This window comes from Dasypus novemcinctus, chromosome 16 (genome assembly GCF_030445035.2).
Source record: "Dasypus novemcinctus isolate mDasNov1 chromosome 16, mDasNov1.1.hap2, whole genome shotgun sequence".
NCBI classification, from domain to species: Eukaryota; Metazoa; Chordata; class Mammalia; order Cingulata; family Dasypodidae; genus Dasypus; species Dasypus novemcinctus.
The window spans coordinates 93,125,633-93,411,612 of record NC_080688.1 but is presented as its reverse complement, the minus strand read 5'-3'; the positions used below and the strand labels follow the sequence as shown (position 1 = coordinate 93,411,612).

Sequence of the window (285,980 nt, the reverse complement as noted above, 5' to 3'; positions counted from 1 at the left end):
ATTGGACTTTCCCCACTCAGCTAACATGGAGTTGAAGAAGGTCAACCACCACACCAGAGAGCCAAGAGTGCCTGCAACTGAAAGCAGGAGGATTGCATCCAGCATCCACGTGGAATCTAAGCCCCCTCTTGATATAGATGTGGAGTGGACACAACCATTCTTAGGTGCACAGGATGGAGGAATAGAGTATGGATTGGGGTGGACTTATTGGTATTCTATTCATGAACTATTGTGATTAGTAATTGAAGAAAATGTGGCATTGGTGTGGAGAAAGTGGCCATGGTGGCTGCAGGGGGTAGGGAGTGGGAGGAAGAGATGTGATGTGGGGGCGTTTTCGGGGGTTGGAGTTGTCCTGGGTGATGCAGCAGGGACAGTTACTGGACATTGCATGTCCTCCCGTGGCCCACTGGGTGGACTGTGGGAGAGTGTGGGCTATGGTGTGGACCATTGACCGTGAGGTGCAGCGGTGCTCAGAGATGTATTCACCAAGTGCAATGAATGTTTCATGATGATGGAGGAGGTTGTTGTATGGGGAGGAGTCGGGTGAGGGGGGTGGGGGTATATGGGGACCTCATATTTTTTTAATGTAATATTAAAAAAATAAAGACAAGAAAAAAAAATATAGTCTCTTGCCAAAAAAAAAAAAAAGTGAACCATAAGGTAAACCATGGACTATGGTTAATAGTACAATTATAAAAATATGATTTTATCAATTGTAACAAATGTACAATGCAAATGCAAGGTTTTAATAATAGGGTAGTATATGGAAACACTGTATTTTATACATGAGTTCTGTAAATCTACAACTTCTCTAGTAAAAAAGTATACATGTAAAAAAACAAAAATGGATGTGAGGCTGTAATGAAATCATCGCAAATGACTTTAGCCACAATGGTCTCATCTTTCTGTGAACTCCTTAGAGCACAGACAGTGCATACAGCAGGTGTAATCTGTGCACACAATTTAGCACATAATTACTGCTCTGGTGCTTTGGTCATTAATTTCTGTGTGTGCGGGCATAGCTTCCCTCCACCATCACCCATCCATTCCACAGTGTGTAGACTTGTTGAGAGATAAAAGCCGTAGTTGATGAGTTTCTCATACTTTTCTTTTATCTGCACGTGACACCTTACTAACATGGTGATGCTGGCCACAGGTTAAATAAATTTGGTAACAGAGAGGATGACAGGGAGACGCAGAAAGAAAATGCACCTGTTTGCCCAAACAGGGATGGGAAAAAGGTGATCTCTAGAAGGTCTCGGCGTCTCCACTCCGGGTCAGGCAGTCGTGGTCACTTTCACGAAGTCACACAGCCCTTGGGGTCAAGTAAAAAGGTGTTGCTGCCTGAACACTTGGAGGCAGGACTTGGTTTGTAGGAAGAACAGGGAATCATTTCAAGCTCTGCTGCCGACTCTGCCCCCCCCTGCTCCAGGGTTGGTTCCCTCTGGGCCGAGGTGTCCGTCTGTCCAGCCGGGAGTCGGCACAGAGGCTGGAAGGCACTGGGAGAGCCCGCCCCATCAAGGCCTGGAGGGGGGCACTCCCTGGCAGAAAGCTGCACCCACCTTATCTTATTGTCATTTTCCCCATCAGCTGGGTCTAAATCCTCGTGGCCGAGGCCCTGGGAGTTGGCCCCGTGACTGTCTTTGCCTCGGCTACTCCCCGCAGACCCTGTTTTCAAGGCAAAGAATTCCCCAGGAGTTAAGCCTCTCCCGGTGCCCACCCCCCACCTCGGAGAGGTGTTTTGAGGGCGGCTGGTTAGCTTGATGTGGGGGGATTTGTGGGTGTAAAGGCCTCCAAGGAAAAAGTGGGGGCTCTGAGTAATCCAGAGTGTCCCCAGCTAGGGTTCTAGTTTGATGTCTGTCCGTGTAACCCTATCTTAATGGATGGGGGATTTATTTCTCTAAGTCCCATCAGTGCCGCGAGAGGAGCCGAGCAGACACAAAGCCTGTCCCGAGATCAGAGCCCACTCCTGAAACTTTAAAGCCGCCCAGAACTGGGGGGAAACTCGACTGGTTTTTAGAATTGGGTAGTTTCATACTGGGGCACATGTTTAAAGATGAAGCATTTCTGTTAGATTTGGAAAGTGGTTTGATTTTGAGTTATGGGGTTAGTTTCTGTTTTGTTTTAATAATTCCCTAAAAGCAGTGTTGTCTTTTGGGGTCAATAAGAGAGCTTTGATTTTTCTGTTGAGCCTTTTCTTAGACAGGGAAATGCATTAGTAATGGGACTATCCATTATTCATTACATTTCCACATGCACAAGATGCTGAGGCTACGTATGCTTCAGTTGAAAACAAACAATAAAACCGTTCATTTCACGTTCTTAAATGACAGCCATTTCTTCATTGCTTAACACTAGTATATTGCTTAAAGTGTACCCCAGATTGATGTGATGATGAGTCACTCTAAACTCCAGGTGGCACGTATAATCACAGTGTGTTTTTTTTTTCCTTTGGGGAAAAACAAACATGGGTAGCTGCCTTGTAGTCGAAACCCTCTTTGGACTTTTATCAGTGATGACTCAGGGATGTGGCTCAGCGTTTCAAAGGCTGTTTTTGAATATTACACAGTAGATGGTCAGAGGCTCTTCACCTCTGTCACTGAGGTTCAAACAAACAAGCAAACAAGCATCTATTTTCCTTCCTGAGAAGCTTGAATTTAGTTAAGAGAAAAAATATATAAGATATATCTTGACAGCTAAAAAAAGGCGTCAGTGGTGCTCAGTGTTTTTAAGATTGGTGTCCGATGCAATTTTAAGAAAAACAGTGTGTAAAGTGAAATGTTTAGGGAAACTAGGAAAAAATAAACTTTGTTTTAACTAGCAAGAGAAAACTTAAGTCAAACCCATAGGTAGCTATAAACTAAGAGGTGAGATATTAATAGGTAACTTGCATGAACAGAAATCAATGTACACAACACATATGCATGTGCATACATAATTCAGTGAAGAAGCAAAACACTGTATTTATTTGCTAAAAGTTAAAAGAAAATTTACAACTTGGCTGAGTGTTTTTATGAACAAGTGACATTTTGGGGTTAGCTGCAGCCCCACATCAGAGCTACTTTGTTGTCATCTGGTCGAGAGGAGCCTTGAAGAACCCACACGGGAGCAGAGAGAACACTGGCTGGCTTAGTTAGGCTTTGCTGTAAACCAAACCAAAGCAGTTGCTCTAACAGTAAAACTGAAACATGTATAAATGAGATGCTGATAGCCTTTCCAAGACAGCTTTTGTGAGGAAAGAAAAGCATTTGCCCTGGATTGTCTGGAAAGCATATGCCAACACGGTAAATGCAACGCCTCCCGGGAGAAGCGCCAATGTGTGCTCATGCTGTAAAATAAAATCATTCCCTGTGATTTCGCAAAATGAATCTCTTTTCCACATAAGTTTCTGAGACTTCTCAGGTTGGCTTTTAGAAGTAAAAGTTTCTGTATAAGATATGAAGAAAAAATGATGTAACACCTGTATTAGTCAGCCAAAGGGGTGCTGATGCAAAGTACCAGAAATCTGCTGGCTTTTATAAAGCGTGTTTATTTGGGGTAGACGCTTACAGTTACCAGGCCCTAAAGAGTCCACCTCAAGGTATCATAAGAGGTACTTCCTCACTCAAAGTCTGTTGCCACGTGTTGATGCAAGATGTCTGCAAGGGTTCAGCCTTCCTCTTTCGTACTAAGGCTCCGTGGTCCAGTCTCAGCTGTAGGCTGGCATAAGGCTCTACTCTCTTCCCGGGGCTCATTTCTTTCCCAGTTCAGCTGCTCTCGTCTCTTCACAAGGTCAGCTGTAGACTATCAGGCAAATGGCTCAACTCTCCCCAGGGCTTTCTATGTGCCACTTGGGTCCTGAATTTCAACAGAGTTGCAATTTATTGGACACACCCAGGATAACTAATAAGGAGATGATGATGGATATTGACCATCTCAAAGAAGAGAGAGTCTGCAACTGCAAGCAAGATAGTCCCATCCATCTGCCCCATGGGATCTAAGCCCCCTCTCAACTAGAGGAGGAGTGGGCATCAATATCCCAGAATCCTCAGGATTAGGGTATGAGTGATTGTCTAGAGTAGACTTACTGTTATTCTTCTATAGACTTATTGTGATTCTAGCAATGGAAGAACTTTTATCATTGATGTGGAGGCAGTGGCCTCTGGAGGTTCTGGGGTGAGGGAGAGGGAAAAAACAGATGTACTATGGGGACCTTTTCGGAACATTGGAATTGTCCTGCATAACATTGCAATGATGGATACATGCCATTAGATATTTTGTCTTAACTTACAAAATTGTGTGAAACCGAGTGTTAACTATAATGTAAACTATAATCCACACTTAGTGGCAATGCTCCAATATGCATTCATTAGTTGTAACAAATGTACCACACCAATGAAGGATGTTGTTAATGAGGGAAACTGTGGGGACAGGGCTTATGGGAATCCCATATATATTTTTTGTAACATTTATATAAACTAAAGTATTTTTAAAAAATAAAAATGTATTAAAACTTTAAAAATTAAAGAAAAACTACGTTCTCTCTTCTACAGAGTCTTTTTCTGTGTTCTACTTCTGTGTCTACTTCTATGTAAGAGTCTGTCTCTTTGGCTTCCCAAGAGAGTGGGGACTCAACCCTGCACTCCCTAGTGACATGGTCCAATCAAAGCCCTAATCTTGATTTAATAAAATAAAAGTGAAACCTCTGAATTTAATAATATCAAAGGGGTACCACACCCAGAGGAACAGACCAGTTTGCAAGCATAATCTATATCTCTTTTTTTGGAATTCATAAGTAATATCAAACTGCCGTAGTGCCTTAAATTTATATGGCTTATAAGGTTTATAAAGCACTTCTCTCCCTTGGTTTTTGTTTTGATCCTTGCAGTAACCTCAAGCGGGAGGTAGACCAGGTGTCTCTCTTGGGAGCGTGTGCTGAGCCAGGTGGTGCTGATGATGGAGCAGCCCCGAGCAGCAGAGCTGGCGCGGGGGCCCTGGCTCCTGCTTCTGAAGACAGAGCTCGTCACAATGTTTCATAATCGCATGACACGTCGGCAGAGCCGGATTCCACAGGGGCTCTTATTTCTCAGGATAGGCGGGGACCTTTGAAGTCAGACTGATATAGGGAAAGATAAAGAAGCACACCTCGTTTTCATAGGTGAGGGTGTTGACTACATAGCAAATAAACTCTGCGACTTCGAAGAAGAATCACAGCACTTTTCCGTGAAAGAGCGGGTGATTCCCACTGCAGCCAGCGGGGCTTGTGCTCTGAGAATGGTGACTGTGCACAGACAGGCGAGACCCCGAGTTCTTCACTGCCCGCGGCCTTGAGCGCCCTGGCTGACCCGGCACACCCACGCTGCCTGAGGATGTATCCACGGTGCTAAATCACGGCTAACTGGGTTACGGCTCTTAGTGGATGAATGCAGATTTTTTTTTTCTTCCACTGCGGTGGCTGTTGGGTGTCTCTGGGCCTTGTTCTCTCAGACCACTCAGAATTCTCGTCTCCAGAGAGGGAACATGATGAGAGGTGACTGAGGAACAAAATGAGTCACCAGTGAGAACACTGAAAAGAATTTCATCAGCTTGATGGAAAACTCTTTACAAATAAAGTGTAGAGAACCACAACACAAGCCTGAAGAAAGAAGCAAAAGGGGGAGGTTAATTATAACTTCTAGAAACCCAGTGTTGCGGTGGGACTTGTGGACCACAGCTCGTCATTCTGATTGTCAGAGACAACTCTTGGGATCTCGATCAAAGACGCGCTAGGTCTCGTATTTTTGTTTTTCCCTAAAGATGGGGTCCAACAGTAGCTAGCAAACAGATTTTGCAAAGAAATTTGAGAGCCTCAGAAGATGCAGTCTCTATGAAAGCATGCAAAACCATAGACTGCTCATTCTAGCCAAAAATCTAGACTCATGCTGTTACAAAATTGCTTCTAGGGCAGATGAACAAGAAGATTCTTCCTAACACAACTTGTCTTCTTTTTCCTGCGGAATCAAATCGACCTCTAAGTAATAACCTTTCACAGACTCTGGAAGGCCCACTTTCTAATTTTTATAGCCCTCAATTTCATCTTGCACAAATACAAAATGAAATATTTAGTGGCCATGTAAGGGCATTCTCTAACTTTGGTATTAAAGCTTATCTATATGATCGCTCTGGATTTTACTTACCAGCTTCAGAGATTGTCCCTCCACTTTTTCTACTTTCTTCCCTTTCCCTTAGTCATTGTAGTAGTGCCAAGAGCTCAGCATGGGCTTGGGATGCCAGAGGCAATGTCGGGATGCACAGGGAAGGGCTTGGAGAAGCCAACAGGCACTCAGAGGCCTCCCGTCACTCCTGCCTTGAGGGCATTGAGATGCAGGCCAGGTTCTGATGAGACTGGGTGGAGGGAGTATGGTCCAGTCCCCTCTGAGAAACCATATTTGGAGGGAGGCCTTTGACAGAAAATCCTCTGGATGGCTTCCACTACCCTGGGGAGAAAGCAGTGCCACTTTATTCCAGGTTGAATTGTGTTCCCAAGGATATGTTCAAGTCCCAACCTCCAGCCCTGTCAATGTGACTTTATTTGGAAATGAGTCTTGGAAGATGCGAGTCATTAAAATGAGGTCAAACCGGACAAGGGTGGGTCTTAACCCAATGCGACTAGTGTCCTTATGAGAAGGGAAGAATGGGGCGCAGGCAGAGGCACAGGAGGTGGTCATGGGACAGTGGGGGAGGCGGAGTGAGGCATCTACAACCCAAGAGCTCTAAGGAATGCCCCAGTCAACACCAGAAGCTGGAAGAGGCCAGCAAGGAGCCCCACAGCTTGTGGGGGGCACAGGCCTGCTGACACTTCAGTTTCAACCTCTGGCCTCCAGAATCAGGGGACGATAAATTTCTGATGTTTGTGGTACTTCATTATAGTTACCCAGAAAACGAAGATAAGCATCCAAGGACCATCAGAAACTTCAGATTTCTTAGAATGAGCTGAGATTCCTCATGGGGTAAAGTCCAGAAGTGCCAGGGGCCTCCCTCTAGCATGCCAGCTTGCAGGAGGTGATCTTTCACCATCTACAATATCCCATAGGCCCCAACAGTCAACCCATGAGATTCCATTCAGATCCAAAATCTATAATCAGTCGATGTTCAGAAGGGGGTGCCATGACATCAAGCTGACTTTAGTGCTGATTGAGCACCCACCATGTACTACATAATACATAGCCATCATCTGTTATTTTGTTTAACCTCTTTACCACCACCTCATTAAGTAGATTTTATTATTTCCATTCGGTAGAGGACAGGCTGAGATTTGTGAGGAATTAACTGATTTGCTTCTCACTCATAGCAAATGACTGCAAGGCAGGACTTTTGAACCCAGCTTCATTCATTTGCTCCAAAAATACTGAGAGCCTACCATGCTTCTGAATGTCATGTGCATTTCCTTACATCAAAGCATTTCTACTCCTACTCTTTTCTTTGAAAAATGAGACAATTGAAGGCCAAATAGGAGCTGTCCCGAGGTAACCCAGCTAGTTACCGGCAGAGACAAGACTGGGATGCAGTCCACGGGTCATGTGCGGTTTGTTTGTTAATGAAGCTACATATGTTTTATTGTTTATTATGTACAAATATGTATAGTAAACTCTATGTGATGCTCGGGAGGGTGTTTCCAGGCATTCCTAATAAATCTGTTGCTACCTTAATAAAGAATCTAAGGATCCCACCAGATGTTAAGATGCAAGTGGCTGGATTGCATCTACCAAACCAGAACATTAATGTCTATATTCTCATTACCAGAATGGGCAATACTAAGTAGCCAGTCCCAGTTCCAGAACTCTGCTTTAATGACACTTGTATCTGTTTAAATTTCTACACACCAGCAAATGGGGGGGTGGAGGTGGGGAGACAAATGGATACACAAAGGATCCTGGTTTAGTCAGAACGAATGATGCCCCACAAAAATGTACAGACATAAGATAATTTGAAATAGACTATAAAGTAGACACAGTAGCTTCTCAGGGGTCTAAGTACCAATGGTAGGCTGTGAGCACTTAGATGCTTGGGTCCTTGGATAAAGTTCTGTTTATCTTATTGTTAAAAAAGACACGTGAAATCTTGTTTTGAAACCCAGAGTGTGAACTCATATTTCTGTGGATGATCTATTAAGTGCCAAATATACAAACAGAATTCTATTCAAATAAGAGGACAGGAAATAGAATACTGATGATAGTGAGTTGGTATTAACGATGGAGGCTACCTGTACAAGCTAAGTCTTATGATCTATCATCAATGCCCTCTCCAAATCATCATTTAGGAAGAAGAAGGCATCAGACCCAGCAGTGGGGACTTGCCGCATCTCCTCTGTCCTGCTGTTTCCATTTTATCTTTGCAGAAACATGAAAAGAGAGGAAGGGGGCATGGAAGAAGCAAGAGCAAGAGAGGAATGAAGAAGTTGATGAGTGAAGAGAAAAGTGAAAGTAACCAGTAGAAGAATTTTACTGAAGAGACAAGAACGCATAAAAATGTTGAGGTCTGGAGTGTGGGAGGTAAAGCAGCAATGGGGATGGGAGTACAGTGTCCTTTAGTTTCTGCCCGAGTCTAAGCTAAAGGGCATTGTATTGGGGCTGCTGTAACAAATACTACAGACTGGCTTCAACCATGTGTGATGGCTTGCAGCTACGTGGACCCCAGAAAAACATGTTCTTAAAGCTGATCCATGCCTTTGAGTGCAAACCATTGTGGTACCTTTTTTTTTTTTTTTTTTTTAAAGATTTATTTATTTCTTTCTCTCCCCTTCTCCCCCACCCTGCCCCAGTTGTCTGTTCTCTGTGTCTATTTGCTGCGTGTTCTTTGTCTGCTTCTGTTGTTGTCAGTGGCACTGTCCGCTTCTGTTGTTGTTAGCAGCACAGGAATCTGTGTTTCTTTTTGTTGCGTCATCTTGTTGTGTCAGCTCTCCGTGTATGCGGTGCCATTCCTGGGCAGGCTGCAATTTCTTTCGTGCTGGGTGGCTCTCCTTACGGGGCACACTCCCTGCACATGGGGCTCCCCTGCGCAGGGACACCCCTGCATGGCACGGCACTCCTTGCGCACATCAGCACTGCACATGGGCCAGCTCCACAAGGGTCAGGGAGGCCTGGGGTTTGAACCGCGGATCTCCCATGTGGTAGACGGACACCCTAACCACTGGGCCAAGTCCGCCTCCCTGTGGTACCTTTTGATTAGGGTACTTCGTGGCCCAGGGTGGGTCTTAATCCTCTTCCTGGAGTCCTTTATAAGAGAATGAAGTTGAGAAAGAGAAGCCAGAAGCTGAAAGCAATGAAACCCAGAAGAGAAGGGAGAGAGAAGCAGACGTCGCCATGTGCCTTGCCATATGGCAGAGGAGCCAACGATCGCTGGTAGAGGCTCTTTGTGAATGAACATCACCTAATGATGCCATGATTTGGACATTTTCTCAGCCTCAGAACTAAAACTCACAAGATAATAAATCTCTATGTGAAAGCCAGCACATCTCAGGCATATTTTTTTCAGCAGCTGAGCAGACTAACGCCTTTCCCAAGCCTGCAGCATTCTGGTGGTGGTTTCCTGGCCATCCATAGCCCAAAATTCTGCCTCTGTCACTCGTCATCTGTCTTCTGTGTCCTACTCCTCCTTCTCTGACTTCTGAGTCCAAATTCCCTTTCCTTTTGTCATCCCAGATCAAGGTCCACCCTGATTCAGTTTGACCTCATCTTATTAAGATCTGTGAAGGTCCAGTTTATAAACAACCTCCCACCCCCAGGACTGGGTGGGGCACACGGTTCGATATCCCACAGGAACCCAAGTTTGTTTTTCTGAAATAGGTGGAGAATGCCTTGGATGCAATAAACATTCAAGGAATTGCCTGTTTAGGTGAACTGTGTGAGTCCTAGATTTAGGGACATAACCATCTTCCATAATCATAAGATTTCTTAAAGTCTATATCCTCTTCAAGTGACAGCAATGTCCAGGTTTTCTCATTAACAAATATGAGTAACAAGGTAAATGATTTAGTAAATGTGATGAATCATACATGTGTACTACGGAAGCAAGATTAAAATATGTTATTGTTTTACAGAAGAGATAGTCAATGTTAAATGAAAGAAACAAATAGAATAGAAACAAACTGCCTCCATTGAGACTTGACTATATTGTTTGGTATTTTCAGAGAGGAGGCTGAAGACTGAAACCTCCCCTTCATGGGAGTTAAGATGGTTCTTTTTTTATTATTGTTAGTGAAGTAGTACTTTTACAACACAATCATGCATAACATGCAGGATTCCCATACATCACCCCACCACCAACACCTAGCATCATTGTGGAACTTTTGTTACAAGTGATGAAAGATCATCATAATAGTATTGCTAACTATAGCACACAGTTTACATTTGGTGTATTTTTCCCACAAACCTCCCTATTACTAACACTATGTATTAGCACTTATATTTGTTATAGCTATGTGAGAAGGTTCACATATTTGTACTGTTAACCACAGCCCATCATCCACCACGGGACTCACACATTTTACAGTCCCATGCCTTGTACAACCCATCCAATGTGTGCACTCAGTGGCTCTTAGTTTCACCACAAAGTTGTTATCACCTTGGTCAATATTACAATGCTCTCATAGTTCCCAGAGGGAAAATCCCACACCCCCTTCACTCCCCTATTGCTGGCCCTTCACACTGATATAATACCTTCTTTGCCTTTGCAGCAAAAATATTCCAGTGTTCCTATTAACTATAGACTGTAAGTTATAGTCATTGTATGTTTCCCATGTATGATGTTTCTATTGTTGGTTGTTACTGCATCATTTAAAAAACTGTTGTTCTTTATTTTTAAAGAAGTTTTAGATTACATAAACGTTACATAGAAAAACGTAGGGGATTCCCTTGTATGCCACCTCCTTTTCCCTCACACTTTTCCCCATTAACAACATCTTTGATTAGTGCGGTGCCTTTGTTACAACTGATGAACACATATTGAAGCATTGTTACTGACCATGAGCTGTAGTTTACATTATGGTTTACACTTTACACTGCACAATTTTATAGGTTTTGACAAAACATATAATGGCCTGTATCCACCATTGCAATGTCATGCAATTGTTCTAATTCCAATGTCCCCAAAATGCCCCATGTTACATCTGTTCTTTCCTCTCCCTCCCTCAGAACCTCTAGTGACCACTGCCTCTACAGCAATGTTACAAGTTCTTCCATTGCTAGAATAATAAGTTTACTGTGGCCGATAGCCGCATTCCCCCCTTAGATTTGTTCATTGCTTAATCTTGAGGACCCTGGGATGGAGATGCCCACTCTGCTTCTGATTGAGAGGAGGCTTCAGTCCCATGGGGCAGATGGATGGAGCTGTCTTGCCTGCAGTTGTAGATACTCTGTTTTCGGGATGGCCATTGTCCATCAGCGTCCTTTCATTAACTGTCCTGCATGAGTTCAATGAACTGGAGAGTAGGTGTTGGCTGCAACTCTGCTGAGATTCGGGGACTAACCGGCACATGAGCAGCTGAGGATTTAAGTCTCTGGGACATGTTTTTAATGGGTATAGTGCTAATTATAGGCTCAAGTAAATGGGGCAGAAGAACCATGAGTAGGAAATTTATAAATGGGTCTATTAATACATTGGGGAAACAGGTTATCATACATTCCAAGGTGCTGATTTCCTGGGGTTACCTGCCCTGCCTATAGCCCCCAGATGTCTCTAGAGCCCTCAGGACGCCCCCTGCTTGAGGCACTGTTTACTGTCACGGTCAGTGAGAGGATGTTTCTTAATAACAAGAAAAAGGAGAGCTGTCAGTTGACTTGGCAGGAGGAGAGACTCGCGGGGAGAGCCCAGGAGGCTCTCGGGGCTCCCGGGCACAGCCCTCGGTTGGGGCAGCCCCGAAACAGTGGCGCTCTCTGGGCTGTAAACAGTGGCACTCTCCCAGCTGTAAACAGTGGTGCTCTCCAAGACAATGAGGACACAGCTGTCTTCCAGATCAGGCCGGTGCAGGGCTTTCCGCTGTGTTTGTCCCAGAGTGTTGTCCCCAGACCACAGTCCCACGTCCGTCCCTCAAGCAGCCCTTGGTGCCCATCCTCACCCCACAGTCCAAGTGGAATCTTGTGGTTGAGGAGGTGGGGCCTGCCTGTCACCCCCGCCCCCGTGTGACACGCAGGGCAGAAGGGGCGAGGGATGACGGGGCCTGAAGCACCTCCAGTGAGAGGCTCCTGGCTCCTGACCGCCCATCCGCCTGCAGGCCCAGCACGCGGCTGCCCCGTGGCCAGCTCAGCTTCCCGAGGTGCCCCTGTGCTCGGAACGCAGCTGCTCGTTTCCTGCCGGATGCCACTTCCTGAGGCGCATCCCACAGGCCCAGGGAAGGCCCGCGGGCTCCCAGCAGGGGCCGACTTACCTCCCTGAGGGCAGAGGGAGCTCAGGTGACCACACTGTGCACAAGTCCAGAACCATTCCCAGACTGAAGTTGGGGAAGTTGTAATTACTAAGCCCCTCCCCACAGCTGTGTCTCTGCCACCGTGTCCCTTGCTTCAGACACACAGTAGGCCCACATCATCTCCTCCACCAAGGCCTATCCTGGGCAAAAGGTCCTCTTTGAAAACCTTCACAGCTTCTGGGAAAATCGCTGTCAGCTGGTGCAGACAGATGAAGAGTGGACCCCGCATTAGGCCCTTTCGCCTTAGTTCTTCCAAGTCCAGGGATCACCAGCCAGCCATATTTCCAGTGTAAGCCTTTGTTCTGACACTGGAAACGCTTTGGTGGGAGAGGTAGGAGAAGGGTTGGGGCTGCTGCGAGTGTGAGCCTGCCGGAGCCCTCGTGTGGCCCCAGGCAGCGGCAGCTGGCTGGCCTCTCCTTGGCTCCTCCACCTCTGTGTGTGGCAGTCAGAGATGGTCCCTGTCCCCAAGCAGGACCTGCTGGCTTCGTTCATGTGACGCTCTGGAGCTCTGGGACTACTGCCCTTACTTTACCTTTTGCTTCTTTTACAAGTTGGTCTTCTCTTCCCAACTAGAGCGTAAGGCCTAGCAAGTGGGGGCTATCTCCTCTCCTCCCTATTCCCCACACTGCCCAGCACAGGGGATTGTGCCCAGGGGGCGGCACAAGAAGGTAAGCTGATGGAAGCGGGTGGTTCCTGAAGAGGGTAAACCTAGAACTACCATGTGACTCAGCAGCTTCACCCCAGGACACGCCCCAAAGAGTGGAAAACGGGCTCGAACGCAGACTTGGCACCAAAGTTCACAGTCGCGTTTTTCAGAAGAGCCAATCGGCGGCAACAACTCGAATGTCCATTCACAGATGAATGGAGAAACAAAATGTTTCTATACAAGGGACTATCACTCCATCCTAAGAAGGAATGACGTTCCATCCATGTGACAACATGCTCGAGCCTTGAAGACGTTTTGCTGAGTGAGAGAAGCCAGGCACACAAGGACAACTATCGCGTGATTCCACTATCATAAACTATCTAGAATAAACAAGTTCATAGAGACATTAGAGGGGGTCCGGGGGTCCAGGGGCCCAGGGGCCCAGGAGTGGGAGGAGTTGGGGGTAATTGCCTCGTAGGAACAGTGTTTCCATTTTGCAGGGAGGAAAAACTTGGAAGAGCTAGAGGTGATGGTTGCACAGCATTGTGAATGTAATTAACACCACTGGGTTGCACACTTAAAAATAGCTAAAATGGAAAATTCTAAGTCCCATATATTTTGGTATGCACATCCACTGCATACCACATTTACTGGCTAAGGGTACACGGACTGCGTGTCAGCTTCTAGGTGGTCCGCCCTCATCTGCTGCTCAGATTATCCCCGTGAATGTCCTGGCCTTAAAGAACTGCTAGAAATGACCTTGTCCACCCTGCCCCGGACTTTCTTCTAGAAGGAAGACAGAGACCAGTCATGCGGACCTGCTCTGCGCAGCAGGGCTGCAGGTCGGCTGGAGACGCGTCTGGGCCCAGCCGGGCTGCCTCCCCTCCGCGGACCACTGGCCCTCGCCGTCCCAGCAGGGCGGTGGTTCAGGAAACAGCCCGGTTTCTGAGGCTTCCTACTGTAGACTGCCTCTGCCCAAGGGCTAGGGTGCCTACCTGAATTCAGGCGTGGGCCTCTCTGACGGCTGTCTCCCCTCCGGTTTTCCCACAGTGATCGGTCTTGTCAGGTTTCTCAGATGTAACTGATCCTGCGGGCAAGGTTGATAAACAGCCCTGAACAAAATGCACCAGCACAACAGCTCGGGGCCAGCGCCCTCCCCAGAGGGAGCTGGAGGGCTTCACTAGTGCGCCAGTGCCCCTCAGAGGACAGGGTGCTTTCCCTGCTGCTTGTAGGGAAGGAACAGGAGCAAAATCACAAGCGCCGACCAAAGGAGATTAAGAATCACTACAGTCACTAATCAAGGGGACTACAGACTAAAATCACCTTTGCCCAGCCGCTCAGGCTAGCTGCAAAAAGCCGTCGGAAAGAAAACAGGTTAGTTTGTTTTTGCAGAAAACTTCCTCCCCCTCGTTGCGTCCCCCACCCTCCATCGACGTATTGATTTCTGCCGTCAGCTAGCGGGGATTGTTTATAGCCTTCCTGCCAGTGCCAGAGGGAAACCAGAGGGTAACACTAAAGAGGAAAGTAGTAGAACCTGGAGGAGGGGAAGCCACACGCAGGTAGGAGGGGAGGAAGACAAGCCAAGTTTCAATGGAACCTTCTCGGCTATGTGTGAAGTTTGCCAAGAGAAAATGTTGGCCTCCAGTCTAACTGGATCGCTTTCAAGCAGGACTTCTCAAGCCTTTTGTGTTCCACAGACCCCTTTGCCAGTGAAAACTGGAAAGTGTTGCATTCCTCTAAGTTCTTGACTCTGTTTATAACTTTCCCATCATTTCAATACCTGCTAATCTAACATAGTTCAACATAGGTTCGAAGGGTCATTTTTGGCCAACATTTAGAAATTCCACTTTTTAATGTGACCATCTCCTCCATCCTTACCAACTTCTGTGCAGGCAGTTATCCCCTGCTCTCAGAACACGCCACGTCAGAATAAAACTCATACTAAGTCCACGCTTTGCTATGTATTATTTAATAAACATGTCACACCTGCACCAACACGCCCCCACAAGAATAATGTTTTTCTGAATTTTCAATTCAAGCTCACAGACACCCTGAAATCTTCCGTGGACCCCTGGTTAAGAACCCCCACTCTGGAGGGACCCCCCCCAAACACCACTGGCACTAAAAATGGCAGAAATGAACTCATTCTGTTTAAAACAATGACACAAAACACATAAATACTTTAGTCTCTCGTGTATGTGTATAAAAACAGCTCTGTGGTGAACAACAATTCCAGGCCCTGAGATTCATTTATCAATGTCGCCAACAGAAAGGAAAATGCACAGGGACCAGGCTTGACCCACTAAAAATCCTCTGCAGAACCCAGGATTTTCTGACTCCTGAGCATGTCAGCCCTAACTGTGACACAGAAAAGCCTCTGTGACATCGAGGAGCAAGCGCGAAAGCTCCATCTGAAAAACAAGGATCTAAGGAGAGCAAGGCAACAACCTCAGGAGGCCGTGCTCTCACGAGTCCCTTCCTGAGCGGGAGGAAACGGTACGCTCTCCCGGTTCCAGCATCCACCAACAAAGCCAGTTTCTCTGAGAGGCCTGCAAGCCGCCAGGCTTTGGCCTTTGGCCTTTGGCCATGCACAGTACTTTTTAAATAGTTAAACATCATATCCCCATCAAGTTTCCTTTTTCTACCTCCTTGTGCCAGAGCCATTTCCATCACTAAGCCAACTTCTGTAGGCTCCATGGGCATCTCTTCTCTTTTTTTAAAATGTTTTACTACATATTTACCTGCTAAAAAAACCCAGCCCAACTAAATAAGTATAGCACTCCTTTTTTTGTTTTTTTTTCTTGTGTAAGCACTCAGAAGACTCAAACTATCTTTAAAAAAAAATAAGAAAAAAATTCCCTTTATCATCCAGTTCCAGTTGATTAAAAACTTATTCACATCCATTTTAAAACCCCCTTATCATCAGGGAAATGCAAATCAAAAGCATGAGGTACAACTTTACTCCTACTAGGATGGCTACAATTGTTTTTTTTTTTAATGAAAATACCAAGTGTTGGCAAGGATGTGGAGAAATCGGAACCCTCCTATGTAACTGATGGGATGTAAAAATGTGCAGCCACTGTGGAAAACAGTTTGGGGATTCTGCAGAAAGTTAAACCTAGAGTTACCATATGACCCCACAATTCCACTCCTAGGTGTACACCCCAAAGAATTGAAAGCAGGGACTTGAGCTGTCATTTGGGCACTGGTGCTCAAGACAGCATGGTTCACAGCAGCCTAGAGGTGGAGACAGCCCTGATCCATGAAGACGTGGCTGGAGAGACAACACGCGGCCCCTCCACACGTGGTGCTACTTGCCGGACAAAGGAAGGAAGTTCTGATGCGTGTGAGGACGTTCACAGGTCCAGACGACCCCAGCTGAGTGAAATAAGCCAGTCACGAAAGGTCACACAAGGCATGGCTCCATTTATAGAACTATCGAGAACAAATTCGTGGAGGCAGAAAGCAAAACGGCAGCTGCAGAAGCTGCTGGGGCAATGGGCTAGGGGCCCGGAAAGAACTGCTCAGTGGGCGGAGGGCTCCCCCCAAGTGATGGGAACGCTCAGGCACCAGACAGGTGGAGTTTGCAAAACCTTGTGAATGGTATAAGGGACAACACATTATTTTTTAAAAGAATGAGAGGAATCAGGGAAGAAAAGAAGCAAAGAAGGGAGGGAGGAAGGGAGAAGCAAGGGAGGGAGGAAGGGAGAAGCAAGGGAGGGAGGAAGGGAGAAGCAAGGGAGGGAGGAAGGGAGAAGCAAGGGAGGGAGGAAGGGAGGAAGGGAGGAAGGGAGGAAGGGAGGAAGGGAGGGAGGAAGCCAAGCCCACCTAGCTGCAAGTCTGGCATCTGAGTAGCACTGCTAGCACCTGCGCGGCTCACCTGATTTTGCTTGCACAGGTGAGCAGGTAATCTTACCACTTCCTTTGCAGACCAGGACCCAGGCGCGGCGGCGTGTCTGCCGGGGAGTGCGGGCCGAGCAGTCTCCCAGCTCCCAAGCGCTTCCTCCCGGCAGGCTTCCAGGCTTTCCCGCCCAGGCTCACGGACGCCCCCCTGGAGGCTCAGGCCGGAGCCGAGCCGGCGCCGCCCTCCGTCCCTGCCGCCTTCCCTGGGGCCCGGGCCTCCCGGCAGCCGCCGGGCGGGAGGGCCCGGGGGGGCGGGCTCTGCGTCCTGCCCGCGGCGACGCCCCCGCCGCCCCTCGCGCGCCCCCGGGCCCCGGCTGGCCCTCGCGGGTGCTCTGGGGGCGCAGCCCGGGCCTTCGGGGGGCCTTCCCAAACCGCCGGCCCCGCGCCCCCCGAGAGGTGCCCGCCGTCTCCCCCAGGCCGCGGGCAGGGCCGCCGCTCCGGGGCGCCGTGGGCGCGCCTGACCGCTCGGGGGTGGGCGACTCCTCGCCGGCCCCCCGCAGCTGCCGCCCCGGCATGTCTCCAGCAGGCGCCCACGACCCCTCACGGGGGACTTGAGTATTTGAGGGTCTTTTTGAGGAAAGCAACTTTTCTTCGGTAATCCTGAATTCATTATGACCCACCCCCGATCCTATAGATAATTTTGTAGTTTCACCTTTTTTCTGTTGAAACATATGCCCCGGGTCCTTCCTAAATTTTACCATGTTATTTGTCCTTGTCATTGTGTCCCTAGAGAAACTGCACAATTCATCAAGGCAACCTGAACACTTTACTTCTTCCCCCTCAGTGCCACTGTATTCACATTTATAAACTATTACGGGAAAGAAGCCAAAAGTGGATAGGCAGGTCAACTGCACATAAACTGTTTCTTTTTTTTTTATTCTCCCCCCCCCCCATTGTCTGCTCTCTGTGTCCGTTCGCTGTGTGTTCTTCTGTGTCTGCTTGCATTCTTGTCGGTGGCACCAGGAATCTATGCTATGTCTCTTTGTGTTGTGTCATCTTGCTGCATCAACTCTCCCTGTGTGCGGTGCCCTTCCTGGGCAGGCTGCACTTTCTTCGCACAGGGCAGCTCTCCTTACAGGGAGCCCTCCTTGCCCATGGGGCTCCTCTATGTGGGGGACACCCCTGCGTGGCACGACACTCCTTGTGCACATCAGCACTGTGCATGGGCCAGCTCACCACGCAGGTCAGGAGGCCCTGGGTTTGAACCCTGGACCTCCCATGTGGTAGGCAGACACCCTATCCATTGAGCCAAATCGGCTTCCCTATAGGCTGTTTCTTGCAACCTCCTGAGTACCATCAGATGAGCCTGGTGTCCTTGATTCACCTGTTTTCCATTGCACACTCTAATTCAAGGCCTTCAGTTCTTTATTTTAGAATCTTCATGTTTTTCAGAAGCTACGGTAGATTCATTTAACATTTATGCATTATTTTCAGCAGGAGGTAATATTGTATTGGCATTTCCTCCTTTTCTTTGATGGCACTACTGAGATTATATCACAATCTAAGTTTGGATTAAAATTCCAAAATTTCAGATATAAAGATTCTACCCTCTTCTTTTGATCTTCTGAATCTTATATTTTCTTAAACTAAAGAGCTGCTCTTTTTGATTTTTGATGGAAGAAATCTGTTGCTGGCGCAGCCTTGGCACTGCAAAATGTTAAGCTGATCTAAATACCAGCTATTACCATGGAGACCAAGTTGAAACCCTACCTGAGCAGGTAGCTTGTCCGATTCAGCTACCGAGAGGCCACATCAGTTGCAGTCCTCAGAGGGATCTGAGTTTGACCCAAGAGATGTCCAGACATGCTAGAGATTGATGTTGTCTTAGGATAATTGGTCCCAGGAAAAGGCAATAAAAGATAAATGTACTTTAAAAGGGAATGAAGGGAAGTGGATTTGGCTCAACTGACAGAGCATCCATCTACCATATAGGAAATCCAGGGTTCAAACCCCAGGCCTCCTGACCCATGTGCAGATGGCCCATGTACAGAGCTGATGCACGCAAGGAGTGCTGTGCCACGCAGGGGTGTCCCCCGCGTAGGGGAGCCCCACGCACAAGGAGTGCACCCCACAAGGAGAACCACCCCGTGTGAAGAAAAGCACAGCCTCCCAGGTGTGGCGCCACACACAGGGAGAGCTGACGCAGCAAGATGACGCAACAAAGAGACACAGATTCTTGGTGCTGCTGACAAGAATGCAAGTGGACACAGAAGAACACACCGAGTATGGACACAAAGAACAGACAGGGGGGCAAGGAGAAATAAAAAATCTTTAAAAAAAGGGAATGAAAATTTCATAATAAATAGAGGTCATTTGACATTTTTACCTTAAAAATGGAATCAAATTATATAAATTTATTTAATATAGTTATTTTAATATATTTTATACAAAATATAAGTTATAATCACAATTATGTAATAATCCTTAGGCTCAACAAAAATCTCAAGTATTATTCGTTTCTGATATATATTTTCCAATGAAACAGTATGACAGTAGGACCAGGCGTCTTTCGACTCTTAATACTCTGACAAAAAAACTTTTCATTAGAGAAGACTGAATGCGTGTCCTCAACGTTCTCTTCGATTGTGTGATGTGCAAATGCATGTCTTAGGAAGCACCTTGGCATCTGTTCCCTAGTAGTTTCCTTTTGTTGGGACTGAAGATGCGTACTGGCTTCATGAAACCTCAGATTGCCTCCAAGAGTTATGCTCATATTGGAACCGGTCTGCATTGAGCCTGAATTACCCTGTTGATGTCCTGACTGTCAGGAAAGACTGGTCCTTCAAAGGCACCGCCATGATGGTGGGAGCCGGGCTGCTGCCTAGTGGAATCTAAATTCTTAAGAGTTCATTTCAAAACCTCTTCCCATTGGGTCTTGGATTAAGAATATTTAAATCATGAGGGGTCCCAGCACCCCAGAGTCTGTGAGACCCAGGCTGAGCCTCCCCTGGAATGTTGGCTGCTGATGGCCAAGCAGAGACCGCCCCCCGGGAATGGCCCTCCACCAAAGGGAGTTGCTTCACCCAAGGCGACTCCTCCCTGGACACATCTTCAGCCCACATGTGGGTACCAAGGCCCAGCCACTTTGCCTGCATTCACCGCTCTGAAGGGCCACTCCAGGCCCTAAACTCCCCATGTAATCAGCTGACACCTTGGTGGCACCTGCATTCAGTTCAGCTTTTCCCTCTGTCCCAGTATTCTTTCCCCACTCCTTTACTGGGTTCTCCCCAAGAGCACTGCTTACCAGCTGCCCTGCACACAAACCTCCGTCACTGAGTCTTTTCTCAGGAGCCCAACCTGAGACACACTGGGGTGACCATATTATCTCAAATAGTATTTACGCTTCCCCCTGTATTGCAGCTTATGATTCCACATGTTTTCAGCTCATTAGATCCCCACAACTATTCTATGTCTTAGGAAAAGTTAGTGTCACTTCCATTTTAAGGAGGAGGGGACTGGAACCCAAAGGTAAAATAACTCACCAGCAGTCTAGTACAGGTTGGAACACAGATTCAAAACCATATCTTCTTTCATTCTAACACAGAATGCCAGAGATGAGGACTGAATAATGAATGATGGTGATGATGATGGTGGTAGTGGTGGTGGTAGTGATGGTAGTAATGGTGATGGTGAGGCGATGATGATGGTCATGATGGTGATTGTGATTATGATGGTGACGGTGATAATGATGGTGGAATGACGATGGTGGTGATGGTGATGGTGGAATGACGATGGTGGTGATGGTGATGATGATGGTGGTGATAGTGGAGATGGTTGATGATGATGGTGGTGATGGTGATGATGGTGGTGGTGATAGTGGAGATGGTTGATGATGATGGTGGTGATGGTGATGATGGTGGTGGTGATAGTGGTGATGGTTGATGATGATGGTGGTGATGATGATGGTGATGGTGATGGTGATGATGGTGGTGGTGATGGAGGTGGTGGTGGTGGTGGTGATGGTGATGGTGATGATGGTGGTGGTGATGGAGGTGGTGGTGGTGGTGATGGTGATGATGGTGGTGATGTTTGTGATGACTGGTGATGATGACTGATGATGATGGTGGTGATGGTGATGATGATGATGGTGGTGGTGGTGGTGGTGGTGATGTTTGTGATGACTGGCGATGATGACTGATGATGATGGTGGTGATGGTGATGATGGTGGTGGTGGTGATAGTGGTGATGGTGATGATGATGGTGGTGATGGTGATGGTGATGGTGGTGGTGATGATGGTGATGGTGATGATGGTGGTGAAGGTGATTATGATGGTGGTGATGATGTTTGTGATGACTATGCTGCTGATGACTATGATGGCGATGGTGATGATGGCTATGGTGATGGTGCTGGTGGCCCTGGTGGTGCTGGTGAGGAGGACAAAGAGAAGGAGGAGGAACAGAAATATTAGCTATGCAAGTATGGAAATTTCTCTTCATTCAGTCATTGCAAATGGATTTATTAGTGGCATCAAGATCTGCTTACTTTGACACTCTTCACAAATCAAGGCATCATGAAACAGGAAGAATTTTCTCTCAGCTGACAAATTACAAGTGACTTACAGATGCCTCTCTCACTTGTACTCTCATTAAAAGTTGCCATTATGCCATCACCTGTCACTTCCTCGAGCTGCCTGCAAGACACTGCTAAAACTGCAGGAGTTGGGGGTCCCTGCTCTGACGAGCTGGCAACCCTCTACTCTGACCTGATCACCCACTGTTGGTGGGAACACATGTTGACCAGCTAAGTGAAATGAGCAGGACAGAGTGGGCAGAGGGGTGACTAAAAAGCTCTCTCAATCTTTTCCATGATCCCCACCAATTCAAAATATGCATTATAAAATATTTAATAGTTTATTCACCCAGGAAGTTCTCAAGTTAAATATAAAACTCCAAGTATTGTGTAGACCTAAAATCTCTCCTTGATTTTCCTATTCAGTAAATTGCCGCAAGAACTAAAATGCCGCACTGTATTTGAAGAATACCGGAACAATCCTGGATGTCCCTGTGCAGGATGAGCTGCGACACGCCCTGCTGCGTCCATAGGAGAGGCAACTAACCCCAGTCGGCCGTGAAGGTAGCTACTGCGCAAAGGGCGTGGGGCTGGCCGTGCTGTTGTCCAGCAGAGAAAGTGCCCCATCCCTCGGGGAGAACGTTCTGGGAGGAAGTTTGTCAGGAATCAGACGTCTCCTCCCCAGTTGAAAAAGATTTCCACGACAGGCAAGTATTATTGAACACTGTGTACTCAGCTGACCCAGAAACCTAATACTATGCTTATGCATCTGTTTTGCAAGCTTCTGTACTTTTGATATTTCAAATTCAAGTAAAATGCTTGGTGCTCATCTGTTAAGTGAAAAGGGCTCTTTTGTCGCTACCGCAGAGCTTTGATCCTTGTGGGCCCACGACCAGCCTTCTAGGGCTGCAGGCACTTGAGACTGCGTGCAGGGGGCTGGCAGGGGCTCTCAGGAGCTTGGCTCTTCTTCTAAGCTCCCAGCCCCCAGGAAAAGCAACAGCCCCTTCTCCTCCTGTGACCAAGCCCCGCATCTCAACCCTCGGGGCGTTAGGCACAAGCTTAACCTATTCGTATTTGAATCTGCTCAGATAAGCTGGAACATCCTCACAAGACTGCTCCAGCCCGCGCAGTGCACGACAAGTGCTCTTGGGTCCTGTCCAAAGCACAGAGTCAACGCAGCACCCAGAGAACCTTTTAGCTCTGAGGTCAAACGGAGGACAGGATGACGTGAGGTTTCAGAGCAATAACAATATACATCTTCAGGCAGAGCAGTCCCATTGCAAAGCCCATAGGTCATGGGGGCGGCAGGGGTAGCAGTGGGTGCAATCCTTTCCTGCTCGCAGCCCAGAGGGGCACGGCAGTGTTAGGGAGCAGGTGAGCAGGCAAAGACCAGCATGCAGTGTTAGGCAGCAGGTGAGCAGGCAAAGGGCAACGCACAGTGTTAGGGAGCAGGTGAGTGTGCAAAGGGCAACGCACAGTGTTAGGGGGCAGGTGAGTGTGCAAAGGGCAATGCGCAGTGTTAGGGAGCAGGTGACAGGTAAAGGGCAACACACAGTGTTAGGGAGCAGGTGAGTGTGCAAAGAGCAATGCACAGTGTTAGGGAGCAGGTGACAGGCAAAGGGCAAGGTGAGGTGTTAGGGTGCAGGTGAGCAGGCAAAGACCAACATGCAGTGTTAGGCAGCAGGTGAGCATGCAAAGGGCAACGCACAGTGTTAGGGAGCAGGTGAGTGTGCAAAGGGCAATGCGCAGTGTTAGGGAGCAGGTGACAGGTAAAGGGCAACACACAGTGTTAGGGAGCAGGTGAGTGTGCAAAGAGCAATGCACAGTGTTAGGGAGCAGGTGACAGGCAAAGGGCAAGGTGAGGTGTTAGGGTGCAGGTGAGCAGGCAAAGACCAACATGCAGTGTTAGGCAGCAGGTGAGCATGCAAAGGGCAACGCACAGTGTTAGGGAGCAGGTGAGTGTGCAAAGGGCAATGCACAGTGTTAGGGAGCAGGAGAGCAGGCAAAGGGCACCTGTGCAGCGTTAGGGTGCAGGTAAACAGGCAAAGAGCAACATGAGGGGTTAGGGAGCAGGTGCATGGGCAAAGGCCATGTGAGGTGTTAGGGAGTAGGTGAGTGGGCAAAGGACAGTGCAGAGTGTTAGGGAACAGGTGAGCAGGCAAAAGGCTCATATACAATATTAGGGTGCAGGTGAGTGGGCAAAGGGCACACATGAGAGGTTAGGGAGCAGGTGAGCAGGCAAAGGGCAACACACAGGGTTAGGGAGCAGGTGAGTGGGCAAAGGGCAATGCACAGTTTAGGGAGCAGGTGTGCAAGCAAAGGGCAACAGGCAGTTTAGGGAGCAGGTGAGCGGGCAAAGGACACCCCTTGCCATGAAAGCTGCTGTTCCAGCTCCACGAACAGATACCCTGTGCTGACTGCAGGGCATGCCAGTGACTCGTCCTCGCCCCCTTCCTGGGGGGTGCCAGGAGCAGGCCACGCCACAGCCACTTCTATTGCTCCACCGGGGCGTCATAAAGACAAAGTAGGTAGGTCCAGCCGGGGAGTGCGTTGCAGCCTCCTGGAGCAGAGAGAGAAGAGGATATGCCTGGAGCCCACGGCTGAAAAGAAAGCTCCAGAGGGCTTAGAAAACCCTACAGGGTGCTCAGGAAACAGGAAAAGGAGAGGAGACTCTTTCAACAGACCCACTTGTTGGACACATGTGCTCCCAATGGGATGCCAGCCTCTTTAGACTCAGAGAGCTGGAGCTGGATGCCAGCCCCACCGGAAGGGGCCTTGCTAGAGCCTGTTGAGTTACAGGCAGCTCTACCCTTGAACCTTTCTCAGACCAGTGGCTCTGGAGTTATTCCCAGAACCCCCAGCAAAGAAACGTGCCCGCCTTCTTCTCTGCGGGTGCTTGGCATCCATTAATATCACGTACCCACTCCTCATCCCTCCAAGAGGCAGTACCGAGGAGTCTCACCGCACACACGGCACTTATTCAGAAATCCATTTACACCTGGAAAGAAGAACAGATGTTTCTTTCTGGCATTTTCACATGGACACATGTTCTTCAAGGCACATGGAGGCATGAGCCCAGACAGCACTTTTGGATTGCGTTCACCCACCGCCTGGATAGGCTGGCACAAATTACCACTGTATTGAAGTGTTTCCTTCTAGTTTTTTCTCCCCCGAACAGTTTCATTATACAAACATCAACATGACATTTTAAAAGTATATGTCTAACTAGTGATACCGCTAGAACTACTCTCTGCATGCTGCAGGGTTCAAATCCGTAGGCATGCTTGTGTAATATTCCTGTGCCTCTATACAAGTCCCTTGCTTGGGCCAGGCATGTTTCCCAGAGATTTGGACTGGATCCTCATGTAAGAGCCATCTTAAATCCTAAGCCTGATTGTACAACGCGAGCCAACATCTGGAACTGCAGAAAATGACCGAATAGCACTGCAAAATGTAAAATATGAAACTTATTAACTTTTTCTCATGCTAAAAATATTTTTAAATAATGGACCCAATGTGATAGCATGTTGAGAAATTTTTTTTCTACCCAGAATAAGTAGAGAGAAAGAAAAAACAAGGTTCAATCAAGTCAGGATGGAATCTTTTAAAATTTTCTGTGTGAGTTATACTTCTTCCAAACTTAGAACATCATTACCTATGCAAAAATAGATTTTGCTTAAGGAGCATTCTCACATACGTTCGCCTTTTTGTAGGTACTAATGTCACCTTGTGCCAAAGAAAAACAACAGCCCATAAATCAATATATTAATGAGCAAAATAATACAATGCTGCAAACGATTCCTGGGCCTTCTTTGCCTTCCCTGGGTTCAGGCACAGATTTTACTGCCTTCGGACAGCCCAGCCCAAATGAGCATTGTACATGCATGTGAAATAGCTGTGTCAAAATTGCACTAGCACTGAGGAGTAAAAGGAAATATTAACCAAAGCTGCAGCAGCTCCCAAAGGGCCTGTTTCACAAATGGGATGGTTCTGCCGGAAGCAGGCTGCAAGATGCAAATGAGTCAGGCCCACCCGCCTTCTGATTGGCCGAGCCGCCTCTTCTCCCGCCAGCTGAAACCTGAGGCTTCATCCATAAATATCCTCACGTCAAAGTCCAAGTACAAAAACATGTAAGAAATGTTGCCTGCATTTTTTTCCCCAAGAAAGGGAATCTCTTACAAAGTGTGGGAAGACAAAAGAAGGTTTTGGACTGGCCACCAGCAGCCTCTAAACATGCTTTCTTTAATTAAGTGATAAAATATTAAATTCTCTTTAGCACAAAAACACTAAAAGTCTGTGGACTCGGCCAACAAAATGAATCAGCAAATTGTTGTTTCAAGCAATCAGTATTAGTGAAATTGACCTGTAATTCTGGCTAACAGATGGTTGACCCTTTAATGGTGCAAAAGCTTTGAAAAATTCAGAAGGCGCCCTTCCGAAGCCGCGCTGGCACCTACCATCTGGCTTCGGGGGTCGGGCCAAGGCCAGGCCAAGGAGCAGCTCCAGGGGCACACAGCAGGGGGGGCGGGGGTGCAGGCAAACGAGCGTATGTATTCAGCCCCAGGAATCTTGCCGGGAAGCTCGTGCCCATTTTGCGGATGCAGACGTGGAAGGTCAGGAGAGACCAAACCGCTTGCCCAAGGGGACCAGTGAGTGGCCAAGGCGAACTGCTAATCCGACTCTCAATTCCAAGGACTCCACCCCACGGGCTTCCGGAAAATCCCTTCCGGGAATGCTGAATAACTGCATATTAATGACCACCGCCTTTCCCGTTGCTCATGACACAGGCTGCCATTAGTATTTCCATCTGTTAGAACGATGGACACAGATAGCGGCTAGTTCTGCCACCTACTTGGACATGGAGAGGGACCCCGAGACGGCCCTTCCCGCTTATTGCTGAACGGCAGCCTTTGCCACGTGATGGGGGAACGTCACTCGTACCTCTCGGCTTTGGTCGTTGCTAGTTTGGAGGCAGCAGACACGAGCGGTTTTCTCCTCTTGCAAATGAGGAGACTTGGGTTTAGACGAGTTAAACAATTGCCCAGAGATCACGCGGTAGGAATTGCATCTGGGTCATCTTACGTGAAATTCCCTAACTTTCAGAAGAAAACGATGGCGGGCAAAGGCCACAGCCAAGGTCCTTTCTGTTCTGTCCAGGCTGAGCATCTGTTCATAAATTCACATTTTCTAAATATTTTTGGAAAATATTCTGGGAAGAGTTCCAGCGGACGCTGTCGCCGTTGATCACTGGAAAGGGGCAAGTTCCTAATATTGATGGACTCTGGCCAGGGGCACTGACACTGAATCAAAACCGGGCGAGAGGCTCCCACCGTGGCCACGCCGCCCTGAGCGCGGGCACTGAGTGGGTCCTCGGCCCCCGAGAGCCCGGCCTGGGGAAGGCGTCCCTTCAGGAGAAAGCGAGCCGCCTCGCCCTGCAGCCCATTCTGGCTGGAGAGCATTTGTTGCGCTGTGCACCCTCAGCACCGCCGGGGGGTCATGGCCCGTGGGCCGCCGCCTTCACAGCATGCTGGGGACAAGGCTAGGAGCTGTCCATCTCCCCCGGGGGTCCCAGGAGTGAACCCGCCTGCCCTGAAGACGGGCCCGGGCGGCAGGAGGAGGGCTGACCCGCCAGGGGCATGAGGTCTGGATCGGACGGCAGCGGCCGTGGACGAGTGGGTGAGCGGGGCGAGCACGGGGGCCAGCAGGGCTGGGGCTCCCGGGGTCCCCCCACGGTGGGCGGGGAGCGAACCCAGATGGCAGGCAGGTCTCAGGCCCGCGAGGACCCCCGCCACGCCTGGGCCCAGACTAGACCTTCTCCAAGAGCCGCGAGTTGGTGGGAAATGGCCTCACGTGGGCCAGGAGCCGAGGCTGGCACGGAGGCCCCCTTGCCGTCGGGGCGGTGTGTTACGGAACTCGCCGGACTGGAAGCCCAGCTCTGGGTGTAAGCAGGGACGGGATACTCAGCTCCTACGGCAAAGCAACCAAACTCTAAACGCACCCATCTGCTGACCAGGGCTAAACATCCAGCACGTATTTACGGAAGACATACTACATGCCTAGCATCGTTCTAGGAAGAGAGGTGAGCAAAACCAAGTCCCCTGTTGTCACCGAGCTCACACCACCCCATGGGGAGCGGGCTGTGGACACAGGAAACCCTCTCCCGCCCTCCTGTGCAGCGCTCCTGGAGGTGCCTGGGCGGGTGAATTAATCACAGGCTGGCTGCTTGTCCCAGAGAAATGCAGGCGGACAGTGGCCATGTGGAGGGAGATCCCAGGCAGGCCGGGGAGGCCTGGTGGGCCCTCCATGCCCCAAGGTAAGCCAGCTCTCTTTCAGCTGGACACTCCTGCCCAGCCGGGACCACCGAGGCAGGGCTGACCTGGACAGGGGCTGGCGCTGGGTCCCGGAGGTCAGAGCTGGCCTCGGCTCCAGGGCGGGAGGGAGCCTGAGTGCCCGCGGAGGGCGATGAGCTCGCGGGCTGCAGGGAGAAGGGTCTCCTGCTTTCTCGTGAGCCGTCCTGCAGGAGGAACCCTGCAAGCCAGCCCAGGGAGCCCTGGGGAGGCTCCGAGGTGAGGGGAGACCGGTGTAGCCTTGGCAATCCCTAAAGCCTGGAGCTGCGCCCTTGAAGGGAGGAGGTCCGGAAGTTTGACTCACATCCCATCTCTTATGCTACTACCAAGAACAATGTTAAGAAATTGGCTATTGCAAGCAAAGAAAAGGCTCCATGCAAAGGACGTGTTTTCCACGATAAGGCTTTTTTAAGGGGAAACACTGGTGGTGCTTTGGGTCCCGTCCCCCGCCCCCGGCAACAAAAGGAACTTCGAGGACAAAGGCGGGCAGCACGTGCAGGGGCCTTGGTGGCGGGAGAGCGGGCGTGGCTGCCTGCAGAGGACCCCGCGTGTCCCTGCTGCGCACGCTCCCGGGGCCTCCAGCCCGCGACGGTGACTTCCACCCACGCTGGCACAGAGTTCCGAAACACCGCCCGGCGTGATGCGGCTGCCTCCCCAGTGACAGCCACGGCTCCCGGCTGGGAGCCCACCAGGCCCCGCGCAGCGCCACGACTCCTGCGCAGGGCCCCTCGCCCTCTGTCCCAGGCACGCAGGTGCCCAAGCCGGGAGGCGGCCGGCGGGACACGCAGACGGGAGAAGCAGCGGGCGGCCGAGAGGCCGGCAGTGGAAGGAGTGGTCGCCTCTCTAGTCCCCAGCTCACTCCAACGAAGACGCCGGACGCAAAGCGACCCACTTCCACCCTCTTCCTTTCCCGCTTCTGGCTCTGTGACTCTTTTTAAATTTATTTGTAGACAAGCATTTCGAGCTCATCTAATGGCCGTGCAAAGACAACCATTGCCAACAACCTTCTAGATATCTACACATGCACGTATTTTTTAATGGATTATACTGTAAAATGGGGATTATTACAGCACTTGGGAAGATTAAACAAATTAATGAATGTAAAGAACTTGGGGTCTGAGCCTGGGGCATGGCAACTGCTTGATAAATGTTAGCTCTTGACTCTTGTTCTAGGATAATCATTTTATTACTATTTTCGGGTTTGTTTGTTATTGTTTTATTATGCAACGATTAAATAAGAGAGAAAAGAAAAGTTACTCACTCTCTCTGAGTCTCTCACGGACCCGTGTTCATTGACACTGATTCCTAGAATATTCCACAAACACCCATGGGTGGCCACCTGCCCCGGCCGCCCCCCCGCACGCCTCCTCACATACGCACCTGGAGACCCGCGGTCCAAGCTCAGCGCTGGGGACACCCACTGGACACAGTCCCCGCCCGCCAGGAGCCTGAGCGGAAATGCTGGGGAATGACGGAGGTGAGGCGGTTTCCAGGAACAATGGAGGGACTCCAGCACGGTGGAGGTGAGAAGGTGCTGGAATGATGGCAAGGTGGGGGGGCAGCGGGGCTGCCCGGCCGGGGAACAGCGTGTGGGAGGCGCAGAGACCCGGGAAAAGCAGCATTTCTTCAGACAGATGAAATGCTTCAACACTGGGGGGTGTGCTAAAGAGTAGAGCGGGAGGAGGCTTGTCCCAGAAGGAAAAGAGCCGGGCAGCTACTGGGAGGTCAGACAGGGTGCTACTGCTGACCCAAGCCACAGTTTCGCTGATTCAGCTAATGTGCAGAGAATCCGAGGGAAGAGACCAGATCGCTGCGTGGCCTCTGCCTGCAGGATCAGCGCGAGTGTCAGAGCAGGGCTCCCTCACGGCTCTTCAGACGGGGACTTGCCCTCCAGACCTCGGTCCTGACTGCAACCAGGGCAGCCAGATAGACGGAGAGGAAGGAAACCCCGTAGGCTAGGGTGGGCGTGGTAGGGAAAAAGCAAGTGGGAGGGGAGGGAGAGAGGGAGGGAGGGAGAGAGAAGGAGAGAGGGAGGAACAGAGAGAGAATAAAGTGTAAATATTAAATTGTTGATTAAAATGTCCATTTTTATCTGAGAACCCTATAGAAAACCCTGTCCTCATTACAAGAGCCAATTACATGCTCCCCATTTTTTTTTTACCTTAAGCTAGTTTGATTTGCACTTCTGTCACTTGCAAGTAAAAAGTCCAAGAAATGCAGTATCATGAGATTATAAAACTTATTCCAAAGTCCAGGTAGCACTAGATTTCATGGTGTCTCATTTGTTTTAATGTCTGACTCGAAAAGTTTCAATATGTAAAATTTTAATTGAACTGGGAAAATAACTTCCAGTTTCATCATTTATTATTTTGATATACTTTATATTACAATATTTAAATATATAACTTTATCATATTTAATCTAATTTTATAATATGTTATTGAGAACTTTAAGTATTTAAAAGTACAAATAAACAAGAAAAACGTGAGAACGTAAATATGTAAATATATGGATATAGCTGAAGAATGAATTAATGAATTGAAATAACACACTGAGGAATTTTCCCAGAAGGCAGCAAGATATGATAAAGAGATAGAAAAAGCCAAGGAAAGTGAAAACGGAAGTGCCAATATATGAATAGTAGGAATCCCAGAAGGAGTGATAAATAAAATAAGAGAGGAGAAAATATATGAAAAGATAGCAGAGACTTATTCCCCAGGAAAAACAAAAAAGACTCATAGAATCGAAAAAGAAGAAATGAGTGAAAACCCACATCTAAACATATTATAGCAAAATTTACCACCATCAAATATACAAAGGCACTATTCTAGCATCTTCTGTAAGTAAAGAGCCTTTCTTCAAAGGACCAGAACTCACTCAGATTTTCATTAGACTTCCCAACAGCAACAAGGGATGTGAGAGAACAGGAATGCACGATTTTTAAGTAATTGGAGGAAAATAACTTTGAACATAGAATATTACTTCTAGACAAACTGTCATTCAAATTTGAAGATGTAATAAACTCAGTTTCATGCAGAGGTCTCTGAACATTTACTACTTTGGGGAAAAGTGCTAAAAGGAAGAGAAGCAAACCCCAGAGCTTGCTTTAAGAGCTAAGGAATGAAGGGTGACCAACTGTTTTGGTAACATTTATTATTTGACAGGATCCAGAGTTACAATCCTGGGCATCAACATCAAAGGGGGTGAGGGAGGGAAAAAAAAAGGGACATCAAAATGAAAAGTACTTTTCTTATCAAGAGAATAATCTAGGTACTGATAAGTGTAAGGAGTCAATAGGCATTAATAAACAAGAGGATGTGTCTTAGATAAGGGCAGCATGTATAAAAGCAAAAGTGAACAACTTTTAAACCAGCACAAGAAAATTTGACCTTTGCAAGAGAAAGCAGGCACAAACATTAAAAGGAAGAAATAAGAAGAGAGAAGTCACAAGATTCAGAAGGAGGAGGGAAATATTTACAGCCACAACATATTAAAAAGATTGAACAACTTTTGCTAATGAACTTGAAAATTTATATAAGATGGATGAAGATTACAGAAAAAAAAATGTGAGATTTCACCCAGGAAAAAACACGGAACATGAATTAGACCAATAGGTCTTAAAGAGATTTAAATGCTCACCAAAGACTTCCCATTCCAAAACATTCCAGGCACAGATGGTTTTACATGTGAGAATGACAAAACTATTTTTTCATCTCTTATCAGTTTTGTCAAGATATAACTTATATACCCGAAGTTAACCCATTTAAAGTACACAACTCAACAGTGTTAGTGTATTTACAGAATTGTACAACCATCACCATCATTTAGTTTTAGCAGATTTTCACCACTCTAACAGCCTCTGTCATATCACTAGCTGAATATAAATGTAAGGAACAGACAGTTCAGAACTAAATCCTAGAGTAACCACTCTAAAATACTAAAGTTATTAAAATGCCCAAAAAAGATTACAAGACAAATGAAGAAACAGGAAATGGTGGCCCACTCAAAGGAACAAGAAAAACATCCAAAAACTTTCCAAGAAAAAGACCAAACTTTGGATATACTGGACAAAGAATTTAAAAATCTTCAATATGCTCAGAGATAAAGGAAGACACAGAGAAAGAACTAAAAGATAGCAGGTAAACAATAAATAAACAATATGAAATTATCAATAAAGATACAAAAACCTTAAAAAGGAGTCAGACAGAATTATTGGAGTTGAAGCCACAGTAACTGAATGGAAAAATCCCTCAAGGACTTCAACAGCAGATTGGAGGTGGCAGAAAAAAGAATCAGTGCACTCGAAGACAAGAAAATTTAAATGATTCTGGCTGAGAAACAGAAAGAAAAAAGAATTTTAAAAAGTGGAAAGAGATTAAGAGCCTGTGGTACACGAGCAAGCAAACAGATGTATGAATTATGGGAATCCCAGAAGAAGACAGAGAGAAATGGGCTGGAATTCAAAAGCATGATGGCAGAAAACACAAAAATTTAATGAAAGACATGAATATGTACATTCAAGAATCCAAACAAACACCAAAGAAGATAAACTTGGAGAGAACCATGCCCAGACACATTAGTCATGCTGTTGAATGCCAAGGACAAGGGGAGAATTCTGAAAGCTGTAAGAGAAAGAAATGTGTGATGTACAGGCGAGTAAATAACATGATCTGATGTACAGAAAACTGAAAATCCACAACAAACCTACTGGATCTAAAAAAATTCCCAGCAAAGGTAAGATGCAAGCAAAAATCAGCAGTGTTTCTATATACTAGTAATGAACCATTTGAAGAAGAAATTAAGAAAAAAAATTCCATTTGCAATAACAACTAAAAGAATAAAATACCTAGAAATAAGTTTAGCCAAGGATGTATACATGGAAAATGACAAAACATTGCTAAAAGAAATTAAAGGCCAACTAAATAAATGGAAGAATATTCTGTGTTCCTGGATGAGAAAGCTAAATGTCGTTAGGATGCTAATTTTACCCAAAGTGATTTACAGCTTTAACACAAACCCAATAAAATTCCGAAGGCGTTCCTTGTAGCAATGGAAAGCCAATCATCAAATTTATATGGAATGATAAGAGGCCAAAGCCATCTTGGAATTGAAGAATGAAGTTGGAGGAATCATACTTTCCAACTTAAAAATTATTACACCACCACAGTAATAAAAATAGAATGGTACCAGAAAAAGGACAGATATAGAGACTGAGAGAACTGAATTGAGAATTCAGAAAGAAAGAAACTCTACATCTACTAATATGGCCTGTGCATAAATTCAAACTTATTCTATAGCCAAGTATGCCTAGCTCCTGGAAAGCCAATTAAGTGATAGAGGCTCTATAGGCTTTGGATTTTCAGGAGGATGCAGACTAAATGTGTTCGTTCAAGCTTACCTGGAATGTGGGGGGTATGTGTTAATTCAAGACCTATCTGATAAACACTTAAAATTAAAAAAAATAAACAACTAACAAAGAAAGTCCTTTTACATAAAAGCACCGTTTAACTCCCCACTCCTACTTCCTCTGTATAAAAGGGATCCAAAAATCCTATTCAGGGCTTGTTTTTTTTTGGACAGAAGTCCGCTGAGCCCAGGAGCTGTTAATAAATCTTCCTTCTCAGATTCTCGAGTCCTGGCCTGCAGTACTGTGAACACCCGACTTCTCTCTGCTACAACACTATGGCCAATTGATTTTGACAGAGTGCCAAGTCCACTCAATGGGGAAAGAATAGTCTCTTCAACAAATGGTGCTGGGGAAACTGGATATGCATATGCAAAACAGTGAAAATGGACCCCTACCTCACAGCACATACAAAAATTAATTCAAAATGGATCAAAGACCTAAATATAAGAACCAGAACTATAAAAATCCCTGAAGAAGCCATAGGGAAACATCTGCATGAGCTGTGTTAGGCAATGGTTCTTAGATTTTTACACCAAAAGAAAAAATAAGTAAATGGGATTTCATCTAAATAAAAAATTTTTGTGCATCTAGAAAGTAAAATCATAACCCACAGAATAGGAGAAAATACTTGGAAACCACATATTCAATAAGAGATAATATCCAGAATATATAAAGAAATCTTACAATTCAACAACAAAATTTTAACAATCCAATTTTAAAATGGGCAAAAGACCTAAATAGACACTCCTCCAAAGAAGATCTCCAAATGGACAAAAAGCACATGAACTAATGCTCAATGTCATTAGCTGTTAGGGAAATACAAACTAAAACCACAGTGAGAAACCATTCCACACCTACACTAGAATGACTACTATTTTTAAAAAAAAAAACAATAGAAAATAAGAAGAGCTGGATATGATGTAGAGGAATAGGAACCCTGTTTCCTGTTGATGGGAATGTAGAATGGTGCAGGCACTGTAGAAAACAGTTTGGCAGTTTCTTAGAAAGTTAAGTATAGAGTTACAGTATGAATTGGCAATCCCACTTCTAGGTATACACCCCAAAGAATTGAAAGCGGGGACTTGAAATTATATTTGCAAACCAATGTTCATAGAGTCATTATTTGCAATTGCCAAAAGGTTGTAGTAACCCAAGTGTCCATCAGTAGATGAATGGATAAACAAAATATGGTATATACGTACAATGGAATATTATTCAGCCATACAAAGAAACGAAGTTCTGATACATGCGACAACATGGATGAACACTGAAGACATCAGTGTCGAGTGAAATAAGCCAGACACAAAGGACAAATATTGTATTTCTCACTTGCATGTATTAATTAAAGTAGACAACTTTATAGGGTGAGACACTAGAATGTAGGTAACCGGGAGCTGCTTAGGTTAGGTAAATGCTTACCTGGTACAGAGTTTCCATTTGGGACAATGAACAAGATCTGGTAATGGATGGTGGTGAAGGCAGCACAACATTGTGAATGTATTTAACACCACTGAATTGTCTATTTGAAAGTGGTTAAAATGGGAAATTTTTTGGTTGTCTATATTAAAAAAATAACAGGCTTGAACAACACAAAGGTTAACCCTACTGTAAATTATGGACTATAGTTAATAGTACAATTATAATAATATCCTTTCATAAATTATAACAAAGTTACCAAACTAATGCAAAGTGTTAATAATGGTGGGGGGAGGGGGATAATACAGGAACTCGGTATTTCCTATCTGATTTTTCTGTAAACCTACAACATCTCTAATTTTAAAGAATTATTTAAAATCTCTAAAGCAAATATATACTAAAAAACATCTTTATATGCATTCTCTTTAATTTTGGAGGGAAAATAAGAATTACCCATTATCACCTCTATATTTTAACATAATGGCAGCTCTAGTTAATGCTATAAGGAAGAAAAAGAAAGGAGATATTAATTTGGAAGGTAAGAAATAAGGCCTCATTATGTGCACTTGATATGGTCAGCTATCTAAAATAGATAGATAGATGATAGATAATTAGATATAATTACAAATTAGAAGCTTTAAAGAGCCTATTAAATATAAGATCATTTTACCAAAATATAACATTTCTCTAATACCTGCTATGCCCAACTAGAAAATAAAATTTAAAGCAATAATAAAGACTTAACTTATCAAAAAATTAACTCATACATGTAGAATTACCATGTGACCCAACAATTCCAAACTAGGCATATATCAAACAGGCTCTTGTACACCAATTTCATCACGGCATTATTCACAATTGCCAAAAGGTTGAAGCCACCCAGGTGTCCACCAACAGATGAATATGGTGTGTACATACAATGGACTAGTATCCAGCCACAAAAAGCAACAAAGATCTGCTACATGCTACAGTGAGCATGGTCCTCGAAAACAGTGTGCTAACTGAAATAATCCAGACACAAATGATAAATATTGCATGATTTCACTATATGAGCATCTAGACTAGGCAAATTCAATAGAAACAAAGTATATTAGAAGTTGTCAGGTGCCCGGGGAGCAGGCCCAGAAATATTGGCTAATAGGTGCAGAGTTTCTGTCTGGGGCCGTGAAAAGGTGTTGGCAATGGACAGTGGTAACGGTAACCCAGTAGTGAATATCATTCATACCCTTGAATTATATACTAAACATGGTTAACATGGCTGTTTTTATGATATCTATATAGAAATCAATGTACAAGAATTATTTAAAGATAAATAACCTGGGTCTTATTATGAGGAAACAACAGATACTTTGCAAAATAACTAGTCTTGAGTCTTGACAAGTGTCAGAGTCATGAAAGTCAGGAAACAATGAAAAATTGTTATAGAATGAAGGGGATGAAGGAAACACGAAAGCTAGATGAAATACTTAATTCCTATCTTTTTTTTTAAGATTTAAAAATTTATTTCTCCCCCACGCCACCCCATTCCCCCTGTTGTCTGCTCTCTCTGTCCATTCTCTGTGTCTACTTGTATTTGCATCAGTCATCTCTGGGAACCGATCCTGGGAACTTTTGGAGTAGAAGCGAGGCGATTACTCTCTTGCACCACCTCAGCTCCCTGCCCTGCTGTGTCTTCTTATTTTCTCTCCTCTGTGTCTCGTTTGTCATCTTGTCGTGCCAGCTCTCTGCGTTGGCCAGCGCTCCTACGTGGAGCAGCGTTCCTGCACAGGGCGGCATTCCCACGCCAGCGGCACTCCTGTGTGGGGCAGCACTCCACATGGGCCAGCTCGCCCTCACCAGGAGGCCCTGGGTATCGAACCCCGGACCTCCTATATGGTAGACGGGAGCCCAATTGTTTGAGCCCCATCTATTTCCCCCTAATTCTCATCTTGATCCTTTTGCTAAAAAGGGCATTATTGGGGCAACTGGTGAAACGTGAAGATTTGTTGGGTTATGTAAGAGAATGTCCTTGTTTGAACAAAGTGCATATTCAAATATTCAGGGTATCAGGGCATCACTCTCAAATGGTTCAGGAAAATAAAGTTTTTTTCATTTTCTTGCAATTTATCTTTAAATTTGAAATTGTTTCAAAATTAAAGTTTACAAATTAAAAAAAATTAACTGAACCTTAAAAGCTCATTAAGAAAATAAAAATCTTAGAACTCTATTTAAAAATAGAGACAGGGCATACCTGATGCCCAGCTTTTGATTTTTAAACACCATTCTCCAGTAAAAAGAACAAGAGCTTCTTGGACAAACGGCTGATGCCTGAGCTGGGCAGGGAGAGGAAACGAGCCTGGAGCATGCTGTATTGCAGGAAGGTCCAGAAGCGACTGAGAATGATGAGGGCATGAACAAAACTTAGAGGACCCAATTTTCAGGGCCAAATCTGGAACAATGAACAACAAAATAAGTAACGGCAGTAATGGATATTGCCCAACAACACAATGAATATCCATGAGTCCATACTGACCTAGGGAGGAGGCTGAATAAATAAGTAAATAAATAGGAGAGAAGAACTAGGTGTTCCTCATACTAGAATCCCAAGGAGGTTAGAAGGAATGACGGGCACAGCAAATCACCAGTTTGCCAACACCACAGTAATCATTGCTGCAGGCAAAAATCATCAATGGGTGCCACCGTCAGGGGGTGAAAACATGATGAGAAATAAGATACTTGCAAACACTCTGAGTATCACTCCTCAGCATACTTACTAACTAAAAAGGGAGAAATAGTAGCTTTTACAGTGGGGCAACTAGGCAGACACCATCTTAAGCAAGTGATCAGAGTTAATGAGCGATATAAAAATATGTGCCCCTTGATAGGGTGCCCACACTTTCCAGATGTAGCAAATAAAAATACAGAATGGCCAATTAAATTTGGATTTCAATGGGATACAAATGAATTGAACTGCAATGAATAATGATGTGCACATAGTCAATTTGTGTTTCCTGGCCGAGAAAGCGAAAGCGAACGCCAAGCAGTGGGATGGCTTAAACAGTGGGAATCTATTGGCTCGCAGTTTTGAGGCTAGAAGTCCTAAATCAAGGCATCATCAAGGCCACGCTTTCTCCCAGAAGACGGTGGCGCTCTGGGGCTGTCTACCAGCGCTCCTCGGTTGCTGGCTCTTCTGTCATACGCGAGGCACACGGCAGCCTCTCCGGGCTTCTCTTTTCTCTTCCAGGTTCTGTTGCCTCCAGCTTGGTGGCTCCCCCTGGCTTGCTCTCTCTGTGATCGTCCCCATGTATCAGGATAGAGACCCATCCTGATTCAGCAGGGCCAACCTTGACTGAAGTGACCTCATCAAAAGGTCCTGTTGACGAGAGTTCACACCCCAGGAATGGAGTAAGTTTATGAACAGTGCTTTTTTTTAGGAGAGGGGGTTTATAGTCCAAACCACCACATGTGCCACACCATACTTGGCTGTTCTGTATCTTAAGGGGCATTTTCTCTGGCAACTGTAGTTACGTGGTGTCTTGGTTTGCCAGGGCTGTTATGACAAATACCACATACTAGGTTGGCTCAGAGAGCAGGAGTCTACTGTCTCGCGGTTTGGAGGACAGAAGTCCAAGATCAAAATGCTTCCTGGCATTGCCTACAGGGCTCTGGAGATGGCTTGCCAGCATTCTTGGTGTTCTTTGACTCATAAAACCGTCTCTGCTTCCATCCAAGATATGGGTCTCTTTCTCTGGCTTCTGCCTTTGGCTTCTGCCTCTGGGTACAATTTCCTCTGTTCACAAGGACTTCAGCCCTGTTTCCTGAGCCCGGCTTCACCTTAGCTGCTAATACTGAAGGATGGAGGATGACCGAACACCTGAAAGTCACCTGTTTCTCTCCCTGTTGCTAGGATACAAAGAAAAGAATTGTATGTAAATCAGAAGGTAATGAAATGCAACCCTCTCTTTGGGCCAAATTCCACTTTTGGTGGTCAAGAATATCCTGTTGGAGCAGTGAAGTATGAAAACCAGCTTCAACCAGTTGGCCGGGCCTGCGCAGAAGCAGCCCCTTGCTGTCCTCACTTCAACTTGCTTAATTAACATAGTAAAATTCCCACCCAGGGGTGGAGTTATCCGCCCCGTTCTTGATCATGCGATGTATGTGCTAGTGTGATTTCCTGAACATGCTAATCATACAATTATATAACCAGCTATGTGTGTTCATCCATATGTATAAAAACGAATGCATAATCAAAGCAAATGCCAAGTAGTAACTTGGATATTTAAGTAAGAGTGAAACTGCAGCACAGGGGGGTCAGGTCTGAGTCACTTTGGACTGGCCTTGGCTCCTCACCCCTGCAGACGTAACAGGGGTGAGTTTGCCCAACTCTCGTGTTGAAGTTTTCTTCATGCCCTCTCGGTTATCCATAAAGGCCCTGCTGCGAGGCCTAACAGTACCTTCAAAGGTCCCCTTTACAAGTGGCCTCCATTCACCTCCTGAGCTGAGCCGACAACATCCCCAGGCATCCTTTTCACACCTGGTCACACCCCCTGGGCAGGGATAGGATGTGACCATGCCTCTTGTGGGCAGCCAATCCCCAACGTGTGGCATTCTTGCCAAAAATGCACAGCCTGAAGTCCACCTCGACATCAAACCCAAGCTGACAGACTCTCTCCACTTCAGCAGGCCACTGCCCCTTGTCCAGTCACGTTTCCCAGGAGTGTTGTGTTCACGAAAGGCAAAGAATTACTGAGAAATTGTCCTGGACGGGAGGTGACTCTGGACACATGACAATTAGTGCAATGTGTCATCCTCGACTGGATTCAGCCAGAGGAAGGACCGAGGAGACAACTGGTGAAATGGGAAGAGCCTCTGCAGATTGGTAAATGCTACTCTAGCAGGGGTCATCTCCTGATTTGGGTTATTACGATGTGGCAGTGTAAAGAACATTTGAAAAGGCTTGGTGAAGGATGTATGGGGCATTTATTGTACCTTTTTGGCAACTTTTTTTGTAAGCTAGAAATTATTTTAAAATGAAAAGTTAAAGATTATTTTAAAAACTAAGGTATGAATGGTAATCTGCATAAATCCCATCTTGCATGGGATCACTTAATACTTTAAATGGTTTCACTAACCCAAGTTAATTTGCAAATTCCATGCAACATCAATTAAAATTCAAGCTGGATTCTTTTAAGGAGCTCAAAAATTTCTATGAAAGAATAAAATTCTGTGAAGTAGTAAGTCCCTGAGGGTAGTGTAAAAACAGGGAATTTCTCTGCTAGAGATTAAGACAAAATCCAAAATCCCCCGTGGATTGTTACTATTATTAGTGCAAGAACAGACAAATCAGTGAACAGAATGGGGGGCTCAGGGACCATCTGTACCTCCTCCCACCGCTAGTGTGTATGCAGTGACCCTGCAAATACCTGGGGCCATCTCTGGGACATAAACGGTGGTGCCAGGTCAGAGGGCCATCTAGGAGGACTAAAATGTTCTCACACGTTTCCAAAAGGGACACGGACAAGGGCATTGGGGTGTTAGAGGATAATTCCCAGCGTGTTATTTCTGGGAGCAGGGAGATGGGGCAGAGGTAAATATGGAAAGGGTTTGAACCCTGGAGCCTTTGGACGCAGTTTGAAGGTACCGATAATTTGTGTCTGTCTGCAGTAATTTGGGCCCATTATCAGTCTGGATGGACTGTAAAGGCATAACCCTACTTGAACAAAGTAAAAAATTGAATAAGTGTGTTGTACAATTCCATTTACATGTATTAAAAGCACAGAGTCAAAACGATCCACTTTTCAAGAGAATATGTGAACAGGCACACATTAATGCAGATGCAAGGGGTGGGGTGGGGTGGTGAGTGGGCTGAGGGCAAGTGGGGATAAGGAAATCGGTGAATCAGTCGATCCGACAATTAAGCAAGGGAGAGGCCTAGCCCTGATGCCAGGGTGCCCCTAACTGAAGACTGTGCTATCAGCTCTCTCCACATCTGAGGCCTTATGTATTTTTACCTAACTTCATAGACAGAAAACTATTAATATAAGGAACAGTGAATGTATTTCTTGCTTATATTCCATCCAGAGTAAGACACGCTGAGGACTGAACAGCCCTAGTGGAGACGGAGTGGGGTGGGGGGCTGGGTAGAACAGGAGTGGGCCAGGTTTAAAACAAGTTACACGTGTTTTGTGACTGCAGAGAAAAGTCTTCCTAGCCTGCCTCTTTCTAAGCTTTAAGGCATTAGACCATGATGTGATTTGCGCCCACACACAGCTCTCAGATGTGCTGGTTAATTGCCCATTAAGGTGAAAGTTTAGGAAACGGTGCTATTTACTGCTGTGAAGCTGCGGCCGCAGCGCTGGGGCCCTGAGCCCCCCAGGGTTTGCTCTCTTGGTTACCGCCTTCGCGTGCCACCCTGGAGATCTGGGGCCGGTCCGGAGCCTGCACAGCTGGCACCCGGGAGCACAAACTCGTATTTTTACCCTTTGAACACACAGGCCGGGTAATTTCTTCCATGCACCTAGCTTTACATAAATTTACAATTTGTACGGCACCAATGTGCTGCCTGATGACAGCATGTTATCGAAATTCTCGCTCCGGGGCCATTGAAATCTCAAGTGTGCAATTAATAGGGGTTGTAAAGGTGTAAATCAGTTTCTATCAGTATCTATTAGAGGATGAGGCAAACGACGGGAGCTTGCTCCTTGAGAAATGCCTTCTGCAGACAGAGTGGGACAGCGAAGGATAAACGGCTCGAGAGGCTTTTCCTGCTCAGGGTGCGGTTCCCAGCAGGGGAGGTACGTCTGTGTGGACCCCAAAGGCGTCTGAGTCCACTCTTGACGAGCCTTAAAGACAAGGTGGTGAAGGGAGGAAGCAGCCCTGCAGCCTGTCGTGGGTGTCCCTCTCCCCGAGCAGGATTAGCGGGCGAGAGCCTCAGGAAGGCTCTGGCGGGCGGGCGCAGCGGAAGCACCCCAGGACGGCTGTGGGTGGCTTGGCTCCATCCTGCCCGGTGCTCTTCATGATGCCATCAGGTAGGATTTCTGCCCGGGTGTGCTTTCGGCAGGTCAGTCCTCGCACGTCAAGAGTAGCTGCAGAGGTCCATGGAGGGGCTGGAGGCTCGAGGGCAGAGCGGCAGAGCCGTGCGCGTCCACACCGAGTGTCCCGTGGGATCTCCTCATTGTTTCCAGCACGTCCCTTTCCTCCCAGGCTTCGGGGCGCAGTCCGTTGTTAGAGGGCTGTGGGTCACAAGTAAAAACCGGGTGGGAGACCCATGAAACAAAGCTCCCCAAAAAAGGAAAACGGAAAAGAAGAAAATTCACCATCGGAGGCTTAAAAATATCAACAAAACAGAACGAGCCAACGCACTGGGTAACTGTTCCTGCCACTTCACGCACGCTCACCTCCTCTTTGAACCCCCCAATTTCTACCCCAGGCCCCCAAATCCAATGAAGGACACAGCTGCCGAGGTGTGCCCTCTGCGTCATACAGGCTGGTCTTTGGCAGGGGAGGTGAAGGCGCCAGGGGAGGAGCCAGGTTAAAGCAAGGAGGCCGCTCTGACCAGCCAGTGCCCAGGGGTCTTAGAACAGCCTCCGTGTCCCTGTTTTCTGCACAGACGGAACCTGCCTCCGCCTCCCTGTGCTCCGGTCACTCCTCCTGAAGCCTTTATGCTTGAGACTGAAAATAGAAAGCACATATGCCTGCAAACGGTGTCACGTGAAATTTATTCTCTGTAACCTAGCCTTTTTTTTTTAAAGATTGTTTTATTTATTTATTTCTCCCCACCCCCGCGTTGTTTGCACTTGCTGTGCCTGTTCGTCTTCCTTGTTTCTTTAGGAGGCACTGGGAACAGAACCCGGGACCTCTGATGTGGGAGGGAGGTGCCTAAACACTTGAGCCACCTCTGCTCCCTGCTTTGTTGTGCCTCTCATTATGTTTTTCTTCTTGTCTCTTGTTGCATCAGCTTGCCACACCTGCCCGTTGTGCCATCTTGCTGTCTTCTTTAGAAGGCATCGGGAATCGAACCAGGGACCTCCCACGTGGTAGGTGAGACCTCAATGGCTTCAGCCACATCCGCTTCCCTTAGCCTCTTTTTAAGGGGGACACCCCATGACCTCAGTCACCCACTCCGATTTATCTATGCAATTAGGACTAACAGGAGATTTGGCAGCGCTTCCCTGCTCTAATATCAAGCATGTCGTGGCCTCTCAACAAGCAGATCCATGTCCAGCATTGGCCATCACGGCTGGCCAGGAAAGGTGGCCAGGCCCTGTGACAGGGCCCCTGGTCCCCAAGGCGGCTACACAGAGCCCTGGAGGGGAAACTAAGGCACCTGCAGGGCAGGAATAGGGCACAGCGAGAAACACGCCACCTCTCTCCACCGCCTGGAAGCAGCAGAGGCCGGCCTGCCCCGTCCACTTGATGCTGGGCAGTGGGAGATGCCGGCATTAGCCTCACCCAAGTCAGCAAAACCTGCGGCCGCGAGCTGCGGGGGACACCCAAGGCTGCGGGCACCAGCCTCTGTGCACCCTGTGGAAATGGCCTTGCGTCCCCTCCTCCTTGATGCCCGCTTGTCCTCGCGTTGGGTCCAGGCTGCTGGGAAGGTGATTTGGCACAAACATCCCACAGCCAGACTCCTGCCCGTGTGTCCAGCCACTGACGGCACGGCTGTCCCACGCTGGTTTGAAATGGCTCAGGGGGTTGGGGGGTCTGGGGGCTGTGCAGACACAAGAGCTCACCGAGGCCTGGGCTGGGCTGGAGCTGCAGAGCGGGCAGGACACGCCCCAGCTCCCAGCTTGCCCTGGGGGGTGCCCCAAGCTCCCAGCCTGCCCTTGGGGGGTGCCCCAAGCTCCCAGCCTGCCCTTGGGGGTGCCCCAAGCTCCCAGCCTGCCCTCGGGGGGTGCACCCCAACTCCCAGACTGTGCTTGTGGGGTGTGCACCCCAGCCTGCCCTGGGGGTGCCCCCCCAGCTCCAACCTGCCCTCGTAGGGGGTGAACCCCAGTTCCCAGGCTGCCCTCAGGGGGTGCACCCAGCTCCCAGCCTGCCCTCGTAGGGGGTGAACCCCAGCTCCCAGTCTGCCCTCGGGGGGGAGGCGGTCCCTGGCTCGGGACCCTCACGACCCGATTCGCTTCTTTCTTGAGCTGGTTTACCTGCCTCAGCCCCTGCTGCGGTGGAAATCATCTCCTAAATGCTAAAACAGTCTGCTTCCCAGTGACCGTCACACACACACCCACTCGTCACACTCACCAACATGCACACTCCCTCACACTTCCACATGCTCACGCGTGCTCTCTCTCACACACACGTGTGCACACTTGCGAGTCCCCATCAGTGGCGCCAGCTGACCTGAGCTTACTGCCCGTGAAGGCCAGAAAGCTGTGGAAGCCGTTTAGACTTCCAAAGGCTCCTGGGCGTGGGTGGACCTACAGGAGGAGATCGAGGAAACACGCACCTGCTTTTCAGAAGCGTCTCCTGAGTTGTCTCACCGACCCCCCATCACCAGGTGAGCGGCGGTCACTGTCACCAGCTCACAGGATGTCAAGAGCCCGAGAGGTCAAGCAGGGGCCAGCAGCCAGACGTGGGTGGGAAGCCATGCTTTTCCCATTTTGCTGCTTCTCAGCACGTGGGGGCTCCGTCCACCAGGCAGGGGCAGCTGCTTGTGGGTAATTCCTTTTAATAAAATAGCAGGACAAGCCCGTACACGCCCCAACCCGCCGGCCCTTGGGGATCTCAGGGCCCCCGACCCCTTGCTCTCCCTCCCTCCTAAGGCAGCCCCCTAATTCCACCCCAACCCCAATCCCTCCTGGGCTGGGGTGGCGGGAGGCTAAGCCAGTTGACGCCCGCCTTCCCCGGGAGCCGAGAGCTTCCAGGTTTGCCGGCTCTTGCCCGCCATGCAGAAGGACTCGCGCCCACCCCGGGGGGCGCCCAGTGTGTCCTCGTGTGCGGAAAGCCATTTCGCACTGGGCGGTGGGGGGGGCCCTGGCCCCGCGGGCAGGCCCCTCTGCCAGTGGCCGCGCTCGCCCTCACTCATCCGGCACGGATCGAGCGCTGCCTCCAGCGCGGCAGGGATGGGGCGAAGGGGACAGGACGCCCGGGGGGCCCAGAGGGTCCCCGGTGGACGCAGGAGCCGAGCGTGTGCTCACAGGGGCCAGCGCCCAGGGTGCACAGCAGCACCAGGAGGGCCCGCGCTGCGCTTCAGGCCGAGCTGCTGCCCACCCCACTGACCCACGGAGGTGGGCGCCGTGCCCCTTCTGTTGGCAAAGGTCCAGGTTTGGGGCCGGTCCCCAGACGGTGGGGAGGGCTGTGGACCAGTCTCCCCGTGCCCCACGCGCCCGGCAGAGCCCGCGGGCGCCCGCAGGACCCACCGCCCCCCTGAGGGGCCAGCCCAGCAGCGGAGTTGTCCCTGGGGGCCAGGGGCATTTACAATTTGGGGTGCCCCCACCTAGGCAGAAAAGAGCTCATGGGTTCAGATTTAATCCAAGGGACTTCGGACTTCTTAAGTACAGCTTGCGGGGAGCACGGTGCCTCTTCTCGGGCCATCCCGCGAACCCCACCCCCAGTGGCTGGCAGGGAGGTTGGGGTTGAGGGGCAGGGGGCCTTAGGCACTGGGCACAGAGATCTTTTTCTTGGCAAGGGGGTGCGAGGGGGCTGGTGGCTTCAGGGGGCAGGGGGCTCTAGGGGAGGCCAGCCCCCCCATAAAACCCTTCCTAGAAGACAGGTGCCCTGGAGTGTAAACAGGAGAGCAAGAGTGTGGGGTCAACGTTTAAAGGTGTCATGCAGGTCTCTACACTGCCGGGGAACTGATTTCTTATCACCCTTTTATAGGCAGATTTCCAGGCACTAGGGCCTCTTGTACAATCAAGCTGTGCAATAGGCATATTGTGTAAAGGAGGCTGCGTGGAAAAGGGGTGACGTGCTGAACTGGAAACCAGGAAGCGTGCGTTCTTGTCCTGGGCGTGATTAACCTCTTTGAGGCTAAATTTCCATCTCATAAAAATGATGTTAGATCACCAAAAGGTGATGCCATGAAGCATAATTTGATGATTTAAATTAGTGTAGGGGGGAAGAGGACTTGGCCCAATGGATAGAGCGTCTATCTACCACATGGGAGGTCCGCGGTTCAAACCCCGGGCCTCCTTGACCTGTGTGCAGCTGGCCCATGTGCAGTGCTGATGCGCACAAGGAGTGCCCTGCCACGCAGGGGTGTCCCCTGCGTAGGGGAGCCCCACGTGCAAGGAGTGCACCCTGTAAGGAGAGCCGCCCAGCGCGAAAGAAAGTGCAGCCTGCCCAGGAATGGCACCACACACATGGAGAAATGATGCAACAAGATGACATAACAAAAAGAAACACAGATTCCCATACCTCTAATGAGGATAGAAGCGGTCACAGAAGAACACACAGCAAACGGACACAGAGAGCAGACAACTGCAGGGGCAGGGGGAGAGAAAATAAATAAAAAATAAATCTTAAAAAAAAATGGATAAATTAGTGTAGGCATCAATAATTATTGTCACTTTGTTGTTATGATATAATGTTAATCAGACATATTTATTTGATGCCATTCTTAAAGAAATACAATCTCGAACTAAAATATTGTTCCTTTGAGAAAAATATTCATCTGAATACATGAAATTGCTTGCATTTGACCATTTGTGATTTGCACAAATCAACCCAATGTTAGCTCTTTAAAAGGGACCTTGTTACCAGATGGAATGTGATAAAAAATGGGGTGCTGCCCAGTTTCGTGGAGACCAGCAATGAACACGGAGAAAAGAAAATGAATATCATAAAAAACACTTGCTGTGATTTTCACACTTTTTATGCCTGAAAAACGAGAAGAATGGAGGTGTGGACTTCCCATATTCTCTACCTCTTTAAAAAGGCATACATGCACCTGCAGAGTGCTTTAGGGTTGACGCAGCTCTCGCGCCGTACTTCACAGCACCCATGAGAAATGGGTAACGGCATCATTCCCATCGTACCCATGAGGAAACTGAGGCCTGGGGAAGGAAACCACCTGCCTAAGACATCAGGGAAGGCACTGGGGGCCCCGCCCAGGTGAGGAGCTGCAGAGGCTGCTCTCCCACCCTCGGCATCTGCCGGATCCAATGGGTGCATCAGAGGATTAGCAAGAAGCCCTGCGTACCGTTTACTCATCAAGGAGCAAACCGCCTGGAGGACCGGGGCTCGCGGAGTGCAGATGTCACCAGTGTGGGCTTGAATGAGAGCTCCCGGGAGCCCGGGGCCAGGCTCGCCGCAGGCATTCCTGCTCCACCCTGGAGGAGGGCGCCAGGCGGGCCGCCGGGACTTGCACTCACGCCCTGGGCTCAGGGCAGCAAGGCAGCCTGGGCTGCACGCTGGCCCCGCCCAGAAACATCTCAGTAATACGAGATGTTAGTAATAATATATCAATAATATTATTATTACTATTTTTTAAAGATTTATTTTTTATTTCTCTCCCCTTTCTCCCGTTGTCTGCTCTCTCTGTCCGTTTGCTGTGTGTTCTTCTGTGTCCATTTCTATTCTTGTCAGTGGCACGGGAACCTGTATCTCTTTTTGTGGCGTCATCTTGTTGTGTCAGCTCTCTGTGTGTGCAGCACCACTCCCGGGCAGGCTGTACTTTCTTTCGCGCTGGGCGGCTCTCCTTATGGGGTGGACTCCTCGTGCATGGGACTCCCCTACGCGGGGGACACCCCTGAGTGGAACGGCACTCCCTGCGCACATCAGCACTGCGCGTGGGCCAGCTCCACACGGGTCAAGGAGGCCCGGGGTTTGAACCCTGAACCTCCTATATGGTAGGCGGACGCTCTATTAGGTGAACCAAATCCGCTTCCTTCTCAATAATATTATTGGGATATTTTGGCCAAAATATGACAATTAGGCAAAAACACAACTTTAAGAACAATATCGGGTGGCTCATGTCTATTTTACCACAACAGCCAGTGGAAAGGTGAAAATGCCATCCGTCCTGGCAGAGGCTGAAACAGTGAGCTGTCACACAATCAACGCGTGTCATCACCGCCGACGTGCTGGCTGCGGGAAACCCCCACTGAGCACGTGATCAGCAGCCATGCCACGCGGGTGGGAGCTGAAGGATGACCGGTGACACAGCTGCCTTCGGGAAGTCAGCCAAGAATGTTTGTGCCGCTCATTTCTTTTTCCCAAAATAAAGTTCCTTGCAGAGACCCTGCCTCTCATTCTAATGACTAGGAGCAAATACTTTATTGAAAACACTTGTCAGTCCTCAAAAAATTAAACACAGAATTACCATGTGACCCAGCAAGTCCACTGCGAGGCGTGGGCGCTCGAGAATTGAAAGCAGGGATGTGAACAGATCCTTGTGGCGCTAGTGCTCTCACGGCGGCATTGCTCACTGCGGCGGCTTGCTCGGTCGGTAGAGGTGGGGTCTGGCTGCGGACGAGGGGTCGGTCCAGCTCTGGACGAGGGGTCGGTCCCGCTTGGGACGAGGGGTCGGTCCCACCTGGGACGAGGGGTCGGTCCGGCAGCAGACGAGGGATCGGTCTCACAAGGGGTTGCGCGGTTCGGCTGACGGGGTCGCCCGGCGAAGCTGGCGACGAAGGGGTCGCCCGGAGAAGCAGGCGACGAACTGGGGACAAGGGAGGCCAGGCCCTTGTCGGGGGCTCTCAGGACTGGAGGGCGCACGGCAGAAGAACTACCGCGGAGACAAGGTAAACACGCAAGTCCACTTTACTGAGGGAGAGGCAACAGTTTTATAGGGGCTGGGGAAGGCTGATTGGTCGAAGCCACGCCCTGTTCTGATTGGTTGCCGGCGAAAGGTCAGTGGGCGGTACTGGACGGGGGAGGGGTGGTGGTTAGAGATTGGCTGTCGCTGTTGCTGGGGGAAGGGGCAGGGTTTAGGGATTGGTGGCTGCTGTTGCTGGGGTGGAGGGCAGACTTGAGTTTCCCGCCCACGCCTGGCTGTTGCTGCTGTCGGGGGAAGGGAAAAGGGCGGGCTGGATTTTTCCGCCCACACCTGGCTGTTGCTGCTGTCGGGGGAGGGGAAAAGGGCAGACTGGATTTTTCCGCCCACGCCTGGCTGTTGCTGCTGTCGGGGGAGGGGAAAAGGGCAGACTGGAATTTTCTGCCCTGCGCCTGCGCAGGGAGAAGGAAGAAGAAGGGTGCCGCCCCACAAGGCATCAGGTGGTGCCATCTGGGAGGAGGGGCGGCCGCGGAAGCATGGCTGCCGAGAAGGGGAGACCCGAGGGCACTCTGCGCCCATGCCGAGCTTCCTTCAGGGGTGGCGGTGAGTCCGACCAGCCACCCTATTATGGGGGCAGCAGAATTAGGCCTACCGCGGCCGCTCCCCTGCCAGGCCAGCAAACCATACTTCAGCCCGAGGGATGACCGCATTTCCCCCTTCTTTTCAAATAAGGGCCAGGATGGCAGCAGCAACAAGTAGCTGAGGCCCAAGAGGCAGTAAGCAATGAGGGAAGCGGGGCTGAAGAGGGAGGTGAGTATGCCGGGGATAAATGTACAATTTGGGGGGCAGTATCTTGCCGTTGCAAGCAAGGGTGGCCAATGTCCAATTCTTGTTGATCTCGGTGGCTATAAGGTCCATCTGCTTGTTAAAAGTCCAGGATGACAGCGCGTTACAGGTAGTTGATCTCTTCTTGGCGGCGAAGAGCGGTAGAGGCAGACTGTGTGATGGTCTGGAGGATCGCAGCGGTGAGGACAAGTCGCGTCAGGGCACCAGCGACGGTGGTGGCGGCAGCGTCGGGAGTGGTGGAGACGTAGGCGAGGACAATAAGAAGGCCAAAGTCTTCACGGGTGCGAGAGAGGCCGATGTTAATGGGGCGGGCCGACATGGGGCGGCCCAATCTGCAATGCAGTAGGGGTTCAAGCGAAAAAAGGAGGGGGGCGGGGGACAAGAAAGGACGCTTTGGATGGCTGAGAAGAGGAGTGAGGTCGAGACAGGAGGAAGCTCCGCAGAAGTATGGGGAGCTGTTAAAAGCAGAAACGTTATTAGATGCTAGAAAGCAGGCCGCAGGCCGGGGAAAGCAGGTTGCGGGCCGTTTCGCGGGGCTGGAGCTGCTTGAGAGCGATGGCGGCATGGGGGGCCGTGGTTACAATCTTCTGGGGTGGTAGTGGCTAGACAGATGGCGGAAAATATTATCAAGAAAGCAAAGGTTATGAGAAAGAAATAGAGTATTAAAGGCTGTGGGGGAAGTGAGAAGATCATTTAGAGGATAGGGTTGAGAATGGTATGTTTAAGACAGAAGCTTTGTGGTTTGTAGGAGACTGCTTTATAAACGAAGGAGAATGAGGGCAGTAAATATAGTAACGATAGATAGGAAGATGACAGTGAGGAGGAGTCTTTGTTTAAGGTTTCAATCGTCCGGCGCAACAGTGGCTAGGCCGATAGCGAGGGGTGTTGCTAAGTAGACAATGGCTGCAAAGACAAAATCATCCTCTGTTTCCTTAAGAATAACTTTTCTTTAAATACTTAGTAGCATGCAATATTAGAAACCGTTTCCTAAAAGCAAGTTGGTAGGGGAGCTTGGTTGCTGTTAATCTTTCCTGTTATAAAATTACCTTTTATTATTATTATCATCAATTTAGTTTTATATATATATATTTAAGAATGACCTTTTGGAATTAGCCATTTAATACCTTAATGTAAACTATTGAAGATAAATTTTATCTTTACAGAACACATTCCCTTATGTAAAGTTATCACAATACCTTTTACACTTGCCGCATGCAAATTAAGTTTCAAGAGTTTATGAAAAATTAGCCATCTTACTTTAGGACAAAATACGTCTTTTTGCAAAACTTATTACATTTCCGTTAGCATTTTTACAAACTTTTAACCTTTTTAATATTCATATAAGTTTTACATTCTTCATATTATCCTGTGAAGAAAAATAAGTTATTCATTTTAATCTAGGCAAGAACAACTTTTTATGAAGACGTACAGTTAATTTTGTTAATTAAGACTTACAATTTTTTTTAATTGTAGATATCTTATTAACATTTAAACTTATGTATTAATATAATAAACTTAAGTATTAATATAAGCGCTTATTTAATTTTTGGCCATTTGAATAGAGCTCTTTTAAAGATTTCTAGTAATTTATATTTACCATCCGGAGGTATCACAATATACGTTGACATTGAACGAACAGACAGACAAACACAGAACAATTACAACACATCAACAGAAATATATAATTTATTTACAGTTGACTCATAATTCTTACTTTCTTGGTATAGCTGCTTTTAAATCTTTTTTTATATAGCATATCATAGATTATACCCTTCAAGATTTTTTCTGGACTTTATGTTGCCTGTAATAAGCCAGGAGGGAATCTTTTACCTTCCTGCTCCACAGCAAAAGTGACCCTATCTATAAGGCGAGTATAGGTGTCCGGGTCCCAAAGCTGACACGTGGTAAGCCACAGATTAAAGGGGAGAAGAAGGTCCCAATATACTTGAAACTGTTTGAAAGAGATCTTACACCGGTGAGTGTCTAGGAGACCGGTGAGGGCCCGAACTTGTGGGGCTTGCTTAGCAGATAGGATGTTACCCATTGCTAATGGCCTTTTGGAGCCGATAAGAAAAGGGGCCCTTACCTTGAGAGCGCGGCGATGGGAGCTGAGGTGCGCGGTGAGACGAGGGGTCGGAGCTGGTGGGGCTCCGACGGTGGTCGCGGGCCAAGAGAAGGCCCCGACGAGGGGAGGGCGGGACGATGAGCAGTGGAGCAAGGCAAAGGGGAGCAAGCGCGGAGGGGAGGAGGCAGAGGTGAAGGCAGGAGAGGAGGTGCTCAGGCACGCGCTCCTGAGAGTTTTATTGGTGCCTCTTAATCATAGCGGGTCGGTATAAGCCCCCGACATGGAAGGAGAAAGCCATCCAGCGATTCTCCCAGACCGCCGTGGATCATATGAGGTCACCAAGGTTCAGGAGCAGCAATGCAGAGCGAAAAGATAGGGGTGAGAAGAAAGGAGGGCGTAGGGCTGTGGTAGGGTTACTTCAGACGTGCAAGCGCACGCTCCCGAGAAATCCAAGGCTCCTCTTAATCATAGCGGGTCGGTATAAGCCCCCGACATGGAAGGAGAAAGCCATCCAGCGATTCTCCCAGACCGCCGTGGATCATATGAGGTAGCCAAGGCTCAGGTAGCAGCAATGTTGCACGAGAGAAGTCCCAAGGTGAGAAGAGAGGAGGGGGTAGGGCTGTGGTAGGATTACTTCAGACGTGCAAGCGCGCGCTCCCGAGAAATCCAAGGCTCCTCTTAATCATAGCGGGTCGGTATAAGCCCCCGACATGGAAGGAGAAAGCCATCCAGCGATTCTCCCAGACCGCCGTGGATCATATGAGGTAGCCAAGGCTCAGGTAGCAGCAATGTTGCAAGAGAGAAGTCCCAAGGTGAGAACAGAGGAGGGGGGGGAGCCGCCAGGTTATGGAGTGAGGCTGTGGTGGGGTTGCCTTGCCCCACGTTGGGCGCCAACTGCGGCGGCTTGCTCGGTCGGTAGAGGTGGGGTCTGGCTGCGGACGAGGGGTCGGTCCAGCTCTGGACGAGGGGTCGGTCCCGCTTGGGACGAGGGGTCGGTCCCACCTGGGACGAGGGGTCGGTCCGGCAGCAGACGAGGGATCGGTCTCACAAGGGGTTGCGCGGTTCGGCTGACGGGGTCGCCCGGCGAAGCTGGCGACGAAGGGGTCGCCCGGAGAAGCAGGCGACGAACTGGGGACAAGGGAGGCCAGGCCCTTGTCGGGGGCTCTCAGGACTGGAGGGCGCACGGCAGAAGAACTACCGCGGAGACAAGGTAAACACGCAAGTCCACTTTACTGAGGGAGAGGCAACAGTTTTATAGGGGCTGGGGAAGGCTGATTGGTCGAAGCCACGCCCTGTTCTGATTGGTTGCCGGCGAAAGGTCAGTGGGCGGTACTGGACGGGGGAGGGGTGGTGGTTAGAGATTGGCTGTCGCTGTTGCTGGGGGAAGGGGCAGGGTTTAGGGATTGGTGGCTGCTGTTGCTGGGGTGGAGGGCAGACTTGAGTTTCCCGCCCACGCCTGGCTGTTGCTGCTGTCGGGGGAAGGGAAAAGGGCGGGCTGGATTTTTCCGCCCACACCTGGCTGTTGCTGCTGTCGGGGGAGGGGAAAAGGGCAGACTGGATTTTTCCGCCCACGCCTGGCTGTTGCTGCTGTCGGGGGAGGGGAAAAGGGCAGACTGGAATTTTCTGCCCTGCGCCTGCGCAGGGAGAAGGAAGAAGAAGGGTGCCGCCCCACAAGGCATCAGGTGGTGCCATCTGGGAGGAGGGGCGGCCGCGGAAGCATGGCTGCCGAGAAGGGGAGACCCGAGGGCACTCTGCGCCCATGCCGAGCTTCCTTCAGGGGTGGCGGTGAGTCCGACCAGCCACCCTATTATGGGGGCAGCAGAATTAGGCCTACCGCGGCCGCTCCCCTGCCAGGCCAGCAAACCATACTTCAGCCCGAGGGATGACCGCAGCTCACAACTGCCCAAAGGTGGAAACAACCCAAATGTCCATCGAGAGACAAGTGGACAAACAGAGCATGGTCTAGCAGGACAACTCAGCCATGAAAAGGAGCAAAGTCCAGGCACGTGCTCCACCGCGATGAACCTGGAAAACACGGTGCTAACTGAAATAGGCCAAATGCAAAAGGAGGCAGGGTGTGTGGTTCCACTTAGGCGAAATAGCTAGAATAGGCAAAGTCTATTCTGGGGGAGGTAGACCAGGGGCCCCAGGGGCTTGGGCGGGGCTGGGGAGCTGTTACTTAGTGGGTACAGGGTTCCTATTTGGGCGAGGAAAGAGTTTTAGTGAGGAAGGTGGTGAGGATGGCATAACACTGCGCACATGCTCAGTGTCACTCAGCTGCACGCTTAAAAACAAGGAACATGGCCAACTTTATGCTACGTATTTTTACCACAATAAAGCCTTGTATACGATCTCAGCACGTGCCATCAATGACGGTAGTTCCTCCAGTGGGGTCTTTTTCTTTAAGCAACAAAGTGACACCAGCATCTCGCCACTGTGTCTTCCCAGAGCCGCCTCCTTGGCGGGAACCATAAAGCGGCGCTCAGCGGCTCGCGCGCTCCCCTAGCCCGGGACCTGCTTCCAAACTTCGGGGAGAGTTTTCCACGGGAGACACGCGGGCGGTCCCCACCTTACCCCGCGCACATGGGGGTCCCCACCTTACCCCGCGCACATGGGGGTCCTCCCCTTGGTCTGAAAAGCAGTATTTTCTGTTTAAAGTGAGGAAGGAATAAAGACAAGACTGTCGCGTGCGCTCTGAGCCCAGGCGGTACTGGACACCCAGGGTCAGGACATGGCCCGCTTTCACCCGCGGCGCAGCCCCGGCGGTGGGGAGGGCCGGGCTGCGAGGCCCCGCCCTGAGCGCCCAGGGGTGCCCCCGCCCAGGGAAGCGGGGGGCCGAGGGCAGGGCTGGCGCGGCCCTGGGGAAGGCAGGCCGGGGCTGCGCGGCGGCGCTCAGGGTTGTCAGGAGTAGCATCGGATTTGCCTGTGACGCGCCCCATTTTCCAGTCTCGGCAGTGACCTAGACTTCGTAGAAAGGGCTCTGGGAGGGACAGACCCCTGCGCGGGCCCTGGCCGCCGCCCGCCTGCGGCAGAGCTGGCCCTCGGCAGGGAGGAGCCCGCAGGCCGGGGAGCGCGGCGCGCAGAGAGGCCGGGCGTGCGGCTCGCTCCGCTCACAGGACAAGCTCTGAACTGTCCCTTATGAGAATGCCTCAGGTGTCCCCCAGCGTGGGGTGGCTTTCCTTCCCTGCGGAGTCTTCTGTAGACATGAAACATGGTCACAACAAGAGAGCTAAGGGCCAGGAGGGGAAAGGCAGGGAGGGCAGCAGAGCACCCTCCCCATGACCCCCGTGGACACGGAGTCCTGGTCACCCGCGGGGGAGCGAGGGCCGGGGCGCTGCGCAGGCGTGGCCCCCTCGCGCACGCCCCAGTGTCCAGCGCGCCCGGGCGCCAGGAGGGCTGAGGGCAGCCGGCCTCGGCCCACGCGCGGCGTCCCCCCCCCCCCCCCCCCCCCGTCCTGAGGGGCGAGGCCTCGCAGGCACCGCGGGCAGGCTGCAGACACGCCGCGTTTAAAAAGCGGGAAGTCGACTGTCAACGTTCCGTTTAGTGGAAGAGATTATTTAGCAAAGAAATGAGCCGAACTTGAGACTCCCATAAAATCCCACAGCCAGTTCAATTGTCTCCCCTCTACTGTTAACCAGGGGCTTAGGAACGCGTCTGCAAACAGAGACGGATAAAGTGAAAAATTTGCCCTAGCCTTGAAGAATTTGTGATCAAATGTGAGAAATAGCCAATTATCAGCGTAAGAAAATAGGAACATTCGCATCCAGGCGGTAACACGTGGGACCCAGGAGAACTGTAGGGCGGGAGCGGGATCAGGGTGGCCACCAGGGAGGGCGGGCAGCTCATCCCCATCCCGATCCGCTCCCGCAGGAAGGGGTCTCAGCTCAGCTGGGCAGGGGAGCCCCCCCGCACTCCCAGCCCCCTCACCCAGTGTGGAGGCCGGCAGCGTAGCAGCATTAAACATTCCTTTTTACTAAAGGGGCGGATTATATGATATGACTAATCGTTATAGAAACCTTCAGAGAGGAGGGGATGCCTAAGCTCGTTTTGAAGGGGACAAGCAGGGAAAAAAGTTCAGGTGGGCAACGCAGGTGGAGAGAAGCACCTGGACGAAAGCACAGAGGGGGAAGTCTACAGCCCGCGCCTGCTGTGGGTCAAAACCTGGGAACAAAGGAAAAAACGTTGAGGAGGTGAGGGCCCCGCCGGGAGTTTGGGCTTCATTTTGTAAGGTCAGAATAACCACTCGGAGTTTGTGAGATGTGTAGTAGCGTGATTAACTCAACAGTGATTCAGCTCATTTCATTTTTGCGTTCCTTCAGTGCTATGCTTGGTGGGAAACATCAAGTTGAACTGTTATGGATCCTCGAGTTTAAAGACTTCTGGGGAAATAAAGTTGGTTCGTGCAAGGCAGGCAGTTGTGAATATGTTAAGACGCCTTCTAGATACCCAGGGGCAGCTCGAAGGCGGAAGTCGGCCCTGGACACCGCTTGCCAAGGGCTTGGAAATTTAGAACTGACTTACCTCTAAACGGAATTGGACACACAGTTTTGTATGCTTTAAAGCATTTCATTTGTATTAAAAACATGCCACAATTTTTATAACTGTTTGGCATTTTTCGCAGTGTGAAAGTGACCGGAAGAAAGGCCTGTCCCTCGGCTGGTGGAGGGACAGCAGACGAGAGGGGCGTGAGGAAGCGGATGGCGGCGTCCGCCCTGGACCCGGGACAGTGCGTCGGGTACAGAAGAGGGGAGAGCAGAAGAGCGGCTGTCCCAGGGTGACCAGCCCCCGCCAGCCCACGCCTGGGTCAGCCGAGAGCTGGGCACCCCCCCGACCCAGGGGCCAAGCCGAGGGCAAAGGACTCTTGCTCTGGACACCGGGCAGTGGCTTCAGGTGCCCCCTCCGCTGCCATCCTGGCACTGGACACTGAACCAGTTTCTACTTCTTCATCTATAAAGAGGAGGAAGTAGTACATGTCTTATGCAGCTGTCAGGAGGATTCGAGGAAACTACACACCCCCAGGACCCGGGACAGGGCAGTGGATCTCCATGGCCTTCCCACCAACACCTAAGCGCCTCTTCTCCATTTTTATCATCATCCTTCACACCTGCTTTTTTGGGAGAGCCCAGGAGACACCAAAGGAGATGCGTGGTCTTGCTGGCGAGCGTTGGAAGTACATACCCCCAGCAAGTCCGTGTGGTTTGTAGGGGGGAGGTGTGGGGAGCACTACACGTCACCTTGTCACCTTACGAGGACAACCCTGCCGGCACTCACGCTGTCACAAGGAATGCCTGAGAACTAAGGGCAAAAGGGAAGTGAAACCGTGAGAAACATTGCTTCAGCTGTGCACCAGAGAAAACCCAGCTCAGCTAGTTTGCTTACCCTTATTTTCTGATTATCCAGGAAGCCAATGACAATTGTGCAGGCCATTAAAAATGCGTCAGACTGGCTTGCTACATTTTATTGGATTACTGAAGACCATACCAAGTTCATGTATACTGTCATGTATATCACTTCTATACTTTCTCAACTATGTAGCCAAGTCATCTGCTTGTTCCGAAGAAATGCAAAGGATCATTGCCCAAAATCCAAATAGTATCGTTGGTCTCCCTGAAGATGAGAACATTATTTGTGTTTGTGGAAAAAAAAACCCAACTTATCATTAAAAGCACTACTTTGAAAGGAATATTCTTGGGAAGCAGATATGGCTCAAGCAATTGAGCTCCTGCCTATCACATGGGAAGTCCCGGGGTCTGTTTCTGGTGTCTCCTGGAGAACACGGGCAGGTGTGGCAAGCTGGCACAACAAGATGACATAATAAGGAGACACAAAGAGGAAAGATAATGAGAGACACAACCAGGTAGGGAGCTGAGGTGGCTCAAGCGATTGAGCGCTCTCTCCCACATGGGAGGTCCCAGGTTCAGTTCCCGGTGCCTCCTAAAGAGAAGACTGCAGACACAGAGAGCACACGGCGAATGGACACAGCAGACAACAAGCACAAACAACAAGGGGTGGGAGATAAAATAAATATTTAAAAATGGTAATATTCTTATTGCAAAATGAATTACAAGTACAGGCGTACTCTGTTAAGTCATAGGTCTGCTGAGTCTTGTAAAACATCTCAAACGCAGACGTCTAGTCCTTTCGGTCGGGAGTGCCCCTCCTGCTTCATCAGGCTCATCCGCTCCTGGGGCAATTCTGTTCTCTCTTTCCAGGTGCGCTTCCCAGCTCTCGCCTGCGCCAGCAGCTCTTACCGTGTCACTCACCATCCCTGCGTATTGGCATCACCTGGGAACATGCGGAAAAGCAAGCTCAGGAGCCCTGGCGAGGGGCCGGGGGCTTCGGGCTGGGGTCCGCTTTTTCACAGCCCGCCGGGCGATTTCGACACCTGCTGAAGTCTGAGAGCACCAGCTGTCCGCACCCTGAGTTAGGCATGGCAGCAGGTGCACTCGAAAAATGAAAGGGCTCTGCTGTCACTTGCTGCGGCTGCTCCTAACTCTTTATCTTGGACCAGAGTTTTAAGGAGGAAAAGAGACGATCGACGTCTGCGTCAGCTGCGAGCCCTACATGGTGTGAGGAGGCGTGGGAGCCGATGGGACCGTTTTTAGGTTACTCCATTGTTTTGAGCTATTTCTTACACAGGATAGGATTTCTGTACCTACACTACCTATATGAATTTATAAAAGAATGAAATAATGAAAGCGTCTCTTCCTCCCAATCTCCCGTAGGACGGTCCCTGACCCCCCCCTTCGCCAGCCCCTTCCACCCCCAGCCCAGGGGACCAAGGAGGGGAGCTTTCTCCAAGGCCCAGGAAGAAATGAGCCCCCTTCTCATTCTACTGGACAACCCCCCCGGGAAGGAAGCTGCGAGCAGGGGTCAGCCAAGGGTGCTGCTGGAGAGTCATGGGGACTCTGGCGGGCTCCCCAGCAGAGGAGGGGGCCTGGGCGGGGGCGGAGGCGGGTGGGGGGGTTGAACCCCTCCTTACCTGGGAGGGTCTGTGAGTCCCCTCCTTACCTGGGGGATCTGAATCTCCTTACCTGGGGGGGAGGGGGTCTGAGTCCCCTCCTTACCTAACAGGTCTGTATCCTCTCCTTACCTGGGGGGGGTCTGTGAATCCCCTCCTTACCTGGGGGGTCTGTGAATCCCCTCCTTACCTGGGGGGTCTGAATCTCCTTACCTGGGGGGTCTGAGTCCTCTCCTTACCTGGGATGCCCCTTGCTCAGAAGAGATCTGCCCTGGGACTGGCGAGGCCTTTGGGATTCTGACTCAATCCATTTCCTTGCAGACCTGGCAGCCAGATCTCAGACACAGTTAAAAAAGTGCCTCAACAGCTCTGCCTGTGGACCTGAATTCCCGCACACATTCTTTGTTCCTGGGTGTTACTTTCAGTCTGGCTCTCTACAGTGTGGTTAAGATTTGCTCCCAAACTCCAGAAAAACAGAGGCACTTATGCACACGGGGATTATTTAAGCCCTGGAGGACAACACGCTCTGGAAGAGATTTTGCTTGCTTACGTCTATGCCATTTATTATTGTAGCCAAATAAAGCTCATTGCCAAGTAGTTCCATAGAAACCACTAGATCTATACAAATAGAGAACACGGTCTTTTTGAGGGTTTTCAAGTGAATTCTTTGCTCTGCCTATGTTTTTAAAATACAGTGTTTAGAATACAAAGACATTGAAATCATAAAAAGTCAAATTGTCTATTCTCGTAAACATACTGAAAATGTCAGATCTATTTATTTTTGGAACTATTTTACTTCACTCACATTTACCTCTTTTCCGTTCCTAAGTGACATGCTATATAATTTTCTATTCCTAGAAAATGGGTAAGATGAAGTAAGGGGGAAATTGTGTCTAAATTTTGCTCCACATAAGATTGACTTATTTGATTAGTAAACTCTTAATCTCAACTCAGACAAATAAACATTCTGTTGGTTTTTTTTTTTATTAGAGAAGCTGTGGGTCTACAGAAAAATCATGCAGAAACCACAGCATTTCCATACACCACACACACACACACAGTTTTCTCTATAATCAACACTTTGTATTGGTGTGGTTGCTTCTGCTACAATCCATGAAACAGTGTTATTATAATTATACAGTTAACTAAAGCCCAGCGCTTGCCTTAGGGCTAACTCTAAGGGTTTTCCAGCTCTGTGGGTTGTTTTGTTTTGTTTTGTTTTTTGATTTCTAGGTATTGGTGGCCAGGGATCATTGAACCCGGGACCTCTTATGCAGGAAGCCAGTGCTCGGCCACTGAGCTACATCAGCTTCCCTGAGTTAGTTTGTTTTTTCACTTGTTGTTTGTTTTGTTGTTGCTGTTTTCAGGAGGCGTCAGGAACTGAAGCCAGAACCTCTCATGTGGGAGGTGGGCACACAATCACTTGAGCCACATCCTCCTTCCATGGTTTCTTTTTACCCCCACTTTTTTTTTTTAAAGATGTTTTGATTACATAAATGTTACAGAGACTATATAGGGGATTCCCATATTACCGCTCCCCACACCTCCCACATTTTCCCACATTAGCAACATCTTTCATCAGTGTGATACATTCATTGCAATTGATGAACACATTTTGGAGCATTGCCTCTAAGCATGGATTATAGTTTACACACTAGTTTACACTCTCCCATTCAACTCTGTAGGTTATGGCTGGATGTATAATGGCCTGTATCTGTTGTTGTAATGTCATTCAGGATGATTCCCAAGTCCTGGAAAAATCCCTATTACACCTATATTTTCCTCTCCCTAACCCCAGAACATCCATTAGTCACTGCCTCCACAACAACGGTGTTTCTTCCATTGCTAGAGTCACAAGTAGTCTATAGTAGAATACTAGTAAGTTTATTTCAGTCCATAGTTCATTTCCAAATCCTATGACCCTGGGATGGTGATGCTCACTCCACCATTAATTGAGGGGGCTATGATCCCACACATCCGATAGATGGGACTCGCTTGCTTGCAGTTGTAGGTACTCTCGGTTCCTTGGTGTGTCGTTTGTCCATCATCTCCTCCCCATTAGTTGTCCTGGTGAGTTCATTGAACTGGAGAGTAGGTGTTGCAACTCCGTTGAGATTCAGGGCTCAGCTGGCACGTGGGCAGGCCAAAAGATTTAATTCTCTTGGACCTACACCTACCAACTCTGGTACTAACAATAGTTTCACATCAAAGGACAGAAGAGTCATGCACAGGGAAACCACTGCTGAGCCTAACTCTGTCACACCAGGGAGTGTAAATACCAGATTAAGTCCCACCAGCAAGGCCCATGGTTTTTTTAAAATTATTTTCATTCTGGTTTCATATATACAACCTAAAATTTCCCATATAAACCCCTTTCAAATATACAATTCAGTGGTTAATCACAACATTGTGCCACCATCACCACCATCCATTACCAAAACTTTTCCATCAACCCAAACAGAAACTCTGTAAAAATTAACCATTCACTTTCCATTCCCTACCCCCACCCAACCTAGGTACCATATATTCTACTTTCTGACTCTACGAATTTTCATATTCTACTTTTTTCACATCAGTGAGATCATGCATTATTTGTCATTTTGTGTCTGGCTTATTTTACCCAGCATGTTGTCTTCAGGGTTCATCCATGTTGTCTCACGTACCAGTGCTTCCTTCTTTTTTATGGCAGAATAATATTCCATTGTATAGACTAACCACATTTTGTTTATTCATTTATCGGTTGATGGACACGTGAGTTGCTTCCACCTTTTGGCAATTGGGAATAATGCCGCTATGAACATTGGTGTGCAAGTATATCTGCTCAGTACCCTGCTTTCAATTCTTCTGGATACAGATCTAGAAGTGGCATTGCCAGGGCATACAGTAATTCTACACCTAACTTTCTGAGGAACTGCCAAACTGTTTTCCATGGCAGCTACACGATTTTACTTTCCTACCAACATGACAAGTGTTCTGGCTTCCCACATACAAGGTCCTGGGTCCAATCTTCGGCACCTGCACCTCAAAAAAAGAATCAGTTAAAAAATATAACCATTTCTTGACATTGCAAATAACTGTATATGGATGCTGGCCATCAGGGAATATGAATATGTTTCATCACTGGCAGATGGGGGACCAGAGAAGGGAAACTCAATAGTTAATACATGAATTTGGGCTTGGTATACTGGATTTCAAAATAACTGATCACAGCATCTCTGGGTAAAATGAAATTATATGCATAACATTGTACATGACATATAACTTAATAATTCAATAACTTAGCTATTCATTAACTCTGCTATATATTTGCTCAAGAAGGGAAGTCCACACGTAAAACAGTAGCATGGCCATGGCATAGAAGAGAGCAGACACAGAGAAACCCAACTGTCACATGTGCCCTTCCTGCTTGGCAGAGTTTCCTCTCGGCTGGCACCCCTCTTCCCTCCACTCCAAGGCTCAGCCAAGCCAGGGAAGCATGTCCTTTCTGTCCTCCCCCACTCCCAGGCTGCATTCACGCCCCTACCATGATACTCACCCCTTTGCATCACCAACTATAACCGCCAGGACTGCACTGCCTGGGCAGCTGCCCACTCACGCCCTCTGAGGGAGCCCTCCTCCACCTCCGGCATTGCCCCTGCACCAGCCTGTGCTTGCCCCATTGCTCCCAGCATGGCTGGGTGGCCTCCTGGGTGGCCAGCGCCTTGGGAGAAGGACACCTCCTACTCCTTGAGCATCCCCACAGCCTGGAGGTGTAAGTATTGCCTAAGTGCTTGGTGAGCTGTTGGATTTTATTGGCTTTGGGCACTTACATTGGCCTTTGTCCAGAAACTTTTTTTTAAAGATTTATTTATTTTATTTTTCTTTATTTACACTCCTCTCCCCTGCGTGGTTCTCTTGTCTGTCTGCATCATTGTTTGCTTGCATTCTCCTGGAGGTACCAGGAACCAAACCCAGGACCTCCCTATAAGAGGTGAGAGCCCAATGGCCTAGGCGTACCAGTTCCCTGTGGGCTGTGGTGTCTGCTGGCTTGTGCCCTCTGCTTTCGCAGAGGAGGCGGCATCTAGCTCACCTTTTAGGAGGCACCAGGAACCAAACCCAGGACCTCCCATGTTGTAGGCAGGTGCCCAACTGGCTGAGCCACATCCACTTCCCAGGAACTTTTAATTATAGGTAGAGAAAGAAAGGATGTATGAAAATAAGATCTAGATTGCAATAGCTTTATTTTACAATTATCAGAAAATCTCATGGTTCATTCCCGGGTTTCAGCACCAAAAAAAAACCACCCCAATCTCAGAAGCCATATATGGAGAAATATGGATGGCTAAATTTTACAAAAAAACAAAAACAAAAACAAAAAAACAACAAAAACCCAACTTATGCATGTTTATGTCTTTCTTATCATAAAATAAGAAATAAATATAATAAAATGTTGAAAATGGGTATCTCTCCATGATTTTCAATATTTTCCAAAGATTCTGCAATTTCTATAAAATTCAATGGTAGATAAGTTCACAACCTCTGTAATAGAAATATATTTTAAAAAGTAGGGTGGGTTAGGGGAGAAATATACCAACAGTAAGGAATGGACTATAGTTAGTAGTAGTATTTTGACAATGCTCTTGCATAGTTTGTAACAAATGTTTCACAACAATTCAGGTGGTGGGTGATGTATGGGACCCCTGTATAATGTTATGCATGCTTATTTTGTAAGTTCACAACTTTTGCTATACACTTAATATTTAGGTATATTCATGCATAAATGATGTACCTTAATAAAAAATATTTTTAAAAAATAAAATAAAAGCATCAGATGAGTGCATGTATTGAGAGATTGGGAAAAAAATAAAAATCCAATGATGGAGAAGGAAAGTCAACACAAAATTAGTTAGGACACTTTAATCAAGAAGGCGGCATCAAGCTCGGGCGTAGGCATGAATGTATAGGGTTATCCATATTAACAAAAGTAAATCATTTCTTTATAAACCTTACAATCTGACTTTATGGAATGCAGTTGAATAGAGTTCAGCTAATAAGCACATCTATCGAGCTCGCACCAGGCGCCGGGCTGGTTCTGAGGGTTCCCTGGGTGGAAAGTGTATCACCTTGCCAGGAAATCCCCAGTCTGAGGAGAAGCCTTAGGGACCCAGAATACCCATTGTATTAGTCAGCCAAAGGGGTGCTGACGCAAAATACCAGAAACTGGTTGGTTTTTATAAAGGGTATTTATGTGGGGTAGGAGCTTACAGATACCAGGCCATAAAGCATAAGCTACTTCCCTCACCAAAGTCTATTTCCACGTGTTGGAGCAAGATGGCTGCCGACGTCTGCCAGGGTTCAGGCTTCCTGGGTTCCTCCCTTCCAGGGTCTTGCTTCTTCCTGGGCTCAGCTCTCCTCCCTTCCTGGGGCTGGCTTCTCTTTCCTGTGTGAGCTTACTTCCTGGGGCTCCAGCTTAAGGCTTCAGCATCAAACTCCAACATCAAAACTCCAGCATCAAAAACCCTCGACTCTGTCCTTTGCCATGCCGTTCATCTGTAAGTCCCCACCCACCAAGGGGTGGGGTCTCAATGCCCTATTGATGTGGCCCAATCAAAGCCCTAATCCTAACTTAATCACACCTGGGTACAGACCAGATCACAAACATAATCCAGTATCTCTTTTTGGAATTCATAACCATATCAAACTGCTACACCCGTCGTTCCTGATAGCTCAGCTCAGGCTTGGGGAGCACAGGAAATGAGGAGCTCAGGCCTGTTCTGACCAGGGGCATCTAGGAAGGCTTCCTGGGAGAGGTGAGATTTGCAGTGGGTACTGCAGGGCACCGCCCAGACCCCCGAGGACCACGGCTCTCCTTCCCCATGGCAGGGAGTGTTGATCGTTGATGGCTCCCAGCTGAGGGCCTCTCCAGGCACTGCCCCTCGCTGATGGGGCCGCTTCACCACACGGGTGCCATCCCCAGGCATCCTGCGGCAGTGACCGGTCACTCTAAAGCACAGAGGCCTGGCCCTCTTGCCTGGACAGGGACAACCCTGAGGGCTCTTCCAGCGTCAGGGTTCCCCAGGGATTGGCCAAGCCTCTGCCTCGACTGTCTCTCAGTTTGCCCTGTTTCCCCAGTTCTTACAGGTGGGGTCCTAGGAGCACTGGCCAGCAAGCCTCCTGCGCAGACTGCTCAGCGTCAGGGGCAGTGGAGGGAAACCCCGCCCCGTGCAGGCAGGCAGTGGGAGGGTGTAGGGGAAGGGTTTCCCCCACAGCGGCGCATGCGTAAAGGCGCGTCGAGAGGAGGCCGGCCGGGCAACACGAGCCACGTCCTCGGTATCCCGGGCTCCTGCCTACCTGAGGATTTCCTGCAGCTGCCCTGGGGGTCTGGCGAGGTGGGCTGGCCCCACGCGAGTTTGGGCTAGTCTCCGCCAGGCTGGCATTCTCATTCTGCAACCAGAGTCGAAATCTCTCATCCCTGCTGCCGTGGGCCTGGCCATCTTGCCCCGACTACTGGTGTATGCGCTACATGGTTAAAGTTTAGGCATCTTAGCCCATGAGCCATACGATGAAGACAGGCAGTACAACGCAGGGAGCTTTTCAAATACTTATCAAGTGCCTTCTGTGTGACAGTAGGGTCTAGTGGCAGCAACACAGAAAAGGTCCTTGGAACTTGCCTTCTGGTCGCTGGACGCTGGCTCTGGGATGAGGAGATCTGGCACAGGATCTGCAATCCCACCGCTGCCCACCCAGCGCCCTCAGCCAAGCTACTCGGAAGTCTGGAACCTCGGTTTCCTCATCTCTGGAAGAGGACACATAGTGGCACTTAATTCCTAGGGCTGCAGCGAGAGTTAAATGAGAAAGCACACATAAAGCCCTTAGCTCACCGCCTGACGCATGGTGAATAAATATATATGAAATAAATGAAAATAAAAGTAAGTTTGGCAATATAATGTTATGCTAGAAGGAGTGGGGTGGGGGGTATACAGGAACCTCTTATATTTTTTAATGTAATATTTTTTGGTGTGATGTATATATCTTCAAAAAATACAATTTATAAAAAATGATGTGGTGGAGGGGTGGGGAGTGGGTTATATGGGAACCTCTTATGTTTTTTGTTTTTTTTATGTTTTTTAATGGAATGTTCCTTGTGATCTATTGACTTTGATTTTTAAAAATTGATTATTAAAAAAAATGCTAAGCTAGAGTTCTTCAGTCAGATGCCAGATGGTGAGGAGCTCCTCAGGTTAACTCTTCTATTTCACTCCCGTTTCCATCTCTCACTGTTGCGGTGAATGTTATATGTCAACCCGCTGGGCTACGGTGTCCAGCCGTTTGGCCGCACCCCGGTGAAGGCATTTTGCAGATGGGATGGGTGGCGACCACCAGTCGGCTCTAAGGACAGCAGATGACCGTCGTAATCAGTTGGACACCTGAAGACCTTTCCTGGAGAAGTAGAAATTCTGACTTCAACATGAGCTCCGCCAGAACGTCCAGGCTGCCGGCTTCCCCCGCGGATTTTGCACTCAGGACTTGCAGCATCGACCCCTGGAGGAACTCCGGCCTCCAGCTGGCCCTGCGGATTTCAGGTTTGCCAGGCCCCACCATTGTGTGAACCAGCTCCTCAAAATAAACTCTCCTCACCTGTGCACGAGTGCACGCGGGGCCTGCTGGCTGTGTCTCAGGCGTCTCTCAGTTGCGTTGCCGGATGGATGAGAACTCAAGGGCCGGACGCATCCTGCCCAGCACGGGCCTTTAGCGCCCCCGTGCCCTGGACGGCTGGGGTACCCGGCCTTGTGGGACAGCGCTGGGACAGTTCCAGGGCCCCCCTGAGGCCAGCCCAAGCTCTGCCCTGTGTCAGCGAGAAAGCGCCACTCTCGCAGGTTGCAGGATGCGTGGCTGCCCCTCCGCGGGCTCACGGGCAGCGCTTGGGGACAGGCCAGCTGGGGCTGTGCGCGGAGCCGGGCGTGGGTGGAGAGGCTGGGGCGTGGCCCGCGCTCGGCCACCCAGGAAGCCACGGCCCTATAGAGTTGTGGGCTGGGGAGGTCAGGCCCCCAGGACAGGTGCCAGGGCCTGAGCTTGGCCCTCCCTGTTGCAGTGCCAGGGGCAGGAGGTGCGGGGTTGCCCTGAGGAGGGCGGAGAGAGCCCGCTGTGCGGCTCGAGCGCAGACGTGGCGTGGACAGGCGGAGACTGGGGTCAGCAGGAGGCGCAGGCAGCAGGGCCCCTGGCAAGCTGGTGGTTGGCCCACGCACGAGCAGAAGCCACCGCTGCGGTAGCGCGGCTTGGACCTCCGAGGTGACTGCTCGGGGCAGGGCCTGCTTCCGTGTGTGCCGTGGTGTCGTGGAAGGAGTGGCACTGCCCGCGGCCAGCGCAGCTCTAGCGGCCTGCTTGCTTCCCGATCGGCAGGTCCTGTGTCACACACGCACGTGCTGATTTCCCTGCTGTGCCCGTGGCTGGGAAGCCCTCGGCTCTTCTGTGCCCGGCCATACGGAGTTTGAATTCCTGTCAACATTATTTCCACAGGGTCCGATGCATGAAGTGGGCCCAGGTCTGGCCCTGGCAGGAGTGAACCCCAAAATGACATGGATTTGGAAGGGGGTGGGAGAAGAGGAGGCGCAGTGCACAGGCCTCAGCGCCTGATTTTGGCAGGGTGAGCTTGGGAAGCCACGGTCCGGCCGGAGGGCATCTCCTGGGCACGAGGAGCCCTGTTTGTTTGTCTTTCAGGTAGGAGAATTTGGGTGCATTTGACAAAGAGGAGCCTCAAAAGCTGCGGGGAAGGGAAAGAGCCCCAGATGAGCAAAGGAGCAAGAGGAAAGTGGCCGACAGGGCAGAGGCGCGTCTCCAGGGCGGGGAAGGAAGGTTTCGGCGGGAGGGACAGCTTCTGTTCTCCACTCGCGTGGCTGCCGGGGCGCCGGATGGGGCAGCCGCAAGGACAGGGCCCGAGGGTTCGTGGCCACAGGGCGCCCAGCCGCCTGGCCAGGGTGCGAGTGTGCAGGGGACACAGACCTGTGGCTTCTCAGCACCTGCCGGCGGGGACCTGGGGGCCAGGCGGCTGGCAGGGAGATGGGGAGCAGGGGTGAGGAGGCGCGCCCTGTCTAGCCTGACTTACAGGAATCGTTGGGAAAAGGAGCTTTCCCTGCCCATTCCCAGGAACTCACCAAGACGGCCTCGGGGTAGACGGAAGACCTGCCAAGACCTGGACGGGCCGGCCAGGCCCCTGCCCCACAGCAGCCCGAACGCATGCGCCCCGGGGGCAGGGGCCATGCTAGGGCCGGGGGGCAGCGAGGAGCAGGCCAGCCTGTGTGAAGGCCGGAGCTGCCCCTGCAGGGACAGCCTGCAGGTCCCCAGCTGCTGCTCTCCCGGCTGCTCCTGCCCAGTTCGACTTCCCCGACGGGGTCAGGGAAGGATTGTTCTCACCAGGACGGTGGCTTCCCTCAAGTTCCCGAGCAAAGTGCTGTCATTTATTATGTGAAAGAATGAGAAGAGCGACAAAGGCCAAATACCAGACTTCTAAAATCCTGTGATAACCACTGAAAGGGAATACGGAAAAATCAAAAGTTGTGTGTTAGAGTGCTTGGATTTTGGATACCTTTTATTGAGTTTATATAAAGTTTGTGGAATAAATAAAAACAAGCAAGAGTAAACATAATGGCTGTTTCATAAAATTATATTTAGTTCTATAGATAATATACACGTGCACCTCCAAATTATAAACCAAAAATGACGTAGCTCATCCTGTTCTTTTATAACCAACAGAGGTCCCTGAAAAATGCCAACCTGCAAACCCGAAGCCAGGGCAGGCCTTCCACTGGGGGTGCCTTCCACGGGGGGCCCTTCCACTGGGGGTGCCTTCCTCGGGGGGTGCCTTCCACAGGGGGTGCCTTCCACTGGGGGTGCCTTCCACGGGGGGTCCTTCCACTGGGGGTGCCTTCCTCGGGGGGTCCTTCCACTGGGGGTGCCTTCCTCGGGGGGTGCCTTCCACTGGGGGTGCCTTCCACGGGGGGGTCAGGAGCGTGGCACCTGGGGGGGTTGAGGCCGGGGATGGGCCGAGCTGTGGATTTTTGGGGCATGGGAGAGGCCCCACTTGGCCTGACGAATTCTCTGGAGTGGATTCTCAGCGCTGGATCTGGAGGCTGGCGAAGGAGCCACTTCTGGTACCTGTTTTCAGAAAAGTGAGCAACAGGCCGGGCATATTTGCCACACATGGCACTGGATTTGTGGATTTGTCCCTCCTGCCCTCAGCCCGGGGACATAGCGCAGCTTGAATCTGCGGGAGGAGTCCACAACCTGGGCCCCGGGGAGGGCCTTGATGGCATTTCCTCTCCCCAGAGCCCCCCCCACCTGCATCCTCTGCCCCTCCCCCAAGGCCACCCTGCCTTCAAGTAGCCTTTGCTAGTGCCACCTCCTGAGAACTGTCCCTGCTGACACCACCCTTGCGACTCCAGATGGTGGAACCCTGCTCCCAGGCCCCGCTGCCCCCTCACGATGGAGGAGGCCCCAGCCTCTGCCATCTGTGTCCCCTGCTTGCCAAAGCCTCTGCCCATCGCCCACACACTCCACGTCCTGTTTCTTGTGGGGTCAGGGAATAGCCAGGATGAAAACCTGAGGCCTGACAGCACGATTCACAACAGCCAAAAGGTGGGCGCAGCCCACGTGTCTACCAGCAGCTGCACAGATGAAAAGACGTGGTCTGTGCATGTGCAGGGATGTTAGCCACGAGAACGAATGAAGCTCCAGAACCTCCTACAGCACGGACCAACTTTGAACACACAGTGCCGAGTGGAAGATGCCAGCACAAAGGACAGATAGCGTGTGGTCCATGTGCATGAACCATGAACACGCAATGCTGATGGAACACGCCAGCACGAAGGACAGATAGCGTGTGGTCCACATATATGAACCATGAACATGTGATGCTGATGGAACACGCCAGCACGAAGGACAGATAGCGTGTGGTCCATGTGCATGAACCATGAACACGCGATGCTGATGGAACACGCCAGCACGAAGGACAGATAGCGTGTGGTCCATGTGCATGAACCATGAACACGTGATGCTGATGGAACACGTCAGCACGAAGGACAGATAGCGTGTGGTCCACGTATATGAACCTTGAACACGCGATGCTGATGGAACACGTCAGCACGAAGGACAGATAGCGTGTGGTCCACATATATGAACCATGAACACGCGATGCTGATGGAACACGCCAGCACGAAGGACAGATAGCGTGTGGTCCATGTGCATGAACCATGAACACGCGATGCTGATGGAACACGCCAGCACGAAGGACAGATAGCGTGTGGTCCACGTATATGAACCATGAACACGCGATGCTGATGGAACACATCAGCACGAAGGACAGATAGCGTGTGGTCCACGTATATGAACCTTGAACACGCGATGCTGATGGAACACGTCAGCACGAAGGACAGATAGCGTGTGGTCCACGTGCATGAACCTTGAACACGCGATGCTGATGGAACACGCCAGCACGAAGGACAGATAGCGTGTGGTCCACGTATATGAACCATGAACACGTGATGCTGATGGAACACGTCAGCACGAAGGACAGATAGCGTGTGGTCCACGTATATGAACCTTGAACACGTGATGCTGATGGAAATTGCCAATACGAAGGACAGATAGCATGTGGTCCATGTGCATGAACCATGAACACGCAATGCTGATGGAACACGCCAGCACGAAGGACAGATAGCGTGTGGTCCATGTGCATGAACCATGAACACGTGATGCTGATGGAACACGTCAGCATGAAGGACAGATAGCGTGTGGTCCATGTACATGAACCTTGAACATGTGACCTGATGGAAATTGCCAATACGAAGGACAGATAGCATGTAGTCCATGTATATGAACCTTGAACACGTGATGCTGATAGAACACGCCAGCACGAAGGACAGATAGCGTGTGGTCCATGTGCATGAACCATGAACACGCGATGCTGAAGGAACACGCCAACATGAAGGACAGATAGCGTGTGGTCCATGTACATGAACCTTGAACACGTGACCTGATGGAACACGCCAGCACTAAGGACAGGTAGCGTGTGGTCCGTGTGTATGAACCTTGAACACGTGATGCTGACGGGAGGCGCCAGCATGAGGGACGGATACGTGCGTTCCACGTGTATGAAGCATCCAGAGCAGGCAAATCTGTGGGGACAGAATGCAGTCTGGTGGTTTCCAGAGGCTGAGGGGAGGGGAAACGGGGAACGACCGCGCATGGGGTCTCTTTTTGGGGTGATAAAACTATTTTAGAGTTAGAGATAATGGTTGCACAACATTGTGAGGGCACGGAATTGTTCCCTTTAAAGCTTCTCTGTATCTTAGATTTAGGGCTCAGAGAGCTTTAGGGGTGGGGGTTAAGACTTTATAATTCAAAGGGGATTGGTGAAGAAACTTGGAATCCTAAACATCATTCCACTATCTAGGTCATGCACAAACCTCGCTGGGCTGTCCTAGAATCCAACCACAATGAGTAACATTGTCCCATGAGAAAAAAACATTCTGAGCTCCAAATAACAAATTTAGAAACAAACTTTTGGAATATAGCCTTTCTCTCTTTAGTTGTTGGAACTAGCCGTAATCTAGTCTTGAGTTTACAGTCGATCCTTGGCTCTTCTGAATTAATCAATAAAAAGACAACCTGATGTTAGTCTTTAGGGAGGCGAAATTCAATTTAGTCCATTTTCCTATTTGTTAGCTCCTCTGGTAATTGGTTTGATGGGAAGAAGTTTGAAGTTATTGGTTGAATAGAGGGTTTTGGAGTGGCTGTGCTTTTCAATTACCCACGCTTCACCTGGCCCCAATTAGCACTAATAATGGAGGTAACTGAATAGAAGTCATTTCCCATCCTATCGGTTTTAGCCTAGGCTTGTTTATTGTCCCCTAATGGAGACTCATCCGTCCTCCGTCCCCAACACAGAGCCCCTTTCTCCAGCAGGGACTCGTGCTTCCATGCCACAGTAGGTCAGATGGATGCTGCTGGACCACACTAAGTTATCACTACGAGGTTGCAACAAATGCTTTTAATAACAAAACACAGACAGCTAAGAAGAATCACCAGACATGTCTAACGTGCATTTGGTAACCTCGGCATTCATAGCCCAAAGGTATGACAAGGTATTTCTGCAGAAGAGTTAGAAATCCTAGTCCACATGTTCGGCTGATTTCTATTTTCAATTTCTCTTGTGGCTGCATCCCAATTTAAATTAAGACAGGTTTTTCCAACCTGTTCATGTCAGCAGTCCACTCGTTTTCGAATGTGGTGTTTATATTTATGAACCACAAGCTACGGGCCATCTAAGGTTTCAGTTTCTCTTCTTGGACTCGTTGGTATCTATATTAAAGACAATAAATATGCTCCAGGCCAGGAGCCCCCTTCCGACCTCCTTTGATCCCTGGGTCCCAGCAGCCCTCCCCTTGACATATAAACTAGCCAGGCCCCTCCCGCCCGGCGGGGAGATGAGGCAAGCTTTCCTCCCTGCTTCTCCCCTAGTCTGAGTCTCCAGCATCATGTTTTCCTGTTGCCATGGAGATGCAGCTAAGTACACAAATGAGCGCCACCACCCCGGCGAAGGCTGAAAGTCCCGGGAAGATAGAATTACTAACTCAACCCACACTGGGCCACAGGGACAGGGAGGGAACGTCCTCCCCTCCCTGCAGGGCGCGCAGGTGAGGTGCGGGCGGCGCTGGAAGGGACGGCGGTCCTTCTAAAGGCACGGCAGACACCCCATTTTGACAAAACCCCAGGGTTAGGCTCAGGTCAGGGCCACGTGGACGGTTGTTGAAGAAAACATGGAAGATGGAGTCTCCTTCCTGGAAAACGTTATCCCCAGCCTCAGCTCACAGCCTTGTTCTTAGAGAAAGCAGCCGCAGGGCCCCGGAGCCGCGTTTCCGTGGAGAGCCTGCGTCTTCTAACTCTCTCCGTATTGCCATGGGAAGGAGGGGGTAATATTTTTAATAATTTCTCTTTTACTAACACTCAGGGGCGATTTCTCTCAAGGCTTAATAAATTGATTCATTCCCAGTTCTTTTTTATGTTTTCTCACACCTACCCACCTTTAGCACACAAGCAGGCTCCTGTGTTTTGCTTCCTCAGTGCCATTTGCATCCTAACTTCTATCTCGTTTTAAAGATGTACTTGGTTTGGGTTAAAGAACCACTCACTGATCTGTCTCCAAGGAACATCTGAAAATAAGGGGAAGACATAAATATTTAGTACTTGATAAAGTATGCAATAGAAATTTTCATTTAAAGAAGTCAGGGATTTCTTTTTAAAGAAATTATAAGGATTTCCTAAATACAAAAATTTTATGGTATTATCTCAACTGTTAATTGATCCTTTATCTAGTGACTTTGGCAAATATAACCCTACTCTAGTCTGATATATAACTATTACATCAGTTGGGAGATTTTATCTAGCATCTTTCCCAAATTTTTGTGACAGATCTCAGTCACATTTTTACAAAACATCACTGAATCCCATGTGTGTAGTCGTCACTTTTATGCCACATGTATACATAATACTGTGATCTTATCAACTGTTAGCTTCTATTGGATTTAAGGCTTGCAAACCCAAAAGCTGTCTAGTGCAAGGCCACACCAACAGAACACTGTTCTAACGGTTTTAGGTACCTTACATCAGGCATATCATTGACTTTTAAAAAATAACATTATTTTACCAGTCGGCCTTGACAATGGCTGAATATTTATTGGTATCTCTTCAATAGAATTAGAGATGTTAGAGATGCTTTAAAAACAGCAATTCTTCTCATCTCTTGAGATCACTTCCTACCCCCATTTTTCTCTTGGGTTTAAAAGAACTGAAGTGTCTTTAACTTCCCCTAAAAGTCGTTTTCAGGTAAGAGAAATCACAGGTAAATACATGCTAAAGTCAAGTAAATTTCCCTTTCTAAATTTAACTTATTTAGTTCACTCTTTCAGGCAAATCTTTTCCTCTTAGTGTGGAGAGGCCGTGGACCTGCGGTGATCAAGTCCATCAGGGCAGATGCCAGACCACCGCTGCGGCTTCGGGAAACGGCCTCTTTGAAATGCCGACTCGCCTCCAATCTTTCCAGCACTTTCCATGGCGCAGGACCCACGTCCTGGGCGTCTCCTATAAAAGAAAGGGCACTCCAGGGGAACCGTCCCTGGACGGTGCCGCTTCGTGCCATTACGGCATGATGACCTCATGGCATCAGGGAGGGCAGCCCGCTCACTGGGGCTTGGGGGAGAAGGCGGCTTCTAAAAGGACAGCGCAGGTACTGATATTGGTCAAACACCCGCTGCATAGCCGTCCACAATTTAAACAGGTCTCCTAGCAACCTGCAACAATAGGAAAGCCCCGCCTCTCCTTTTCGTTTCCTTTAAATGGATTACAGGAAGTAAGAGCAAGGATTTTAAAAGATGGCTATGCCGTCACCTCAGCCAGGATGTGTCCCCACGGCCGTTACGGGATCCTCACCTGCCCGCTGTAAACAACCTCGTTTTGGCGGTCTCAGTAGCGTGCGGGAGGATTTGTGGGGAGCGCTGGCTGGTGACGTGGCCTCCGGGAGTCCTCCCATCATCTCGGGTTTCAGGTCGTGGAGGCCCGGGAAAGGCACCCACCGCCGCTTTCAAAACAAATGGAACCAGGACGGAGCGAGGAGGCCCGGCCCTGCCCGCGGGCCCAGCAGGCCGGCTCACCTGCTGCCCTGCCGGGGCACAGGTCCACCAGGGCCCCACGCAGCTGTGCGTGCGGCAGCCGCACCCCTGAAAAGAAACTGCCTTTTACAAAGCGCCCCAGGAATCACCAAAAGCTTGGCGCAGCCACTCCCCTCTCCCCAGCCTCTTCTCCACCAGTCAATACACAGAGAACTTTGGCGGACTGTTCGTGGAAAACAGTTTAGTCTTTGTTCCGATATTCCCAAGGGTTTTACTGGTTAGAATTGAGGATGCTGCTTGAAAGTCGCAGGGCTGTGTGTGCTGGGGTTATAATCTCCCACTGCCCTTGGTAAAGGCCACACTCCTCAAAAACCTCGGCATTGAACAGAGAATCTGTAAGGTTAATTTATTTGCGGCTTAAGTTGCTCAAAGGCTATTAACAGTATATCCTTCAGAGTCTTAGAAACCAGTGGTATCCATTTAAATTGGCGCTGTGATTGAAATAACAAAGAAATCCCCTGGGAGCCATTTAGAAGCAGTTTGTTACGACCAAGTCCCCGGTAGTTTCATTGCACTTTTCCTGTTCGCCTGTACACTACGGTAGAAAGAACAACGGAGACTTTCCTGCTTGCACACGCGGGGTGTGTTCGGACACGTGTGCAGTTCACGGCAACTTCCTTGGGTGCTGCTGCCCCACGACGATGTGCCTGGTGAAACCATGTGACTGAGACCAAAGAAATAATCTCAAACAGCAGAGCAGACAAAACCAGGTCCTGAGAGACGACACCAAATAAGTCAGCCAGAGAAATTTAAAACCTGCCAGAAAGGCAGGAAGGAGGGCCTTTGAAAATGGCAAATAATTTCTTCTAAAGAGAGAAAGGGACTTCATTTAGTAGGAGAAATGTCAGCCAGGAAACTTGTCATTGCAATACAAATCCCTTTTGCAAAATAAATGTACCCTCTTGTGGCAGAGGACAATAGACACACAGCTCTTTTTAAAGTTAGTTTAAAATGCATTTTCCAGTGACAAAAAATACGGAATATGTCTTAACGATATAACTTGGTATACCCAAGTAGCCTCTCCATAGACTGCCATGAGTGAGAATTACTTTATAATTTTCAGGTCTCCTGACAAAGACCACGATTAAGCGCTTGAAGGAAACAGGCAGCTCAGCTGGTTGTTCAGAGTTGCTGGGAACCAGGAGAAGATGCTCTTTCCTTCCTAGAGGTTGGCCCCTCTTCTCCCGCCCCAGGGGAACAAGACACAGTGAGGAGAGAAGGCGCTTTGGGTTGCTTGGCTGGTGGTCAGCTTTCTGGTTGTTGAGGCTGGATTCAGGCCTTGCTGTGTTTTTAAGTTAATCATTAACTTTCCTGAAATCTTGATGGCATTTCAGGGGAAATACAAATATGCTGCCTTTCCAAGGAGGCTAGTCTTGTAATTATGTTTTATTTCAAACACCTAGCTAGAAGCACCCTCTTTGGTTAGTTGGTCACTCCCTCTGTAGCCTGTAGGTCAACAGCGACTGAGTGAAGCAAGGGGGGCGGAAAGCAGAGCTGGAACGCTCACCCTGCACGCGTCATTTGCACACTGAAAGCTGATCACTAATCCTCTACCTCTACGGGTGTCAGGCGCTCCCCTTCCTCAGGGAGACCCTAGGGAGAAACTGGACTGTGTCCCATTACAAAGGCCAGAAGCCGACCTGAGAGTTTCTGTATCAAGCCCCTAAGACCTTTTAATTACACTTCAGGAATCAGTTTGTCATCAAATGATGATACAGGGTATGAATCCTAGGCCAAGTGGTACCCAAAGGAGAATCACAACTGGAAGAGCATGTTCGTAAAATTCAGTTATAATATAAATATATTTTTATGTGCACACACACATGCACAATGTGGTGCTGCCGTGCTGGACTGTAGTTTCATATTATCTAAGTGAAGTGAGGAAGAGGCTGTGCGTGACCAAATGACCACTGTTTTTTTTCTCAGTGTTTGAGGAAACCCAGAATGAGATCAAGCCCCACTATCCAAATGATGCTTCCAAGTGATTCTAGCGAAAATCACTACGAACAGCAGTTTACCTCATTCCGAGAAATCAACTAATCAAATACATTAAAAAGCTGTCTTTGTACCAAATTGCAGTTTCGAACAGCACTGCCTCCTGGGGATTATGGGCCTGTTCACGCAGCCTTTAAGGTCGGGACTGACCAATTCCACTGAAAGGGATGGCCACGTGCAGTCCAAACAAGGGGCAGGCTGTGGCTGAGCTAACGAAGTTTCGGTTTTATACAAACAGCTACTTAAAATGATTGGGTCATTTTTGCCCACTGCTTTCAAAATAAAATCTCCATGCACTGTAACAAAAAAAATAGAGGGGAAAATAAAGCCAAAACAGTGACAAGAATATTTGGTGGTTGTGAATTTCGTTTTGAAATAGCCCATTTGTATCTCTTTCTCTAACCTTAAAATAACTTATGTCTTAAATAAAGCTTATTAACAAAATAACGTGCTAAATGCAGACTGTCAGACTTAAAAGATGACAGCAAAATGGAGCAAATTTCCCCCCAAACATTCAAGTTCATATTATTTTAAATTTTGTCAGAATATTGAGATCCCTCTAAGAGACTCTAATAGAAACGTGTTTAAAAATGTGTTTAAGCTAAGCCTAGCTAGATAGGTTAAGGTGGGATGCACACAGTCACCCATGGTGCTGAGGGTTGCAGAGACGAAGCATGGCTTGCTAAGAGGCTGCCTGTGTTTCAGATGCAGGAAACGAAAATTTCTCTTCCTTCTCCCCCGCAGTAGTGCCAGTTCAGAAGCTGGGGCCCTCTCCTTCAAACTCCTCCCCCCTTCTACTACGACTTCTAATGTTTCATTTGGGGCTATTAAAGCGCTGCTTTACTGTAGTACAAGAGTTGCATTCTAACGTGTTTATCCACGCAGTCACCAGCTGATCGTTTTTCTCAAATGCTGCTTGTTTACACCTCATCTGGCTTATTCTATGAAGGATGAGAGCTGAGAAACCGTGTCCCGAGCCATCACTCCCATGTTTCGGGCCCTGAACCATCATTTTTGCATTCGCCTAATTTAGAAAATGACTAGATTTTGAAAATCTTAAATCCCAAACCCAACAAACTACATTTAAATCAAGGAGAAAAAACAGAAATAAAGTAAATCCTCAGGTGGAAACTATTCCGGTCATAACCCTCAAAAGAGGGAGCCTCACTTTTCAAAATCGCGGCTGGGTTGGGGGGGAAGGCCGGCCGGGGAGGCTCTGCGTGGCCTGGTGCCAGTTCCCGGGACCTGGGGACCTGTGGCGCCCGAGCCCAGGCCTGTGCACCTCATTGCTCTTCTCCCTCACTGCTGAGGACAAGACTTTGGTTCGATGAAAGAAGCATGGCTAGGGAAGTGGATTTGACTCAACAGATAGAGCATCCGCCTACCACATGGGAGGTCCAGGGTTCAAACCCCAGCCTCCTTGACCTGTGTTATGAGCCGGCCCACGTGTAGTGCTGATGCGTGCAAGGAGTGCAAGGAGTGCTCTGCCATGCAGGGGTGTCCCCTGCTTAGGGGAGTCCCATGTGCAAGGAGTGCGCCCCATAAGGAGAGCCACCCAGCACAAAAAAAGTGCAGCCTGCCCAAGAATGGCGCCGCGCACACGGAGAGCTGACACAGCAAGATGACGCAACAAGAAGAGACAGATTCCCAGTGCCGCTGATAAGAATCCAAGCAGACACAGAAGAACACACAGTGAATGGACACAGAGAGCAGACAACAAGGCGGGGGGGGGGAGATAAATAAATGAAAAATAAAAAATCTTTACGAAAAAGAAGCACGGCGAAGGCTCGCCCCTGCCACCTCGCCTTGCCCAGCAGGCCCGGGTGGCAGCTGTCAGCTGGAGGGGACCAAGCGCTCGGTGGTCACAGCTGCTTTTGAAATCTTGAAAGACGGTTTATCGCTGAGAAAATGGAGTACTTTTCAGCATTCACAAACTAAATATGCACCGGCTGCAGTAGTGCTGGGCTCACCCCCTTCTCTGAAACTCGGCCTGCTCTTAGTGCGAGGTTTCCTTTAACTCACTTCCTGCCTTCACACTCGCACAGCGGGGTATTTAAATTGCAAAGCAATGGAGAAGCCAGGCAAGAAAGCGGGGTGCCCGGCACCCGGCCTGTGTCTCCTCTTCTCCTGGCAGCCTTAGAGAAGCGTCCCCGTGCTTTGAGGTCGCCTCTTGGAGGAGAGCCTGGCACACTCCTTCTAGAAGGTTCTGAGGCCTACCTCCGGCCAGGTGGGTTTCCAGGTACCACAGGCAGAGGACTGCAGGGACACCCAGGTAGATGTCGACGCCCACCTGCACCCCCGCCAAATCACCCTGAGACTATCGGCCAAACCATCTTTACACGTTCAGCTGTACTTTGAGTCATTTCTTGTATGCTTTTGTCTCAAGCCCACAGAAATCAAATGGCATTTCAGAGGTTCACACTGCAAAGGCCTCTGTTGCAGAACCTTTTCCCCCAGGGCAGGTGCTCTCTGCCTCAGTAGACTGTGGTCCCCTGGTTTGGAAATCCAAAACAAAAAGGAGGTCCTCACCTGTCATGGCTTCCTGCCCTGAAATGCCACCGAGTACGTCGTATAAGCTGCTTTTACCACAGCTTTACGCTTGTCATTCGTCCAAGCCCGTTGTAATTAATGTGGTTATACAAACGAAACGAGGGGATGAAATATGTCTCTATTTCCCGTTTCCCGAGAAGGATGTATTTGAGGAACCCCGCCCCACCTCCCCGCGTCCCTGTGTAAACTGAGTCAGGACACGCATGTACTGTGGGAGAATCAAAGCTGTGTGCCAAGGACTCTGTTCAGTCTGAAGACTGAGAACACGTTTAAACAAAGCAAATTCAATGCTGTAGAGGGGAATTCCAAATTAAAAACACCAAGGGGGCAGAGATCTTCACATATCATTAGAAAATTACAAATGTGTGCATCTCTATGTACAGATTTAACAGACTTGTGTTTTGGTCATGTTATCACAGTTTATCTAATACAATATACACCTTTAAAAACATGTTTGTTTGCCTCCCGCCCCCAGGATAGAATTAAATCTTCTTGCTTTGGAAGAATCGAGAAGCAGAAAAGGGTAAAAGCAAGACACCGGTCACACGTCATAGAGAACCATGATTTCCATCTTGTTATACCTAGTTAAGACAAGAGGAAACTGCATGTTTTATTTCGTAATTATGGTCATACTTCCACGTGCCATTTTAAATCTGGATCATGGGATTCTCACATGGGAGGATTTGCTCAGTTCCAGCCTCTTGCTTTTCAGGGTGGTTGAGTGACTTGCCAAAGGTCACACAGCTAGCCAGGGAAGAAGCTGTGCTCCCATGTCTCCCACCTCACTCCTCAAACTGACAGTACTTCTTCTCCAAATGACAGGAAGCTCAAAGCAGTTGGGCGGGCACAAGGAAATGTGCGGTGCCAAGGAAGGGGCATTTCCTTTCTGTGCATGACTCAAGAAAACCAGGATTAGGGAAAAAAGCCTGCTATTTTTAATAACTTTACTGAGATGTATTTCACATGCAGTAAAATTCACGTATTTAAAGAGTACAATCCAAGGGTTTTTAGTGTATTCACAGAATTGTGCAGTCATCAGTATAATCACTTTTAGGACATTTTCATCAGCCCCCAAAGAAACCCCCTACCCCATAGAAGTCACTGCCCAGCGCCTCCAAATCCCTCCGGCCCTGCCACCTCTAGTCTAGCCCCCATCCCTGTGGATTTGCCTATTCTGGATGTTTCATGTACATGGAATCATACAACAAGTGGTCCTCTGGGACTGGCTTTCCAGATGTCTTCTAGGTTCATCCACATTGCAGCATGTATCAGTATTTCACTCTTTATTATTATTATTATTATTTCTTTTAGGAGGTACCAGGGATTAAACCTGGGACCTTGTACATGGAAAGGAGGCACCACTGAGCTGCACCTGCTCCCAACTTCATACTTTTTATGGCTGTCTAACACTCCACTGCATTATGTACCACATGTGGTTTATCCGTTCATCTATTGATGGACATTCAGCTGCTCCCATTTTTTGGTTGTTGTAAACAAGGCTGCTGTGAACATTTGCATATATTTTTGTGTGGACAAAGTATTTCCTTTCTCTGGGGTATATATGGAGGAGTGGAATTGCTGGGTCACATGGTAACTCTAAGTTCAACCTTTTGAGGAACAGCCTGAATTTTCTAAAGTGGCTGCATCATTTTACGTTTCCACCAGCAGTGTAACAGGCTTCTGGTTTCTCCATGTCCTTGTCGGCACTTATTATTCTCTATACTTTGGGATTTTTTTTTTTCACTATTTTTTTTTTTGTGGTAAAATACATTTAACATAAAATTAGCCATTTTAAACCAATTTAAGTGTACAATTCAGTGGTATTAACTATACTCACAGTGTTGTACAGCCATCACCTTTATCTAGCTCCAAAATTCTTCATCACTCAAAATAGGAACTCACCTCCTATTAAGCAGTGACTTCCCATGCCTCATTCTCCCAGCCTGTGGTGACCCCTAACCTCTTTCTTGGTTTAAAAAAAGAAAAAGATTTCTTTTATTTATTTATTTATTTCTCCCCAGCCTCTTGTTGTCTGCACTTGCCTTCTTCATTTCTTTTGGAGGCACCGGGAACTGAACTCTTGATTTCTGATGTGGGAGAGAGGCACCTAATGGCTTGAGCCACCTCTGTTCCCTGCTTTGCTGTGTCTCTCTTTGTGTTTTTCCTCCTGTGTCTCTTGTTGCGCCATCTCCTTGCATCACCTTGCCACACCTGCCCGTGTGTCAGCTTGCTGTCTTGCTCGTCTTCTTCAGAAAGCACCAGGGACCTCTGCAACCTGCTTTGTTGTGTCTCTCATGTTTTTCTTCTTGTGTCTCTTGTTGAGTCATCTTGTTGTGTCAGCTTGCCATGCCTGTCTGTTGTGCCAGCTTGCTGTCTTCTTCAGGAGGCACCAGGAACCAAACCAGGGACGTCCCATGTGGTAGGCGGGAGCTCAATCGCTTGAGCCACATCTGCTTCCCCCATTCTGACTCTATGAACTTTATTATTATATTTCATATAAGTGGAATCATGCACTATTTGTCTGTTTGTATCTGACTTACTTCAGTTAGCTTAACATTTTCAAGGTTCATCCATGCTGCAGCAGGCAGCAGAATGCCATTCCTTGTTATGGCTAAATAATATCCTGCTGTCTGGATAGACCACATTTTGTTTCCCTGTCCATCCTTTAATGAGGACTCCAGTTGTTTCCACTCTTTGGCTATTGTGAAAGTGCTGCTATGAACATTGGTGTACAATCTCTTTTTGTGTCCCTGTTTTCAATACTTTGGGATATATACTTAGGCGTGGATTTGCTGGGTAATACGTAATTCTATGTTTAACTTTTAGAGTGACCATCAAACTGTTTTCCACAGTGGCTGCCCCATTTTATGTTCCCACTGGCAATGGTCCAGTTTCTGTCCATCCTCTTGAATACCTGCTATTTTCTGGTGTTTTGTTTGTTTTTAACCATAGCCATTCTAGTGGGTGTGAAGTGGTATCTTAGGTTTACCTATATACATCCTATTATTAATACCTTGAATTAGTGTGGTACATTTATTACAATTCATGAAAGAACATTTCTGTACTTCTACTATTAACTGTAGTCATTGTTTACAACAGGTTTCACTGTTTTTGTTGTACAGTCCAATGATTTTTAAAAAAATTTTTATTGTAGTAATATATACAACCTAAAATTTCCTCTGTGTGACAGTTTGAAGCTCTTTTATGATGCTCTTTTGTGATGCTTTGATTGGAGTGTGTGACTGGAGTGTGTCAGTGAGAAGTGGGCTAGCGCAGGTCTCTACTCTCTTGCTGTGACTGTTGTAAACACAGAGAAAGGAAGCCGCCATTTTGATCCGGCCATGAGAGAAGGGACTCCAGCTTTGCCCACAGCTGAGCTCAGGGAGCCGAGGTCCAGGGAGAGACGACTGATCAGCCACAGTGGAGTTCAAGGAGAAACCAGAGAGAGGCACGCGGACCTGTCTTGCCGGATCGCCAAGTGGCAGGACGTGAGGGTCAACAGTAGCCGGCTTTGGTGAGAAAGCATCTCTGATGGTGCCTGGGTTTGGACATTTCATGGCCTCAGAACTGTCAGCTTTTACCCTAGATAAAATTCCATTATAAAAGCCAACACATTTCTGATGCTTCACATCGGCATCCCTTTGGCAAACTAAGACACTCCTTTTAACCACATCCACATATATAATTACCTTCACAATGCCATGTAAATTTGCATTTCCCTAATGGCTAATGGTGTTGCACATGTTTCCATGTACTTATTGGCCATTTGTCTATCTTCTTGGGAAAAATGTCAATTCAGATCAACCACCAATTTTTCAATTGGCTTGTCTTTTAAAAATGAGTTGTAAGAGTTCTTTGTATAGTCTAGATACAAGGCCTTTATCAGATACATATTTCACAACTATTTCTTCCCATTCTGCGGCCATCCTTTAACTTTTTTGGTAATGCCCTTTGATGCCCAAAAGTTTTTAATTTTGGTGAAGTCCAATTTATCTCTTTTTCCTTATGTACTTTTGGTATCTTATCCAAGTTACCTTTGCCTACCCCAAGCTCACAATGATTACTCCTACAATTTCTTCTAAGAGCTTTACAGTTTTAGCTCTTACATGTAGGGACTTGTACAAGTTTGAAATAATCTTTGTGTGTGATGTGAGATAGTGGTCCAACCTCATTCCTTTACATGTGCATACCCAGTTGTCCCAGCAACATCTGTTGCAAAGACCCTGTAGTTTCTAATATAAAGCAGGGAAGTGTGGCTTTTAGGTGATTCTAATAAAACATTAGAGAAGAGAATGTGGATCTGGAGTAGGGACAACACTACAATGTGGCAAATACTAATTATATCTCTTTTAAGAAATTTGGGATATTGTAAAATACAATGTCAAGAACTTAACAGTTGAAAAAAAAAAAGACCTTTACACTGAATTACTTGGTTTTGCTTTGCCCATCTGAGATTTTCTAGGACCCATGACTGTGCTATTCATGGCCCACCCCAGGCAGATTTACAGAATCCACATAGCTTAAGCAGGTTAGATTTTTTCACTCATCCTGACTTTCCTTTCTACACTATTTCCTTCTAGAAAACGGTGTCCCGTTCTTGCCAGTTCTTTGCCCATAGCCCCATAAAGAGATAAGGGCTGATTAAGACGTAGAGACGTAGATTGACCCCCAGGAAGTGTTTTCACATCAGTAAATTCCTTGGAGGGAAACGGGAACCGCAATTGGACTTGAAGCATTCCCCATCGATGCCGGGGTGTGAGAATGAGCCTAAATCCTCCTGCTATAACGCGCAGGTTGGCCCTGACTCTAAGGATCAACAGAATAAAAATCCCCTGTACAGAAAAGCATCGGTTCCTTTCTTTGCTCTTCATGCATTTTTCAAGTGGCCTGTCTGGTCTGGGCCTGGAAAGCTTCTGTGTCCACCCTCACTTTCCGTGTGTTACTAAGTCACCCTGGCACGAGCAATTTCCCCAGCGCCGGCGGGCTCTAGCAGAAGCACCGCTGTCCTTGAAGACTTGCCCCCATGCTGTATGGACGGCATTTTCCCAGCGCATCATGATGTTTTCTATAGGTGTTTATCTCTTTGACGCAAGGGAATTCTGATCTTAAACATTCTCCAGTGTACTTTGGTACATCCATACAATTGCATACGAAGCAGCCATCATATTTTTATATGAAATGACATCATGATATGTAGTTAAAGTGAAAAAGTAAGTTGAAGAACAATATGTGCTACAAGAGACTTTTTCTGTGTGATAAATTCTACATATATCCATTCATTCTCACATGCACAGTACAGAGTCTATAGTTAATAATAGGGGTGACTCCTGGACTTTGGGGTGAGGGTGCTGGAAGGGGGGGCGACTGCAGCGGTTTGATATGGCTTTGAATTCCAAAAATAGATATTGGATTCTCTTTGTGATCGGGTCTACTACTGGGCATGACTGAGTTACGATTAGGGCTTTGATTGGGCCATGTCATTAGGGCATAGAGTCCCCACCCCTTGGTGGGTGGGAACTCACAGATAAAAGGCATGGCAGAGGACAGAAGTGGAGTTTTTGATGGAAGGGTTTTTGATGGTGGAGTTTGATGCTGAAGCCTTAAGCTGGAGCCCGGGAAGTCAGTTCACAGGGGAAAGAGAAGCCAGCCCAAGGAAGAGAGGAACCCTGAGCCCAGGAAGAAGCAAGCCCTGGGAAGAGAGGAACCCTGAACCTAGAGAGAAACAAGTGGAAGGGAGGAACCCAGGAAGCCTGAACCCTCGCAGACGTCGGCAGCCATCCTACTCCAACACGTGAAAATAGACTTTGGTGAGGGAAGTAACTTATGCTTTATGACCTGGTATCTGTAAGCTCCTACCTCCAAATAAATACCCTTTATAAAAACCACCCAATTTCCGGTATTTTGCATCAGCACCCCTTTGACTGACTAATACAGGGACACACTTTCTTCTTACTTTATATGCTCATGTATGTTAGAATTATTTAAAGTGAGCACAAATTACTTCTGTATTAAAAAAAAATTATAACCGAACTCCATAAAACCATTTAATCTGGGGCCTTTTAAAATCGAAGATCTAATATTTCCAATTTTTTTTCTTTAATTATTAGTCTATTTAACGTCGCTACTCTTCTTTAAGCCGATTCTGGTCGTTTATAGTCCTTAAAGTTTTTTAGGATAATTTATTTGCATTTTAAAGCTTATTGGTATAGACACATTATTCTTTTATAATTAAAAATATATATTCTTATATCATTCATTCCTAATGGCCGATCATGCATATTGTCTTTTTTTCCCTTGATTAGATGTGGCAAAATTTATCTGATGATTGGTTTTTTGAAAATAAATAGCTTTGAGTTTTATGGTTCAACTCCATTATTGATGATTATTTTTATCTATTTCATTAAATTGTCTTTCATTCTTATTGATTTATTTCTTCTATTTTCTTGGGGCTATTTCTCTTTCTTGCAGTAACTTCCTGAGTTGAAATCTTTGTCAGTGTCCTCTCTAAGAGGAGCGATTCCTGCTGAAGAGGATTTCCTCAGGGCATCGCTTGGGCCCCGTGCCACACGTCCCCTGGGCAGAGCCCCCCTTTCTTTTTTCTCTTAAGAGTTTGCTCTTTCTGACTGTGTTTCCTCTCAATATCTTCAAAAGTGCGCTCAAGTACAACATTTTAAAATTTTGCTCAATTTTGTTTTTCATCGGTTCCTCTTGTGAGGGGGTGTTGGCTCTCTCTTTATTGCTGATTTTTGGCTGTTTGTACAGTGATTCAGGACGGTACCCCTACGATTTCTACACTTTGGAATTTATCAGTAGCTCCTCTGTGACCTTTTCTTTGGTCGAAGGCTGTTTCCTAAGTGTTTGCAAGGAGGGTGTATTCTCTCTTCATAGCTAGAGTATTCCACGTTTTATCAGATCCACCTCAGTGAGCGCGTTAGTCACGACTCTTAGCTGTGATTTCTGCTAAGACCACGATGCCACTTTTTACACTCGGTTATTTGCCGTTTTTCCTGACGTTCCTTAGCGCTGGCTTCGTGTGTGGTTCTAGAGTTAGGCGTGGAGAACCATCTCCTCAATCCCCTTGTAACTGTCATTGATACAAAATCTTTTTCTTTCTTTTCCCACTTGAATTTGATTTTGTCTGTTGTTCATACTACTACGCTTAATTTATTTTTATGAACATTTGCTACGTAGTCCATCCTTCTATATTTAAACTTTTAGTTTTATTTTGGGGTTTTCTTCTGTGAAGCCCAATCTTAGAGCCTCAATGTTTACTCATTTTGATTATAACATGCTTTGATTCATTCTACATTGTATATTTTCTATTGACCTTGCTCTATCCAAGTTTTTAACATATTCCTTCTCCTTATTTCCCTTTTAGTTGTTACCCATAATTTTTGAACACATATATTGAAACTTCCCTCCGTTGATGTCTTTTTTTTCACACCCAACAGAAGCAAAAAATCTTTCCGTGTTTTCCTGGTTTCTTTGCTCACCCCTGCTGCTTCTATCCCCTTTTATTTAAAATTCAATTTTTACTTCTAATTTCCTTTAGTCATTTTTTTCATAGTTGATCCCTGGAGAGGAAGCTTTTGGAGGTTTTGCATGTCTTAAACCCCTTTCCTCTGCCTCTCACCAGATTACAGTTCAGAGCCCAAAGCCCTTAGAATTGTGGTGGCCCGTTTCTCTCTCTTCTGGCAGCCTGACGCCTCATCTTCACACCTATGTAAGCGCTTCCTTAAAGACATTAGAATACTTTCTTTGTTCTTGGTGTTCTGAAAGTTGGCCACGATGTAGCTGCCAGTAGAGCTTCCTGATTCGTTGTCCCTTTCCTCCATGGTCCCTTCTAATCTGAGGATTTCACCTTCAGTTCAGTAACAATTCCTTCTGTTACTTCTTTGGATTCCCTTCCCACCCCCGCACTCTGGGCTTCTGTTACTCCAAGCGGGTGAACGCTGGAGTTCCTAGATCGTCCCCCGTCTCTTTATTCATCAACTTGTCAACTTGAGTAGCTTTCCAGACTCCCTTAGCTGTATCTTTTCCAGCTCACTACTCTACTCTTTAGCCGGGAATCTTGTGCTGGTCATTCTACCGAGCTCTTCATTCTTACTCGACCCATCTTTTTCTCTGTTGAGTCATTAATTGTACATGTATGTCCATTTCTGTGGGTTCTATGCCTTCTTGCTCATTGAACCTGGTGGCTGGCTTTCCCTGCACTGGATTATTCTTGGGTGAGTTGGCGTTCATCCTTGAAGTTGGCTTCTCCTGGCAGTGGTAAGCAGTGCTTGTCTGCATGAGCTTAGGCCCAGTGACTGTGGCCCAGGCAGGAAAGCTCAGCCGGGCAGGGTGTGACATCACCTGGGCCCCGGGCCTGGACCTCCCTCGCAGGGGCTGGCAAATCCTGGGGTGCTGCCCTCACCTTTGGACGCAGGAACACTGCCCTTCGCTGCTCCTCTCTGGAGACAAGGAACCCAGCAATTTGGTATTTAGCCCCAAAGTCCGGGGAGGAGAGACGCTGCATGCTCACACGTCCTTCTGGAATCTCTGCTGACGCTTCAGGAAAGCTGGCGGGGGTGCATTTCCCATAGGTTCACCTGGGCCAGCCGATGGGATTTTGACCCAGAACTTAGTCCATGCATTAAAGGGTCGGAAAGGGCAGGCAGCCCGCGGAAGGTTTCAGCAGGAAATGAAGGGGGCACCTGCCAGTGGGCAAAATGGGGTACCCAGAGCAGGAGACCAGAGCCAGCTTGGAGCTCAGAGAACTCCAGGCCCCGGGCCTGGTCGAAGCATACCGCGGGGAGGAAATGAGAGGGCCACTGCGCACGTGGGATCTTCCTCCCTCTGGCAGCACAGACGAGGTGCGCGGCTAACGTCTAGGAGATGGCGAGCGGCAGGGGTGCGCTGTGGAAACAGGCCCCCATTATGGGCGGGCCAGGGGACCCCGACCTCCGTGGTCCATCCTCCAACAGAAGGGTCAGCAAGGGCTTACCAGGTGGGCTCGCGGCCTCGCGCTCAATGGGACCACCGGGCACGTGGACCTTGGCGGTGCGCCCTGAGTAGCACCTGGACTAGCGGCCTGGCAGGTGGCGGGCCTGGAGCGGCTCCACCAGGAGCAGGGGGTGCATGCAGAGCCCGGGGGAAGGGCTGCGACCCCCCAGCCGTCTGGCCCTCAGCATGGCTGGTCTGCCCTGCCTCTGCGCCTTCTCAGCACAGACATGCTCCATCCTCCCCGCCGTACCGCGGAAGGTTCTCGTAGCAAAGCCTCCAGCTTGGCCCTGTCTGCCTGCCCCAGGAGCGAATCCCTGATATGCCAGGGCACCGGGGCTCCTCTCACCCCCTGGCTCCTCTCACCCTGTGGCTCCCTCTCATCCCGGGCCCCCTCTTGCCCCATGGACCCCCCTCGCCCCTTGATCCCCCCTCTCCCCCTGGCTCCCTCTCGCCCCCTGGCCCCCTCTCACCCTGGACTGCCTCTTGCCCTACGCCCCCTCTCGCCCCCTGGCCCCCTCTTCCCCCGTGGCCCCCCTCTCTCCAAGACCCCCCCTTGCCCCGTGGCCCCCTCTCGCCCCGTGGCCCCTCTTGCCCCGGGTCCCTGCCCTTGCACCCAGTTTCCCCTTTGCGGCGCTGCTCCTCACCCCCTGGCTCAGTTTCCTGGGGCTGTCACCGCAGAGTCCCACCAGCAGAGGTGCTGGGGGCAGCAGCCCACTACTATCTCACAGTTCTGGGCACCAGAAGCCGAAATCCAGCCGTGGGCGGGCTGGGGAGGGCCCTGTACCGCTGCCACACCTCGGCCAGCAGCCGCCACCCCTGCGCCTGCCCCTGGGTGTCCCGGGCACCCCTTCCTGGAGGGCCACGGTTCCTGCACCACCCACTCCATGCTGGCGGGCCCGGGAGGGGAGGACGCCCCCGCGGGCAGCGCAGGCCTGGCCTGCGTCCCCAGGCCCCTCTGCCGGGCCTGCCACGTGTCCGGCTCCTTCCTTCGGCCTCCCGCCCTTTCCTCCTCCGCAGCACCCGCGCACACCCCCCTTCTGCGCCCAGCGGCGAGGCAGACACCGGGGCGGCCCTCTGCCCCCAAACACAGCTCACCTTGGCCCTGCCCCCAAGCCCCCCTCAGAACCAGCAGTCTCTGAAAACACGCCCGTCAAGGCCCCTGCCCTGTTAAACACTTGGGGTCAAGGCCCCGGCCACCTCCCCTCTGCTGCTCCCACAGAGCGAGCGGCGACGCCGCAGCAGAGCTGACTTCCACCGAGAGGAGCAGAAGTTTGTAGCTCCAATGGCCGAAACAAGTTCAAGTGCCCTCGGGCTCCGTTAGACCCAGGACGGGCAGCCCCTGGCCCCACCTTCCTCTCTCCCTCCGCTCCCACCTGTGAACGGCCCTCTCCCCCAGGGGGGAGCTGCTGCTCCCTTCACACCCCAGGACACCGCTGTCCTAGGGACCCTCCAGGAGCAGGAGGCTAAGACCCCTAGCTAGATGGCCCAGCACCTTCCCCGTGTCCCATGGCATTGCCATCCCCACCAGCGACAGGCAGGGGCAGAGGGCTAGGGAGATCCCGACGCCCTTTAGAGACGGCGCTCTGCCCGCTCCCCGCAGCAGGTGGCCCCCGAGGACGGTGCCGTCGATGGAGGATTGAGGGTGGCCCCCGAGGACGATGCCATTGGATGGGGGATCGAGGGTGGCCCCTGAGGACGGTGCCGTCGATGGGGGATCAAGGGTGGCCCCCAAGGACGGTGCCACTGATGAGGGATCGAGGGTGGCCCCCGAGGACGATGCCATTGGATGGGGGATCGAGGGTGGCCCCTGAGGACGGTGCCATTGATGGGGGATCGAGGGTGGCCCCCGAGGACGATGCCGCTGGATGGGGGATCGAGGGTGGCCCCTGAGGACGGTGCCATCGATGGGGGATCAAGGGTGGCCCCCGAGGACGGTGCCATTGATGAGGGATCGAGGGTGGCCCCCGAGGACGGTGCCATTGATGAGGGATCGAGGGTGGCCCCCGAGGACGGTGCCATTGATGAGGGATCGAGGGTGGCCCCCGAGGACAGTGCCATCGTTGGGGCCCGACGGTGGCCTCTGAGGATGGTGCCGTCGGTGGGGCCTGAGGGTCGGCTGTGGAGCTGTCAGCAGCGGCTGCTGTAAACGCTCTAGCCAGGGCAGCACGGGTGGAGGGCCATGGGGCCCACGGAGGGTTTCCAAGCAAGAGCAGAGGCTCAGGAAAGCAGCCTGGACTGAGCGTTGCCCCCAAAGCCCGGGAAGCCCCTTGTGGGCGAGGTCGGTGCACAGGATAGGATGCCAATGAATCTTAGTTGAGTAAACACACGATGCTACCTCTGACCATCTCGTGTGTTTAAGGTGTTATCATCATTGTGAAAACGTAAGTGCTGTGATAATTATATAAAAACTAACATGACAGGGAAGCGGCTGTGGCTCAATCAGTTGGGCTCCCGTCTACCATACGGGAGGTCCCAGGGTCTCCTCGTGAAGGCTGCGGAGAGCTGCCGGCCGGCAAGCGCCATGGAGAACCGACTCAGCAAGGTGACGCAGCAAAAAGGGAGATGAGCAAAAATGCAGAAGAACGCACAGAGAATGGAGACAGAGAGCAGACAGCAAGCAAGCTGCAAGGAGGGAGGGGGATAAAACAAATAAATACAGACACAGAAGGATGCACAGCGAATGGACACAGAGAGCAGAGAGCACACACAAAAAAAGCCACAAAGGGGGGATTAAAAAAAAAACTAACATGACAGTAAGTGCTGAGACATAAAAACCAACATTTTTGGCTATGTGACTTTTATGTGGTTTTACTGATTCAAAGCACACTTAAAATCAGATGGCCCTGTGGTATTGTTTAATATTATCCCTTATTTGAAGACTGCTAAGGTTCTAACCATACACGCAGTTGACATTGGTTAATAAAGTCGGGTATGTCCAGGAATTGTCACAAATGTGCAGTTTATCACTGACTGCTACATTTTGCAAGAAAATCTTGATTAGAGTATCATTATTCTTATTAAAATGTCTCAATATCCATTATACTAGGAAAGTTATTCAGAGAAGTTATTCAGAATTGAGCATGACCTTAGAATTTTGTAACATGGCAATGTGAGACTAAACACCTTCCTAAAGGAAGTGGGGCAAACAGATTTTAAGAAAATGCACCCATAATTCCTAAAAGCATTGTATGAATTCAAAACTCTTCTGCTTTGAATTGACTGTCACTTAGGAAAAACAACTTTGCTGAGAATTCTAAACTTTTAAATGGTTAATCATTTGGAACTAACCATCTCATTCTGTTGCTGTGAGCAGATTGAAATGGAATAATTGAGAAAACACTTCAAAATACAGTATGTGCAATGATTATGGTTTCTAGGACAAGCCCCCTCTCCTATTTGGGGTGGAATGGACACCTGCTCGGAGCAGGGTTGGTGTGCGACAAACACCTAGTGGATGGGAGAACAGCCGTGTCAAGATTGGTGTGCTTGTTTTATTATTCTTTATTTTGTGGACAACTACTTACAATTAATTGTTCCTTCATATCTAAGGTGTTCTTAGTGCCTTATCTTTGAGTTTGAAAATGGGGTATCTCAGTACACAAAAAAGACAAGTATGACTTTGGCAATTCCATCCTAATGACTAATATAAGCAAATGCAACTCCTAGCACATTTTGGGAATAATTGTTTGGCACAGTATTTAAAATGTTTTAAATTAAAATGTCTTTTTAAAAAAACCTGGTTTCTATATTGCTTCAGAACAATACACTTTCCACGATCCTCTTATAAAGATGTGTAGTGTTTACTTAACTCACTGTTTAATCAAGCCTGGAGTGTACAAAACTGAATAAAATATTGGCACCTTGCACTTCTTTGTAATTTTGCACAGCAAGAGGGTGAAGTCGTATTGCACAATTCAGAGTTACAGGGGAAGAGAAAGATGCTATTAAATGGAAATAATCTTCTCATAGGGCTTTTTTGTTTTGCTTTGAGGTATAGGAGCTGGGGATTGAACCTGGAACCTTGTACACGGGAAGCCGGCGCTCAGCCACTGAGCCACATCAGCTCTCCTGAGCCGGTTTTTTGTCTGTTTGCTTGTTGTTGTTCTTTCGTTGGTTTGTTTTTAGGAGGCACTGGGAACTGAACCCAGAACTTCCCGGGTGGGAAGCAGGCGCTCAACCGCCTGAGCCACATCCGCTCCCTGGTACAGGTTCTTAAGGAGCAGAGTTAAGTTTTGAAATAAGTTTTGTATTTTAGGTAATATAAAGAGAGTTTCCTCAGAATTTCCAAGATGGGATGTGTGCGAGCATGTCCTTGTGTTTAAAAATATTTCCTGGCACTGTAAGGTAAGCGGAGTTTAACAATGGTCTATGTGACACCTCACAAATAGGGCTTTTTTCATTAGGCTCTCTCTTCTTGTATTGTGCCAAAGAAATGCTTTGCACAGTTAGAAATATAATTAATCCTGGTATAAAATAAGCTTTCCTGAAGAATAAAAGATCTGTGATGGAGGGGCTTGTTTGCCTAAAGTCACGTCCCCTCCCATTTACGTGAAGTCCCCGTAGAGATAGCTGCACTCACTCGGTGGACATTTCTGATAACCGAGCGGCAGAGGGGACTTGGGAAGGGAAATACTGATTCTCCTCCCTTCGAGCGGAGGCTCACCTGTTGTCTGAGAGGAGGGACGGGGCTGCAGGCCAGGGACTCCTCTCCACCTGCTGTACCCAGGGTTTATGAGGAATTTCAACTCTAAGCAAACCAGAGGACAAGCCGAGCGCCGCGCCCAGCGCCCTCCCTGCCCCCCTTGGCAAGCGCCCCTCCTCCCCGCAGCGCCTGGCTTTGTCCTTTGTCCCCGCCACCTTGTTTAACAGCGCCTTGTGCTCGAGGGGGATTGTCTTGTCTTGTAACTCACGGCCTCACCCATCTTTTCTGTATTTATTTTAAATAAAGCCTTTATAGTAGCCCAAGGGCTTAAGGGGTAGGAAATAGAGACGGAGAAGGGGGCGCCCGGAGGCTGCCCCTGCTGCTGAAGGCCTTTGGCCCGGTCCCCGCGGAGGCCCCCAGGTCCCCTCGCTTGGCCACGCGGGCGCTGGGCGTGTGAGCGCGGAGCTCTGGGGCGCCGGGGAGGCCGAGGCTGGCGGGGGCGAGCTGGCACCCACGGCCGGGGCAGCGGCTGGAGGCCCCCAGCCGGACGGAGCGCTGTGGAGGGCGGCGGGCACGCTTTCCTGAGGACAAACGACGCGTTCACGCTGGGACACCGGCGTTGCTGGCGTCTCTGAAAACTGATATGAGGGGAGGCAGATGGGTGCCCTCCCAGCACCTATGCATTTACCCCTGAGGCAGGCGAGGCCGTGCGCTCTGCCTGGGCAGCTCCGAGCGGGTGCGGGGAGGGGAGGGGCTGCCCCCGGCAGCGTGATGGCAGCGCCCCTGAAAGGGGACGCTGGGCCCCTCCCTCCCAGGATTGGGGCTACGTGACACCAAGTGGGGGCTCTTAAACAAGATTGCCCGGGTAATAGGCAGGTGATGGACAGTACGTTTCAAAAGAATTCATTTTCAAAAATTTTATTGCGGTGCAACACAGATACCACAAATGTTCCCATTCTAACCGTTTTAAGTGCACAATTCGGCGGCGTTAAATACCTTCTCAACCTTGTGCAACCTCGCCCACCGCTGTCTAGTCCCGAAACCCATTCACGACCCCAAAGAGAAACTCTGTCCTCGTTAGACAGGAACTCCACTCTTCCCTCCCTCGGATCTGGTGACCTCGGATCGACCGTCGGTGTCTCTGAGCTTGTCTGTTCTAGATGTTTCGTATACGTGGACTCGGGCTGCAGTCGTCCTTCTGTGCTTATGCATGTTGCAGCAGGCATGAGACTCTCGTTCCTTTTCAAGGCTGAGTAATACTCCCTCGACTGGACAGGCCACCTTCGGCTCGTCCGCCTGCCTGCCAGCAGGCACCTGGGTTGTCTCTACCTCGGGCCATTGTGAAAACCGCTGCTCTGAAAGCTGGGGTACGGCAGGTTCCAGGCCCCCCTTTCAGCTCCTGGGGTGCGCTCAGGAGTGGAATTGCTGGTGCATGTGGTAATTTTCATGTTTAACTTTTTGAGGAACTGCCAAACCGTTTTCCACAGCAGCTGGACGTTTCTACATTCCCACCTGCAAGGCAGGAGAGGTGCAATTTCTCCACACAGATGTTACCTTTTAAACAGGCACTTAATCTCGGGCCTGGATTCTAGTGCTACAGGTGGATGAACGAGGATGACCAGAGACACAGATAAGACAAATTAGGATTTAAAACTCTGATAGACTCCTGTTATGTGCTTTGAAGGAAAACCTACATGCAATAGTTTTTAAAATTCTGTGTGTAAAATATCTCAGTGGTCTAATATTATTTCGCCACATTTTCCACTCCCCTCCATACCACAATGCTGCAATAAAAAGCAAAAGTGCCCGAAAGAGGAAGAAGCTGTAGGACGCATTGACCCTGTTAGACATCAAACTACTTGTTCCTTGACAAAAGCTCCGTCTTGCCCTTCCCCCAGCGATGGAGGCTGCTAACATTTTGGGGTTGCACTGAAAGTCTTCCATCCATTCTCAAATTAAACACAGATGTGGGTCTGAATTCTGTCCCCAGAAAGATGAGCTTTCTTTGGGGTTATCCCTAGTACTTGGCCCCATCAATTGACTCCTCACAGTTGCCTGACGTATCGGTTTCTCTGTTCCTTTTTATTGATTTTTATTTTTATTTTTTTCTGATTTTTTACAGGCCTTCACATGATATATAAACCCCCAGTTTTTTTTTTTTCTTTCTGGAAGTAGCATAAAAAAGCTTTGAAAACGCTACCCCCAGAGAGCATTGAAATCAAATTCCACCTTTGGTGTGCCGCACGTTGTCACCGTTGTCCTGGTGTCCAGTGGGAAAGGAGGAGGCTTTCTATCATGTTTCTTCTGGAACTTATTAGGTGGGCTTTGAAGCAGACAGCCTGATAATTAAAGAGCTAATTTAGAGACGAGAAGAAGCATTCTTGAGCACTGGGGTAGGAGGATTTTGTTGTTGCTCATCCATCAGTTTATTTGGTAAAGTTTTTCTATTTATAATTTTTGTACCTTTTTAAAAGGAGGTGAGCTTGTAGCCAGCCTTCCCATCAACAAAATGCCTTGACCCCTTAGTTGTGATGACTCTTCACCGCTATATGTACTGACCACTCTGTCCTTACTCGGCTTCTGACACCGTCTAGCCTCCTCCGCTTTCCTTTGAACTGGGCGTGGATGTTCTTGAGAGCCGCCTCAGCTTTTCTTCCCCGCACAGTTTCATTACAAGGGCAGCCAACCTGCTCGCAGCGAAAAAGATACTGCAGGTTCCCTTATTTGATTTTCAGTTCTGTTAGAAAAGTTTGCATACACAGGCACATGTAATCGGCTATGCATGGTGAAACATAATGAGATTTGGGGGCTGGGAAAGCCAGTGGGTTTGCTGAGGGGAGAACGTGTGATCTAAGAGGTCACAGTCGAGCTGTTAAGTAATTAACACAGCACAAGGTCCTGAGAAATACGGGCCCTTCCTTCCTGAACATGGGAAATCTTTCAAAAGAGGAATTCTTACTGAATTTGTCTTTCTTTAAATGAATTCTGCTCTGTGGCCTAGTTCCTTTTAGTCTTAAAACTGTTATGAGCCACATCTGTGGAATTCTTATCACTGTTGTGAAGCCAGCTGCTGCGAGAGACTCTTATTTAAATTGAAATCAGGAACAGATTTGAGGTTCCTCTACCTGCTGTGAAGTCCTGGTGTAGTTACCCAAAACTGCAAATGGTGAGAAAACATGAACTGCTAGCGCATTCTCCACTGGGCATCTACAGTAACTGTGTGACCTGAAATTGCTATTTGTTAATGCCATCTTTGTTACCACCCCCAAAAATAGGCCCAGCAAAAAAATCAGTAAAAGGAAATCTGTGTCGCAATAAGGACAGTGTAGAAAAAGGGACAGATTGTTCAGAATGCTGATTTGGTGGGAAAGTTCTCAAGATTTCTGCCATAGGGAACATGAGACAGGCGTTCTGTAGGTCACACACACGGATACATGGTACAGACAGTTGAAACGTGATCCTTGCTGATTATTAAATTAACTAAAGATCCAGGTAAGGTGACCTGCAGAAGGTACCTACCGACTCTGACACAGCAGAGAGATGGATCGATCTCTAAAGCGTTGCCTCAACCACAACGAAGTCTAAAATGCAGCCACAGCCTGACCCTAACTGTCCTGTGGACAAAAGACTCCACGAGAGAAAAATGCTTGTTAGGAGGGTACCTTCACGTGAGCAGGGGGCATCTGGGCAGGGGGCAGGGCTGAGGTGGGTTTGTGTGTTTGTGTTGAAAGAAACGTTTATGACCTGTTTCGCCGATAAATTTTCATCACCCTCAATAAAATTAAAATTGAAGAATGAGAACTGAGGTAATATCCTAAACCAGGATTTAAAGCATTCTGTTAGTTGACTTCAGATTCAAGGAGTCTGAAGCCATTTCATAGAAAACTCCACTTAAAATATAGTCGTTTGGGGAGCATCTATAGATCAGTGGTTGAGCACCTGCTTCCCATGCACCAAGTCCTGGGTTCAATCCCTGGTACTTAAAAAAAAAATATATATATATATATAAATATATATATATAATACATATTATACATATTTATATATATATATAAAATCATCTGCTCTGGGGGATTCCATATGCCAAATTCCATGTTGGTGCACCTGGGCTGGTGGGCTGGTTTCCTTTGTCCATATTCTAAATTCAGTGTATTCTCTGGGCTTTTAGGTTCTGTGAAAAGGTAAAAGTTTTAGGAAAGAACCACAAGTTTGGACTGGGGTAATACTTTTGGTTAGATAAATAGCCAACTTCCATTTATTCATGAAATGCTTCCCTACACCAAACAATATAAAGGTCATCCAGTAGCTGTTACTGTTCCTAAAACAATCTTTCCCTAGGAAAACTTGTTGACAATCTAAATCAAATTTATCTGTCATCCACCCTGAAATCCTGCAAATTTAAGTCAGCTCAGAGAGCTGATTTGGGTGCATAATATCACTCTCCTTTCTCAGAGGTGATTTAGAAAATCCTAATAAATTTACAGAGATAGAATTAACATTAAATATTTACTAATCAGCAGCACACTGCACTGTCTGATCACAGCACTTAAATTTTTGTGCATGCATATTTAATAAATATTTTTTAGTTCGCCTTGAATTTCATGGAGAGCACGGTGAGTTTCACTTCTAGCTTTCAGACAGGGCCTTTTGTTGGTGCTTATTTGTTTGGTTTTTATTCTTAGCTCTTCTTTAATGGCACTGCTGAAGAAACCATCTTCCCTAAACAGCTACCAATCATGCTGCAGCCACAGTCATGCAGACAAGCCATCGTAGAGCGGCCCAGCCAAGAGCCATTTTCCTTAGCTTGAGAGCAGAGTTCCAACCCGAACAAACAATTCCCTGGACAACAGCAAAGGAGAATAAGCATTTCCTTCTCCATCTAGTTCACTTACCAGGCTTATTGTTGGCATAAAATTATAAATAGCCAAATATGCGTTCGACGATTCACAACGCTGACATTTTTCCACCCAAACATTGTCATTTAACGGAAAGAACTTTAAAATAGGAGAACCTCTCCTGGGGGGTTTCAGACGTTTATATTCCATGCGGCAACACTCTCTTCAATCTTTAATGTCGACTTTAAACGTATGAAAATATTAAACGGTCCTGAGTTTCGGCAATGCTAAATACGGTTATAGCAACAACACAGAACCTCCTTTTATTTTACTGTTTTACTATTTTTCTTCTGGAATAAGCTGGAAAAAGCTCTACTAAGAGTGTACTGCGAATGACTCTGGGCCCGATCGGCGCCGGCACTTCTTGGTGGCCAGGAATGTGGTTTTTACCGGTGACAACATGAAGGTGGCCTTCAAGCTGCCCCTTTCTGGGTGGCACCAGACTCTCCCCATCTGCCAGATCAAGTTCTCAGATCACGGTGCAGTACAGAGCTGTGCAGAAGCCGGAAGCATTTAAGAACACGGAATTATGCGTAGAGCAGGCATTGCCCTGAGGCAATTCACGCGTGGGCATCTTCGGAAAGGACCCTGAGCCGGGCTGAGAACGTGACAGCTTTGTGCCCAGGAGTTTGGAAGGTTTACTCACCCTTTGTTGATCTAACTTGTTGATTTTCAACAAACGGGAATTAAGAGTGCCAAGAACGCAGATGAATGTAGATTTTTACCTGCAGCTCAATCTATTCCAGAACACTACCAAAATACAATGACAGTGTCAGCCACGCACCTTCCGATCTCTCTGGTACGTATTACGTAGGGAATAATACTCTCCTGTCTACATCTCTGCACCCAGTGGGACTGCAGGATCGCTTCACTGGTGCAAGTCTACCGTGTGCCGCCATGAGCTGTGCGCACTTTTGCACGTGACGGCTCAGGAGTGCAGCCGCTTAGGCACCAAGGCTAGAGCGAGCAACAATTGTCAACCGCCGTCAACACGCCCGCCGGCCGCTGTCACGCAGGCTTGGGCGCGGGGCTGCCGCGGCGCTCCCCCCGGGGTCCGCAGCCCGCCTCTCCCTGCCCCGCGCCGCCCGCACCCCGGTCCCCGCGGGCACAGGGCCCGGGCCCTGCCTCGCGCCCTCCACCCGCGGCCAAGGTCAGCGCGGGATGGCCCCGGGAAGGCAGCGCAGGAGCGGCGGCGCGGGGCGGCGCGGGGCGGGCGCGGGCGGCCTCCCGCTCGGCTGCGGGCCGCTCGGGGAGGGGAGAGCGCGCCGGCCCGGCCGTGCACCGAGAGGACGATGCTCCCCTCGCCAGGCCGGCTACTCCCGGGTCGACGTCACCCCGCCGGAGGCCCGCGCGCCCCGCGCTCTCCCAGCCCCCGCCCCCCCCGCCCCCACGCCCGGGAAAGCCCGCGGGAGGGAAGCGAGGACCTCGGGGCGCAGCCCCTGCCGCGGGCAGCTACCTCTGGCCGACCGGGAGTCTCCGGGTGCAGAGAGCGAGTTGCTGTAATCAGGAAGAGGAGCCCAACTTTCCAAGGAGAAAAGGGCAGAGCCCGCGCAGCCACCGCCGGCCTTCTCCAGCGGCCGCGGGCGGCACGGCCGTGGCGGGGTCGCGGCGTGGCCGGGCTCTGAGCTCGGGCTGGGACTTGCAGCGTGGGACCCAGCCGTCAGCGCTCCACCGCGGGTCCCGGCCCCGCAGCCCGGGGAGACGGCGGCCGCACTCCAGGCCGGGCCCCGCGCTCCTGGCCCGCGCGCACGTGGGGCGGGGTGCGTGGGAACCGCGGCCTTCGTCGTGGAAAAGAAGGGAGGGCCGAGGGCCGCGCGGGTCCGGACTCGGTGCTCCTCGCGGCGTAATGATCTGCCGTGAGTCCCACCGCGCCTCCGACTTTCCCGCAGTGTGGAGAGAACTTTGTGCCGCGGGGACAATAGTGACAGTGTGTGCATTTCATCCAGGGCAGACCATTTCTCGGCTGGGGGAAGACGCGGGCCCGGGCGCGCGCGCGGGGGCCGCGCCGCCCGCTCCCCGCCGCCGCCCCCAGCTCCCCGCCGGGGTCCCCGCGAGGCGGCCGCGTCCGGGGCGCGCGCGGGCGGCCCGGGGAGGGGACCCCGCGGGGCCCGGCCTCCGCGCGCCCTCCCGCGTCCCCCGCGCCCGAGTGGAGCTGGCGCCGGCAGCGCGGTGCAGGGCGCTCCCGCTCGCCTCCCGCGCGCCGCTCACCTTCAGCTCCGCCGGGGTCGGGGTCCTCCCCAGCCCCCTCCTCCCTTTGCCAAGGTAGGGCGGGGGCAGGCGGCCGCGGCGGGCCGGCGTGCGGGGGCGCCGGGGAGGGGCTCCGGAGCGCGAGGGGAACTTGGCCTTTGCTGGTCCAGGCTGGCCTGCGCCGCAGTCCCCGGCCTCGGGCAGCTGGAAGTTTGGGCGGTGGGGGACGCGGCGGTGGCTTTTACCGCAGTGGAGGGGCGGGGTGGGGCCGGCGCCGGGCGCCGGGGGGCTGGGGCTTTGTACACCTCGTCGGAGGCGGCGCGGGCGGCGGGGGCGCGGGGGCGCGGGGGCGAGCCTCCTCCGTAGGAGACAAAGAGCAAATTGCCTTACTTTAAAGTAAGCCCTCGGCCTGCTGGAGGTGGGTGCGGGGGCCGCGGGCCGAGCCGCCCTGGGCACTAGGGCTCGGGCTGCCGGGGGCGACTGGGGGGGTGGCTTTGCCGGGGGGAGGGGCTTATCTTTACCCCCCCGCACCGTACTGCCCCCTCCCCGGCTGCGGGCCGCGCCGCTGGGAGCCCCTAAGTGACTCACATTGAAGAAGTGAAATTTCTTTCAAGGGAAGTTGGGGCAGCGGGGTGGAGGTGGGGGCAGTGCCCAAGAGGGGGTGGAGAGAGGGGTCTGGGTGGCAGAGGCTCCTCCAAGATGAACAGCTTGGATGGGCCCGGGGTGTGCGTGGGGGTGCACGCGGGTGTATAAGGGAGGTGTGCAGCGGGGGACGGGGTGTGTGTTGGGGGCGGGGGGCGGGGGAGAGAGCTGCCTCCTCTGCCATTTCCAGAGCGAAGTCATCTGCTAAATAGTTACGGTCATTGTGGAGATGAAACCGCCTCGTCGAGGCTTAAAGAAACTTTGTAGGAGCAAGTTGGGTAAAAGCCAACCGAGTGGGGTCTTTACGCCAGCGGTGTGCGAGGGAGGGCTGGCGAGCAGTGACAGCCAGCCCTTGTTCGCGGGGAGCCCGGCGCACCTCTGCCATCAGGACTGGAGACACCCGAGCTTTTCACCGAAAAGTGTGGGTCTGTAAGTCAGCCCCTTGACTGTCCGCGCTAATCAGCTCCCGCAGCAGCCAAGCATCTTCCGGGGGATGTGCCCCGGGTCGCGTTGCACTGCGGGCCTCGGGATGTGCAAAGATCAATTTGCGCAGCCCTCTTCTTAACTATATTCATTCTGGGCTTTATTTAATCCGGACGCACAAAAAGCCATTTGCTGCTTTATTGTTGGTTTACATTGTCTGAAAAGGCGACTGGTGTAACCTGTGGAATTTGAAATGCAAATAAAAGCCCGTGGGAGTTGAGGCAGAACAAATCAGCATTTACAAAGTGAAAAAGGTTTAAGGTCTTTGAAATCCTTGCAGGGGGAAAAGAAAGGGGAAGGGCGTGATTTTAAGGGAGTGAATTGTGACGTCAAGTCTTTTTGGAAAAGGGGTTATTTTTTCAGGTCTGAAACCCGGGTATGTAAAGTGCTTACAGGAAAAACAGATTACAAGATTAACATCTGTTAACATGATCGTTTATCTCCAGCCAAAAATAGGTCACTTCTTTCTTAAGGAAACACGACGGCTGGCGCATGATTAAATAATGAAATTAAAAGAATGAGTTCATCAATTAGAGACGGGCGTTTCTTATAATCTGACCTGTGAAAAACATTTTTAAAATCTGGAGATCAGTGAGAGGCTACAGTCCCTTTCGGGGCTGAGAACGAGTCTCCACCGCCCTGTCCACCTCCCCGCCCACCCCTCCTCCTCACCCTCCGCCCCCAGCCCGATGGCTAACTTCCCTTTCCATCCATTGTGAAAGAAAATATAGTTAAATGGACACCGTCCGACGCCCATCTCGTTAAAGCAGCGAACTCTTGCCGCGCCGATGGCTAACTTTCAGAGCTCTGCTCTTATTTTACCATTAAATTAAACGGTGGGAAAAAAAAGAAAAAAGAAAAAAGCAGCAGGCTCGCAAACTCTCGGTGCCGGCGTCTCCCTGCCCCCTGGGTGTGAGTGGCGGCTCTGCTGGCCAATCCGCAGCTTTCTGCTCCCTCTCGGAGGTAATTTGGGGGGTGCGCGCGCGCGCGCCCCTGCGTCTCCACACGGCTCAATCCGATCAGACCCGCGCCATCGGCGGAGGCTCCCGGATTGACACAGATGTGGGGCGTGGACGTGGACACGCTCGGCCCCTTTCCGCGGCCGCCGGCCAGGGGGCCCGCCCGGGGAGGACGCGCGGGGAGGCGCGCCCAGCTGCCCGCGAACCCGCAGCCGGGGCGGCGCGGGGGAGCGAGGGATGCGGCTTCCCAGGAAATGGGGACGTGGACGGGACGCCTCCGTCCCCGCCCGGCCGCCCGCGAGCCTGGCGGAGGGGCCCCCACGCGCCAGGGCCACGTGGATCTCCAAAGCTCACATCTGAGGTTCTCGCTGGACGGTGCCGTTCAGTAGAGGGCGAGTTCTGGAATGTGAAATGCTCATGCCCAGTTCAAAAGAAAAGTTCTGCGGGCCACCCGACTCCCGCGGGCCGCGGGTCGTGGTCCTTTCTACGGCACAATGGGCACGTTCACGCCGGGACGTGCCCCGGGCGCCCCACGCTGTCGCCTGCCTTGCTTCGCCACCAACTTTACTACAGTGCTGGCATTGGGGGGTGCGCGGGGGCGCGATGCGCTCCGGGGAGCGGGTGGAAGCGGCGGCGCTGGGCCGGGCTGGCTGGAGACCCCCGCGCCCTGGGGCTCCGGGGCCCGACGTGCTCCTTGTCTCGGGGGGGCAGACGCTCTAGGTGAGTTAGGGACCGGTGCGCCCTCCCCGGGGGGCCTGAGACCCCCGCCCCAGAGTGCCCTCAGGGCCACGCGCAGCCCCGGACTCACCTTCCTCCAAAGACGAAGGGGGCCCGGGCCCGGGGCGCCCCCCCGCGCCGCGCACTCGCGCATCCCCGCCCCCCTCCGAGCCCGGCCGCCTCGCAGCCCCCCGGGCGCCCCGCGCTGCCGGCTCTCGGTGAGCTCCCGGGAACCAGGACCCGGCAGCCGCGGGTGGGCGGTGCGGGATGAAATCATTCCTATTTTGGTAGCTGGGAGCTGCGGCGTCCCGGGGCGCTGCGGCGGGGGGGGGGCGATCCGGGTGCTGGGGGCCCCCCGGGGGGGGGTTACCTGCGGGCCCCGGGCCGCGGCGGCGGGGGCCGCTTGTTGCTGGGCTCCGGGGGCGGGCTCCGGGCTGGAGGCGGGAACGGGGCGGGGACGCGCGGGGGGAGGGCCTCGTCGCACTTACGCGCGGTGTCCCCCGCCCCTGCGCCGCCCGCCCCCGCCGTGCTGGGCGGACGTCACCGCCTGCACTGTAACCCAAGAAGTGAAAGAGCGCAGGGGACCCGCACCGCGCAACTTCGCACCGTAACAAAGGCGGGGGTCCGTGCGGGGCCGGGGGGGCAGGGCGGTGGGGGACCGCGGGGAGGGGAGAGGGGCCCGGGGGGGGGCGGCCTGGGCGAAGAGAAGGTGGGGGGGCGACGGGGGAGGGAGGGGGAGGGGGCCGGAGGAGGGGAAGTGGGGGGGCGGAGCGGACCCGGGGGGTGGGGGGAGCGGCCCGCGGAGCGCAGGGTCCGGACCAGGGTGGGGGAGGGCCCGGGCCGGGTCTGCGCGGGGTCTGCGAGCGCGGACGGCCCTGGCGTGGACCCCCGAGTCCCCCGGCTGAAGCGCAGCGGTGGGCCAGGTAATTGCTTTCTATTTTAAACTTCACTTTGTTCCTGCGGAGATGGGGTGGCAGCAAAGGCGTGTCCCCCGAAGGTGATTACGTAAGTCTTCACACCTGATTGCGGTTGGGGCACTCGGTGGGAATTTGGGGGGCCGGAGTTTATTGTGTGGCACTTTACCTTCCGGGCACCTTGGCGAAGGGCTGCTGGGGTTTGGATTTCTGTGTTGTGTTTTTGCAACCTAACAGATCTTTCGCCCATAAGGAGGCCAAAATATAATATCTGAACTGTTTCTAGAAACACAGATGTATTTCCGGGCGTGGGTAGAGCATTAAAAGAGTATTCACTGCGTAACAAAGGACAGAGAATGGTGCTTGCACCCTCTTTTCCTGGACTCACTGTACTGATTTAACCACTTAGGTGCTGGGAATTACAGGCCCAGGGCTACTTTGAAAATGTTTTACGTCGTCGTGAAATGAACTTTATTCGAGATGATTTTTCTTAATTAAAAGTAAAGCAGAAAGGCATTTCTTCCATGAATCTGCCATTAAGTCCCAAATCCTGATTAAAGATGATTTGAAAAATTTGTAGATGTACGTTCTCCATGTGGCTGTGTAATAAATACTATTAAAAACATTGACCCCAGTGGAGGCAAGGGTCGGTGTTCCTCCAACAGAAGCTTGCCAGATTATTTTTTAAACGACTCTGTTAATCTGATTGGAGTATTTTGGTTTAGGAATGTAAGTATTACTTTAAAGTAGGAGACATTCTTGATATTTGATATGATACTCTGTTGCCCTGTTTAAGGGGAAGCTCATTTTATCATTTGTTTGTTCCTGCTTCATTTTGCCTTACATTCCTTGATAGTGAAGTCAAAATAGCTGTGTTATTTATATTTACACTTACTGGCTGGAATTAGAAAGCCCACTGGCCAGTTATGGGGCATGGCTGGGAGAGTTGTGCCCCCTCCCCCAGCAGAATTGAAGAGTGCTGCCAGTGGCGCTCCACCTGCAGGGCCACGGGCTGAGAGCTGGGTTACTGGAGGAGAGCATCTTTGGTTTCACAAGCCATAGCCATCTTGAATGGGCTCTGCCAGAAAACGAGCCTGTGCCAGCCACTTGAGTGTAAGAATCACCAGTATTTTGGTCATCCAGTAAGATTTTGGATGTAAGCTATTTAACCAATGTGTCATATTTACTATTTTTCTTTGTTGACTAGTGAGACTTTGTTTTCTTGAATTTGCTCATTTGAATGCACTGATACATTCAGAGCACGTTAACATTTTAAAGAAATGGTCTTTTCAGTGGGCTTGTGATCAAACCTAGCAGGAGGAATGTGAACCTCTGATACTAAGCAGAAGTCAGAAGTAGCTTCTTCAGTATGTTCTGTATCCAACAGTGGAGAGTTTGCTTGTTTTAATTTCCAAAGGCTTTTGTTCATCAGCTTAATCTTTCTACTTTGCTTAATACAATGAAACATACTGGCTCCAGAACTTTAACTTCGGGCCGTGTTGCTAATGTTGTAATCCCTGAGGACTGGCGCATCCCAGGGTTGTTTGGGAAGGACCTTTGAAGTGACTGACTGCTTACTGAGACACGACAATTTCCTGTGTCTCTGGAAGCCCGTTTTCTGCCTGGATGGGATGTTGTCCCGCAGACCAAAATTGAGCGAATAGAATGAGCGATGTTTTGGAAAACAGATGACATTGCTAAGAACACTGTGTCTCCACTTTCATGAATTCATCAAATAACTTCATTTATTTGCACCTCCATGGAGATATTTGAGTTTTCTAAGTGAAGCATTGGCTATAGGCATTAAGGTTAGCAACAATTATGTGAAAAAGAAGAGACTTCTTCAAAGGATACTTGGAAATGAGGTATGTTCAAACATATGGTTTCTAATCTTAACAACTGGGGACAAACAATGATAGGACCTATGAAGTTCACAGAGTTTAGTCATGATTGTTCTTGAAAAACCAGTCCTCACTTATTGGGCCATTGTGGACTTTTATTTATTCATTTCCCGGGATACTTATTGGTTTTATTCATAATTTACCAGAATGAATCTTTTGAAAAGAATTCCGTGGGAGTGGCTGAAAACTGGTGCCTGTGTTTAGAACTTGAGCTCCACCGTCCCTTAGTGCCATAGCTACAGGGAGCTGAAATCCAAGCTGGCAGAGTTCAGCTTGTCTGAACGTGTGTATGTCTATTAAATACTTGTGGACATTTTCGAGACATTATACTATTTCTATTTTGTTTTTGTTTTTTTTTTCATTTTTAAAATGGGGAAAAGGGCATGTATTAATTATCTAGCTAAAAGTGGTATTTTGCTTACAGTGAAACTCGATTTCTGAGTGAATAAACCAAAACTGTTAAGTGAAACAAATATCCATTTTCTCATTGGTTTTTAGTAGCCAAATTTAACTGGAGACATCTAAACTTTTTCAATGATAGACTTGGATTAAACATAAGTAATGGAAAACAGCAGAAAGAATTGAAAATTTTTGATTAAATATCTGTGTTATAAATATTTGAACTTATAAGCAACATTCTTTTATCACAAGCAGACATTGTGCATGCTGTAAATGTTGACACATTTCAGGGCTTGGATAAAGCGGTTACAACACAATCAGGTAGTTCTTTCAAACATGTATCTCTTTGCAGCCCTGACCCCTCTCCCTCAAAAGTTCTAGGAGCTGTGGGAAAAACTTAATTAACTTTCATCCTGCTGAATGTAGCCAAAGTGCAGTGGGTCTGTATCCCAGCCTCAGGACACACTGCACGTGCGACTGACCTTGTCAGTGCACCTGAGCTGTCCTTGTGTGTTGCTCAGCTAGCATCCAGCAAAATTTTAGGCCTTCTCTCTCTTTTTTTAAATTTATTGAAGTACATCACTCGTACATGAACATACATAAACAGTAAGTGTGTAGGAATAGCTGCAAACCTGCAAAACATACCTAACATAAGACAGGGCTCTCATACCTCACCCTACCACCAATACCTGGCATTGTTGTGAAACATTTTTAACTAATGATGAAAGAGCATCCACAAAATAATACTACTAGCCAAAGTACTTCTCCCCCAGCCCCCTGTCATTATTATTATTTTCAAAGAGGCCTTCTCTTGGCTTGCTTACCACTTGATGCCGTTGACCTTCTCTCCAGAATCGACAGCGTCTTCCGTGAAAGAATGATTTTTGTACGGTCTTTTTCTCCCATGGCCTTGGGAGTGACCCTTCTCTGCTGTTAGGAAACTAGATCTCCTTTGGATTTGCATTTTTCAAGTGAATTGCAGAGTCAGCATGTGAATTTGCTCTGAAGCCTAATTAGGTGGCTTGGCTGCGGCTTCGTGCCTTCAGGAGGGCCCCGGTTCTGTAGAGACCCTCGGGAGCAGAGAGTAGGGGCCGTCGACAGGCAGGAGCTGCCGTGCAGACCACGCACGGGCTTGGTAGCAGCAGTTGTTTGGCTCTTGGAGCTTTGGCTCATCTGGGGGCAGGAGCCACCGGTCTGACCGTCACCCTCATCTCCCTCTTCACCCCGTCTCCTCCGGCTCGTGTCCTCTCCCCCGACCTTGCCACCCAAGTGGTCAGAAGTATAGTGGCAGCAGCCAGTTAAGGGTTCAGATATATTCAGGGGCTTTTCCGAATCGGGCTCTGGCTCAGCCCTGCCTGGGAGCAGGTGAGGGCTGGGGGGGGTGGACGGAGGCGGTTCCCAGGCAGGTTGGTGTCGATGGCGTGACCTCTGCCCTCGGGAGGTTAGATGACCACCAGTTCTTCCCGGGAGGGTAAAGTGTGCGGGGTGATTTATAAAGGGGGAGTGGGGGTCCTTTGTCAGGGGGCGCCCACTGTGAGGATCTTGACATTTTCAGGAATATTGGCAAGTTGTCACCAGCTCATTTTAAGAAAGGAATCTCATCAAGCAGTTTGAAAAAAATTATTAATAAAATTACCCTTATGGGAAGACTAAAGACAAAATTCTGAATTTAAAATGTCTGATCAAGTTCTTTTAAAAACCTTTTAAAATTAGTTTCCTTCAACAGAGGACTATTTTGGGGGTGTCACTTAGATAGCTATAGGGAGGTTGTACTTATAGGGGTGATAAATACATCACTCATATTTTAAATTTGTGTGATGTTAGGCATATCAAACTTTTTTTTCTTTTTCTTTTTTGGAGGTATCGGGCCTTGAGCCCGAGACCTTGTACATGGGAAGCAGGCGCTCAACCACTGAGCTACACCCACTCCCCCAAGCATATTTTAGAGGGACTGGGAAAAATTAGCAGTTGTAACTGTCCATTTTATGTGTTCTTTATCCCTGCATCTGGCTGCACGTGATTTGAACAGCTGAAGCTTTTCTTTCCAAAGCCAGAGCTGTCATATTTGCATCTAGAAGGAAATGTTTTCCAGCAGCATACATTCAGATCATAAAGAAATGTAATTTTGTAGCTCCCAACATTCCTTAAAAGTGGTTTTCTAAAAAAGATTTGGCATTTGAGTTTCAGTTCAGATGGTACTGAAAATTAGGAAGTGTGAATAATTGTAAATGCAATGGTTTTTAGAAAGCACATATGTAAATATATGTAATGAGTAAAACAATACACAGGAGTACAGCAAAAAATAAGTCATTTAAAAACCAATCTTGTCAGATTTTGATAAATTACACCGTATATTTCAAATAACTGTTTATTCTGGTACATTTCCTTTCTCTCTGCCTTTTTTTTGTTTAGGGGGGCGGTGTCAGGAATTTCATCAAGCCATTATGTTCTCAAAAACTACTTCAAGAGATACATATTATTGTGAAAATAATACGGTTCCTCGACTGATGGGTGAAAAGAGGATGAGATAGTAAATATATTTTGTTATTTTCGAGATCAATTACGCTGGCGTTCTATCCTTCAAAAGCAGGTAGATTGGTCTCTCCCTGTTCCTTGCACCGCAGGGAATTGCTGACGTCAGCTCCGGCTCCTGGATACAGCTGTCCTGTTATTTTTTTTCTTATTTAGAAGAGGGTAGACAGAGGCTAGCATGTGGTGTTAGCTTTCAGGATATGGTTAAAGGGAGACTGGAAAATTCGAGTTCTCTGTTAAAAATTTGACCTTTTTTTTCTTAATGCCTAAGGATTTAAATATTTTTCCATCATATATATATATATTTTTAAGCACTTAAAAAGCCATCTAATCTGCAGTTCTTACCGTGTGAAAGTAAGAGACATTTGTTTAGGAAGTTTTGTGTTCTTTGTTTCAGAAAAGGCCAACATGTGTCCATCTTTGCCATATGGAACTAGTTAACCTATATTGCATGAGCTGGCTGGGAGCTGCAGTTAGGCACTGATTTATTTCAGCATCTGAGAATGTTCTTTGAAATCTGGTACAGTTAAACGGTGCTTTGAAAGCTGCGCAGAGGAGCAGTTTGGGCTTTCGCAGTTTGTCATTCAGTTGCCATAAAGGGTAGTTAGCAAGGTTCACTTTTTTCCCTGAGCTAGTTTTTGCGATTTTGTTTATTCAGGGCGACTGAATCTTCGCTGAGTTGGTTGAGGATAGTTACAACTTCTGATGGTTGTAGACAAGGTAGGGGGTTGGCCTGACCAGAAAGTTCTCTTGGTTTTTCATTCCTGATCATTCCTGTGATTTTAACCATGATCTAAAAAAAAAAGTTGGTTTTTATTTTCCTTTATAGGCTTAACTGTTTTGTTTTTTCAATAAATGGATGAATGAATGAACAGATGGGCAATCCTGCCTCATGGTTTCCCTAAACTTTTGTCATGCTAGTCTTGAATTATCTGCAGGCAGAGCTGTGATGCTTTAAGGATTTGTTTGGTTTATACATGCAGGCTTCAAATGTTTGGACAGACCTGTATTTATTTAATTCACAAGGACGGCTTCTTATGCCATGTCTCAGGAATTTTTTTAATATAGAACATCACTGATGCTTTCTCCTCCATTTTTAACCTCCTGAATGGCTGTGCAGTTGCCACAAAGGCGAATATGTCTCCAGATACCTCTCTTGTTGAATCAGTCTCATTAGCTTTAATCATATTGTTTTTCCTCTGTTAAGGAGAGAAGTAAACAAATTTATTCTCATTCATGTGTGTGCCCCAAACAAAAGCCTGTGTGGACCTGGTGGGCCTGGGTGCCGAGAGGGAGCCTGTCTTTGGTGGTGCATAATTTATATTGACATTATCAGTGACACGAAGAGAATGTTTTTATGCCAGTTTGAGAAAATATCATCATTCACATTGATAATCATAGTCCCACCAGATTTAGATTAATCATATCAAAGCTTTCATGTCTTTGGTGTGACCATTCGCATAATGATGATAATTTGTCCCTTTTGAGTAACTCCAAGTACAATTTAATTAGTGTTATTGCGGTGAGTACAGCATACCCCAGGTGCTAAAGAGGCTTCCTTATTTCAAAAATAGTCTTTTTTAAAGACAGAGTAGAAGGAAGATTCTTACAACCAACTCAAACAGCGTAGTGGTTGGAATACAGGTGAGTGCCTCGTGCAGCTGCTCACTAGTGACGTGAACTTGGGGGACAGTTCTGTGTGAACGTCACGGGAATTAGTAAATCACGGGATTTAGTGGTAGGATTAAAATTAGCCCCAGTAAATTACCCTGGTGACAGAAAAGCAGACTCTGTTAATGGTTTTACAGGAAGGTTGGCTTATCAGTTATTCTCTAGGTTGATCAAAGATTATGGGTTTTAACTTTAGAAAAAAAATGCTCTCTCACAAAAGGGCATACAGGGTGGAGTCCATGAATTAATTTGCCATCGTAACCATTTTTAAGGGTAAAATTCAGTGGCATGATGGCAGTCACGATATCGTGCTACCATCACCACCATCAGTTCCCCGAAGTATTTGACCCCCAAACGGACACTCTGTCCCCATTAGGCAGTGACTCCACATTCTCCCTCCCCCCAGCCACGGTCACCTCTCACCTACTTTCCATCTCTACAGATTTGCTTATTCAAGGTATTTTGTGTAAGTGGGAGCATATAATACTTGCCCTTTTGTGTCTGGTCTAACATCAGTTTTTTTTTTTTTTTTTCAATAAATGAGTAAATGGCAAGCATGTCCTACAAGAAAAAGTCCCCAAGGAATCTGAGGGGATGGGCGTTTGGGCAGGCTGCTGGCCTGTCCCCGTGCTTTCAGCCACATAGGTGACGCGCAGGCGCCTCAGCCCTTCCCGCGGGGTGGGCGGTGACAGGCGCGGGCCCAGGCGAGGCAGGGGTGTCCGAGGGACTGGTGTGCCGGGCGGGCCCTCTGCTCCCGGCGTCCTGGGGCAGCTGAGAGCCAGGCCCTGCGGGTCTCCCCCCCGGGGTGGCTCCCCCGGGCGGGTCTGCGTCCTGCCCCCTGCGGATGGACGCCGGCAGGTGACTGACCAGCCCTGGAGGAGTCTCGCTTTCCTGCGCCTGCTCCTGTGAAATTGGGAGCTGGGCCAGGGTGCAGTGAGTTGTTTCTTCTTGCATTGTGCAAGAGCTGCTGAGAAAACGTCCGCCTCTGCGTTCACAACGTGCGCAAACTCCAGGTTTTCTCTGAAGAGGAGAAAACAGTAAATTAAGGCGCCCCATTGAGAGCGATTTTTCCTCGTCTAAAAAGGCAGCACCGGGTACATTAACATTATTTACCTGAACCTGGATGCCAAGTAATTTTGCTAGCCCTTCTAGAAATTTCTCATATGTCATGACCAACGTCATTTAAGAATTGCAGAGGCTTGCACTGAATTGGCATATTAATTGGAATAGCTACACGATTTTAAGTATCATTTGTTATTGGGTAAAAAGCATCCCAGGTATGGGCAGGGGTCGGCCGACTTTTCCTCTAAGGACCTCATGGTAAATACTTCTAGCTGGCCGGGCCCCACATCCCTGGTAACCACCCGCTCTGTTATCGGGGTGTAAAAGCTGCTGGAGGTGGCATGTGGACAAGTGGCTGTGTTCCAATAAAACTTTATTCGTGGATAGTGAGATCTGAATTTCATTGAATTTCATGAGCCACAAAATAGTATGCTTTTGATTTTTTTTTTTAATATTCAAGGATGTAAAACCCTTTTTTAACTTGCAGGTTGTACAAAAAACAGAGGGCGGGAGGGTTTGGCCCACACAGGCTCTGGTTTGCTACTGCTCTCCAATATTGGAAGCCGCGTTGATAATTTAAAATTTTCTAAGTTACATAATAAAGGTAAAAAGAAACAGATAAACTGAATTCTGACAAGGCAGTTTGTTTAACCCAGTGAATCTAAAGTGTCAAAACACGTAAATGACATAAGAAAGGTCATGGAGGTATTTTCTACCTTGCCTTGCCCTGGACCCCAGCAGGGGACGGGGCCTGGGCTGCGTTGTGCGTAGCCCGGGCGAGCCCCCGCCTGCTCTTGGAAGCAGGAGTCCCGGGCCTCCTGCCCCCAGCCTCACCCTCTGGTAGGGCCCTAATCATCGCGTTGCCTAATTCTGGCTTCACGGGTACCTGGAAAGGAGTTTCGGTGTGGCGGCGCGGACCTGTGCGTGGAATCCAGCGTGTGCTCCCTGCGCGGCTGAGGGCCCGTGGTGGATCCTCTGGGTCCTCGTTGTGCCACCTGTAAACGGGATGAGAGGAGGACGGCCGCAAGGCCACGGGCACCTTGTTAGCAGCTTACCCTGAGCATTCTAGAAAGCAGGACGAAAAATGCGGGTGGCGCATTCATGTTTTTCCTCAGTAGTTTTTTTTTTTTTAAGATTTTATTTCTCTTCCCCTTTCCCTACCTACCCCCTACCCGCCCCCGTTGTCTGCTTTCTTGTGTCTCCCTGCTGTGTGTTCTTCTGTATCCGCTTGCATTCTCGGCAGCACCGGGAATCTGTGTCTCTATTTGTCGCCTCATCTTGCTGTGTCAGCTCTCTGTGTGTGAGGCACCATTCCTGGGCAGGCTGCCCTTTCTTTCACGCTGGGCGGCTCTCCTTACGGGGTGCACTCCTTGCGCGTGGGGCTCCCCTATGTGGGGGACACCCCTGCGTGGCAGGGCACTCCTTGCGCGCATCAGCACTGCGCATGGGCCAGCCCCACACGGGTCAGGAGACCCGGGGTTTGAACCTGGGCCTCCCATGTGGTAGGCGGACGCTCTGTCAGTTGAGCCACATTCACTTCCCACCTCAGTAGTTTCTGTTGGCATCGTCTTCCACTGAGAGGCTGTCTCCCCTGTCGTGATGGGTGTGCTGTACTTCACCTGTACTTCTGCTGCCCTCCACCCTGACCGCCACCGAGGGCCCCTTTTCCTGAGGCATTTGAAAGGTACCTGGACTCTTAAAATTCTTATGTGACAAGGGCATTATTCGCAGACTGAGGGACGTTTGTGGTCATTTTTCATGTTGAAATGGATGTTGACTTCTGTGCAACTTTGCTACTAAAAACACTTTGCTGCTTTTGTAAAAGTGTTGGGTTATGGATGTGTATATATTCTCCATCTTCAACTAATGGTAATCTCAATGGTTTGTTTATTTTTTAGAGCAGAGATGAGATTGTATTTCCATTAGGTAGCGATTATTGATATTATTTATATATTTATACTTAAAGCTGTTTTATCATAATTTGCAACATTTTAACTTCTACAGTCACAATAATTTAAAAAGCAAACTTGCAACATCTAGAAACCCTTGACTTTGTTTGGGCTTAAGGTGTATATCTGGAGTGAAAACCCTGGGTGGAGTTAAATAGCTCGTTTGCGAATCGTTGTTCTGAAGGCGGGTACCCGCCAGCAGCTCTCTGTGTTGAGGAAGAGCATTTGCCCCGGTTCTGAATTTAACAGCAGCCTTCCCACGTTCTTTACCGATGACTTCGCGCTGTCTTATTTCTTCTCCCAGGTCCTGGCGATTTGAAATGCAGTCAGAACTCAGCCCGCGTTCAGCGCGGAAGCCAAGTTGATGAAAATGCGTGTTTGGGGATCGAGCTTAGGGGGATGATCTGTTGTGGAAAAGCAGACTTAAGATTTTCTTCCTTCTCCTCACAGTGGGTCTGAAACAAGTTGTATGTCATCAGTCCTTTTTAGTAAACCATTTGAAAAATAATAGTAAATATAAAGGCTTTTATTTTTTTCCAAAATGGGTGATAATGCTGCAGGAAAGCTCTCTCCAAAGAATTGAAGCCGCCAACTCAAAGCAGATGCAATTCCTTTATGAGCATACTTCTTTTCAGGGGATGGGAGCTCAGTGCAGTGCAATGAATTTTCAGCCCTTCATCTCAACAGTATTCTCTGAGTATTATTTGTACGTTGTTCCTGGGCTCTTAGGAAATACAGGGAGATATAAAGAGGGACTTATGAAGGGTCCTGCCCTCCAGGACGTCACAAGGGACCATTTTATAGCACTGTAGGGGCAGTTTGGAAGGGAAATGAAATGGAAAAGGATAAGGGAAACATTTTACGAGTACAAAATAGCCTCAGGATCACATTTTGTTGGTATATTTCTAATTAGGTGCCCAAGGTAGGTGTACACACTTGCTGTAGTTTTAGGGGCTGGATCTGATCTAGCCTTCACCCCCATGTGTCTCAGACAGCTGTTCAGTTTGGTGAATTTATTTTGGTTGCCCTTTGGCACGGTTTCAAGGCAAGCGCAGTCACTTGCTGCGCCTCCTGAGGCTGGGTGGCGATCTTTGAAATGGCACTTTGGCTTACCTGTTATTCCTGCTTGCAAATCCAGACTTTCTGATCAGCAAGTTTATCTTTTTGAATGAAGGTCAAGTCCACATCTTCCTGGATCGGTGACTGAAAAGCTTCTTTTGAGAGGTAAAATGGCATTGACACAGACGAGAGTTCTGTTGACTAGTTTGTGGAATTGCAGTATCAATGTTAAGAGCACTTACCAGACTTACAGAATAAGATCTCCCAGCATTGGGTGGAAGAGTGAAGTCCAAATTGTCCAGCCAGCATGAAACGGGCTCTTCTTTCCATCTCAGTGGGCACTGCAAAATAGTGTCTGACACATGCAGATTTAGGCAAGGGAATCTTTTTGCTTTAAGGAAAAATGTGGATATTCAATATTAGTATCACCATTTGTTTGAGTATGGGTCCAAGATTCCTTTGAGAGTTTTGCAAGTCCGCATGTGTCTCGGTGAGCTAGATTTCACCCCTGGGTCCTTATCTTAAAGACTGACTTAGGCCCCTGATAGTGGTCACCCCTGTTGCCATGTGTCTGGGGGACTCAGGAGCTCCACCTCTTTCTACCCTGCCCTGTACTGTATGGTTACTCAGTTGCCTTAAGATGTGCTAGTCAGATGGCACGTCTGTATCATAATAATTTAAAGTATTCTGAGTAAAACATCTCTTTCTTGGGCAAACCATGACTGGTTTTGGAGGGTAGTGGAAACAGACGCAGCACTTTAGACCTAAATTTAATAGGGCAGAGATTCTTTCATATTCATTTGGTGGTCACTCTGATAAGTTGGAGCCAAGAATATGGACCGTGTCCTATTTTAAATGGAAGGAATTCGAGTAGCTCAGAACAAGCATAGTTTGTTTCCTTGTGACCACTTGATGTTGACTTTGATTCTTCTGTAGGCGTCCCTTTGCTGGCATTGAGTTAAACTCAATGTCCTTATTCCAGGGAATTACTGTCAAGCCTCACAATTCAATTATTTTGCTGGAATTATATATTGACAACTGCTACCCAGTGTCTTTCTGCCTCTTTATTTCTCTTACATAATGGGATAAAGATAGACACTGGAACTTCTTTTTAAGATGGAGACACATATTAAAAAAAATAAGATACGTAGAAGTTGACAAAATGGTATGAAGATGCAGCACTTTTCCTTTAATGTTATAAAAGGGAGTAACTGGTTGAAGAATTCTCTGCAGATAACACATGACTGGATTTTTGAACCCCAGATTGTTTTAGTAACTTAGTAATAGCCACATATGTCAAGTAGCTTCGTCTTTGCCTGCGTTAAACTATTTCTTTGCAGATAATTATACACAATGCACAGTTTATAGAACACAAAGACTCCATCATCTTTACCCTCCAAATACAATCTAAGAGGAAACTGTGTTGTTTTAAAAGAAGAGTGTTAGCAATGGATACATTTTTAATTTTATGTAAGCTGTTGTTTATTTGGTGGCTTCTATGTGCCCGTCACTATCTCAGGCATTTAAAAAACAGCTTAATGAATTTATCAATTATGATTTTTAATATATAAACTTTAATTTAAAAATTGGAATGGCACCCCATGTGATGGGAGTTTTTCTGCCCTTAGGTTTTTGACATCCACAGCAGCAAGGGATGCTTGGGGTTCAGTTGTTTGCATGGACCCACTGTGATTGGCTAGTGCACTAACCAATAGGAGTGGGTTTTGGCAACCAGCAACCAGAGGATGGTGCCAGCTTGGACCAGCTGAACGTCTGCCCTGGGGCACCTGTTTAGTCACCCGGTCCCCTCTTGGCAGTCATTTGGGTCACCACTAATTTTTTTCTAGTGTGCAGTAAATCTCTGGCACACAATTTTATCCTCTTGTGGGATATTTCTGTAAGATAAATTCTCTGAAGTGGAATTTTTGGAACAAAGGAATACTTTAATTGATATTCCCAAATTTCCCTCTAAACAGGGAAATTTGTCCCTCAGCGGTTGGGTGAGGGATGGTTTTCTCTCTGTCAGCCCTTGAGATGATCAGTCTTTTCAGTCTTGGCCTACTTGTTGGGGGAGAATGTCTCATGCATTTAAAACAATCGTAAGTGACACTGAGCATTTTAAACAAGTGGTTTTTTTATTTCTCTCGTGAATCACCTAGCCGTCTATCTGTTTTGGCCAGTTTTTTCCCACTGAATTGTTCATAATCTGTTGATTTGTGAGAATATTTTATTATGTATACGAGCCTTCTGCTTCTGTGCTGCAAACATCTTTTTGGTCTCTTTTGCCAAGTGTGAGCTCCTTTTCCTCCAGAAACATTCCAATAGGCTGTAAGTGATTTGTTTCATAAAAGGTGTGAAGGATCTCAGTTGTGAACTTGACCGTTCTGTGCTTGTTTGGAGGAGAGACCTGTTGACAGTTGTCTCAATCTCTTAAAGATTATTGACCCATTTACTTTTTTTCTGAATTCCTGAGTAAATTTTGGACATGTATATGTTACTAGAAAATTAGTCATTTCATTAATGTTGTCACATTTATTAACCTGGTGTTTTGAAAAGTACTATTCTTTTAATTTTCCTTCTACTGGTGGCTGTTAGACCTAATTTTATACTTGCAGCCCCCCCACCACCACTTTTTTTTTCTTGATAGGCTTATCAAAGAACCAGTTATTGATTTTATTTATTATTTTACTGTTTTTTTATCTGATTTAAAATTGTTAACTTTTATTTTTTAACTCAAATTTATTCTTTTTGTTACTTTTTGAATCAGTGTTTCATTTTATTTTTAATTACTGTAGCTATATTTTTAGCTTTCTTTGTGTCCTGTAAATTTTGACGTGGCAATTTCAAGAGAGTTTGCAATTGCACTTTTGATTTTCTTTTCACCCCAAGAGTTGTTACAGAGAGAGCTAAACATTTTCCAAAGGATTGTATTTTTGTTAGTGTATTTTGTTTTTTTTTTTTTTGCTTTTACTTGTTATTAATTTTCAGTATCACAGTACTATATTGTGAAGTGTGTGGGATCTATACCATTTCTAAACTATGGAACTTTTAAAGGCTTTCTTTCTGGCTTGGGTTAATATATATTCTGTTGCCACTTCAGCAAATGGTGTAGAGATCGATACTTCTATATCAGATAAAGCCATATTTTATTAACCAAGTCCTCTATTTCTTAACTATTTTTGGTCTGTTTAATCTGCCAGGCTTAAGAGAGATTTTTAAGTTTCTTAGATCCGTTTTCTCTCTGTTGATCTTTCCTGTATACACTGCAGTTTTTGCTTTAAGTATTTTATTCTGTGTTGTTTGACTTAAAGGTTTATGACATTTTTATCTTTGTGATGTTTTTACCCTTGATAATGATAAAGTGACTTTGTACCTTTTTTCCCCCATGAGTTAAACTTGTAATGATACTTTTCTATTCACTGTTGCTTTTAAAAAATTGATTATATTTTTCTATTTTTGTCTACCCTTTATTTCAACTTTTTTGAGTTTTTTAGTTTTAAGTTTGTGTTTTGTAGTGAACAAAGAGTTGAATTTAGTTTTTGACCCTATCATGGAGTATTTTTTAAAATTTTTGAGCTTTTTCTATTTATATTTATTGCTGAAATGGATGGATTTGTGTTAAAAAATCCTTTATGTTTCCTTGACTTTTTCCTTTATTGCTATATCGGTTATGTCCCTACTCCTTTCCACTTTCCTTTAATTCTTGAAATTTAAAGGTACATGGAAGGCATGTTGGCTTTAGTTCTGTTAGTGGTTATATTTATATCTTTTGCTTAACCTGTTTCTCAATTATCAACCTCAGGAACAATATAATTCGACTTCCCCTTTAGTGAAAGTTAAGAAATGAATTTATATTCCCCTCCCCCTCACGTTGTTATTGTAATTTCCTTTTTGGATCTTGTTTTAGTCCATTATTGTTAATCTATCATTTTTACACTATACATTATTTATTTCAAGAAAATGATAATTGCATGTTTTATGTAAGAGTCAGTTTTAGACTTTGCTCATGCGTCTGTCTCTGGTTACTGGATTTAATGTTTGTTACTAGGTGTTTCCATTGGATTGGGAGTGCTCTAGTTTGGTTCATCCTGTGTTTGACTGGGTTACGATTCCAAGAAGATCTTAAAGGACGTGCCGGGGAGGACTCGCATCCTTCAGGAGGAGCCGGGGGGGTGGGGGGAGAAGGTGGCGGGTGAGAATCTAGATGATAGGAAAGTGGGTCCAAGCCCATGCCAGGGTGAACAGGGCCCGAGAAAGCAGGAGAACTTGGGGTGGCGGGAGCCTGGATGTGGCGTGCGTATGTGAGTGTGCACGCGCAAGTGTGTACGAGGGCGTGCCGGGGAGCACAGGTGTGCCAGGGAGGGCCTGGGGGGGCGGGCAGGGGTTCGGGGCTTTGGGAATCACCTCTAGGAACCTGCACCCTCTCCCAGGCTCTGTGGTCAGATGCCGTGTTGGGTGGAACACGGCCAAGCGGGGGCTGGAAGGAGACCCCGTGGAGGTCCTCAGAGTGGCCCAGGGACATGGCAATGGACGGCTGGGTGCTCTGTGGCAGCTGGGGTCCAAGGGACTGAGCGGAGAGGCCCGGGGACCTGCTGCCGTTTCCTGGGGAGACCCTGCCATGGAGGAGGGAGGCCGTGGGTCGGTTCAGACTGGGGAGGGACGACGGGTGCGGTGGCACTGTGGCAGGTGTGTGGGCATCGTAGCGGGAGCAGTTGACCCCGAAGCTGGCGGCCTGCTTGGGCGCCAGGCCAGGCTCTGAGGGCATGCCGGAGACCTGGACCCCTGCTCGGTATCCAGCGCCTCTGGCGAGGCCACCAAGTGTCCACCATGGGGGCTGGCCTTTCCCACAGGGGAGCCTTGAACCGTGCTGGCATGGCCTTGGGCGAGAGGGGCCCCCGCGGCACTTCAGAGTTATTGAAGTGGATAAAACCCTATTTCACAAGTGGAGAAACTGAGGGCCCAGGAAGCTGAGGGACCAGCCTGCGCCCACACCCGGTCAGTGGCAGCGGGAAGTGGCCAGGGCACAGACTTCTCTCTCGACGTGCTTTCCTCACTGGCCGGGTGTGGCAGGTGATTCCAGAGCCGCACAGCAGCATGGCCGCCCCTTCCCAGCCAGCGGGCAGCGAGAGGGCATTCCCGGAAAGAAGGTGGCACTTTCTGGGTTCAGGATATGGGGGTTTTGATGACTAGAATACTATTTTGAACTGACAGTAGATACCATGCATACCTCTAAAATTATTCTTAGGAATTTTTTTCGTTAAACTTTAAAATTTTGAGAATTTCAAAGTCACAGGGCAGCTGCAAAAATATGACAAGAGCCACACAAACGCCATGTACCTCCTCCCCCAAGATCCCCAGATTCCACCAGCTTTAACTTTGGCCTCATTTGCTGTACTGTTCCATCGATCTCTCCACCCATCCACCTGTCAGTCCATCTACCTGTGTTTCTCCATTTCCTAAACACTTGACAGTCAGTTGCACACACCATGCTCCTTGAACCCTTAATACTTCCATGTACATTTCCTTAGAACAAGGCTATTCGCTAATTTAATCCCCTTAAATACAGTTTCCAAGTTCAAGACATTTGACATTGATACAAACCTTTCAGCCTATATTCCAGTTTTTTTTTCATATGTTTCATGGGTGTCTCTTTAAGAGTTTTTAATCGTAAGGCCATTTTTATCTGCATTCCTCATTTCTTCTGGCCACAGATTGTGAGGAATAATGTAAATCCTATCTAGGGGTAGAATAAAGTGCTGGAATTTCTTTTTAAATTAATCAGCTTACCAAAATACTTTGAACAAAGAAAACTGCTTAGGAAAGAGGAAGGACTACAGAAGGAATTTTACAGATCAGATTTATGTAACTTATAGAGCCATTTTCAAGTGTAGAGATTCCTTGCAGAACACAGAGAATTTTAGAAAATCGTTAAGTCCTTCCTATGAATTAAGTCAGAATTCTGGCTGAGGGGGGTTGTATAATGCTTGCGTCAAAAATCCGCTGGATTAAAATGCACAAAATAAACCAGAGAGCATGGAACTGGGTTCATACGGGGTTTCCAGTTAGGAGAAGGGAACATTCCACGCTGGCTGATGTCGAGGCTTCTCAGGTCAGGACGCCAGTGTCAGTTAAAGTCCCATCAAAAATAGCTTCAGTTTGGAGTTTCTCAAGTAGGCATTGCAAAAAGAGTAACTGTACAGCGTGTTTACATTTGGGTAGAAATTTACCACCTTATGAACCTCTTCTTTTTATATACTAATTAGCATTATATCCTGAAGACTTTTGATTTGTTCCAGAACTAAGTAAAAAGTTAAAGAAATATGGAAACTTCCTTTAAGTTTTCTGGCTTAGAGAAGCCGGATCAATGAACAGGAAGAGTTGCAGGGTAATCCACACAGAGGCTGCTTCCATTTGGGAGCTTGAAACTTGGCTCCCTCCTGTTGAAGAAATTCTGTGTTTTTTCTTTTAACTTTCTAGGTTCTCCTGGTGACTTCTGACACCTCCAAGTTGGATCCCCTTTTGGATAATATGTTTCAAAATTAATGCATTTCGTGCAGTTTTACAGTAGACTATTTAATTAAAGATGCTTGCAAATGTTTTTTTCATAGCTTACATTTGATATATTTTTTCCACATGCCCCCGCCTTATTAACACCCTCTCTTAGTATTGTGCAGTTGTTACAGTTTATGGGAAAACACTTTCGTGTTTGTACTGTTAACCACAACCCATCATCTGCCACGTGGTTCACCGTCCCCTGCCTTGTACTCTCCATCCCAAATGGACACTCAGTGGCCCTCGATTTCATCACAGGGTTGTGCAGTCTTGCAGATGATATTTTTGAGGATGCTTTTTGTCATGATTTCTTAAGAGAGCACACCTTTAAGGCCTTTTTAGTGATCTTAAGCATTTAAAACCTACCCTGAGTTTTATAATTATTGGATGTTAGTTGAAAGAAACCTTAGGCAGCCGTGTCTAATGTTCCCAGCACACTACATTTACCCTTTCAGATTCTGGTGTTTTTTCATGGAAGGAGATAAAAATAGAAAATGAAATCTCTATGTAATCCCAACATTAAATGATAGTTTGAAAACCATTAAAGTTTTTTGGTCGGGCCTCTGAAGTGACCATGATCCCTTTTATCTAAAAAGTAGATCTCCCCCGTACTTCAACCCAGTAATTTTATTTAATTTCTTCTTACTTAGAAGGAAAGCACTTTTAGCCCGACAGCAGTTGTGGAAACTGTTACTAGAGCTTTGGTTGTTTCAATGTAGAAGGGAAAATATGTAACCTAAAATCCTAAGTTCTTCTTTTTAGCTGCCCACTTTGTATAATGGATACATTCATAGCCCTTTACTGAAGCTTATTTTTAAGCCCTGTAACGATGTAACGAGTCTAGCTTTCTCAGTAATGTCAAAAATAGGACACCAAATCCTTAATAATAATAAGCTTGGGGTATAATTTTGAGCAGATGACTTCACTACGTGCACAATTTACTAATTTTACATTTTGCTGGGTGAAGGCGAAAACTGTTCCAGTGAGGGGAACTTTACCACCACCCTAATGTGAGTCTCTCGGTTATTTATACTTGGGCATTCGGAGCCAAACATGTGGAAACATGACTTCATTTAAAAAAAAAAAAATTCAGGAATGAATTTTGAATGTCCTTTAAATGCCGTGTGGGCAGTTGGAGCCGTGGGACCACTTGAAGATGCGGAAGTCATCTGTCAGTCCTCCACCTTTTGTTAGTGTCCCACGTCAACGGCCCAGGAACTTTCCCTGGTTGGAAAGAAATTTAAATATGTGGAAGGCTGGTAAATAGAACCCTCGTAACCCAAACTCCTTTTTCTTTGAGGACTGAGCTGTAGAGTGAGCAGGGGAGGTTGGCCGACGTTTTTCTTCATTTCCCCGTGGAGGGTTTGGATTGCACGGAGTAGCCAGGGCGATCGTTTTCCTTATTAAGAGACGTGGGCCTGCCCGGGCACAGACGCGGAAGGCTCTCGCGCACCTTAATTTCGATTTCAATAACAGAAGCACGTGCTGGACACAAGGGCTCCGCGGCTTCGCTCCCTCAGCCTGTCCGAGCTGAGTGGAGCCCGCGAGCCCCTGCACAGCCTGTCCCATTGGCACAGCGAGTGGCTGCCCGCATGTGCCCTGGAGACCTGCCCGCTCGCGCCATAGTCTGTCGGGAAGTGGTCGGTCGCTCCCTGTCCTCCCGGCAGTGGCGGAGGCCGCGACAGATCAGGGCCACGCCTCCTGTCCTCGGTGGCGGCGTGGCCTGGAGATGGGTTTGCCTGTCTCATCGAGGGACCGCGAGTGGTAAATGCACTCACAGTTGGGACGGGTCTGAAGGCACAGGAAGTGGCTCGGCCTCTGCTTGGGAAGCTGGCGGCCCCGCGTCGATTGCACAAGCTTTCCCAGCCCGGCTCTGTGTCAGTGGGTCTGGCACGTCTTTCTCAAGATGACACGGAAGGTGGCGGGACCTGGCCCGAGGCCCCGGCTGCCCGGGCCCTCTCGCGTGGGAGCCTGGGGTGGACAGGGCTGGGGGCCTCTCCTCCCCCAGGTGCTGGCCTGTGGCCAGGGAGCCGCGACTGGCCGCTGCGCGGGGCCGGGCAGGCCTCACCTCGGGGCCCTGACCTGGGGAGCCGGGCCAGCGCGGGGCCTCTGCCTGCAGGCTCCCCCGGCCCGCGCTGCCCCGACCGCGTGTCCTTCCGGAGGCCGGGCCTGCTGGGCCTCCCGCACCACCCCCCATCAAGGCGTCTTCCCCGCGGGGCCTCCCTGCTTGGGGTGCGGCCCGCCCTGTGCGCAGGGGCCTCTCCCCCCACCGGCCAGCCCCTTCCCCCTGCCGGAGGGACTTCGGGGGCTTCCTGTCCCTTTCGGAGCCAACGTGGAGTCATCCTGGCCATGAGTGGCCTTTGCCAACCTCCCACTTGCCCCTCTAATGGCCAGTTGTCCCTGACCCCTGGCCCCCGGCCCCCAGACGAGCCCTGGCCTGGGTCGGCTTGGAAGCCTGAGCCCATTCCCCAGTTTGAGAATTGAGTCTCGACGCAGTCCCCGCCGCCCGAGTGTCCCCCAGCTCTCGGCTCTTCCTGGCAGACCCCGTCGGCACCCACCCGTCCTCTGCCTCTCCCTGGGACGTGCCTGTCGTGAGCACCATCGGCCCCTGCGTCAGCTCTCCGGGTGTCTCGTGTCTGTCGCCAGCTTTCCCAACTGCAGGCGTCTTCCTGCCGGGGCCCTCGCCCGCTGACGCGCTCCAGGGGCTTGTGAACGGATATTATGTGATGAGGGGTATTAGGTGAGGAAGCGGTGGGCGCGGGGCTGCGTGAGCTGCGTGGCGTCTTTGGTCACGTAGCCACGTACCGGGTGGCTGACCTGGGGCACGCCGGGAGGACGTACTTTGGCATAACTTTATAGGAGTTGGGAAGTTGAGGGCAAGAGTGGGTACTCGTAAAGCTGACGGAAGGTGACGGGGATTCTGAAGGTGACGGAAATCTCTGGCCAAAGTCTCTTCCGCTCTGGTTTGGTTGCCTTCCTGCCTTAGCCGAGAAGTCAGGGCTGGGAGGGCAGCGGGCACGGGGCTTTGAGGCGCGTCCTGTGGCATGGAGCCCATTCCTTGTGGAGCCCTGAAATAAATAAGAGTGATCAATGTTGCCAATAAAACACGTTCCAGGAGCGTGAATTGACGTTTGCCCCTGAGGATACCTGGTAATTTCCAGTGGGGCTTAGACTAGAGACAAGGGGTCATTAAAAGCAGGAACGAGGAGGTGGTCCTCAGACAAGAGGCCGGAAGGAGAGCCGGGGGCTTTGCACTTAAAATGTTGTCTTTGCCCTTCTAAGTTTCGAATTTGGGGAGTGTGGTGAGAGAGAGGGTTTGGGCAAAATTGGGCTTTGGATTGTCGTCACAACTAGAACAGGGGTTCTTACCCAGGGGCCCCCGGGCCCCCAAAAGGTCTGTGGAAAGATTTCAGGGGGTCTGTGGGCTTGAATTGAAAAGGAAAAAAAACACCCTTCCTGTGGGGACGTGTTGGAGCGGTGCGGCGTCTTTAGTAAATAGCACACAGCATAGTGGGGACTTAGGAAGGGGTCCGTGGTTTCTACCTGACTGGGGGCGGGTCCATGAACAGAGGAGGTCAGGAGCCCCTGAACTAGAAACTTCCTTTGTGCTGGGTTTCCCGCTGGCTGAGCCGCCCACACTTCTCTCTTCCCCTCAGGTCTCCAGCCTCATTTCCAAGGTGGCACCCTAAAAAGCACTGTGCCCCCCCGTCCCTCCCCCACGTACAGTCCTCTCACCCCACACCCGTGGGCAGAGTTGGAGGGACCTGGCGGTGCCGCTCCTGGGCTGTGTGACGTCAGGCAGTCGACTTACCCTTTCTGCGCCCTGGGTTTCTCATTGGTAAGATGGGGAGAGCGGTGGTAATTACTTCGGGGGGCGCATGAGGACGGGGGTTGCAGCGGGCTCAGAGCTGGCCTTCGTGGTTGCTGCTGTGAGCGTAGACGGGCTGGCGGCCAGGGCGCCGCTCAGGCTGACTGCGGGGAGCGCTGCCATGGCGCTCGTAAGGACACAGCGTCACGGCTCGGGTCGCAGACGTCTCCGTTTCCACCAGCTTTACGTGCAGCCCAGTGGCATCAGCGACACTCACAAGGCTGTGCCGCCGTCCCCGTCACCACTACTTCTCACGTTTTTCATCAGCCCAGAGAGAGAGTCTGCGAGTTCTGGGGGAGGCCAGGAGGCCCTCCAGGCTTGGGGCAGGTCGGCGCCTGGGGTTGTCGGCACCTGAGGTCGTTGGGGCCTAAGGTCGTTGGGGCTGGAGTCATCCATGCCTGGGGTCATCAGCGCCTGAGGTCATTGGCGCCTGGCAGCATTGGGGCTGGAGGTCATCTACACCTTTGGTTATCCACGCCTGGGGTCGTCGGTGCCTGAGGTCGTCGGTGCCTGGGGTCATCCACGCCTGGGGTCATCCACGCCTGGGGTCATCCACGCCTGGGGTCATCCGCGCCTGGGGTCGTCGGCGCCTGAGGTCGTTGGTGCCCGAGGTCGTCGACCTGGGGTCGTCCATGCCTGGGGTCATCTTAGGTCATCAGCGCCTGGGGTCATCCCCGCCTGGGGTCGTCGGTGTCTGGGGTCATCAGCGCCTGGGGTCATCCCCGCCTGGGGTCGTGGGCGCCTGGGGTCATCGGCGCCTGGGGTCATCCATGCCTGGGGTCATCCACGCCTGGGGTCATCGGCACCTGAGGTCGTCCGTGCCTGGGATCGTTCGCACTGGAGGTCGTCTATGCCTTCGGTTATCCACGCCTGGGGTCATCCGCGCCCGGGGTCGTCGGCGCCTGAGGTCGTTGGTGCCCGAGGTCGTCGACCTGGGGTCGTCCGTGCCTGGGGTCATCTTAGGTCGTCAGCGCCTGGGGTCATCCCCACCTGGATTCGTCGGCACCTGGGTTCGTCGGCACCTGGGGTCGTCGGTGTCTGGGGTCATCCGCGCCTGGGGTCGTCGGCGCCTGAGGTCGTCGACCTGGGGTCGTCCATGCCTGGGGTCATCTTAGGTCGTCAGCGCCTGGGGTTATCCCTGCCTGGGTTCGTCGGCACCTGGGGTCGTCCCCACCTGGGGTCGTCGGTGTCTGGGGTCGTCAGCGCCTGGGGTCATCCCCGCCTGGGGTCGTCCACAGCCTCAGGTCGTCCGCCACAGGGGCCTGCACTTCTTTCAGGGGTCCAGTATCTGATGACTCTCACATACTAGCCTGTTTTTACTGTAATTTTATTTCATTCTAAATTTTGGAATGATTTTCGATACATAGCAACGTTGCAGAGTTAGCCCAGAGCGTGGCGCAGCCCATGGGCCCGTTTCCCCTGCACATCCAGCTGCTCCTGCCGGTTTCCTGCCCCAGGACCCCTGGATCCCGTGAGCTCTGCCCCTCAGGGCCGCTGGGGACCGTCTCAGGCTCTGCTTGTTTTTTGCGCCTGTGGTGCCTCGAGTGCGAGGCGGCTCGTGTCCGGAGGCGTCCCCCGTTTGGGGCGTCTCTGCTGCTTTTCTCATGGTTTTGGGATGAAGGCCCTTCTCAGCCCATCTCATCAGGGCCAGTCTTGTCTTATTTTCATTTTTGCTCATTTAATGTTTTTGGTCTTTCCAGCTCTGCTTCGGTTTCTTTTGCTGCTTACTAAGCGGGAAGAGCCCTGATTGACTTTGTATCTCCTGAGATTCCATTACGTCGGACACTTGTCACAGCCGATCTGGAACTTTTTGCCATGCTCCCTCTGAAAAGTCCTGGATTCGAGCCTTTGTCTGATGTAGTTGGTTCCCTTGGGCCAAAGGAAATGGGGAAATAGGTTTTTGAAAAGGCCTCTTTCTCCTTGGAGTTTCCTTGACTAAAGGGTTGTTGCTTACTTTGGTTCCAGAGAATAAAGTATTTTAGGGTTTTCCTTTCCTCTTCCCCCAGTAATGGGCCAGATTGTCCACGGTTTCCAGAGGCAGGAAAATGTCTCTGGATGCAGCACAGCTCTAAAATATATTCATTTTGTGTGTGCCAGTGTATCTTATCAATGAGGTAAAAATGAAGCCAGGACTAAGTGCTGAGTGTGGACGTTCCTTCAAGACCAGCAGTGCGGCAGCTGGCCGGCGCACGCGCCCTTCGCCGCCCGAGACCGTTGTAGCGGGCAGAGAGCCTTGAGCAGCCGCGCCCTGCACAGGCCCTGGCGGTGGCTGCCGGGGCTGTGGGCGGGAGCCCCTGCCCGGCCTCCGAGGTGGCCCGCGCGGCCCTCGGGGGAGTCAGCTGGACGTGATGTTACCCAACTCAGAGGCCGTTTCTGTGTCTTAACTTGAGGTGCCGGGGTTGGCCACGCGCAAACGGGCCCCTGTCCACCCCCAGGTCTCAGAAGCCGCTCGGCCAGTGGGAGTTATGTAAAAGGAGGCCCTTCCCTTCCTCATAGGGGACACGGCCGGCTGGGGGCGGCCTCCCGCCACCCAGCCCGGCCTCCGTGCCTCTGGGTGTCTCCCCAGAGCCCTCTCGAGCACCCATCTGCCAGCTAGAGAAGCAGCCACGGGTTTGGTGGGGCAGGGAGAGTGCCCGTGGGCATCGAGGGAGCATGAGCTGGGCAGCTGGACCCGAGAAGGGCACCGGCCGGGAGCGGAAGGGGTGGAGGTGGGCGCTTACCTCGGGCCAGGCCTTTTCACTTTAGAATGTCTGTGGGACTGAGAAGGTGGCCCGAGTTCCAAACCACGTGGGCCACGGCGCCCGCCGTCACGCCCAACAACACGGAGCGGGGGTTTCGGTGGATGCCGGCTGCACCCGCGTGCCTGGTGGGCGGGTCGCTGGCGCCGACGCACCCTAATCCACGCAGCTGTGAATCCAGGGGTGCAGGGTGTGGTGTCCGGTGGCGCCCCGTGGATCCCACTCACCAGGGGCGAGAGCGCCCGTGGGGTGACAGCGCGGCGGCCCGGCACGTGGCGCTTGCGTGGCCTGGGAGAGGCGCCGACCTCCCTCGGTGCTATTTGACGGTCTGGGCTCACAGCCTGTATTGGCAGCGCTGATGAAATGATGTGCTTGTTCGAGGCTGCCCGTGGCAGCTGCCGGCCGCGCAAGGTGCTGTGGCGCCTCCTGGCCCAAGTGCCGCCGTGCGCAGTGCTGCTGGCAGGGGCTCGCCCTATTTCCGTTTCTTCTGAAACATCCCGAAGGAGCCATGTGCGTTTGCCTCACCTTTTTTCTTAAAGAAAAACAATTGTCCACTTTTCTTTAAAGTGTAATTGCTTTAACCCTGAACTTTGTCCATTTCAGAATTCCGAGAACGGCAGCGTTCGGTGGGCACAGCTCACGGCATGCTCCTCTGCGCGTTCAGGGAATGTCCAATCAGGTGCAGTTAGAATACCTTCCGGCCGAATCCGCCGGGCTCCTGTTTTACCGACCTGGAATGGAGACCAAGCTAAAAACAGCAGTTTTCACTTTGACCTTGGCATCGGATCGCTTTTCTTGGCATAGCTGGGAAAATGTCAGTGCACTTTTGGTGGTGAATAGAGGAAAAGTAACCAAGGACGTGCGAGCGTGACCCTTCCCTGTCACCTGCTCTCTGTGAGGTCGCAGTGATTGCACAGTTAGCGTAGAATTCGTCAGGACTTTTCCCCTGAAAACAGCCTGGGAGAGCCCCTCGGAGAGCCTGGTGCTAGCGATATCGATACTTTCACTTTTGTTAGCTGGGAAAGTATTGCTCTAGGATGCTAGTTTGCCGAGGACTAGTACTACCTTTTTCCCCCACGTGTGTGCAGCTTCTCACTGTTTGGGTCCGTTGTAGCACAGGGGCCTTGGGTGGTGAGGGACAGCCGTGCCGGACGCCTTCCTTCTGCAGGTGCCTGGCAGTGGAGACCGCAGGTCAGTTAGCTATCAACTCCTGATGTCCTCCGGGCTTGTCTCACCACGTGCAGTGGACGTGCAGCTGGGGGTGGACGGACAGATGGCCCCGGCTCTGCGAGAGGGAGAGAGGCCTCCTCGGCAGAACTGCCATGGGCCCCTCGCCTGTGCCCCCAGCCGCCTCCTGGCAGCTTGCGGGGCTCGGCGCGTGGTTCCTTGGAAGGTGGCGCTCCTGTAATTGCACGCACTGTGGCTTGATTAAAGTCGTGCAGGTTTTTATTTATATCCGTATGACCGAGTTTGAGGCTCTTGCCCTGTCCGTACCTCCGGCCGGCCCCGGGGTGGGTGGTTGGCAGCCCCTGGGCTCACTGGCCTGGGAACACAGACACTCAGCGGTGGCTACTATGTACTTACTCATCAGTGAAAAGTTAGAAACACTTGGAAAATAAGTTTAGAAGCCCAGAAAGCCAATACTGCATTTAATATTAATCTGAAAGAGAATTTGATGCAAAAAGAGTAGGAGAGAGAGCATGTGTATTTCATCTCGATTTGAGGAAGGTAGTTTGATTAGACTCAGGTGCGTCCTTGAGTGACGCCCCTGGAAGGCACCTTCCCGAGTGAGGCTGCTCGCCTGGGGGGGGGGGTTGCCCAGCGCTGGCACCTGCCGGCACACGTGGCAGGTGCACCCGGTATTTGCGGACTCCACTGGGTAACGTGATCAGGCCTCAGGTCGGAACCTGCTCCCATGCGGTAACGTGAATTGGCGTTCATTTCCGTGCATTTCCATCGTGGATATTTACACGAGTAGCACCAGATCTGGGATTCGAGGCCCGAAGAGCAGCGGGGCTTGAGCCTGCAGAGCACCTGCTGTGTGCGCCAGGCACCGCATGTTGGGCCTGCATGACGGCCAAGCACTGTCCCACCAAGGGATTTCTGGCAAACGGAGCCATTGTAGGTCTCCCCGAGTCTCCTTGGAGGACCCCATTCAGGGCTTCCTCCGACCCCCACAGTCACAGGGCGGCTGCAGGTTCCCTTGACGCAGCACGCCAAGCCGTTGACAGGTGGGGGAAAGTGCAGTATCCCGGAGCAGGTGGCGATGGTTGCCCTGCTGGGCACGAAGACGGCCCCGTGGCTGTGGCTGGCGCTGCCTCCCGTTAGGATCCATGCCTGCCGCAGCTCGTGCCATCGTGGTCCAGTGAGTGACGTGCAGGGCGCCGAGCGGTGGGCCTTGTTTGATGTCCGTGAGTGCCATTCCTGCCCAAGGCCTGGTACCCCTGAGCAGCCGGAGCAAATGAGAAGGACAAAGGACACTGTTCTCTCGACAGCGGAACGTGTGGGAGGCACAACCTTATCTTCATTGTAGTTTTTTCTTAGTGACTTCAGTGGTTCTGCTCTGGCTCCACAGACATTTGTCAGGCGCATCCCCGCGCTCGCAGCACATGTGACGAGGGCAGGGGCCTGCTTTTGTTTCAGGACCTACTGACGTACGAGAGAGAGACAGGCGGACGCCATCTCCCCCCGATTCGGAGGCGCTGGGTGGCGACCTGCCAGCCGCACGGAGCCGTCGCCGCATTTGCGCCAATTTGGGCGCGTGAAGGCTGGTGACGTGCAGGCCCGGGTGGCCAGCCTCCAGACCAGGCGCGGGCCTGGGTGTTATTTTGTGGAGTGCAGCCTCTTTAGGGGCGGCTGGAGACGAGACATCCCCATGGGGTCGGGCCGGGCTGGGGGGTCCGGAGCCTGGCGGGGTGAGGGCGGCACCGAGGCGGGGGGGGGGGTGGCCTTGGTGGGGGGCATCCTGTCCTCGCTGCACGTCACGGGCCGTGGCGCCGGTCGCCGGGGCGGCTGGGGACTTCTCACGGGGCGCACGCTGCGCGGTTGCCCGCGGCTGGCCGTGGTTCATAGCTCGTGGCTCATGGAGCTGGGCCCCTGCGGCCTCCGGGCTCATCCCACCACGTGCAGCCGGAGGGGGACGGACAGATGGCCTGGGACTGCCGCGGGGACTCGCCTGGAGCTGGTTGAACTCGTCCTGTGGCTTCCACAGGAACAAGGCTCTGGAGCCCCAGAAGTGGGTGCTTCTGTTGGGGACAGGTGCGTTAACAGGAGCCCCCCACTTACTTGTTCTGCGGGAATCCCAAGTCTTTGTCACCAGCACGTTTCGTGGGAGCTCACCACCGTCCTAAGCAGGTGCCACGGGCTGCCTTGCCCTCTGGGTCACCTTGGGTTGTCACCTTCCAAGAAAGGTGTCCTGTCTTCAGAGCTGGCACGAACGTTGTAGGGTGTGGTATGGAGGAGCAACACTGGTCATTTGACGTGGGAGTCCTGCCCGAGACCGCTCCCAGCTCTGCCCCTGGGACTCCCGACGGCACAGGGCGCGACGTCGCCGTCTCCAGTGGACACCCACTTCGGCGCTGCGATCCGCGCCCCTGCTTGTCGCGCCGCGTGCCTGCGGTGACGGAGCCAGCCCGGGAGGGCAGGTGCGGGCGGGGGCGCCTGAGGGCGCGCCCAGGAGCGGGTGGGGTGGAGGGCGCTGCTCCACGTGAAGGGGCCACGTGGTGGAGAAGGAAACCTCAGGGCGGGGATGGCCTCAGCCGGTGCCCAGCGCGGGGTTTGGTGACTCTGGAGACCATGCCCTTAAAGCCGGCCTTGGCAGGCCCGTCGCGTTATTAGTATCAGAACTGGACGTGCACGTGTCCGGCCTGCTGCACAGTTAATGTCTTCCTAGGCTAAAATCAAACGTGCACACGTGAGCAGACACACATACACATAGATGTGCACACAGGTGGACGCACACGGACACAGACACAGGCACGCACACATGTGGGCATGGCCACACATGCACGAGCACACATGCACCCACATGCACACACATGAGCAAAGACACGCACAGATACACACAGACACGCACATGGATGCAGACATGCACAGGCACACACATGACATGGACACATGCTCAGACACGTGGGCATGGCCACACATGACCACACACAACCACGTGCATGGGCACAGCCACACATGCACACACATGCACATGGACATAGATACATGCACAGGCACACACAGGGTCATGGACCCACACACAGGCGTGCACACACACAGGGCAGGGACACGTGCACACAGAAGCGCACACGCACACGCGTGCTGTCACCCATGGTCTCTGCCCGCCCTTGTCCTCGGCCTGTCTGCCCTTTCACCAAATGTGAGCCCAGGTGGCCCCAGCGGGGCCTGCTTCCTCCCTAGGGACCCCCCAGGTCTGTTCCCCGTCAGGGGCGGCCCCCCGCTGAGGGAAGCCTGTCACCTCTCCGTGTGCTCCCGTGAAGTCAGGCCTGGGAAGACACGCTCGTTGGCGTGCCCGCGTGCGGGGCGAGCACAGCAGTCTTTCCAAAGTGTAAACGTGATCGTTCGACATGACTCAGCTCTTCGTTTGGAATTTTCCGCCTTCGAGGTGGTTTCTCTTTCCCCTAAGTTAATTTCCCTACCAGGACCCAGAGCTTCGTGTAGCGCTTTCCGAGTCAGTTTATTATTAGGAAACATGGAGACAAAACAGTCCTTTGCAGATGGAAAGCTGTGCTGTAGCGGTGCGTGATGCTGCTGGGTAGGATTTCAGATGGAGAGCTGTGAATACTTGGGACCTGATGGGTAGCGAGAAGCTTATCTCCTCCGAAGTAAAGTGGTATTTTCCACTTGTTTCCCCGTGAAGCTGTCTTTTCAGAGTGTGACATTGAAAGGAATTATCCTGTTAGATTATGAGAGGGGAGCAACGTGATCTTAGGAACGGGACTTCCTTGTTTAAAAAGAAGAGCTGCTTCTCCCCCCGCCGTGGTGGGTGCCCACGCAGCCCTGGCTGAAGCTTGAGTAGGTCTTGCATCTCGTTTGGAGAGATTTCCTGTGATTTGTTCACTGCTTTTGCTTTAGCATAGTTTCCCTCAAGAGATAGAGGAACTAGGCTGAGAAAACTCCCATTCCCTGCGAAAGCAGATATGGGTGTGTTGACCTAAAATGAGGCTAAGTTGAGGGTAAGAAGGAAAAAAGCCAGAAGTTATTCACAAATCCTTTAATTCTTTACAGAAATTTTTCCAGAAGGGGGCCTCTTGCATGCAAGGAACTTGAGGAGACCTCTTTCTTTGCCACATATGCATGATGTAATAGGCGCACACCTATAGAAGCTTAAAAATAGACATCCTTCTTTAAAATGTATTTTTTATTGAAATATATCATTCATACATGAACACGCATAAACAGTAAGTGTATAGTAAAGATTGTGAACTTACAAAACAAGCCTGCGTAGCATCATACAGGGGTCTCACACATCACCCCCCACCAGCACACTGCATTGTTGGGCAACGGCCCTTGTTTTTTGGTGCTTGTTACAGTGGGTTGTCGCACCCCTTCTCAAGCGCCGTCAGTTTAATTTAGCTGAACAAAAACATGTCAGTACTCCTGTGGTGTTTTCCCTCACGGGGGCTTTCACTGTTGCACGACAAAACAGGCGATACCTGTGCATGATTTACCAAAGCGCCGATAGCTGGGGTATTTCCAGTGAGGCAAAAAAAATCATAGATGAGAATAAATATGAAACAGACATCGTGCAGCATACGTTGGCGTGGTTGGGGATGCGGTTTTAAATATAGAACTGAGGTGCCAACAGCATGCTTGGGATTCGAGTTATCCCTGTAAATCTGACCTGCAGGAATTTGTGCTTTTTGGTGGTGTCACATGTGCACGGGTAGAAGGCGAGGTGTAACCCCGACGGCCAGTTCCTGGTGGAGATGTGCAGCGGTCACGGGGTTATGGTCTCAGGGGCCCAGCGGCCCTCGGGGGTCTCCTCACCAAAGGGAGATTGTGGTGGGTGCCCGAGCTGGATGGAGCTGGATGGAGCTGGACGGGGTGGGCAGGCTCTGGGTCGGTGGTCGAGGGGGCCGCCCGCAGCCCCTGCCGGCGGTCCAGGGTCCGCCCAGTAGCGGGACAGGTACGACGGCGGCTCCTGAGCGCGCCGCTGACCCCGGGGTGCAGTGCTGCGGAAGGTCTTGCCGGAGCAGCAGAGGCGGCGGGAGCTGCTGGGGAGTGAGCTAAAGTGAGCAGCTATTGCTCGGCGCCAGCCCGGCTCCGGCAGGGGCTTTATCCGAGTGACAGAGCCTCTGCCCAGGAAGGCGTGCGCTTCCCGGCCTCTCGTGTCGACGGGCCTGCCGGGGCTCTTTGTGACAGGGAGAGCACCGGGGGACCATGAGCCGTGACCCGGCGCTGGTGTAGGGAGGGCAGGTGGGCTGCCTCCTTGGTGGCCACCGTCCCTGTCAAAGCCGGCGCGGAGCGGTGCGGCCCGCGGTGGGCGTGGGGAGGGCGGCGCCGGGGAGCTGCTCTCGTTCACCTCCCAGCACCTGCTAAGCCTGCGGGCCAGCCCCGGCCCTCCTCGCCCCGTGGCCCTCCTCGCCCCGTGGCCCTGGCTCCAGCCATTTCAGCCGAGTACTGGCGGGAGAGCCCCGTGCTGGCCTCGGCCTGTGCCCTGAACTGGCCTTGGTGTTAGCCCCGAGCTGGCCTCTGCGAGTGCCCCCATGCTGGCCTCGGTGTTAGCCCCGAGCTGGCCTCCGCATGCGCCCTCGTGCTGGCCTCGGTGTTAGCCCCGAGCTGGCCTTGTCCTGCGCCCCGTGCCCCCCGTGCCAGTGTCCACCAGGCCCCCACCCCCGCCTCACCCCCTTCTACCTGGGAAGTCCCCTCTGTGTCCCAGCCAGCACCGCCGCCCTCTGCCGTCCCGGGCTTGCCCCAGACTTGTGTTAAACGGCATCTCAAGGCAGAAGGGCAGGTCCCTGGGGGGGTTCCCTGCACCCCACTTTCTGCTCTTTGACGTGCCAGGAGCCCGGCGCTGTCCTGCCTCCCCGCGGCCGAGCCAGAGCCGCAGCACCTGGGCTGGGCGCAGGCCGGCGCTCCCGCGTCTCCCCGCGACGCTGCACATCTGTTCCCAACATTTGCATCAATAAGTCAAAGAGGAGGAGTCCGGGGTTCGCTGTGCTTCTGTGTGCCTGGAGGTGGGGGGACGTGGAGTGGAAAGGGGGGCGAGGGCAGCGTTCAGCGCATGGAGGCGCCATTAGGTTGCGTGTGTCCACACCCGCTGCTCCCCTAGCGAAGACCTACCCATGGCGTCGAGACGCGCAGCTGTGATGCTGGCGGGGCGTGTTTGCCAGCAGCCGTGTGGCTGCTGTGTTCCTCTCAGGCTGACCTCAACAGTGCGGTGCTTTATTCCCCGGGAAGCCGGGCTGGGCTGATGGCGGAGAGGTCCATTCCAAGCCCGACATCTGTCTCCAGGGACCGGGGGACAGGGGTTCCTGCTCTGCAATTCAAAAATGTGCCTGGTTAGATTTTATCCTTACTGGTACCTAAAGCCGTGGCTGGGTAAGAGGCCTTTGGCGTGGAAGAGGCTTCCTGTCCTCATTTCTGCAAGACAGTCGAGCCCTTAAAGTGCCTGCTCCTCTTAACTCTGGTAGTTGACCAGCAGCATCGCGTTATGGTGGGATTCAAATGGGCCTTTCTTGTTTATCCGTTTTTTGTTCCATATAAGGAAAGGGTAGATGGTCTTTTATCTTCAAGACTGAAGAACTTCCAGTGACGTGGCACGAAGTGTGTTTGAAAAAATATTTTTAGAGCGGCGGTGCAGGGCGAACCCTATGGAGATCTGACGTCATGCTCTCAAGAACTGCTCTTTGTAAACAGCGCGATAGCTCGCTCTCCTGGGCCCGGAATGCCCGGCTGCGCTCAGAGGTGCAGCGTGAGCGGGGCCTGGCTCGCGTTACAGGGCCTCGCGGCCGCAACGGAGCTGGCAAATTTAAACTGCTTGGAGGACGTGCGCTCATTGTAGCACAACATGTTGGGAAGAGTTGTCCTTTTATACTTGTGATCCTCTTCAGGTATTTATCTTAAATAATTCTTTGCACTGTGTTCAGCTGACCTGCCAAAATACACCCAATTCAAAATATTCTTATTGTAAATGATAATCCAGAATATACTCAATTCACAGTATTTTTACAGAAAATGTTTGCAAGCAATTGCTGAGAATTTGGAAACATTGATTTTTGATGTGTTTCCTTTTCCCTCGAGAGCTCTGAATGAAGGGATTTTGGGGAGCTAACTTCAGAGTTCAACAGTGCGGGAAGGTAATGTTTAACAGAATGCTTTCTGGCCTGCGGCACGTGATTCTCCCTCTTTGTATTCTTGGGCTCAGAGCTTTCTTCCATTTGGTGGTGGGGACTTCTAGGCTCTTTTCACAGAATGGACCAAGGAAAGAGATGCTCTTATTTTAGGCATTGATTGCCATCTGTTTTATTTTTTAAATTTTTTTATACTGGGACAGAGATGTTGGCTTTAAGAGGCTGGAAAATAGTCTGTGCATGGCCCACTGTGCCCTTTGCTTTTGATATACATGGAATAAAACATACAGCTTGCTTGTGGAGACAAACTTCTGTTTAAATGCATTTTATACCATCTAATAGAAATTGCAAGAAGGCGTGTCCAGTAATGGCTAGATGTTCCATCATAAGAAGGTATACTGAGTTTCACACGTGACTGCTTGCAATATTGACAATTTCGAGAAAAAAAAAATCACTTTTAGTTTTTATGTTGGGCACTGAAATGGTAGCAGTTTCCACACTTGAAGTTTAGGCTTAATGAAAATTTACAGGCCACTTTGAAATTTGATTTTCATCGCATTTTTCCATGTTTGCCTTGAAAATAGAGATTCACACGTCTTCATTTTCTCCTTGCTGCTGAATTATCTGCAACCTTGACTTTCGTTATTTTAGTACAGGGTGTAGAAAGAGCCAGTGTCGATCGTACTCTCCTGGCTCGTGCCGGGCATCACTGATGACTTATTCTCTGGTTTTGTAAACCATGTAACAGCTCCTCTGTGACAGCTTCATCCGGGCTGCCGCGCTCGCAGATGCAGTGTCCAGGTTCTCAGCGCGACACTGACACCGGCTCGCGCCCCTGGCCCTGCCCGCGGTCCGGGAAGGCGGGTGCACCTCCGCTTCTGCAGCACCCCGGCCATGGCGCCGGGCAGGCCGCGCAGGACGTTTGTCTGGACACAATGATGCACAAGCATTTCTCCCCAGTTCTGCCAAGCTGACTTTTTTTAGGGACAAATAGATGGATGACGTGACTGCGTTACATCAGACTCATGATACAGGAAAGCATAAGTGACGAGTAACAGTCACTAATTTTGGAGAGCAAAAGAAAAATGAAGTACAAGGTGGCCTTTCCTCTCCCCCACCCCCCGTTATTTTCACAGGGAAGCCTCTTGATTCAAGTCTCATTAACTACTTTGGATTTCCCACTATGTGTTGTTCATGACTAGGGGAGGGAAATTCCCACGTCCTCTCTTGTTTGTTTTGGGGTTTTTCTGAATGTAATCAATAATTATATTGTGTATTCAGCTGCCTTTGACCATCGACCTTTATGTTGTAGAAAAGAGATATTTGGGGCAGCTTATCGATTCAGGTGCTCTATATTTTCTTTTGGAAATACCTTGCTGTGCGATTACTTTTACCATTTAGCAATGTGTACTTCTGTTTGCACATTATACCTGGAGGTCAGGAGAGAGTCTCCTTCCTTTTTCTCCTGGAATAGGAGTTTATTGGGGATTTTTGACAATATATGGTAAACAGCTTCATAAAAGATAACCGGCTTGCAGAGTGACCTTCTGGTCGCGTGTGCATTTGGCTATAAATGGAGCGATGATTCTAAAGCGGTGGGTGGAGGTACATAATGGCAGCAGGTCTTGCTTAAGTAATCCCAGGGTTTCTCTAATAAAACCTTATTGTGGCCAGTCAGCTACATCTGGGGAATAACGCTGGTCCTTGCTTTTGTTTATTTGGGGCATGCAAAATCATTGAAAGGAAACTTTTGCTTAAGAAAATGGAATTCGGTCGTCTTGTTCCTGATTTGTTGACCCTACCCTGTTTCCCAAGGCGCACCTTTAAACGCCTGTTTTTGGGGAGAGGTGAAAAGGCGCCCGTCTCCGGCTGCTGCGCAGTGTGGGTAGAGGCACTGGCTGCCTCCTTGCGTCAGCCACTGCCCGGGTGGGTGGGTGGCGTCTTGTGTCCTTTCTCCCTGGTGGGGGAGGCGGCGGGCTGCTGGTTCTGGGCGCCTTTTATTCCTTTCTTCTTATTAGGGTGGACATGTCGTTGGCTCATAATGGATTATTGATCGGTCGAGGACAGCAGCAGCCCCGAGGCCTGCCCATCAATGGGGTTCACTCTCCCCGTGGTGAATGCGCCTCTTCATGCAGGCTCGGGGACCCCCGTCTGGGGAATATAAGCCTGGAATTGTTAATCTTGTGCAGGATGGATTTTAGGGAGAGGAACTCTTCATTGTCGTGGTGGCATTTTCCCCCCATTTGTTCGAAGAATAGGCTTTTTGTCTCAGCAGTAAGATAAGCTTGTCCAGGATGTTAATGATGTATTTTAATTCGTGGCTCATAATGCTACAGTGTAACTAAGAAAGTGCATTCCATTGTCTCAGAGAACAACCAGGCACAGTATCCCCAGCCCCTGGCTTCTCAGCAAGCGGGGGGCCGGGGTGGGGGGCTGGGAAGGGCCAGCAGAGACCCGCCCCCCCCCCCCCCCAGAGCCAGGTTGGAGCCGAGCTGTGTTTGCGACTCCCCCTTTGCAGACAGCCTGGGGACAGGACCAGCCGAAATGCTTTTCTTTTCCTTTCTCACCAATTCTTCAAATTCCACATGGACCGATTATCACAAATTCTTGCATTCGGGAAAGGCCTGTGCACCCTTTCTCCCTGCCCCAGATGCCTGGGTACACAGGCCCCGGGCCTGGAGTGCTTCACCTAGGTCAGGGTGCCAGAGGGCTGATGGTTTCCTTTTCTTTTCTTTTCTTTTTTTTTTTAAGAAAAACCTCCTGGCGCCTTGGAAACCCGAACTAATTTTTCGTATCAGGATGTGATTAATTAATGAACTATAACTGAAAAAAAAATTCAGAGTGGAGGAGTTATTTGAAAAACAACGCAGCCTTCAGTTTTGCTTCCTTAAACTGAAAAATACTGGTTGAAGGAAACAATGCAGGAAACAGAGTTTTCATTTTTCTAGCAGCTTCTTTGTTCCTCATTTAGTCTGATTATGGTCAGTTTGAGCAAACTTTAAGAGTTACTTTCTTATGGAGATTGCTCTCAATATTAGAGCATATTTGAAAATTAGCCTTCTGATTCACTTTTCTGGAGAAGATTTTAATAGACTCAACTTTGATAGTTTCAGGGAGATCAGTAAAAAATTTCCATCCTTCACTTTGCAGAGCAAAAAATGACAAGATTTCCTCTAGATTCAGGGATGGACTTAGTACTTAAAAATACAGAATACGTTACATATTTTTTTCCTGACACTTTAACTGGTCAGAAAAATCATTGTTTAGGCTATGAATGAGAAAGCACAACAGGTTTCTTTTATTATTATTATTTTTACCTTGTGAAGCCATGGAATGAATTGCCACGTAGGGCCTGGTCAGTTTTGGCTAGTGGTAGTGAGACTTCCTGGGAGATTTTACAAAATCTGGAATTTGGGGTGTGACTTTTCATTGCTATTTCTGTGGAAGCCTCTTTAAACATCAGAAGGCAGTCTTTCAGAATAAAATACTAGTTTTCATTTGAACACATTCATATTATTCAGATGACTTTTCTCTCTGAGACTTGAAATCTAGGGTAAAAAAAGGTCATTTCCCCAAAGTGCTTTGCTTAGAACCCTCTTTGCTCCCGGGGGCCTGGGGAGGGGGTGTGGTGGAAGGGGGGACCCCCCTGCTCTGCCAGGGCAGCTCCGCCCTCAGGTGTTTGCATACTGGAGTTTCAAGTGGGACTTTAAAAAAACGCCTTTTGTGAAAAATGTCTAAAATCCATAAAAATGGAAAGAATAGTTGGACAGGCGTAGACCTGCCCCCCAGGCCGGGCCTGCCTGGTGTCACCATTCCTTTCCCCAGGGCTCTTTCCTGGGAGCCACCTCTGCGTGTCTCTTGGGACATCTGCGGAGAGCAAGGACGCCCTCCTGCCACCAGTGCCCTGGGAAGCACTGCTGGTCCTCGTCCAGTGGCCAGCCCACAGCGAGGGTTCCTTCTTTACACTTTTACTGTGGTAATATATAAAACATCAGGCTTGCCATTTCAGCCGTTTTTTAGTGGCATTAATTATATTTGCAGTGTGCCATCACCACCATCCACTGCCTAGACCTTCTCGTCATCTCAAACAGAAGCTCTGCCCCCAGGAGGCAGTAACTCCCGGTGCCACTTCCCGCCGGCTCCTGGTGACCTGGGATCTGCTCTCTGTCTCTACAAATTTGCCTCTTCTGGATATTTCATATAAATGGGATCAAGCAATATTTGTCCTTTATGTGTCTCTTAGCATAATGTTTCAGGCTCATCCATGTTGTTGCACGGATCAGAACTTCTTTCCTTTGTATTGCCTAATAATATTACAGTGTGTCAATTTATCACATTTCATTTGTCCATCCATCTGCCGATGGGCACTTGGGTTGTGGAAATGGACATTTTTGAATCTGAAGTTGATTTCAAGCGGCTCATTCATATCATTGATGTTTCCTGAGTGGGCACGTCACTTGAACAGTTTAAGATTCTCTCCGATCACACTGTTTTTTCTTAGCTATGCAAGTGTGGCTGTTACGAAGGGTTAATTTCTGGGAAGAGGGCCCAAGCTAAAAAGGGGTTGAACATGTTTGCGTAGCTCAGGGGTTCTTAAAAAGGGGTCCGTGAGCTTGAATTGAAATTCAAAAAAACACTCTTGTGGGGACATATTGGTGCGGGTGTGATATATTTATTAAATAATACACAGCATAGTGTGGACTTTGTAAGCGGTTTGCGGTTTTCACCTGACTGGCAAAGGGGTCTGTGGAACAAAAACTTAAGAACCCCTGGCGTGGATGATTATACTCGTTGGTTTAAGTATTTGCACTTGTATTAACTAACCTGTCGGAGTGTGCCCTAGAAAGACTCATGGGAACACGTAGTTGTTACTCTTTAGCTGTTTCTAATCCAGCTTCCTAGGCAACCGTTACTTTGTCTTTTTTGAATTTATTAAACCAAATATTCCCACCGCCAGTGACCAAGTATCACTGGATGCTGCACTGACCCTTCTTTCATTGATTGAGCAATTTTTAAAGTTGCTATTTAATGTTTGACCGTTTACTCTGTGCTGGACATGGTGCTGAGTAACTTGCACGCGTTAATTCAAGCCTCGCAGCAGCCCTGGAGGGCGGTGTGGGTGCTCTGGTTGGCATTTTAAAGAGGATGACACGGGGCGAGCTGCAAAGCGGGTAAATTGGAGAAAGTGGCAGAAGTCGGCCTAGAGCCCAGGCCGCTGGCCTTCCCAGCCTGCGTGCGAGGTGGCATCGCGTCGTGTGCCCAGTGCTGGGAAGGTTCCACCTGGCCCTGCTTCACAGGTGAGGGCTGCAGTGCCCAGGGTGCTAGGGGAGGGCCGCGGAAAGCTTCCTCCAGGAGGGGCGCCCAGGAAGACAGTGGGCGGGGCCCTGGGAGGAGCTGAGGCTGGGTGGGCTGTGAGGCGAGCAGGCCCCCAGGTCCCCAGGACCTCCTAAGCCCATGAAGGGGCGGACGCCCCCAGCAGCCCAGCCCTGAAGGGTGGCTGGCTGTACCTAGAGCAGAATGGGTGGAGGCCGGGCAGTGTGGGGCTCTGCAGAACCCGGGGGGGGACCTGACGGTGGCTTGGATGGCGGGGGGCAGCAGGTGAGCTGGAGGGGTGACCCTGAGTGGTGGGAGGGGCGCCCGCAGGATTTGGGGTGTCCTGTTGGATGCTGGCAGAGAGAGAGTGAGGGCCAAGAGCCAAGACTTTGTCTTTCCTGATGGGGTCATGGGGACAGTGCACCTGTGCCAGAGCTGGGACTCAGCCTGTATCAGTTTGATTCCCAGACAGGCCTCAGCTTCCCTGGAAAGACGTGGCCAATCCTCGCAGGTAGAGTGAACCCCCCGACTTGGCAGACGTCTGCTGGTCTTTCTGCTTCACACTTGTGCGTTGACATTCCCTTCTTTCCTGACTTTCGAGTTCCTGACGGCCAAGCACGGTGTCTTGGTGGCCTTGGATCCTTTGGGTCCTCGTGTGCTGCCTTCACCCACAGGCTCTCAAGTCGTGTCTTTTTAACGGAACCCCGGTTCAGAGCCGGTGTCACAGCCGCGCGCTGTAAGGGGCGGGCTAGAATACAGGTGCATCGGAATTGCGTTTACACCAACAGCGACGCAGGCTCTGCCGCCAGCCCACACTTGTTTTTTAATGTGTTATTTGGTTCAGTTAAAATGTTTTTCTTTCTGACTGCAGGTCTTGGATCTTGGCTGTGCACGCTTGTCCTTAAAGGCGTTACTTCTGTGTCGGTGGAGTTGGCCTTGGGTGTCGCGTTCCCGCTCTGGGAACTATTTCATGTCACCCGGGGATGCCTGAGGAAATGACTTTTCAGAATTCTGTAAGGTTGAAAAGGCAGTTCCCAGAGCTCTGCCTGATAGGACGGGATTTAGTAGTTGAAACGTTGACCCACAGATTAAATTTATCCCAAATCAAGTGAATGTAGGTAATCAAGAAGTCTCAGGAAAGTTACGTAATTTCGGTTACACTATATAGGCAAAGCACACAGCTTTCTAAGGCGGGCAGCGGCCTCATATAGATGCATTTAGGTCTAGGGCTTTACTTGGGTGTTTTACCCGCTTATGTTTTAAAGATTCTATATCTTTTATTTCCTCTCTTTCCCTCTTAAATTTTTAAAATGTCGCTTCAAACTGTTCGGTGGCGCTCCAGACAATCACGCACACACCGAGCCAGTGGAAGCTTATTTTAAAACCCTCATCGGCCAGTCCTTTTTATGTCTCAACAATCAAATTGCAGTCCTGTCCGGCACATTTCTCAGTTTCGGCTTTGGGAAGTTTTTAATGCAGCTCACAACAGCGCACACCTGTGACTGAGTAGGGGCAACGCCGCTCCCCAGGCCTCCGCGGGCCGTCGCGGACGCCTGCCGTGTGGCTGCTGCCGCGCAGGCCAGCTCTGGCTCTCCCTCGCCTGCCTCCCCTCTCAGGCTGGGTCGCTGGGAGACTTTTCTGTGATGGCTCAGGTTTGGGTAACCAGCTGGCACTTACAGGTTTTATAAGGCAAGTTATTTGTGGGTTAATGTGTTTTCGGAAAAGCTTAAACACCAGATTGCATTTGGTGTGCCCCCTGCTTGTCCGAGAAAGTGCAGGAGGGGCCGCTCTGTACTGAAATTCATTTGACCAGAACTGAGGATTACAACCCGTTATCCAGCTAGGTGAAGCCGAGAGGTAAACCACCCGCTCGTCGGGGCCCAAGTCAAGGAGGACATCCCACGCCAGGCCTCTGGGCCGTGGGCTGCTGGCGTTTCCCGGACCTGCGGCGGCAGGTGGCAGCTATAGGAAGCCTTCTCGTGGGGTGGCTGCCACGGAGCACTTTGAGGGTGGAAGCTTCTTTTTGGAGAAGAAGGGATGACCTTGACTTATGCAGCGCTTTTTGCCTGCATCAAGAAGACAGAGGACAAAGATCTGTTGATTTGGCTGCTGACCACGGAGGAGAGTCAGTTGTAGCGAATTCAGTTTTGACTGTTTCTTTCAAGGTTTGCAAGAAACGATGTCAGTTATTTCTGGGCATAGGAAGGCGATTGCTCAGTGGAACTCTGAATGGAGGCGGTTGTGTCGTTGTTGGGTTTCTTGAAGATAATGGTGTTTCTGACCTAAAGTGTTCTTACCATTATAGCATTGTTTTGGTTTTTTAAGCTTTCATGTCTTCATTTATATACCTATTTTCCCCTGAAACTCTTTTTAGGTTCTTTCCAAGCCCTTCCCATGCAGTGCTTAGCGGGGCTTAGCAGGGCTTTCTCTTTTTTTTTTTTTGAAGGATGGGGTGGGCCGAGAAGGAATGGAAAACAAAACCTGAAGAGCAGCTTGGCCGCCCGCAGGGGCAAGGTCCTGTGGCCAGCTGGGGCCACTTTTTTTTTTTTGGACCCGGTGTTGGAGGAGACACCAGGCTTCGGGGTTCAGGGTCTAGCCTTTGCGGGGGGCGGAGGGTGGAGAACCGGAAGCTTGAAGACTGGAAGGAGGAGAGGAGGAGAGGAGCCGGGCACGTCTCGGAGACACGCGAGGCCCAGGAGCTGGGCCGGGGACAAGTGGGAGCCTTCCTGGGTGCGGCCCCGCCTTCGCCTGGCGCGGGAAACGGCATCCAGAGCTTCCCGCAGCATCTCCCGGGAGCCCTGCAGGCCTGAGGGGCCTGTTGGGGACCAGGAAGCTGCTCCCTTTGCCCCCCGAGACTCTGGAAGCCGCTGGCCCTGGGGAGCTCGGGGCTTAGCTTCTGGATCTTTCCCTGTGCTGCCCCGGGGAGCTGTGCTGGCGGCTCTCAGGGGTGCGGTCTGCCCACGCCGTGAGCAGCCCCCTCCACCTGGGGGGGGAGGAAACGGGGGCGCAGGGGTGCTGGGCTGGGCCTTACGGACCAGGGGCCGCCAGCCCCGCCGCCCCTTGGCGGGCCTCCCCCCGGGAACGGAGCGGGGTCCCCGGTGCAGACCTGCCCCGTGTCGCCCCTGCCTGGGCGGGGTCAGCCTTTAGGGGTGCCTGGACACCAGGGAGAGCAGTGCTGGAGGGGACGAAAGAACCCCGAACCCACGTCGCAGTAACTTGCCCGAGTCTCTTCACCTGAAAAATTCATTTTTTCCCATGCCTTTTAACCTAGTGTCTTCCTTGTTTGCAGAATTGGCCTCATGCTCCCTGAGGACTGGGCAAGTGCTCAGTTTGCACTGCAGGTCAGTTTGCACTGCAGGATTCTCGGCTTGCGAGCACACCGAGCATCGGCCCCCCAGGCAAATTCCAGGGAGACCTTTAGCCTCCTCCGTGCTCCTCCTGGCTCTAGGCTGGGGTGGTCCCTGCCTGTGGCCCGCGATGGTGTCCCGTGCCAGGCTCCGTCCCTGGTACGTTTGGGCCGCGGCCTCTGTGACAATGCGAGCTTTCATTTTTTCATTTTAAAGACAATTTATTGAAGTATATCATTCGCACGTGGACGTACGTAATCAAGTGTAGAGTAAGAGTGGTGGACTTAGAGAACACGCGTGCATGGCAGGCCGCCACACATCACAAATACCTCGCGTTGTTGTGAAACATTCGCACCAATTATGAAAGAGCATCGTCAAAGTATCACTACTAAGTCTGTATCTTACTTTTGGTGTATTTTTCCCCCAACCACCTTTTTTTTTTTTTTCATAAACCATACAGTTCATCTAAAGTTTATCATCAGTGGCATTTGGTATAATCACCAAGTTGAACATTCATCACTTCCGTCAATATCAGAGCGTTGTCATTGTTCAAAAAAACCCCACAAAACCAACTACTATCACACCCACATGTTAGCGCTACTCATTATAAATCCTGTGATGTGCTTTCACCATTCCTATTCATTTCCAAACAAAAATGCCGTTTTAATTCACAATGAACTTGTGAGTTGCCTCTCACGATCCTGAATTCGCTGAGCGCCTGCACACTCTGTCGTGTCCTTGAAGTTGGATTTTGGCCATGTTGAATTCACTTAAATTTGAGAATTATCTCTATATTTAATGTCCTTAATTGAAAAATAACTAGAGGCCCTGGTATCTGTAGGATCAGCTCAGAGTCACCACTGTCCGGGGTTTCGGGGCTGCGCGTTTTGTTTTTTTTGTTGTAAATTTATTTCTGTGGCTCCTCAGAATCGGAAGATTTAATCCTCAAATTGGGTCACTCTAAGGTCAATATAAATCGTATGTTTCATTCATGCGTTTATATACTGTCCTGAGTTCAGCATCCTGCAGGGGACAAAATAAGCCTGAGTAGAGAAGGCGATGGGGCAAACCGCTGGCCTTACAGAAACACCGCGAGGAGAGTGCCCTGCTTCCCTGTGCCAAGGCCAAGGGGGCTTGAGAAAATACGTTTGCATACACGTGACCAGTGTCCTGCTGGCCTTGGAGGAGAGGCCTTTTCCTCTGGGGTGGGTTTCCTTCCCCGTCCCCTCTCCCGGCCCTCCCTCCCTCGTGGGGAGCCTTTGTCCCACGTGGTGGCCGTCACTGCCTCGTGGCTGTCACTGCCTCATGGCCCTCACTGCCTGGGTGGGTCCTACTTTTTTCAAGGTGTGATGCCCCAACTGTGGGTTCGTTAGGTACCTGGGAACAGCTGGGGGGGGCTCCCTAGGAAGGAACCCACCATTCAGTCAGGTTTCTGCCCGTGGGGGGTCTGTGGGGGAGGGGCTTGACGGAAGGGCACGGGCTGCCCCCTCCAGAGTCCTGCTGGCTCTGCCCCGCCTTGTGTGTGGGGGGAAGGATGTGATACTGAGGGAGGAATTCTGCCCCTCTAGGGGGGCCGGGGACCCTCCTAGCACACACTGACCCGGTGTCAGAGCCTGCGGCCCTCCCTGCGCCATCCTATCAGCAGGAATCTTTTCTTACCCAGCTGTGCGGCGCTGACCGCTTGAGAAGGTCGATGGCCCCCCAGAGGCACACGTGTTGGTGGGGATGCAGCCAGCTGGCCGCACGCCTCCTGGAGGCTGCGTTGTCTGAGCTGAGCTGTCCACAAGGCTTTTTGAGAGAATTCGGGTCCCCCCTGGGCCTGGCTGGGAAGTGGGCTCTGACGTTCTCCAGGTCTGCTTCCGTTGCGTGCTGATTTGGGGTGGCCAGAGCCGGCAAGGACTCTGGCCCGCAGCCTTGGATGGGAGGCCTGACTCTTTGAACTGGGGAGAGGTGCTTCCAAGTCAGAAACGCACTACGTCGCGCTTGCTAAGGTTTAAAATGGGAGTTCTCCACTCCGTGTGGACGAGGCCGTGGCTCTTTTAGAAGACGGCGTCCTCTCTCACGGGGGAGCCTGATTTTGGAAATCTGCCTGTCCTGCAGGCCAGCACCCTGTGCCGAGTGGAGTTCACCCCTGCAGGAGAGCCGTAGGGCCCCGGATCTTTAGCTCCCTGACTCCCGTTGAGAGATAAGAAGGCTAAGCAGACTCTGTCCCAGAGGAGCCCTTTGGGGACCCATCAAAACGCTGTCCTTTAAGACTCCGTCTCTCCATCCCTGCTGACAAGGCACATGGGAATCCTGTTTTTACTGCGTCCTTGCTGCCCACTGCATTGTGTTCGGTTCCTTTGGCCGTTCCCGTGCCTGGAGACTGGCTAGTCCCGCCACACCTGGCCGGGCCAGCAAGGGGCCTGGGGCTCTGCCGGGTGCTGTGAGCTGGACACTGCCAGGGGCACATGGGCAGGCCTGACCTGACGGCAACAGCAGAGGGGAGGGCTCCTGGCAGAGGCCCCTGCGCGTCCCTGGCTGGGAAGAGGTGCCCGTGAAGGACGGCACCAGCGGGAGGCCAGAGCGTCCGGGCTTCATCTGAGAGGCTCGTGCGCCCCTCCACGCTGCCGCAGCCCTGCCTGCTGAGCCTGGTGGGGTCAGGGAAGCCAGCCCTGTCCTCAGAGGCCCAGAGTGGCCGTGGTGAGCCTTGCAGGGACGCAGGGCTCCCTTCCTGTCCCTCGCCTTTATGAGATAATCCCCCTTCTTAGTTTCTTATCCAATCACAGTGTTGCCAGTCGATTCTCGTTATTCACGGCAGCTCTATGAAGCCACCAAAGCAGCAGAGCGGTGAGCCCCAAGCCCCGACCCGCGGGGGAGATACAGGGTTAGGGTGCTGCCAGCTCTGCTCACGTTTTCCTCATCTACCACCACATAGCGTCGTTCTCTGTGTTTCTTTGCATATGTGTAATAACATATATTGCTGATTTGGCACCGTCATTCATGCCTGAACAAGGCGTGTATCACATACATGTGTTCTCTGTGAGGAGAAACACTGGACAGCACTTCAGCACTACGCCTGGGGGCCTTTTTAACAGTGCGGCCACCAGCAGAAAGCACTTACGGGAGAAAAACAGGCACAAAATACACTGCAGAAAGGACACTTGTTCACAAGTGAGAGGGGAGGGCCAGGTCCCCCCATTCGACCTCAGCTGGGAACCTGCGCATCTGTTGCACGGCTTGTCCCTTTGCGCATGGTTGCAAACGAGCGCGAGAGCGCCCCTAGTGCTGATTTTGGGTTGACAAAAACTTCAGTGAGTAGGTGAGTTTGCAAAGAGGACCCACAAATCATGGTTCATGGGGACCGACTCTTTGTAGAAGGATTTCAACCACCGCAGAGTCTGCGGCTGAGTTTTCAATGGGCTCCTCCCATTTCCTTACCGTGGTTTTCCCTTTGCTTTGTTTCTCTGTCTCTTATTTCCACATAAGGGCGCTCCTTGCCCCGGAACCTGTGTTCTCGCACTTCCATGCGGTGCTTCCTAATGACTTGGTGATTTGGTAGCAAACCATTTTAGTTACAATTATAATTTATTTAGCTCATATTGATCTGATTGTCAATAATTATTGATATTTTAAAAATGGAAACAGCTGCTTGCTGGCCTTTTTGTCATTCCTTTTGGCCGCACTGGAGGGACAGTTTTCGGGAGGCGTGTGCAGCCGTCCCTGATGGGGTCGAGGGATTGCTTGCGGTGACAGCTGTGCTCACCAGACTCTCGTGTCTCCTCTGTTTCAGGTGCTCAGTGCCTTGGGCCATGCCCTCCACCTAGAACATGCCGGCACCTGGTCCTACCAGGCGCACCTGTGGCTGGGAAGCAGGCCCCGGCTCTGAAGAGGAGGAGATCAAAGGCTGCCCCGGCAGGACCCTGTGCTAGAGCGCTCCGCCCGCCTCCCTGGGACCCCTCGCCGGGACTGACCCGTGACCTCCGCTGGCAGCGCGTGCCATAGCACCGCCACGATGGATGGAAACCGAGAGGCCGAGATGGAGCTGAGGACGGGCTCCAGCCCCAGCAAGGCGGGCACGAGCCCCGAGGTGGACGGCGACAAGGCGGCGGTCCACAGCTGCTGCATCTGCGGCAAGAGCTTCCCCTTCCAGAGCTCGCTGTCGCAGCACATGCGCAAGCACACGGGCGAGAAGCCCTACAAGTGCCCCTACTGCAGCCACAGGGCCGCGCAGAAGGGCAACCTGAAGATCCACATCCGCAGCCACCGGACCGGGACGCTGGTCCAGGGCCACGGGCCCGAGGCGGGCCAGGCGCAGCTGGCCGAGTTGCGCGTCTCCGAGGGCCTGGGCGCCTGCGCCAGCCCCACCAAGAGCTCGTCGGCCTGCAACAAGATCCTCAACGGGGCCACGCAGCTGGAGGGCGCCAAGATCCTGCTGCGCAGCAGCAGGAAGGAGGCGGAGGCGGCGGGCGAGGGCAGGGCCGCCACGGCCGCCCAGTGCGCCTTCTGCAAGAGCCGCTTCGAGCGCAAGAAGGACCTGGAGCAGCACGTGCAGCAGGCGCACAAGCCCTTCCAGTGCCGGCTCTGCAGCTACGTGACGGCGCGCGAGGAGTCGCTGCTCAGCCACATCGAGAAGGACCACATCACGGCGCAGGGGCCCCCCGGTGCGGCCGAGGCCTGCGTGGAGAACGGCAGGAGCGAGCCGGTCCCCGGGGAGTTCGCCTGCGAGGAGTGCGGCCAGGCCTTCAGCCAGACGTGGTTCCTGAAGGCACACATGAAGAAGCACCGCGGCTCCTTCGACCACGGCTGCCACATCTGCGGGCGGCGCTTCAAGGAGCCGTGGTTCCTCAAAAACCACATGAAGGCGCACGGCCCCAAGGCGGGCGGCAGGCACCGGCCCCGCGGCGAGCTGGACCCCGTGGCCACCATCAACGACGTGGTCCAGGAGGAGACCATCGTCACCGGCCTGTCCCTCTACGAGGTCTGCCCCAAGTGCGGCAACCTCTTCACCAACCTGGCCAGCCTGAGCGCGCACAACGCCGTGCACCGCCGGGCCGAGGCGGGCCGGGGACGCGGGCCACCCGGCCCGGGGGGCGCCCAGGACGCCCAGCGCAGCTTCCTGCAGTGCCTGGGGCTGCGGCCCGCGGCCGGCGCGCCCCCCAGCGTGCCCCAGGGCCGGAGAGTGGCCGAGCTGGACCCCGTCAACAGCTACCAGGCCTGGCAGCTGGCCACCAGGGGCAGGGTGGCCGAGCCCGCCGACCTCCTCAAGTACGGGGCCTGGGACGAGGCGCTGGCCGGCGCCGACGTGGCCTTCGACCGCGACCGCCGCGAGTTCGTGCTGGTGAGCCAGGACAAGCGCAAGCGCGAGCCCGACGCGCCCGCCGCGCCCGGCCACCCGCGCAAGAAGGCGGGCCCCGGCGACGCGCCGGCCCCCGACCTGGACTACCGGCCCGCGTCGCGCCAGAGCCGCCGCGCGGCGCAGAGCAAGTCGTCCGAGTGCTTCGAGTGCGGCAAGATCTTCCGCACCTACCACCAGATGGTGCTGCACTCGCGCGTGCACCGGCGCGCGCGCCGCAACGCCGCCGGGGGCGCGCTCGGGGACGCGCTCGGGGACGCGCTGGCGGACCGGGCGCCGCGGGCGCGCTGCGGCTCGCTCAGCGAGGGCGACTCGGCCAGCCAGCCCAGCAGCCCCGGCTCGGCCTGCGCCGCCGCCGACTCGCCGGCCTCCGGGCTGCTGGCCGACGACAGCGGCGACGAGGGCGCGCCCGAGCCTGCGCCAGGTGAGCCCGCGCCCAGGTAGCCCCGGGCCCGGGCGGCCCCGTGGATGGCGTGCCCGGGTCATGCCGTGTCCAGGTGGCCCCGTGCCCTGGGACCCCACCACCCCGCACCCAGGTAGCGCCCTGCTCCGGCGCAGGTGGCCCCTTTCCGTGGTGGCCTGGGTGCACCTGCTCATCTCCATTTCCTGCCTTTTTTCTATGCCACGCGGCCTCAAATGAATTAACACCCTTTTGCCCCTTGAGCTGATGATCCCTTCTGGGCGCCCATGATTTCTGAACAAAGGACACAGTTGTGGGCCCGGCTCAGGTGGGACCTCTCCCCCTTTTTGTTCCAGACCCTCTTCTCTTACCCCACGACACAAGCACTTGCATAGACACACACAGTAACACACGCTGTCCTTTGTTCTTCTCCCTCACAGCACAACGGTGAATGGAGTAACTTCAAACTGATGTGCAGTTAGAATTAATCTCCTTGGGGTCGAGTAACCCTGTGGTTTAGAGATGGCTAATTGGAGCAGGTGACTGCAAATAGCAGGCATATGAATATTTAAAGGAGCTTGGCCAACTTTGTTTTTAAATATTTTCCTAGTTCAAAAAAATTTTTTTAAAAACATTTTGATATTGCCTTCATTCTTTTTTGGTTTGGAGAATTATTTTAAGTGGAAAGAGATGTTTCTGTTATGGAACTGATAACTCTTTCCATAGCCAGTAGTGTGTGTCTCCTCTTCCTACAAGCTGGTTAATGGGTGCTGCTTTTACCTGAGAGTTCAAGAACGGAGGGAAGCCACATGCTTCTGCAGGGCAACTTAAACTATTTTGTGAGCAAACCGACTCCTGTGCATTTCTTCAAAACAGAACCAGAAACCCCAGTCTTTGTCATTTTTCTGTGTTAGAGAATAAGCCAAATCAGCAGAATGGAATTTAATCTCGAAGGGCTTAAATAATGTACTCTGTGTCAGGTAATGGATATGATAGTCTATTAGGTTTGGACACATTTTGGGTCAACAAAAATGTAGGGAGAAAGTGGTTTCTCCAGTCCTTTAGATAAACCCAGTCTTACTCTACCTGCACATTTCTCGTTGTATTGACAGCCACATGCATAATAATACGTTATGATTATGCCACCGCCCACATGGTGCTTCTCATTCTGTGTCATCAGTCCCAAGGCTGGGAGGCAAAAGGACGTGCCAGTCTGAAAACTCAGTGCTTGTTGCGTTCAACATTTTCAGCGTTTCTGTTGAACACTCAAACTTGGTGGACAATTGCAACCCCTGGATGGCTCTTTTGAAGTTTAGTTCCTGGTTTTCTTTTTGTTTTCACAACTACGAGTTTTACTGGTTACATTCCAATAATACTCTACCTGTGGTTTGGAGAACACTGGGTTACATGCTAGTCTATAGCACCAAACCTTTTTTTTTTTCTTCTTTATGTTGAGGAGTCTTTTTTAATATTTGGAAAAGATCTTGGGCCTGATCCCCATCCATTTTGATGGCAGGCAGATTATTAACAAGGAGCTAATCAAGTCAGGGCCTTGGAAAGAACAAATTGTTTTCCCTATACATTGCAATTTACTTCACCCACTGGGTTTCTTAAATTTTAGTAGTCATCGTTCACTTCTTGAAGAAATTACATGTCTTTTCTCTAGTTTATTTTTTGAAAAACTTGGTGTATCAGATGATTCTGCAATAAGATTGTGTATTGTCATTGAATTTAGCCAGAAGTTGACAGCAGAATAGATTATTACAGCTTACCTAGAGACCAAAGAAATCTGTGGTCCAACAGCGAGTTTTAGCCCATGCATTATGGGTTTACTCGGGCCACTTTTGTAACCCAAAGGACAGTGTTTCTTCCTAACAACCCGCTTTGCAATCGTAGCAGCCCCCTTTAAAACTCTAGAGGCTTGTTAACTTGCTGAGTCACGGGTGTGCCTTCAGGGGGAGCCCTGTTTTCTTGATTTTCCTACTCCCAGAATACTCTACATTGTAGGATTTGGCTGAGGCCTTTGAAGCAGTTACCTTGGAAAAGAAACTGGGTGTTTTGAATCTCTATTTTGATCTCTAGTCTTTCTTAAAATCGCATACTACTTTGGGAAAAGCTTGCCTTAAATGGAAACATTTATATTACTTTAAATTCAGATAGAACTTTGCAGGGGTGATTTGGTTAAAAACTGCTGGAGCAAATATGTAGAAATTGAGGGACAAAGCGGGGAAGTAGTTCTCCAGAACAGATCAGCCTACTTCTGGCAAGGTAGAAGTCAGAATTCAAGATCTTTGTGGCCTTCCCAGTTAACTAGGGTGGTACCATATTTTATCCAGCGTTTTTTTTTTTTTTTTATTTTTTTATTTTTTTGACATTCAGGAATTGGTTCTAGAAATAACTTCCATTATCAGATTAACTGAAAAAAAACCCATAAAAAAATTTCTTTAGTGAAACACGCACGTCTGTTGAGTGTTGCTCTCCTGCTTTGGGAAGCTATGAAAGTCACATTGCTTTTCTTTCCACCCAAGGGGTGTTACTAATTAAACTACTGGAGGAGCCTAGTTGCCAATAAAAGTTATGAAAATGCATTACTGAAGTCGGTTTAGATCCTAGGTTGACAAAGTGGTGCTGCACCCATAGAAAGCACATGTTTGGGGTTCACAGTAATGAATACTTTGGATTAGGGAAGAAGAGAGTTGAAGGAGCATATAATTGAAGTTACTAAAATCAACCTTTCCGAGCATAAGGTGGAAGCAGGGAGCTTAGAAGTCACCACTTAGGAACCCTGAGTATTGCTTCATAAGTAAACATTTAAACCTCAAGTACGCGGGCCGGAATGTCATTCACCAGAAAGCATGTTGCCTTTTTCATTATTCAGGGATAGTCGAAGTGCTTGAGAGGCTGAGAGCATCTCCTGGAGGTGCACTCATCCAGGTGACCTCCCTGCCTGGGGTCCCTGGGGTTGGGGAAGCCCCTTTGGGCTGGGCGGCTCCGTGCTGGGACAACCCGCGAGCACCAGGCATTAGCAGCCCTTTGCCCTGTGGATTGCATAGCGTTGAGGTTAGAAATAACTTGACTACCCCAACTTTGGACCGTCCCTTGTTATGCTGACCTCTCCTAGCACATCAAGTCCCTGTTCCATCGAGCCCAGACTGCCTGCTTGTGTTGGCATACTTGCTCTAGCTTGATAGGAAGTAAAAGCCCAAGTTTTAGGTCAAGTCATGGACTTGCTAGTTCTTAACTGTTTTTGACCCATGGAAATGGCCTATTATATGGTTCAATCAAAAGAATAAAAAAAATACTTAGAGGAAGTGCTGTAGGATTGCAAGCAGGTTGAAGAAATAAGGAGTGAGATCTTTGGAAGAAAAAATATGAGCAAAAGAAAAGTAATTATTTTCAAAGGAAGAAATGGGATTCCCTTTAGAAAGTCCCCATTAGAGCTCCTCTTATTTTCCCTGTAATTAATTGCATACTGTCTTCAACTATAAATGATTTAGCTGAGCACATGCTTTGGGCCTGGTCGATTGAACACACTGGGAGATGAGGCTTGCAGGACAGCTGCCACCAAGCAAAAGGCTAAAAAGCCTGTTGCCCTTTTGGGGAGCAGGGTCTTTTGAGCAGCTCAGGGGGGGAGGTGTGTTTCCACGTCCACCCACTGAAGCAGCTCTTACAAGAATAAGAATGGCATGTGGGGGTGAGTGGGGAGGGGTCTTTGCAGAGCTTTTGCCTGAGAAGACTTGTTAGCAGGTGGCTCAGTTCCTAGCAGAAGCTGCACGCACAGAGTGCGTTCTCCCCGTCGTGCTTTGGGTCAGAAGATGCTACAACTCCCCTTAAGAGGCCGTCAGGGACTGCAGCCCCCCCGGGTGGGCAGTTGGGGTCTCTGACTCTGAGGGAGGCATCCTGGCCAGGCACGGCCAGTGGTCGGGGGAGTTGCTGCTGCCCGGAAGCTGCCAGCCGGGTCCACGGAGGGGGCTGGAAACGAGGCTGCGTGCCAAGGAGTGGGGATGCACAGAAGGAGCCAGGGGCTGTTTAGAGTGCCCACCCGCAGTCACAAGATGGCAGTTTAACTGGGGGGTGCAGCGCAAACAGCCGGCACCCCGCGGCCCGGGAGGTGGGGCGAGCAGGGCCCGTTCCAGCTCGCCGAGGGGCACGAGCGGAAGGCAAGCCTGCGCTCCTGGGGGCCGAGAAGCATCGGTCGTGGTCTGCCCCGGGCCTGGGCCCCCCGCCAGCCTGGAGGGCACCTAACAAGCGCCCACCAGCAGCTTGAGCGCCGGCACCCGCTCACGTCCGCGGCGGGTGTCAGGGCCACAGCGCTGAGGCGCTTTGTCTCCTGAAGCAGAGACGCAGGAGCAGGAGGGCGTCTCGAGAGCAGCACCCAGGCCACTGAGGCGAAAGGCGCGCGGGGCCACCGACGGCAGCACGCGGGCTGGAGGAGCAGGTAGGCGCGGGGTGAAGGCCGGCACGCGAGCTGGACTGCAGGCTCCGGGAAGCAGAGCGGGCGGCCAGGAAAAGCGCGGGGTCACGCTGTGCTGGATTCGGAGGAATTAATTCACTGTTGTGAATAAGAGGTGAAAACGGTCGTCTTAAATTTATATCGAGTATAAACGTGGCAGAGTTGGTTATGAACTGCACGGAAAGGTGCTGGGCCGTCCTGTGCAGAGCGCCTGGTTGGTCAGTGTCCAGCAACCAGGCGTCGCCCTTCCTCGTTGCTCCTGCGGTCCAGGCTGGATGAGATTGTTCCCAGGCTTGCCTGGAGGCACCGCCAAAGCCGGGCTTGCTCTCAGTTATCGAAGGAGGAGGGCATGGCGCGATTAGGGTTCTAGAAGTGTGTTTTACTGTACTCTGGTTCTTTAGACAGCGATAGTCTGTGCGTGGCGTGCATGCTAGTATTTGCCTGAACGCAGTGCCACGGTCCCTGACCTGACAGCGTGAGCATGTTACACCGTGGATGACACTTGACCCTAGAGATTAGACCTGGGAAACTCAAGGGATATATGCACAGTCAGTATTGTAAAACAAGCACAGTGCAAATGCTTTAGTTTTCTAGGCAAGTTTGAATGCTTTTTATCTTCCTTCCCTCTTTCTCTTCAACACAAGGCAGAACCAGGATCGTTGAGCTGGAAGGGACCCGAGAGATGCCATGTCCCCCTGTCTTAGTGTAGGGAAGTCTTAGAATTTACCAAAAGCCATATGTTTTTATTTCTCTGAAGGATGGCCTGGTACGGTGGCGTGCACGAGTTCAGACTCAGAAACCTGCCTTTTAATTCCACTTTTGCCACTGCGTCGTGGCGTGGCCTTAAGGAGGTTCTCTAGCCTCCGTGAATCTCTAGATTCTCGATTCCAGAATGGCAGGCGGTTGTCCCGCAGTTTCCTGTGTGGCCCAGGCATGCTGTGGACTGCTGTAAACACAGCCGTTCTTGTTGGTTCAGAGTTGGAGCCAGAACTGGAGCCCCACTTCCAGTTCCCAGCCTAGGAATTGCGGGGCCGAGGAGCAGACCCACACGTGCTCCAAGAGCCCTTCTGGGCCGACCGTGCACCTGCCGGTGTCCTGGGCGGAAAGAGCCAGCGGTTCTGCCACAGTGCAGGAGCCTGCGCTCAGCAGCACGCGCTGTTCCTTTCTGCTACGTAGCTGTTGTGGTGAACCTTGAGTGAGTGCAACTTAATGATATTTCTGGATTCCAATGAAAATGGGTGTACTGTGGTTATAGATTCTTATTTGACATAACAGTTTCTCAACTTTTTCAGTCTTTGCACCACACCTTCAATTCTTTGCTATTTCAGTTCTCTTTTCCCTGTTAGAGTTAGTGTTTCCTAGCTGCAATATGGGGCCCTGCTGGTGACGATTTGGGACCCCTTCCTTGTGGCTTAAGTGTGACCTTTGCTATTTGTCATTAAGAAATGGAACTCTTAGTATTCTCCAACTCACACTTGAAACTCATGACTTGTTACTTCCTATTTGAAATGGAAAGATCTGCTTGCCCTGTGACCAGCCTTGCTTGATGATACCTGTACATTTGTCATTTAATTTATGCCCCCCTCATGATTGTAATACTAATTTTACCATATTAAGGACCTGTGAGACCCATGTCAGTAAATCCACAGGGTCTCCAAAATTAAAGCTCGTGCTCATCTCACCTCTCTCGCCTCAGGTTTGGCCTCACTGGGCCACCCATGCCATGAGCTGTCCTTGGCGAGCCGGGAATTCTGCTGACCTGTTGTGCTCTCATTCACGGTCCCCACTCCCTCCTCTCCCCTGTTGTCATTACTCGTCGCCCACATTCTCTCCTCAGTCTCTCCCACCCGAACAAAGCCTGCCCTTCTTGCTCTCCAAAAGACTGCGTGGCAAATGAACTCCAGACCCGTCTCCCCAGCCCCTTGGGCATTTACACAGATTGCCAGTGTGTACGTACATCAGCTCAGCTAGGCTCTTACGACTGACAAACTGCAGCAGCTGGATTTGCCATCGTCCTGCTTCCAGACCGTTATCCAGCTATCTGGCCCTGAAATGGAAAATTGAGGGAAATTAAAACCTCTTCCAAACTGCCACCTCCCCTGAATCTGGGTGCCTGTCCCCTCGTGGCGACGGGTGGTTGCTCTCATGTTTCCTCAGTTGACAGCACACGTCGGTGGCCTAGTGGACAACCCCACACCCTTTGGTCGGCTTTTGTGCTGCGCTGTGGGCATGGCAGGTGTGAGGGAATGTGTTTACCTACCACCTGCCTGTGTCAGAAATGAGTCTCAACAGCAAGCCCTAGCGCAGGGTGCTCCCTGCGGCCCTTCCGGCGTGCCGCCTTGCCTCCGGGCACGCGGCGCCTCTCTCCAGCTGCAGGTGTGTCCTCGGTCCATGCTTGCCGTGCCTGCCCCGTGGGTTTCATCCTCAGATGACCTGAGCCCCCTTGAAGGCAGGGCCGCGACTTCTTGTCTTCCTGACCTGGGGAAGGGGCGACGGCTCAGCTTTGCATTAGCTCCATCTTCAGACTTGAGAAAGAACGGAGTTGGGGAATGTTTTGTAGGGGTACCTCTTGCCCAGGGGTAGCTGAAAAACCCAGTGGTCATTTCTCTGTGGATGTCTAGACACCGTATTACCTGGTGATGACAGGTGGTTAACAAGGTAGCTGCAGCGGCTCCTCCGATGGTATTTAACGTGGCTGTTCGTGCTCCGGCCGCAAGCGTTAAGCACCACGTGAGTGTAACCTAGCATCGTGGCCTTTTGGGAGGTGTGTGGATTTGTTACATTGTTGGTGAGTTTTGAGTCTTTGTTCTGGGAGGTGGTATGTCTCCCCCTTTGGGTCCTCCACAAGCTGTGGGTCCCTGGTGCCTTTTTTATCAACAGAAATGGGTAACGTGGTGGTTTCTAACCTGACACGATTTAGAGCACTCGGCAGCATGTGGTCCACTCAGACGGCCGGCCTCGCAGAAGGACATGCTTTCGGCCTGGTCACTTCACCTCTTTCTCCGAGGGGAGCCAGAGGCTGTGGGGGACCCAGGGAGTGGGTGGGGTGGGGGGCCAGTCTAATGGGGAGCTGGCCCACAGGAGCCAGCAGACCCCACCAAGGATGCTCACGGCTCGGACCAGAGCCTGCCTCAGCCCCCTGGGGGGGGTGACCTGGGAGGGCCGAGCGGTCACCACGAGCGGAGGCTGGGGGAGAGCAGGCTCGGCTCCGCGGTGAGATCAGACGGGGTGCCCGGCGGCGGGCGAGAGGGCCACCCACCCCACCCCAGCCTCGAGCCCCCAGCAGCACTCAGCGGCTGCTGCCGCCAGGGGGACGCCTGCCCTAAGCCCGGGGCAGCGGGCGTGGGAACGGGGCCTCAGGCTGCTCCCGAGGCCGCTCCCGCCCGGCCTGCTTGCCAGGGGCCTGCGGTCTGAAGCACGCTCCCTGCTGACCCCATCGTGCCCAGGACGGCCAGGTCTCCTCAGGGACCCCGCGCCGTGCTCTTGATGTGCCTCGTTCTTGCTCTGCCTTTTCTTAGTGGGGGCCCTGAGTAATAGGTTGGACTTGCTTTTTCAAGCGCTTGTTAGGTCTGATGAGTGTTTTTGTCGTGCTCCTTGCTCTGGAACGAGCTCTTGCTTTTTTCATTGCTGAGTTGAGTGTTTTCATTTCGGTGTTTCTTAGCTACCTTCCTGGATGCAGGGCCTCATCCAAGGTCCGTTTTTAGGAGGGCTCCCAGTGCTTGCACCTGCAATTTGCATGCACTTTTGCATATTAGAACAGATTTATATTTTCCTGGAATTACAGAAAGCTAGGGATATTCCTCTCCGAAGGAGAGGTTAGGAAGTAGCAGTTGCATTAGTGGAATTTCACCTGTTTCCGCGTTGGAGTTGATGTGGTCATATCCACTTACAGGACGCCTCACCGCCTGCTTTATTGACAGAGGAGGTCAGTCATCTGAAAGCGGTATTTTCGTAGATTAGTAAGACATTTGGGCTGAGCTGCCAAATATGCCCCAGTAAAAATGTGCCAGATCTGAGTCTTATGTTCCTTCTTCAAATTCCAGAATAATTACTTTCGGCGCTGTGAATAAACTATTCCAAATTTGCTGTGATTCCTCTCTTCATTCCGTAACCTGTGATTGGAATGTGTCGTTGGCCATGATAACTCGGCAGGGCTGCCTGATGAGGCGGTCATCTAACGGGCAGGTCCGTTCATGCTGGGCCTGGGGTCTCCAGCCTGCGGGGGAAGGCAGCCCCTTCCCACAGAGCAGCCTGAGCCTGCGTGGAGGGCTCGGTGATCGGCTCCGGCGGGAGCATTATCTGAACGGTGGGTTAATTGGGTGGAACTGGTGAGAACGTCATTTTGACATTGAAATGATAGGTTTCCAGGAGGGCTTCTAGTTACCATTTCCCTTATTTAAAAGTAAGCTGTAATGTTACTACTTATTCTAAGAAGTTGATGACTGAATGATTAATGAGATGATTTATAGAGGTTACTTTGCTGTTAGATGAGAAAGTGGTAGCAGGTAAATGGCAAGTCTTTATTTTTAAGACCTATTGAGCATTGTGTTTTCAAAACTGATGAAATACGGTAGCACAGACTCTGAGGATGAAAATAAGGTACAAAGTCCTTAAAAGACTTTTTGTTGCAAATCTTTTTTAACTTTTATTTTTTTAAGATTTTATTTATTTCTCTTCCCTTCACCCCCCCCAAGTTGTCTGTTCTCTGTGTCCATTTGCTGTGTGTTCTTCTGTGTCCGCTTCTGTTGTTGTCAGTGGCACGGGAATCTGTGTTTCTTTTGTTGTTGTTGTTGTTGTGTCATCTTGCTGTGTCAGCTCTCCGTGTGTGCGGCGCCATTCCTGGGCAGGCTACACTTTCTTTCACACTGGGCGGCTCTCCTTACGGGGCACACTCCTTGCGCGTGAGGCTCCCCTAAGCGGAGGACACCCCTGCGTGGCAGGGCACTCCTTGCTCGCACCAGCACTGCGCATGGGCCAGCTCCACACGGGTCAAGGAGGCCCGGTGTTTGAACCGAGGCCCTCCCATGTGGTAGGCAGACACCCTATCCACTGGGCCAAGTCTGCTTCTCCTTTTTTAACTTTTAAAAAAATTGAAGTTTATCATTCATATGTGAACACACATAAACAGTGAGTATATAGTATAAGTTTTGAACTTACAAAACAAATGTATATCATCATGCAGGGCTCCATACATCACCCCACCACCAACACCTTGCCTTGTTGTGAAACATTTGTTGCAAACTATGAAAGAGCATTGTCAAATCATTGCTCCTAGCCATAGCCCATATCTTAACTTTGGTGTATTTTACCCCCAATCCACCCGGTTAATGGCACCCTGTATTAGTATTATGTATTTGTTGTAGTTGGTAAGGGAATGTTCTCGTATTTGTTCACTTAGCCTTCCGATGGATTCACGGTTCTGCAATCCCATGCTTTGTACAGTCCCTTCCAAGTGCACACTCATTGGCTCTCATTTCATCAGAGTTGTGCTGTCATCACCTCAATGTTAGAACGTTTTCATCACTGTAAAAGAAAAAAAAACACTATACCTCCTTCAACCCCTTATTGCTGTCCCTTAGAATTGATATATCTTCTTTGCCATTGCTGCAAAATATTACAATATTAGTGTTAACTGTAATCCATATGTTACATTAGTTGTAATTTTCCCATGTGTCACCATATGCTTAACACTTTATAAAGAACATTCATATGCTATTAACTGCAATCTTCATCTCCCACCCAAATTACTGTTATACGGTCCCTAGATTATGCTCTAGCTTTCTTTCATTTAAAACATTACAACCACAGCTACCTCTTTCAGACACAGTCATACTTATAAATCAGTTAGTTATATGATTTATTACCATCAACTGTATTCATTTCTACACATTTACAATAAACCCTATTAAAAATCCTACATACATTAAGTATCAGCTCCCATTTTCTACCCACATTTAACTTCCTAGTAACCTGTACTTTGGTTTATCTCCATGAGTTTACTCATTTTAGTTCACATTAGTGAGATCATTTGATATTTGTCATTTTGTGCCTGACTTATTTCACTTAACATAATGTCTTCAGGGTTCATCTGTGTTGTCATGTGCGTCCTGATTTCATTTCTTCTTACAGCTGAATAGTATTCCGTCATAAGCCTATAACACATTTCATTTAGCCATGCATCAGTTGACGGATACTTGAGGTGTTTCCGTGTTTTAGCAATTGTGAATACTGCTGCTGTGAGCCTTGGTGTGCAAATGTCTGTTCATGTCCCATTTGCAAACCTCCTTGACTGCTAGCGAAGAACCAGTAATGGCCTTGAAATGCAGTTAAATGTGTCACCCTGACAATGACTTACAAAGTTGCTGAATCTCAGGTGTGAAGAAAGGAATTGCAAAGTATAGATTTAGATTTGGAAAAATTTTGGAAACTCTGAACATGATGGTTGTGGACAGATTGTATGTTTTATCAACAAAAAAAAGAACCCCTGCAATTTCAGAGGGTAAAAACTACGCCAGAAAGATAACTCTACAGACCACTTAGAAAGAGAGTCTTGATCTTGTTTGAAAAACCGAATGACAAAAGGGCACCGTGCTTGAAAGTTTAGGAGTAGATTAAGTTGGTTGTGCCTTAATAGCTGAGCAGCACCTGCCAGACATTAGATCGTTTGATACCTTTTAAATATCCATGGTTCTTTACATTTATTTTCCATTCTGGGTCAGCTCTTTTTCTGTGAATTAAGATCATTGCAGGGATGTTGCTGTTTGCAGAAGGATAAGAGCTGTGCCCCCTCCAGGGAGCTGAGCCTGGCACGTGTGGAGACAAGTAGGGGAGCTGTTCTTTCTGGAGAGGAGACAGGCGAGTTGGTCTTTTCTGGAGAGGAGAGGGGGACTGGTCTTTACTGGAGACAAATAGGGGGTCTGGTCATTTCTGGAGAGAAGGGGGGCTGGTCTTTCCTGGAGAGAAGCGGGGAGCTGGCCTTTTCTGGAGAGGAGAAGGGGGGCTGGTCTCTTCTGGAGAGGAGAAGCAGGGAGTTGGTCTCTTCTGGAGAGATGGGTGACCTGGTCTTTTCTGGAGAGGAGAAGGGGGGCTGATCTTTTCTGGAGAGAAGGGGGCTGGTCTTTTCTGGAGAGAAGAAGGGGGCTGGTCTTTTCTGGAGAGGGGGGGGGGCTGGTCTTTCCAGCATTGCTGGTATCCACACCTGCCATTGTTGCCGTCTTCGCTCGTCCTTTCTCCCCCTCCGCAATTCCCCTCACATCTTCCCTTTGGAATGGGCAAAGGGGAGCAGGAAAACTTGGACTGCCGCAAGCTCCCAGGACCTCTCCAGGACAAGGACTGACACGGGTCCGTTGGAGGGCCGGCCTCGGGCTGTGCCTGTGCCCACCACCTTCCCACCGCTCAGAGGTCGTGGGCCGAGCCCTGGACCTACCTTGGCCTGCGCAGAGCACCTCGTCCCGCTGCCCGCCTCCTCCGGGGTCCCCTGTCGGCCTCTCCGGGCGTGGGGGAATTGCGCTCTCCTGGCTCTTCCCGGTGCTCTGCGGGGGGCGTCTCCCCGCCGAGGTCGGGGTGCCCACAGCCAGCCCTCCTGCCCCAGCACCTGCGGGGGACCAAGGCTGCCAAGGCCACCCTTCCCAGCAGGGCCCAGCCCCGTGGCCTCTGGGGCTCCTCTCTGCCCCCTTGGCCCCCACCGACGGGTGCAGACCCAGAAGCAGCAGCAGCTGCCCCGAGGGAGGTGGGCCCGGCGCGGGCTGCAGACCTTAGAAATCGAGCCAGCCCCAGAAAATGTTCAGGTGTTCCGTGGACACCTGCTAATTGTGAGCACTTCAAATTATAGAGTCCTCTCCCTCCCTCGCCTCCTCACCAGTGCTGTTTGTACCCTCCCTCCTAGCTCTCTAAAATGCACTCACATATGTAAGTCTATGTGTGTGTGTGTGTATACATACACATCGATTACTGTTTGTTTTGTTCCACAGTTTGCTTTTTGCACTAGCAGCGTGTCTTGGAAATCTTTCCTTGTCAGTAGGTGTGCCTCCACCTCACTCTTTGGAAGTGTGTAGTTAATTGTTCTTTATAATATCATAATTCATTTGCCTTTTGATAGATACTGAAGCTGCCGCCCCCTTTTCTTTCCGTGCAGCGCGGTCGCGAGCATGCTGGGAACACTGAGGGGTATTTCATGAGCGATTTCTTTACCTGCCGTTGCTAGATTGAGGGGTATGCCCATTTACGTTTTGATAGTACTGCCAAATAGGTCGTAATTTTCAGATCTACCACAGCTTATGGGTGTGTCCATTTTCCCCTGCCCTCCTTAATTTTGGATATTATAAATTTTTTAAAGTTTGCCTATCTGAAAGCAGAAAAATGGTATAGTGTATTTTCATGTGTACTGCCCATTTGTATTTATTCTGTGATTTACCAAGCATATTTTTCTAATGTGGTGTTTGTTCTTTTCTTATTAATTTTTAGGAGCTCTTTGTATATTAAGTCTACCAATCTCCAGTCTTTCCATATATATATATATTAAAAAGATTTATTATTTATTTATCCCCCCCTCCCCACCGTGGCTTGCTTGCTCTCTGCTCTCCGTGTCCATTCACTGTGCATTCTTCTGTGCCTGCTTGTTTCCCTTTGTTGCATCATCTTGCTTCACCAGCTCTCCGCGGGCGCAGGCCAGCCTGCCTTCACAAGGAGGCCCTCCATATGGTAGATGGGAGCCCAATCAATTGAGCCACAGCCGCTTCCCTGTTTATCTATTTTTCAAATACTTCTCCTAGTTTCTCTCTTGATATTTTACTTTATTTACAGTCTTTTTTTGTAGAAGTTATAAAATGTCAGATTTGCCAATTTTTTACCTTTATGTTTTCTGGATTTTCTGCACAACTTAGACATTCCCTATCCTGCCATGAAATGTTTTCATTGCATTGACCTGATTTGCTGTTTTACATTTACTTTATTCCACATTGCTTCAATCCAGGTGGAGCTTTTATCTGTTCTGTGAGGTGTTTAAAAATTTTTCCATATTGACGTCCCGTTTTCCCAGCATAACTGATTCAGTAGTCTTTTCTACGGGGTTGAAATATTTGCCTCATCCTATCCTGGATTTCCCTGTGTGGACACTTGACCTCTGTTTCATGAAACCTCGGTGACACCCCGAGGAGGGTAAGTGCGATTGGATTCTGTTTAGTGCAGAAGGGGAATGTGAGGCTTAAGCGTGAACCCTTTCCTAGGACTGCCCCAGGAAGGCACCTGAAAGCAGGTGGTGACACCTTTTAGGAAGGAAAGAAGGCCCAGAAAGAGAGAGGCCGCAGTGTGCTCCCTGCTGCCTAGAGTTGTGCCTGTTCTCCCATTCCAGGCGCGCTCGCCGCCCCTGCCCTTCCCTGTACAGCCCCTTACCCTCCACAGCAGGAACTCAAGCACGGGCTTGGGTGGGGGTGGGGGTGTCCTAAAAGGGGGTGGCAGCAGCTTCGCTAGGTATGATGCCTCATTTCAAGTGGGAGCTTGGAGCACCTGAGCACATTCCCCCTGAAAAAGAGAGTTACATGTGATAGCTGGAGATTGGTAATTTCAGTATTTTTTGTTACTTTGTGTGGGGGTGGGGCACAATAGTAAAGGGGCTGAGATGTTTTCTCATGGATGTTTCCCAAAGCAAATTTGTTTTAAGCAAAGTAATTGTTAAATGCATACAGCCAGCCTCGGTATATCTTGACTGCTAGGAGGTGAGAGATGTGCATGGCATAGAAACAAATGCTTGCAGGGAAGGAGCAGGTATCCTGACCCTTGTTAAGGAAACAGGTTCTGCGAGACCCCACCCCAGCTCAGAAGGAGTTTTAAGGGCCCTTGTGGTTGGGGTCTCTTGAAGGCCCTATGAGCTGCTGCTTCTAGCTGTTTCCCATTTTCCACTGACATATTCCACTCCTCTCAGTTGATGCTATATGGAGATGAAAAATAATTTTCTTCTTTATATGTAATGCTTGTGTGTTTACTATTTTGGATTGTCTAATCCACACAATCCTTTGAAGTAATTTATTCAAATAATGTGTTTGTTTTAGATGAGAACTAGTTAAGATCTGCCAGATTTAGTAAATGAAAATGCAGGGCAACCCGTTCAATGTTGGCATCAGAAAAACAGTGAATATTTTTTTAGGATAAACATATCCCATAAATGTTTGGAGCATACTTAGGCAAAAAATGATTGATGTTTCTCTGACATGCAGATTAACCGGCTGTCCTGTGCCTCCATCTGCGTGCAAGTTTATCTGGCACCCTAGAATGAGCATCTCTTGTGTGTAGGTCTTTTCTGGTAGGCTGATATTTTAATTCATGCAAGAGATGTCTGGTCTTGTTTCTTAGCCTATGAGTTGGCTTATTAAAGCCTGTTTAGTAGCTCTCTTTTTGTTTATTACTAGCCTGGGGAATTTAGTTACCTCATAGCAGTGAATGTTTGAAAAAAAAAAGTTAGCTGAGGAAGAGAAGGGGAGAGCCTTCCGGTGGCGTTTGCTTGCTTTCCGGTTTATGCTTGTTAAGGTGGCAAGCGCATGGTTAGTTCTTTGGAGGCACAGAGCCTTGCCTGTGGAATAAAAGACTCAAAAGAAAACAAAACTCACCTTCAGTCTGTGTGCTTGAAAAAAAAAAACGTGGCATTTTCTAACACAGTTCTCGAAAGTTCCTTGAATTAGGATGATCTAACATATTTGACTGCAATATGCATAATGAAAGAACGTGGACTAGAGAACAATGTGTCAGTGATCGCCTTACGGGCACGCCGGCCAGCGCCCAGGGCAGAAATGTTCAGAAGTGCGCATGGCCGGCCCGAGGCCAGCTCTGCAGGTTGCCCTCTTCTCGTTTCTCTCACGTGGGGTGTTGCCCCGTTGTGGGGAGCCGACCCCCAGACCTGTGGAAAGCCTCCCCAGAACTGCATGGAGCCCAAAGCCTTTGCCCTCGCTTTGTGAAACGCACCCAGTCCTTGGCTGGTGTGTGCCTAACAAAATGCACTGGGAGGTCAGGAGTTGATACAGAAAATCGCCTTTGTCCTCCTATGGGCCCGTCTCCTTAATTCAAATCAAAGAAGATGCAAGAACCCTTGCGATCATACGTTGGACGTAGACAGCTGTGAGTGTGGATGCATGTGGCCTGCTGTGGGTGATGTCCACACAGAAGCGTGACCCAGAGTCCAGGACTAGTTGTCCCCGGCCCAGGCAGAGTAGGGAGTCTGTCTGCGTGGTCTTCAGTGGATATATTTCTTCTGGTTCTATACTGATTTTGCTTTGTTTAATCTATTCTTATTTAGTCTTGGTTAAAAAAATACTACGTATGTGCGAAAAAAGAATTGAGTGGCCAGTCACCATTCTCTCGGGAATTCTTTTCCCGTGTTTGAACTGTTGAACTGGTGAATTAGTTGCTGAGCCCACAGAGCAAATTAAAATGTCCTAAGAACGAGTAGGCTTCTCCCACTCTTTAGTCTTGTGGAATATGCAAACAGATTTTGAATTTACTTGAAAGATTGGCCTCTACTGGAAATAGAAGAGTCTCTGAAACCTGGTGTTACTTTGAGATAAGGCCTTCCTGAGTCAGCTGAAGAGTCTCACTGCACCTGAACGCTTTTCAGAGGTGAGCCTTGCAGAGGTGAGCCTTATCTCCTAATGGCACGTGTCCTGTGTCTTACAGCTTAAATGATGTTGGAGGCACGGGGCTGCCAGGTAAGTAAAGTATTAATGGAAAAATGTGAGGACTTTCTCTTTTCCCAGAGGAACTTCATGAACCCCCAAATTTGACCATTTGACTTTTCCTTGACCAGCTTGTTAAAAAACTGCTGCTGTTCTCTTTTTGGAGATAGGCATCTAGAACCCTGAAACCTCATCTTGTTTCAGTTTAAAAAATTTAGTGAAGATGTTAACAGCAGAGGGTTTCCCCTGTAGTCACTAGGTGGTGAGATGATTAAATATTTAGAGTTATAGAACTAAATACAATATTGAGAGGACATTTTGTCTTCTCTCATTAGGTAAAACTCAGTGAAGCAATTACCAGAACGAATTATCTACACTTAAAGATGTGCACAGAGGAGAATTCATTCCGATGGCTTTTCGTAACCGTTTTTCCTAGCTTGCCATATTCTGTAATCTGAGCTCTCCCTCATCTCTAACCTCTCAATGTCCTGTCCCTGAAGAACTGGAGGCAGTGCCTCCCCTCATGCCCACCCTCGAGTCGGCCCGACCCCTTCTCTCTACACGAGAATGCTGCTCTCTGGATCTCCGCAGTTCTCTGCCTGCCCGTAACCCTGGAGTTCCACTGCGCGTATAACCTAGACGTGCCTCCACGTCTTTCAGTTCTGCCGTCATGCTTGTCCCTTACCTGTTGCTTGAACTTTCGTCTCTGAGTCCTCCATCTGGCTTGGGGAAGGCTGGTCGCCCCAGCCCGCCTTCTCAGGGCAGCACTGCTGCTTTCACTTCTGTGTCCAGGACGTGGCGGCCCACGCTCAGGAGAATGTCCTTCTGGGTCACCTTCATTTCCTCCATTTGGGAGTCCGTATTCAACTGCAAAGTGTAGGTAATAGTCATAAGATGATTGTTTCAGATACACCTGTATCCAGGAAAAGGTAGCTTTAGAAATCATCAGTGCCCACGGGCTCAAGTCGATTTCAGAATTGCCACACCCAAGTCTCCTGTCTCTTTGTTCTCTTCTGTTTATGTCCCTTTGGGAGTGACCAGATTCTGGGACTGTCACTCAGATCTGCTTTTTATTATTATTATTTATTAGTGCTTGCACGGATGGCCGTGGCAGGGGAGCTCTCTCCGTGGTGTGGGTCAGGTGCGTCTCTCTGTTGAGATGCCCTTTAACCCAGCTTAGGAGCCATCGCCGTGTTTGTTCTGTCGTTTCTATAGTTATATTGAGTAGGGAAGCTTTTTTCTTATTTTCACCTACTAACTTGTTCTAACATTTTTATTCAATTTGGGCTTCAAAAAGAAATTCACAGTATATTTTAAGGCTAGATCCTTTGTCAGCGTTCGGGCTAGCCAAGGAACCCAGCCCTCCTCACCCCCATCTTCAGTCAGTTTCCTTCGGTAGGGGGTTTGCATGAGTCCAGCACAGTGTGTGTTCCTGGTGGCGAAGGACGTGGGTGCCTAGGAATAAAACTGTGTGTGGAGACTACAGAAAGCACTGGGAGATGGAAATTAAAAGAGCACTTTATTTTAATGACACCTTTGTTTTGCCAACCATTTAGAATTTAATTAGAAAAAGAAGTCAGAATTGTATTTGTCCACTAGGCTGAGAAACCTTTGCAACTTGATAACTAGCAATATTGTGGTTTTGTACATTTACTAGGTGACCACTCTTTTGCCTTTCAAATATTTAAATCTCTCTTCTTGGAGGAAAGCCACTTAGGGCTTTCTGAAATTCATAGTGATGACAGCAGTAATTCCACAGAGGAAACTATGCATTTTTTTAAATGAAAAGTAAGAAAAATCTTTAGTGTAGTATTTTCTCTAATTGAAAAAACTACCAAGTTAGTATAATTCATTGCATCCAAAAAGGGAGAAAAAAATCCTTTCAAGTTTTATTACTTTTCAGCTTTAAAAGTATCAAAGAAACATCAGAAGTAAATTCTGAACTAGGTATTTATTGAGGATTTTTTAATGTAATATGCTAAAGTAGAAACCTAATTGTCCTTGGATTATGCATCTATTTAAATATTTTACAAAATGTGGCTGGAGAATTGATGCTTTTTTTTTTCTTTTTCATATATTGTTTCCTTTTGGTAAAGAAAAAAAAAAAGGTCATTAACGTGGTCAAACTGGGTGAAGGAAGAGGAGTGTTCAGATTTTAAAAGTTGAGATTCCTGGAGTTGTTCTAGCCTTGGTGTCCACATTTTCATGGGTTAATAAAATGTTGAAAGAGCTGGGAAGAATGTGGAGTAAAGCATTTAAGGCTCAAATTGTGCTCCCCAGTCTGTACCCTGGCCTGGGACAGGCAGAAATTCTGCTTTGAAGAACCATTCAGTAGCTTTTGGAGAAGCGAAACATTCAGAGTTCAAAGGCAGCTCTCTGAAACCATTTGCCAAGTTTCATTTCAAAACTTTACAGCAGCCATCAAATGGTTGCAAGCTGAGAAGCACTGCAAAAATCTGTTCCTTTCTGAGTATCCCAGCTCATCCTGACCCGAGATTCTCTTAAGTTTATGGAGGATTTTGTGGCTATGTTTGCCAAGCATGAGAGTGGTGAAATATTTTTGCATTCGTTTTCTTTCATCTTTGTGTGCTCATTAACTAACAGCTGTAATTTGAGATAAACGACCCCCTTCCTTCTTTTAATTTGGAGGAGGGAGAGTAGAGACATGAAGAGAATATATGTTCCTAAATCTAGAATCACCCGAGAAAGGAGTGGTATTTAGGAAGGAGATTAATGGGTACTTAAAAAAATTATTGCCAATGAAGGATTCTCTTGGAGCTTTGCTTTACATGAGACTTCATGCCTTAATGACAAGCAGTGCAGAGGCTCGAGTGTGTGGGCAGTATGGGCCTAACTGACTAAGAGGCGCTTCAGGTGAAGTCTGAACAGTAAGTTCTCTAGGAACTGTTGGTTACTGTTTCTTGAGGCTTCCAGAAGAATCCAAATTGCAGTTTTCTGATCCGACATGGGTAGGATTTAACCTTATGATTTGAAACAAAATTAAATATCTGACTAAAAAGACCCACAAACAGCATGTTTGAATAACTCACACTTCTTCTCTGGTGTCACTAGTGAGCCATGCTGTGACTGGACAGTAGGTTTAAAGCATCTACCACAGCCCAGTCTTCTGGCCACACAACACAGGACCCGCTTTCCCTGACAGAGGAAGGAGCGGGGTGTCTCTCCTAGCGTGTGATGCACACTAGGTCGTTCTCACTGCAAAGCTGGCAGGGCTCTGCGGGGGACTGGAGCTTTTATTGTGGGCACAGGACGTCACTGCATGGTGGTGTCCATTGCTAAGTCAACATTTGTCTTTTCCATGACTTTCTTTCCTTAAGATTCGGGTTCATTGTGCTGTTAGAAGTTGACCTTTGATGGAAAACCGTTGTACATTCATCGTGGAAGGATATGGTTGAGAACCATCCACTCTGTTAGTATAAATAATGAATTTAATTTCCAGTTATTAAAAAAGGTTGCTTATAGTATATTGATGCACTGGCAAACTGAAGCAGCAGTTGAAAACCATACCTGTTAGACATGCTAACTTTGGAAGAGGCACTCCGTCCAAGGGCTCGTGGGAGCCGAGCAGTGGAGCCTCTGGGATTGACCGAACTTGAATTTCAGAACTTTCAAGATGAACTTTGTATTCAGTGCAGGGACCTTATATTTACAATGCTTTTTCTGCCAAATTCTCTATGTGATCAGCATGAGTTCCATATAATTTCCCAACACCCTTCTGCAGAAGTTGTCTTCTCTGTGCAGGTAGTGTTCGGTCAGCTCAGGGTCGGAACGTGGACTGCTTTCCTGAGGGCACCCCTGGCTGTCCTCACTGGAATGTCCCCCTGCCCTCATAAACTGCAGACACAGACTCTGAAGAAGCAACCTCAGCAAGACAAGATGAAATCGTACCTTTTGCCTGAAACTACCTCTGCGTTGCTTCAACTTTAAGTTGGCTATTTGCTCTTTTTAGGTCCTTGACTGAGAAATATACATTCATTAACATATATTATGGGGTGATAGCTCAGAAAAGTGCTTTTGGTGGTTGGAAAATTGCCATTTAGTAAAGCTAGTTGGGCGGCACAGCCAAAACCAAGCTTGCTGTGGCTGCCGCGGGAGTGAGGAGATCATCACGTGGCTAAGTAACTCAGATGATGATTGTATTTCAGATTCGTGCCGTAGAGATTCTTCACATTTGTTCTGTAAGAGTTCCACTTAGCTGGCTCTAAACTTTTTTCCATAGTGGGTCACGTGGTTGCTTTGCTGCTTCCCATTGTGTATGTGTGTGTACATAAATATCTCTCATTGCTTTGAAAAGTAATTGGAAGCCAGACTCATCATGTGTTTGCTAGTGAGTGGTTAGCTCTTTTATATCATCCTTCTCATGATTTGTTGTCATTTTAAGAAACTTAAGACCATAATATCAAATTTAGAATTTATTGGCTTATTTTCTTTCTCCCATGATTAAATTATTCTAAGTATGCCAATTTGGTGAGAAGAAAAGTCCTTTAAAAATCTTGAGTGCTAATGAAATAGGGAAACTTTGAGTGAAGAAAATCTAAAAAGAATTTAAAAACCTAAAAAGAAAACTTTGACAGAGAGTAAATGAATTACACAGATTTGAAAAGTAGGTTGTGGCTCATATGTTCAGCCTTCTAGTAAGTCACTGGTGTATGCCACGCTGTTCGTGTCTAGCAGCCCTTCCCTTGGCCTTCAGGTGGCGCGTGCGCGCGTGCGCGTGCTCGCACACACACACACACAGTATTTGCCCTGTGAATGGCTTAATTTTAAAACTTTGTGTTACATTTTAGGGATGCAGAGTGTACTTTTTATAAAAACTCCCCAAATGGGGAGGATGCATTTGGAGCTAGTATTTGAAAATAGGATTAAAAATGAAATCTCACCTAGGCACATACTAGTACACTCCTCAAGGAAAAGGAAAAGGATTTGTTTCTGAATGAAGAGGGTTGTTTTCACAGTAGGATTAGAAATGATCAGTTAGTAATACTGAAAGCCAAACAATAATGTGTGATCTAGCTTATTTAAAGTAATTAGATACAAATATAAATGTGCATGTATGTCTTAAAAGTTCCCTTAGAAATAAAATTTTAAAGTGAATTTGGCCAGAGTAAAGGAAAAAATAATGTGGCTTTGATAGCTACTATTTTGACTTCAATGTTTCATTTGTTTTTTTTTTAAATAAAAGTTACATAAAACCCCTTTAGCTACTCAGCAATTATATAGAATGTTTAAATGTTGTATCAATCTGAGTAAATATTACTAACCTTTTAAATAAACAGATGTTCATTAGTTTCAGATACATAAAAATACATAAAAATTGTGCCAAAACATTTTTGTTCCTGAGGTTTTTGTGAAGATTTTTATGTTATCACCGACATTGTTTGCTTACATGGTTTTTAAAAGATCTCTTTCAATGTTGGTTTTATCTGGTCACACCTAACCCATGGCAGAAGTGGGATTAAGAAAACCTTTTCTATCTTGGCATAAAATCAGTTTCTGCGATCAAAATTCTGGAGAGCCTTGGTGAACTGGATTATTTGTGAGGATAGACAATGACCTTAGACTGCTTTTTTCCTTTATTTAAATGCAAAAAGAAATAACTTAGTCTTTGTGTAGAAAAATATTGGAAAATAATAGGAGAGAGGAAGGCAATCAGAAAACGTAATCATGACATTCTTTCTTTTTAAGAAGCTTGCACTTTATCTTGTGTAATAGCAACCAGGGAGATTGGTTGTATGGCTCGTCCTTGTGGTTGCTGTCAGTTCTCTAGTCATTGATTGGTTGGTTGATTCGACAAACCTTATTTTGGAAATTGTGTTGCATGGATGTAAAAGCGAGTGAGACTAAATCTTGCTGTGAAGCTCACAGTCCAGCAGAGGAGGGCATGCCCTGTATTTCCATTCAGTGTGTCCAGAACTTAGGGACACGGTACTTATCCACCTTATGTGTTATGTGCACGGCAGACGTGTGTAACTTGAAAAGCACGAAATCGGTTTAACTCGACCAGGCTCTGCTTCACGTGCTAAAGAGACCACCCTTTGTTTTTGGCAGAGTTGGGACGACTGGGGACCCGACAAAGGGTGAGAGTGTAGCCAAGACACAAACTGTTTTCTTGGGTGCCTGAGGAAGCCCCTCGCTGCTGGACACAGAGTGCCCTAATTCCACCTCACGGCACTGTGATCCTGGCCTCGGACGCGCTCGCCCAGGGCTCACCCGGCGCCTGGCTTTCCGCGCTCCCTCCCTCCCAGGTGTCCTGTCCCGTGTCAAGGAAGACGTGAGCGTGGAAGGCGCCTCCCCCGGAGTACAGGCTGGGGTCCCCACGGGGTGTGCCACCTTGCTTGGCCACGGGCATTCCTGGTGAGAGCCACAGCGAAGGGGCCTTTGAGCAGAGGGGCACAGGGCTCTGTGGCCCCCGAAGAGACCAGGCCAGGAGCCCAAGCTCGCAGGCCCCACCGGGGCAGTTGGTGCCCGGAACTGCGCTCCCCAGATCGTGAGGTGCCAAGAGAGACCCTTGTCCCTGCCCTGGCGCGCCTGTGTCTTTTAGAATGATGGCCCTGCACCCTCCCCACCCAGCCTGTGGCCGCCTTTCGGAGCGCGGTGGCCTTGTAGGGCACCAGGCCAGCAGTCAGCCTGTGGGCTGCTGCCTCGGACCAGCACTGGGGGCGAAGGACCCCCCGGCCTCCCCACGGGTCTGGAGGCACCCTGCCAGAAAAGGCACGTGCGCCCGGGACGCTTACCTCTGCCGTCAAGGAGCAGAGCCCGAGTTGCCCGCGGCTACAGCTGAGGGTCCCCCGCAGGCCCTGCGCCCCGCGGTCGGCTCAGTGTCAGGCCCCCGCAGCCCCCTCCCGCTCAGGGGTGTCCCTCCAGTGCTCGGGCTCCTCCTTCCCCAGCAGGGAGCTGGGGTCTCCCTGGGGCGAGAGCTGAGGAGTCCTTGGTGTGCTCAGTGCATGAACTCCAGACGCTGGCCCTGCGCTCAGGCAGGTGGCGGGTCCCGGGCGCTGCGCCCCCGGGGAGGCTGTGGCGTGTCCGGGGAGGAGGGCCGCCACCGCGCCTGCCACGGGGTCCCCAGCCGCCCTGCCCTCAGCCGGGGCCATCACACCAGCTGCAGAACGCCCCCGCGCCCCTCGGGGGGCACGTGCGTCCGGGCGGTGGTGGGCTCGGCAACCCTGTTCTGACCGTAAGGTCGAGCTGACCTGCGGCTTTTAACTGCCTGATCGAAGGCTCTGCCCATGAAAATGGCTTTTTCAGTATTTGGAAAGGACATTTTACGCCATGGGGCTGGACCTGACTGCAGAGGCTGTTTTCTCGCGCGGCCCGATGGGGCGCGTGGACGTGGTCAGAGGGCCACTACGCCACGTCTTTACCGCTGACACGGACGGCTTAGGGTTCTGGATCCATTTCTTAATTCCAAGGAGGGAAAATGAAGGCCCGGGATGGCGAGCGCGCCTCGCGCCCGGCGCGGCGCCTCCTCCCACCAGGGCGCGGGGCAGGCGTGCGGAGGCGGAGACCGGCGCTGCTGCTCGGGGGCCTCGCGGGGCCTCTGGAGCCGTCGGGCCCGGCCTCGGCTGGGGCGTCGTGGGAGCAGCTGAGGGTCGCTGTGCCGCCGTGGCCCGGGGCCGCTCCGCTCTCGGAGGTGCCAGGTGGCAGCGCCTGCGCCGAGCCTGTGGTCCCTGTGGTCCCAGGTGACCAACGCCTGGTCAAGAGATGGCTAGTTTAAGCCCGGCCTCCCGTGGGTGCACCCCTGGCCTCAGAAGGGCCCTCCGTGGGGCCAGGCAGGGCGGGACGTCCCCTACCCGGGGCAGGTTCCCTGGACAGGCCCATCCGGGGACCCACGTGCTCTCCACTTGGCTTAAGAACGCAGCGCCTGGAAACGCAAGCACCGCCGAGAGGAGGCGCTCTCAGAACTGCCGCTTTTCTTCTCTTGGGCCACCTTCTTCTCGTCCATGTCCTGAAACGTAAAAAGGGGCACGCGGCCCTGCAGTCTCGAGAGAGCTGCGTGTGCTGACGTCTGTTCGTTGATACATTTAACCGGCTGTACCCTAAAATCTCAAGATGTGCCTCTGGGACGTTTCTGCGTATTATTGACATACGACAAGGACTGAGTGATGAAGAAGCCTGGAAGGAATTCTGTGTCTAAAATTTCCCCTCTTTTGCAGAGAGTGATCTCCCTTTTTGGATTCCAGCATTAGCTTCACAAGAGAAAAGCCTGTTTCCATTGCAGCCAAACCATTTGAGGTTTTCAAAGCCATCACACCCCCCATTCAAGGAAAGGACCCCGCCCTGCCCCCGGGGAGGAAGGCGGCCTCGTGTATCAGGCTCAGTGCGGGGAGTGAAGGCCTCTGCACGCAGGGCCCCGGGAGACACGTGGTCAGGCGCGTGGGGCACCTGTCGCACACCCGCCCTGCTGGGACGGCCTGAGCCTGGCGCGGCCGAGCCACGTGGGCCTGCCTGAGCCAGAGGAAGGAAGCCACCGAGGACGCCGCTGCCAGAGGAGCCCCTTGAACCCGGGCACGGGGGCTGGGGATGTGGCTCGGGGAGCCTGTGGCCCGCTGTCACCACTGTCACCGCCGTCACTGCCGCGGAGGATGGACCGATCGTGGTCCGAGCCCTCGCCCGCTGTAGCTGTGCCCAGAGCTTCCTCCGCATCTTTCCTGAGGACCCGGTCCATCGCACCCTGGCCGCAGGGGCATCCGGGAAGGGTGGTCTCTCAGTGTCCCCAGGTCCGCTCCAGGGGCGGGCAGTGACACGGAAGTGGAGCATCCGGCAGACGCCGGGAAATACCTTTGAGACGGCCAGGGACAGTATTTTTAGCACAATATTTGGTGGGAGTAATTTTTCTGGTATTGTTCATACCAGAAAAATAGTTTGACCCGCTCATCTGAGCACCTGTAGTGCCTCGTTAGCTGACATTCCCGTGCCTCGGCTTTGTGTTGTGTGGTCCCCCCCCACAGTGAAAGTTTACTGCTAACTTCAAAGTTATCTTCTTAGACTCTTTTTCTGCTTAATTTCAGTTGGCAAATTGTGCCAGTGGTATAGCATTTCCTAAAGTATTTTGAAGGCAAGGTTTATAAGTAAAGTTTGATTCACTTTGAGGATATACATTTTAATTTATTTTGATCATGAAATTTTCATGATTAAATTTGATGATGAAAATTTGGTCATCAAAGAATTCTACTCTAGTATCCCTGATGTACATAAAAAAAAGACTTGCTGTCAATTTCCAGAACATACCCATGCAGAGGAAATGGAATGAATAACCACATAAGGGAAGTTTTACCTTAATTTCCTGAAATCTGTTCTCCTGGAGCTCTTCCACACTGGCTGTGGGAGTTTTTCTGTTTTTATCAGAGCATCCAACCATTTGCTCCTGTATTCCCTTGAAATGTTAATTTTTATGAATTTAATATTTTACAGCTTTCTTCTGTCTTCCGAGATTAGATAGAAAAGGGCATCCTTAGCTTTTTAAGTATTTGGCCACGGCTTGTGAATGGGTGATACGTCCTGCACTTAGCAGCAATGTCATCAGTGGCTTGAGTCATAGCTATTTTTTTTTTTTAAAGATTTATTCTCTCCCCTACCCCCACCCCCCATTGTCTGCTCTCTGTGTCCACTCACTGTGTGTTCTTCTGTGTCCGCTTGCACCCTCGGTGGCACCAGGAAACGGAATCTCTTTTTTGTTGCGTCATCTTGCTGCGTCACCTCTCAGTATGTGTGGCACCATTCCTGGGCTGGCTGCACTTTTTCATGCAGGGTGGCTCTCCTTGCGGGTGCACTCCTTGTGCGTGGAGCACCCCATGCAGGGGCACCCCTGTGTGGCACGGCACTCCTTGTGCCCATCAGCACTGCGCATGGGCCAGCTCCACACGGGTCAGGAGGCCCTGGGTTTGAACCCTGGACCTTCCCATATGGTAGGTGGACGCCCTGTCCATTGAGCTACGTCCACTTCCCGAGTCACAGCTTTTATGGTGACTTTCTTCAAAGTGTTGAGGAGATAGATGACTGAATGTTGATACTGAGTCTTTTATGGGAAGAATAATGTCCACTGAAGCAGTACATTATTGAAATGCCAAGGGAAATTGAGTTGTTTTGTATGAATTAAGGAGTGAGCAGAAAGTCAAAATGAAAATACTCACATGGGTCACTTTAATTTAAAAGCAGGTCCTTACAGTTTCCTCCCTTCCGCCTCTCACCCCCTGTGGGTTTTATGACGGCTCTAACACTGTTGAGAGCAGCGAGCCCTCGGCTTCCTACATGTTGTAAAGAAAAGTTTGCATCTTCCATCTTTAGACATTTTTCAAGTTCGGGGTTCTTTCAAAACATTTAAATCTCACCGTGTGCTCTTTGAGGTACGTTAGAGTGATGCAGTTCTTCTCAGTTTTTGCAGTTTTCATTTGTGGTTTGCCTCACACAGAATTACTGGGACTTCTGGTGAGTCCCAGGAAGTGAGTCAGCGCCAGACAGGAGGGACCAGTGGGCGTGGCCCTGGGCTGCCTCGCCCACCCCTGGCGGCAGCCCTGACGGGTCCATTGGTCCACCTTGGACACGGATACTCAGCATTCTAACAATAACAGAGTTCCTCGTTGCAGGTGATTAAAACAGTGTTACCAGGCAGAGTGCTTTTCTGTTCTTACAGTCCTGTCCCCCTTCCCGAGACAGATGCCTCTTTCACGACCCCCACCCCCAAACACGGCAGCCGGGTCTCGTCATTTCACGAGATCCCACCTCTCCCCACCCGGTGAACGCGTGGGGAAAGGGCTCTGGCCCTTCCTAGCCGCCGTGCCAGCGTGAGGGACGGGAGAACGTGTTGCGCTGTACTGAGCGGCTCCAGCGGGTGGGGAAGTCTTCAGGTCACGGGACCGTGTTCTCCCACAAACAAAGTGTAAGGGAAACAAATTGTATAAAAGGGATAAAAGGGACTTAAAAGACCCACTAGTAAAGGTAAAGGACTCAGGACAAGGCTAGACTGGATCCCAGGGATGTGCCTTTGAGCTGTGGAGCTGCGCTGTGAAGAAATGCCGGGAAGGGGTCCCTCTCAAGCCTCCTTTGTGGGGAGGGGGCGCTGACGGGGGGAGCCACATGGCGCCTGGCAAAGCAGTTTCTTGACCTGACTGGTTTCAAGGGTGCTTGCCGTAGAGCCGTGTATTAAACTGTGCTTTGGTTTTTGTTATTTTCTGTATCTATGCTCTCTTATAAAACAGTTAACACCATTTAAGGGGGAAAATGGCAGCATCTCCGGGATGACATAAGGGGAGGACAGATGGGTTGGATTGGCTAGAGTCCGTTGAGAACATGACCCTTGCTAAGGTACAGTTCTTAACGTTGGTGACATAAAATGCTGAGATCTTCACCCCTCCCCTCCTGTAATAGTAAGAGCCACTTGCTCGACACTCCTCTGATTTTACATGCCTTGCTGCATTTCTCAACCCACCTAACAAGGTGGATATTACCCCATTTTATAGATGATGAAATCGAGGCTCAGAGGTTGACTAACCTGTCCCAGCCGGCTTGTAGGTGAGTGAACCTGGCTTCCGGCCGGGACTGCCTGTCTCCAGTGGAGGGAGACGGGCTGTCTGCCACTCTGGCCTGGGCGTCACGATAGCAGGTTCGACGGGGAGAGAAGGGCCCACCTGGCGGCAAACCTGCCCAAGATAAGGCGACTTGGCTGTCGCTTACCCCTCTCAAAGAATTAGCACTCTGTTTCTTCCTTTCTCATAGAAAGATAAGAGTTGTTTTCATTCCTGGATCATCGCTGGATTCAGTTGGAAATCCCTGCTGCAATAGTGCAAAACAGGGTAGTTTTATTCACTATTGGGAGTTTTTACCACCATTGGATCTGTAAAAATCATTTTGCTGAAAAGGCTGAAGAACGTGGTCTAAGCAGACAGGTTAAAACCAAGAATGCTTGGTTTGGAAAGAGGAAGCCTGGGGCGAGACACAGAAGCTATGGGCAGGTACCTTAAGGCTTTGTTTCTGTAGGAGAGGAATTGTGCTCCCTGTGAGCTTTGGAGTGCAAAACCAGGTAACTGTTACCTGGCAGCGCACTTCTGTGACGATGCGCTCTGAAGATGTCCTGGGTTGTGTGCTAAGCCCAGTGATGCCCCGTGCGATGGGAGAGGCCGGTTCACCGCTCCTTCTAGAGGAGTCTCATCAGTTAGCCTCAAGCCCAGGGCACCTTCAGCTGGACGTAGTGGCCTGCGAAGGGAGGACCTGTGAAGACTGAGGAGGGAGGAGATTTCAGCACACTTCTTGGATGATTTCTGGTGTTAGGAGTGGTACTCAGATAAGCGAGCTGCTGCCGCCTGGCACTGGCCAACTGGAACAGAAGTCCCCATTCAAAATGGCGCCCCGCCCCTCCGAGCCTCGTGCCTCGGGGCCAGAGGGCCTCGGGCCGCTTGTCCATCAGCCCTGTCACAGAGTTCCCGCTGGAATTCAGAATGATGGCAGATGAGGTTTTTGACCCCAAATGAAGCGTGGGACGCACCGCCGTTCAAACCTGAGTGCAGCGAGGAGGTCTCTGCCCTTAGGGCACGGGCACCGCTGTGCGCTCGTGACTGTCCCTAAACGAATACCGGGGGGTTGTGATGGTCTTGTCCAGGTTACAGATGGGTATTTTGGTTTGAAATTTACTAGGAACAGAGCCACTGTTAGAAAATGACAGAATCAGAGGCCCAGGAGGTAAAGTGGAGGGATTGCGGAGGGAGCCCCACGGAGGCTGTGCTGGCAGATTCCAGCACATTGTGTGCTGCGCGTGTGGGTGCTCGGAATCCGCCTTGGCATCATCTCCGTGTTGCCAGCACCCCACCCATGCCTGAATTAGTAAACCTTTCCAGGTTTCTTGTCACATGCAGATATCAGGTACTGGAAATGAGCTACTGGATAGCGCAGCGGCAGGCGCGGGTCACCGGGGCTGCGCACTAGCCCAGGGTCCTCCAGCCTCCGCACGGTGGACTTCTGGACCTGGTGAACCTTTGCTTTGGGGTCCGTCCTGTGCGTTTTAGGGCGCCTGGACGCCTCCCTGGTGTCCACCCCTCGGTGCCAGGAGCACCTCCCCTGCCACGCCATGACCACCCAATTGTCAACTTAGAGGCCAGCTGCCCTAAAACGCCTGCAGGGACTGCAGGGCCCCTGGTGGAGCCTGGCACACACGTGTGTGAAGGCGGCGGGCAGGGAGCACCTGCCGGGGACAGATGGGGCGCCCGCCATGCTTTAGGTCCTCGCTGGGAAGGACGCCGGCGCTGGCTGCAGTTTGGGGGCTTCTAGTGCGGGTGACGTGCTGAGGTCGTGCAGAGCCCTGCTAAGTGGCGGTCTGTTTTCCGTGTTGCGTGTAGGGCCGTGTTGAGGGGCCAGGGCCTCTGCTCGGGGTCCCGCGTGAGCAGGCACGCGCGCTCTGAACCCCTGTTCTCAGGGCACCTGCCGTCTCCCTGCCCGTTACCACTTTGCAGGCCTGGGCCTTGGGGCGCCAGAGTCTGCCCCAGACGCAGACCTCCCCGCCTCCTGAGCGCCGACGCCCAGCGCTGTGTAGACAGGCACACCTCGGGAGATGGCAGTGTGGCCCCACGCCACCGCAGGAAAGTAGGTACTGCAACAAAGCGAAGCACGCAGGGTTTTTTGCCTTCCAGTGCACGTAAAAGCTGCGTTTGCACCATGCCGTGTCAAGTGTGTAGCAACATTGTGTCTAAAAAATCAGTGTGCGTGCCTCCTGTAAACTGGGACAGGGATACAGCAAGGGAGCACATTACTGTTGAGTTAATGGTGCCAGGAGACTTGCTCCATCCAGGGTTGCCACAAACCTTCAATTTGTAAAAAACACGAGCAAAAAAGAAAAGTGCAGTAAAACGAGGTGTGCCTGCACACCGGGGTGGTTTCCACGGCGTTTCCTTACTCCGCCTCTGAATTTAGGCTGGGGTAGAGTTCCTTGCACGGTTTGGTATTTGCCGTTCTGTCGTCTTCTGTGAGCATTTTCTGTTCTCCCCACAGCCTGAACTTTTCATGTAGAGGAGTCATCGTGCGCTGCTGGAGTAAGGAATTAGCCTTTTTGACACCTGCTCCTCACGTTGGAAACAAAGCTGCGGGCTCAAACGTGGGTGGGGGCTGGAGATGGGGGGCTGCCTGCCGAGGGGTGCCCGCTCCGTGAGGCCTTGGCGGGTACCGTTTCGTGGCTGGCGGGCCTGTGCTGCTGTCGCCGCCGCCTCTGGGTGCGCACAGGAGAGCTTGGTCTGCCTGTCTTGTCCTGCAGGGCCCGCCGCGCCGAGGCATTTGGAGACTCACAAGCCAGAGGCAAAACGTGCGTAGTGTCCTGCCAGGGGCACGGCGTGGGCCGCGGGCGCGAGGCCGGGGGCGGCGTTGCCCGCGACTGCGTGCCTCCACCGGGGTGGCCTCCGGGCACGGGGAGCTCGGGGGCCGGGCAGGGGCGGAGGGCCTGGTCGGGCTGGAGCCCCAGCCGGAAGGCGGGGCGGTGGTTCTCGGCTGCTCCTGCGCGTTTGCCTCGCTGGGTTCCAGCTGTGCTCATCGCCAGGCCGGGGCCGCGCCCCCGAGGTTAGGTGCTTTGGGAGCCACCGGGGGAGGGACGAGGACGGGGTCCTTGGGCTGGACCCAGTGGGTCAGGTGGAGCTGACCTGGCCGGTCCCGCCTGCGCCCCGCGGGGAGCCGGAGGTGCCCTGGGCCGCAGGTGACCGCGCAGCCACACCGCCGCGTGGTTTAGCCGCCCGCTGGTCTGAAGGCGTGCGTGCCGGAGCGGTGTTTTTGAGGGTGTTGTGACTTGTGCGTGAGTATTTAAGTTTTCCCAGATTTTACAAACAATAGCCTTCTCGTGCTTTCAGCGACATCGTCTGTTTTTGGCGTGCATTTATTGTGTGGATCGTGACACCGTATGTTGTTGATGGAAATATATAAACAGAAGAAAAGGGAGGAGACCGGGGTAAATGAGCTGCGTTGTTCATGGCAATGTGATTGTGTGTCTTTGTGAGTGTGTGTGCCTGCAAGAGTGTGGTTGTATATGTGTGTGCATGTGCCTGCAGGTGTGTGGTTGTGTATGTGTGTGTAACTGCAAGTGTGTGTAGCTGTATATGTATATGTGTGCCTGCAAGTGTGTGGTTGTGGTTGTATGTGTGCCTGCAGGTGTGTTGTGTATGTGTGTGTAACTGCAAGTGTGTGTGGTGTGTATGTGTGCATGTGCCTGCAGGTATGTGGTTGTGGTTGTGTGTGTGTGCCTGCAGGCGTGGTTGTGTATGTGTGTGCCTGCATTTGTGGTGTGTGTGTGTGCACGCGTGTGCCTGCAGGTCTGTGGTTGTGGTGTGTGTGTGCCTGCAGGCATGTGGTTGTGTATGTGTGTGCCTACATTTGTAGTGTGTGTGCGCGTGTGTGCCTGCAGGTGAGTGGTTATGTGAGTGTGTGTGCACCTGCATTTGTGTGTGTGCGTGTGTGCCTGTGTGTAAGAGGCGAGGGGACGCCGGGCAGGGGGGCGCGGCAGGGCGCGGCTAGGCCTGGCCTGCCTGCGTGGCGCTTCCCCCACCCCTGCCTGCTTTCCTCTGGGTCGGGGGAGCCTCTGGCTCTGCCCGGCTGACAGTTGCTGGCCTGACCTGCGCCCTCTCCGGCTGCGGAGGGGCCTGCGCCTGAGGACGGCGGCGGTGGTGCCGGGTGCACTGCTCGGCTGGGCCGGCGCCCTCGGCTTTCGGTCACGTCCGTCCTGCAGCCTGCACTGGTTCCTGCGGTGCCTCCAGGGTCGCCGGCCCCGCAGGCTCGCACGGTGGCGCAGGGGCGGCCTGGGGTCCGGGGGCCATCCGTGTCCCGCCCCTGCCTCGTGTGGGCGGCTCAGTGGGCAGCAGGGGGGCACACGCCTGGCGCCGCCCGAGTCCCGGGACGTGGCCTTCCTGGGACCCAGAAAGCCGAAGGCGCGAGGGGAGGCCAGACCCCGTGGCCGGCTGGCCAGCTCCACCTTCATCCCGGCCACGTGGCACCCGTTCGAGTGACCGGTCAGCAGCTCCAAGGCCAGCGTTTGGTGTGGCCACCCCTGAATTCAGCAAGAGAAGCTGCAGTGATGGGGAAGGGGTTTAAGGGTGAATGCGTGTTGACCAAATGGGCGCTCTGTAAGCGCGAGAGGCCGAGCTGGGCGTGCTGGGCCGGGCCGGCCTCCAGGAAGCTGGCCCGCCGCCCGCCTGGCACCCCTCAGCTGCGCGGTCGTTGTCCAGATCTCCAAAGACTCGAGTTTTCTGCATCTCTTAATGCAGCTTCAGAACGTCCGTGTGTCCTGGAAGCAGTTTGGACGCGCAGTGCGTGGACGGCGCCTGCAGGATGGAACGAGTGGGGCGGGAAGACGGGGGAGCAGGTGTGCCCTGTGGCGTCCCCCACCCCAGATGGCTTGTGGCCTCCACAGGGGGCTACGTCCCGTCCGGTGGGCCCCATGGTGGCCAGTTGCCGCCAAGACCTTGGCAAGCTGGGGGGTGGGCAGGAAGGAGGTACGAACGGTCGCGCTCAGAATCTGCTAAGAATTGATGGAGATCAGCACATACTGCTTTAGCTTTTCTCTCTTTTCCTTCTTTCTTTTTAAATTCTTAGACCCAGGACCACTGCTTGGCCAACAAGCTTCTGGAAGATAATCATAGAAATCCCATTTCGCAGCTTCTTAAAATAGAAGTATGACTAAGTGATTGAAAAAATAAATGTAGTGATTAGGGCTTTCTTGAGATTTTGAGAACCCATTGTTAAATTGGTGCTTGTAATTCCTTCTTGATTTTTAAAAACTCAGTAAATAGAAGGTGAGCTGTAAATGAGGAGCAAAACTACAGCTGTATGGGAAGAGGATATGCTCATTTCATTTTTAAAAGTGAGAGAGAAAACGAATACTCTGAAGAACACAGAGGTTCATGAAGGAGAAACATTCTCCTTCCTTCCCACGGAGACCACCCAGCTACAGCGCTGCCACTACGGCATGCGCGTGCATGGGACACCTGCCCAGGACTTCAGACACCGCTTAGTGTTGTGATTTGGGGAGAGTTGCTTATTATTATTATTTTAAAGCTTTATTTATTTATTTATCTCCCCTTCCCCCCCACCCCGGTTGTCTGTTCTCTGTGTGTCTATTTGCTGCATGTTCTTTATCCGCTTCTGTTGTTGTCAGCAGCACGGGAATCTGTGTTTCTTTTTGTTGCGTCATCTTGTTGTGTCAGCTCTCCATGTGTGCGGCGCCATTCCTGGGCAGGCTGCGCTTTCTTTCGCGTGGGCGGCTCTCCTTATGTGATGCACTCCTCGCGTGTGGGCTCCCCTACGTGGGGGACACCCCTGCGTGGCACTGCACTCCTTACGTGCATCAGCGCTGAGATGGGCCAGCTGCACACGGGTCAAGGAGGCCCGGGGTTTGAACCATGGACCTCCCATGTGGTAGACGGATGCCCTCACTACTGGGCCAAGTCCGCTTCCCCGAGAGTTGCTTATTATTAAATCAAGTAGAACACTGTCCTTTCCGCTTAGTAGAAGTGGGTGGAATTTTGGGGGCTGAACGTTTATGTACTAGTTGGGGGTCTTTACAAACTGTGAAAAGAAGATCGGGATCTTTCTCCACGTTCATGTTCACACCTAAAACGCCGCCATCTCTAGGCCACGCTGCCTTCGCCAGGTGGCGGAAAGGCCCTTACAGGTAGACGGCAACAGCGGCACAGCCGCTGCTTCAGCGCTGAGGGTGACGCGAAGCTTTGCAGGTTCTCCAGGGACCCTTGCCCTTTTGGTGGTCACCCCGTGGCCTTCAGAGGGTGCTGGCGCTGTGCCCAGCCCCAGGCATGGCGCCATTTGGTGCCCCGGCCCCTGCTGGTCACTCCCGCTGCGCCCAGCCCACGCCCCCTCCTGGACTCCCGCCCGCCCTTCGCGCTTTCTTCCACCTACCACTTCGGTGCCTCCTCGTTTTCATGGTCTCATCGATTCCTTGTAGGTGGCTGCCCGTCGGTCTCGGGGCTCAGGATTACCTGTCCCAGCCTCGAGCTGAGCTCACCTCTGTGCCGTGGGCCTCTGGGACGCCCCGTATCCCTGGGCACAGGCCAGCCTGGGCAATGGTGCGGTGCCCGAAAGGGCTGCGGTGCCCCTTTCCCAAGCCCTAGCTTCCCCGTTGGTGAAGAGGGTAGCGGGAGAGGGCACAGGGGAGGTGTTCCCTCGTGGTGCGCCCTGCTCTTGGAAGAGTTCAGCCCACCTGGTCAGCAGGTGCGTGTTGCCATACTCGCAGAATGAACGTGACTTCAGCACCAAGTTCTGTTTGTCAGAGGACTTGAACAAGAGCAGCTGTGACCGGTTCCCCTTGACACCTGCCCCGTGCGGGCCCAGGCAGGGTGCTGCCCCTCCTGCACCCGATCCTGCTCAGCCCCTCGTGGGCTCTGGACTCCCAGTCCCGAGCCCCTGGCCCCACGGCCCTGGTTTGGGCTCCCCGCCTTGGTGCTGTGAAAGTGGGCACCGGGGAAGAAAGAACAGCGTGGAATGTTCCGCAGCGTGGCCTGGCCCTCCCACGACGTGATGGCTGCAGTGACGCTTTGCCCTGCCCGTGACGTTGGGCGTCCCCCTGAAAGGGCAGGTGTACCCCGAAGGGCCTGGGGGCAGCGCGGAGGGGAGCCCTGGGAGGGGGCTCACCTGCCCCTGCGGCCTGCCCCCTGCCCGGCTGCGGGCGCAAGGCCGGTGGGGAGTCAGGGGTGCCCCGGCTCATCGGCCAAGCGGGCGTCATCCCCCAGGGGAGCTTTTCTGCAACGAGGGGGAGTCTGAATCAGGACTTCGACTTTCGGTCTGGAAGTGACAGAGGCCACCTTAGACCGGAGGCACGTTTTCCTGTCCTGTGTCGGTCTCTTAGCACAGACGTGCGCTCCCTTTAGCGGAGCTACTTGAGGCCAAGGTAGAAAATACTTGCTGGGAAGTATTTTAAGTCAGTGGCTCTAGTTATGAAATTGAATATGTTTTCAAAAGCCTGGTGGTTCGAAGGGGCCGTGTTGTCCCGCGCCCCCGTCCAACACACAGAGGTGGCCATCTGAATTGACTGGGCCGCAGCGTTCAGGGCGTCTTAGCCTGGAGCCCTCGACCGTGTCACCCGGGAGTCGTGGGGTGCTGTGGCTGGCGTGCTTTCCCCACCAGCAGCCGTCGCTGCTGCAGCGGGCTTCAGAGGAGAGCCGGCGTCCGCGCTGGCCGTCTCCCGGCTCAGCAGCACCCGCTTAGGGGCAGCCCGGAGGCCCAGGCCGCAGGCTGCGCTCCAGCCCGGGTGGGCAGCGCAGGGCCGTGCCTGGGGAGCAGCTGCCACCTGGTGGCGCCGCGGGCGCGCTGCGCCATGCCTCGCCATCGCCCGGAGCACGGCCGCCGTGCCTGCAGGTCCCTCAGCGGGCCCTTCGTGCTGTGCCGTGGCCTTTCCTCGGCAAATCCAACACCTGCCTGACCTGACAGTCTGCAGACTATATTGATAAACAACCTCAATTTTAAAAGAAAGCGTCCTCACAGTTTTTTTGGAAATATATGGAATTTAGATTTCTGTTTCCTTTTTTCGGGTAATTCGGTATTGCAGAGGAAAAGCTTTTAAAGCACACAACTGCGAGGCAGTGTACAGATGAGCTATTTTAATGTTGCAGAGAGTTTGCAGCCTTCTCTTTTGAAGTCTTACTCCGTTCTGGTCTTTATCTAACACACCTCATGAAAGAAAAAGATCACTTGTGGTTTAGTTGGTTAAGTACTTTCTTTGAACTGGTTGATGAGAGAGTCTTTATTGCCAGTTTAAAGCTTACACAGCTTTTAGCAATTCCTTGGACTCTTCTTAATAAGATTTAATTTACTTTCTTTGTAAAGATGTAAAGATGCTGGCATCTTGTTCAACAAGATGGGACACCCAAGGAAAAAGGGTAGGCAGTGATTTTTTTATTTTATTATAGCTTTGGAAGCTGGAATTTGTAAATGGAAATGCTGCTTTGTAATCAAAGTGCATTTGTGAAGGAAGTTTTTCTTAATGATTTCTTTTAATTTTTATACTGCTTTGCGTTTTATCAGATGGACAGGTTTTAGTTTGCATTAGAATTTGGGGATGAAGGAGGGTGTATGAAATGCAGAGTAGCCATGAAAATAGACTTGAATTCTCTTCACTTTAGTGACACATTTTTATGATTGAGTCAGCAAGGAAGCAGTTAGTGAATTCTGGGTTTCTTGAATGTGATTATGTTTTGTGACAAGACAGACCACTATTTAGTAACTGAAAGCCGTGGGTGGAATCTAGAGGTTTCGATTAACCTTTAAACGTTGGTTTTGTACTCATGCAATAGGAAAGTCTGAAAAAAATTCTTTCCAGGATTTTAAACTTTAAGTTTTTTTGTGTAGCATGGTGAATTTGTTTAGTGAGAAATCCTGTTTTTCTTCAGATATTAAAAGAGGGCTTCCAAACTGTGAAGATATTTACATATTTTCCCACGAACACAAATTACTTCCAGTTTTGCAAGTTATTTTGGTTAATAGTTTAATAATTCAAAAGGAAAACTTTCCGTTCAGTCACACAGAGAAGACACCATGGGACAAATTAGGGTTTAAAAGATTTGTTCCAAACTGTAAAAGGATGATGAAGTTGTCAGACCTTGCTCGAGTTCTGTTTCCTCTTCATGGAGACGTGATTATTTTGTAGTTTGCTGTAGTGAGAGAAATGAGGAAGGTTGAAACCCTTCTTGAAAAGACACTTCTGCGACTGTAGGATCACGTTCTCACGCTCTCCGACTGGATGGGAAACTGAGGCTGCCCTCGGCGCGGTCCATGCAGGGCCAGGCTGTGGCTTTGCTTGGCTGGAGCTCTGCCGGGCTGCGCCGCTGCTTCCGGTCAAGCTGGAGGCTTCCTCCTTGGCTTGGCTGCTCCTTAGCTCGGTAGCCTCTGAAGCAGCTGCTTGTTCCTGTGCGCCCTTGTCGGCCTCCACGGAACAGAAGTCCTGAGTTCGTCTTTGGCTTACGTCTTCATTTTTTCCAGAAGGGAAACTTCCAGATGAAGCCAGCCTGTGGCGATGCTTCCAGCCTGTCCTCTGCTTCCCTTGCAGCGAAGGCTGACACCTTGTTTTTTTTTTTTATTGAAAAGTCCCAGGGATATGACCGTAAAAACATTTTCTCAAGTATTTTCTACCTCTTACCCAAAACACGATACTCCTAAGCTGAATGATGTATCTTCATCCCATTTCATTGAAAATCAGTCTCGGTGTGTTTCTAAGATTTTTTTTCTTTTAGTTTGAATATCTTGCAAGGACTCTTCTTTTCCCTCGGTCACGTCTGGACCTTCCTCTGTCTTCACTGCTTCCTTTTTAATTGGCTTCCACTAAATCACGATGCCTGGTTATTCCTGTCTCGCTCACAGCGTCTTACCTGCATTCTGCACCTTTTGGGTTACCAGTTCTTCCCTTTTAAAGAGAGGTTAAAAATGGCGAGCAGAATCTTCAAGAAGCACGATTCGGCAACAGTGGTGGTCTTGGCGACACATAAAGCTTTTGGGAATTGATCGTGTTTGTTATAGAAGTCACTAGAAGCTCACAAACACTAATTACCTGCTTACCTGTTAAAATTATTTGAATAGAGTAGCTCTTCATTCTGAAATTTCTTAGACTTGGTATTTGGAGGAGAGTTAAGTCAGTGCTGCAGATGGCCAGAGCCTCTGGGAGAACTGGGATGGGGGCTCTCTTCTTTATATCCCAAGCACCTGTCGCCTCTCCCCACGTTCCCCCTTCCATGGAATTAGTTTTGTAGCCTTTCGGGAGTGGGAGAGACCTGTGTCATCACCCGGGGATGGGAGAGCCACTTACCCAAATGTGCAATTTGCTGTCACCCCTTGGAGCTGGCTGCCTTGAGGTCCTCGTGAATATTACGTCTGGATTTTAATTAAGAGAATTGGGCTGTGGATCAAACCTCCTTCCTCAGGTCACATGCAGATCTGCTGGGTCAGGAGGAGGGACAGCAGGTGGAGGGATGCGCTTGTCTCCTCCTCTGCAGCTTTGCGCCTCTCTGTGTAGGTGAAGAGCTGAGCTGGGGAGGGAACCCATGTCGTGTCCCTAAACCCCTCAGTTACTTGAAGGCAGACCCGGTGAAGCTTGCCCTTAGGGACAGTGTGGCCAGGGCAGATGGATATTTTGCAGAACTTTGCCATTATTTGAGTTTTATTTCATTACATGTGCTTGTGTGCCCTGCTCTGCAGAGAGAGTTCCTTTTCCAGAATTGGAAAGCCCTTCGGAATCTTGATGAGAAACTCTGAACATTTTAATGCATGTCGGAAGCTCAGGGTTTCCCGTGAAGTACCGTCTCACTTCCCAACCAATCCAGATGCAGTGAAGTTTCCTGGAACGTCAGCTGGGGCTTGCTCCCTGCTCCCTCACCTGTGCCAGCCGCTGTTCACAGGGTCCTGCGGCAGACGAGCTCGTCAGCACCAAGCTCAAGGTGTCCAGCGGGCCGGGCTGCGTGTGTGCACAGCGCTGGAATCTTCCTCCAGATGTGTGTGTCGGCACAGGGCTCGGTCTTAATAGGGAAATGAAAAATTGTTGCCTTCTTTCTTTTCCAGCTTCAGCTCCCATTTAAACGTTCATTACAAGATCTCTCCTTTTTTATACTTTAAAAGGCACCGCCTTTGAAGCTCCATCTCTATTAGAGGTAGAGTGGGCATCACCATCCCAGAATCCTCAGGATTGGGGCATGAACTGTGGACTAGAGTGGACTTACTGGCATTTTACTCTAGACTTATTGTGATTCTAGCAATGGAAGAAAATATATTACTGCTGTGGAGGCAGTGGCCACCGGAGGCTCTGAGGACAGGGAGAGGGAAAAACAGGTGTAATACGGGGCATTTTCGGGGCTTGGGAATTGTCCTGCATGATATTGCAATGATAGATACAGGCCATTATATATTCTGCCATAACCTACAGAAATGAGTGGAAGAAAGTGTAAACTATAATCCACGCGTGGTGACAGTGCTCCAAAATTGTGCTCCTTTTTTTTTTTTAAGATTTATTTTTATTTATTTAATTCCCCTCCCCTCCCCCGGCTGTCTGTTCTCTGTGTCTATTTGCTGTGTCTTGTTTCTTTGTCCGCTTCTGTTGTTGTCAGCGGCACGGGAAGTGTGGGCGGCGCCATTCCTGGGCAGGCTGCTCCCTCCTTCGCGCTGGGCGGCTCTCCTTATGGGTGCACTCCTTGCGTGTGGGGCTCCCCTATGCGGGTACACCCCTGCGTGGCGCGGCACTCCTTGCGCACATCAGCACTGCGCATGGGCCAGCTCCACACGGGTCAAGGAGGCCCGGGGTTTGAACCGCGGACCTCCCATGTGGTAGACGGACGCCCTAACCACTGGGCCAAAGTCCGTTTCCCCAAAATTGTGTTCCTTGATTGCAATGAATGTACCTCACTAATGAAGGTTATTAATGTGGTAAATGTGGCAGGGTGGGGAGTGCGGGGCATGTGGGAATCCCCTGCTTTGTTTTTTTTAAACTCATTGAAGTATATCACACATACATAAACATACATAAACAATAAGTGTATCATAATAGCTGTTGCCCTATTTTTTAATGTAACACTTATGTAATCTAAATTTCTTTAAAAAATTTAAAAAAAAAAGGGAGCTTGGGAGATGGGGAAACTTGAGCAGGTGAGTTTTCCTCAGCAGAGCAAGTGTTGATTTAATGGCTTGGTAAGGCATCGTCTCACGGGCCGGCTGGCGCGGCCGGTGGAGTCGGCGTTTCGCGGCAGGTGCGCTCCGAGTTGGGCTGTGGCCCGTGATGACATCGGGACTCGCCTCTCGGGTCTGCAGCACTTGGCACGGAGGATGGCCCTGGTGAAAGAGTCTTTCATTTTTTAGCGAGAACCCGGCAAGGGGCGTGTCCCCTCCGGGCCTCTCTTCCGCAGCCTTAGCTGGCGCCTGAGGTCCGTCCTGTCCAGGGAGTCACCGTCCCTGCCGGCCACCTTCGCCCCGTCCAGGCGGCCCTGGAGATGTGGGACGGGCGTGTACGTTCTCAGCGCGCTGCGCGCCCTGCGCCCCCGCGTCCTCCTCTGTCGTGGGGTGGTGGTGTTTGCCTCCCACGTCAGCTGCAAGAGGTGGACCCCGCACGTGTGTGCTCGGCAGATTTTCGGGCACACAGTAGGTCCTCAGGTCACAGCGGGGCTTTTCTGGGGGTGCTTCTGCAGAGATGACGTGGCTCGTACATGTGCTGGTGATCCCAGCTTCCCTTCTTGCTAAGGTAACGGTGGCATCCGTGTCGCGCCAGGCCCGCGCCAGGCGCCGTGCCAAGTGGACGGACGTTGCCCCTAACCGCCAACTCGGTGGGGTGTCCTGAAGTGGCAGCGGCTTCTGGCCATGGGACTCAACGGGAAGCAGGGGGTCCGTCGCCTGTCCCAGCCGGGGTCCAGTGGCCGCTGCCCTGCGCCCGGGGGAGACCCTCCGGCGTGGAGCTGGAGCTGCCCTGCCAGCAGACCCAGGATGGGCCGCTGGACAGCCGAGTGCACCGGTGGGGTCACACGCACCCGGGTGCCTGCGGGGGGCAGGCAGCCTTTGGAGGCGCGTGGGGGCTCCAGGTGGACACCTGGGACCGATGGCTGGTTAGGCTTCACTCACACCCAGAACTCTTGGTCCTCATTCACAAAACAGCGTACGTTGGCAAGCGGTTGGGGAGACTGGCCGAAGTCCATTGATGTCAGAGGAAAGTTGGCCAGTTGAAAAGACCGCTCGGCGCAGCTCCCACCGTGCTGGCGCCGCACGGACACCCTGTACCCGGCCCGAGGACTGCTGCTGGCGTGTCTTCAGGGTCAGACCCCAAGATGCCCACGTTCTCGTCCCGGATTTCATTAGTGAGAAGTTTCGGTTTTGTTTTGCTTTCACCAAAATAATGGGAAGCCAAGAAATTTTAATAAACAGGAAAAGAGTGCAAGTTGCAACCATGGACATAAAATACGAGGCGGACAGACAGCTGCTCCATGCCCCGGGGAGGGCGCAGGACCAAGGAGAGGCAGGAGAGGTTCTTGTAAGAACACACCTTTCCAGAAATGGGAAACGGCGTCCTCTGTGCGCTGCAGGCCCGCGTAGGGCGGTTTCTGCGTCAGCGCTCCTCGGGGAGCAACTTGCTGCTTTGAAGGTGTGAATTAAAAACATGGCAGTGATTTTTTAAAATTTTATTTTAATTTATTTTTTTAATATTACATTAAAAAAATAAGAGATCCCCATATTTCCCCCACCCCCCTCACCCCCCTCCTCCCCCCATAGCAACAACCTCCTCCATCATCATGAGACATTCATTGCACTTGGTGAATACATCTCTGAGCACCGCTGCACCTCATGGTCAGTGGTCCACACCATAGCCCACACTCTCCCACAGTCCACCCAGTGGGCCATGGGAGGACAGACAAAGTCCGGTAACTGTCCCTACGGCAGTGATCTTTAAAGAGAAAGGAGGTCTCCCTTTCGGTCACTTGTACAAAATCAACTAAACCAAAGGAATGGAGCAGAAGTGACGAAGCTCAGCAGGGTCTCTGAAGATCTCCGGTGGCTCCTGGGAGGCGCCCCTGGGTAGGTGTTGGCGCAGGTGCCCGACCTTGGAGGGAATGCGGGGCCGGTGCCCGTGCCGCCTGCTCCTTCGCTGCCCTTGGCTTCCGCGCGCCCCGGGGACGCGCTGTTTCCCGGGTGCTTCACGCCTCTTCCTCGGCTCGACCGCAGCCTGGCCCCTGGTGCCTCGTTGTCCATCTGTCTTGAGCCCGCGGTCCTCGGCCGCTGCCCCTGGTTCTGACATGCGTCTTGGCACCAACCATGGAGGATCCTGTCCTCGTGGGTGATTCTCGTGTGGCTGCAGACACGGGCTGGCGGCTCTCACACCCCTCAGGAGGACCGAGTGGCGGTGGTGCCGGTGGCTGAGGAGCCCACCGCCCCGTCAGCTGGCCCGGTCTGAGGCCCCTCAGGGGCCCTCAGAAGCCCCTCGCCCCGCGCCTGCCCTGTGCCCGCTCCTCGCCAGTGCGGTGTGGGGCCGAGGCTGGTCGCCTCCAGCGGGGACGCCCGCGGCTGGGGACTGGCTACCCTGACCTATGACCCTGGTATCCCCAACCTAGGACTCCCGACCCCCAGGGCCTGCAGGAAGCTTGTAAGGTGGGTGCTTCCAGGGCAGGGCTGCGCTCTCCATGAGGGAGCCCGTCAGTGCAGGCCCTGCCCGTCCCTCCTGGCTGAGGCCAGTGCGCTGGATGGGGCTGCGGCTCTGGTTCTGCACCCGGGTCGCCAGTAGGAACGGTGGCAAGTCCTCCAGGAGGGAGCCCCGGGAGGGTGCCCCGGGAGGGTGCCCCGGGAGGGAGCCCGGGAGGGAGCCTCGGGAGGGAGCCCGGGAGGGAGCCCCGGGAGGGAGCCCCGGGAGGGGGCCCGGGAGGGGGCCCGGGAGGGGGCCCTGGGAGCAGCCTCGGGGGCCACCCCTGCCTGGGGGCCCTGCCTCGGCCTCCCGCTCCGGCTTACCCACGGGATGCCCTCCTGGCCCCAGCTGTGCCGGGGGAGAAGCCCCTCCCTCCTTCAGCCCCCTGAGGTGTGGTCGTCTCAGGAGGGAGGCTGGGTAACTGCTGGGCTTCCACGATGCCCCCCTTTTTTTGGGCTAAATCTGGTGTATTAGCCAAAGGGGCTACCAGAAATGGGTTGGCAAAACACTGGAAATAGGCTGGTCTTTATAAAGGGTATTCATTTGGGGCAGGAGCTTACAGATACCAGTACATAAAGCATAAGCTACTTCCCTCACCAAAGTGTATTTCCACGTGTAGGAGCAAGATGGCTGCCAACAGCTGCGAGGGTTCAGGCTTCCTGGGTTCCTCCCTTCCAGGGTCCTGCTTCTCTCTGGGTTCAGGGTCCTCTTTTCCCGGGGCTTGCTTCTTCCTGGGCTCAGGGTCCTCTCTTCCTGGGGCTTGCTTCTCTTTCCTCTGTGAGCTGAATTCCCGGGGCTGGCTTCTCTTTCTTTACTTCCTAGGGCTCCAGCTTAAGGCTTCAGCATCAAACTCCAACGTCAAAACTCCAACATCAGAACCCCTCCACTCTGTCCTGTGCCATGCCTTTCATCTGCGAGTCCCCACCCACCCAGGGGCAGGGACTCAGCACCCTAACCATAACTCAGTCACACCCAGGTACAGAGCCGATTACAAGCACAATCCAATATTTCCTTTTGGAATTCATCAGTAATATTAAGCCGCTACACCTGGGGTGGAGTGTTTGGAAACTCTTGTTTATGTGTCAGGACAGCGAGGCCCACAGAGCGGACGGAATCGGCGTTCTCAGCACATGAGTCAGGAATGCCGGGGTCCGTGTGCTGCATCGGCGTCCCCTGCCCTTGTGCACCACGCCCTGTGCGGTGCCTGGACTTGGGGCGGGGCAGCAGGGCTGGGGTGCGGGCGTGTGGGCGCGAAGCTTGGCCAGGAGGCCTGCGGGTCAGCGTGCCGGCCTCGCAGAGAGCGGACGCTTGGTGTTCGGTCAAGTGGGAGGCCCTGGAAGGAGAACACGCCTGCGCACTTGACCCGGACTGCTGACCCCACAGGAGAGGGCTCGCCGGGCTGGTCTCCTCGCCCCCCTGGTCGGTGACCACTGGCAGCCTCGCCCCACGGGCCCTGGGCTCGGGGGCAGCGTCTGTGGACCGGCCACTCTGTCCCCCACCTCTGGAGCGGCCAGCTGGGTCCCACGGGCGGCGGCCGGAGCAGCGGGCAGTCCACTGGCCCCTGGCACGCCACGGCTGCCGGCGCCCTGCGCTTTGCGCGTGTTTTCCCTCCGTCATCCGTGGAGAGGGGATGTGAGTGAGGTCACAGGAAGGTCCAGCACCGACTTCCGCTTCCAGACACGCTGCAGTAAAGTATTACAGGTGTTCAGCTGCACACATAAGGGGTGACTTGTGGGTGCATTGTCAGTTACAGAGGCTAAAACTGGAAAATATTAAAAAGAAAGACTCTCGATTTAGTCCCTAGAAAGGTGAGCGTAGTAACAGAATAGAACAATCCAGAACAAAGGTAAAGAATTGGTAAGAGACGGTACGTGCGTCTTCATGGTGATTCTAGTGGATCCGTTTTCGGGGGTGGGGGGAGAAGAGTTGAGCTCCCGTGGCTCCTTAGGATTAATGTAGCCTGACTCACTTTTTTAAAAGAGGGCAGATCTCAAGTGTTCTTCTGTAAAATTTTAGCAGCATGGGACTGCTCTTCCTTCGCCTTGTAAGTGGTGCCGTTTCCTGCCCCCCTCCTGCCAGTGCGTGGGTGAAGCGAGGTGTCCCTGGGCACGTGTTTACGGCGCCTGCCTGTTTGCTCCTCGCTCCCCAGGTAGGGGAGCCCCCCCCGCGTCTGTAGGAACTCCAAGAATGACACTGTTCACTTGGCTGAAATTTGGGGTCCCCGCCCAGTCCTGGCTCCCCCGCACGCGCAGCGCCGCGCCTTCCTTCCTGGCGGCCCGGAGCTGGTGGCCTTCCCTGGAAACCGCAGATGGTCCGGCCGCAGGGGTGAAGTAAACGTCCGTGATCGTGGACGCGCCTCCGGAGGGAAGGGCCTGGCTGCTCCGGCGCCTGCGAAGGGCAGTCGGGGAAGCGCTGCGTGCAGAGACCCCTTAGAGCCCCAGGTGGGGGCGGCTCCTGCGGTGGGGGCGGCTCCTCAGGTGGGGGCGGCTCCTGGGGGGGGTGGCTCCTGGGGGGGGCGGCTCCTTGGTGGGGGGGCGGCTCCTGGGGGGGTGGCTCCTGGGGGGGGCGGCTCCTGCGGTGGGGGGGCGGCTCCTGGGGGGGGTGGCTCCTGGGGGGGGCGGCTCCTGCGGTGGGGGGGGGCGGCTCCTGCGGGGGGGGGGCGGCTCCTCAGGTGGGGGCGGCTCCTGGGGGGGGTGGCTCCTGGGGGGGGGCGGCTCCTGGGGGGGGGGGCGGCTCCTGGGGGGGTGGCTCCTGGGGGGGGCGGCTCCTGTGGTGGGGGGAAAGCCATTCCCCAGAGCCTGGCCTCGGGCATTCGTAGGACCCCCAGGGGGGCGGGTGGCCCCGCGTGCCCCCTGGCACTTCTGAGGAGCTTCCTGGCTGCGTGTTAACTGAGGGGAGAGGAGGTGCCCACATGCCCTGAGGGCGGGGGCTCTATCACGTGGGGGGGAGGGGGGCAGGAGGGGGCCGTTGTCACGGGGGGGGGGGGGGAGGGGTGCACAGTCCTGCTGTGCTGCTGCCCGCGCCCCTCGCCTGTGCCGGCCCGCCCCCCGCCGCCGCCAGCACCCCTCCCCGGCGCCGTGGGCACCCCCCTCCCGCCGCTGCCCCTGCCCCCTCCCGCCGCTGCCCCCGCCCCCTCCCGCCGCTGCCCCCGCCCGTGGCGGTTCTGGGCCTTTCTGACGCTGTGTGTGGGTGGTGGTGCCTCGAGGAGTTAAAGCTGGTGAAGTCCCGAATTCCCCTGAATGAGGTGCTTGCGGGGACCCCAGGAAACAGGCCCTGCACGTGTGCGGAGGAGACCACAAAGCGCCCGCAGGGGCCACGGCAACTTGACCACACCGAGTCTGTGATCAAACCATGTCCACACACAAACTGCCCAGGAGGCTGCGAGGAGTCAAAGCCGGAGCTCCCTGCGTGGCCCGGCGCGGAGGGGTCAGGCGGGAACCTGGGCCTGTGCCTGCGTGGGGAGGGCGTGGGGGGGGGGCATCGGCGGCGAGCCATGGACGCTGCCGTGTGACAAGCGGGGCGTGGGGACCAGGCATGGATTATGCTGTGTGACACGTGGGCTATCAGGTTACCAGGTGTGGACTCTGCCGTGTGACACATGGGGCGTTGGGACCGGGCGTGTACTCAGCCCTGTGACACAGGGTATCGGGACCAGGCGTGGTCTCTGCTGTGTGCCACGTGGGGCGTGGGGGCCAGGCGTGGACTCTGCCGTGTGACACGTGGGGAGTGGGGGCCAGGTGTGGACTTCGCCATGTGACACTTGGGGCATGGGGGTCAGGTGTGGACTCTGCCGTGTGACACATGGGGCGTTGGGACCAGGCATGCACTCAGCCCTGTGACACACAGGGCATCAGGACCAGGCGTGGTCTGTGCTGTGTGCCACGTGGGGCGTGGGGGCCAGGCGTGGACTCTGCCGTGTGCCACGTGGGGAGTGGGGGCCAGGTGTGGACTTCGCCATGTGACACTTGGGGCATGGGGGTCAGGTGTGGACTCTGCCGTGTGACACGTGGGGCATTGGGACCAGGCGTGCACTCAGCCCTGTGACACACAGGGCATCAGGACCAGGCGTGGTCTCTGCTGTGTGCCACGTGGGGCGTGGGGGCCAGGCGTGGACTCTGCCGTGTGACACGTGGGGAGTGGGGGCCAGGTGTGGACTTCGCCATGTGACACTTGGGGCATGGGGGTCAGGTGTGGACTCTGCCGTGTGACACGTGGGGCATTGGGACCAGGCATGCACTCAGCCCTGTGACACACAGGGCATCAGGACCAGGCGTGGTCTGTGCTGTGTGCCATGTGGGGCGTGGGGGCCAGGCGTGGTCTCTGCCATGTGCCACGTGGGGCGTGGGGGCCAGGTGTGGACTCTGCCATGTGCCACATGGGGCGTGGGGGCCAGGTGTGGACTTCGCCATGTGACACTTGGGGCATGGGGGTCAGGTGTGGGCTCTGCTGTGTGACACATGGGGCATTGGGACCAGGTATGGACTCCGCCGTGTGACATGCGGGTTATTGGGCCACCAGGCGTGGACTGTGCCGTGTGGCGCATGGCGGCCTGGTGCAGGGTTCAGTAGGAAATCAGGCTGCCGTAGAGGCTCCGTGGACCCTTCGAGGGCCACTTGTCCGTGCAGCTGTGCTGAGGACTCGGCCAGTGGCAGGCAGGTGTGTGTGAGCCGCACATGCTCGTTGCTGGGTTCTTTTCCGTTGCTCACTCTTAGTAAGGCTCAGGCTTTCGGGTGTGAGTTCACAGCCGGCCGCAAGGCTGTGTGCTGGTGGAGGATGGCGGAGGCCTGCGGGGCGATGGCGGAGGCCTGCGGGGTGATGGTGGAGGCCTGCGGGGCGATGGCGGAGGCCTGCGGGGTGATGGTGGAGGCCTGTGGGGTGAAGGTGGACTTTGCTTGCTAAGAAACCACCTTGCGTTCTTGGTAGTGAAATGCCCACACCTTCTCGACGAGGAAGCCAGACGCAGAGAAGGAACAGAGTCAGGTTGGCGATGATGCGGGAGGAGACCGTGAACGGGGCACCCCCAGCCCCCTGGCACCCCTGAGCAGCCCTCCTCCATTGGAGCTTGTTTTGGCCTGGTTCTCATCAAACTTTGAAGACGTTAAGTGACGGCACTTTATGCAGCTCCCAGTATTGTCAGACCCTGCGGGGGCTACTCAATGCGAAGGGGTGCGGGGGCACAGAGCAAGGTGGGTCCTAGGGCCACTGTGACCCCAGACCTAGCAGGGTCGTGCCTTCGTGGCTTTTGATGTTAAAAGTCACCAGATCCTGGTCACTGACGAACACTCCCTTAGAGGGTTTGCCCTGGTTTCCAGAAGCATCTGGCTTCTCAGTCGGTGGAGCTGTTTCCCTCAGGTTTACTTGCATTGCTCAAATCTTGTCCCGGGCCCCTGTTGAATGGTCTTCCCAAAGTTGACAGATCCTTGGACAATTGTTTAGTCTTTTTCCTCGTGTCACTTTCCTCTGGCAGCAGCCTCCCTACTCCCCCCTACCCTCCCCCCCACCCTGCGTCCCCTTCCGAACCCCAGCTCTGCAGGGACAGCACCCTGCTCCTCTGCCTCCATCCCAGGATGGGGCCTCTGTGTTGATCTTCCTTGGAGGCATTTTGTCCCTGGACTCCCTGCGGAATATTTAGATAACTTAGTGTTATGCCATTTGCTTTTCTTTTTTTTTTAGGAGGTACCCAGGACCTTGTACAGGGAAGCAGGCAGCTACATCTGCTCCCCAATGAGAGTTGGTTTTTTCACTTGTTCGCTTGATTTTAAGGACTTATTGGGGATCAAACCCAGGACCTCATGCATGGAAAGCAGGTGCTCAACCACTTGAGCTACATCTGCTTCTCTCATTTGCTTTTTCCTTTTTCCCCTCTCCCCTCCTCCCTCCCCTGCCCAACTATTTTTGCTGTGTGTGTCCATTCACTCTGTGATCTGTATCTATTACTCTTTTTGTCTTCTCATCTTTTTCCTCTACGATTCACTGGGATTTTATCCTGGGGACCTCTGATGTGGAGAGAGGTTCCCTGTCACCTGTGCCATCTCAGTTCCTGGTCTCTCCTGTGCTTCACCTTGACTCTCCCCTTTGTCTCTCTTTTGTTGCATCATCATCTTGCTGCATGACTCACTTGTGCAGGCACTGGCTCAGTGCACAGGCACTCAGCTTGCTGTGCAGGCACTCGGCTTGCCACGTGGGCACTGACTCGCCATGAGGGCACTCACATGGGTACTTGGTTCACAACGTGGTCACTCGGCTTACCATGAAGGTACTGGCTCACTGTGTGGGCACTCACGTGGGCACTTGGCTTACCATGTGGGCATTCATACTGGTACTTGGCTCACCTCGTGGGCACTTGACTTACCACGTGGGCACCCACACAGGCACTTGGCTCACCACGTGGGCACTCGGCTCACCACATGCACTGGCTCGCCTTGCAGGCATGCTTTCTCTTCTTTTTTATAAGGAGACCCCAGGGATCGAACCTTCCCTCATTTTTAAAAAAATTTTTAAAAAATTTAATTCCTTTTTTTTAAAAAAGATACATAAATCACAAAAAATATTACATTAAAAAATATGAGGTTCCCATATACCCCACACTCCACCCCACCCCTCCCACATCAACAACCTCTTTCATCATTGTGGCACATTCATTGCACTTGGTGAATACATTTTGGAGCACTGCTGCACCTCATGGATTATAATTTACATTGTAGTTTACACTCTCCCCTAGTCCATTCAGTTGGTTATGGCAGGATATATAATGTCCAGCATCTGTCCCTGCAACATCATTTAGGACAACTCCAAGTCCCCAAAATGACCCCACATCACATCTCTTCTTCCCTCTCCCTGCCCTGAGCAACTCCCGTGGCCACTGTCTCCACATCAGTGATACAATTTCTTCAATTGCTGGAGTCACAATAGTTCCATAGTAGAATACCAGTAAGTCCATTCTAATCCATATTTTATTTCTCCATCCTGTGGGCCCTGGGATGGTGATGTCCACTCACCTCTAAATCAAGAGGTGGCTTAGATCCCACATGGTTGATGGATGCAGTTCTCCTGCTTGCAGTTGTAGGCACTCTCGGTTCCCTGGTGTGGTGGTTGACTATCTTCACCTCCTTGTTAGCTGACTTGGGTAAGTCCAACAAACTGGAGACTAGGAGTTGCAACTCTGCTGAGGCTCAGGGCCCAGCTGGCACATGGCCAGTCCAAAGATTCAAGTCTCCTGAGTATTCACCAACCCCAGCACCAACCACAGGTTCAGTAAAAGTGACAGAAGAGACGTGTAGAAAGGTCCCATCTGGGTCCAACTCAGTCACACTCAGGAACACAAATTCCAAAGTAGGGCCAAATGATATGACACCGAACTCCAGGGCGATCTGACATGACCGTAGAACCCATGTGTCTCTGTAGCCCTCCGGAGCACCAATACCTGGGGTTGTATCTACTTTGGCACTCTCTGGGATCCTGCTGAGATATGCTTTAGCGCAACCCCTCTTATGACCTCCTGACTCTTTTTAGAAGACTCTTAGCCATATAGACTCATTCGTCTTTACCATTTCCCCCTTTTATTCAAGGTTGTTTTCTAGTTGCATCACCAGCTAGTGATTGGTAGTACTCCCTTGGCACCAGGGAGGCTCATCCCTGGGAGTCATGTCCCATGCTGTGGGGAAGGTAATGCATTCATATGCTGAGTTTGGCTTTAGAGAGTGACCACATTTGAGCAACATGGAGGCTCTCAGGAGGTAACTCTTAGGTACCCTGCAGCACTATGCCAAGTTGAAAGAGGCTCATTTGCTTTTAATTTGTGTTTTAGTGCCTGGGTCAGAGGTACTGCAAGTTCCACTAGGATGTTTTTCTTTCATAATCCTTTTTGGAACTTAAACAGATGTACTTTGAAAGTACCACAGATGTGCAGCCTGGGATGACACATGCTCTCGGCCTCATTGTTCAACTCAGAGCTTCTACTAATAGTCTTTGGCATTGTCTTCATAAGCCCCTCTTCCTTCAACACAGGAGAAACTAGACCCCCCCCCCCTTTGAAAATTAAAAAATGAACTTAGGATAGTGAGATTCTGAGTTAAAACAGAGGCATTACCCCCCCCCCAATTTAATTCCAGGTTTAAACACACTTTGCCTCAGCACTGCTTTCTGGGGCTCCCCATTTGTGATCCGTCCTATGTGACAGATAGCCAGACCCGACCTTCTGTAAAGGGTAGCTTTGCAGAGCCCATAGCAGTCAAACACTTGAATTTCTCCCTTGTCTTGCCTCTTGCCCCCTCCCCACTTCTGATCACTGCATACTGGCTGCATTTGTGTGTGGGCACAATCCTTTAAAATGGCTTGCCACTGGCTCATGAACTATATACTAATTGAAACTGAACATTCGTTGTTATGCTTTTCAGATCCATGACAAACACATTCTGTGAAGGAAGCTTTTCTGCTTTGAAGAAGACCCCTTTGGAATAGATTTCTTTATGGATTTGACAGAATTTCTTAACTCCAAAAACTTACAGTAAAGACCCTTCTGAGTAAATAACTACCTACATTCTGCCGAGTGTTAAAAATCTTTATCTGAAACACAGCATTGCAGGCCTTCTTGTACGACAGGGCATACATTCCCCCCCGCCCTCCTCTGAGAAACTGCCCCCAGTACAGGGGGTGACCTGGAGAGGCTGGATGGCAGGAAGAGAGAGAAAATCCGAATCCTGCGTCAGTGATTGGTAGCTTGTGTTTTGTGTTTCGGAAAGGTATATGATGTCCAGAAGCATCTGCATACTTTCTAAATGATGATTTCAGGCTTCAAACTGACCCAAAGCCTTCTGAGTACAAACCTGAAACAGCTTTTTGTGAAACCGAGTGGCTCCCGCTGACCCTGGGGCCAGGCTCTGCTGGCGTGGCAGTGCGGTCACAGCAGGCGTTGGGGAAGCGCTCTCGCTGCATTTCCATGGGCTGTCCCCACTGGCCCCGGCTGAGGTCAGGCGGGTCCCAGACCCTCTGGGAGCTGGAAGGGCCACTCCCCTGCCCCCAGGTGCACTCTCCCTCATGCAACCTGCACGTGCATGTGAAGAAATGAGAGCCGGCCTTGCCCTTGCTCCAGTGCTGGTGAGCGAAGCTTTTGGCAGCAATGTTTTGGCCTTGAAATTTGGATCCTGTAGAGGAGAGGCATCAAGGCCCTTGTTGTATTAGGCTGTGGTGGGTGCTGTAGCTGCGCATTTCGGAGGCCGAGGGCGGCACCTTTTGCCCAGCGCCGGCTGCCTTCGCATCCTGCCTCTGCCGAATGCCACCGCACGGCCACTTCTCCTTCCTGAGTTTCCTGACCTCGAAATGATGAGGGGTGACCAGGAAGGCCCACAAAGGCGTTAGCCAAGGCTGTATATCTGAAAGCCGGTCAAACCTCATACTGTTACAAAGAATTAAGCTTTTTTCTTGACTTTTTTTTTTTAAGATTTATTTATTTATTTCCCCCCCCCCCCCGCCTCGTTGTCTGTTCTGTGTCTATTTGCTGTATTTTGTTTCTTTGTCTGCTTCTGTTGTCAGCGGCACAGGAATCTGTGTTTCTTTTTGTTGCATCATCTTGTTGTGTCAGCTCTCTGTGTGTGCGGCGCCATTCCTGGGCAGGCTGCACTTTCTTTCGCGCTGGGCGGCTCTCCTTACGGGGCACACTCCTTGTGCGTGGGGCTCCCCTTACGTGGGGGACACCCCTGCGTGGCAGGGCACTCCTTGTGCGCATCAGCACTGCGCATGGGCCAGCTCCACACGGGTCAAGGAGGCCCGGAGTTTGAACCATGGACCTCCCATGTGGTAGATGGACACCCTAACCACTGGGCCAAGTCCGTTTCCCTCCCTGACTTTTAATATAACTCGTCACCCCTGGTTAACTAGTAACAATTGACTGCATGTAACTGGGTGTGCAGCTGTTTTGTTTTGTTTTGCATGATTTTAATCACTTGAAAGGATATCACCATATTGTTCTTATGTCTGGTTAGCTCTCAAGAGAGGTTGGTTGAGGGAAACGGACTTTGGCCCAGCGGTTAGGGCGTCCGTCTACCACATGGGAGGTCCACGGTTCAAACCCCGGGCCTCCTTGACCCGTGTGGAGCTGGCCCATGCGCAGTGCTGATGTGCGCAAGGAGTGCCCTGCCACACGGGTGTCCCCCGCATAGGGGAGCCCCACGCGCAAGGAGTGCACCCCATAAGGAGAGCCGCCCAGCGCGAAGCAAAGTGCAGCCTGCCCAGGAATGGCGCCGCACACACTTCCCGTGCTGCTGAGGACAACAGAAGCGAACAAAGAAACAAGAAGCGGACAAAGGAACAAGATGCAGCAAAAAGACACAGAAAACAGACAACTGGGGGAGGGGAGGGGAATTAAATGAATAAAAATAAATCTTTAAAAAAAAAAGGTTGGTTGAGAGCAAACGAAACTCAAGAATTGTATTATTTTTCTAAATGTCAAACATAATTCATATCCACTGGTCTGATGTAACTACATTTTGGATATGCATTTAGGTAACTGCTACCTTTCCTGTGTCATCTGTGTTCTGATGCGAAGTAGTAATTTCACCTTTTTACTTGCATTCTCCAGGGGGAAAGCCATATCGCTGCAACTTCTCTGAGGACGCAGCATTTCCTGTGCTGTCTGGTGGAGGTCAAGGTCACAGAGCGGGAAGTAACAGGTTGGAGAAAGGCCCCACGGAGTCCAAAATGGGGATCCCGGCTTCTGTGGCCGTACTTGAAAACAACAGTAAGGACACGTCCAAAAGATCCGAACAGCATAGGTTTTCTCTCGACTTCAAGACGCCAGCGTTTCACCCCAAGCCCGAGGCTCCAGGCTCGAGCGACCCTGCAGATCCCCCTTCGGGTACGGGCGTGGCTTTCCCGGAAGGAGCCGATCTGCAGCTCCCCTTCGAGAGCCAGGCTCAGCGCCCGAGGGACAAGTCCTGGGGACCGCACAGCCAGGGGCGCCCAGCAGCCGGACGGCAGGCCCCGGCTCCTGACCTGCTCCCCCTGGACCTCAGCGAGCGGTCCACGCGGGACGGCCCCGGCAGCAGGGAGGCCGCCTCGTCTGCGCAGGCGGCCCTGATCGCGCACCCGTGTCCCTACTGCACCCATAAGACCTACTACCCCGAGGTGCTGTGGATGCACAAGCGGATCTGGCACAAGGTGAGCGGCAGCGCCGTGGCCCCGCCGTGGCTGCAGCACAACGGCTACAGGGGCGTCAAGAGCGGCTGGGTCTTCCTGACCAGGAGCGGGCGCACGGGCCCGCCACCCGCCCTGGGGGGCAAGGAGTGCCAGCCGCTGCCCATCGCGCGGTTCACGCGCACGCACGTGCCCGGCACCCCCCAGGGACCCAAAGGCAGCCCTTCTCCCGTGGGAGGGGCCGCAAAGGCCGCCGGCATGCCGAAGAGTAAGGAAAGCCTCCCGGGGGGCGCCTGCGAGCCCTGGGCCCCAGGCCCCGACGGGCACCGGCTGACCAAGCCCAGCCATGCCCAAGAGCACACCCGGCCCCCGGCCAGGCAGGAGGCCGGCGCCCCCGTGGGGCCCGTGCCCTGCGGCTTCAGCAGGAGCGCCACCCCCTCGCCCACCGTCATCGCCCGGGCGGGTCCCCAGCCCGCGGCCGGAGGCAAGCCGGCCGAGAAGCCCGCCGTGGCCCCGGCGGGGACCAGCCTGGCCGCCCCCCCGAAGCACAGCACCCCCGACTCCGCGAAAGCCAAATTCGGCTCTCAGCCTGCCTGCAAGCCCGCGTGCAAAACGGAGCACCCTGGGAGAGGCGAAGGGGGCCCCCCGCTGCCTCCCCGCGAGCCGCCCCCCAAGGCCGCCCAGGAGCTGAGGACGCTGGCCCCCTGCGGGGCCGCCCCCCGAGGAGGCAGCGCGGCGGCGCAGGCCCAGCCCGGCCCGCCTGGCGCCCCCGCCGTTGTGCACGCGCTCAAGCAGGAGGCGGCGCCCGAGCGGCACGAGAAGCGCCTGGACATCCTCAACATCTTCAAGACGTACATTCCAAAGGACCTCACCCCCCTCTACCAGAGCTGGGGCGCCAACGGGCCGGCGGCGGAGCACAGAGGTAAGCGCGGTCAGGGCCGGGGCTGCCGCGAGGCCGGCCTCTGCGCGTCCCAGCGAGCCCCCGGGGCGTCGGGTGCGGCACGGCCCCCCCAGCTCAGGGCCCATCCTGGGAGTCGGGGTGCGGCACGGCCCCCCCAGCTCAGGGCCCATCCTGGGAGTCGGGGTGCGGCACGGCCCCCCAGCTCAGGGACCGTCCTGTGAGTTGGGGTGCGGCATGGTTCCCCCAGCTCAGGGCCCATTCTGGGAGTCGGGGGTGCGGCATGGTTCCCCCAGCTCAGGGCCCGTCCTGGGAGTCGGGGTGCGGCATGGTTCCCCCAGCTCAGGGCCCATCCTGGGAGTCGGGGTGCAGCATGGCCCCCCAGCTCAAGGCCCATCTTAGAAGTCGGGGGTGCAGTACAGCCCCCCTCAGCTCAGGGCCCATCCTAGGAGTTGGGGTACAGCATTGTCCCCCCAGCTCAGGACCTGTCCTGGGAGGTTGGGATGCGGCATGGCCCCCCCAGCTCAGGGCCCATCCTGGGAGATCGGGGTACGGCCTGGCCCCCCAGCTCAGGGTGCAGCCTCTGCCTGCCCTGCTGGCCTGGGCACGATGCCCACAGGCTCGCTCCTGCCCGCTCCGGGGGCTTGCCGCTGTGTGGGCACGGGACGCTGCTCTGGCAACAGCTCAGCGAGCAGCCGTGGCTCCTGGGGCCGTGGCCCGGAGAGTCCAGTTCCGTCTCCTCCATGCTGGAATTCGACCAGCACAGGCAGCCCTGACTGGCCTTTTAGACAAAGCCTGTGACCTTCACCGACCTTGTCTCTCAAAAGACAGTGCTCACTGATGTGATCGTTTTAGGTTCGTTTCTATACACAGAGTTTCTAAAAATTAAAACAGCCAGCCGGCCCTCCTGCTCAGTAGCAGAGCCTGCAGAGTGTGCAGGTGCGCAGGAAAGTTCTGGGATAGTGACGGCTCTCCAGGGAGGACACCTGCGGCGCGGCCTGCTCTTGAGTACAGTGGGAAGTAGCCGGCGGTTAACATCTGGGAAACTGGGAAATCTTAAGTAGTAAAATTCCGAGAAAACAAAAACTCCCGTGGTGCACTCGGTTTATTCCTGGGGTGATGCCGACCCTTCTTTGAACAGCGCCATTGATCATGAGCCTGTAATTCCTTAAAAGGTTACTGTCTACGACGGCGGGAGGAGACGCAGGGCTGGGTGCAGTGCTGGCGACAGGCGGGCCAGGTTCACCGGGAGGCTGTCGGGGGGCACTGGGTGCTGGGCGGTCAGCGCGGGCCGGGTCCACTGGGAGGCTGTCTGGGGGGTGCTGGGTGGTCAGTGCAGGCCGGGTCTGCTGGGCTGTTGGGGAGCCTGGTGCTGGGCGGTCAGCGTGGGCCCCTTGCCGAGCTCCCCGTTGCCTCCTGTGACTTGGCGGCCCTCCTGGTTAGAGTGCAGCGGTGCCTGTGGCTTCTGCTTACCTGAAATAGAATCTCAGGTGCTGGGCTGAATGTCTGCAGGCCTCTCTGGTGAAGGCCCTTGAGGCTGCCTCAGCCTGCCTGTGTTTTAGAGAGCTCAGCGCTCTTTTTACTCCTGCGCAGGATCAGCCCTTTCTGAACTTTTAGACGGAGCCGGGGCCCTGGCCCTGGAAGGTTGCCTGAAGCTGCTCTGGCAAGGTGTTACCAAGAAACGGTGACCCCTGGCTTCCCTCGCTTATTTTAAGATCCTAATCCCTTTTCAGAGCCTAAGCGGCCTGTGCTACGGCATCATCGAGACACCATCGTTAAGCTAGCGCTCACCAATTTCAGTTACATTAAGCGAATCCTGCACAGTCTCACAATATGTTTTTGTCATACAAATTATTTGCTGTTTACACTGAATGGAAATCTATTGACTGGGCCTGAGCCAGCCTGCGTTCTTTAGTGTGTGTTTTCTTAGAACAACCTGAAGCAGAAAAGCTTTCAACAGGAAGTGAGGCCCAGGTTTGCGATGTTTCCCGGTGGTTCTCGCTTGCTCTCCCAGCCTCCCACGAGTGCCCTCCCAGCAGGGTGAAAGTTAGCCCTTTGCCCAGGGTTTGAATGACTCACTCAGTCGACGAGACTTGTAGTTTAATTGGTTGCACTCTCGTGGCCTCACACAGCAGTTCTCACTGAGCGAGCGGCGCGCTCACTTTGTTATAGCCCCCTTGTGCTTCCTTGCGTGCCTGGGTTATTTATTTTTTCCAAGAAAGTTTGAAAGTTTCCAGTTCATTCAGAGGACAGAATTTAATGCAAAAAGGTGCCTGAAATATGCTCCTTTTTCTTCAAAATTTTTACAAATGGTTCTGAAGACATTTAAGAGAGAAGTTAAGTATCTTTGAAATGTGAGAAATGCCATGTCACCCGTCGAGCAGAAGTGCTCTCCGTGGACCGTTTTCTTTTGACGAGCACGCGGCGTGGCCGCAGGGGTCACGTCAGCAGGTGGTGTGGTTTTGGAGTGCGCTGTGATCCGGGTCCCTAAGGGGACTGCTTTAAGCCTTTTGGTCTTAATACACTAGTGTAGGGGAGTGTTTTAGAGCTCGGGCTGCCCAGGTGTAGAACCCAGCTCAGCCTGTCCAAAGCCTCATTCACTGTCCCCAAGAGGGGTCAAGAAGTCGGATACCCAGTGCCCCCACCGGAGTCGGCGCCTGGCCTCAGTGTGGGGCGCCCAGGGTGGACTGTGGGGTCCCGGGTTGGACGGCCCTTCCAGGGCCTCCCGCGCTTGTCCGCCGTGCCCGTCCCCGCCGACCGGCGTGCCTACCCACTGGTGCCGTGCGACTCCAGCCCTCGCTCTCGGCTCTTGCTTGCTGGAATGTTCCTTCATGACCCTCCTGAAATGTGGTGCCCGAGCGGCCGGCCAAGCCGTGTGGCCTGGCCCGCCTCTCGGGGAGCTGCCCGTCCCATCAGGGAGGCTCGGCTTCAGTTACCGTAGCCTAGGAAATGGGTGTCACCCAGAAAAACCATGGTAGCAACACATGGCTGAGTTCTTTAGTTTGTCCATTTATTGCTGCTTAGCCTTTACTTCCTTGCTATCTATGTTTTTGCCTTTGAGACATAATAATTCATCTTTTTTTCTTTAGACTTTTAATTTTTAAAATTTCAAACTTACAGGACAGTTGCAAAAATAATACAAAACCCCTACAGAGAACTCCAGCATCCAGCCCCCACCCAGAGACCCAGAGCCACCAATTTGAACGTTTTACTACATTTGCCATGTCATTCTCTAACATCTGTCTGTCCTTCCATCCATTTATTCTCTAAGCTCTTGAGAGCAGGCTGACTGTATCATGCTCCTTGGACACAGGTGCATTTCTAAGAACAAGGATATTTGCTTGGTACCACCTTAAATACAGTTGTCAAGTTTCAGACATTTAGCATTGATACAAAACGTATCGTCTGACTCCCAGTTTTTCCCCGTGTCCAAATTAATTATTTTGATTTGGCTTCTTGCTAGTCTCCCAGTACTCAATCTCCCTTCTGCCATCCTGTGCATTTGATCTGTATCTCCTATTTTGGTTTATCCACAAACCTGAAGGTCACACTTCTCTGTCTAGGTCATTGTTCGAACAATTGCTATAGGGCAAGTAGACATGTGCAGAAAAGGATCTTCTGGAAGCATTGCGTGGGTGTATCTAACACTGTGTGGGTGAATTAGTTGTGGGAGCTAGCCGTGTGGATTTGGGGTTTTTCAGTGGAGTAGTCTACCTGATGCTCCTCAGATGTTCAGGGTTTTACTCAGAAGTTAGGAATGTTCATCCTGCAAGACTTTTCCCACATGCGATGGATTGACTGGTGTCTGCGTGCAGGTGAGCAGCCGAGAGACCCTCCCAAAGAGGAGGGAAGACCTGGAAATGCCCAGAGCCCCTCCCGTAGGGGCTCACACAGACCCTAGGAGTTAAAATGCCTCATTTACTGTCATCATTCTACACGTGGCTCCCAGCCTGGAAACGTATATGCACAGAGAACAATTGGTTTGTTGATATTTGTGTTAGTAATAAAGTGTTAATGTCATCTCTGTTTCCAGACTTTATGGCCAGCCTACATTCTTTGGTAATACGATTTTAGCATGAAATTGAAGGTAATAGAAGGGTGATCTCTAGATAGAATGATAGCTAGAGAAAGTCTTTCTCATTGGGACTTTTCCCCCATCATTTATACCGGAGAAACTCTACTATTACAATGATGTGAGGTTTGTCCCTCTCTGAACTATTGGATCTCTGTGCATGTACAATCTTCCCAGTCTTTCCTCCCCTTTTAGTTGGGCATATCACAGTGTAGTAAAGTTAATCATTGCAGGGGTTTGGGAAGAGCCTGCATGTGTCTGTGTAAGGCTTGCCACCTCTCCCTCTAGGTTTAAGGACTCTCCAGTGCCCTCTTGGTTTCTAGATCAGGTGGTAGAGCTGTTTGCTTGCCTGAAGCTCTCCAATTCAGCTGTAACCTTTTGGGTGAACTCAGCTCTGGAGGAGCCGGGCATGTAGTATTGCCCATAACAGGCAAGTGCCTCTCCTTACCATGTAAAAGAAACAATGAGGCTGGAAAATGCATGAGAGAAGCTCGTGTGTATGTGCACGGCCAACTCAGGGAGACTGAGGGCTTTGGTGTTGGTTGTCGCTGTATTGGATAGGAAATGGCCACTTGAAAGAACCATTTAGGAGAAATACCATCATGCCTCAGCTTTCAAATGATGTGAGTGTCAGGCCCAAGGGATGAGCTGTTTGTCTCCATCCCTCCGGCGCCTTGTGCCGGCGCGGTGAGAATCAACACCAAGGCGTAGTCCGCGTCATGCCCAGGGACCTCCGGCTTCCGGAGTCCCCTCCGCCCCTGTTTTCATGGGGACTCAATGGCCCAGTGCTTGTGATGAAAGTGAACGGGGAATGGAACTGCTTTAGAGCTGAGAGGTTCCTAGACCCAGCACGGGGAGGGGAGTTCTTCCTGAAAGATGGCGTGCTGGCTCTTGGATGAAACAGACGTGCTAAAATTAGTTCATGCCAACTGGGTCTGATGGCAGGGACTCTGGCAGCACCTCGTTTCTGGGCTGCCTGGAAGGTTCACTCCCACGGGCCATGGGGGGCACAGGCCATCCAGGAACCGTGACATTAGATCAGTTACAACAGCGGAGCTGTTCCCAGGAGGGAGTGGCTGCTCGGGTCTATTGGGAATGCAATGTGTAGATGGCTTTTCATTGGTGAAACAGCACATAGAGTTAAAATTTATTCTTCTTGGGAAGCGGCTGTGGCTCAATCAGTTGGGCTCCCGTCTACCATACGGGAGGCCCTGGGTTCACGTCCCGGGGCCTCCTTGTGAAGGCAGGCTCACCCGCAAGCACTGAGGAGAGGCTACTCTGCAATGTGATGTGACAACAACAAGAAAGAGAGACAAAGCAAAAACACAGAAGAGCGCACAGTGAATGGACACAGAGAGCAAAACAACAAGCAAGCCACAAGGGGGGGGAGGGAAATTAAAACTAATAAATACACAGAAGGACACACAGCAAGTGGACACAGAGAGCAGACAGCACGCAAAAAGCTGCAAGGGTGTGGCGGTGGGGATTTATTCTCATTCCTTGTGTGCCTACATCAGGCAGTGTTAAAGTCATATGCTTTGTGGGCAGGTTCTTAAATTTCTTAAGATTCATTTTTATCACCTATTAAGAAATTTGAGACGTTTTGCTTTATGGTTCACACATTTCTTGGACTATAAATATTACCCAAAATGTAAAAATGATTTTATATGGTTTTATCCACTGAGGCGCTCTTCAAATTAGGGCAAGAAAGCTAGTAATGCGGGAAGCGGACTTGGCCCAGTAGTTAGGGCGTCCGCCTACCACATGGGAGGTCCACAGTTCAAACCCTGGGCCTCCTTGACCCGTGTGGAGCTGGCCCATGCACAGTGCTGATGCGCGCAAGGAGTGCCCTGCCACGCAGGGGTGCCACCCACGTAGGGGAGCCCCACGCGCAAGGAGTGCGCCCTGTAAGGAGAGCCGCCCAGCATGAAAGAAAGTGCAGCCTGCCTGAGAATGGTGCCGCACACACGGAGAGCTGACACCACAAGATGACGCAACAAAAAGACACATAGATTCCCGAGACACTGACAACAACAAAAGTGGACAAAGAAGACGCTGCAAATAGACACAGAGAACAGACAACCGGGTTGGGGAGGGGAGGGAAGGGGAGAGAAATAAAAATAAATTAAAAAATCTTTTAAAAAAATTTAAGAAAACTAGTAATGCATATTTGATTTTCAGCCAACTTGACTAAGATATATCCACTTGTCATCCATTTCGTTTGGATTTTACATTCAAATGTTAGACCTTAGACACAAATACTCAGCTACATAAAACATAATTTAAAAAATATTCTTGTAGGTGTCAGTTTTTCAAGTTAATATGTTGGAACTTTCCCCATGGCCTTGGAAAGCTTTACAGTGGAAATCAGACCCAGGAACGTTTTCTTCCTCTTCCAGGGGAATTTAGTCTTTTCTTTTTTTCAGCGGGAACTTAGTGAACTAGAGCAGTGGACAGACAGGTGCCCTTCTATTCCTAACAGAAGCCGAGCATGTCTTTTCAGATGGGAAGGAGAAAGAGCGCGGAGGCAGCGAGCTGACAGAGAAGATGGGGCTTGACGCCCCCCACGCTGCGCCTGGCCGCGCCATCACGCTGGGGTGCTGCTCCAGGCTCAGGGGTCCTGGGCAGATGTGCCTGGCCTGAGCCGAGGCCCTGAGGCCAGCGGCCAGGCGGTCCAGCAGCGGCCGGGGGGAGCCGTGCCTGCTTGGGCCCCACTCTCTGTCCTGGCCTCGCGGGCTGGCAGCCTGAGGCACAGCTCGCCTGCCATCGCCCCCCGCCCGCCGCGCCCCTGCCACACTGCGGTCATCTCGATCCCGCAGCCCTGCCCGGTGGGCCCAGAGGCACCCTGGCGCAGGGGTGAGGTTGGCAGGTGCCTGAAGCAGCCGCCATAATGCCGAGACAGACTGATGGCGCTTTCCTCTTGCGTCCCTCCTGCCCTCGCTGCCCGCTGCCTCCTCACCTCCACAGCCAGCCTGGCGCCATGGCCACAGCTGCAGGGATGCTCCGCGCCCGGGTCCACCACGGGGACGTCACCTGCACCGGGCGCAGTGAGCGCTTTTCCCGGCGCAGCCCACTCAGGTACCACCCCGTCCCCCGCCATGCGCAGGGCTCCGGGCGTCATGCTCGCTGCCGCCGCTTGTCTTGGCCACAGCCTTTGGCCCCGGCCAGGTGAGGGGCCCCGGGCATTTTTACAGCTCTAGACCAACATCCCCAATTCAGCACCTGGGTTTTTTCCTTTTTGCATCAAGTGGTTTTAATCTGCGATAAGCCTGTTTGCAAATGTTCTATTTTAATGAGAAGACACCTCAGAAATGAATATGCTAATGAGCATATGCTAATTTGCCATCACAAATTGCAACCAATGCGCTCCCAGCCTTGTTTCAGTTCTGATTTGAGCAATGTGTCATAGGCCCCAGGTCCCCAGCCAGGGGGCAGGGTGGCAGGGACCCCGGCCGCTGGCTGGAAAGCGTGCATATGCTGACGCCAGGCTGGGACCCCTGGGTGTCGGGAGACCCCCGGGTGCTAGAGTGACGGGGAGCGCAGGGTCTCTCGATCAGATGGGTGAAGGCTGCACCCAGGAGCCAGCCTGATGCAAAATGACGCGGCCAGGCGGTAAGTGATGCCGCAACAGGCCCCCTGTGCGTGCACACGCAGGCTAGAGCTGGTGTCTGTTTTGAGAAAGTGCTTCATCCGCGGTGGCCTCTGTGATGTTCGTGGAGTCACGCGGCTGGTGCGTTCATATGTTAACGGCCCCCCTCGCTCCCACAGTGCTATTTGAGTCTAGTGGGCCCCGCCGAGTGGAAGTTCACGCCACCTCCACCGAGGCCCCCGAACGAGTGGGTTTTAGGATTAATCGGGTGTCTGGGTTGTAACGTGGTAGCTGGGAAGAGCTGTGCGGCGCCGCGCTAAAGCTAGACGTGTGCGTTATCTCGCGTGGCCCCGAGTGGGACCTGGCCTTCAGGACGCGCTGTCGGTGGTCGAAACGCGCTGGGGGGCATCCTGGCCGGTCAGTGCCGCGGCCGCTGTGGGACGGGGGGCCCTGGAGAGGGGAGGTGGCTTAAGACACTGCAAATCCTTCTCCCTTAGGGTGCTTTGGATATAGGTTGGCATTTGAAAGAAGCCGCTTTTCCCAACCTCCCTGCTCCGTGTGGGGTTTCGCAGTCGTGTGTGCGTCCGAGGTGATTTTCGGCCTTGCACGCGCTCTATGGCAGGACGTCTGGTGGGAAGGAAGCCGTGTGCACGGGCGCGGGGCGCGTGTGCTCGAGGTTGTGGGCTTTGCACGTGAGCGCTCTGTCTACGCCGGCCCGCGCGGCGCTTTTGGATGTGTGCACGACGGGGTCCCGTGTGTCGCTTAACACGGGGACTCCCACACCACGGGGGGCCAGCCCGTGGGGCCCTCGGACGGGACGTTGTGCCCTTGGTCTGAGGCTGGGCCGAGCCAGGCCCACGTGACGTCCATCTTCCCGGCCACTAGTTGTGGAAGGTTCTGTAACTGCAGGCTCTTCCCGTGGCCAGTGCAGAGTTTCGTTGCCACCAGAGTCCCCTTCTGGGGGAGGCCACATCCTACGTGTCGAATCATCCCTGGGACTCACGGTGGATGGCGGTGACGATTTAGATCCCAGCGGGAGTTGGAGAAGCGTTCTATTGTCCGTGCCCCCTTCCCAAGAAAACGCGGCAGATAGCTGCGGCGGCTTTGCCGGGAGCCTCGTGCTAATTCATGATCGAGCTGGGTTTAAAACGGATGTTGCTAATATCCCATCAGGGTCTTTTGGGGGGTTTTATTGTATTTTTAGGATTTTTGTTTGTTGTTAAAGGTCCCTTCCTCATCTCTGGTTGAGAAAAGGTCTTGCCATTAATTATAGCCTTTCAGTAAGTGATGTCTCTCCTAATAATTCCTCCATAGTTGTGAAATGTAAAGCAGTTATTTCCTGACGGTATTCCATGACCATTTATGAAACAAATATACCATCTCACTGAATTTAAAGTTTTCCAGATGCACACGACCTCAACTAGAAGCAGGTGGCACTGTCCCATTCAGCAGAAACAGGGCTCCCCTGTCACCAAAGAGCCCCCGTGATGTGTTTGTGGCAGAAGCAGCCGCAAGGTCACCCCGTAAGTGGAGGCAGCACGTGGAGGCCACCCACCGAGTCCGCCAAGATGAGGCTTCTTGGAGAAGAGGGTGTGAGGGGCAGAGGCAGAGCCCGAGCCACCAGGGAGGCTGCAGAGAGTGCGACGTGACGGCTGCGCAGTGCTCCTGTCAGAGCGAGGAGGAGGAGCACGAACAAGCAGAGAACCAAAATGCGTTATCTGCGGTTGTGCCGGGAGTTTATGGCAGTAATTCTTCCTTGATGATCACAGAGAGAAGGTGGATATATATTTTCGTATTTGTCTCTGTGAACCCAAACTGTGTTCCTTATGGTTCCTGTCACTCTTCTAGTCTCACGGTTGCCGTAGCACGGCTGTGGTCTGGGTGTGGATCCTGGCCGTGGCGTAGGTGGTGGCTCTTGAGGCAGGGCTTCTCCTCGGCCTCGCACAGAGCCGGTCCAGCTGGATGCTCGTGGCTCTCTCCTTACGCGGCTGGCTCAGTCCCTCACCAGAGCCCAGCGCCTGGGATGGGCCTCTGGTCCTCAGGTTACACTTGAAGGAGCTTTTGCTGGTGTTTTCCACAGAACGTTCTGGCTCTCAAGTGAAATTCCATTTCCCTTAAAACACTTAGGAATCTTAAGAGTTTGCCTAAAGATTTGTCTGCCAAACTGATCGATGGTGGGGCCAGTGATATGTAGATGCTTAACTCTTGAAGTTTTTTTTTATCCTTTAGTTCTCATTATTTTAAAAAATCCCAATTGAAGTTTTTAATTTAGGATACTTTAGAGGTTTATAGACCAGTTCTGTGATTATTTATGTCTAGAATGTGACTCAGTGTACTTATCAGCCATCTTTTTCATTTTTAGAGTGCTGTACTGACATCACCTGATTGATATTTGTCACACTCTTCCTGTGGTCTTTAAAAGATGTAAAGCATAGGTTTTTGTCTTTTTTTTAAATTCTAGAAAGTTGTGTGTTCATGCAGAGAAATTACCTGATGTGACACTAAAGTTACTTAACTTATATATGTGTATTTATATACACAAACTAATATAATCTAAACTAATTGAAACAATCTTGGGACACTTAGTTGTACAGTAATCACTACCTACTCATTAACAGTCTCTACTGAGCACCTACTGTATGCCAGGCCCTGTGCAGGTTACTGGGGAGACAAGGATCTTAGATGAGAAAGCAGGAGAGAGGAAGGGTCCGCCGCACGTGGGGAGGCGAGGAGCACGGTGTGGGGTGCTGGAAGAGCCAGCTGGTGAGAAGAGCAAGCTGGACTTCCGTGGCGTCTGGGGTGAGAAATGAGTGCTGCTGGACGAGGGCCGGCCGTGGGGATGCCGGGGGCAGCACGGCTTGTTCCCGGGGGAGCCGAGGGGCACGCAGGTGACAGGAGGGGGAGCCGGGAGTGGGCGGGAGGGACCCGGTGAGGGGGGCCGCCTCAGCTCCCCAGGTCGGCCTTTGAATTTCTTCTTGGGGCAGTGGGAGAGCCCCCTACCCATGGGATGGCGGGCCAGCCTCGTGTCTTTAGGACGATTGTCCAGAGATGGGCTTGCGATGGTGTGAGACCCTGCTGGGACACGCAGGTGGCCTGGTGGGCGGGGCGGGCGCGGGGCACCTGGACTTGCCAGGTGTCTGGGGGGGAGGCCCCCTGGGGACTGGCAGTGGACAGGAGTTTCTCCTTAGGCAGCTGGCTCCAGGAGGAGCCGTCCCCGAGGCTGGGAACGCAAGGAGAAGCAAGACAAAAGCTGTGTTGGATTAAGTTCCGGTTACTTTTGAAAAGTGTTGGGCATCTAAGTGGAGCATCCAGTAGGCGATGGAGAAGGAAGGTCTGCGCGTTTAATAGACACCAAGTGTAAACTCGCTCTCCGTTGCCCGTGGGCTCTGTTTTCAGAGGGATCTGTGTAAATCGTAACGCCGTCGGGCTGCTGAGCCGGAAGGGCCTGGCTTTGGTTCTCCACCTCAGGTGCGTGACTTAAGCTCAGTCTCCTCATCTACAAAATAGGGATAATAACAGTGCTTCTGTGTACCTGCTCTGAAAATTAATCAGTGCGCCTTCAGTGAATGTTAGCAGTTGTCGTTCACAGTTACCCTAGAAATAAACAGTGGCGCAGAGGACCGTCGGCGCTCTGGTGGACTCGGCTTGTTCTCATGGCCTGTGGTCGCGTGAACGCACGCGTGTGCACGCGCGCGTGGCAGCAGCTGGGGCCAGCCGGGCCGAGCGGCTTGTCCTCTGGGCTGGCGTCTGCTGTGCTCGTGGGTGCCCCTGCTGTGTTTGGTCAGAGAACGGTCGTCGGCTGTGGATTCGAGGAAGAGCACGGGGGCATGCGAGGGAGAAGCAGGCCGACGCAGGCGTGGCTTCCTCCTCTGCTGCTCTCTGTTCACCAACGTCCAAGTGGTGAACGGACGTCGCTGGTTTTTATCTATATGATCATGGACTAATTGCAAGTTTCCATCGTGCCTAATTGGATTGACTTGTGATATAAACCACCTATGCGCCGAAGCAGCGGGCAGGAGATCCAGGTAGACGTGCTGCAATTGATTTGATTCATCCGTGGGCAGAAGTAAAGGATCCATCTCGTTGGCGATCTCGAGGACTTTGAGGAGAAAGAAAGACCTGGCCTGGGTCTTACTGTTTTTGGACATAATGTGTGTACAAACCCTGCTGCGCTCCAGCGTGTCTTCTCCACAGGAGATCCTCGAGAAGTTCATTCAACCAGGGCAATTGTGCCGTCTCTCTAGGAACACATTCCTGTGGTTGCTTCTAGCGGAAAGGACAACCGAAACTTTAGAAGTTGAAGACCTAGCTTAGATCCTAGACGTCCAGGAGTAGCGCATGCTCTCACGGCTGTTCTCCACGCTGCCCCTTCTTTGGCACTAATTGTAAACGTACTAGAAAAACGTGAGCTGGTTTCGGCGTCGGGCGCGAGGAGCCGTTTCCAAGTGCAGTGGGAATAATCCTTCCAGGCTCAGGGGAGTAAAGGCATGCCCCTCGGGGCCCCGTGCTTGCCTAATGCAAGGATTCTGGCCGTGGTGTGGCTGGTGTTCTGGAACATGTTCAAAATGGGAGGAGGCCCGCGTTGGTGTCGTTCTAAAGGTGCTCTGTCGTGCGCTCAGCAAGACTGAACCAATGTTTAGTTCCCAGGGATCGCCAGTATTCATCATAGTCGCCATTAGAAAGAGAACTGCTGGAAACAACGTGCTGAAACGTGCATGTCGTCCTGTGGCTGTGAGGGGGGGGGACTGACCGGGGGTTTATTCTCGGGGAGAATACTTTTGTCATTTTCTTACAAACAGATACGTTTACGTTCATTTCTCCTATTGTACTGTTAAATATGGGAAATTGAACTGTTTTTTAAAGCCAGGAAAAATGAGCACCCGTCCTCACACCCTTGGTTTCAGGATTTAAAAGATCAGGCAGATTTTTGCTGAAATTAGAAATGTGGCATTTTTTAAATTTGTTTGGATTCCTTGCCAAAATTGAAGGACTATGATTAATAGTTTATTTCTTATTAATTCTAAATGTTATTTTAAAATAGTTAAGCCGGAAAAACAATTCCATTAATCAAAATAACAGAAAATGAGAAGGTAAATGGCAACCTAATTTGTCTCATTTTAAGCTATGGATATTGTAATGCAGTTGATGGTGGGATCGTGTAGGTTGGTATATTTGAACATATGTATTCCACATTCCCAGAATCACCTGTAGGCCGGCATCTCAGGTCCCATTTCAGAATTCAGCCCCTTTGGCTAAGTTTCCTTATTTGTAAACAAAGCCAGCAGCTTACAGCAAATCCATTTTCTCCGAGTATAACACGGAACTGGCGGTGACGAGTATAACCGGTGCCACCCGGCACAGCCCACGGCGACGGGCGCCTCTGCTTGCCGCAGGCTTGCGGGTGGAGACCGCAGATGGCAGGTGTTCCATGGAGCTCCCGGCAGGCTGCCCGTCCAGAAGCGGAGCTGTTCACGCGTGTGTCCTGCGCACGGGGGGTCGACCCCACGCCCGGGGACCTGGGCTTTCCCCAGCCTTACAAAGGAAAAGGGAAAAGAGCAGAGCCCACGAGGTGCCAGAAGTCGGCTCCCGTCCCTGAACCCTGACGTGCTTTGCGGAACGACAGTGTTTCTTTCGGCATTACCGAAGACCTGCAGGTCGCGCCGCGGCTAGGAAAGAAAAGCCACATTCTCCAAAAGGTGCTTCTCATTTTCTGACCGCTCTTTCTTTGTAGGAGGAAAATGAAGACAAGTTGTATGAGCTCCAAATATTACCCTGTGTAATACTTAAGTATTTTGTGGCCCTCTGCTTCCGTAACTGTGTTTTCCCTTTTGTCTGATTCATCGGATGAACTTGTTCCATTTCTTAAAAACCTTCTAGCATGTCTGTATTAAATAATAAAATGATGGGCCCAGTGAATGAATCATTGGAAGGAACTTTTAAAACAAGGCCATACTTGAACCCATCCTGTCCATGATAAAGTGAGAACAGGCAGCTGGTAGTATCTGGGTTTATGGACTAAATCTGAAGATGTAATTGTTTGGGTGATCTAGATTTTGCAGCCCCTCTAAAATGTACGTGTTCCGTAGATACGTGTATGTTTAGCTCTTTCAGAGCCCTGTAATTTACGGCTTCCCAGCCTTCCTGGGGGGAGAGCCCTAGCTGGCCCCGCTGGCCCCCAGGCGCTCGCCCTGCCCTTCCACAGCACCGGAGGCAGGCCGTGTCCTGCATAGAACCAGCTGCGAGTCTCTCTGCTGTAGCAGCTGCTTCCGAAGGCACCCGCGGCGGGCACCTCGAGCTGGCGAGCACGCCTTCTCTCAGTGAACGCGAGCCAGGACCTCCTTGACGGGAGAACTGCCCCCACCAGAACTGCCGGGTCCACGGCACGACGTCGCTGAGCAAAACCATGAAACACCTGGAAGTCCACTGCCTGCTCGAGGACGGTGGCTCACACCGCTCATTCCTTATGCTTCAGCTAAATTGTGGATGGCACCCCTGGCCCGGTCCCCCTCCCTGCCCCATACACCCAAATTCTGTTGGAAATCTTTCTGTCCTTTCTGTCTTCTAGGTGTCGATTGGTGGATGTCGGGAAACCAGGGCCCATGTTAAGAAGGAGTTTAACGTCAATAATTCATGATGCTAATAATCATAATAAAAATGCTGGGGGAGCAGATGTGGCTCAACTCATAGAGCGCCCGCCTGCCACATGGGGGGTCCGGGGTTCAAGCCCAGGGCCTCCCGACCCGTGTGGTGAGCTGGCCCACACGCAGTGCTGATGCGCACAAGGAGTGCCATGCGATGCAGGGGTGTCCTCGCGTAGGGGAGCCCCACGCGCAATGAGCGCGCCCCGTAAGGAGAGCCGCCCTGCACAGAAAACGTGCAGCCCGCCCAGGAGTGGCGCCACACACAGGGAGAGCCGATGCCGCAAGATGATGGAACAGAGAGACACAGATTCCCAGTGCCGCTGACAAGAATACAAGTGGATACAGAAGAACACACAGCAAATGGACACAGAGCAGACAACTGGGGGGGTGGAGAGGGGGCGAGAAATAAATAAAAAATAAAAAATACAATTTTTGATTTTATTTAAACCTTAAAAAAAGTGCCTAATGCCAGCCAGACGCCTCCTTATCCCTCCATTTCTGGGGTTCCTATGGATATGCCTAGAAACCAGTTAGGATTCTTCGAGTGCTGTAGTTTATGTCAGCACACTAATTTCAAGCAGTCAGTCTCACTTCAGCTCTAGCTGAGGATTCATGTAGTTAAGTAAGATTACTCTTGCCGTGTTATTTTTGTCAGCCCCGTTGTTCGAGTGGCGAAGTTTCCATTGTCACTTGAGAGCATTCTCTAAAGGCTGCAAGCTCCCTTTTATTCTCGTTTTTATCTTGCGGTCCACTTGACTTTAGAATACCCCTTCTGTTTTTCTAACGTGGTAATTATTTCTGGAAGTTGGTAAAAACCCTCTCAAGGTTTGACAGGCCTGTGTGAGAGCTGGATTTTTCTTTTTGTTTGCGTGCCCCCCAATTCCGCCTTGTTTCGGAACTCTCCCTCAGTTGTAAATCTGCCTTGTACTACAGACTTTTCCCTTTTCAGATCCTCCCTGACCCCATCATCCTGTCCTTTGACCTCCCTCCCGTTCTCACACATGCCCAGGGAAGCCCCGTTTTCCAGCAGCCCCCACAGGGCAGACCCAGAGCCCCCCATGCCCAAGGGGCGAGTTGTCACGTGAGCAGGTCTCCTCCTTCCTCAACGGCTTTGCTCCATCAGGTTGTTGTCCATGTGCTCGTTGTCCGTGCTCTCATCTGTGTGCTCGTTGTCTGTGCACTCATTGTCTGTGCGTTTGCCTGTGCTCTCATCATCTGTGCTCTCATCTGTGCTCTCATTGTCTGTGCTCTCGTTGTCTGCGCTCATTGTGCGCTCGTTGTCTGTGTGCTCGTCTGTGCTCTCGTCGCCTTCGCTCGTCACCTGTGCGCTCATCGTCTGTGCGCTTGTCGTCTGTGCTCTCATTGTCTGTGCTCTCGTCATCTGTGCGCTCGTTGTCTGTGCTCTCGTCTCTGCTCTGTCGTCTGTGCGCTTGTCGTCTGTGCTCTCGTCATCTGTGCTCTCGTCGTCTGTGCGCGCGTCGTCTGTGCGCTTGTCGTCTGTGCTCTCGTCGTCTATGCTCATTGTCTGTCTGCTCGTCTGTGTCTTGGGGGCTGATGAGCAATTTTATAGGAAAAAAGGCAGAGAAGCCAGAAGGCAGAAATGAGCTCTTCTCTTGTCTCCTTTTCCTCCTCAGGGGAGAGACCGTTCTAATGCCACTGCTGCCTGCACCGTGCCTCAGCGAGGGCCCTTCTGGCACCCGGCTCCGTGCCAGCCGTGAGCAGTGCCCTGGTGGATGCTTCCAGCAGCTCCAGACAGCGGCCCCTGGATGACCGGCCGCAGCCCCCTCTCCGCCGCGGGTCCTGGGCCAGGCCAGGGCCGAGGGGGCCTCCGTCCCCACCACGCTGCAGCCCGATGTCCATCTCTCTCTGCATCTACCATCCGAGCCCCGTACTTTCTTCTAGTGGTCGCAGCCCTGGCGGGTGTGGAGGAGCTCACGGCCCCTGCGCTGGTCAAGACGAGGGCGAGACACTGGAGAACTGCCACGTGCGCATGTGGGACGGCGCGGCGGCCCGAGCCCTGGTGCCCGCGAGCGCCTGAGGGGGCCGAGCGCAGCGTGAACTCGAGGTCCAGGGGCGCTACTGCCTCCGTGCCTCCTGGTCTCCGTGGGCGCTGGAAACAGTGACTGGACAGGATGCAGGTGGCCGCAGGGGCCGGGGGAGCCGGGCTTGCTGGGGAGGGCCTGCCCACCGGACACGGGGACCCGGGACAGGGGCATTCCCTGGGGGGCAGCCGCTTGCTCCCTCTTTCTCCGTCCCTACAAGGGGGGTATGGCAAAGGGGCACATGCCCACAGCCACCCGTCTGTCTGCCTTGCAAACAGAGTGAGGTGAACACTAAGCAAAGCGGGCTTCTTTGCTTGCTCTCAGGACCTCTTTGTAACAGGGCACATTCTGCAAACTGCTCGCAGAGGAAGACTGCATGTCTTAATGCATCATTTAGCCACTGACCTCCCCTCCTACCCCGATTTGGGCCTGGTTTAGTCCTTGCAAGACTGGGGGCCCCGGAGGGCCGTGGTCCCTCTGCCCTGCCTCCCCCAGCCCCCCTAGCCCCTGCCCCGCCCCAGCAGGTGGGGGTCTGTTCTCTGGCCTCGTGGCGGCCGAGCTCTAGTGGCTTCTTTCCCAGAGGCGCTCCCTCTCCTGCAGGGCCGTCGTGCCCCGGACGTGTCTGGGTGACCGTCGGCAGACCACGGGCAGGGACAGCTTTATATACCTCTTCCTCAGTAACTTTCAAAGGCAGGTTTTCTCGGTGGGGTCAAGGCCATGACCAAGGATCTTAAACCGTGCAGTGTCCGCAGTTAAAGTCGTATTCCACAGATAGAAATAGTTTCTTTTCCTGTTACTGTGACACACGGTGTGTGACGGTGGTATTGCTGAGAGTTCCAGATTTTTGCACATATGATTTTATGCATTATCAAAAGTTACTGCTGCCTTGAATGAAAATGTTCTGTGAAATTTTTGGCAAAAGCTTTACTAGGTTTTTTTTTTTAAGGGTGAGATTTTTGTAAAGGCAGGAAATGGATTCAAATGAGCATGCTAAATATATTTTTCAGAAAAGCAATAATTTTACATGTACAGAAATTATCCTAACCTTTAATACAGATGAGAGCGGCTGTTTACTTAATACAGTAATGGACTAGTGCAGTTGTAGAAAATGGGCTTCTGATACAAAGACTTGTTTAAATACACACACACAACCCCTCAAGTGTGGTTTTCCTGTTCTAATGATTTGTTGAATTATATTATTATTATTATTGTTATTGTTATTAGTTAATATTTGGTTCTGGATTCTACTTGTTACTGATTTTAAATTACTTGACGATTCAGGTTACTTTGCAACACTTGCAAACAATGCATTGTAACCGGCTAGCTTATTATATATAAATATATATATATATATATATATTTTTTTTTTTTACTTATTTTTTCCTGATATCCTTACACCAGATACCTACTAGGATGCTGTGTCGTGTTGGTGTGATAAGGAATGTCTGTGCGGATACTATGAAGCGACTGTAATCGACTGTTCTGTAAAGTTATTTTGAGCAAAGTTGCAGGGACGGATTTCTTCTGATCATTTTGATTGTTTTCCCAAAGTGATCATTTCTGCCTTTCCCAGCTTTTATTTTCTTGGCTGAACCAGTAAAGGAATTCCCAGGTGCGAGTGGCCCAGCCCCCTGTCCCTGGAGTGCTGCAGAGGTGCCGGCTTCATCCGTGCGCTTCCAGAGCAGCCTGGAAAAGCCGGGCAGGTGCTTAGGGCGAAGGGGCCTTCCTGGCGGGTGTTCCTTCCCAGAGAGCCTGGGGAGCAGGGAGGGCCCTGGTGGCAAAGCCCGGCCTTCAGGCGTTTCCAGAACTGCGTGGCGCGTGGAGCGCAGGAGAGGTTCGATCAGGCTGGAGGGCGTGGCAGTGCATCAGGATTGCATTCGCTTGTCCATTCCTTGACATCAGTTTGGCCGTAGTATTTAATTTGATTTGTGTTTTCCTATTTATTTAGCCAATGTATGCTTTGATTCACCTTTTTTTAAACTTGAGTGATCATTTCGGCACGATACACTCCTGTAGGCCACCTTCCGACTGTTACAGACTTTCTACTACCTCTATCAATCTGTTTCCTTGTTTCTTAGCAGGATTTTTACAGTGTTATCATCCAGTGTAACTTAGACAATAAAGGGTTCAGCTGTCTACACTGCAGCTTCTCTGCGTACCTCCCCGTTCCCTCAGCGCCCACCTCTGCCCTCTGGCATTCCTTCTCGCCCTGCCCTCAGCTCCTTTCTCCTCACAGCTCTTCCTTGTTGTTGAATCTAAATAACACAAAATAATGAGCTTCTAAAAATCTTCCAGGTTATTCACTCTTATCCCTTAATTTGAAGAATGAACATTTAAAGTCTTGGGAAATTCAGGTGTTCAGTGTCTTCTCTGGGAAATAACAGTCCTGGCCCGTCTCTGCCGGATGCCTGAAAGAGCTTATTTCCATATTGCATGGGTAAATAATTCCATCCCGGTCAAACAGCCCAGACGATCCTGCCGAGGGGATTCTACCCTTTTTTTTAGGTTTTGCTTTGAAAAGCTCTAATTGCTTTAAGAAGTTCCTGCCGATATTTACTGATTGTGTTTTTAAACCAAGAAAGGCACTGGTTTCCTGGACATAGGAGCTCCAGGAAATAGCACATTTCGTGTGGAGACAAGGAACCTGGATTTTGCCACAGGCCGTCCCAAAGGTCAAGCCCCCTTGACCTCCAGGCCGCCACGTGCCAGGTCCCTGGGGACGTGTCCTGCAGGCACCGCCCTAGAGGCACAGGGGCAGGGCTGCTTAGGCACCGGGTCCCTTTCTGACTCGGGAGTGTCAGGTGCCAGAGTGCAGGTTTCCTTTCCCTGGGGCCACCAGGGCGGGGGCTTAGGCAGCTCGGCTTCCTCGTGCTGAAGACGGGGTAGTTTACACGGCCGGGGGAGAGGGACCACCCTCCAGCGCGGGGGCTGGGGTGGCCGTGGACCCCTGAGCAGATGCCACGCCCGCCTTGCCTTCTTAGAGCCCCACACCCAAGTCCCACGAGGCTGGAATTCTGTAGAAGAAAGAAGGACCGACCACTTGTGTGGCTTCCCTCCCCCACGTCCAAAAGGGCGTCAGCCGTCCTGGGGTGTCCCCTGCTTTTAAACTTGGATGAGTTCTAATCGCAGACATTTTATTCACCGAGCATCGAAAGACAAGGTCATAATCCGGAACTCTCGGCAAAGGGTCTGGCAGATTCCACGCTGCACGAGGCAGGGAGCCCTTCGTCTGCCTGTGCCCAGTGAGGTAAAAATGTTCATTCTTCATCAACTTTGCTGATTATACTTTGAGGCAGTAAAATACAAGAGACCATAGAGTTTGTATTTCTTTTTTTAAAATGCAATTTATAACATTATATTTTGTACTCTTTATATTAGAATTTGTAACTAGATTGATGTATTTAACTCTATTTCTGAAAAAAATAATTCAGTGTTTCAGTTGTGTGATAAAAATATTTAGATAAAACATATTCATTCTATTGGAATTTGAAATAAATAAAAACATCTTGGAGTTCTTGAGATTTGTGAGACATTTTTCCCCTGCTTTAGAATGTGGCTTAAATCATTTGACAGCTGTCTTGAACTGCAGAAAACACACTGCCTGCCCCCTGTGGTAATTTATTTTTGTTGGCCGAACACAAAATAAAGTTTTAATACTCTCTATTTGTCTAAGCATAAGGGTTTGTAGGATGATTCACAGGATAGTTCATCTAAAAAAAAATGCTAAAATGCTGGGAAGGGGGGCATTTTTTCTCTAAACCTTTTTCGCCCTCCAGGATATATGTACTTTTCTTAGGGAAGGCAACTGTGTTGTTTTTCATTTTTTCCAGCACACCTCTTCTTTTCCCCACACAAATGCACACACTGCTCTTGTCCTGGGGGCCGCACAGCCTGGAAACGGATGAAAAGGAATCTGGAATCTGCCCTACTTGGATGTAATAACCGAATCAGAAATTTCAGGGTGCAGCGGGGCTGCTGGAGGGGTCGGCTCTGGCTTAGTGATTCGATGGTGATCAAAGGATTTAGGACCCTCCATGCACTAGCAGGATAGTAGTTGGAAAGTTCACATATTCTCAAGTTAAAAGATGGAGCTGCCTTGCTGTGAGCAGCGGCGCAGCTTCTTGGACCTGCTTTTGCAAATGGCCCGGGAGGCGCGCCGAGGGCTAGTGTGGAGGGAGCACTGAGGCTTCGGCACGGGTCTTGACTCCTACAGGGAGATGACCCACGGAGCCCTCCCCCGTATCATTTTGAGGAATTTTCCAGAGGCTGTTCCATCTAAGTAGATGGCAGAAACAAATGCCTTCTGAACTCCATCGGGTCAGATTTGTGGCTCGGTTTTATTTAGAACCTATTGGACGGCTGGTTCTTAGGAAAATGGGGTATATTCTACATGAGCAGTGGCGACCCTACATTCCTTTGTGGGTAGCTGACATTTACCGGAAACGCTTGCCGTCCTTGGCACCTACTCTAGGGAATTGCTTCTGGGTGGCGCGTGGCGGGCTGATGTCCCGTGGACCCTCGGGCCCAGCGTGTCCTGTGACTCGCTCAGCCCCATCCTCCGAGAAAGCAGCCTTCGTTCTTCTCTCCCCCCCTCCTGGTCCACAAGGAGCGTGAGACCTGCCGCAGGTGCCGCGCGCAGCGCCCTCCTTGGCAGCTGGAAGCTCAGTGGAGGATGGTGGTGGAACGTTCGCAGTGTCTGGTTTGCCCATGCCATGCTGGGTAAAAGAAGTGTGCAGGGTCCAGGCTCTCTCTCACCACACACACATTTAAGACCTGAAAATGAATTGATCCTTTTACGTTGCACCTGTATTTCCCGCTCATTATCTTGCTGTTTGAAACCGGGAGCAGTGGTACATTCCCAATCTGTTATTAAGGTCATCGATCTTACGTTGCAAAGAGGTGATTATTTTTTCAAGACTAGCAGAAGTACTGGAAGAAAACCCAAAATGCTCTGATCTTTTCCTGTGTGACAAGTTCTTGGGTTGTCATCTTTCATCACTGTCTGTGATGCCAGCCCGAGGCCATAGAATGCTTTAAGGGAGGGAAAGTTCTGTAGAAATCTGGAGGGCATGTCCATTTGGTTTCCTGGATGGGAAGAGGACAGGGTAGGGTCCGGGGGGCATGCTGTCATCTTTTTTATCAACAGAGGAAGATGCTATGGAGAGTCCTGGCCCAAGACAACTCTTCATGGGATGGGAGAGCATCAGATGGAGCTCTGAACTGGTTGGCCGGCAGTCTCGGCACGGCGAGGGCAAGGAGGACCTGGCCTCTGCACCCAGGCCATCAAGACAGGAGCAGCTTGTCAGAAGAAGCGTTAGTCTCCCTCTTGTACCTCCCAGTCTTCTTCGGTAGCTTTTGTTCATTTCTGGGAATTATACTTAAAAGAGTGGTGTCAAGGAGCATTCATGGGATGGGGAAACTGAAAGAGGGTGCTTCAGAGAAGAAAGATGCCCCAGAGATGGGTTTACACAGGAGCTGTGAGATGTTGGGAGGTCCCACGAGAAACAGCAAGTGGGTACGTGGGGGTGGTTTCATGCGTCAGAACTGTGGTTCATGGGGGGAGGGATGGGCTGGCTTTGGCTCGATTTAACGCTCAACGCTTGCTCTCGGGCTGAGGCCGTTCACCAGCTCTGCGATGTGCCCTCTGAGCTTCACTGCGACACAGCAAGGCGAGGGCAAGAAGAGGCTATGCGGGGGAGGGGGTCAGGGGTCTAGTGTAATCAACTAAATGCACACGTGTCCCCAGGACGAGGGGCCCCCATGTGAAACCTGGGGGAACTTTATGAAATGGCTGGGTGATTAGTGGAAATGAGACCTAAAAAGAATTTGCATCTGATTTTGTTACTTGAGTTGGGTCATCTCTAAGAGGGTCTTGAAAAGGAAGAGAGAAGTGGCAGGTGAATGTCAGTGAGAAGCCTAAGGGCATGAATTTTGGGAAATAGCTCTTATTGTTAGAACACAGAGTTGTTGGATCTGACAGGAGCAAGGGACTGAGGTCATCATCGATTATTCCCTGATGACATTCACTCAAAGTGAGGCTTCAGCAGAGAGGCCCACAACGCGTCAGCACGCAAGGTACTGTGGGAGCGGCACCAGCCCAGCAGCTTACTGTGGTGAAAACCATTGACCTCTGCTCCTGCGCCAGCATGCACTCGTGCTAGCATGCTCCTGCGCCAGCATGCACTCGTGCTAGCATGCTCCTGCGCCAGCATGCTCCTGCGCCAGCATGCACTCGTGCTAGCATGCTCCTGCGCCAGCATGCTCCTGCGCCAGCATGCACTCGTGCTAGCATGCTCCTGCGCCAGCATGCTCCTGCGCCAGCATGCTCCTGCGCCAGCATGCTCCTGTGCTAGCGTGTACCTACGTTAGCATGCATCCATGCTAGCATGCCCCGGCACTAACACGCGCCTGTGCTTGCATGCTCCTGCACTAATGTTCACCTGTGCCGGCATGCTCCTGTGCTGGTATGTGCCTATGTTAACATGCTCCTATGCGAGCATGCACTGGCGCTAGCATGCTTCTGCACTAATGTGCACCTGCACTGGCATGCTCCTGTGCCAGCATGTGTCTGTGCTAGCATGCACCTACATTAGCACGTGCCTGCGTTAGCATGCTCCTGCACTAGCATGCCCTACGTTAGCATGCATCTGTGCTAGCATGCGCCTATGTTAGCATGCCCTATGTTAGCATGCGCCTGCGCTAGCATGCTCCTGCGCTAACATGCACCCGTGCTGTCACTACGTTGAGGGCTAGAGCACAGAGGTGGGCGATGCAGTGGCCAGGGGGACTTGAACATGACACACGAGTGTGAGGAGACATTTTCAGTTCACAAACAAAGGAGCAGGGCTGCACCGCGAGGGACGTGGCTTGAAGAGTTCTGTACCCGGAACCGTCTCAGCCCAGGCCTGGGTGATACACCTTTACATCTGGAGGGAGAAATTCAGAACCAGAAGGAGGGGCTGATATATACAAGGACTTCCAACATGCAGAGAAGAGTGATAGACGTTTTCATCTGTTTTATCTCATTCCAGCCTCACAGCTCTCTTCAAGGGATGCATTATTAACTTCATTTTATACCTAAAAACATGGGAAGTCAGAGAACAGTCACTCTCTGGAGTGCCACCGCCAAATTTGCAGCCAGGCCGCTGGCGTCGGACTTGCTGGACTCCATGTCCGGTGCCTCCTGCTCCGTCTCTCTGGCTGGCAGGCTAATAGCGGTGGCCTTCATGTGACAGGGACGCATTTCCAAAGTGGTAGACGTCTGTTCTCCTACCTCTCATTGCTGCACTCCTGGCGCTACGGGGGAAGACCTGCCCGCCTCGTTCACAAGACCCGAGGCGGCTGGGACTCCGGAGCTCTGAAGCCAGCCCGAAGCCCCCTTGGCTGGCCTTAGGCCCCCGTAGGGGCAGGGCGCCGAGGGGCGCGGGGGTGGGCCTGGGCGCTGGGCGTGGCACGGGCGCCTCCCGCCTTGACCCCCTTCCCCTTGTCACGGGCACGTGCTCCAGCAGCCCCCCGAGCACCCCGAGTGCCCGCCCTCCCGGACCCCTGCTGCCCCTGTCGCCCTTGTCCTTCCTTCTAGTCCACGCCTTGCAGGCCCCCACTGCAGGCTCCCAGCTCCACCGCCTCCTGGAAAGGTCTCCTGTTGGGATGATCGAGGGCGTCGCTGTGGTTACGAGTCAGGAGGATCTTTCCTTCTACTCTGCCTTTTTCTCAGGAACATTCACCGCTCTCTATCTAGATAGTCCCCCTTACATTTGTCAACCAGATTGGGCAGTCACAGCATTTTGCCAGTTTGGGTTGGTTGGCCTGTAATTCCCAGAAATCCTGACATTTCACCTGTAAATGCGTCAGTGTGCAAATGTGACACCGAGCTACAGGGCGGCCGCCTGAACAGCGGAGGGATTTTGCGTTGAGTGTTCCTTGAGTTTTCAGTGGAATTTCTTCGCCAGCCTCCGTGCCTCTTGCCTTCCACTGCCCACCCTTGGGGCTGCCCCTCTGGGCTCCTGTCCCCCACACCCCTCCCCTGCCCGCTACCCCCTCTGACCTCGCTGTCCCCGCACATCCCTCCCCTGCCCGCCACCCCCTCTGGGCTCCTGTCCCCCACACCCCTCCCCTGCCCACCACCCCCTCTGGGCTCCTGTCCCCGCACACCCCTCCCCTGCCTGCCACCCCCTCTGGGCTCCTGTCCCCCACACCCCTTCCCTGCCCGCCACCCCCTCTGGGCTCCTGTCCCCCACACCCCTCCCCTGCCCGCCACCCCCTCTGGGCTCCTGTCCCCGCACACCCCTCCCCTGCCCGCCACCCCCTCTGGGCTCGCTGTCCCCGCACACCCCTCCCCTGCCCGCCACCCCCTCTGGGCTCGCTGTCCCCGCACACCCCTCCCCTGCCCGCCACCCCCTCTGGGCTCCTGTCCCCGCACACCCCTCCCCTGCCCGCCACCCCCTTTGACCTCGCTGTCCCTGCACACCCCTGCCCTGCCCTCCACCCCCTCTGGGCTCGCTGTCCCCGCACACCCCTGCCCTGCCCTCCACCCCCTCTGGGCTCGCTGTCCCCGCACACCCCTCCCCTGCCCGCCACCCCCTCTGGGCTCCTGTCCCCGCACACCCCTCCCCTGCCCGCCACCCCCCTTTGACCTCGCTGTCCCTGCACACCCCTGCCCTGCCCTCCACCCCCTCTGACCTCGCTGTCCCCGCACACCCCTCCCCTGCCCTCCACCCCCTCTGACCTCGTTGTCCCCGCACACCCCTCCCCTGCCTACCACCCACTCTGGGCTCCTGTCCCTGCACAGCCCTCCCCTGCCCACCAGCCCTTCCAGGCTCACTGTCCCCGCACACCCACACATCCCCTCCCTCTTCCCCCCAGGCTGGCCCCCCAGGCCCTCGAGTCCAGCCTCTCCTGCTGAGCGCGCAGCTCGTCTCCTTCGCCGCCAGCCCGGCCTCGGCGCAGCGCTGCCGCATGGGAAACCCTCCGCCAGAGCCTGGGCTTGGCCTCTTTTTGCGCACGTGCCCCCGCCTCTCCCGTCTCTATGCGGCAGGACCGTCCCCTCGCCGGGGCGCCCAGACTCAGAAGAGGGGGTGCTCGCTCCCCACTCCCCTCTCAGCCCTGCAGCAGCTGGCTCCTGGCCTGCATCCTGCCCTCCGCCTTGCCCAGCCCCTCTCCTCGCCTGCCCTGTCCCGCCTGCTCCCACGGCCACTGTCCACCATCCACCCCATAGACTAGAGCCTTCCACTCGCTCGTGGACCTCTCGGGGTTTCCATCACCGCCTGAAAAACCCTCAAGTCCCAGTGCAACGAGCAAGAGTTGTCACGCTTTGACCGCCCAGTGACTGGGCACCCAAACTAGCAAACCGCGTCCATTTCCGGGAGGCCCCTGGCTGGTGTTCACCGCAGAGCACGCTCCTTGCTGGCTCCCCTCGGAGCCCCCCTCAAGAGAATCCCCAGGAAGGCTTTGCCGGCCGCACTCCTGCACCCGGGTGGGTGCGCCTCTCCTTGACTCCCCAGCTCATGGGGTGGCTGCATTTAGCACGACACTGGGGGGTAAAAAGCAAGCCCCCTCCCTGCCTTTTCCCACTGAACTCTGGGGGGTGGAGGGCCGAGAAGCCCCCCTCATTCCTGAGACCTGCTTCAAAGCACGGGCCGTGGGAAGGCGCCCAGTGAACCAACGGCCAGAGCGCAAGCCTCGGGGGCGCGGCCCTGCCGGGGGAGGCCGGCTCAGCCCTGTCTCCTGCCAGGGCTTTTGTGCATGTGGTGTTGGAGGTAGCATCTCTGCCAACTTGAACGTGGTACTTAAGTATAAGTTTACTTGCTTTACCGTGTTTTTTTCAAGCCCCGTGACACTTCCGTTAGCATGGTCTCTAGACACTTCTTTTTAAAACAGTATGGCATCCACGACTCAGGAAATTTCTGTTCCTTGTCTGACACGCACAAAAATAAGTCCTCTTTCTCCCTGTTCGCTGAACTGTTTTGACCAGCCAAATAGAGTTGGCTTCCTTTTTCTTCTATCCACAAAGGCAGTGGGCCTCCGGTAGCCTAGGAAATTGTGCGGATGACATGCAGTGAATTCCAGGGGTGTTTCACTATTTAACAACTATACGGAAGAGAAACATGCACAGACTCAGAGGCTCAGCTCTCCAGCTCTAAGTCCTCTAGCCCTGGACTGAGCCATGCCCGCGGGTAAGCGTTCGGCCGCCAGGCGATAAAAGGGCTGTTAGAATGAAAACGTGAACTAGCATTGAAGCATCTCACAGGTGAAGTTACCTAGCTCATTCCAGGGCTTGAAAAGACCCAGCTTCACAAGTGCCCTCTCCACTCCGAAATGCAAATAGACTCCAAACACAAACGACGCTTTTGTTCTTTATTTTGCGGCAGGGTGCTTGAGCTAAATTCCAGGAAGGGCTGACGGGGAATCCGGGGGGATTCTCTGGGCGTGAGAAGTGCTCGGGGTCCTGGGTGTGCTGACAGCGCTGGGGTCAGGGGCGGAAGGCGCTGGCTTCCCTGGGCTTGCTGGCGGCTGCTGCTCTGGGCACACTGGGCACACTGCCTTTGGGCCGTTCCGGAATCTGGTCTAGAGCGTGCCGTGCTTGTAGCCTCCTGTGCTACCTACGCAGGTGAGTGGTTACCTAGAGCATTTCTCCTGCCAGGCATGGAGGGGAGCATGGACCCTGCCACTTCCTGCTAGTTTCCCAAAGAATAAAACCGACTCCTGGCCCACGGATGCCTTGGCAGGTGTGTGGGCTCACCGTGGAAGCAGTTTCCAGTGCCTTTTTAGAATGCTGTGCTCGGCCCTGCACCCTGGAGGCCACTGCCCGGGAAAGAACTCCTCGTGCTGAGCAGGCCTCAGCCCCAAAGCCTCCCCACATGTAAATATCTGTTCCCCAGGATCCTGATGCCTTTTTTACTTTCTAGAAGCCTCTGGTAGGTCTTTATGTAAACTTAGAGCAGGCTAACGTTAATTAATCATGCTACATTTTTTCCAGGATTACTGCCTGACTCTGAAAGAAATAAACCCTTCTCTTTGGGATGAACCTCCTCTCCAAACAAAGCAAACAATTGTTCAAGGAAATGGCTAAAAGCCACACACCTACTATGAATATATAAAAAGGTTTCTGTTAGGAATTTGCCTTCATTTTAGTCAGAGAGATGCAACGCTCTAAGGTTGGCAAACCCCTTAGAAACTATTTAGTCCAAATTCTTTTTTATTTCAATGGAATGTCAAGGGCAGACCTTTCCCAGGCCTCACAGGTACATTATCTTCGGTTTTACTCTATTTGTCTTTCAGATATTCTGTTTGAAGCATCTTCATCATTTCAATTGCATGCTCTCTCTGCCTCTTTCTTCAGTTTTACATTCTTCATTCTTTTCAGTTTTAACTCCTTCCAAATTCTTTCTAGTTTCTTCCATGAAATGTGAAACACAGTGTTCCTGTTTTCTAGCTAAAGGCTCCGTGACCTTATCCTGACAGTCTAAGGTGAAGCTGCTTTGCCAGCTGTGACCGTACTGCAGCAGGATGTGGGATGCAGGATGCACTGCAGCAGAATGCAGGATGTGCTGCATTAGGATGTGTTGCAGCAGGATGCAAAGTGCAGGGTGCAGGATGCACTGCAGCAGGATGTGCTGCAGCAGGATGCAGGGTGCAGGGTGCAGGGTGCAGGACACACTGCAGCAGGATGCAGGATGCGCTGCAGCAGGATGCAGGGTGCAGGGTGCAGGGTGCACTGCATCAGAATGCAGGACGCACTGCAGCAGGAAGCAGGATGCAGCCAGCCTCTGGAAGCTGGTGCTCTTGTTGCATTGGGGTGGGCTCTGCTTTGCGTTCAGACCCCCGCCTCCCCGCGGTGACGTGGGAGGTGCTGCACAGCGGAGTCCTGGGAACTTCCAAGCATGAAGCAGCTCCGAGGCAGCCAGGGATCCAAGAGGCCACCCCCGCTGCCTGAGGAGCCGCCCCCCGAAGCTGCCTCTTCCCACCACCAGATGGCGGTCACGGGAAGGCGGGGAGCCCCAGCCAGGCCACCCCGAGCTCAGTTTTCCTCAGCTGAGCCCCCTCCAGCCGAGCCCCTCTCCAGCCAAGTACTCCTCAGCCGGGCCCCCTCCAGCACAGCATCCCCTACAGTCGAGGCCCTTCCAGTGCAGCGTCCCCTACAGCCAAGTCCCCCTGCAGCAGAGACCCCGCTTCCAGCCGAGCCCCCTCCAGTCCAGCCCCCTCCAGCCAAGCCCCCTCAGCCAAACCCCCTCCAGCGCTGCGTCCCCTACAGCCGAGCCCCCCTGCAGCGGAGACCCCGCTTCCAGCCGAGCCCCCTCCAGTCCAGCCCCCTCCAGCCAAGCCCCCCTCCAGCCAAGTGCCCCTCAGCCAAACCCCCTCCAGCGCTGCGTCCCCTACAGCCGAGCCCCCCTGCAGCAGAGACCCCACTTCCAGCCGAGATCCCTCCAGCCCAGCCCCCTCCAGCGCAGCGTCCCCTCCAGCCGAGCCCCCCCTCCAGCAGAGCCCCCCCTCCAGCCAGCCGGGCTTGCTTCCCAGGGGCACCCTGGAGCCTAGACGGCAGGCCTGGGCGAGGCCGGGCGAGGCCGGGCTCGGGGTCGCTGCACACCATGCCGGCACCCGCGGTCGCCGGTGCAGGGGACGCGGGTCTGCACTCCCCGGGGATCATGGTAACCAAACCACAGGAGGTGGACGCGATGACAGGACTCCAGCGACGTGGGGGAGCCACAGAGGAAAAACGGTGGGCAGGGCCTCTTGGAAGAGACCCAGTGAAGAGGAGCCTCGGGAGGGGCGCTGGGTGGGGGCTGGGGGGTGCGGTGGGGGCCGGGAAGGGAAGGGTCTGGCCGCAGCCACGTGGGCAGGCGGGCGCCGGAGGCGCTGGGGCAGTGGGGGCCTCTGGGCCTGCTGCAGGGCCACCGCCTGCCAGAGGACAGCGGGCGTGGCCTCCCTGCCAGGGACCCAAGGGTTTGCCTCGGGCGCGGGGCGGGGGAGCAGGGGCACAGGGTGGGGGGACGCAGGGCCCAGGGAAGGTGCTCCAAGCCCGCTGGCGGCAATCCGCGGCGCAGCAAGGACCCTGCGCAGGGCTGGGAAGGGCCCCTGGCCCCGGGCTCAGTGACCAGGGTTCCCCTTTGGGGTCTAAACTCCTTGGGGAATATAATGGGAGGGTTAATTTTATGTGTCAGCTTGGCTGAGTTCTGGGGCCACCTCGTTTGGTCACAGGCTGGCGTAGGGGTCCAGGAAGCTGTTTCTTAGGGGATCAGCATCTGCAGTCCTCTGTGAGTGAAGCAGGGCGCTCCCCCCCGCTTATGGGGGGCTCAGCCAGTCACTGCAAGGCCTTCCGAGCAGGATTCCCTGAGGCCTGAGACCCGCTGCTGCCTGAGCCCCTCCCCGGGCCCTGCCCGGGCATTTCAGACCTGCCTGCCCTGCGACCCAGGAGCTCCCAACCCCGCTTTCTCTGCACTCCCTCTCTCACTTGGTTCTCTTTCTCTGGGGAACCCTGACTGATCCGGGGACCTTTCCGTCCTCCTGGGTCCATAAACAGAGCAGTGGCTCTGCCAGCCTGAGCGGAGCTTAGAGCGGGAGGAGAGGGGCCTGGCCAGGCCAGAGTCAGGCCAAGGACTGGGGAAACTGAGGCAGATGGAGACAGCGCCCCCACTGTGCTTCCTGGACCATTGCTCTGAGGATCAGCTTGTGGGCAGGATTGCACCGGTTTCAGCCACATCCACGTATATTATTCAGTAAGTTTAAGTTATGTTACTGGAATAAAAATAATAATAATAAAAAAGAACTATGACAAACAGGGAGCCCTAACGTCAGCCATGGAGTAGAGTCAACAACACCATGAAAGTAACATTCTATTACCAGTCGTAACAAACGGACCACATGAATGCAAGTTAATAGGGGACGTATATGGGAACTCTATTTTATGCGTGATTTTTTCCCATGTTTTTAAGAAACAGAAATAATAGAAAGTCTAGAAAACAGTATTTGAGTTAAACATAGGTGTATTAGATTTAGAAGGTCTTACTAGATTTTCACGTTTAGGTATTTTTTTATGTAAAACTATGACAATTATTCCATCTATAAATAATATTAATTTCACCAATGCTAAAAATATTTCTGACTTGGAGAAAATATCATCTCTGGTATTTTTGGAAATGTTTTAGAAGTGCAGTATAAATCCTGTTTTTTATTTGTTTGTTCATATTCTGGCCAACAAATACATACCACCTGTGTTCCCAGAAGTAGGCTACACGCTGTGGTGGATGACACACCGCCGTGACGGAACACCCTGCTCCTCTGCTCGTTGGTTGGGCCTTTGCTTGTTCCCCACTTCACCCACGTCTCAAATGCTTTCCCAGAGGGTCTCCCGCATCATCTCCCCTAGACCAGGACCGCCCTCCTTGCCACCGTTCAGTCGTCTGCCACCTTGTTCTTCACGTACCGAGCACTTGGTGCTATTTGTGTATCTTTCTTTGGTTTATTATTTGCTTCCCGCACCAGAATACGGCACCCGAGGGCAGAGGCCCTCTGCTGTGACCACGGCTGCATCCCAGAACCTAGAAAACAAACATCCACAAAACCTCAGTGGAGAACGCAGTGGAGACGCTGCTACTTGCTCACGAGTCTATGGGTTGGTGGAGTGGTTTGCTGACCTGGGCCAGGCTGGTCGGATGGGGCAGCACTCGGGCATCTGCACGCAGCCCTGGGCTCTGCCGATCTTGGCTTTCTCACATGTCTGGGGGCTCTCCTTGGACAACTGGGCCAGATGTGCTCTGCTTGTTGGGTCTCTTCTCCAGCAGGCCAGGCGGGACACATTCTTGTGGAAAAGGCAGAGACTCAAGATTGAAAATGGAGATGTGCAGAGCTTAGAATTGGTGTACTAATTAGCTAAAGACATTCACGAGGCCGGCCCGGAGTCAAAGGGTGGTAAATAGATTCCATCTGTGATGAGACAAACTGAGAAGTCACATTGCAAATAACGTGCTTACAAGGGAGGCTGAAGAATTGGGACTATTTTGTAACTGATCCACCACAAATAATGAGTTAAATGCAGCAGTAGAAGTACATACAGGACTGGGAGAATTGGGGAGGAATATTTCACCAGACCTTAAGCATATAGAGAAGGCCACCAGGGAAAGCTCGTGTGTTCCTGTATGCCACCAAAGACATTTATAATATAAAAGGTGAATTCATAGAGCAATTATGGGCCAAAGTAAAGATAGCTAAATATATCACTAAAACTTCTCTCTCTGCTATATATGAGGACTTTCACATTGGGAGCTCTGGAGCTATTTGGTTGGTTCTGCCGTGAATTTTTACAATTACAATTTACATTTATTTTTATGCAGGACTTCATCTTCACAACGCCCGGGGCATCAGCCTTGTTTTCCAAAGACTTCCAGGTCGCTGTGACCAAGTGCATGTGTTTTGATTAGACTTGGGCTCCGTGGTGGTGGTTATCTTTCTGGATTTGGCAGGTTTATTACAGGAGTTTTGTCTTTCTCTGCATCAAAGGTATCATCTTCTGATTGGCCATTTCCTCCTGAGGCAGGGATTCTGCACATCAGGGGTGAGTTCCTGATGATACCATTTTCATCCTCCTCCTCCTCCTCACCGTCATCCTCATCTTCATCACATTATCATCATTATCCTTATCCTGTTAGATAAACAGCAGTGTACATGGAAAGCATAGACCAAGAAATTTAAGGTGGAGGTAAAATTGAAAATAAAGACTGCGGTGTGTGTAGCAACTCATGACTGAAACAGTGAAAATCAGGGAGCTCTTTAAGGAAGACGAAAAGAGGGCAAAATATCAGTCCATGCTGCAGCCGGTCGTGGGTTCAGCCGTGGAGTTTACAGGGAGGGGGCGTTAAAGGGTGAAGCGAGGTCGAGGCAAACGGAGCCGTGTGTTTTTCGAGAGGACCGTCGTTATCGATGTGGGGCAGTGGAGTTGAGGTCTGGAGCTCAGAAGGCAGGTGGCACATGTCACAGCCCCATGCAGGGTATGTGGGTCCCTGGCCTGGAGGTGTGAGGGGTGGGCCAAGGGGCTCTTTGGAAGCGCCGTGGCAGTAACGCCCCGGGTCAGGGGCACCGTGGGGCTCCTGCACCCACCTGGCCTCCCTGTGGCACTCCCAGGTCCCGTGGAGGGAGCAGAGAGAGACAGGGGTCCCTGGGGGAGCACAGAGGCCAGGCGGGGCCCTGGGCACCAGGGGACAGAGAAGCAGGCGGCTGGGAACCCATCCTGGGGCGGTGGGGCAGGCTCCCAGCCCCAGCATACACTCAACTATCCTACCATCTTACAAGTACAAGTGCAAAATAAAAACTCTTACGGCTTGCAGGGCGGCGACTGCCGAGTGTGCGATGCTGTGTGCAGGCCGGTGAACGTGTCCCCGGCCGTGGCTCTGCGCCCAGGCTCGTGGCTCCCGGTTCAGCTGCGCCAGGGCAGGAGCTCAGGCTCCGCGCCCCGCCTGCTGGTCTCACTCTGCCACCTACCCATTTGTAACTTGGGGCTTGCGGCCAGGCTGCCTGAAGCATGAAGCCCCGTCTGTAAGAGGAGCACAGCATAGAGCCACCCTAGGGCCGTCACGGCGAGGGAGAGGATGCACGCAGCTCCGGCTCCCGGCACGTCGCGGTGCTGGCTACAGGCCTCTCGCCAGCAGTACCGTTGTGCGCTGTCACAAATGTCGAGGTGGCCTGTTAGCACCGTACCTGCCCCGCGTGGCCCGAGAGCGCCGCGGTACAGCATCCTGCGAGCGCACCAGCTCTGCCTTCCCTCACCTGCCCACCACAGTCCCCCGGTCCTCCAAGGTGCATGGGCAGGCGTATCCTCTCCTGCTTTTGCCTGCAGAGGGCTGGGGGCCCTGTCTGGGGAACCCATGTGACGATGCCGGCATCGGTGCCCAGTGCCAAAGCTCAGCTGCTCCCTGGAGACCCCCCTGGGCTGCACCCCAGCTGTGACCCACGGTGAAGGGAGAGCCCCCAACCCCGTGCCTGGGCACCCCAGCAGGGCTGTGTGGAGTGAGTTGCCGTTTGGCACATCATGGGAACATAAGCTCAGGCACAACGGAGACTCTGACCAAATGACGATTTACGACACTCGGCACCGAGGGTCCCAAAGAGCAGGGGAAGAGGGCCTGCGTGGCTGCTCTCCAGAAGGCCAGCCGCTTGGGTCAGGAGGGGCAGAGGCAGCTGCACGCACCCAGCTTGCCGTCGGACGTGAGGGACCCCGTGCGCTCCAGCGCTGGGTTCTTATACACCCCAGGGGCCGGGGGGCCACTTCTTCCTGGCTCCGGGCTCCAGGCATTCAGGCCCCCCATTCTTAGGGAGCTTCTTTGCAGGGCTGAGGCCCACATCTCCCCAAGGTGGCAACACAGAAACATACCGAAGCATCTGCACAGGAACACGCGCGAGCGGAGAAGGCAGGGCTGGGCACGGGCCGGCACGCCCTGAGCCTGGTGTGGCTGCCCAGCAGCTGCCAGGCCGGGTCTCAGCGTCCCCGTGAGATCAGTGTGTGCCCACCCACCTGGCGCCCCTCTGCTGTGCTCTCGCCCCAGCTCTTGGGGCACACCGGACTCACCCCTGCTGCAAGCCCTTCGTCCTCACCCCTGCTTTACCTGTGACCCCCACATATTGAATCTCATTTTAGATGCAGGTCGGGGACCCTGGCATAGAAACATCTGGTTTGTGGGTCACTTACCTGTGTGTTCCGGAGCGCAGAGCAGGTGGCTCAGTGAGCGAGGCTCCCTGACCTTGCCTGGCCACCGCCCGCATGCGCGGTGCTAACACTGCTGTGCCCTTGGCACCCGCACAGCCCCGGGAGCATGGTGGGCTTCCAATATCAGCTGCTTAGAACCCATGTTTTAAATTGTTTTCTGCCCAGAATCCCAGCCAACCTGCTGATCAGGGCTGCAGAGGGTTACAGCACAGGGGGTCAGCCGTGCAAACGCTCCTTCTCCCTGGCCAGAGCCGCCCCTCCCAGCCGTGAAGCTGCCTGACTGTGTGTGTACCTCTGGGAACCTCTTATTGATTGATTTAATTTAAAATTAATTTCTCTCCGCTTCCCCCCGCATTGTCTGCTCTCTGTGTCCACTCACTGTGTGTTCTTCTGTGACCACTTGTATTCTTGTCAGCGGCACTGGGAATCTGTGTCTCTTTTTGTTGCATCATCTTGTGTCAGCTCTCCGTGTGTGCGGTGCCATTCCTGGGCAGGCTGCACTTTCTTTTGCGCTGGGTGGCTCTCCTTACAGGGTGCACTCCTTGTGCGTGGGGCTCCCCTACACGGGGACACCCCTGCGTGGCAGGGCACTCCTTGCGCGCATCAGCACTGCGCATGGCCAGCTCCACACGGGCCAAGGAGGCCCGGGGTTTGAACTGCAGACCTCCCATGTGCTAGGTGGATGCCCCAGCCATTGGGCCAAGTCTGCTTCCCAGGGAACCTCTTCTAAATCTTGACTTTTCAAAGCTAGAGCCCCCAGCCCCAAGTCCAGAGCTCAGCGCGGCCTCAACGGCCTGCTCCGTTCTTTCTTGCTTGGGCCTCCGCTGGCTCCTCCGCGGGCCCCTCTGCAGGGAACTCCAAGCAGCCGCCCACCAACTGCACGCTCCCCAAAATGTCCCCTTATGGGTCTGAAATGGAAAAGGAAAGGAAGGAAAGCCTGTGTGGGGAAAAGATTTACTCCCTGTCCGTGGATAAAGGCCGCTCGACCTCCCGCTGGCTCAGCCCCCGGGAGTCCACCCGTGCCCTTGCCCGAAGGAGGCCAGTGGCCGGACTTCCAGCAGGTGCCAGCGAAGGCCTCTAACTCTTCCGCCTTCTGATGTCGCGGCCTGCGCGTCACTGTGGATGCCCCAAAACAGAACAACTGCCGGCGGGCGCTCGGCACGTGCCCCGAGGCCCTGCGATACTTTTTATCTGTTTTGTAGTTTGGAAAAGCTGTGGCGTGGAGGGGACGTGGTTTGCTGGACGTCCTCCCGCGGTGGAGCTGGGCTGGGACTGGCGAGCTTGCAAGTTCTTGTCCGCCTTCCTCACCACTCTTCCCCCTTCACATTCCTGTCCAGTTTGGGGGAGGAACGCACCGTCCTCCCCGTTGTGGGCCCGTCCTGGTAACCTCTGGAGGCTGCTGGGCCTGGCGGGCCACAAGGGCGGTGAGCCGGGGTGAGAAGGGGGGCCCTCTCTGCCCCCCAACACGCAAAATGGACGCGGGGGTGCAGGCGTGTGGCCCGGCTTGTCTCCTGCCCCCTCTCCACCTAACGGCCGTCCTTTCGTGGTCCTGTACTGACGGAGGGCTAAGCCCAGCCCTTGGGTCACGCAGCGCGATCAGCCACCACCGGCTGAAGTCGGGGGCTCTGCTCTCAGCATGTCCTTGTGGGGTGTTCGCCTGGACACAGTCTGAAACAGCCAAGAGTCCACGTCTGGACAGTGCCGTTTGCTCTTCCCTTCCATCCTTCAGAGGGACCCTGTGGCCCTCCACGCGCTGTCGGGAGCGACTGAAGCGTTGAGCCTCGGGAACAGTATTTCGTCCTTCCCGGGCTTCGGCGAGGGGCTGCAGGACCCCTCTCCCAGGGGCTGTCGTGGCTGTCCTCAGGGAGCGCCCTCGAAAGCGCCTGACCTTGCCAAAGGGCTCACGCAAAGCCAGCTTGCGCCAGGGGCAGGCTGGGTGGCCGGGGCTGCCGCCGCTCGAGCCTCCTCCTTGGAACGAGCCTCTGTCCGGACGCCAACGCCAAACCCAGGCACGAGGTTTGGGTTTTAAAGTGGGCATCTCCAGCTTCCGGCCCGTGGAGAGCAGCGTCACCTCCAGACGCCGAGGAGCGCGGCGCAGGGGCAGGCTCCTGTCGTCTCACGGCGACGCGGGCGGCACCGGCCACCAGCTCAGCACTGACCGGTGGCGTCTTGACAGCAGCGGAGCTTTCCGAGGGGTGTGATCGCAGCCGCCAGCCCGAGCCCACGCCTCTGCCCCTGTGCCGGGAGATGGTGGTCTCTGCTCGGGGCGGGTGCGCTCCTCGATGCGCTGCCCGGCTGCCCAGCGCGGGGGGGGGGGGGGGTGTCGGTGGCACTCGGGGGATGAGGCTCCACGGAGAGCCGGCCAGCACGGGCCAGCGGTGGAGCTGGCAGGGCAGGTCTGCTTCTCCAGCACGTCTATTTTAGGACGTCGTGGTGGGGAAGGCAGCGTGGCCAGGGGACAGCCGCTGTCCGGCCAGCCTGGCTCGATTTAGATTTAGGAACACCGTTCCTCTAGAGGAGCTGGTGGGAGCCGTCACTGGTGCCTTGCTCCGTGGGCCGGGCGGCCAGCTAGCGCCGGCCAGTCGGTACTCGGGGGAGCTCCCTCAGTCAAGGACCCTCTGCCTTCAGCGTTTTATGCAGGGGGGTTGTCTTTTTAAAATTATGCTCAGAAGCAGAGGAGGCTGTGGTCAGTGCGGGGCCTCTTGCTCTGGAAACGAAGGACCACGACTGCAGAGAGCAAGCCTGCGCGTCCCCTGCGGGTGGCAGCGGCGTTTCTGCGTCCAGCTTTCTCTGCCACGTATTGGTCGGGATTTTCTTTCGTCTTTTTTTTTTTTTTTTTTTTTTAGTTTGTGCGAGTGTCAGTAATTTCTTCTAGGGTCACTGTACTTTTTTATTTCAGATGGTCCCTCTTTAATATTATACTAGTTGTACACGTTTATTTTATGAAGATTAGAACAGACAGGGGAGCAAAAGAAAAAAATAGTAGCTGGAATCCCATAGAGGAGAGATAAACACTGTTGCCATTTTGGTAACTATGATGCCAGATAATTGATCCTATTTAATACTGTATGATTGATATATGATGTGATGCTATGATATAATATAATGTAATACAATATGATATAATATGCTATGGTATATGATATTTCCCCAAATAAATCTTTTGGCGTTTTTCACAAAACTGTTTATCTAACTTGTTATTTGAGCATCTCCCATGCTGCTAGGTGTCCAACTACAATGTCATTTTAATGGTCACAGAGCAATTTGGTGTGTGGGTGTATTATTTAACCAATTCTGGTTTTTTGTTTTTTTTTAAGATTTATTTGTTTTTATTTATTTCTCTCCCTTTCCTCACCACCTCCCCGCCCTGGTTGTCTGTTCTCTGTGTCTATTTGCTGCGTGTTCTTCTTCGTCCGCTTCTGTTGTTGTCAGCGGCATGGGAATCTGTGTTTCTTTTTGTTGTGTCATCTTGCTGTGTCAGCTCTCCATGTGTGCGGTGCCACTCCTGGGCAGGCTGCACTTTCTTTCGCGCTGGGCAGCTCTCCTTATGGGGTGCACTCCTTGCGCATGGGGCTCGCCTATGCTGGGACACCCTTGCGTGGCACAGTATTCCTTGTACGCATCAGCACTGCGCATGGGCCAGCTCCACATGGGTCAAGGAGGCCCGGGGTTTGAACCGCGGACCTCCCATTTGGTAGACGGACGCCCTAACCACTGGGCCAAGTCCACCGCCCAATTCTGTTGTTGTTGTTGTTGTTGTTTTAATTATTACACACAAAGCTCTGCTAAACATCCTTTCTTCATCCATCCCAGTGCACTTACTTGAATCTTTCTTTGTCATGTACCCTGAATCTGAAACTGTGGCCCTTTTGATAGGCGGTGATACACCTTGCCCAGTGCCCCTCCAGGAAGGCTGGAGCCAGCTGCACCCAGCACTGTCCTGAGCCCACCCAAAGGTCTCCCGGGACGTCATCACTTTTGGTTTCTTTCTTTCTTTCTTTTTTCATTCTTCTTCTTCATTCACTTTATTACACTCATTTGTTTTTAATGTGTGCCTCTTCTTTGTGATTTTGTTTTTATTGATCAAGTAGGCTATTGTTTATTTGCCTTTCTGGTTTTGGGCCAGTTTCTCATCTCTGGTTAAAAACTAGAAAGTAGCAATTTGGTTGCTAGACCAAACTCTGTGTCCCAGTGACCACGAGTGATCTAGCCCCTTCGCCTGACGAGTCTTCTTTTCCTTCTCTCTGCCATCCAAGGCCTTGGCACATTCTTGCAACCCAAGTGGTACGCTGCATTTGGGGCCGCCATGTGCTAGCCACGGGCATCTGGAGTAGAAAGGGGTTCATTGTCCAGCCTGCATTCCTGCCTACCCTTCCAGCAGGAATAGAGCCTTTCATCTGTACTCAATTAAGTTTCCAGTCGATTCCTCAAAGTTTCCACTATTTTCTGCAGGTAATAAATGCTGATGGCATAGCAGACATTCGCCTCTACCCCATAATTTGTTTAGCTCTTTGTGCAATAGATTTCATTGAAAAAAAGAGGTTTATTTGTTTTGACAAGCCCACGTGCTACCACCGTACTGTGCCACGAACATGTCATAATATAAAGGAGTCCCTGCAATTAGCTCAGTGGTACTATGACTTAGAAAATGGCTGCTTTATAATTTTTGACAATTTGAAACTTAACCAACTGCTCCCTACAAACAACCTCATTTATCAGATGGTTGTTCCTTGGGTTTCGGTCAGGGCAGGAGCCAAGGCAAACTGATGTCTCTATGTATCACAAACAGCCATACGTCAGACCACCCTTTCCAGACTTTAGAGAGGTCAGGGGCCAGCAGGGCAGCGTCCCCATAGGGGAGCAGGAGTCCCACCATCTGTGCGTGATGAGCTGGGACGAGGATTCCACGAGAAGAAAGAGCAGCCTCGGAGCAGTCGTTCATGTCTCCTTGGTTCAGACTTGGAATCTGATATAAAGTATATACCTCCTAGTTTTTCTAGTCATTTCTCCCAGAATAGTAATTATTCTTTATATTTCTTGACATTTCTGGTGCCATTTTAACCAAGATTAGAATTCTTTTTTTTTTTTTTCAGTTATAGTTAAGGAGTGAGCCAATGACAAGTGTCTTGTTTTTCCTAACATTTCTCCAGTTTTTTGGGGAGGATGTTTGGGATAACTTACTTACTTTGCAGACATAAATAAATAACATGGCACAGTAACAACATGAGTTTCTTCATCTGCTTTAATAGGGTGCTGAAGCAACCTGCTTTGTGAGACCCTTAGGAGGCTTGTTTTAAGTCTTTGCTATTGTTAAGTAAAAATAGAGATCATGTCATTGTCTGTATTTGGTGAAATGTCTTACTCACTTAACATGCTTTATAAATAATAACATTAATAATAGTGCAGCTGAATCACTAAATGTCTTCTGTATTTTTTCCCTTGCCAAGTTCAAAGCTGGCTTTTCATTCTCTTCTCTTCCCACTCACCCTTGCTTTTCATGGCATTTTAATGAGTTATTTTAGCCTAAAACATATTGTTGTGCTCTTCATATACACATCTTATTTATATCCACTAACAACCTTTTAAGGATGATTTTATTATCTGCTCTTCGGGGATTCAGATATTAATATCACCATTCTGAGGCTCAGAGAGGTTAATTAGCTTATCAAATGTGACACAATTAATAAGTGGCAGAACCAGGATTGGAACTGGGGTCTGACTTGTTTTTTTAAGGAGAGCCCTTTGCTGCTCTAATCCTGCTCAACAACTTGGACGACTAGACTCCTCCGTAGTATTGTAGAGCCCTAATTCCTTTTAGCACCTGGGTGGTCACACTTAACAATCTCCATGTGATTATTGTTTTTTTTGGAAAACAGATTCATTGTTAATAAACGCAAAAAAGGCACATTCACTTTCTTGCCGGCGTGCTCAATGAGCAACTGCCACATGCCAGATCCATGTAGGTGCAAGGGGTGAGCATGTAGGTGACAGCAAGCTGGTCATCCCAGCCATCAGGAGACCAGACACAGGGACAAGGCGGGTGTGGCTCCCCCTCGGGAGCCAAGAGGCCAGCGGGGCAGGTGAGCCTGCAGTTAGGAGGTGTGAAAATCAACCTCTTGAACAAGGGAGTGGAGGGTGCCGTGGGGTCCTCGGCCCTCACCGGGGCGTCGGGGGAGTCTTCCAAGGAAGCAACACAAGTAACGAGGCTGAGGCTTGAGGAACAGGGTGAAGCCAGTCGAGGAGCAAGGTGGCAGAGGGAAGAAAGCACAGTGTTAGGTCTCGCAGCAGTTCACAGCTGGGTCTGTGGTCTGCAGGGAGCTGTGGTCCTTCTGAGGCATCTGCACTTTCACCGTGGCAGCGGAGGGGACAGGGCTCAGCCTATGATGAAGCATGCACAGAAGAACAGCTTCTTACGCATTACTTTTAAAGCTAGCCAGATGGCAACCTTAAAGAGGTAAATTTTGGGTAGACCTGTATAATTGAGGTCAAGACTGATATGAGAATAGAAAGAGAGCAGGGAAGCAAAAGATCACAAAGATGTGCAGGCTGCGACTGTGCTTAGCACTAGCAAGTGAAGGTACACTTTTGCTTTTGCTTTTATTACCTTCAGAAAATGATGACTGTTAACTCAAGGGAGTTCGAAGACCTCGGTGTTTCCAAACAGTGGATCTGTGGAGAAGCACGGAGTGCTTCCACAGGGGGCTGGTGCTGAGAAGCGCCGGGACTCCCGGCCTTTGGGCCCTCGCCCTGTCGCGGCCCTTCTTCCTCAAGGGATGGGCGAGCAGGGCTTCCTGGCCGCCGTTCAAGTGGGCCCATTGGGCGCGGAGCCGGGGGGCCCAGGGTTCCGTGCTGCGTTCCCAGGGCTGGGAGTTCCCAATCGCCGGCGCCCTCAGCCTCGGATTCTCTGCTGGTGACACGAGTTGACATCATCGTCACTTTGTTGGTGCCTGAATGCAAACCCCGGCTCCCTGCTTTGCTTTATTTCTATCCTCTGTGGTCGTGGACTAATAGGCCTTTACTGGAGAGGCCGTGGGCCTTCTCGCCGCGGGAACGACGCGAAGTCTTCGCCTAAAACAGGCATCTGCCCTACTGCAGACCCTCACGCACATTTGACCCGCCTCTGGCTAAGGTCAGGGCCTGAGTGGCATGGCTGGGCAGTCCTCAGAAGGCCACCATGGTGTGCTCGGCGCCGGTGGGCCGTCCCAAGACCCCGATCCTCGTGTGCCTTGGAGATGGAGCCCCTCCAATAGCTGAGGATATGTTGCAGGTAAGTAACGTGATATACAAAAATAAACATGCTTTATAATTCATAAAAGTAAAATAAAAAGAAAGTGGATTCCAAGGGATGAATGAGATCTTGGGGGGAGCACAGCCTGAAAATAAAATGGAATACACAGCCATTATAGTCACCAACAAATGGTTTTAAATTATTTGGGGGGAGGAGAAACAATTTGTGGCCTTTACGACGTCATGGAAACGACATGATGCAGGCCTCTGAAATGCAGGCCCAGATGCTGCCGAGCAAGGACAGAGCTGCAGGATGACCGTCTTCTTCCACTCAGCTGAAGGAGAATTTTCTCTTATTTTATTGTAGTTTCTTGTATTTAATATACAAGAATTTGACAAAGTACTGCAGTATAATCTTCTAATAATATCCATTTTACCCCATAAAATTATTATATCCAGTCTTAAAATGTTAAATATGTCACTATTAGCAGAGAGTAACATAAAACTCAGTTTATAATATTAAAACTCATAACGTGACAACATGTGATCCATCATATTCCTTGGAAATAAGAAACTTTCCTCATTTTTCTTTAATTTTATATTTTTAGTATAGCAAATTCAGTTGAAAGCAGCAGGCTTTTGTTCATGATCTCTTGGCAGTGAGTGGCAGGAAGGCTACAAGTAAAGTGACGAGAAAACAAATTACATGAATCTCTAATATTTAATAACATCTCAAATAGATTACTGAGATTTAAGATTCTGAGCCGTAGTCAGCCCTGGATCAGAGCGACATCCCAGTAATTACAGAGCCCAGGAGTTAGGCCATTTTTGAATAAATGTAGACGATTAGAAAAAGGCTTGAATTAAATCATGCAGCTTGGAAGAAATTGAGATATTCCTCTTTGAAGGTTTCAGTTTTCTCTCTTGGTTTTTTTTTTTTTTTTAAATGAACTCTCTGAATATTTTACTTTAAAGGCAGAGTAACCTGTCAAACTTGGAGTTATTTTTAAATAAGCATGTTAATAGAGCTTAACACAAATGATTGTCTCTCTGTGTCTTTCACTAGAAAATTTAAATGGCAGAAATATTTTCCTGTGAGTGTTCGAAAATGTGTGGGTATGCTTACTCATTACGTTTCTTAAGAGAACTAAGTCAATTTTTTTACTGATAAGCAGAGGAATACTTTTTAAATATTTGTGCGATTGGTGATGAATTGTGGACCCTTACGCAATAAAGTTAAAAAAAAACACGCACAGCTGAGTAGCTGGCTTTCTTGTGCACAAAGCATATACATTAAGTACTTTTTGATGCTTTATGTGGCATAATCTAATTCACCATGTCACACTTTTCAATCCGATTTATAAATTCAAACCCATCAGCCTCTGTGTCATTTGTACCAAATAATTTTTAGCATCTCAAGAAACAGACCCTCTGCGGAGGGCTGGGGCTAAGTTAGAATAGACGCTGCACCCTTGCACCAAACTTGCTCCTTAGCAAAATGCAGGTGGGTGCTCCATACAAAGTGCAGGTGGGTGCGCCTTACAAAATGCAGGTGGGTGCTCCATACAAAATGCAGGTGGGTGCTCCTTACAAAATGCAGGTGGGTGCTCCTTAGCAAAATGCAGGTGGGTGCTCCATACAAAAGAAGGATGCGCTGTGTATGTGCTTTTCAGGTTGAAAGCTTGGACCGGTTGCCTCTGCTCGTGCCTTGAACTTATCTGTGCAGCTCGACCAGCACCTTCTTAAGCATGTATTTGAAATTTCTATGAGAAGACTGTAAATCTCTGAGAACTTTTATGGCAACACGGAAAAGCAGATGCCGGTGCTAGGAGAACGCCTAAAGTTTTCTCCTCCGTTATTGACAAGCCTTTCTGTTGTCAAAGACCAGCCTCTGCTCCCAGTACTGGTTGCGTGAAGCTGCGTGCAAGCATTTACCAGCTGACTGCTCTTCAGTACTGTGCAGTCGTCGCTGATGACCGAATGGCCAATCGCCAGGGCCTTTGCCTGCTTTTCCAGAGAAAGTGACACTGGGTGGGCGGTGGTTCAGCCAGCAAGGACCGAATACGTCCTGCGTGACACCTTCGGGGTATAAGCTGCGCTGGCAGAAAAGGGAGATGGAGATAAAAAATAAGCATGACCACTCTTTGCATAATACAAGCGCTACCTGAGTATGAAGAAAATGCTGAAGATGTAATTCCGTTTACTTTGGGGGTGGGAGAAAGGAGGAGGCTCCACAGGGGAAGCGATGTCCGATCTACAAACCAGGAGGGCTTTGCCCCATTACAAAAGAGAGGCTGATGGACCACTGCCCTGTGGGAGGGAATTCAGGGCAGGTGGGGTCTCTGTAATATAACCAGTGAACTAACTACTGCTTTGGTAATATTTTTTAAGCTTCCAGTCATCGAGGGTGTTTTTGGGGGCCTGTCATGTGCATAACCTCATTTAATCCTCACAACAATTTCATCATGTGGTGCTATACTATGTTAATGAAGAAGCCGTGGCTTAGGAGTAAACCACTCGCCTCTCTCTGCAGTCCGTACGTGCAGCTGGCATTACCCCACAGAGACCGTGTTTTTAAGCACCACATCACATCGCCTTTGTAACCGAGAAAGAGAAACTTAAAGTGGAATCTATTGATTGTGGAAAGCACAATGTAAAAATGTAATATTTAGGCCTCTTCTAAGTGATGTTAATGCAATGTCTTATTCAACTGAAAATGTAATTGGGTAGAGTATTAAATTGTTTTTTTCACATACAAAGGAAGAAAAAGAATTGTAAGCAATAAAATTTGTATCTATGTATATAATTCATAAATGCATATACAAATTAGCTTCCTTTGACTGCTGTAACCAGTCACCACAGACTTAGTGACTTAAACAAAGACCAATTTGCTATCGCACAGTTGTGGAAGTCTGAGTCTGAACTGGGTCTTATGGGCTAAAATTAAGGTGTTGGCAGGGTTGTGTTCCCATCTGGAAGTTTGTATCAGTCTGGGCTGTCTGGAGAAACAGAACCAAAGTTCTGCCCCCTGGGAGGATTGCCCCTCACCACTGTCCTGCAGGGACGTCCTCAAGAACAGCTGTCCACTTTTTTTTTTAAAGATTTATTTTACTTATTTATTCCTCCCCCCACCCCCATTGTTTGCGCTCGCTGTCTGCTCTCTGTGTCCATTTGCTGTGTATCTGCTTGTCTTCTCTTTAGGAGGTGCCAGGAACCTGGGACCTTCCCTGTGGGCGAGAGGCGCTTAATCACCTGAGCCACGTCAGCTCCCTGGTTTGTCGTGCCTTTCGTTGTCTTTCCTCTTTGTCTCGTTGTTGCATCATCTTGCTGCGCCAGCTTGCCATGCCTGCTGGTCGCACCAGCTCACCTTCTCCAGCAACTGAATCTGCGACCTCCCCTGTGGCAGGCGGGACCCCAAATGCTTGCGCCCCATCCGCTTCCCAGCTGTCCACTTTTGGGTGGTGCCTGTAGAGCATACAGAAATGTCCGCAAGCCAGGACTGAGATTTCTCAGTCCACTGATCATTGGTCATAGCTATGGGCTGGGAAAGAGAAGGCAACGTGGCAGGAGTGGCGGCCATGGGCAGTTGGGCCACTTCCTCGTGTGACTCGCTTGTGCCTTCAGGACCTGCTCGAGCCCTAGCTCATGTGTGCCACTTCCAGGTGCTGTCGGAGAGCTGCTGTGCATGCCCAGCTTCATGGCTTGGCGGGTCAGAGGACACCCAGCTCAAGTGGGCAGCTCAGGCCTCATGGTAACTTGGCGGCCGTGGTTATGCATTGGGCTCCTCTAAGGCCCAGGAGCCAGTTACAAAGCTGATTCTCAAAAGGAGAGTGGTTGCCTGCAGAGAATGGCAGGGTTTTGCTCTGAAACCCTAAGGGTCTGCGTTGTGATCCTCCTATAGGGGCCTGCCAAGGCGTCAGACGGCATCTCTATTTGCCACTGACACTTCCAGCACCATTGGATCTGCTGGATCATGTGGCCCAAGCGGCAGAGTAGCTTTCACAGCAGCCCAGACCTGTCACAGAGTCTCCTCTCATTCTGATTCCCAGGGTTTTGAGCCACTTGGTCACACTCAAATGAGGAATGTGTTGCTACACAAATCCACAGAGACCAGGTAGGTGTTGCGACTCTTTTTTGGTCATAGGAGGTGCCAGATGCAATGGCTTAACCTTCACCTTGCAGTGATATCTCGATCTGCCCCTCACCACTGGATGCGTAGAAATTTCACTGAGGTGGAGAAGGACCCTGAATTTGTGTGGGATTTATCTCTCACTCTCTGACACACAAGTCTATAAGTCTAATGCAGCTGCTTCTGGCGTGGGGTCAGTCCCAGCACGGCCTGCCACCTTTCCCTGGGACCCACATATACAGCGTGTGCTCAGTCCCAGGTGTGTCAGCTCGGTGGGATAAAATACAAGCCCTTAGTGGATGAGGGGACTGCTGGTGCATTCTGCCCCCTCTGCCCTGAGCATGTGTAGACACTTGCTGGAGACAGCCCGATGCTGGTGGGCATGCTTCACGACACCCAGCACACACCCTGTGGTGTGTCTGTCCCCAGGCAGAGGGAACAGGGCTCCTCCACTGTGACAGCACATGAATGCAAGAGGGAGAGCTGTGTGTAGGTGGAGCATCTCCCCACATCAGCCATGGGTTGAGATCCCCTAGCTGTGGGAACTGGTGCCCACTAGTGAAGCTGATCTCACTCTGTCTCTTTGCTGAGTAAAACCATTTTCCACCAGAGCCTGTGAGTTGTGCTTTGGCTGGTTTTTCCAATGCCTGTATTGTCATGGCTTGATATCTCTCTAGGTGTCTCTCTTCCTTCTGAATGATACTACATCTTGCTCACTTGGTCCAATCAGCACAAAATCATCAATATAATGGTCTAGTTTTGTGGGAGGGAAAGGCAGTCAAGGTCCCTGCAGACTAGATTTTGATATAGGGCTGGAGAGCTGATATATCTCTGAGGTAGGTGAGTGAAGGTGTATTGCTGACTCTCCCAGGTAAAAGCAATCTGTTTCTGTTGGTCTTTACTAGCAGGTACCAAGAAAAAAAAGCATTTGCCAGATCAATAGCTGCATATCAGGTATCAAGGGATAGGTTGATTTGCTCAAGTAATTATACTACATTTGGAATAGTAGCTGTGATTGGAGTCACCAATAAACTACTGTAAACTACTGTTAAATTTGCATTAATCCACTGCCATCCTCAAAGATCCATTGGTTTTCTGCACGAGCTGAATAGTTAAGTTGGATGGGGATATGACGGAATCACCCCTGAATCCTTTAAGTCCTTGATGGTGGCGCTAGTCTCTGCAATCCCTTGAGGAATGTGATATTGCTTTTGATTCACTATTTTGCTAGGTAGAGGCAGTTCTAGTGGCTTCCACTTGGCCTTTCCTACATAGTAGCCCTCACTTCACAAGTCAGGAACCAATGTGGGTATTCTGCCAGTTGCTGACTATGTCGCTTCCAATTATGCATTCAGGAACTGGGGAAATGACCACAGGATGGGTCAGGAACTCACTGGACCACTGTGAGACAGACCTGAGCTCAATCTCCATTGATCCTTCAGGACCTGCTCAATTTAACCATCACCATGATGGTTAAGTGCATGTGTCAACTGGGCCAGGTTATGGTGCCAGTTGTTTGGTCAAGCAAGCCCTAGCCTGACTGTTACTGTGAAGACATTCTGTGGACCTAAATAATCAGTAAATTGATTGCATCTTTAGCTGATCACATCTCCAATCAACTGAGGAGGTTTCTTTCAGCAACGAGAGAAATATCATCCAATCAGTTGAAGGCTTTAAAATGAGAAGTGATGATTTCAGCAGCCAAAAAGGAGAGTGTCCATTTTTACCTAAATGAGTCAACTTCTCCTGGGGAATTCATTGAAATCTTCATCAGAGATCCCAGCTTGCAGCCTGCCCTATGGAATTTGAATTAGCCTGTCCCCACAGTCACATGAGGCAATTTTTATAAAGATCTCATAATTTTAACAGATATGTCCTCTTGGTTCTATTTCCCTAGAGAATCCTCACTAAGACAATCACCTCACCTAACTAAGCCCCAACTCTGTTGACCACAGTGACATTTTGAGTCTCCTACAATTAATGTCAGTTCAGAGACAGTGCCTCATAATCCCCAAAATGTCCAGTCATTACCTTCTCCCCAGTGCACAGCCACCCTGATAGAAAGATCATAGATCCCTTCAGAGAAGGCTGGGAGAAAGGGTACCATTACACACTTTTGTCCGTGTACCAGGGTCCTTCCCCAAGGGCACTGGGTCTTTCCTGCATTCAAGGGTTTCTGGGTCTGTCTCGAGTCTGAGGATTCATTGCGGGACTGTGACTCTGTGTTTTGTTGGTTCATGTTAGACTTTTTTTTCGCTTGATCTCGACCTCTTCTGCTTCTATAGATCAAGTAAGAATTTAGTAACCCATCTGTTTTACTTCTAAGCAGCCCATGATCTGCTAGCCAGTGCCATAGGTCTGTGTGAGTCAGACTGCTTTGATTGCTGCTCAGAGTCTGCTGTCCATTATGGTAGCCACACCCACCTTATTTTTGGCAGGTAAATGCTATCACTTGGCTCCAGCAAACCTGGGATCCCATCGTGTTTAAGGTTCCAAGTTTGGTGACAGCAGTTCCCGTGGTAATGTCTGACCTACAGAAAAGCAAGCGCAGAGCTCTTCAGGGAAGATGGGGTTAGTCTCACAAATGTATTCCTCATAGTCCTGGTAAAGCTGTGTCCTCTGGATACTCCTGGGGTGAGTGAGCAGTTCATACATGAGAAATCCACTCTAGCATTCCAATCTCTCTAAGCTTTTGGATCCCCTCATCTACTTTATACCAGGGCAATTCTGGCATTTTGACTTCAGGCAATGTAGGGCCATGCTTCAGTCCATCACCCAAACAATCTGCTAGAGCTCTTTCAAGCCCCTCAAGCTACAACATCGGATCCATCATGTCTGCTTAGCGGGTCCATATGAAAAACTTCAGTTGGATCCAACTTTATGTTCCTTCCACCATTATCCCACACCCTTAATATCCATTCCCACACATATTCCCTTAATTTTTATCTATATAAATTGCAAAATCATGAAGTTCTTGTGGAGTGTAACACACCTCCTTATGGGTCACACTTTGTACCTTACCTTTCGGGGCCTGTTAGGACTTCAATCTAGCTATAGGTCTGGGAGAAAAGAGGACTAGTGGGAGTGGGTCACAGGAAGTAGAAGTGTTTTGCCGCCCAACTACCTCCGGGCATTCCATGTAATTTTATCTGGTGAAATGGGGCTAGTCTCTTCAGATGGAGGGATGGGGGCGGTTTCCTCAGGGGAGGTGGTTATAGGGTTATCAGGCAGAGCAGGGTGAGTCTTCTCAGGTGCAGGCTGGATGGCTGACTCCTCTGGGCACATAGTTACAGGTTTATCTGGTAAAGAAGGCTCAGCAGAATCTGGAGTTTCAAAATCTCCACCATCATCATTATCAGCCCATAGATCCTTATTCCAATTTTCAGGACCCCATTACTTCCCTATCAATGTCCTCACCTTAAGAGCAGACACTTTGTGAAGTTGTGAATTAAAATTGCATTGTAATTCAGCCACTCATACAATGAGACTTTGAGCCTAGTTTTCAGAAATCTCAAGTCTGTGGCTACAAGAAATAGGAATTTCAGGACACACATAGACAATATGATATTCTTCAAGTGGTGCTTGAAACTTGAACTCATCCTTTTCTTTAATAATTGAATCCAGCATATTTAGGAACATCCAGCATCATTATACTTTTTAACTCCACAAGACTCTGTTAAGGTATATTATACTCTCATCCAGAGCCTTGCCTCTTTTTTGCTTTTTAATTGCATCATGTTTTTATTTTTTTTGAGTTTACAGCAGTTCTCTTTTCTCTTAACACAAGTTACCAGTATATATATATATATGTGTGTGTGTGTGTGTGTGTGTGTGTGTAAAGCGGTGAGAAACAGAAACTATATGATATCCAGATACAACTCATTAAGTAACAGTCTTTACAATGTCAATCAAAAAGTAAATGTATTAGTCAGCCAAAGGGATACTGATGCAAAATACCAGAAACCAGTTGTTTTTTATAAACGGTATTTATTTGGGGTAGGAGCTTACAGATATCAGGCCATAAAGCATAAGTTACTTCCCTTACCAAAGTCTATTTCCACATATTGGAGCAAGATGGCCACCAATGTCTGCCAGGGTTCAGGCTTCCTGGGTTCCTCTCTTCCCAAGGCTTGCTTCTTTTCAGGTTTAGGGTCCCTCTCTTCCTGGGACTTGCTTCTCTTTCTTCTGTGAGCTTACTTTCCAGGGCTCCAGCTTAAGACTTCAGCATCAAACTCCAACACAAAATTCCAACATTAGAAACCCCCCAACTCTGTCTTTTGCCATGCCTTTTATTTTTTTTCTCTTTACTTATTTATTTATTAAATGGTATGGTACATTAAAAAAATATAAGAGGTTCCCATATACCCCACCCCTCCCTCACCCCACTCCTCAAACATCAACAACCTCTGCACATTCATTGCATTTGGTGAATACATTTTGGAGCACTGCTGCACCACATGGATTATAGTTTACATTGTAGTTTACTCTCTCTCCCAGTCTATTTAGTGGGTTATGGCAGGATATATAATGCCCAGCATCTGTCCCTGCAACATCATTTAGGACAATTCCAAATCCCAAAAATGCCCCCCATCAAGTCTCTTCTTCCCTCTCCCTGCCCTCAGCAACTACTGTGGACACTTTCTCCACATCAATGCTACAATTTCTTCCATTACTAGTCACAATAGTTCCATAGTAGAACATCAGTAAGTCCACTCTAATCCATATCTTATTCCTCCATCCTGTGAACCCTGGGATATTGATGTCCATTCCACCTCTATATCGAGAGGTGGCTTAGATCCCACATGGTTGATGGATGTGATTCTCCTGCTTGCAGTTGTAGGCCCTCTCAGTTCCTTGGTGTGGTGGTTGACCATCTTCACCTCCCTGTTAGCTGGCCTGGGAAAGTCCAATGAACCAAAGGGTAGGAGTTTCAATTCTGCTGAGGCTCAGGGCCCATCTGGCACATGGACAGTCCAGAGATGCAAGTCTCCTGAGTATACACCAACTGTAGCACCAACCACAGGTTCAGTAAAAGTGACAGAAGAGGCATGTGAGAAAGGTCACATCTGAGTCCAACTCCATCACACTCAGGAACACAAATTCCAAAGTAGGGTCAACTGACATGGCACTGAATTCCAGAGCAATTTTCCATGACCATAGAACCAGTGGGTCTCCATAGCCTTCAGGAGAATCAGTATCTGGGGTTGTATTTACTTTGGCTGTCTCTGGGGTCCTGCTCAGGTGTACATAAGAGTGATCTCTCTGATGACCTCCCAACTCTTTTTAGAAGACTCTTAGCCATATAAACTCATTTGTCTTTGCCATTTCCCCCTTTTATTCAAGGTCAAAAAGCAGTTTTTAACACATGATCCTACATGTAGGCCGAGATAGTCTGCTGGTCTGAGTTGACCCTTTTATTCAAGGTCTTTTTCTAGTTACATCACCAGCTGGTGCTTGGTAGTAATCCCTCAGCACCAGGGAGGCTCATCCCTGGGAGTCATGTCCCATGCTGGGGGGAAGTTAATGTATTTACATGCTGAGTTTGGCTTAGAGAGTTTGCCATGCCTTTTATCTGCGAGTCCCCTACCCTTGGTGGGTGGGGGGACTCAATGCCCTACTGGCACAATATAATCTCGTATGCCCAGAGGAAAAGACCAGTTTACAAACATAATCCAATATTTCTTTTTGGAATTCATCAATAATATCAAACTGCTACAGTAAACATCTGGTTAGTTTTTAAACTAAATGAGTTGCCCTGCCATCTATACCAACTTCCAAGTAACAGGTCCTTTACTTGGACCTGTTTACACCTTGCATATTTTCCCACATTAACAACATCTTTCATCAATGTGGTACATTCATTGCAATTGATAAACACATTTTAAATCATTGCCACTAAGTATGGATTATAATTTACATTGTAGTTTACACTCTCTCCCATTCAACTCTGTAGGTTATGGCCAGATATGTAAGGCCTGTATCTGTCATTGTAGTATCATTCAGGATGATTCCCAAGTCCCAAAAATGCCCCCCATTACACCTGTTTTTCCCTTTCCCTAACCCCAGAACATCCATGGTTCACTGCCTCCACAATGGTATTTCTTCCATTGCTAGAATCACAATAAGTTTATGTAGAAAACTAGTAAACTAATTTCAGTCCATAGTTTGTTTCCCAATCCTGAGGACTCTGGGTTGGTGTTGCCCACTCCATCATTAATTGAGGGGCAGAGCCTTGCCTTTTTAAACATTTGCATAGCAGTATCCAGTACGGATACTTTGCATATCATTATTGCTAGTTCATGCTATAGACTATCAGTGCCATCTTGATCATTCTAAATGGAGTCATTAGAGCCTTTAAATCTAATTAGATTAGAGAACCAATTCCCATAAACCCCAGAACCAACTTGCCCATTGAGAAATCTCATCCTTAAGATTATGTTTCTCAATAAACACTCTCAGCTCCAAAATCTGTGTGAGTCAGGATTTTCCAGAGAGACAGAACTGCCAGGATGTGTGTGTGTGTGCAAATATTATGAGACTGATTATAGGAATTGGCTCACACAACTGTGGGGATTGGCAAGTCTGAATCTACATGGCAGGCAGCAAGGTGGGAACTCCAATGAAGCTTTCGATGAATTCCCCAGGAGAAGCCGGCTGGCCGAAGTGGAGATAGAAATTCTACTTTCTGACTGCTGAAATCAGCAGTTCTCCCTTTAAGACCATTACCTGATTGGATGAGACTTCTTCACTGCTGAAGGCAATCTCCTCAGTTGATTGTAGATGCAATCATCCATAGATACGATCAACTGACTAATGATTTTAGTCTACAAAATACTCTCATGGTGACAATCAGGCCAGTGCTCACTTGACCAAACAACTGGGCACCATCACCTAGTCAGGTTGAAACATGAATTTAGCCATCACAAATCTCTGGGGGAGAATTAATTTCCTAGCCTTTTCCAGTTTCTATTGGCTGCCTGCTTTCCTAGATTCATGGCCCTCCCTCCGCTCACAAAGCCAGCAATGCAGTATCTTTGCACTCTCTCTGCCTCTGCTCCCATTCCCATTATATATCTCTATATTTGTATGTGTATATATATACATAAATATTATCGTCTATATGTTTATATGCATGTTTTTTAGAAACAAATCGATTTTATTGATACATATTAAGAAAGTATACGATTTATCCAAAGTGTATAATCAATGGTATTTGGTGTAATCACATAGTTGTGTGTTCATCACTTCAATTATTATTAGAGCATTTTCATTATTTCAATATTAATAATAAACAAAAAAACAGACAAAGAAATGAAAATTCTTCACCTCTCAATCTCTCTTTGCTTTCCCTGCTGTACATAGCTGCTATTTCTGGCTATTCTTGCACATTTATTTTTTATTTATTTATTAAGCAGTTTATTGAAATATATTCACATACCATACGATCTACCCAAAGTGTATAACCAGTGGCTTTTAGTATAATTACAATGTTGTTTGTTTATCTTCACAAAAAATTTTAGAGCAATTTTATTACTCAGTAAGGAAAAACTCCACACCCCTTAACAGACTTTCCCCAGCCTTACATAACCACTAAATTTCATCTTCATAAATTGATTTATATTTACACTCTATACAAATGGAATCATACAATATGTAGTACTTTGTGTCTGGTTTCTTTCACTTAGCATAGTGTTTTCTTTTGGTCTATATATGCAGGTTGATATCCATGTACACTATACTCTCCCCCCATGTATATATGTGCATGTATATACATACAGATACACACATAAACACATACACTGACATGGGTTAATTACCTGTTATTTTTCTTCCCCTAAAATTTTTCAAATTTAAAAAAAAATTTTGTTCTGTATAATGCTCTTAATTAGGACATGGTTCAGGCAGAAGAAAATGGTGAGAAAAATAAAGGATAAGATAGCCTGTTTCCACCCTCTTGGGTAAGTCGCAGTCGTATTTGGCCTTGGTTTTCTCAGTGGCAAAGCAAGGGTTTTGGGTTTGGATTAGTGCTAAGCTTTCTTCTAGCTCTGAATTTTTCAATCTGTACAGTATTTCAATTCAGAATCGACTCACAAACCACTCACAGGCTCAGTGAACAGGTTCTAGTCATGAGCCTCGTCCCGACGGGTCAGCAAAACGTGACTTTGTGGTGCCATTCCCATCCGTCTCTTGGGTTGGCTCCTGTCACAGCCTACCTTCCTGCAGCCCGTCACCGTCCTCCCAGCTCGGCCGTCCACCCAGCTCTTCTTCCTTTGCCTCCACCTGCCTCCTCTGCTCCAATGGCAAGACTGGCCATTTCTCAATGGAAATGACTTCTTGGGTTTCTTACAGTGCATTTCCCTCCCAGTCCTCTCTTGCCTGAGGCTTTGTGATCGATGGCATCCGTTTATCAGAAGCCCCCACAAGGAAAGCAAAGCTAATCGGCTGCACAGGGCTAGCGTCTGCCACTCCCGCCCCGACCTGCATGTGGCTTAAGATAACTAGTCCTGTCCCAAACTGCCACTGAGTCTAGGAATTCAGTTGGGTGTAAAAGTCACTTTCATGGTTCTCTGTGCATTTTTGGGCTATCTAAGCATAAAGTAGCGTTATTTCATGGAATTCCCCAAGGTCTATTTTATATCTTCTAAGCACAAAATTCAATGAAAGAAGAGACAGAAAAGTATTCCTAGAACCTACCATATTTATGTAATAGTTCTGAACTTTAACACCATGGCTATTTTCTTTCTGACATGGGCATGGGTATCTTTATCAGAGAAAGGGAAAAAAAAGATAAATGTGGAGGGAAAAGGCCCACTGGGGTACCATTGTGTGTGCTAGCACTGTGGCTGCATTTGCTTGGCTAGCATCTGAGCGCATGTGGGAGAGCTGGAGCCTGTCGTTCCGCCGGGTTGTTTAAGTCGCTGCCACTCCCTACATAAAATAATGTTTATTTGCACTGAAGTTTTAAAATGGTCTTTGCCCATGTCCCAGCGACAGGCTGTTCCAGTGCAGGCACCTTTTCACAGTTCGTGGTCCTTAGTCCTTGGAGGGGACCTTTTTGAATGGGATACAAAGGATCAGTATAAAACGTAAGTCTGTCTACATAGGACTTCTCCCAACGCACAATGTACCCGGCCAAATATGGAGCCACTGCGGAATCACCGTGACGAGTTAAGTATCGTAGGTGTGTGGTGTTTAGCAAATGCATTTGCATCGGTTTCTGAAACTTCAGGGATCAGTAAAGGAAATAGTCCATTGGAAGAGAAGAAGACATCCTAAATCTCCATCGGGCTCATTTCTCTTCCTGGTGAAGAGGGGTGGTTAAGACCGTGCCACGGACAGTACTAGCTGGACCCAGAGTCCTAGCTAGTGGAGGGAATAAACAGCTTCCCAGGCATTCATCAGCTCCACGAGCTGCCCAGCATGAGCCTCTCTTCACTGTAGAGCAAGGCTACCTGTGACTGAACTCCCCGAGGGAGGAAGCCTTCTTGAATGGGTTCCAGGTCCCCGTCAGGCAGACGTGGCTGCTGAGGTGCGGGGCAGGAGCTGCCCATAGGTCTGAAAAAAGCAACTGCTGCGCTCGGCTTCCCGTTTCTGCAGCAATAGGCCCGCAGGGCCTGCACGCCCTCCGTCAGCGCCCCGCCCGCTGGCCGAGCTCCCGGAGCGCGGGGCCGGGGCCTCGTGGCCGCTGTGTGCCGTCTTCCCTGCACGCTCCTCGTTCATGGAGACGTTAAGCAGCAGGACAGAGGAGAAGGGTCCCTAGAAATGATAACGAAGACCTCTTTCCTTTTAAACGAAGTATTAGACTTTCACCTTCCTGCAGAAGGAAGTAAATTGACAACTCTGTGCGCGCACTCACGTACAGAAGGTCGTGGTGACCTGCGATGGACGCTAGCATGCCCATTGATGCCTGTCCAGGTCACGGCTAGACTCTTTTTTTAAAAATACTTTCAATTTTTTTTCAAAAGATATTTAAATTACATAGATGTTACATAAAAAATATAGGGTTTTCTCATGTGCCCCACTCCCCACTCCTCTCTCATCTAGACTCAACACAACGCAGAGAGCGTGCGCGCTACTTACGTTCACCCGCCTTACCTATTTTAATGGGAATAATGCTGGTGCTTGAGGATTTACGGGTGTTCTCCCTCTCCTCTCAGGCAATGTGCTCCAACCTATTCAGAGAAGCCCATTTTCATTTATTTTTATTTATTTTTTTGGTGGGGAGGGCTGTAATTTTTCAGAGAGGATCTGTAAAATCCTCTGCAGCCCCTCACTGCGTGCTGTGAGGTCCACGGGGCTGGAGATAACATTCAGTTCACAAGGGCTTGGCTTGCTTGTTTGGTCAGATGTTTATTTTTCTTCTTTGCATGAAAACTTTTGACTTTGGCCATCTCTGTGACTCCCCACATTAATAACAGATGTCATCAAAGGGGACAGTCCCAAACGGTGGGTGTCAACCATTTGCATTTGTTTCCTCCAAGAAGATTTCAAACTAAGTAAGAGGGCTGGGCGCTGCAAGTCAGCTTCCAGACGAGAAGAGAGGAGCCTTTCATTGTGTTTTTTCCAGTCAGACACTATTTATTACCCGCTTCATGCCAGGGGAAGCCTTAAACTCTTTCAGACCAGTTCTTCTTCTAAACAAGAACGAGATGATCACAAAATCATGTGCTGTGGTTCAGAAGAGGCTGAGGGAGAGAAAGACAAAACTTTCACCTCCTCGTGGTCAGAGCACTGGTGAGACCCAACTTCAAATTCCTTTCTTGTCACCATTGATCTAGGGGTGACTTGATGTCCCCTCTGAGCCTCAGTGTCCCCAGCTGAGAACAATGTTGCCAGTCTAGAGGGGCATTGACAGTGAGCATTAAATAACATGGTGGACATAAATTATGTCGCACCGTTATTGGCGTACAGTAAGGGCTTACTAAATGATAGATGCTATTCTTAGTTGCAAACCAACCTCGTGCCTGCAACAATATGCAGGAATTGGGGGGAAAATGTCTGGATCCTTCTTATGCTGAAGTAAAGATTCCCTTATAAGATAATTTGTATTATGTCAAACGTATTTTATTTAACCCAGCTAAAGTGTTAGCATATTTTTCTAGATGTTGGGGAGAAAGGACCACTGGTAATATTCTTTTAAATAATAAAATGCAGCAGTGATATTCTTCCTGTTTTTATGGGTGGAAGGCTGAAGCACAGTATGGTACTGTTACAGGTAGGCTTTTTGAAATGTTGGCCATATGATATATGTATTATTTGCTTACGACGTTCTAGGTGGTTGGTTAGTAAAAAAGATGGAAAGGGATTTTAAGAAAAGAAAGGGATGGACTGGAAGAGAGAGAGCCAGTTATGCCAGATGAAAGAGTAGAAGCCGAGGGTGAGGGAAGAGCTGGAAGGTGGGAGAGGACTAACCTGGCCACGTCGTCCCCCACACTTGGGAGGTGGAGCACACGGATGGCGCATGAACGCCGTGGCCACCCTCCACCCCCTCCGGCCCCTGCCCCTGTGCTGGTCAGCACTGGCACGTCACGTGGGGAGGATCGAGCCCCACGTTCACCGTCGAGGGCAGAAGTATAAAGTTAAAACCCAGAGGCTTATCGAACACACCTCTCAACCAAACCTATTTTAAAAGGCGCTCAAAGGTTTCAGATGGGAATTGGGAGATCTGAGTGGAAGTCCTTTTTGGAATTTTAGGTTACACGAGGTGTACACACGTGCAGCTTCCCAGGAGGGAGGCCATGTTTGGAAGAAGATGCCAAGAACGCATCTTTTTTTTTTTTTAAGATTTTATTACTTATTTATTTATTTCTCCCCCCTCCCCCCCCCACCCTGGTTGTCTGTTCTCTGTGTCTATTTCGTCCGCTTCTGTTGTCAGCGGCACCAGAATCTGTTTCTTTTTGCTGCGTCATCTTGTTGTGTCAGCTCTCCGTGTGGGCTGCGCTTTCTTTCGCGCTGGGCGGCTCTCCTTGTGGGACGCACTCCTTGTGCGTGGGGCTCCCCTACGTGGGGGACACCCCTGCGTGGCAGGGCACTCCTTGCGCATCAGCACTGCGCGTGGGCCAGCTCCACACGGGTCAAGGAGGCCCGGGGTTTGAACTGCGGACCTCCCATGTGGTAGACGGAAGCCCTATCCACTGGGCCAAGTCGGCCGCTGCATCTGTCTTTTCAACAGTGCAGCTTGAGTATCAGACTAAGGGAGACTGGTTAACTCCTTTCTGCAAAGGAGCAGTGCATTCTTCAGGTTTAGTGGTAGAGGAAAGCCAATTAGCAGGTGGCAGTCTGTTTCCTGGCAGAAAGCTGGTATAGATTATGGATGTCTTTTGTAGATTACACTTTATTTTTAAAAAATCAATTCTGAAAAGCAACATTGAATTGATAGATCTGTTGGGTAGCAGTTTTAGTATATAATAATACTACTGCTAATAAGGCAGCTTTCAAAAATCTTCCCATTGGTTAAGTCAACAAGTTACATGAAGACTCAACACAGCAGTCTCGGCTGGTGGGACAACATAATTTGACAAATTAAAAAAGTAGCGTATATTGATGATGAAAAGCCAACAAAAGATGTTCCCTTCGTATTGGAGATCAAAAAGCACATGACTGGCGATCTCTTCCTTTCATGTGACAGTGCAATAATTCAAGCCTGTTCTTAAAACTTCCAGTAAATTTTCACCATTTCAAATCCTACCAAAGCCATTAAATCGAGACCGACTTAGACATGAATATTCCCTTTTACGGAGAAACTTACAAATGGGGTCAGATGTCAAGGTAGTTCGCGTAAGTGGCAACAATTCATTTTGTTGAAGGGACCTTCCTCTATGGATGTTCCTGGTCGGAAAGGCTAGTCCAGCTCTAAAGGGTTAACAGGCACCCCATTAATGGAAACACCAAGTGGTGGAGTTTAATGTTTCCTGCCTGAATTCAGAGTTCACCAGCCGTCTAGACGCTTCCTGCCTGTCGATAGAGGAACAGTTGGGCTGAAGGGCCCGTGAGCGAGCACTGCTCAGAGGCTCCGAATTCCACAAGCCACGAGGCGATCTGACCGGAAGCCTGTTGGCACCCGGCCGAGGGTGTAGGCCAGGCCCTCTGGAGTGCAGCTACCGTGGGGTGTTTTGCATGAGAATACCCTCTAATGCACGAGCTCTGTTTTTCCTTTTCAAATCCGTGACAGGAATGAATGGGAAAGGGGGACCCCGGGCTACTTACACCCAACAGAGGAGAGCCCTGCCTGAGCCCCGGCTTCCGTCCAGGGAGAGGAGAGCGCGGCGAGTCGGAAGACAGCTGTCCCTCTTCAGTGTGAGGGCGTCCCAGTGAATCCCAAATCGAAGAGGAAGAACGATAAACCTGAAGAGTTGTGACAACTAGTCTTTCTTTTCCTGAGGAACCCGTTCAGTTGGGAAGGTGTGGATGAAATCTCTTGGACTGCCGAGAAAGCCCATGACCTTTGACCTGTCGGAATTGTGTCTCTTCAAGGGGACGAGGCTGCTTTTAGAATCCCAGCCAAGGGTGGTGTTTTCCTTTGGGCTGCTTTCTCACGCACAGAAAGTTGTTGTTTTCCCAGATTTCAGCTGGATGAAAACGCAACACATCTCCATAAGTCATAACACTCTCCTCCTCCCCACCCCCGATATGAAAATGTCTTTTTATAGCACATATTTTATTTTACTTTTATTCTTTTCTTCCCCTCCCCGCCCCCCGCCCTGCTGTTTTTGCTGTCTGTGTCCATTTGCTGTGTGAGCTTCTGCATCTGTTTCTCTTTTTATTTTCTCTTCTTGTCTTTCTCCTCTAGGATTCACAGAGATTCGATCCTGGGGACCTCTGATGTGGGGAGAGGTTCTCTGTCACCTGCGCCGCCTCAGTTCCTGGTTTCTGCTGTGCTTCACCTTGACTCTCCCCTTCGTCTCTCTTTTGCTGTGTCATCGTCTTGCTGCATGACTCACTTGTGCGGGCACTGGCTCACCAGGCGCGCACTGGCTCACCATGCGGGCTCTCATGCAGGCACTCAGCTCGCCACGCGGGCACTGGGTCACCACGCAAGCATTCAGTTCACTGTGCAGGCACTTGACCCACCATGCAGGCACTAGCTCGCCGCGCAGGCACGCTTCCACCAGGAGGCCCCAGGGATCAAACCCGGGTCCTCCCATATGGTGGGCGGAGGCCTTACCACTTGAGCCACATCCGCCTCCCAGCATATATTTTAAATCTCAGTAACCTCCTTTTGTGTCAGTAAAGGATCTGTTCTATTTGCCTTTCGTTGTTGAAGTCGTTTCTCAACGCTTTGTCTGGTCTCATGGGACTTAAAGCTGCAATGCTCTGTGAACCGTGATTGTGTTCAGAGATTTCTGAGGAAGCAGTTTGTGCCCTCTGGCCTAAATTTTTCCTAACAAAATTTAAATCTGACCATGACGGAACATATCCCTTGGAATTTTATTTCACGATTTCTCTCCAGATGTCATGTATTTGTGGGTTTTCACTGTCTCCGCTCATAAACGAGCCCCTTTCCTGCCACACTTTGAATTTTCCTCGGCGCCGCTCTTGCTGGTGTGGAGATTTACCTGTGCCCTGTCCCCCACACGCCTCTTGCTCTCTTTTGACTGTCCGTGTACTTGTTAAAATGTTACCCTTTGATATCAAACGGCCTTCTTTTATGTGTTAGAAAAACATCCTTGGGCATTTCTTGCCTGCAGCCTTCCCTCCAGGCCTACGGTCTGTGGAGCTCTGAGGAGAACGAAGATGGCGGCGGTGCGCGCTGCTGGGAAGATCAGGGCCCTTCTGGATTTCAGTCGTGACCCAGGACCTGGGGGCAGCTGGCGAGGGGGCGGCAGCCAGCAGCCGAGCCTGTCAGGGTGTCCCGAGGCACTTGGCCAAGCCGGCCCCTCTCCAGCCTCCCGGGTGTTCTAGACGCAGCGTCCTCTGACCTTCCCATTTAATCGTGACCCCTTGGACCCCACTCGGCCATCTCCAAGAGTGTCACTCTCTCAGCAGGTCTCCCCGCCCCCCTGAACCCACTCCAGCCCCAGATGCAAACCTCCAGCTGTGTCCGCCTGACCGGCCCGCCTGGCCCGAGTGTCCGTGCATCTGGGAAGCGCTGTTTGGAGGGCCCTGGCCTCTGCGACATGGGCTCCGGGTGGAGGCAGGTCAGAGGCTGGGCGGGTGCATCTGCCGTGGACCTAGCCTGCCCCCTCCGTGTCGAGGGGTGAGCGGTGTCCCCCCAGATTCATGTGCCCTGGACCTGTGGATGCCACCTTATTTGGAAACAGGGTCTGTGGATGGACTCAAGCTGAGAGTGGCCAGACTGGGTAAGGCGGTTCCTAAGCACAGTGGTAGGGGCCTGGCAAGAGCCTGGACACTCACGGGGGCGTGGCCTTGGAGACTGGACACATGGGGAGGTGGCTTTGGTGATTGGACATTCATGGGGAGGTGGCTTTGGTGACTGGACATTCATGGGGAGGTGGCCTTGGTGACCTGGACATACATGTGTAGGTGATCTTGGTAACTGGACACACACAGGGTGACAGTCCTGGTAAGAACTGGACACATGTGGGGAGGTGGCCTTGACCTGGACACACACATGGGGAGGTATCCTTGGTGACCTGGACATACATGTCGGGAGGTGGCCTTGGTGACTGGACACACACATGGGAGGTAGTCTTGGTGACCTGGACACACACATGAGGAGGTGGCCTTGGTAACTAGACACATGCAGGGTGACAGTCCTGGTAAGAACTGGACACATGCGGGGAGGTGGCCTTGGTGACTGGACACACACGTGGGGCGGCGACCTTGATGTCCTGGACACACCTGCAGGGAGGTGGCCACGTGATAACGGTGCAGAGGGGAGGGACGCAGTGAGCCCAGACACCCTCACAGCAGCCACAGGGGCCAGGCCGGTCCTCCCAGGACAGTCCACAGCGGCGTAGCCATGCGGGCTGCAGTGGTTTTGAACTTCTGGCCTCTAGAGCCGTGAGAGCATCCACTGCTGCCTCTCAGGCCACCCGGGCTGTGGTGATTCGTCACAGCAGGCGCACGTCCTGTCCTTGAACTTCTAGGACGCCGGCTGCCCCTCGTGGGGCGGAGCCCCTCCCCGCCTGCGTGCATGTCACTGCTCCGTCCCTGGGAGCTGGTCGCCCTCCTCTGGGTCAGCCGCCAGGCTGCCTGGGACGGCCATTGCGTCAGGACTGAATCATACCGACAACTGCCAGGCAAAATAGCAGTGCCGGGACGCGAGCACGGGCAGGCGGAGGACACGTGCTCACAGGGGCAGCCCGGCCGGGCTCCCCGCTTCTGAGCCCAGAGCCCCGATGTGTTTGTTATGATGCCCTCCCTTTGCTGCTGTCCTCAGTGGGCAGCTCAGCTCAGCGGGCTGAGCGCCCCATTCCTGGGGCCGGGGGGCTCTGGGTGCTGCTGATTTTCCTTACACATCAGACCTGCCCTTGGCAGGATGAGGCTGTGCCCCAGAGCCCCCCACATTGCAGATGTGCTGGCAGCCTGCCCCCCTGAAAATCGGGGCCAGTCCCCAGACCGGAACGCCCCCCCTGTCGCCTGCTGGCCTGGTCTAGACAGTGACCGGGCGCCGTGTCCCTGGCCACGTCCCCCAGGGGGGTGTAGAGAGGAGCGGGTGGCATGTGGGGGCCCTGAGATGGCTCGTGCCTGGGGGAGAAAGGGCCCGGATGCTGCCCCCCGGGGGAAGCGCCCAGCACAGGCTGGTGGGGGGTCCTGGCGCTCCGCTGGCCGTGCGTCCTGTCTCGGGCCCGCCCTGGAGAGGGGTCTCAGCAGGCGTGGTTTACCTGGTTCTTGGCTGCGCTCATCGGGCTTATGCCAATGGCCGGTGTCCTCGGGAGAGGGACCGGTGGGCAGGCGAGGAGAAGGCATGTCACGAGAGGGGAGACGGCGGGCGAGGCGAGGCCGGGACTGGGGCGTCTTGGACGGGTGAGCCTGGAGGGGCACGGGCAGGGCCGCCCCTCGCCTGCCCCACGCCCCTCAGAACCGCACGGCTGTGCCTCCAGGCCAGATGTTGCGGCAGCGCAGCAAACCGCTGCCCTAGGGTCCCTCCTTCCACGGGAACCTCGATTGCCAGGGTGGAGTGGCGCCCCGCAGTGCCCAAGTGCAGGCTCCCCTTCCCTGCGTCTTCCCCCAAGCCTGGAGAAGGGTGGCTGGGAGCTGCTCCCACGTGATAATGGGTGCTGAGAGCTCAGTGCCCCATGCTTTTACGCTGTGCTCTCCTTTCTCTAGGGATTCCTGCTGCCCGACCTGGCTCACTCTTCAGACACCTGCAGAGTGTTTCTGTCACCACTCGGGCAAGCACGTCGGATGCAGAGTCTCCAGGGTCCTCGTGGTATAAACAGGCCCCTTCATGATTCTTTGGCCTTCTTCTTGGTTTGATTTTTAAGTGACCTCCTGGGAAATTCTGGGATTTGACCTTAGCTATAGGTCAGGAAGCAGGGAGACAGGGCAAGGCGGAGGCACTGGGACATCAGCATCCCAAGGCCACACCTTGGCACCTTGAAGCACAGCCGGGGAGCAGGCAGAGGCTCGGGGGGAGCTCGAGTTCTGAGTGATGGGGGTGAGGCCAGTGCTATCGTATGCGCCCCGTATCATGATCCTCATCCCACTCTTTCCCTATCAATGATCTGACTTTCCTGGAAGAGATGAGGCAATGCTGCGAAGCGTCCTGTGCTGCGAGGGAGAAGAGGATCCTGGGAGAGCAGTCTTAAGACCACTGCTGTCCAGTGTGGGCTGAGGATTTAAAGCCCTGGGCTGGCCCTGTCTTCCTTTCACCTCTTTGTCTTTGATGCAGTGAAAAGCAGCCAAGCTCTGCACCGTGCTATCTTCCTCGCACCCGCGAGGCCATGTTATGTCGTCGGCTCTTTACCCGACCCATGCTATCAAGAAGCACATTCCAGGGACGTGGACTTGGCTCACTCCGCCTACCACATGGGAGGACCACGGTTCAAACCAAGGGCCTCCTGACCCATGTGATGAGCTGGCTCATGCGCAGTGCTGATGCGCGCAAAGAGGGCCGTGCCACGCAGGGGTGTCCCTACGTAGGGGAGCCCCACGTGCAAGGAGTGCGCCCCGTAAGGAGAGCCGCCCAGCGCGAAAGAAAGTGCAGCCTGCCCAGGAATGGTGCCACACACTCGGAGAGCTGATGCTGCAAGATGACGCAACAAAAAAGAGACTCAGTTTCCTGGTGCCACCGAGGGTGCAAGTGGACACAGAAGAACACACAGTGAATGGACACAGAGAGCAGACAACTGGGGGATGGGAGAGATTAAAAAAAACAAAAACAACTCATTCCAGGCAACCGTGGGTGATATTTAAGTATCTGCATCCCTGCAGAGTGCCATGGACTCCCAGTATCCCAGCTCCGACAATGTTTGACCTGCAGTCAGTTCTGATGTCAAATGCTCTCTCGGAAAAGGGTCAGTGGACCACAGTAAAATCCCTGGAGCCACTAGGCAAATCGAGATCCCACACTGGGAATTAGATGCTGACTCAGTTATTGGAAGGGGTGGAGAAGAAGACATAAGCTGCCCTCAAGACCTGCTGGGCTGGGGAATCACGGCCTCTGCTAAAGTCAGGAAGCTGCTGCCCCACGTCCTGGCTGCAAGACTCCATCACTTTAGCCACAATCCACTGGTCAGAAGGCCAGCACCACATCTGTGGCTTCCAGGGCCATGGCCTCTTCATGATCGCCTGAGATAGGAAAGCCACGGCCGGTGCTATTGTCTCCAGAGCCAGGCAGGACTCTTATTGCCTCTTGCCTTTTTTTTAAAACACACTTTTGAATTCAAGACTCCTGAGGGTGTTTTGATGGGCAAAGCCTAAATTGCAACTGGATCACTAGCTGCAAGGGAGTCTGGGAAATGCAGCCCAGGAGGACTTGTGGAAGGATGTTGGAAGAGATGCAGGGCCAGTGTCCACTGGGATACACATAGGCCTGCCCTGCAGCCTTGGGGCTTGAGTCCTGCCACCTGTTGACATACTCTCTGGATACTGACCTCCTTCCTGGGGTCTGCTCACTTCTCTGGAAAAGTGTGCACTGAAGATCTAAGCCAGTATTGACTACTAAGAGTGTAGAGTTGTAGGGCTAGGAGAACATCATTTGCTTGAGGGTTAAAATGTTGACATGGGGAAAGTGTCCTGGAAGGAATTTAAGCTCAAGCCAACTCAATCAAATGGGTCAGAGTAATTGGGGGAACCCAGATTTGCAGCACCAGAGTGCTCAAGTGGAAGGGGATGCAGCTGTTGACGTTCTCTGAGCCAGGGAGGGTGGCTGGAGCACTGTGTAATGGAGCCTCTGTGGCTTCAGACATGGGTAAGAAGGGCCAGGCGTGTCACCTGTCTGGACTTGCCATGCTGCCTTGCCAAGGACATGCTTAGATTCTCCACCCCTGCAGGCCTCACATCTGCTGGGATGCCACAATGGCTTGGGGTTATACCCTGATGACTTCCAATATCTCCAAGGGGCAGCTGGGCCTGCTTCCTCGACCCCTAGCCCATTGGGGCACGTCTCATTCCAGAACCTGACCCTTCCCACCCAGCTGCGACCGGCCAGTGAACTGGGTCAGGCCCGACTCTATCCTGAAACAAGATATTCAAAAGTTGCAAATGTTTGAGGAACATGGGACCTTGACAATGGAATGACTGTGGGCTGACACGAGGTCAGAGCACTTTCCAGTCCTTGGGGTGGACCCTTGATTTTATTGCTATGTATCTTATTGTTTTCTTAGACTTGCCCCAATTCTTGCTTACTTTGGGGATTAGGTTATATTTTCATTACTGGGAGATGGCTTGATACATTCCCACTTTTTAAAGCAAATTTTGGTGGGTTTTCTCTCTACCCATTTTTCTCAGCAACTAGATCAGCTATCCCCCCAAAAATGTAAACAAAAGGAACCCAAAGGCTTTATTTTCTCCATTTATTTCAACTTCAGCTTTTGATTCTGAGACCTCTGTGACTGGTAGAGTGGGACAGAACATAAATATCAAATGCAAATATCAAAGGATATAGGCTCAGTTATCCTCCCAGCTCATGTAGACTAAGATGTTGCTGTTTAAATCTGTAGCTTAACTTTACTCATTTTAAAGGCTGAAGACAAAACCTCATTTTCCCTCTTTGGAGCACTTGACTTAAATATAGGTAAGAGGTGAGAGGGAAGGGATTTCCCCTGGTCATACTAGGAGTAACAGAAGGATCTTTATGTCGTCCTTTCCATGTTCCGGGGACAAGACTTCTCTGTTAGACATTTGGGGGAAAATTCAAGAGCCGAGTTGGCTTCGCTCATTCAGAATCTGCATCCTGAGGGAGACGTGAGCATTCGTGAACGGCGTAAGGTCAGAACTCCTGCCTCAGACCGTGCGTCGACGCAGCGGCATCTATTACCCTTCTGTGGAGTTAGCAACAAAGTCCTGATTCTTCGGAAGCCAGGTCTCTGATTCTTGATACTGTGGGTAGAGAAAAATAGTCATTTCATAAAAATCATCCTGAGAACATGTTTACACTTTGATTTAACCTCAGTCTTTCAGAGTGAATTACATCTTTGTTCTTTTTAGCCTGCTTGAATTTGCTAGTGGAATATTGCAACACATAATATTCTAAATCTATGAACTTGAGACAGTTAAAAATTTCAACCTGAGACTGTCTGTTTTGAGAAAATAATACATAATGACTTTCTCCATCTGCGCACAGATGAACATTTGTGGATTGTACACAGCGCGGTGTTCGTCCCAGCCTGAAATTTTGTTATCTGGCATACTTTGGAATCTTTGTTTTTGGAATAACGCAAGGCAACTTTACCATTTACTTGAGAAAAACTGCATTTTGATGGTAAATCTCTGCAAAATCAGTATAATGTTTCCCTTTGTCCTTCCCCAATTCAAACCCTGGTAGTTTATGTTCTTTTAAGTAAATGAATAACCAGACACGATAGATATTTCAGATTTGTATTTTCTCTTCTGCTTGTTGAGATGCTGAACGTTATCAATCATGTGAACACAATCCTGAATGGGCCGACTGGAAGGAAAATTTATCTTGGCTGTTAATGGTTTGCCGAAGTTATTCCCTAGAATGACGAGTGAAGTGTAATTGCATTCAGAGAGGCAAAAAATCCTCCTGACCCACACACATCTCTGCCCAGAAATGGTTCTGGATGGCTTTATGGAAAGAAAAGAAATCTAACAGAAACTAACTGAAACAAAAAGCTGATTTACCCGACAATCTATCCGAAAAGTCTAGGGTGGGTCCTGGCTTCAGGGGTTCTTTGTTATATAGGCTAATCCGGGGAAAGCTGACTGATTCATAAATTGGTAACAGAAATGGAGTCTTCTGAAGAAGGGATGCAAAGGAGAGCCAGGCAGAGCCCTCTATCTGGTATTTACTGTACCAGCAAGACTTTGTTTCGGAGTTCAGTTGCTTTTATGCAACATAATGTAATGAAAATTAACCGATTACAGAAATTGGGACTAGAAGTAGGATGGTGTCACAGTAAAAAATAAAATATGGGGGTGGCAGGTAGCAAAGAAACTACTAATTATTGAAGACTGGAAAGAGGTTGACCCATTTTCAGCAGTGCCAAACGTTTGGTAAATATGTCACTTGATGTAACTGGAAAGGCAGATAATGTGGCCAGTGAACTTGTGGCTTTGGGTGGAACGTAGGAAAGTAGAATGTTATTGGGTGAGTAGGTTACTGTTGACTGTACTTGACTAGGTACTAGAAGAAGGAAATGGATTTGGAAAAGAGCTGACCCGGTTTCCAGCCCAATTGAAAGAGAAAAAATAATTATTTTTCGTATCCTCCTGACAGGGGATAATACTAAGAATGCTTAATTGCCTCAGGCAATGCCCAAATCATCCTCCTGTTAAGACTTCTGAATGGATGAAGGTGGTCACTGGAAAATACTTTCAGTTGGATGAAATGCCTCAGGGAAAAGAGCCCAAGAGTGTGAGCCCACGGACACCTGAGACACATGAAGCAGTTGTGAGGAGCTCTAAAGAGAGCCTTTTGGGGGAACGGATGTGGCTCAACCAATTGGGCTCCTGTCTACCATGTAGGAGGTCCAGGATTTGATGCCCAGGACCTCCTGGTGAGGGCAAACTGGCCCGTGTGGTGAGCTGGCCCATGTGGAGTGCTGCCCCGTGTAGGGTGCTGGCTGATGCGGAGAACTGGTGCAGCAAGAAGATGCAACAAGAGACACAGAGGAGACAAAATAAGAAGACATAGTAGAACAGGAAGTTGAGGTGGTGTGAGAGAGTAATCGCCTCTCTCCCACTCCGGGAGATCCCAGGATCGGTTCCCGGAGCCGCCTAATGAGAATACCAGCAGACACAGAAGAACACACAGTGTATGGACACAGAGAGCAGACAATGGGGGGAACAGGGGTAGGGAGGGAGAAATAAATAAAATAAAAATAAATAAAATGAGACCTTTGGCTCTAATGAATTGTAGCTGTGGCTGGTGGCACACGGAGATGATGGACTAAAATTGATGAAGAGCTGACAGTGTTTGTGAGGGAGCTGTCTTGCCCAAAGAGCTGCCGGCTGGATGGGAAGACAATGGGACTGTTAGAGACAGAAACTGACCTCAGGCCCCAACTTTCCCTGGGAAGGAAGTGGGCTACGACTTGTTCAGGCAGCAAGACAGTTTGTTCTCCCAGGTCCTCTCAGAGGCACAAGGAGAGGGCTCCGGGGCAGTGGCCAAGAGCCCGGGGACAGCAGCCTGGCCCGGGCGCTGCTGCCGGGGACTGTGGCCTTCCGTTGGGCACCCATCAGGGGTCCTGAGCTGCTCGCCGTGCCCCCTGATTGCTGCTCCCATCACCTCCTTTCTGACCGGGAGTACTTACTGTGGCCCTTCTGTCCACGCTGGGTGTGGGCGCTGGGTGCTGACAGCCCTGGTGAAGGGGAGCCCCGGATGAGGGGATCCCCATCAGGTTGTGGAAGATGCACCTGAGCCCACAATTGGATTGGACTCTTAGGGCACTTTTCTTGAGGAAGGGGGAAGTGTGTTTTGGGTGCAGAGGGAAGGAAACAAATATTTGAGACCAAGAGGTTGGACTCTGGCAACTGTATTATTTTTTCCTGCATTATTTATCAGGTCCCTTCTCCTGAGAGACCCAAATTCCTGCTCATTGTCAAGTGATTTGCAGGGGTCTCTCTCCCTGCCTTATTGACATTGGGCTTAGCCACATGACTTATTTGACCACTGGATTTGAGAAACTTGATGTACGCTGTATTCGAGTTGAAACTTTAAGAATCATTGCCTGTTTCTGCCAATTCTCTTAGTCTTTTTCTTCTGCCACAAGGATGGCATATCTTAGATCAAGGTTTCTCTACTTTGGCACCATTGAAGTTTTGGGTTAGAAAAGAATTTGCTGTGGGAAGCTGTCCTATGCATCGTCGGATGTTTGGCAGCAGCCCTGGTCTCCACACTAGTGCAATTAGCACCGCCCAGTGTGACAATCAAAGAGGTTCCCAGGCATTGCCAAATGTCCCATGGGGAGCAGCACTTCCTGTGGTTGAGAACTGCTGTCTTCCATAAAGGCAAAGTGACATGACCCAGATGAGCAACTCCATTCAGCTTGGACACCAGAGTAAAGAAGAGAGTGGAGCAGAGAAGCAGCGAACCCACAGCAACGTGGAACCGAGCAGGGGATGGACTATTGTGGCAGAAAGCCACTGAGGGCTTGGATTGTCTGCAATGAGAAGTAACTTAGCAAGCGCAAAGGCTGATGAAAGTAGAGAGCCCAGGCTTGAGTCGCCTGCTCGCTCCATGAGTCAGGGGATAGTGTCAATGTAACAGTCACGAGGTTAAGGACAGGAGCGGATAGGGGCATCGACAATGGTGGAGTGAGGACATCTGCAAAGCTGCTTGAGAGGGGCAGGATGGAGCCCTACCCCAGACGCCCACATCCTAATTCCCAGAACCTGCAAGTATATCCCGTACAGGGCCAAAGGGACCTGGCAGATGTGAGCAGGTTAAGGGTCTTGAGCTGGAGAGCTTTTCCTGGATTGTTTGGACAGGCCCACCCTCAGTAGAAGGGTCCTGATAAGTGAACAAGGGAGGCAGGGGCATCGGAGTCAGAGCAAGAGGCATGGGGATGGGAGCAGAGGTCAGGAAGATGTGGGTGCTGTTGGAGATGGAAGGAGGCCAGGAGCCAAGGAATGTGGGCAGCCTCTAGAAACTGGAAAAGTCAAGGAACACGTTCTCCTCTGGAGGCTCCAGCATGAAGTCAACCCTGTCAACTCCTTGACTCTAGCTCAGAGAAACCTATATCCAACTTCCCACCTCTAGAACTATGAGATAATAAATTTGGATTGTTTCAAGTTGTTAAGTTCGTAGTAATTTCTTACAGCAGCAATAGGAAAGTAATAAAAAAGCAGTAAAAAATTGTCAAAATCAACTCCCCCCCACCCCCCACCGAGAATGCAGGAAATTAACCAAAGGCTTGCAACCATCTGAGAAGCATTTATTCAACCAAATGTCTGAATCTTGGTATGAACTGTGGGGTTTGCAGAATTTTAGCTCGGCCTCCCCGTGAGTCTCATAAGCTGCACGGACACTTGAAAACCAGTGGCCCTGTAACCATGCGGCCTGTGAAAACCATCAGGTTTGCAGGTGCCTGAGGGGTCAATGGTCTGCCCCACACCTAGACCACTGCCTCCTGGGCCCTGTCTGGCAGCTCCCTGGAAAACCTGAGTCACAGGATGTTGTTGTTACTTGACTGGACTCAGAGCTCTGCAGGAAAAGCTCTGACCTCAGGTCATTTGGAGAAACAATCAGCTGCAATTCTTTCACATCACAGCTGCCTGAGACTGTGATACTCTTTGGGGCAAATGAGATGGGCTAAAAAATTTGAAAAGGAAGATCTCAAGAATGAGATGTCCAAAGGGGACTTAGAAAAGCTCTAATATGTTCTTGGTAATCTGGAAGGTCATTCACCTGTTATTTGCTTTTTAGGTGATTTTTATTTTGGTATAATTTTAAACTTACTGGCTATAAGTTTAAAGCTGGACACATGTCCAGGAAAGACCTGAGAGGGCACAGTAACTCTTCTATGGATGATCTAGAGGCCACACATGAGCAGGAAGTGAAGGCAGAGGCATATGCTGCACAAAGACCATGGCCAAAATGTAGGAGACTTCTGGTTTACCACCTGTAAGGAAGTTTCTTGCCAGTCATTCGCTGTCCACTAGTTAACTGCATTTAAGGAAATTTCTTACCAGTCTTTCACTGACTGAGCAGGACTCCCCTCCTGCACACAACAGGGAGCAAAGACTTTGGGATTACTCCAGGAAAACCACTGATCAAGCAAGCAGCAAGGGCAACTACATCAAAGAAGCAGCAAAGACAACAAGGCTTAGGGGTGGAGTGGGTTCTGATTTCCACAGTTCCCACATTGAAATACCTGAAATGTTGAGCTTTCAAAAAAATTATAAGACAAATATAGATACAAGAAAGTGTGTTCCATAAATAGGAAAAATATCAGCCCATAGAAACTGTCACGGAGGGAGTCCAGATGTTAGACTTAATGGACAAAGACTTTAATTAGCTGTTTAGAACATGCTCAGAGAATGAAAGGAGACCATGTCTAAAGAGTTAAAGAAGAGCATGAGAATAATGCCTCACAAAACAGAGAATATCAATAAAGAGGTAGCAGTTACAAAAAAGAACCAAAAAGGCATTCTGTAGTTAAAAGTATAAGTGAAATGAAAAGATCACTTGTGGGGTTCAACTACAGATTTGGGCTTGCAGAAGAAAGACTCACTGATGTGGAAGATGAGTCAGCTGAGATGATACAGTCTGAGGAACAGAAAGAAAAAAAAGAATAAAGAGAGCTGGACAGAACATCCCAATCCCATGGGCACCATCGAGTGTACCTGCATAACATAATGGGAGCACCAGAAGTGGAGGGGACTGAGAAAGGGACATAAAGAGTATTTGAAGGAATGATGCTTGACAACTTCCTAAATTTGGAAAAAATATTAATGCACACAACCATAGAGCTACACCTAGACACAACATAGTCAACTTTCAAAAGGCAAGACAAAGAGACAATCTTGAGAGCAGCAAGATAATAATGGCTCATCTTGTTCAAGACATCGTCAATATATTATAGGAGTTGATATTAAGCTAAGAGAAAGGTCCAGAGGTCACATCAAGCAGGATTCCATTTATGGGAAAGATGTAGAACAGACAAATTGATTCAGGCAGAAAGTAGATCAGTAGTTGCCTAAAGCTGGGAGTGGGAATAAAGATTAACTTTAATTGGGCATAGGAGTCTTCTTGGGGGAATGAAAACATTCTAAAACTAATTTATGTTTGTGGTTGCACCACTCCATAAAGTTACTAAAAACTATTGAATTGTACATTCAAAATGGGTCAATTTTATGAGCTATGAAAGTATCACAACAAAATTGTGGTTTAAAACAAGAAAGAGGAGGAGTCATTCCTAGAAGAAATGCAGGAATGTCATATTTCAGTGTCCTACATGCTGGATTCTGTCTTTGTTGTTGTTTGACTTACATTGGCTTTTCTTTTTCTTTCCCAACTTACTTTGGAATGAAATATATTCTGTTTTTGTTTCTTTTCTTCTTCACTAACCGATTAGTTAGTTGAAAGTTATCCTTCAATTGAGGACAGCTTTCATATTTGCATATTAGCCAATAAAGTTGCTAAAAATCTGCCTGCCAAGGATTAAGAAGATATGTTAAGTCCAGTTTTCCAATGAGAAATTTTTCTAACCTAGAAATTTTTTGTTAGAAGGGTCAGTTCATCCCTGTAGTAGAGGAGTTTTGATCAGGACAAGCCTGAAAAACATGTTGGTTTGGAAGGAAGGTTTTTATTGATTACTGATTAATAGATTTTTGGTACCATACAAAGTACTTGCTGGGATAAGCTTGTTTATTGGTTATTTTCCCTGCCTAGAAAGATATCCTATTTAGTTCCCCTAGAATATTCTCAGTGCTACTGAAGCCATTTCCTTAGGAATTGACTTAACACTGTGTAGATTGAGTGCAGGATATTTTTAAAGCTGGCAACTAAAGCATGGGATGGATATGTCCCATTTATTTAACTATCCCTGCTCCCCCATGAAAGGACTTGTAGCTGTCTCTATTCTATTTAGTATTTATTAATGTTGTTTTCCTGTTTCTAGAAATTTCATTGTGAAAACTCTTAATTCACACATATATTAATATTCTTTTTTTTTAGGATAGGTCACTACAATTGCAAGGTCAAATTGTCCCCAGAAAGGTCTGATTAATTTCAGCTCCAATCAAAATTTACAGGGATGCTCAGTTTACGTTTCTCTCTGTTATGACTTTTACAAATATTGGCAAAAATTGAATACATTCCATCATTTAAAAATTATTTGCTTTTTAGGACATTTTTATTTTGATATAATTTTAAAGAGTGAAAAATTGCAAGGATTTTATAGGCAATTCCTAGGTACCTTATATACAGATTTACTAATCATTTATGTTTTTCTCCATTTGATTTATTATTATGTTTCTCTTGCTCTGTCTATATTTTTGGCAGAAATACCACATAAATCATGTGTCTGTCTCAGTGCATCATATCAGAAGGCACTTGATATTAGTTTGTCCCAATATTGGTGTTAGTTTTGATCATTTGGTTAAAGTGGGGGCCACTTGGTTTGTCCACTGTAAGATCACTAGTTTTCCTTTTGTACTTTAAGGGGAAATACTTTGAGATTGAGTAAACAACCTGTTTTTCATCAAACATTCATCTACTTGTTAGCATCCATTGGTGGTTTTATAACTTCATATTTACTAGTTTGTATTGTATTGTAAGGAAGAGACTTCTAGTCTTTATTTATTGTAGTATGAATGTATGGATTCTTATCTTGTTTAGTGGGTTTAGTCCATTGTTCCCATTATTTCTTCTGAGGTCCCATCCGTCCCATATGTGAGAAGTGGGGCATTTTCACGTTGGCTCCTGAGTCCTTTACATGCCTTCATCGTTCTTGGAATACTTCCTTCTTTCTGGCACAAGTTGTTTCAGAGTCTGCCTTTACTTTCCCCGTCTCAGCCCTGGAATCAGCTTTTTTTCTAAGGAATCTCTTCCTTTTAGTGAAGAGAGTATTTGGAAGTCAAGATCTAGGTATTCAGGTGTAGTCATTGCCATGTGGATGTCATTGCTTCTAGGTCCTCCCAGCACTAGTGCTGAGAGATGCACAGCCAGTCATATCTCTCTACATTATCCATCTATCATCTATCATCTCTAATCTATTTATCAATCATCTATCTATCCGCCTATAATAATAAAGCAGTCTAGCTAACTAGACACTGAAAGCCATGACTAGTACAGATCCATCCAGTTCCAGTCCAGCAGTGTTTGTAAGTCTCTTTCCAACAGAGGTGTGATTCCCATTATCCTCAGTGTATTTATTTGCATGCTTAAGACTAGAATGCACAGTTATGAAAGTAGTTTCATAATTGCTAAGCCATACTACTGCAAGAAGAAAATATAGTAAATAGAGTTCAATAATTTGTATGTTCTTTTTTTGAGGCAAAATTTACATACAGTGAAAAACAAAAATTAGTTGTGTAATTGCACAAGTCTTCACAGATTCACGCATACTTATGTAGCTCATACCCCAGGGTCCTAGAAAGTCCCCTAGCACCTCTCTGCAATTCAGTCCCCCCAATGAGTGGCAACCACTTTTGTGATTTTCTTTTCACTATATGTTTTTGATTCCTAGGTACTGAAACAAATATCATACAATGGGTTTTCAGGGCTGAGATGGGGGAAGCAACAGGAATGTATTGGTTCACTAAAACAATCTCCAGGATGATAAAGTTTCATTGGAGAATTCTACCAAGTGGCTAAAAAAGAATTAATATCAACACTATGCAATGTCTTCCAGAAAACAGAAGAGAAGGGAATATTTCTCAATTCATTTTATGAAACTGATGCTACCCTAATACCAAAAGCAGACCAAGGCAGCACAAAAGAGGAAACTACAGACATATCCCTTAACAAATACCCTTAACAAGGTTTTAGCAAATAGAATTCAGCAATATATTTTAAAAAATTACATCCATAATGACAAAGTAGAGTTGATTCCAGGAATGCAAGACTGGTTCAATATTTAGAAATCAATGTTATCTACCACATTAACAGTCCAATGAAGAAAAATCACATGAGCATACCTGCTGATAAAGAGAAAGCTTTTGACAAAATTCAACACCCATTCATGATATAAACTCTCAAAAAATGAGGAAAAGAGGGGAAATTCCACAACTTGATGAAGAGCAGCCACAAAAACGTTACAAACAACTTTGCATAATGGTGAAAAACTGAATACTCTCCCCCTAAGATTGGGAACAAGGCAAGGTTATGCACTCATTACTTTTAGGCAATATAGTGCTCTAAGTTCTGGCCAACACTATAAGGGAATTAAAGGCTGTCAAAGGCTTTCAGAATGAAAGGAATAAATAAAACACTCCCTATGTAGATGGCATGATTGTCTATGCAGAAAATCACGTGAACACAAAATCTGCAAAAATCTTGTAGAAATCTTGTAGAGTTCAAGTTCATAAGATACAAGGTCAACGTAAAGGGAATAGAAGTGGCTCAAGCAGTTGACTGCCTGCTTACCGCATGGGATATCCCAGGTTCAGTCCCTGGTTCCTCCTAAAAACAAAAACAAACAAGCAAATAAACAAAATAAACAAATAAACAAAAAACAAATAAACAAAAAAACCAACTGAGGGAAGCTGATGCAGTTCAGTGGTTAAGTGCCGGCTTCCCATATATGAGGTCTTGGGTTAAAAAAAATCCTTTTTTTTTAATTGAAAAGATCAACTTAAAAAATCAATTGTGGGAAGCGGACTTGGCCCAGTGGTTAGGGCGTCTGTCTACCACATGGGAGGTTCATGTTTCAAACCCCAGGCCTCCTTGACCCGTGTGGAGCTGGCCCATGAGCAGTGCTGATGTGTGCAAGGAGTGCCCTGCCACACAGGGGTGTCCCCCGTGTAGGGGAGCCCCCTGTGTAGGGAGTGCACCCCGTAAAGAGAGCTGCCCAGAGCGAAAGAAAGTGCAGCCTGCCCAAGAATGGCGCCGCACACATGGAGAGTTGAGACAACAAGATGATGCAACAAAAAGAAACAGATTCCCATGCTGCTGACAACAATAGAAGTGGACAAAGAAGAACACGCAGCAAATAGATGCAGAGAACAGACAACCGGGGCGGGGGGTGAGGGGGAGGGGAAATAAATAAATTCTAAAAATCTTTAAAAAAAATCAATTGTGCTGCTGTATAATAGCAATGAACACATGACAGTAAAAATGCAATACCACATAGCAATTGCTATCAAAAGAGAAATACTTAGATTTCAATCTATGAAAATGGGCACAGAGCTTGTATGCTGAAAAGCACAATACGGTGATGGAAGAATTCTAAGATCAAAATAAATGGAGAGACATAATGTGTTCATGAAGGGGAAGACTCAAAATAGTAAAAGAGGTCAGTTCTCTCCAAATTGATTCAGAGGTTTAGTGGAATTCATATCAAATATCAGCAAGATTTTTTTTGTAGATATAGACAAGATCATTCTAAAATTTATAGGGAAAGACAAAGGAACTAGAACGGCTCAAACAATTTTGGAAAGAAATATAAACTGAGTTGAATAAGACCTGTTATATAACGATAGTAATCAAGACTGTGTGGTATTGGTGGAGGCATATAGAAAAATGGAACAGATTAGAAAACCCAGAAATAGAAGCTCACAAATATACACTTTTCGAAAAAAAATACAGGAAGGAATTTTCAGGATCTACATCGAGTCTAAATTCTTGTACTGGAAGCATGATCCATAAATGGAAAAATTGGTAAATTGACCATTATTCAAATTAAAAACTTTTGCTCTGAGAAAGACCCTGTGAAGAGAATGAAAATAAAAGCTACAGGCGGCGGACTTGGCCCAGTGGTTAGGGCATCCGTCTACCACATGGGAAGTCCACGGTTCAAACCCCGGGCCTCCTTGACCCTTGTGGAGCTGGCCCATGAGCAGTGCTGATGCACGCAAGGAGTGCCCTGCCACTCAGGGGTGTCCCCCGCGTAGGGGAGCCCCACGCGCAAGGATTGAGCCTCGTAAGGAGAGCCGCCCAGCGCAAAAGAAAGTGCAGGCTGCCTAAGAATGGTGCTGCCCACACGGAGAGCTGACACAACAAGATGACGCAGCAAAACCATGCCACTGACAACAACAGAAGTGGACAAAAGAAGATGCAGCAAATAGACACAGAGAACAGACAACCGGGGTGGGGAGGGGAGAAATAAATAAATAAATAAATCTTTAAAAAAAAAAGAAAAGAAAAGCTACAGATGGGAGAAAATATTTGGAAACTAGATATCTGACAAAGGACTCATATCTAGAACATACATAGAACTCTCAAAATTCAACAATAAAAATTCAATTAGAAAATGGACAAAATATATGAAGAAGCTTTTCATTAAAGAGGCTATTCGATGGCAAACAAGCACAAGAAAGGATGTTCAACATCATTAGCCATTAGGGAAATGCAAAATAAACCACAATGAGATACCACTTCACACTTATCATCATGGCTAAAATAAAAAAAGTGACAAGAGCAAATTCTGGTGAAGAAGAGGAGAAACTGGGTCCCTCATACATTGCTGAGTAGAATGTCAAATGTTACTGCCATTCTGGAAAAGAGTTTGACAGTTTCTTTAAAGACTGATTGTACCTACCATACATTCCAGCAACTGTCCTACTGGGCATTTATCCCAGACAATGAAAACTAGTGTTCACAGAGCAACTGCACATGGTGGCTATTATTATTCACAACAGCCCCAAACTGGAAACAACCCAGAAGTCCTTCAGTGGGGTGAAAGGTGTAACAAATTGGTTCGTCTACACCACCATCTACTTCTCAGGAATTTTATCCATACACACAACCACCTGGATGGATCTTCAGAGAATTATGCTGAGTGAATAAAGCCAAGCTCCAAAAGTTACACTCTTCCATTTCCTTTACATAACCAACGTTCTTGAAATGGTAACACTGTAGAAACAGAGAACAGATGGGTGGCGGCCAGGGGATAAGAAGGGGGTGTGGGTTGGAGGGTCACAGTGAGGCTTTCAAAGGGCTCCAGGAAGGATGCCCGTGGGGATGGAAATGTTCTGACATTGACTTTCTCGCTGTCAACATCCTGGTGCTGATACCATGCTAGAGTTTTTCCAGATGTTATCTTTGGGAAGAACTGGTGAAAGCATGCAAAGGATTCTCTTATTTTTTTCTTACAACTACATGTAAATCTACAATTATCTCAAAATAAGAAGTTTAATTAAAAATCAACAGCTACCAGAATACTAGTATATGACTTTAGAGCATTACTAATAGAAGGTGTCCTGGGAGCCTTCTAATACTAACATGCAAAGCATCTGGCACAGGGAGAGGAGCTGCCCTACTGCCCAGAGGCCGTTGGCTCTTTGGGAGCAATCCTTTCTTGTTTGCTGATGGGAAGAGTGAATTGAAAGTCTCGAGACCCCATTATCATCGCAGGCTCTCAAATGGAAGTTTATCATCAACATGGAACGTAGACAATGGCCGTGCAGAGATCTCTTTGTCTGTCTAGAATGGTTGAAACTGCTCATTCCTCCTCAAGACCTACTCTGGTCTTTGAACTAGAAGCACAGGGAAGGCTGCGCGGCCGTCGCAGAGCGGTTCTAATCGTTCTCCCCACGTTCACCTTTCCAAGGCCATGTACGACAGGCTCTGTCCCACCAGCTGGGCCCTCGCGTGGACGAGGCGTCACTTCAGGGGGAAGCCATACCCATGCGGGCACGGGCGTGTGATTGGTGGACCAAGGCTCCAGTTACGCTTACTTCATGGGACATAAGAACCTTTCAGTTACTGCTCCAAGGAGCGGATAACAGAATATCGACGTAAATTTACAATATCTGCATGACTTAGGGACTCAGCTCAGTTTATCTGGTGAGACTTTGCGATATATACATAGTATAGTATTAACTATAAACCATATCAGCATCTAAAAACAATACTTCTCTTGCTTTGTGGAAATGTGTAGGTTTTTAAATGCCCATTTGCTATCCATTTATTCATTCCACAAACATTTATTAGATATTTACAATATGCTGCTCTGAGCTATTGTTAGAAAGCTTTGTATTCATCAGTCTACATTTTTATGTAGGAATTTAATTTTTGTGAAAGGATCATCCCAACATATTAAATGCTCAAGATGTAGGGAAAGAAAATCTCAAATACATATCCTTCATCTTTTCATAGTGTCTTGATATTTGGCACTAATAGACATGAACTTTGGATTCTGCATGTCCTTACATGATAGAATAAAGGCAAAGATTCCTAAATCCATAGTTTTGTTCCCTACATGGAGAATTGACATATTTTTGTATTTTTATTTCAATTACTTGCCTATAGTGACCTCATATCTGCTGTGACAGTCGTTTCAGTTTGAAACAAGATATTGTGCATATGATAAATCTCAGAAAAGTCTTCTCGTTTTCGTAATTATTATGATTACTCTTATTACTGCTTTTTTTCTACTGATGTTGAATTGGTTAAATTGTTCTTCAATTTAGCTTACAGTGAGATGTTTGTGCTAAAATTACATGCACTAAATAAATAATATTTAATATGAACCATTTTGTTCATGATTATGTCCTGTTTTTTTCCTGTGTAAATGTTTATATTCTATGCAATAGTTTTCTTTTTTTTAACATTTAATGAATGTTGCTACCTGCTACCACAAATTTTTCTCTGCAAAATTTTGCTCCTTCTTGGACAAAACTTATTGAAGGTGAAGTGCCATTTTTCTCACCCTGCCACAGAACTCGTCATGTAGAGAGATGCTAATGAGCTATGACGGGGCAAGGTGCACAGGTGTATTCTACTGGCTCAGGCTGGCAACACTCTGACACACACACACATACGCAGAGAGCCGGGCCCGATCAGAGCCTTCCATTTGGTTGAACTTGGCAATGGTTTTGAAATGTTGACAACTGTCAAATTAAGATCACCCAAGCCATTTCACAGGCTCCGATTTGGATGCAGGCCTCCGAACAGAAGGCGAGAGCTCCTGGCGCCCCCCCAAGTGGCTTCCCCATCCATCATCCAGTTAGCTCGGCTTTACACGAGGGGGCAACGTGGAGGAGACGCGGCCGCAGGTGGGGGGCCGGTGTGCGGTTCTGTCCGCCGTCACCGTGACGTGGGAGGAGAAACCACGTAAGATGTGCCAACGCACGGCGTGGTGCGCTCTGCGCAGGCCCCCTCGCCCCCGGGCCGGGAGAGGCGCTGGCGTCTTCGGGGGGGGGGGGGGCCTGGCGCCTTCAGCCCCCGTCTGCAGTCCTCTGTCGTCAGCGCTGGCAGTGCCCTCTCTGTTACAGCGTGTCTCAGCGTCGGCCTCCGTTCAGTGGCACGCGCCTCTCGTCTTCCTGTGGCCTGTGCGCCTTTTAAAGCCACGACCGCATCGTCGCTGTTTTGGTCCTCTGTCCGCACCCAGTGGAGCACCCTGCGTGGAGTGGGGGCTGAACTAACGACGCCAGTGAACTGAGCATAAAGAGAGAGTGTGGGTTCAGGAGGATGAAACATTCCTTTCTGAGTCGCCATCTTTATTGGAACTGTCAGCAGAACTAAATTATTTACGGGAAACTTTTTCTCTGCAACGTTTGATTGCCTCTCCACACGGACTCAGCTGACATTCTTTTTTTTTTCCTCTCCTCATTTTTTAAAAAAATGTTACATTCAAAAAATACAAGAGGTCCCCATAAGTGCTGAAAATGCCCCCACATCACATCTCTTCTTCCCTCTCTCTACCCTCAGCAGCTACCGTGGCCACTTTCTCCACATCAGTTCAGCTGACGTGCTAATGGAATACTTCTAGTTAAAGCACCCAGCACCAGCTCTTCCCCAGAGGGCTCCTCGCCCGCAGACACAAGCTCAGCGTCTGGCAGGGCCCCTCACGTGCGATGGGTGCCATTCAGAGTACTGTCTGGGAAAGAACACTGTGTGCACTCCTGAAAGTTCCTTCAATCCAAGATTATTAGTAAATTGATGTCTAGGGAGAAGTCAAATCCCTGCCTAACTCCAGGGGCTCTTGTCAATGCACCAAAGCAACCGAGGTCAATGCTAAGACCCGTCTCTCCACGGCATAACCTCCCGGCTTCGGCGCTCCCTCTGGGGCCCCCTGTGTGCCAAGACCTTGGGAGGGAAGGCTCGTCCAGACCATCTGCTCTTCGGAATATTTCTGGAACTTCTTTTTTAGGAGGAATTTAATTGGGTGCTATGGCAATAAAATGCCCATGTTCATCAGTTCAAAGCAGACCCTTGAAACCAACAGTCAACTTTCCTTGCCCATAGGATGTCAGATAATTACTTGAAAAAAGCAGAATGGCTTAACACAGAATCTTGCCTGTGTTAATTCCCAGGGGAACACTGGAGCCACCATAAGATGACAGTGACCCGCGCTCTCCCTCTGTGCCCTCTCCCGTCAGGGTGCCACCTAAGTGCGTGCTAGCAGAGAGAGGCCGCGCTGCCTCCCCTCCCTGTCTTTTTGTTTCTCATGGTCTTTTGAAACGTGGAGAGGAAAGAGAACTCGCTCAAGGCCCCAGCTGTCAGAGCTTCTTCCATCCTCAGGTTTGGGAGCCGTCACCTTCGGCCAGCACAAAAGGTACTGGTGCAGAACAAGACGCGCAGCCTGCCCTCAGCCCCCAGGACAGCCTCGCTACAGGGTGTCTGTGGGGAGGACGGAGTGTCAGCCCCCCCGGAAGCTGCTGGCTGTGTCGCTGCACGTCAGGAGAGCCACTGCCTGGACCAGGCTGTGCCCTGGCAACCCCTGCGTTTCTGCAGTGCACAACCTGAACCACTGCCTGTGGTCAGCAGGGTGGACCGGCAGCCGGGTAGAGGAGCCCCTCCTCTGCGAGTCCACACCCTCCTCTTGGGCGACAGCCGGCTCATGCGCGTCTGTACCTGGAAGAGCCTGTCCAGGCCCGTTAGTGGGGTCAGCATTGCCCTCCGATTGTTGAGGGGCGGACTTGAACTTAGGGAAGGCGTCAGCCCCGCAGAGGGGTGGGTGCTGGTCTGTGATTTGGTGCTGACTATACCACGAATTGAATAGCCCTGGAGGAAAAGGCTTCATTTCCCTCCTTTCCAGGGAACTAATGAAAAAAAATAGTATGGTGGTACTCCATTTTCCACCTTAAAGGGTTGTCCTGCAGGTAAATTATAGTTATGAAAATGCCCAGAAAGGTAGACTTGGTACAGCCAAGGTGATGCGCTATAATAATTCTCCTTGGAAATAATGACCACCAATCATTATGTTTAATGCATGTAATGCAAAAGATAGTATGCACTCAAAGGAAAGCAAGTTGATTTGTCTTTAGTATCTTTCGGGGCTGCAAACATGAAATACGGTTTCTTTAAAAGAAATAAATGATATCATTTGCTTTGATCACACAATATTGCCTTTGTAGGAGCATCAGTGGCTCAGAACGTCCCCAGGCCCAGAGCTCGTGGCTTTCAAACCCGCTCTCAGCAACAGAGCGTGAGGGCTGGAAGCAACCCAGGCAGGGACGGTGGATGACCACCCACCCATCTCCTTTATGCCCGAGACCCCTCCTGTCCCAGTGGGGCTCTATGGCTGCGGTAGGGCTGCTGACCCCTCGTGGCTCTGGTGACACTGGTTCTGAGCCTGCCTGTTGGCCCCTTCTCCTCGTGGACCCCTCGTGGCTCTGGTGACATCTGAAATGCCATCATGACAGGGTTCAGGGACCACAAACCTTGCCTGAAAAAGGATCTTTCTGTATGAATTTCACCAAAGGGGCAACTAGGCTTTAACAGCAAAAAAAATCCTTTCCCCAGCCCGGGGCTCTCGGTGGAGAGGAGCTGGCGAGTCTGGCAACGGGAGCCGCAGCCAGGCAGGCGCGCGGGGGCACTGGAGCGGGGGCGTGGGCGGCGTGGGCAGCGCGAGGGTCCAGGGGCCCCTCCTGACGGCTGAGCGGCGACGGCCGCGGAGCTCACCGAGCAGGCAGAGGAGGGGCGCT

At 50.6% G+C, this 285,980-nt stretch overlaps 1 protein-coding gene and 2 long non-coding RNA genes across 5 annotated transcripts; 1 reads left to right on the top strand and 2 right to left on the bottom strand.

Annotated features, from left to right (window-relative positions):
- Positions 1–62,351: 62,351 nt before the first annotated feature.
- LOC101443582 (uncharacterized) lies at positions 62,352–98,461 on the bottom strand. The gene is made up of 5 exons (XR_011646013.1): positions 98,380–98,461; positions 73,576–73,904; positions 73,217–73,269; positions 72,213–72,341; positions 62,352–64,930 (listed from the first exon to the last, which is right to left on the bottom strand). It is a non-coding gene; the product is annotated as an uncharacterized lncRNA (long non-coding RNA).
- Positions 98,462–99,101: 640 nt separating this feature from the next.
- Positions 99,102–223,383, top strand: ZNF516 (zinc finger protein 516). 3 transcript variants are annotated; one of them, XM_071208592.1, is made up of 4 exons: positions 99,102–99,185; positions 147,292–149,278; positions 202,069–203,544; positions 219,457–223,383. In XM_071208592.1, exons 2-4 carry the CDS (start codon positions 147,514–147,516, stop codon positions 219,471–219,473), a joined length of 3,258 nt encoding a protein of 1,085 aa, XP_071064693.1. In that variant the 5' UTR covers positions 99,102–99,185; positions 147,292–147,513; the 3' UTR covers positions 219,474–223,383. The 3 variants fall into 3 exon arrangements, with proteins under 3 accessions (XP_071064693.1, XP_058133890.1, XP_058133891.1); XM_058277907.1 differs by lacking the exon at positions 99,102–99,185 and adding an exon at positions 102,437–102,533; XM_058277908.2 differs by lacking the exon at positions 99,102–99,185 and adding an exon at positions 102,739–102,834.
- Positions 223,384–252,900: 29,517 nt separating this feature from the next.
- LOC131273634 (uncharacterized) lies at positions 252,901–257,272 on the bottom strand. Its single transcript, XR_009180888.1, has 3 exons — positions 257,126–257,272; positions 255,639–255,803; positions 252,901–253,144 (listed from the first exon to the last, which is right to left on the bottom strand). It is a non-coding gene; the product is annotated as an uncharacterized lncRNA (long non-coding RNA).
- Positions 257,273–285,980: the final 28,708 nt, after the last annotated feature.

Coding starts and splice junctions, on each gene's coding strand:
- ZNF516 (XM_071208592.1), top strand. CDS start 147,514: ATGGATGGAAACCGAGAGGCCGAGATGGAGCTGAGGACGGGCTCCAGC. Junction 149,279..202,068: donor CGCGCCCGAGCCTGCGCCAG/GTGAGCCCGCGC, acceptor TGCATTCTCCAG/GGGGAAAGCCATATCGCTGC.